Here is a 258,897-nt window from a genome sequence, read left to right as displayed (position 1 = left end):
AGTCACACCTGTTGTATTTTTCTGCAATTTCGGTAATTGCAGGACAACAGCAATCTCAATTTGATAGACTGCAACTTTCATTATAATAAAAAATCTGCCATTTTCTTTCTGAGCAGGCAAATTTATTTTCTTTCTAAGGTCTAAATTTTCTAAGGACTTGCAGAATGCTTTGGGAACACTGCATGGGGGATCTGTTTTGTCTTCGATTGAGTTGTTGTCTATTGCTTGTGCTAGAACTGTTATTGCTGAGGACAAGAAACTTTTTCTCGGGGAAATTAGTGCGTCTTCCCTCTCTTGCAGCTCTAAAATTACTAAAATTTATATAAAAAATCCTTATAATATTTAAGGGGATATAAATTGAATATGATCAAATTTATATTCACTAAATAGATTAGATCTTGAATTTAAATTATTTTAAAAAATATAAATATAAATTTAAGATTCAATTTATTTAAATAGATATGGATTAAATTTTTAAAAATCCAATGCATGCCTCCTCCTTATATTTATGATGTGTGAAAATTACAAGTATTATGTAATATACTCTCGTGAATATATCACGAGGAACCTAGATATGCATGTCTTGTCAAATTAATTATTTTCTATTACTAAAAAAATTATTTCAAAATAATTATTATTTTAATTTTTTAATATAATATTAATTATTTTTTATTTATATCTCTTATAATATTAATAATGACAATAATACATATAAATGAATTAATAAAGATATAAAATTATTTTTATAAAATTATTTTTTTTTTCATTTATTTATTTATTATTATTATTTTCTGTATGAAATAATTTAAAACGACTATTATTTTATAACCAAGAAAATAATTCTTTTCACACTTTTGATATTATTTTGGGTTCACATGTTTTCCCACTTTTCAAAGTTCTGCTCAATTGGATTGTACTCACCCCTCTCAAAACTATAGTGGGGGTCTGTTTACAGGACATGCTGTCATGGTTTATGATGGGCTATTTAGGCTTAATTTCTTTCAAGTGAAAAAAATGAAAACAAAACGAATTGGGTGTGGAAGTACGGGTCACATCATTTTACAGGACATGCGCTTTATTATTTTTTAGTGTTGTACACTAATATTATTTATATATTATTTTAGGATTTTCATAAAAAATTATTTTATACATATATATTTGGGATTTAAATAATATGAGTAATTTAAACTATAAGTAACAATAATAATTAAAGAAGAAAAAATAAACATACAATACAAAAATAATCTTTATGGTAAATTTCAAGACCCAAACAAGATATCACCATTAATCTTCAATCTTTGGATTGAAAAAGACTAACGGCAAGTGATACTCTCAACGCATTGATCAAATATTGGTGATAAGTCCTATCAAACAAAGGTTGTCTTTGGACACTTCATTTCTCACATGAAAAACTTATATGATCATTACTCCGGTTAAATAATAATTGTCTTTGAACATTTCATTATTCACATGAAAAATCACATTATTTATAATCACCACATGTTTATCATCACAAACATGTAACTATTATGCAAAATTGTGTCTTTCTTTAGGACGAGTACAATTCGATGAATAATTTCATGCAACATTCATGTCAATCAAATCAACTTACGCAACAAATGTTACTTTGACAACATGTTTCAATCAATTTAACCAAAAAATACAAGGCAATTTAATATAATAAATGAGAGGTCTTAAAATTAAGAACATGCAAATATTTTGTGAAACAGACTCATCACAAGATACCTAGCACAACATTAATTCTTAGAGAAATTAATTTATATTTGGTACTTTTAACGCAATTATCAAAGTTTGATAATAAATTATATCAAATAATAGTCTTTCTTTAGATCGACTATGAAAATAACTTATAATTATCACATATTTATCATCACAGACATAAAATATTATTTAGTCAAATTGTAACTTCTTTTGGACCGAACACAATTCACAAAAATAATTTTATATAAAAATCTATATAATTTTAATCAAATCAATTTTTACAATAGGGATTCCTTTGACAATATTTCGTGTGAAACAATTTAATTAAAAAATCACTAGATATGCAAATAAATGAGAAGAATCTGTTACTGCTAAATTAACTTCAATCATGATAACAAAAAAATATAAAACATTAATTACGACAAGTAAATATTATATCTTTAAATTATATTTAATGTTATCATTGATTTATGCTTAAAATGCCCCAAGTAAATATTGCATCTTTCTTTTGCTTAAAGCACCCTTGGTTTTCCTTTAGGACAGGTCCTGTCTTTATGCACCACGAGTAGGTCTTTACTAAGCACTAGCTTAAGTGATCTCAGTTTTAATGTCAAGTTAGACATTTTCATCATGTATTCTCTTGTATAACTAACTTTTCTCTCTTTTTTTTAACAAAAAAAAAATAACAATAAAAAAACAAAAATTGCATGCGCAAAATACTTCCTTATATATATTATGAACAATAGTCATGAAGAGAAAATAATCTAACAGTAACGACTAAAAATGTCTAATCGGTGACTTCATGATTTTTCCTCAACCTAAACCTCTTTATTCTTTGATAAGATCTTCATAACTCTTCAAATGAGAAGAAGAAGAGAAACTATATGTAACAACTGGTCAACACTGCTCATTTAAGTCCATTTGATTTAATTGTCTAACGGGTTCACTTAATTTAATCACATAAAATAAAACTCACTAATGATAAATAACTAATATAATTGTCTTATAATTTAACCCATATTAATTATTGGAATAGAAAATTCCAACATAATGTCATGTGTTCCTGCTAATATGACCATTCCCTTCCTTCAAGAACAAAAAAATGCTTAAACGAAAACATAAATCAATATTAAAACCTGGAAGAAAATTTGTATGACACTGTTTAGATAAATTTCTTCTTACACTTATAAGAGAAGCTAAAATTAACTTTTTAGAGAAGGTAAGTATTTTTATGCACAAATCTAGATAATAATAATAATAATAATAATAATAATAATAATAATAATAATAATAATAATAATAATAATAAACCAAAGGCACCGCAGTGCATGGCAAGCATAAAGTCCATCATATTCATAACAGTATAACAGATAGCTACGGAAAATAACATATATGAAGAACAATAATATTTATATATAGCTGAAGCATAAAAGAAATATAAGGTGGAATATTAGATGGATAATAGAGAAAGAAAAAAAAAAGAGAAAGGTCGTGAGTTTCATCCCTTTGCCATTGCAAAATATAATATAAAAAAACCCACAAACTAGAAACCTGTGAAATTCGCCAAAAGAAACCCAATTCACAAAATTATGTGTAAATATCATAAGCATGGAAGTATGTGTCAATCTTTTTAAAAGAAAAGAACCTAAATTTTGTTTAAAAGACCTTATCTCACTTATCTGAATGCTGTTTGTTACAAGAAAGAAACAGAATTTGACTGATTTGATTATAAAGAGCAGAAAAGGGAGAGTATGAAGGAAATTGGAAGGAAAGAAACAAATAGGAAGAACAAGAAAACAGGGCAAGACCGCCATTGCATGGAGACTCACCAAGTTACGATACCTCGAATGAATCGTTTTTACGTGAATTGAAGAGAGCTTTGTAACAGTAATACTATTATTGCTTGTGCTTAGAGGCGGGTAAATATACACTAGGCCCGCGGCCCAACTAGGTTACGATCGGTTATAGTAGTATTGTCGTTCTATTAAAGTCTCCTTTGATAACCAAGATTCAACACAATATGATCAGATAAAAGTAAGATAGAGTAACTTTTAATTCTATTTAAAGTTGGTGCAACACAGATAATAAATCACGTAAAGGCTGTAATATGATTATGTTTTTAATTGGTAAAATATTATGTTTAAATATCAATATAGTATCATATGATTGTTAGATAATCTTAAAAAATATTTGTTGAAAAAGATTAATATTTTAATAATGGATCTAAGTACTTTGAGAAATTAGTCATTGATTCTCAACCTCAACAAAAAAGACACCTCAAATTCAAGACAAAATGATGTTCAAATGAAAAAAAAAATAATATATATATATATATATATATATATATATATATATATTATTTTGTTTATATATAATTATTTAAATATTAAATTTTAATTTATTTTTTAGATTTAAATTATAAAAAGTATTTTTATTCAAAAGACTAAATTATGATTTATTTATGTACTTAGTTTCTGAAAATTATTCAAAAGTTATATAAGATTTTCAAAATTATGATTATTATTCAAATACCTTTCTTTAAAAATAATTGAATATTAATTATTTAATATTTAATTAATAATATAATTAATATATACATATATATATATATATATATATATATATATATATATATATATATATATATATATATCTTTCTTTGTTAAATAAGGAAATAGGTCTCAGATATCATTTGTTATTTTCATTTTTCCACCTATTTAAAGGACTCTTATGTAATTTAACCATTATCATACTACGCTAACATGCCTAATTTTTATTTATTTATTTTGGTCATCAATATTAGCGTGAATCAGTTAATGAGATTAATGTTAGTCAGATTTTCCAAGCACGTCATTTCCCTTTATACTTAATGTATATTGGAAAACCGAATAGGCAATAACCATAAGTTTTAAAAATTAAATGTTTTTTTTCAAACTGTTTTGGAATATCTATAAATTCATTTTTTAAAAAATCGGGTAACTTTATAATAGTGGTCTTAATTTTTTTTCATTTACATTCTAAATTAATCATTATAAATTACTAAAAACTATATTAATGATTCATTATAAATATTTATTTTAATTCTTATTTAACTTTGCTTTATTCTCTCAATTGTATGGGTCCTTAGCATATATTTTAATAAAAAAAAAATTATTCAAGTAATAGTATTAGTATATAATGAAATCTAAACTAATTTGCCATTGTTTTATTCATTTTTAAGATTAAGGACAAAATGTTTCGAAAAAAATATATTCAATAAAATTCTCTGCACAAATAATATTAAATGTGGCATAAAAATATTATTATTAAATGTTGTTATTGGCTTCACAATTTTCACAAACACCGTTTCACGAGATGAACACAGACCCCTAGATGTAATACAGTATCACCGTATTCATTTGTTTACCAAAAATTTTATCAGTTTTTTTTTTTAATTTATTAAAACACATTATTATGTTTAATTATAATAATTAAGGTGACTATAATAAGTATATATTTTGTGTACCAAAAAAACAATAAGTATATATTTTGATTAAACTCGTCAATTAAATAAATAAAATAACTTACTGCAAATATATATTATAATGACTGCAAATTAATTTGAAAGAGATTTGAAATCAGTTCTACTTCTACTAGAAACATTCCGTGATTAGCATGAAAAAGCTAGAGTCAATGGATCATCAATCATTAGTTGAACTGCATAAATGGTTAAATAGTGATAAATATAAGATAATAAACGGATGAATGTAACATATACCATATATTATATTTCTCTTATGAAGAACAAAATAAGAGCTGGCTTATTGGTAAGCTGTCTTCTGTTAGGAAAAGAAGTCCAGGGTTCGATTTCTGTCTGGTAAAAGTCTTGCGTTTTTGCAGCAGAATTGTGTGAGGGGGAAAAAGCAAAGCGAGAAAATGGTTGAATAATAAGAAGCTGACACGTGTCTATAAGTAAATAGAATAAACACGTGCCTTCTTTTACACCATCTCATAGAATTGAAAATGCCTCTGATTCAGATGGGAAAAAAATTTGAAAGCAGTACTAGGAAGAATCATAGCGAAAATTTCTACACAAACTAAGCATAAATAATCAACTTCCTGATTGTCATATTTAAAAAAATGTTTAGAGATAAGTATAATTTAAAATGAAACACATAATCTAACCCCCTATTTTGTGTTAAGCAGAGTGATGCTGGTAATACCTACCTAAAAATTTTCCGGTACAATAATTCCCAAGCTTTCTTTAAAGCATGTGGAATCATTAAAAAAGCTCGTGTAGTGATACTAGCTTATCAGATTGCAACTTAGCTTCCAAAGATTTCTGGGTCTCTGACAATCTTCGGTTCCACGCTGCCAGCCATGTTGAGTATGAATTGCTAAAAAAAATCAGAAACATCATCTAGCAACATTTCAGTAATAATCATCATAGTCATCATAGCCGAAATCACCATCCTCAGGGAAATATTTATCAGCCATATTTTCAGTATTTTGATACATCTCCCCCATATCACCTTCATCATCGAATTCATCCGCTAATCCCATCTCATCTTCATTTTTGTCCTCAACCTTGGACGGTATATTGTCATCATTATCTAGGGGCAGATCAAACCGTACTTTCTTCGGTTTCTTGAGATCATCGGTATTTTCCTACATATGAAAAAACATTTAAATGAAATAAAGTCCAACATCTTGATTTAAAGAATAATAATATAGGTCAGGCAGATAAAAAAAAAAATCATTCAGGCCTATTTGGATATATTTTTCCATAAACATTTATAGAAGAAAAAATGAAATAAATTTCTCTCATAAGCTAATTTTAACTAAGGCAAATCTTAACAGGTGCCCTAAGGGCATTGGTTAAAGTACTAAAACTAGAAAGATTTTTATTGGGAAACCTAAAATTACATTGTCCATGATATTTTTTGTGTTTTTCCATGATTTGCACAATAAATATTGCTCTTAGGACACTGGTTAGTAAGACTCAGGATAAACTTATTTCAACTTCTTATTTCCATCCCCTATAAGTCCTTAAAGAAAAATTTATCCAAACAAGAACTTAGGCCCTCTTTCAACTTAAGAAACACTTATTGAAAAAGAAAATAAGAAGATAAAATGAATTAAACTTCTCATATAAGTTAAAACTAGCTTATGTATCCGTTAAAATCAGGTTTGGGAGAAGCTAAATGGAACACCTTCCTATAAGCTAGCATATACATAACCTAATTTTTAACTTATAGGAAATTTATTCATTTTATTCTTTTATTTTCTTCTTGTATAAGTAGCTGATGAGAAGTTTACCCAAACAAGGTTTTAATATGAGATATTTTCTCGTGTTGGTGGAACTCAAAAAGTATCAATATTGCATGCATTAAAAAGAAACAGTTCTAGAGATAGTTACCATTTCATCAAACAATTCATTCAGGAGTTCAAAATTGACTTTAGATTTGAGACCCTGCAAATTCTACAAGCAAAAAAGTATTGTCAGTAAATATATAACAATTTCAGAAAATCTTATGTTAATAACTAAAATGAATCTCAAGGATTTGACCAACAAAGATGCATGCACATTAAAAAAAAAAACCTAAATCACAGAAAATCACAGATCATCTCTATCTAAAAAGATGTCAACGAAGAAGCCTTAAACCCGAATTCTCAAGGATTTGAAATTAGAGTTCCAAATGGACACTAGGGAGCAAGACTAAGATACCACGCTACCTCCGCTTTCCTCTTCTGTTATAAATTTATAACGGTTCACTTTTGACTTCCTTTTCTACTCGTCTCTTCTGGACAGTTACAAAACCCTCACCCAACAGTGTATTGGGCTGAGTCGTGCTGATCTAGCATACCATCAGCTCTAACGGGCCAAGTCACCCAAGCACCCACCCAGAAACAATCCAGTCAATCACAAATCAGCATCCCCGATACTCTCTGTAGTTTGAACTATCCAGAAATTAGGCCTATAGGCAATCCACAAGGCCACAATCCCCTATACCATATAGATCCATATTCAGCGTCACTTGCATTGTCCCTCCTAATAACATATGCCCAGACGCTCCTCATGAATAAAAAACTTCGTACCCCGTTGCCCAGAGGCTCTTCGCTATGCGAAGGTATGGGGGAGGGATATTGTACGCAGCCTTACCCTTGCATATGCAAAGAGACTGTTTCCGGATTCGAACCCATGACCAACAAGTCACCAAGACACAACTTTACCGCTGCACCAGAAATAACTCAAACCTTATACTCAACCAAAAACTTACCGAGTTGTCAAAGTATCTTTACAAATACACCCCCACCCCACCCCTTACCCCACAGTCGTGACCACCACAGAGAGACATCAGACATAAGCCACCAAGTACTCACACTAAACATCATTCTTCAATTCCAAAAGTTCCTCTTTTGTCTCCCTCAATTAAAACAGATATGTAGAACAAGCAGGAATGAAAAGGCTCAAGGTTAGTTGTTTGGTTTTCTAAATCTTTTCCGGTCTGAACAAGTTACCTCTTGGAATAATTTTGAACTACTATTATTCATGATAAACAATTGCAATATACCCAGCAGAAGGGCTAACTATCAACCAGGAAAATAGGAATTAAAAGAGAACAAAATCCTGAAATTTAATTAATATTTAATAATCAGATCCTACTAGAAAATATAAAAAAAAACAAGTATTCTCTTAATAATTACAAATGTATATATCATAACCTAGTAGAGGGCGAGCCCTGGTGCAGCGGTAAAGTTGTGCCTTGGTGACCTGTTGGTCATGGGTTCGAATCCGGAAACAGCCTCTTTGCATATGCAAGGGTAAGGCTGCGTACAATATCCCTCCCCCATACCTTCGCATAGCGAAGAGGGCAATGGGGTACGCTAGTTTTTATATCATAACCTAGTAATTTTGGGATTAACCTAATCTCTTGATCCTGGGGTTTTACAAAGGAATCCCATGAGATTTTTAGACTATACACACACACATGCATATAAAATGCCTGTGTTATTGGATTTCATATGAACACCATAAATTTAGCTCATAAAGATATTGGATTTCATGATCCATCCTAATCATATAAAATGAATGTGATACTTCTTTAGGTGAGGTTGCCAATCAAGATACGGGGGGCAGCAAGCAGCAGCTGTTTCTGTCACAAAAAAAACTGAGTACTCTAAAGGCTGAGAATTAATTTGAATCAACCACAACAAAGGCAGCCACAGGCAGGGGCAGCGGTCAGCCACAATAAACGTGACAGCTATTGTGGCTGCAATCAAGGCAGCTAGGGTTCTTTCAAAATAGAGGGAAATATAACTTTATTCCTCAATCCAAAAGACTGCACATAATGTCAATATATAGACTAAACTTCAGCAATGTCAAAATCTCCTAAAAAAAAGAAACTAGGAATTTAAAAAATACATGCAACCAAGCAATATATACAAAACATATTACAAAAATACAATGTATAGGGCTACAAGAAATATCTAAAGAAAATGCACGTCTCTTGTTGAATAAATACCCTTTTTTTATTAGACATTTGGCCAAAGGCCTCTGCAGCAGATTGAGCTGGCCTTGTATTTTTTGCCTCATAGGCTCGTTTCTGTCTCATTTCCTGCAATAGTGAATTTAACAAACCAAAAAGTTATAAGCTTGGAGTCTTGCAGTAGTTTATGCAGCATTAATGTCTAATGATACTATGTAAACAAAAAAACAATGCATAACTATTGGATCCACTCTGCGAAAGCACAGCCATTGAAATGTATATTGAGGAGTATAATCAACGTGAAAGTAAAACAATTAAAAAAACATTATGTCAATCACAAATATATTTTTCAGTGATAATGACCACTTTCTACTTGCACTGACCATGAAGTCCCAATTTTTTATTTCATAGCTACTAATTCCAAACTAACGCTCATCATGTTAGTAAAACATGAACGACATTCTAGTACTAGACTACTAGTCATAAATTGAGACACTTCGACAATTGAGTAACTTATTATATGTGATCTTCATCAATCTAACCATTGAATTGTGAGAAATAGTGTTCATGAATATTAAATTTCAAATAAATTGGTACCAAAATCTAGTAGTCAGTTTTATATATTATGGAAATCATATTTATGTTAATTAAATGATGTACTAATAAAGGATTAAAATCAAATTGACTCGATTTATGTAATGAGAGATAAAAATCTAACAGTGGATTTTATGAAATATTTATCTTAAGTTACTTGTGGTCTAATTTCACATGAAGAACCTCACAAGATTCAGAAAGTACCTTTCTGGATTTTGCCACGGCTTCAGCAGAAGATGCAGCAAGCTCTCTTGCTGCTAGTAAATCCTCCGAACAGTTTTCAAAATTTGCCTCAAAAGCTTTCTTATTAGCTGCTGCAGCTGCTTCCTTGGCTGCCTGCTCCTGGGAAAAAAAAAACCTTGAGTGAGATCCTGTGCAGATTAACCTCCCAAATAAGTCTAAAATTAAACAGAAAACCAGGAACAAACAAAAGTACAAGCACCCAGTTCTGAATTTGAACTTCGAATCATGATAGAAAGTGGGGAAAAAAAAAACTAACAAACAACTTTATCTAGCACTATTAAAACAAGAAAATAGTAGATAAAATTTTCTGTACCTCAAGATACTCCCGATTCGCTGTTTCCCATAGTAACTTCTTGATATGCTTCCCCTCCTCATCATGAATGTACAAATCAACTTCTTCATCATCAATATCAGATAAAGTTTCTGATTCATCTTCTCTATGAGAATCATCATATTTACCATCTTTAGTGGCCTCATGCTCAACATTAGCCCCTAAATGCATTTTTGAGCAATTTAGGAATGAATAACTGTAGACAGGAAATCTAACAAGCTAGCAAGAGTGAAAGAAATAAGAACAGCCACCAATACTTTCTGGCACATAGGCATGCAAATCTTCTTTGTGGCTCTTAAACTGATCATTTGATGCATTCGCCAACTAACCAAAAGAACCAGAAAAATAATTAATATATACACACACACATATATATATAAAGATTTGGAGGTTGTTAGTTTATGGCTATTTTAAAATTTATCAGCACCATGTTGTTCAGAAAGAGATGCAGTTTCTGGAAATTGGAATTAATTTCAGATGCCCATATACATGGCATCATTGGCTTAAGACAGGATGGGTTTCATATAGGATAAGTGCTATATTAAAGTTAAAGCTTCTACTTGCCCACATTTTTGTAAACACTGTTCTTCTGATTACTCTTGCTAATGAGGGGTTACATAATCATGGAATGGTAGCGATTACACAGTGTGTGAACATGTGCACACAATATGAGTATCTCTTATTACATTAAATGGCTCATTTCCAAGGCGTCTCTTACACTTTTGCTGGATTCATTCAGTTAAAAGTAGAATATTAAGTGGATCTGATCAGTATTATAAAAAGAAATTAAAGTATGGGCATGGTGTTCTGGCATGATATTTGACACCAGTATGTTTGTCTCTTGAGTTGTGAACATAGATTCTCTTCTCTTCTGAGATGAAAATTTAATGGAATTGAAGAGGGTTTTATAGCCCCTACTTAGTTCTCGAATTGTTTGTTTAATGTTTCCAATTATATCATCAATTTTATTTAGCAATTTAACTATGAAGTCAACAAAAAAAAAAAATTCTTCTGTGTATAAGACATGCCCTAGTGAATATTCTGAATCTTCTACTGAACAAAGTTAAAATGAAAACTGGAAAAATTAACATGGATACCGATGAAAGGAAATGCAAACTACCACACACAAGACCTAGTGAAGGAATACTTACAGCACATGCTTCATCGACACTCTCCTCAGGAAGTGTTTTTTTAAATCTTTCCCTCTCAGCACGCTGGAATGCAGGAGGATCCAAACCACCACCAAGTCCACCAGAGAGCTTATCAAACTGTGAGTGTATCAATCAGCGAACCAGTAAATGCCAAAAAGCCGTGTGGCTAAAAAAGCTAAGCAACTTGACAAGAAAGAAAGTACTCACATCCTTATAGCAAGCTTCACATAATCCAAGTGCAAAATGGGTCACCCCACTATCCTCCTTGTGCTCACACAGTAGGTCTTTTGAAATACAACCTTTTAATCCACCTCCTGGCATTATCATTGAATTTTTTTCATGCTCTTTTGCCATTGTATTCAACTCCTCAACCTGTAACCGTAAAGGTTGATGAAAATTCTCCACTTACTGTCAAATCTAAGATAGTGAAATTAAGTACAAGTCTAAAACACACTAAGTGAACTTAAAAGTTCAAAATTCAGTGTAGAGCTATGATAATCACATATCAAAAGACACCATGGCGTTAAAAGGAGGTAGAAACATACTGTCAAGCTAGAAGACTCGGTATCCTCAAATTCTACCAATCGTTTGGTCAATGTTGCTTCACATACATGGACAATTTTAAGCTGCATTGAAAATTAGAAAATCAAGGGACACCTAATATAAAAAAAAAATATTAAGGCTCAACTAACATAATTGGAATTAAGATCAATCATTGAGTGAAGAAACAAATACATCAACAAATGTGCAACTAGTCTAAGCATAAGATCATGTCATATGTTACTGCTAATATGACCATTCTCTCTCTCCAAGAACAGAAATGCTTAAATGGAAACAGAATGACAGAAAGCAATATTAAAGTACGAAGGAAAATTTGTGTCATTTACTATAATAACAGGCACATATATACAAAAGCATAAATCACCCTTGGTGCAAATAATAATAATAATAACAACTACAGGAAAGACGGCCATTGCCGTGCCTATCTATCCACATTTTTTGGAAAAAAGACATAAGAGAGAGGGAGGTTGAATACAAAATGAAAGAATGTAAGTTACATTTATAGCGGTATAAGGATAAAATAGGGTAAACAAATGTGTACCCTATTGTTATAGGGACTAAGACAAAAAATAGGAGAGAGGAAGGAAGTTGAATAGAAAATGATAGAATGTACAGTTATATCTATGGCAGTTAAAGGGTAAAATAGGTAAAATGATGCTTTTACTATATTTCAAAGTTTTTCAACAGAAATTGAAAATCAATTTTATTAAAATTTTGCACACTCATAATGCTTGTTAGGACCCACCCCCTTTTCAGACTGGGTTGGATCTCTAATCTAATCAAGCAAAAACATATAGAATGACAGAGAGAGAAAAAAGGGAAAGAATGAATCTTCTGTATTATCAATTAAGGGAAGAAGAAACCAAGGACCCGCAGGTAACCCAAAGGAGCAATTCTCCTTCACACTGGAACTCCAGTCGACAAATACAAAATCAGAATCTGCCCTCTATTCCTACCTCAAGGGCTTATTTATATGCTTCTCCTAATTACTGACCTATACAACTATTGATTTCCCCTTTTGCCCTTCCTCCTATAATAAACCTGCGGGTCTGTTTGGGCAACTCAGATACTGGTCTAACAGCTAGCCAATATTTGTCTTTTTATACTTCACAGGGTACTGTTCATCAAACATCTGCTCACAGACCAACAGAATGATGTTGCTGGAATAGTCTAAACAAAATTTTTAAATAAAAACTATGGATAAATTGAGTATTTTCCAGATTATCGATTCAGTAATGATTATCTTCAACAACTATGAGGCCCTATATAGGTTATAGAAAATACCCTACAAGCAATAATAAAATCAATAAAAAGATGGAAAACTTTAGCATAACTTACAATATCCGGCTTAGAGCACTTAATACCATGAGCAAGAGCAGATATGTATAATGCTGCACCGCATAATCCGCTAGGTTTCCTCCCTGTCTGTTTTACACATTAGCAATGCAAATCTTCATAATAAAAAGAGTTCATACTTCACATCCCAAATTAATGCTTTCTTTTTATCCAAACTAAAAAAAATAACTAAGAAAATGCCAGAACATGTTAAGAAACCTGCATCCAGTCACGTTTCATGCTTGCAACAATGGCCAGTGCAGTATCAGAGACAGCCTTACTCCCTCGCTTTAACAAATCTACATGACATGACATCAATCTAATTATTTCTCCTTGCTTAAAGAAAACAATGGATAGAAATTTTAAATAAAAAAATTCTTAAACCTAACCTGGATCGAATATCTTTTCATACTAAAAACATACAAGTTAGGTTGTCTTAATTATTTATTCTTTTATCAAAAGAAAAGGAAAAAAAAAACATAAAATATGAAGGGAAATTCTCTGAACTCAAATCACAGTAATTTAGATTCATTTTCAAATAAACATAAACCACTTTAAAATTCTCTTCTATATTCTCAATTTATTCATTGCAGTATCATAGGTACAGGGGAAATCTTTGAAGGTTAGGATATGGCAAAGGAACTAGAAGAAATGCAAGTGAAAACTCTAGAAGCATATAAGAGGAGTGTTTATTTGAGAACAAACTTTAAGCAGAATAAGCTTTAGCTGGAGGCATATTATTAATCTTCATGACTACTAATATAAATAAAGTTGCATCACTTATTATAATCATTGGGAATAGTCTCCACTGAGTCTATTAAGAGTCAATATATATTGATGATATGCAAAACCTATGTACTTGTTGAAAATCAGAATATAATATTCTGATTCCACTAATAATTGCGGTTTATAGGAACATAATCTTTGATTTAGAGGAAATAGAATATCCTCTATTTATGTATAATTAATGTAATTAACCTATATAAACACGCATCCGATGTGCACTCTGTGACACAGTTTTCACTCAATTTCCCTCTATTTTCTCCTATTTTAACATGGTATCTAGAGCCTAACAGAGGTATAATGAAAATCGTGCTGTCCCTGGTGGACCCTTCTACTCGTCGCACCTTTTCCGACGATCTTTTTCATTTTTATTCAGTTTCTCTGGCGACTTTTCCGACCTTCGCTGTCTCTTTTCCGGCATGTTTTCTGACCACTACATTATGCTCGCACTCATGTTTTGGCAAAGAACTTTATGGTCGCATCTTTTTCCAGCGTGCTTTCCTGCCACAGCCTTTTGCTCGTCACTCATTTTCAGGCAAAGAACTTTTCGGCCACCTATCCTACCACCATCCTTTTCCGGTGTTTTTTGGCCAGTGCCTTCCGCTTGCTGCTCATTTTCTAGCGAAGAACTTTTTGGCTGCCTATCCTATCGGAGTGTAACTCTCGCTCAACACTAAAGGCACATGACGCTGTTTCCAGACATCCCTGCCGTGCTTCTTCTCCGGGGAACCTGTTTTGGCTTTGTTTGGCTCAGTTTGCATTTGTTTGGCACTATTTGGTTCCTTTGGCTATTGTATCTACACATCCAGAAGCCAAACAGCCACTGTTTGGGAGACCTACAGTCCAGCGACCACACCATTGTGCTTTGTCTATTTCCAGTGACCTGTTTAGGCTTTTTCGGCGACCTTTCCGAAGACTGTCACGTCGTCCACGTGCACAACCAACTCAAAACACTGCAGCACACGACCCATGCAGGGCCCTAGGGTATGAAGTTCATGCACACGACACGTGACGCATCTCTGACCAACACCACACTGGTCTCCATCCGGTGCAACCACATGACTTGAACCGCCTTTAGTTTCTATCGGGTTTACCACATTTGTAACAAGCTTGGTTCATATCACACATATGCTCCAGTTTGAGGGGGAGTGTGAGATTACATGAGATTACGTCTATTATTCTTAATATTGTATTAATATTAGAATATCCTATTTCCTATTAATTGTAACTGATTGATCTTGTAATCAATAGTGATTCCCTTCTCCATATTATAAATAGCATGAGGTGTGGTCTACATTGACACAACATTACAGTAAAACGCTGTTATAGTTTTCCCTCAATTTTCCTTTGTTTCTCCTATTTTGGCAGTACTATATTCTACATGAACACAAAAAGTTTTCATTGTCTAAATTCTCTCTAAATGATTTTCTTAGAATTTGAGTTTGGGGCTAATTGAACCCTACAAAATCAGCTTTCTAGATAAGGGTTGCCGCCCACTTATATACTTTATTTTGAACATATCATTAGTCGGCATGGGATCTCCAATAGATTTGTTCTCTCTCTCTCTCTCCCTCTCTAAATTCAACACATAATAATCACAAAACAGTCTATAAAATAGCAATGAGATTAAAAGGCAATAGAAATCCATTTCTTTTGATGATCATGATACACTAACAAGTTCCAAGAAATTTATTGTATTCTCTCTTTTTCCCCTTCAGTTTGCCTGTTAGGATTGAACAATCCTTAACAGTGAGTTATTAATCATGGCATGCACATAGCACATTCCATTCGAGTCTACTGCAAATAACCTATATATCCTGCAATACAATGAGATTATCCTATACACCAAACATTTGAGTTACCCTCTTACACAAAATGTGCTGTGAAAAGAAAACACTCACTCTTGGTATATCTATGAATAAAAAGACTAGGATCAACAGGCTTTTGAACAATTGGGTGCTCTCCAAGCCTTAACACTTGACAAAGCTGCAAGAAAACTGCTCCTAGCACATAACTGCACAACAAATTCATAAACAGGAACAAAGCAACATTCAGAACCACAAAAAAACAGGGATACATTGAGATTAAATCAACTAAAGTATGGGGGGAATATAACCAATGTCAGACTCCAGTAACGAAAGAAAAGCATACTCACACATCTGTCCTTAAATAATTTGAAAAATCAATAAGAAGGTATGGTTTATTGTTGTGCCTGCAAGAAAAATATAATTTCAGCATAAAAAATAAAGTATTGAAAAGAATATAGATACAATACAACAAGTCGACCAGACTCATTAAGATAAATCAAAGGGGGAAAAGCACATTCCATTGAACTCATTGCTCTTCAACCACAGTCGTACAGCATTATTCACAGTCAATTACTACTAGATGGGGTAGATGACTACAAGGATAAAACAACAGCATAATGTTTTGTTATAAATCATGCCTAGACAAATTATTAACTTCAAAGTCATTCTTAATCGTCTCACCTATAGTTTTTCTCAGTCTCCCTCCACCCCTAATAACTGAGTGAACTTCAGATGGGTTCAAAACTGAAAATGACTTGATAACTATGTAAATTGTATTGATGAAAAAAGAAAATCTGATAGAGAAGACTCTCGGTGATCTCACTCTATCTCTACAACTGAAAACCCCTCATTATTCTCTCTCCCCTTACCTTATTCTTTATAACTAACTCAGTACATGTCCTTCTGTCCCTTTCTTGCTAGCTCAGCCCCCTATTTTGTTGCTTACGTCTCCTATAGTAAATTTGCCAAACCACGGGCCTATTTTCCACATTTTGTATCAGCTAACCCAAGTATTCCTCTCAAATCTCAATTCCTATCACCTTCCATCTTATCTACTACCATATTTATTGCGGCTTTTAACAAGCTACGAATCATGGACTCCAATACAAACACCAAACACTCCAACATGACTTATATATGTGTATATGTGTGTGTATGTGAGTGTGCGTGTGAGAGTGTGTGTATGTGTGTATATATATATATATATATATATGAATCATAAGTCCCAATAAACTTGGTAAAAACTCTTCCAAATTCCCCCTAAATCAATAAAGTCTCCCCAAACTTTGTCTATATGCCCTCCCATCCAAAGTAATGGTTTAGAAATTTGAGGCAGTTTCCCTAAATCAATTGGAAATGCGTGCATAAATCGAAATCAGAAACTCAAGCATTCATTGTAGATCAACTTTAGAACTAAGCTATGTCAGTGTGCCCTCCTGTTTCAACTTCTACACAGACTATATGTGCACACACCCTAATTTTATATCTAATCTAATGGATCAAGAAAAATAAAATATGTAAACACAATATAATATATTAAAAAAAAAATGGTTTGACGTTTATATTAAGAGTATTATTTGAACAGCTTTAAACAAGGGATCTTCAAAATCTTCACATCGCATGGTTACTCATGGGAACTATAAAATGATAATTGTTTGAAGTACCCTGCAACACCCATGCCAAAGAGAACTCATACCGGAATGCAATGTAGAGACAAGCAGCATGTACTTGTTCTGATTTACGTCCACGGGTGAAATTTCGCTCAAGCGCTATCTTCAACAGGCAAATTCAAGGATTAGTTAAATTAAATAAAAAACCATTTTCAAAACATGTGCAAATAAATAGAAAGCAAGTTTAAAATGAGTAAGTCAAAACTGGTCCTTACTTTATAAAAGGTCAAAGCTTGTTCAGCCATATGTTCATCATTAACTCCAAGGCCAAAACTTAAATATTTAATTTCATCATAAGCTGTGAATTCAAAGAAAATAGGCACATAAGAATATAAATAACTACATGTATGAAATTATTTACAGTAATCAAACTGTTCATTATATTTTGGATAAGTACTCAACAATTATCCAAATTTCTCTTCTATACATTCTTTCCCAATAATGGTAAGGTCATCCTCCTGCACACTATCAATTGATTGCATTGGCTGTTGTGAAGATTCAAAATATTAAATTTTCCCTATCTTGGGATAAATATGAAACATTAAATTTATTATTGGACCACGAATTTGAAATGAACCAGGAACGACCAGAAGAAAATAGCAGAACTTGACAGATTTAAGACTAACAATAACAAGTTCAATAATTCTCAAATATACAATGAGGAATTCTATGCTAAATGAGAAAATCAATTAATATTAAACAAAAAAAGTATTTTGGAAACCATCATTTCAATTACATCCCGAGTGTGAAATCAGTCATGAGACTTAAGAAAGACATACCTCTATCTAAAGTCCTTTGACGTGATTCAGAGTACTCACTTTGAACTGTTCTTACATAATTGCCTGATAATTTACTCTACGAGACACAAGGAAACCATATGAGAAACAAAAAAACATGTAAACAAAAACAAGAGTGTAGAATGAAAAGCAAAATAAATGCTCATGGAGAAAACAATTAAACGTGTCTTCCTCATAAGTCAGCAATATCCGAGAAACTTCAGTTCAACTGTTCAAGCACCAGACCTATTAATTCCTTCTATGATATTCTCCATTGACAGAAGAAGCAAATTATGTGCCACAACAATATCTTTGGCGCATTTTAGAAAAGTCCTATATATGACCTTGGGAGAATTTGGATCCTCTACCCTAAGAGAATGACATTGTCAAATTCTGCAAGAGAAAAGATAACACGCAGGTTTCAAATATAGGACCTCATGGTGGGATCCACATATTCTTCCTTTCTCTCTCAAACCATACCCACAATCAAACTTAAACCTCAAGTAATCCAAATCCCCATCAATCCTTAATAGAAGTAGCTCAAGCCTCTTTCTCTGGTGACATGATGTTGTTAATTTAAGAAAAAGAAAAAATAAAATTTCAATCTCCCAGAAAACCACCTTAGCTTGTCAAGCTTCCATTACCTGCCCTGCCGCATTCTTAACAAATGAAGGCTCCTCAGCAAAAAAGTAATCTTCCAACACCCTCCCACAGCTTCCACAACATCTGAGAAAGAAAAAAAGAAAAAAAAAAAACGTTAAATAACATCGGAGGTTTCCTCTAAACATTCCTAGAACCATGATTAAATATAATAAACAGTTCTAAATTCAATTTGTATAATATCTCACACACATATTATTAGAAATTAAAATGAAACAAGAAAAGAAAAAGTGTCATTCCTGAATTAATGTGGAAGCACTAAAGATACTCACAAGAAACCATCATCTAGTCGCTCGCCGGCAACATTTTTGGCACAGTGACTGCAGTACACCATTGTGGTGGATACAAATCTGCAGAGTCAGTGAGATGGAGGCATTGAAAACGATTGCAGAACACAAGTGAAATAAGATGGAGTTGAATTTTTTTAGGGAATTGGGATAAAAGTTGAATTCAGTCAGGTTTTATCATTTAGGGGAGAGGTAAATAAATCTGCCAAATAAATTAGAAATTAAAATAATAAAAATTGAATTACTGCACTCATAAATCAGTTGAACATCTTTCAACACGATGTAAATAATAAACCAACAGTTTTACATTTTTCAAGCATTCTGTGTTCCAAGTCCAATTTCTTATGTGTAACAGCTCCATTACAGTGGAGGGAATTGCGTCGTTCCACAGAGCACATAACGGAAACATAGTGTAAGTAGAACAACCAATTCCAAGGAGAGAGACTTGCCACCAAACTGAACCTCCTTCCCTTGAAATTTTTAGCGGTTAAAAAATCGGGGTGAACATTGAGTGAGTGAGTCAGTGAGTGAGGTTCTCACACTAACAGAGCAGTGGTACGACGCGGTTTCGTCGCGTTCCTTGAAATTGGGGGAAATTAAAGACAAATACAGCAGATGCAGCCACGATAGACACAATTGAGGTCGTGTTGCAGTCGCAAACACTTCAAAGACTTTGAAATTGCGGTCAAACAAAATCGCACTTTTGGACAGTTTTTTTTTTTAACCTTAGAAGTTACTAAGCAGATTTGGAATGTCATTGATCCAATAAATGAATAAACATACAAGGAGAAGAGGGAGAGAGAACAGACCTGACGGAGGCGGCGGCGGTGGTTCACGGTGGCGTGCCGGACTGTTCCGGCGTGCCGGTGGTCTCTGCGATTTCAACGCGAGCGAAACGAAAAAACGTGAAAGAAAGGCAACAAAAGAGGTGAGAAAGGACTAAAGAAAGAGGGACAGAGGGGATGAAAAGCTCGACACGATCGAGAAGGTGGGTTAGGCAGGGAAGGAAGGGCGCGGCGCGCTCCTGTTTTATAAAGTTAAAAAAAAAATTAATCGGGAAAGTTAAAACTAATTAAGCTTCTCTATCTAATAGTGTTTTTTTTTTATAACTACTCTATCTAATATCTTAATTACTGATAAAAAAAAAAGTAATCTAATATCTTGATTTCTTGCCGTGAATACACCTATAACAATGTGATTTTTTGGTATAAAATTTACTGTATTTTACTTTTTTTGGTTTAAAATACAATTAGATATTAAATGTGAAAAAAAAATTCATGGAAATTTAAACTTTGATTTACCACATTGTGGAATACTACCCCTTGATAAAGTGTTTACCCTTTTTTTATATTCTCTAAATTTTTTAAAATTTTGTTTTTAATCCATGAATTTTTTTTATTTATATTTTTAATCCTTTAACATTTTTATGTACTTTAAGTTCTTAAAAAACAGGGATGTAAAAAAAATTAATAACTAAAAACAAATAAATAAAAGTTTAGACACTGAGAAACAGAAATTTCAAAAAGTTGAAGGATTAAAAGATAGTAAACTAAGAAACATAATGTAATGTTTTTTTAATGATTAAGGAGTTTAATATAGAATTATAAATTTGAGGAGCATTGAAAGAAATTTAATGAAACAACAATGTGTCAAGGTAATTTACTTAATTTCTTGTTTATATACAAATTAAACACCTTATTTCTATAACATATATTTTTTTCATTTTTAACGGGAAAAAAAATTGTTTGCAGTGCGAAGCTAGAAAGATATTGTTGGGGTGGCGAAAAACATAAAATGTTGTTAAAGAATAATTTTTCTTCTATCTTTTACTATAAAATGTTATACTAATTAGTTTATAAATTTAAAATTCTAATCATCATTTAATATGTGGGATGGCATGTAGAATAATTTAATGTGCATGATTGGTTAAAATTATTATCAATATTCAGAATTTTGTAGACAACTGAACATAAGTTTTACATATTCAAGCAATATTACTAAATTTAGAACATCAAATCTGATTGAACTAATAATATCAAGTAAATAAACACACCTAGAAATCATATATATATATATATATATATATATATATATATATATATATATATATATATATATATATATATATGTGTGTGTGTGTGTGTGTGAGAGACACTTTTAATATTCATTCACTTTAAATAATTCAATTAACGTATATTTTATATTTTATTCTATTTCTAATAAAATTTTAAATCCATTAAATCTAATATAAAATCTTAAATCGATTATAGTACATAAGAATCTTATGGTATATTTTTTGTTAATCAAAGTAAAAATGTTAAAAATATTTGGTTATATATGGGTATATTTTAATATAGTAATTTATTCTATTATAAAACAAACACATATAAAAATATAAACAATTTTATTACTAAGAATGATCAAGGACAATTTTGATCCTATCTAGGATAATATTTTAAATAATAAAAATTTTCTAAAACATATACATAAAAATATATTTAAATATTTATTGACACGTCTATTCACATACATTTATTAAAATTTAAATTAAATAATTAATAAAATATTAGAAATTCAAATAATATAAAATAATACTCCTATAAATTATAAAATGTAAATTTAATATCTGAAAAAGCAAATGAAGAACTAAGCTAGTTGTCTATAGGTTAGATTATAATGCATGTTAAAAAAATTACCACCTTATAAATCAAGAGATCGATTCGTGTCATAAAATTACTCTTTAAAATCAAAAGTTATGTATTATAATAATATTTTTATTGATTTAAGTTTCTTTATATTATTATTATAATGTAAAATTTTGCATGAAAAAAAAAACACAACTTTCATTTTTCATCACAATTTTGATATTTTTTTTCTTACTTATAAATATTTTTTACAAAGAGGTGACCTCTTTACTACTAACACAACTTTATACTTATTTGTTTGAGTTGAATAAAATTATTATTATAATCAAGTGATTGAATACAAATGTTAATGAGTTAAACTTAAGATTGAATCATTTGAATAGTTTCAAACTCAGTTATTGACGAAAATAATTCTTGATCGAATTTAAAACAAAAAATATATAAAAACGAAAAATACCTTAAATAAAGTAGAGGAGTCACCACCATAATTTATATTTGAGATTCATAAATCAATTACAATAGTGTATATGGAAGGTGTTAACACACTATAACCTTATTCTAAAACAATTATCTCTAATTAAATGTGTAAATTTTAATAACTTTTAAAAAAATTATTTTACCCCTTAAAATGAAAAAGAATATATGTGAATATTTTTTACTTTTATTTTTAAAAAGGGAATTTTATTATTAAAAAAAAGCTTATTATTATGAAGAAAAAAAGGGTTTGTTATTGCATTTTTTTATATTTTCAACTTACATTTTTTTTTTATCTTTTTAGCTTGATAGAGGTGGTCTTCTGCTCTATGTATCTTTATGTGCAATGGGAGAATAAGACTTACTTAGAAAATATTTATATATTGATATTTTTATTATTTTTATCTTTTTAATTTATTTTAAAAATTCTAATGATAATCAAGTAGAAATGCATCTAAAGTGATTATATTTTAACATTTAATAACTTTTACAGTAACCAAGACAAAAGTACATCCAAAGTGGCTACTGTACAACCTTTATTATATTTTTTAGTTTTTAATTTTTAACTTAAAAGCTTTCACAATAACCAAATTAAAAGTGCATCGATATCCAAAGTGACTATAGCAAAACTTCTGTATAACTATCTTGTAGTAACTAAATTAAAAGTGCATCTAAAGTAGTCGCTACTAAAGTTTTTTTTTTTTTATTACTTACTTTGTATTTGCTGTGTTGCATAAATATTAAATTCATATATTATAATTTATAGAATTATTTTTTTTATAATATTTGAATTTTTAATATATTTTATTTAGTTTAAATTTTAATAAATGTATGTTGTAAATATGTCAATAAATATTTAAATATATTTTATATACACACTTTTAATGAATTTAAAACTTTTTAAATTATAATATAATATTCATTAAATATGTAAAATAAATTAATTTTGATTTAAATTGTTTTATTGAACAATCAATTAAAAAAAAGTGCATGTTTATCTTTCATAATAATAAAATATACATGTCTAATTTGATTTAATTTATAGGATTCTAGCTTATGTAAGTACACATGTATGTTTCATAATAAATTAATATGTAGAATATGTTACATTAAAAAATCATCTCTATTTTTTTTTGCAAGGCAAAAATAAATATTCTGTATTTCATTTCATTTTAATTCAATTAAGATTATCATTTTAAATTCGTGTAACAAAACCAAATATATGAAACAACTTATAATGAATGTTCTAATTAATTGCATTTAACACAAAGATATATAATAATGATTTATTACCATAAATTATTATTATTACATATATATATATATATATATATATTACCATAATTATAATCATGATTTTTAATAAAAATAAATAAAATCTAATTAATTACATTTATTGTGAAGAAAATAAATTTGAGACTGTCATGTGACATGACATCAATTTATATGAAAAAACCTTATATATATATATAATATACGGTAGATAGTATATTATAGAAAAGGGAATATCTTTAATTTAAAAGTATTTTGGAACTTTTTATTTAATGATTCAGAAAATCTTTTTCTTCTTTTTAGTATTTTTTTCTGCACACGTAGAGCTTATAATAACAAAAACATAATAAAATAAGAGACAAATAACAGAGAAAAAAAAAGGTGGTCGAATATCATAAGGGTCCAATGGACTATGTACAGATACGAAGCCGTTATAATTATCAAACCTAAACTTACGACACATCACAGAAGCACAAAATCACAGCTAAAGTGATGAACTAATAAAAGCCAAATAAACACGTTGATGAAACATTCAAACGAAGCAAAGGAACAAAACCTCATGCTATGATCTCGTGATTTGGTATGTGGTGGGTAGCAGCTACAAGCTTCAGCGGAAATAGTGACTGTGCGCACGGTGTTTGGGGGGTGGTTATGGCTGGCCGAGGTTGGTGGTGGTGCTGGTGTTTTGGTGTGGTAAGGGAAGAAGGGTTGCGGAAAGATATATATCATGGATACACTTATTGATAATGGAATACGTGGACATCCAATGAGAGACGGTCATAGTAACGTTTACAAATAATTTTCTGATATATGTCATGGTTTGGATGGTGTGAGATAATTTTGGTTTCATGGGAGGCCGGTTCAAATGTAGCTACCATTTTCTGCCTAAAAAAGAGAATGATGGTCAGAAAGTGTGGTTATGTGATGAAAACTTTTATGGGGATGAAGGTGTTGTTCAAGGTTGAAAGAGAGGAAAGAGTGAGTGCTGTGTTGTTTTCTCTTAGTGCATGCCAAGAGAGTCTTATATATGTGCTGTGAACGTGAATGGTGTATAAGAGTGATGAGTGAATATTGTTGATGCGGAAGGAATAATGGGCTGGCTTTTATGAAGGCTTGAAGGTAAAGGTTGCCATCAATGTCTCTTTTGTGCGCTAGTTGAGAGCTTGAGAGAGTGGTGCTATGTTTATGAGAATCTTGAGAGAATGTGGGTTCTGATCGAATAGATGAGGGTAAAGAGTAGTGAGGAAAGAAAGAACCTGCGTGACTTGTGTATTGAGGAGAGTGAGAACCAAAGTCTAATAATCCCCTTTGTGTCGAGATATCAAGATAAGAACTTCAAAACCGATTTCACCAAATGACCATTGAGACATTGGTTATCTCGAACCGACCCCTACAAGCAAGCCAGTGGTCGGATCCACAATAGGATGTGTTGACATAATTAAGGAAAATTAGAAAGTTTAGGTCACTTAATTAACCTCAATTAAGGGAGAATTACCTAGATGGTAATTCGAACACAAAGGCCCAAAGTTTAAGACCCATAAAGATTTGTATAATTAAGGGGAGATGTGTAGGTAAAAACTACTCTTCATTTTCTAGGCATCTTTACTACTTTAGTAGTATTTGTTCAAAGTCATGATGTTAAGCATCAAAGTGTCTTGTCTTTTGTAGATAAGATAGCATCAAAGTGTTCAAAGTGTATAGCCACTACTCAGCGGGAACATGTCGGTTCCTCATTAAGATGATGTTTGGTAAAATTAGGTAAAAATATAACTTGAAAGTTGAAAAATTAATTTATTAAATTATAAGTGTTTGATAAAATTAATTATTAAAGTAGTTAAAAAGTATAAAATGATAGAAAAATAATAAATATGTTAAGAATAAAAAAAATATATATAAAATATCCTGAGGCTATATTCTAAAAAAAAATATTACTAAAAGTAATGTTTTAAATATTAAAATTATTTTTAAAAACTTGTTTATGCAATTGTCAAAAGAATTGTTAATAAAAAATTAAAAACTAACTAAAATATAAAATATATTGTGAAATGCATGAATTTAAAGGAAGGAGAGGGTAAAGACTTTCGTGTGTGCTGTGTTATGTGAGTGGTTGTTGGCGAGGCTTGAGAGGAAGAAAACAAAAAGGAGGCAAGGACATAGGAGTGTGAGGAAAATCAATGTAACCGTTTGTGGTTTTGACATGTGCCTGAAAAGCTATGATACACTCGTGGAGAAACAACAGGAACAAAAAGAAAGGGAGCTAGGAAGCACACCCCAAACAGCACTGTTCCGTTTGAAGCTTTTGCATTTTATTTTTATTTTTTTGCATTTTCTTTAAACTATTTCAGATTTTTGTTTTGTTGTTATAGTCAGGAGACAAGGGGAAAGAGGGCTCAGAAGTATACTGAAAATAGTCCTTGCATTTCGAACGGATGCCTGCAATGTGATTTATTTTTTTCTTTTCCTTTTTTTTAATCTGAAATGTTCTTTATATATATATATATTACTTTCTTTTCATTTTTTAATAAAAATCTAATTGAGTTGTAAATTGGGAATGGAAAAGAAGCCAGGTTTGATTTTGAATTAAATGATTCTCTTTTTTTTTTCTTTCTTTACTTTTTTTTTTTTTGCATTTATTTGTGTTTGTCTAGATAAAATTGGACTACCATGTCTAAATCAATTCAAATAAACTATGACCGTATTTTTTAATCATGTTATTGATGTAAAATATTTATTTATTTTGTCAATGAATAATTGACACTAAAGAATCTAGTTGGTCACTTAATTTTACTGAGTATCTCTTTCTAACACATTTTTTATATGATATTTGAATCTAGTATCATACTTAAAAAGATTGAATCCAATTTCATTCAGATCACGACTTAATGCACTAATATTTTGAATCAGCTAACATGATATAGATCTCACGAGGCCCAAAATGTTACTAAGATTATTTACAAATTACACTTGTGATCAAAATTAGTCCATCTTCTTTGCCATTAATTTTTTAGCCAATAAAGTCAAGAGAAGTATCATCAAATTACTAAGAGGAACAAGGCACAAACGATGAAGCAAGGCCAATTAGTGGAGAAACTATTACTTGGTTAAGGACCACCATGTTAATTGTGATTCTAGCTAATCAGTGTGTGACACATGGCTTGTGGATAGATACTCGTGCAAGGGATTAACCATGTTGGCTTTGTTGTTATATAGAATTGTCAAAATGGGTCCAAACCCATAGACCAACCTGACCCACTACGGGTTCAAGCCAGACCGAACCAAAAAAATGAAAAAAATTACAATTGGCTGTAATACTTGACCTGACCTATTTACGATCAGACCCACCTGAGCTAAACCCATGGTAGGTCAGGTCAATCCACCTGACCCACCTAAAAAAGATAATCTATCAGTATTTTGTAATATTTTTTTAAGATTAAATTGTTTTTGTTCATTTAACTAGAAATAGAATAAAATTCATCTAAAATACACTTTTAGTATTTTATAATATTTTTCAACATTATTTTATTTAGTGATTTGTTCAAGACTATTTAAAATTTGTTGTTAGTATAGTTCTAGGCTTCTAGTTTGTGATAATATATTTGTTGTGGTATGAAAATAGTAGAAGATTTAATTTAATTAATATTTTTTTAAAAAAATTGATTTTTTTTGCTGAATTTCCTTTTTAATATATATATATATATATATATATATATATATATATATTATTTTAGACGAGTCAATGAGTCAACCCATTTAACCTACAACCCATGGTGAATTAGACCAGATCGAATCACTTTTGTTTGAAATTAACTTTAAGTAAGTTAAATTAGACTGATCCGTTTAAAAGGTGGGTCAATATGAACTGGATCAATACGATTTAAATTTTTATGAAAATAAAAAAAAATTGAATGCCGTATAAAAAATCATAGAGGCAAAGGAGTGTTCCCATGCAATAAGCTTTTTAGTGTTTGCATGGTAACATTTACATAAAGAGCACAAGGAAGAGAGAGATAGAAAGTAGCAGAGACTAAGTGAGAAGAAAAAAAAAAGGTCACTATCCACTATTCAGCAGCCAACAAGTGGCAAAGTGTTGGACAATTTTTATAAATATATAGATAATAGTAGAAACAGAATCCAAAACGGATGATCTGAAATTTTAATAACATGATAAAGAATTTAAACGTAAATCACGGTCTAATCATATCCTAAAAAATATTTTTCCAAAAATAACTGCAAACTCATGTCTTCCGCGCCAAAAACGATATTGCTGTACCAAAAACCCGTTCTACCATTGTTGTACCTCTGATACTCTCGTCACTGCTCTAGTGGTTTTGTGGATTTTCCATGCACTTTAGTTGAACAAGTCATGTACTCTGTGATTGTTAGTTATAATTTTTCCTAGTGGCCTGTTGGACAATTGATTGTAATGTTCATGGAAAGCCTTAGTTATGGATAATTGTCTTTACTGGTTTGGTTTATCTCCTCCCAAGTTTTTGTAATCTTCTAGTTTTTTTATTGATGTTTTGGTGTGCTGCAATTGATTGTTAGCTACTATGGTGACAATTTAGTTGGGATTGTAAGCACTATTGTGATGCATTTGCACACCTCTTTTGCATAAAAAAAAGTTATGGAAATTTATTTACTTTGAGAATCAATTAGTTTCAATTGTGTTCTTGAACTACTCACTTCATAAAGGTAAAGAAGATTCAATACTTTTTCTAATTTTGCAACCGGCACAACTTGATGCTAGCTACTCTAATTTAGATGGGTTATTAAAAATTTAGCAATAGCTATTATTTAAAAAAAATAGAATTGAAATTTGTACCTAGTAAAAAAATTTAGGAATGAAAACTCAAATCTAGCTACTTATAAAATTAATATACATATATCACTATTACAATTCAATACTTTCTTTTCTTAAATATCATTTTATTCCTTACAATTTTTCTTTTTACTTTTCCTTCTTATAAAATTATTATTTTTATTTTAATCCTTATAAATTAATTTTTTATATTTTTCGTCCTTATAATATTTTTTTACTATTCAAAATGTTATTTAAAGTATTTTAAGGACTAATTTTTTTTAACAAAAAACAAAAATAATAAATTATTATAAAGACTAAAAAAAATATTTAAATTTACTTTTTTTTATAAACTTATCTATAGGTGCTTATAAAATGAAAAATAATAAGAAAAAAAAACTTTTCTTATAAACTAAAATTAATTTATGCATAAGTTAAAATAAGTTTTTCCAAAAACTTATATGAAAGAGTTTCTACTAGTTAATTTATACACATAAATTAATTTTAACTTATAAAGAAACTTATTTTATTTTTCTTATTTTCTTTACCTAAAAATATTTATAAAGAAGTTAATCAATCATGTCTAAACAGCTTGGCTATGATTGTTACAAATACAGCATCAAAACAACTCTCATGCATGTTATAAACGTGATGCAAATTCTTTCAAAGTTGAAAGTGTCCAATTTTATCAATCTTCCATGTCATGATTATTTTCACTATTATTATGTATTCATGCTTCGGTGCTTCCGATAATGGCAAAATAAATTAGTTTAACCACATAAAATTCCAAGTTGAAAAGAAGTAAAAAAAAATGATAATTATTATATTATAACCAAAATTTCAGTAGAGTGACCACCAATTCAATGGAGAAATCAGAAGGTTATTACCTGCACTTTTGTTTGTGAAAAAATTTATCAGAGAGAAGTTTTGTTAGCAGATTTTTCAGCCTTCTTGAGGATGGACCAGGCCTAAGCACACCATAATTCTCAGTTCTCAAACCTGAACATGCTTTGTATTTTCCACCCTGAGAGCACCATCCCCCATAAGAAAATTTCCCATGATACCTTTTCAGAAGGTCTCTATCAATTTTATCAAGCACTGGATCATTTCTCTTGAATTTTCTGGCGAACGGGCGGCTAGTAAGAACCATTCTCCTATAATCCTTAAGTCCTAGAGACCTAGGGTGTTGTTTTGGAGGGTTGTCCCAAGTAATGTAGTGAAGATCATGGTTAACAGTGGTGTTCTTGTAATCTTCAGAGTTGCATATAACTGTTTGGAAATATCCTTCTGGGGATGACACAAAGTTGGTGTAGTAGAGGAGGAGGGTCCTTGGCAAATTTTCCCACCCCACTATGCAATATTCTGCAAAAGATCTTGATAGTATTGTCCAAGCCGAACCTGAGGATTTGGGAGGACATTCAGAATGGTACCATGTTAGCTGATGCAAAATGTTACCAAATAGAATGTGTCATGCATGTTTAGAGGTCTAATGATTAATACAATCCAATGATCTAAGAGCATAATTGAATTCTTCCCATTACATCATTCAAAATCACATTGAAATATCAACTAACATGATTTTAGGTAAAAGCTCACGCGTTTAGTCTCATGTTAAGGAAGTGATTTTAGATTCAAAATTAATTTTGAATTCAAACAACTTTACATAGTTTTGTATTAGATATAAAATTTTATACTCAACTATGCTCTTGACTTATTTTTAGAATAAAAACATCCTAACATAAATCAATACATTTCATAATTAATTTTAACGAGAATCAATTTTATACACATTCGCCCAAACACATACTAAAGCTTTGCAACGTTAAGTTCCCTAGCCGGGGTACAAAACCATGCAGTGTTAGATATTGGGCAGGGCAATAAACTAGGTTGGGGTAGTTTGATGACGAGCAAAAGTAGAAATCTAAACAATTGTATGTAAACATTCTTAAATATTGATAATTATACTTTTACTGTTTACACAAATTGGCAAGGAGCCAAGGAGCTCAATGCTACCTACTCGATCTATGGACTATGGCCAACCTTTTTTTGGTTCCCCACATCATATTTTGTTCACTACTGTTATGGACGGCACACAAGTTACATTTTGCACACCATTTTGTCTCTAATGGGGTAATACTTACAGTTACAGCTTACTAGCAAGATGTTAATTGGTTGATTCATTGGCCCAAAATAATATCACAAAAAATCACCTTTGGCCTATTAAAGCTTTTATACTTCTGCATTGCATGAAATTTTAACAGAAATAATGTGGAGTTAAATTAATATACACTAACTAAACATTTGCTTTTTGCTACATATCAAACCACTATATGTTAGGCGTGGAAAAACACATCATTTATCAAAATGAATTTGGTTCATCTAAAGTAAAAAAGTTAATTTCAGAGGAAAAATGCAGAAATCTAATCTTTGATTTAGAAATCAAAGAATGAGATTGTAATAAATACATACACAGGTATTTTAGTTATTAAAATCTACTCCTTTGGTTTTTCAATTAATGGTTATAACCCCTTACTTTCACCTCTAAAATGTGCCTCTCTTTCTCAAGGAGCCAAATATTATAAAAAAAAATATGAGCAATTTCACTTAAAAGGATTTGAATCCTTAAGTGCTGGAAAGTTAACCTTATTTATCAAACCGTTAGATATTATTTTCAGAAAAATTTCAAAATCTTCAGTAAGTCTAGAAAACTATACGTAGTTGTTAACAATATTGAACAAATTCCTCTTCTGGTTTACGATTTAACAAAAAGAAAAGGATGACAAGAAATAGATTAGCCAACTGTACGTCCCTGTGTGTCTGAAATTGAGACTGACACAACACAGTATCGAAAAGATAAACAAAGCACAACAAAAGTGAAGACATATTTATTGCATACTGATCCTCTACAAGCAAGACCAAAACAAAGGCATTGTACTTGTACATGTGCACCTACTAGAAGTGCACACTGCACAACACCACAACCAAATAGATGGGTCCTCCTCTGCTATGGCTTCTAGGAAGTGACATTTGTATTTTCCAAATTCAATGCAGAGCTATCCTCTGCCATTTACATGAAGCATTTTCTGTCCCTCACTATTTTCCAAAATTTCACTGATCTCTCTATGTAAAACGACAAAGTCTATACAGTATTATAGCCCTTTCATTTGTGTAGCTAAAATCTGATAATTTTATATTGTTAGGTTCAGTTATATTTTTCTTCCTGCGTAATATTTATTGCCACTCCAGTGTCTATTGCTACTCTTATTATTTTTTATTTTTTTTAATCAAAATGCCCTTCCTTTTTTGTTAATCAAACTGATATATTTGAATTTTTTGATAAAATCTAATTACATAAAACTGGTAACAGACTCATTAGAGTGGCAATACACACTCCTTTTTTTCTGATTCTATATTCAATTTCATCATTTAGAAACTGTCATCTCTTTTTTATTCATTTGATATTTGTTTATTCTTAGAAACTCTCATATGTTAAATGTAAACTTGGGTACTTGTTTCTTTTTTCCTTTTTTTGTCATGTTCACCAAGAGTCAGGGTTATGTGCTAAATAATTGTACTTGGCCAAGGGCTAAAGAAGAGGTTGTGGAGTTTCACTCAACTGACATAGGAAGATAAAGTTATTGAAGCCACATTATGCACACTAGGGAAAGAGGAGCAAATCAGTGTCTAAATTGTCCAATAAATAAAGAATGATTAGTGAATAATTATTTAATTTTGATTAATAGATCAATTTTAATTTTCATAATTAAAAAAGATTAATTATTATTACTACTTTAACATTACTAAAAATTATTAAGAATAAGAATTAAATGATTTAAAAGATGTGGAGAGTAAAAACAATTACACAAAATTATTAATTTATACCAATGTATAATGTGTGTGTATATATATATATATATATATATATATATATATATATATATATATATATATATATTTTGGTATAAATTAATGCCTAACTACAACCAACCATAGGTTCAGATGTGTGGCTTAGGCTACTTCATTAGCTTGATCTTTATCATATTAAAAAATACTTTTTCTTGAATGTTCTAATCCACTATTAGCTGATCAGTACACATGTTAAACACTTACACTAATATACACCAATGAGTAATTACAAGAAGGGAAATATAAAATTGAGATAAGATCTAATATAAAGTTGAAATTTGGGCACGGGCACTAACCGACAACGATAAATTATGACATTGATATATGCATCATTTATTATGGGACAACTCATGGTAACTGTGTTCAGATTTCAGAGTCTCACATGGTCCACATATATGCCATTTGATTACTAAGCAAAAAAGGTCAAATAAAAATCCATATATAGGCTTGTAATGAAGGCAACGGAGGATGCTGGATACACTTTTTTTTTTCTATGTATTGAAAAATACACGACTTTCACATTGATTAAAAATAATTTTAAGATAGAGTTTATAAGGTGAGAGGTCTAACTCAATTCTAAAAACTAATTCAAGAAGTGAGGGTTGTTCTTCACTTATAAAGTCTAATATGATTGTATTGTTAGTTGATGTGAGACTTGAATTATTTCCAACACATCCCCTCACACAAAGCACTTATTGGACTTGATGCGTGAACAACAAATGGTGAGTGTTTGTCACCACAAGCAAAAGCGTGATCAGAACTTGCTTTGATGCCATCTTAAAAGGTGAGTTTAGGCTTAACTCAACTCCAAAAACTAACTCATAAGATAAGGGCTTAAGATTATCTCTAGCCAATGTGAAACTTATGTATTTTTCAATAAGAAGGATGCTTGATGCCCTTGTACACACATAACAGCACAATCTAAAACCAAAAAAAAAAAAAAGAGAACAGAGAGAAAGAAAACCTGTGTACAGCTTAAAAGATGTTGGCAGGCTCCTTTGCTTAATGACCCACCAAATTTCTGATTTATTAAGGCTATAAAGCCCCGGATCTATGATTATTGGCTTCCCTCTCCTATTGCTAAAAATGGGTATTTATTAAAAAACTAAAGTCAGGATTTTGGGCAAATCGTGAGGCATGAAACAGAAAAATCTAATAAACCAATAATACCACTTACAATTTCCAACCCAATTGACTGCTATGCTGTATGAAATTGGTACTTCTTGGCAACCCAGAAAACGCTTGGATCAGATCTGTAAGTTTAAAGAGGTTCATAAACACTGATTTGAGTCAATTATTAACATATGCAATCAACACTAGTAAGATTAATTCACAGTTAAAAAAAAAACTGTAAGTGACAGAAAAAAGAAAAAAAAAATTTTGATGTTGTTCAATAATTAGAATAGGAGTTTCACACTGTATAGTAAAGATTTGTATTAAATATCAATATAGATTATTAGGCAAAACTCCAATTTTGATTTGATAACAGAACCAATGACAAAAAACGAGAAAAAACAAAGCAGCAATCCAATTGGGCAATCTAATCATTTAAGGCCACTCACCATACCATCTTGTGTAACCAAGGGATAATCAGAAGCACTAAGATTAATAAACCAATCCCATTGGCAGGTCCTGAGAAGCATTGCCATAGCATGGAGAGTGGTAGCAAGCATAGTTGGTCCTCTATATGTGACCAAATTAGGCTTCCCCACAACCCAAACATTCCCCACTTGGCCAAAAACAGGATCACTAGCCACAAATTCTGCCACTGCTCTATGCTCAGCCTGTGGAGCACCATAATCCACATGGATCAGATAGTAGTTCCCTGGATGGTACAGCACCTTCATCAGCCTCTTGAGCTTCACAACATCTCCCTTTGATGCAGAGATCAAGTATGCAAAAGTAACTGGATAGGCCTTGCTGCTCTTGGGGGGGACACTGAAGTAGTTTACAGGTGGCCTCAGGGTGGAGAATTGTACGGTCAATCTTGTGGGGATGAAGAGGAGAAAGAACAAGATTGAGGTCATCATGAAGGAGGCCATGAAGATTTTGAGCCCCATATGGGAGAAAAGTGCAAAGAGAACATAAAAATGCAAATTTGTGAGAGAAACTGAGAAGGGAAGGTGGGAGAAATTGTTAACTACTTAAGGGAAGGAAGGTTGATCAATGGTTAATGTTGTTGGGAGTGTGAAGATGATATTATAATGTGGGTGGAATTTGGAAACTAGGAATAGTGTGGTTCACATCACATTCACATCACATATTCGGGGGTTTCTGTCTTTGAACTCAAGTCCTCCATTTGTCAGTGAACTGTCGGTTGAGATAGAAAAAAAGTGGATTGCAGTGAAAGCACTTTATATATACCTTGCATCAATATTACATTATTATTACTGCTGAGCTAGTTGCTATGTCAAAAAAAGCGGTAGAGACTCGTATTCTGTGCTACTTCAAGTGTAAAGTGGTTATATTCCTAAATGAAACACTTCTTATTTTACCCCCACTTTGGCCTAGATGTAGTAATGTCCCTTGATCTTAATTCACTTCCTTCTTTTTGTAGGAATGTAGAATAGCAAAGTATTATCTCCCTAGTAGCCTATTTAGTTAAGAGGATGAAAATAAAAAGATGAAAATAAAAAAGAGATAATTAAATTAAAGTAGAGTGTAAAAATTGTGAGATTCATCTTATTTTTTTATGATTTAATTGTTTATTTAGTTTTTATAGTTTTTAAATTTATCTCTTTTAATTCTTATAATTAGTAAGTGAATTTGTTAGTTCGTGATATTTACATTTTAATTCCCAAGAAATTTTTGCCGTTAAATTTTTTTTAACTAACCAAGTTTAAAAAAATTTAACGATAAAGATCTTTTGAGAATTAAAATATAATCACCAGGGACTAAAAAATTAGTTATTAAATTTCATGGACTAAAAAATTCACTTATTAACTATATGAACTAAAAATGATAAGTTTAAAAACTATAAGGACTAAATGAATAATTAAACCTTTTTTTTATTTTTTATCTTCTCCCCTCTATCAAATATAAATTAAGTAAGGTCGACTACAACATTTAATATAATTAAAAACCTAAATTTTATAACTCTGCCTATGTTTTTTCATAACAAATTCCAAGCCCAAATTAAGAAGAAAGATTGTGTGAATTTCTCAATAACCAACATAAAAATCAAACATGAATTTTCTTAAGAATATAATTGTTGATAAATTTGTTCATGGTGCAAAATGAAAATGATTGATGAGGTGTGTCACACCAACTTTTAGCTTGTTTGGACTATGCTAGAGTTTTAATTTTGCAATTATAACTTACATGATTTGACGTAAATGTTCACTCATGTGATTTTAAGTTGAGAAATTGATTTAAAATCTTAAATTGATTTTGATTTAAAATAGTTTTAAATAACTTTAATAAATTGATTTTGATTTGAAATAACTTTAATACCGAGTTACAAGATTTATACAAAATTTACTATTAACTTGTTTTTAAAATAAAAATATCTGAATATAAAACATTTATTTTAAAATCAATTTTACAAAATTAATTTTGTACATAGTCACCCAAAATTTGTGTTTATCCATACTATTAGAGAGCATGATATTTATTAATACACTAAGTTTGTGTAAAAAATTCTATTATCTCTCTAACACCCCTCTATGTAAAAAACTATATAAGAACTGCTAGAAAAAGTGAAAAGTTTTCCAAAATGATACTATGCTTTTGAAGGGGTGAAAAGAACATAACACAAACCGAACATTTTTTATGGAATATTTTACAGTGTAATACTGTTAATCTAAAAGACAAAAACATCCTTTCTCATGAACTACACGTGTTAGTGGGAGACAAGTGTGCATAGCTAATAGCTCAAATTTATAATGTCATTATTGCCTAATCTACATTGCGAAACTTTATCTTGCGTTAACAAAACGAAAAAATTACATATATGTTCTCTTGTGCTTAACATATTGTTTAATATATTATCTAAATATATCATACGTACTTTTCTTTGTTTAATATATATCATAATTGTTATCGTGTTTTTAGAGCTTTACTAAAATACTGGGAACATTCCATGTGTACTCCCAACATTTTAGTATTCTTCTTTTTTGTTTACAGAACATTAGCATTTTTCTGGTTCTACATAACATGAAATACTGAATACACTATTGTTCCAGTCGAAATGGTAACAAGAGATTGGGCCCTTATAAACACACTGTCAAAATTTTGGTGTTATATTGGTAATTGTGGTTCCTGCACCTCATTTTGGAATGCAATTTACATTCCGGATTAATCACTATGGAAGTAAAAATTTGCATATTAGATTACATTTCAAAAAGGTTAATCTGAAATGAAATTTTACATTCTAAATTAGACTTTTCAAAAAGTTAAAAAGGTGCAAGAAACAATTATGGAAGTGCAGGAAACACTTGCCCATCATAATTTATTGAACATGTTAATATTAAGAATGATCATAAAGAGGTTTGAGATTACCTGTATTGTCCTATTTTTTCACTCTCTTGATGAAAACAAAGGTTGATTTACAATTCACATGGGTCATGTGCAGTATATTTTTGACATTAGCTAGTCAACAACCGAATATCTGTAAAACAAATTTATAAAAAAATTTCTCCCACCTTCATATAAGACAATCTTGCTGCAAACACAATTAAACATTGCTAAAGTCTCTCTAATGAGAATTTAAATCGTGATTCATTATATTGTAAGATATTAATTCATTATACTATACCCAACTTTTGTTGGTTAACATATGTTAAAGGCATACTACATTTGTTGATCAACCTTTGTTTTCGTTAATCCATTCAATGGCCCATACTGAATTTTATCATTGACCCCAATACTATGTCTATTTCCATCCAATACTATGCCTATTTGATTATGTTTCAAGATTTTTTTTCCATTTTTTTGGTCAATCAACAAGGGTGTTTTATATTTAGACAGGATTTGAGTTTTAGTTTTAATGTCTCTATATATCTCTTTCAAAAGGAAATGACAATTGGGTCGTTATATTCGAAGTTTCTTTATTGGAATAGAAGAAACGTAAGCTTTATTTAACGAGAATCAAATCTTTCTTGGTGACAAGCCACAGCAAATAAAAGAGGATAAAGGGAAAATATTTATAAAAAAATAATTAAAACTGGCTTTTATCTTAGATTGACTTCCTTGTACTATCAAATTTGATGGTGATTCGCTCTTTGCTCAATTGTTTTGTCAGCTTGCTCAATTGGTGATAGTTATTATGAAGAAAAGTGGAAATTAGTGAGAGACAATCATCGTTTCATTTATAAAATAGTTATTTATATTTCTTTTTGTGTTGCGATATATGTATAAATTCAGTGTCTCTTTATATACTGACAAGTATTATATAAAATAATAATAATGATAATAAAATAAAAAGAGATAACTAATATGAAAAATCGTTGAATTACATATGAATATGATACAATTTGTTTTAGCGATAATGTTAAACAAAAGGCGTGTATGATATAATTTTCAAATTATTTCAAAAGAAAGTCAAAATATTGTCACAAGTATCCCCTTCTCAATCACTTTGTTTACAATTTGCTTAATCCACTCCAATGATTTGTATAATAAACGTTCCTAGTTATTCACACGAAAGATCTTTAACTTTCTTCATCATATATCCTAGCTCCCAAATCCCAATTCATCTCTATTAACTCACCTTAAAACTATTAATTAAAAAAACTTTGAAATATTTGGTACGCTGTCATTTTAACTCGTGATAAGATGTTTATACCCAACCATCTTTCGCGCAAGAAAATTTAAAAATCTTATGTGTAACTTGTGGGCGTGTGTCCACATTTTTATTTTATTATCGTATTTGTACACTAAATTTAATATATATTTTTTTAAAATTATTTCATTATACATTAGCGTATATATAATGGTATAATAACAATTCAAAATTTGGTCAGCCATTGGTTTCAGCCTTTCAGGTTAAAAAAGAGCTGTATCACAATCTAAGCAACCATATATAAAGGGAAAATTTATTAAATCCTTACAAAAAATATAGCCTGGGGAAAGTCTACATTTATAAAAAATATTACTTTTACCATCTTCTTAAAAATAAGAAGAAAATATATACAATACAAATTAAACAAATAAAAACAATTTTTTAAAAAAAGAATCACTACAACATGATAAATATAAGATCTCGATAATGAATACAAACAAAAATAATAAATGCAGAAAAAAGGAACTATTGTTAATTAAATTTTTTAGTTTATTTTAATTTTAAAAATCATTTTTATTTAAAAAGTGAACATATTATTATTCCGAGAATGCAAAATAAATAAAAAAGTTGAATTTGATAACTTATAAATTGTGGATAACTGCACATTCTTAAAGATTTGAGGTAATCACACAATCACTTTCCGATCATATCACAATATTTTGTAATCGCTCACTCTCCGATTATACGCAACAACAAAGTTTTATTAAACAATTTTTATATGCAACAAAGTTTTTAAAAGTGAATATTATGATTTTTAAAATTCCATATTCGGAGAAGATAGAATCGAAAAAGATTGGACACTTTTTTAAAAATAATGATTCCTTTAAAAAGAGTTAAAAAGAATAAAAACTCGACATTGACAGTTTTAAGTTTTAAAATTTGGTATCTTTTAAAATTAAATCATAATTTATTTTTTCTTCTATTGATGTGAAATTTGATCCAATTTTTTATTTTGAAATTGATTTTTTTTCCTTTTTTAATTTTAAAAGTCAGTTTGTTTTACAATTTTTCTAATAAAAGTCAATTGTTTTTAAAAGTGAATATTATGATTTAAAAAATTCTGTATTGGGGGAGGATAAAATCGGAAAATATTAAACGCTTTTTTAAAATACTGATTTCTTTAAAAATAGCTACAAAATAATAAAAAATTGACATTGAGTTTGAAGTTTCAAAATTTGGCATCTTTTAAAATTAAATTGTAATTTCATTTTTTCTTTTTTAATTTTAAAAGTTAGTTTGGTTTTACAATTTTTTTTAATAAAAGTCATTTTTTATTTTTTTGCCAAAGTAAGCTTTCAACTATTGATGCATACATGGAAAACAAAATGATGGGTATGGAAAATTGGAAATAAAAAACCCAGGAAAAAAGGTAAAAAGGTTGCAAGCGTATGTGATTTTTTTTTAATAGAATATATAACCCTGAAAAAGAATAACCCAAAAAGAATAAGACACAGGACAAAGAAGAAAAAGAAGTAGCAAGATGAAGGAAATTGAAAAAGAAAAAAGAAGAAATTAGAAAAGAATACAATTGGGAGAAAGAAGGACAAAATAAAGAAAGCAATAAACTCCATACATTAAAGCATGAAGAGAGAAAATAATTCTTACCTGATATGGCAATATAGGAGTCTTACTGGAGTCAGTATGAGGGGATCAAATGAAGTCAGTGTGAGGAACAAAGAATGCATAGAAGAAAGAATGGAGAGAATAAAGAATGGTAGAGGAAAAAAGAGAGAATGTGAATGAATGCACGTATGTGAAGTGAGTGGTAGGAGTAAATATTTGAAAAATCATGTAACTTCCGGGGAGAGGGAGTGAGTAGAAGTGAAGGTAATGATTTTCCAAAAAAAAGTATAGAATAAATAATAGATATGCATTATATTTATTTATTTATTATAAGTGCATATTAGGGGTAGAAATGAAAAATAAAAATGGAGAACAAAAAGCAACAACAACATATCATTTTTATCCATCGGTATAAATACACAAGTAAAAACTATTTAAAAATAGTATTTGGCTTATAGAATGTAAAAGTTTTAAGTCAAGTATTTTCCATTTTCATGTTTTGGTTATATTTAGTTTTTTTTTTTTACAGATTGGTTATTTTAGTTCTTAACAACTTATTTAGACTTATTTTATGTTATGAGTGTTTGTAAGAGTATTTAAGAGAGCTTACAAAATCATCTTCTGACTAGTCTATAAGATATTTTTAGTTTATTTTCATAAGCTTTTCAAGGTAACTTATTGAAAATATTTTATATTTTCATTTTTTATTGAAATTAATATAAAAATCAACAAATTTATTATACATAATAAATTATGATAAGATGATATATAAAATTGATCTAGATTTTATTTTTTCAATCTTTATTAATTAACTCCTAAACAAAACTCTACTTTTAGTAAAAGAACAACGTCAACAACGTTTAAAAAACTATATCTACATATTGTCCAACATACAATTATGTAACTTTAAATGTTATGTTAGATTAAAAATCTAGTTATGTAAATCATGAGTGCATTATGGAAATATGTTTTGTTTGGATATAATTATATATTTTATTGTAATTAAATAATAATTACATTTTATCAGATATAATTTAAAAAACTATATAGTTAAGCATATGAATCTCACAATTAAAATTGAAGGTAAATTATAGTGTGGAAATTGAAAATACAATTAAGGCTTTTTTTTTATCCTCGCAGGTTTCCTACATATAAGATGGAAAATTGAAGAGAACATTGGGAAACCCGCTATTTTTCATAACTAGAATGGGAACTACCCGCAACCAAATCTTCAAACACTAAGCAGAAATTTTTTGATGACAAAAATCCCTTTTGAAAGAATTTGTTTAAGACATGGAATGGAAGGAATTTAGGTTAAAAATAGTGTCAACCACCTTGTCTTCATGTTTTCACATCACAGTTGAGTTGAGTCAGTTCGCAAAATCAGAACTTGTTGACAAAAATGTGCAATTGGAAAGATAGAACCGAACAAATTCTCAAAAATGGTTCTCCACTACCTTTTCACCACCAGGCTCTCTTTGTTTTTCAGAACCCAATTGCCCAACAAACCAATGCTGACAAGAACACAACAATTCCATTCAAAAGCAGCACTCCAAAACAATAGAGGATTTTGCTTCCATGACTGTGTCTCCCTCTTTCAGCACCTGAGGGACCTCAAAGACCTCAACTTTGGCAAAACTCTTCACTCTCTTTTCGTTAAAACTGCCCTCGACAAGGATGTCATTGTACAAAACAATATGATTAGATTTTATGGAGACATTGGACAAGTTCAGAATGCACATAAATTGTTTGATGAAATTCCTCAACCGAGTTTGGTTTCTTGGACCAGCTTAGTCTCTTGTTATGTCCACGTGGGGAAACATGAAATAGGTTTGAGTTTGTTTCGTGGCTTGTGTCAATCCGGGATGTGCCCCAACGAGTTTGGTTTTTTTGTGGCACTCAGGGCTTGCAGGGTCATGTGTGATCCTGTGATGGGGAAGGTCATTCATGGGTTGATACTCAAAAGTGGTTTTGATTTGCATAGTTTTTGCAGTGCTTCGATTCTTCACATGTATGCTGAATGTGGTGATATTGAGAATTCCAGGAAGGTTTTTGATGGGGTTTGTCTTGGTGAAAGGTGTGAGGCATTGTGGAATACTTTGCTGAATGCTTACGTGGAGGTGTCTGACGTGAAGGGTTCTCTGAAGCTGTTTCATGAGATGGGGCACTCTGCTGTGTCACGGAATCACTTTACATGATCATTGTTAAACTCTGTGCTGATGTGTTGGATGTTGAACTTGGCAGGTCTGTTCATGACCAGACTGGGATTGAAAATGATGCTGTTGTGGGTGGGGCTATTATTGACTGCTATGTTAAACTGCAATTATTAGAAGATGCTCGTAAAGTGTTTCAAATTCTTGGCGAGAAGGATAATGTGGCAATGTGTGCTTTACTTGCTGGGTTTAATCAGATTGGAAAATCTAAGGAAGGACTTGCATTATATGTTGATTTTCTTTGTGAAGGTAATAAACTGGATCCATTTACTTCTGCGAGTGTTGTCAGTTTGTGCTCAAATTTGGAGACTGAGCTTTCTGGTACTCAAATTCACTGTGGTGTCATCAAACTTGGCTTCAAGATGGATTCATATCTTGGCAGTGCCTTTATCAACATGTATGGAAATTTTGGGATGATATCTGATGCTTATAAATGTTTTCTTGACGTTTGCAATAAGAATGAAATATGTGGAAATGCCATGATGAACACTTTAATTTTCAATTCAAATGATTTGAAAGCTTTAGAGCTGTTTTGTGGGATGAGGGAAGTTGGTATTGCACAAAGCAGTTCTTCAATCAGTTATGCTCTGCGTGCTTGTGGGAACCTTTTTATGCTTAAAGAAGGAAGATCTTTTCATTCTTACGTGATTAAAAATCCTTTGGAAGATGACTGTAGATTGGGTGTAGAAAATGCTCTTCTTGAGATGTATGTTAGATGTAGAGCTATTGATGATGCAAAATTGATTTTCAAAAGAATGCTGATACGAAATGAGTTTTCCTGGACTACTATCATATCTGGATGTGGTGAATCAGGGCACTTTGTAGAAGCACTGGGGATCTTCTGCGATATGCTTCAATATTCAAAACCCAGTCAATTCACTTTAATTAGTGTTATTCAGGCTTGTGCAGAAATAAAGGCACTTGATGTAGGAAAACAAGCCCAAACTTATATCATCAAAGTAGGATTTGAATATCATCCGTTTGTTGGAAGTGCCCTGATTAACATGTATGCAGTATTTAAACATGAAACTCTGAATGCTTTACATGTCTTCTTGTCCATGAAAGAGAAAGATCTTGTCTCTTGGAGTGTCATGTTAACAGCATGGGTCCAAAATGGTTATCATAAAGAAGTACTTAAGCATTTTGCAGAATTCCAAACTGTTCCCATTTTTCAGGTTGATGAGTCTATCTTATCCAGCTGTATTTCAGCTGCTTCTGGCTTAGCAGCATTGGACATAGGCAAATGTTTCCATTCCTGGGTTATCAAAGTTGGCCTTGAGGTTGATCTTCATGTGGCTTCTTCCATTACAGACATGTATAGTAAATGTGGAAACATTAGAGATGCCTGCAAGTTTTTCAATACTATAAGTGACCGTAATTTAGTTACGTGGACAACTATGATATATTGATATGCTTATCATGGTCTTGGTAGAGAAGCTATTGACCTGTTTAACAAAGCTAAAGAAGCTGGATTAGAACCTGATGGTGTCACCTTCACAGGGGTTTTAGCTGCATGTAGCCATGCTGGACTGGTGGAAGAAGGTTGCGAATATTTTCGGTACATGAGAAGTGAATACAACAGTGAAGTAACTATAAACCATTATGCCTGCATGGTCGATATTCTCGGTCAAGCAGCAAAGTTGGAAGAAGCAGAGGCTTTGATAAAGGAAGCTCCATTCTAGTCAAAATCTCTTTTATGGAAGACTTTCCTTGGTGCTTGCTCTAAACACGAGAATGCTGAAATAGGAGACAGAATATCAAACATCCTTGCTGATATAGAACTGAATGAACCCTCAACCTATGTTCTACTGTCTAACATTTATGCATCACAATCAATGTGGAAAAATTGCATAGAGTTGAGATTTGAGAAACAAAATGGTAGAAGGGAGTGTTACTAAACAACCTGGTAGTAGTTGGATTCAGTTGGCGGGTTAAAATTACTGAGCTTTTATACTGAATTTTAGGACTAGTTTTTATAATTTTTATAATAGAACTTCCAAATACAAATCACATCTATTCAAAATCAATTTAATTCAAAATCTGTAAATGGTTAGTGACTCATACATTATTAATACACTAAGTTTATGTAAAAATTTCTATTAGCCCTCTAATACCCCACTTCGTAAAAAGCTATGTAAGAACTGCTAGAAAAAGTAAAATGCCTATTCTATTTGATTATCTTTCAAGTCTGTTTTGGTTTCTTTAGGTCAATCAACAAGGGTGCTGTATATTTAGGCAGATTTGAGTTGTTAGTTCTAATATCTGTCTCTTTCAAAAGGAAAAGACAATTGAGTGGTTATATACGAACTTTCTTTATTGGAAAACCAACTAGAGAAGAAACTTAAGCTTTATTCAACGGGAATCAAATAAAAGAGGATAAAGGGGAAATATTAAAACAACTAGCTTTTGTCTTCGATTGATTTCCCTGTACTCATTTAAATTGATGATGATTCGTTCTCATCTCAATTGGTGATAGTTATGCAGAAAAGGGAAAATCAGAGGGAAACAATCATCGTTTCATTTGTAAAATAGTATATTTGTTTTTGTATTACGATATATGTATATGTATATATATATATATATATATATATATATATATATATATATATATATATATATATATATATATAAATTTAGGGTCTCTTTGTATATTGAAAAGTAAGTATTATAGCAAAATCGTTGAATTACATATGGATTTGCATACAATATGTTTTTGCGAATTGCGATACTATATAATAAAAGGCGTGTATGATAGAATTTCCACATTACTTCAAAAGAAAGTCAAAATATTGTCAAAAGTTTTCCTCTTAGTCACTTTGTTTACAGTTTGCTTAATCCAATCCAATGATTGTACGATAAACTTTATTAGTTATTCACACGAAAGATCTTGATTCTTAAACTTCTTTATCATTGGCTTTAACTCCAAAATCAAGACCATATATCCTAGTTCCCAAATCCCAATCGTGTAATGATTTTTAGATATTATATTTTTAAAAATATCTTATCAACACTTATTTTTATCTTTTTTCTCTGTCTCACTGCGTGTTGAGTAACATTTGGTAATAAAAAAATTATTTTTTTTTCTTCATCACTAATTTGGTGCGTCTGTTGAGTTATGGTCCAATTGATCATTACACATCAGTATTGCAAGCACCCCCACCTTCAAATTATTAATTAAAAAAACTTTGAAACATTTGGTACGTTGTCATTTTAACGTGAAATGCTTATACCCAACCATCTTTGACTTAAGCAAATTCAAAAATCTTATATATAATATGCCAAGTAAAAATCATTAAAATATTCATATTGAAATATATAATGTAAAAGTTTAAAGTCGAGTATTTTCCATTTTTATGCTTTGGTAATGGTATGCCATTCACGTTTACAAATTTATATATCAGCTTAAAAGGGAAATTATAACAAGAGATAATATATACATGCCTAAGAGGCTAAAACTATCTGCATAATCAGGTTTCTTCCCCTATTTTTCCTTATTCATGGAACCCTTAAATCAAAAATCGACAGCAAAAAAGGATGGTCCATTCTTTATTGGAGAATAAATAAAATGAATTCCAATATATTTGCACGTTGAACAACAAAGCAACCTCTCAACTGAATTTGGCAAAACTTTAAAAACTATCAAATTCAAAGTCAAACAAACTAAATGCCGAGCTTTGAAATGTATATTTTTGGATAAGATCGCTTTAATATTTATAACTTTTTTTCTGAATGAGAAGTATGACTCTTGTTTGAACAATAAATATTCCTTGATATTTTTTGACCACTCATAGCACATTATTAAATTTAGTATATTTATCGATCGTTGCTCAAATATAGGCATTGGAGAAGAAGTGAATATTAGTTGGACCTGTAGAGTAGTAGTTGAACTGAACAAACAACACCGCCTTTAAAAAAGTCATTTTCTTTTCTTCATTCCTTTTTTCTTTTTTTTCTTATGAGTTACCATATTTTCCCGGGAAATATGGTAACGTGGACCATAACCACAAGAGAGAAGGGACCCTCTTGCGTTTCAGCACGTTACCATGTACCTGGAGTCCACGTCACCATGCCACGTCATCAACCACACACCAATGACCAACCGAAGCACAAAATCTGCACTACCCCACTACTCGATTCAGAAGTATTTGAACATGCTGCAATAGAAAGAAGAAGAAAAAAATGATTTGAGAGAAAAACGAGGACTGAGTCAGTTGCTTGTGTAGCAATTGTGGTGTGAAATTGTGAATATTGACTTCGATTAGAGCAACAAGATTTGAGTAAATAATATTGTATGGTTTCTCAGACAAGATTTGAAGAGTTTTCCATCTTGGTTGGTTCATTCCTGGGGGCCAAGAAAGTGAAAGAAAATCATAAGAAATTCTTTGTGAGGAGATTGAATTGTGAATGCATTTCAAATAGAATAGCATACTCAACATGGCCATGTTGAACAACTCTGATACCACCACACCACCTCAGATCATCCAAATCCCACCACAAGCTCCACAGCAAAGGCTTCCATTCACAGTGCCCATCAAGGTTTTCTCTCTCTTTCTCTTTCTCTTTCTCTCTTTGTTCCTTTGTTCTTTATGTTATCTTTAACTCTAACTTCTTTTTGCTTCATTCTTCTTCTTTTGGTGTTGCTTCCCCTACACATCCATTTCTTATAATACTCTTGAGTGTGTCTTATTGCTTGTTTTATCAATTGAGATAGAAATTGGAAACCTTTCTCTCTAACAGTTTAGAGGCACTGGATTTGTTACATATCTTTTGGTTGGAAAAAAAAAAAAAGAACTTAAGGGTCAACTTGGTTATTTCTTGTGCAGGCACAAGTTTCAAGCTTTCCTAACACAACAACTGTGGCGGGTCAAACAGCAAGAAGGGTCTTCAAGATTCTCTTCTACTTGCATTTGTTCCTAGTTGCAGCCTTGGTGACTCTTCTTACCATATATGGTCTTGTTTCTGATTCTCACACCCACCATTTCCACCCCAAGAAATGGTACCCTCAACTTCTTGCATCAGCAGCATGTGCTGGAATTGTTGGTTTCACATGGCAATGGATCACTGCACGCCATTCCACAAGGGTGGTTAAGTTGGTATTTTGGTTGAGTCCCCTTCTAATATGTGCAATGGGAATCATGTTTGTGTGCATTGGCACTGCAGTGAGTCTGGCAGTCGGTGTGATTGCTTTGGTTTGTGCATTAGTTCAATCCCTCTATTTTTGTTGGGTCAATCCTAGATTTGAATATGCCACCAGAATCTTGTCAGTTTCAATAGCTTTTCCTCCAAACAGAACCCAGGGGCTAACCCTTTATTCAATTCTCATTGGAACCCTTTATTGTTGTTTTCTGGTGGCTGGAATTGGAGGGGGAAGAGCTATTGAAAACAGAACCAAACTAGCAGCCTTTTTCATCTTCTTGATCCTGTTGAGCCTAGGATGGACTATGCAGTTTCTGAAGAATGCAATGTATGTCACTATTTCAAGGGTCAAGTATATGAATTTTGCAGGAGGAGTTGACATGGACACTAGAGTTGCATTTTGTGACACAATCAAGCACTTAACTGGAAGTGTTTCCATGGGCTCCATCCTCGTTCCTGTCATCGTGCTCTTCCGAGGTTTTGCGCGAACCACGAGCCTGGTTGGAGGAGACACAGATGAGTTCATGTTTTCCTGTGTTAGTTGCTATATGGGGGTTGCATCTTTTCTTGTGGTCCGTGGGAACCGGTGGGGTTTTGTGCATGTTGGAGTTTATAACAAAGGGTTTGTGCAGGCATCTACTGATACTTGGGAAATGTTCATTAGAGTTGGATTGGAGCAACTCATTGACTTGGATCTCACAGGGGCATTCTGTTTCCTTAGTGGTGTTGGAACAGGTGCAATATGTAGTCTAGTGAGTGGAATTTGGAGTATTGTAATGCACAAGAGCTATGCCACAGAAGTGTCCATTTATGCTTTCCTGATTGGCTATTTCATTGTAAGTACTAATAATAGGTTTCATTTGACAATTTAAGTGTATTATTTCTCATCTATATTCTAATTATCTCTTGGAGGAGTGCTAGCAATACTCCTATCATACTATAAACTGTAGTTTAAATTTATCAGACACTATAAAACCATAAGCATGACTTGTTAAATATAAGTGATTCACAAAATCTTATAGTTTCTAATAAATTTTAACAAGTGGCTAAGTGTTCATAGAAGTGTATAGAGAATGTATTGTTAGCATTTTTCTCTTCTTTTTTTGCATGACTTGTTTACCTATATGATAACGACCCTTACAATAGTGCTAATGTCTTTGCAGTGTCGGTTGGCTATTGCATGGGTACAAGCATGTGTTTCAGCTTACTATGTTGCCTACGCAGAAAATCCACAGAGCACTCAATTTGACTCCACTATTCCAGTACGCTTGGAGCAGCTTAATAGATCTCAAGCTTTGCAAATATTCAGAGGTAACAATTTGAGCTGAGTCTAAATAATGAAGGAACACTAAACCAAGTTCGCTTCAGTATCCCCCGAGATTAGGAAGGACAATTTTGCATTGTATATAATGATTTGGTTTTGATGTAGTCTTGAATTGTGATAAATCTTGATAATGTTGGTTCTTTATTTGTACATGAATATAGACAGCTAAATGCAATGAACAACAGCTCCATTCAGCTAGGACTGATAGGCATAGCTGATAGAGTACAACTGAAACAACAAAACCATATATATATATATAATGACCAAAGGATTAATAGCTTTTATAATTAGCTCCACACTATACTACCAATCAAAGGGACATTATAGTTCATTAATAAATCAACTGTATGTAACTTTCAATCATGTAAAAGTATTACAGGTAATCATCACTGTGAGGTGTGAGCAAAGAAAATACTAAGAGAAACTTAAGAATAAATATGACAACCATCTAAACTTAAGTTCATGCGTGAGGAATAGCAGAGATTTTGGTAAATATCTTGGGTTTCAGTCGTAACGACTCCTTGATTTATAAAAAAATAAAAAATGGGTACAAGCAATATCAACAAAGATATTACATATTGTTGGTACAGTAAAACTCCAAAAAGTTAGACTTGATCATTTTGGTCCCAGATGACCTCGTCCGCCACATTCTGCACACATTATATTTCCTGTTCCCCCGCAACCTGCATGGCCACAGTTGTCAAATAAAAATATATTCACCAATAAGGATCTCAGTCATATACAGTTGAAAATACAACTGCACAAGCAAATGGCATTTTCTATATTTATATAAAAAAATTATAAACAGGACTGTGCAATCTGCAGCTGAAGGATCAAAGCTGCACATGGTGCAGAAAGCCAACTGCAGCAGATCCTGCTTGCACCAATAAAGACACACAGCATCATACAGTTAGATGATGATTATGATTGTGCCTATGCATCCTTTTTTTAATCTAGCAATTAGTAGAATGTCATATCAAGTTTTCACCACATATCATCATACAAGTTATACCAATTCTCTACATGTCAAAAAGGTTTAACTTTTTTCAAAATTGTTTCATTCAAAGTCCTCACAAAAGCCCAAGCTCCAATTATTCATCTAAGTAAACCATAAAAAAAGAAGTTCAAGCTAAAATTGGTCATCCACAAAATCAAGAAGTTCCATGAGAGAATAGCTTCTACATATACGAGACATTGTGACAATCACAAAAAATGCTATTGGTAACAATAACAATACCAAATAACAAAAAGATGCAGCAAATACAGTTTAAACACAAGGAAGGCGTAGGAGATCTTGCAGCAGGCACATATCAAAAGGTTGTTTGAACTGGAAAAAGAATATACCTAAGCAACGAACTTTAACAATTATGCCCTGGCTTTCCATTATGGAGTCAACATATAGACCAGAACCAGCACAAGTGGCACAAAGCACAGCACCTTTGGCCTGGCAATCAGTGCATCGGGGATTGTTACCAATAGCTTTCTCTTCCAAAGATAACCCAACAGGTTTCTCAATTATTTCTTCTGGAATAGCCTTATCATAACAAAACAGGGATTCAAGATTACTTCTGCCTTTGTTCTTGTCTGTCTTTAAACTTGACACAGACTGAAAGATAAGGAAATAGTTAGCTGAGACACCCGTTCAACAAAGACCAAACATCTGCATAGGAAGTATGAAAAAAGCTCTCCAGTCATGTTGAATATCCATCCAAGGAACACAGCCCCTTGTAAATCCAGCTTGTCAGTAAAGTTACACACAATATATCGAGTGTATGTCTAAATTGTCAAAAATTGAGGGAAAAAAGTTCTACATGTCTCAATATACAAGGATGCACAGATCTCAATAAAACAAAAAAGAGCAAAATATTTTGCGAAAAGATCCTCCACTTCCCCTCTAACAACCTGAAAAACTTATGTGATATCTATATTTTCCTAGAAACATGTCAATAGAAACATTGAAAATAATACCAAAACAATTTGAATACTACAGTTGTCCTCAAGGGAAAACAGAATATTAGGAGTCCATTCATAAAACATGTGAGCAATGAAAATATGCATCAACCAGTAATCAGTAATAGAAGTCTAAGTTGACATACTTATTACATACAAAAACTTATTGGCCTTGTGGTATCTAAACTATTGAAGGCCACGCCTCAATATACAAAATTCATATATCATGCCATTTAATTTTCTCACCATCTATGACAAATACAAGGCAGTCAAGACTGAGATCCTACCTAAGAATGGAAGAGTGAGTGAAACAAATATGTGGGATTGTATATTGGATCGCAAGATCCTATTTACTACAATACATAAGAAGTAAAAAACTCAAGTACAATTCATAAAATAATAGACAAATTTTTTTATAACAGTTAACACTATTGGATATTACCACTACAATCGGAGACATACAATAGAGTCTAAAAATCATTAGACCATTGAACAAAACATTGCATGAGCAAATAGCAAGCAAGCAAGCGGCAAAGCACACAACTAGAAGCAGAACCACATCAAAACAGAAACAGAAGCAAGGAAGACGCTAAACCACTGCCCACCCTCTCTTTCTCAACTGTTACCCACAAGTCACAATTGGTAGCAGCCATGGATCAAAGTTCAAGGAGTGCAAACAGGTAGTAGGGAAGGGTTGAAGGAATGCAAAAAGAGTTTGTAGGCATCAGGGTCTTAAGATGTCATGTGGGATTGAGGTTTACTTTTCGGAATTGGGCGACTAGACTGCCATAATGGGATCTTCTACCCCAACAACCCCATGATCAATCACAGCAGTCCCAAACGCTCACACCAAATCATGTTTATCGGTGTGATTAGGATCATAGCTTCAAGCAAACATCATGGTCTTGTGGAAGTATGCAATCCTACGATCTTAGCATTCAATTTTGACTTAGACAAATGGACTTCATTTCAACAGAATCTTCTATTTTTCTAATTTTAACAATATTTAGAAATAAATCTTGCACACATATATTTGTAATTGTTGCATCCTCACAGTCCAATGTACTTTAGAGAATCTGTATGAAAGAAGAAAAAACAACTTTCAGCTCACTTTTTACCACTTACGAATCCTTCAAATCTGCAGACTATACTTGAAAGGCCAGTGTGGATAAACTTCTAAACAAACACTTATACAAGATGATGATATGGATAAGTGAGGCAAAATGAATCAAATTTCTCTCGAAAGTTAAAATTAACTTATACACCTCATTTTTTGTGCAGCTCCCTTATTTAACTTTTCTGTAAGTTGGAGTATATATGTTGATTTTAACTTATGGGAGAAGTTTAATTCATTTTAGCTTCTAAATGTTCATTGAGAAGTTTATCTAAATTGGCTAAGGTAGGCTCAACTTTTCCAGGGAAATTATAGCATGCAATGCCAGCAGATATTAGACAAGCTCAGCAGAATGAACCTTCCTAATCAAGATCTATGTGCTGTCAATGATTTTGAGGACAGCTTATATCTGAATTTCAAATACAGAAAACTCCAAGAAAGCGTCCTGATCATAGGTCACTGAAGCAACACTTGTTTCTGTTTTTTTCTTTTTGGTCAAAATGAAAGCAACATTATAAAATGATATCATACGCGAACCACTCCTAGCAAATGCATATCTTTTGGCATTATTTTCCTGAATTCAGCAGGTGATTGAATGATTTTTCAAATCTCAAGTACAACAGAAATGGAAAAGAATTGTGGTCAAGGTAGAAACATAACAAGGTCATTATATGACTAAGTAGCAGTTAATGAGTAAACATCTGGAAATACACAAACCAAAGTAAAACCTTTTTCAAGGACCAAAACCACCCTAGTACCCCTAGGTCAAATACTAAACTTCCAAAAACACTAAATAAATAAAAACTAGAAAGGAGAAAGAAATTTAAAAAAAAGAAAGCATAAAATGCACCAAGAAAGTCTTTTGCATAGTAATACACAAAATTAAAATTTGTTGCCTCAGGAAATGTAGCAAGGGATAACCATAAACTAATGCCAAATAATACAAGGGTCGTGTAATATGATTCGGGACAGTTATACACAGTCATTAAGATCTTCAAATTGGAATCATAAAGAAATAAAAAAAATAAAAACGCTGACAGTTGTTTTATCCTAAAGACATCCTTAATAATAAATAAATAAAAAAAACCATTTATGTCATATATCAAGATTTTTTTTTTTGGTAACCATGTTATGTTATTGATATGGAATGTCCATTGGCAAACATTGATTTTGCCAATGACTAATCTCCATCGAACCTGACTAGCAACGTTTAGTGAGATTTTTTCCTCTCAATCACATTTTTTTTCATTGCGCAGAGTTGAACCTAAGACCTTGTTCAAGGACTCGCACCAATGTTAAGAAATCAAGAAATTTAACATCACAGTATTTTTTTTCTAAACGTTTCTAAAAAAAAATCCATTAAAGGATTAAAAGAAAAAAGATGAACTGACCACACGCGAAGTGCAGCTAGAGGCAGAGCCATTTGGGGAAATGGCATGGATTTTGGTGAGAGTTCCTTTGAAATTGGAACTGAAATTGATGATGGCATTCTTCTTAGAACTGGCCGTGGCCGCGGGGCAAAGAACAAATTTTGACGTCGCTATTTGCACAGAAACTGAATCCATCGGTGCCCAATAATGAACATGCACACCTCAATTTGTTCACGCAACAGAACAGCACCACTACCTCGTACAAATCGCTTGTTCATTCACACCAACAACAACTGGGGTCTCGTTCTCGTAGTTCACGACGTGGGTCCACGGGTCCTGGATCACCCGAATTCTACATCCGAACTGGAATTCGGGTTCAGTATATGGACTTTCTTAGGCCCATTTATTCGATAAATAATGTTGGGCTTGGGAGCCCATTCACCAAGAAAAGTATGAAATGACATTGGTAACCTCAAGTTGATGGTTAATTTTCTTTTGAGTTAATAATGGTTTTAGTCTTAATTTTATTTTTTTAAGTCTCTAAATAATTATTTTTAACATTTTTAGTCTTAATACTTTTGTCTCTATTATCAAGTAAACCAAAATAACAAATGATAAAACAATCATTTTGACGGTCTAATGACATCAAGTAGTTCTAACAAAACAATTAATATAATTGTTTTAATTGGTTTTTAAATTTTGATTCAATTTAGTAAAGAATTAGTTTTAGTTGATTTTTAATTTATTTGGTGTATTATGGTCCCCACCCCCTCACCCCAATGTCAATGCTATTAAGCCAACGCTCGTTGAAATTCAGTTAAAACGCAGTTTGTGGAACTCACACGTAGCAATAGGATTATGACGTAGTATTCTGCAAAGGAAAAGAAAGCGTGTTCTTACTACAAAGCGAATTGGGAAAGCGTGTTGTTGACTTTTTGTACAATACTCAAATTATAGTCCCCAAACAGAGCTACTTTTTTAACTGATAAACGAATAACATAGTGTTTTCGTATTAAGTTCTAATTCTTTATTGGAAGAAAAAACAAGTGATATTCGAAGTTTATGGGTAGGATAATTATATCTTAATTATTTTCAAGAATGATATTAATTTGTTTGAACTCACCATCATTATCCTACTTATAATTTTCATCATCTTTTTCTCTTTTATTAGAAAATATAACACTTATATATGTGACTTGAGCTACTTTTATTTGAATTTTATTCTTTCAAACTAATTGTTCCTATTTTAGAAACTTCAAATGCCTTTTTCACGAGAAGATGATATTTCAATTTCAACAATTAGTAGTTCATACAAAGAGTGCCGACACGAAGAGTCATTACATTTACAAGATACTTTCTTGCTACGCTTTTCTCTTTCCTTTTTTGTGGGCTCTCTTAATTTAATTCTCATGACCACCTCTGACCCTTCATCCAATATGATTGCATTGTCGGCAACATTTTTTTAACAAATAGATAATGATAAAAAAAGTTTTGTACTGAGTTTAAATGGTTTTATATAATTCATTCAATCGTAAATCATGTGATAAATTTATTAATATATCATATGATAAATTTATTAATAATTAAAATTAGGTTAAACTATAATTTTGATTTGTTATAATTCAAACCTTAATTTTGATGGTGATAAATTATTAAATAAAATAAGAAATAAAAATATTTTTTATAAGAGATAAATTGATGATCTTTTATTAAAAAAATAAATTACTAAAATATTTGTTTTATTTAGTTAAATTTATAAATACTCTTTTGTATCTATCATTAGTAAAAAAAAATATAATTTTTCCTGTTATTAGAATTTATGCATTAAAAAAATATATTTAATATATAAATCATTTTAATTTTATTTTATATTTTTTTATTTTAAATATTTTACATATGTTTATTAATATTTTACCAATATATAATTTACATATAAATTATTTTCAAAAATTAATTTGTAAATTGATTTAATATACCTATTATTTTTACTCTAATTATATAAATCAATATAATTACATCAATGTAATTTATACAAATTAATTAAATCTATTTTAATATTTAAATTATCTAAATTAATAAAAAATTAATATTTGATTTTTTAGAAAGCTTACATGTTAATATTTTTGTTTTCACTATAAAACATTATATAGCAAATAATTTTTTAATACAAATTATACAAATCAATAAAATTACATAAATTAGTATGTAAATTATTTATATAAAATATTCTATATCATTTATAAAAATTATGTAAATTTTTTTATATATAAATAATAAAAAATCATTTTAATTGTAAAATTAATGTATTTTTATTTTTTTGACTATTTAAATATCATTTTAAATTTACTTAATTTTTTAAATTATATAAATTATTTTCTAAATAATATATATTAGTTTATCTAGTTTTTTTAAATTATATATAATAAGAAAAAATTAATATTTAGTAATTTGTTATTAAAATAAAATTTTATAATAAAAATAAATACATGTAACATTAAATATTAAATATATTTAAAATTAAATATTTTTTTTTAATTTATAAATTTTTATAATTAAAAAAATTAATAACTCTTGTTTACATGTAAAATTATATTTAATTGTATTTTTTAGTATGAGATACTATCGCCGAGGTTTTAAACGGCGGTTGTAGTTTCTTTGTATTTCAATACAATGTGAACAAATGCAATGAGTATGGTTACAATTGTAGAAATTTTTCACCTAAAAAATATATAGAAAATTAAAAAATATTTACATACATTTATAAGCTACTATTTAAGGTGAGAAATTGATTCTCCAAAATCGATTTCTCACCTTCCTTTTAATTTGTTTTTTATTTTTTTATTTTTGCATTGTAAAATCGATCATCTAGAATTAATTTTACAACTTTTTTTTCTTTCAAAACTACCTTATTATATCGATTCTTTCGTAAGGGTTTTTTTTTCAAACATAGTTTAGAAGGTTTTTTTCGTGTTTATTTATTTGAGTTTTTTGTTTTATTTTTTTAAAATTGTTTTTCTGTTTGTTATAGTTTTTTTAAACTATTTTTTTATTTGATTTAATTTTTTTAGTTCACTAGTTTATATATATTAAATTATAAAAATAGAATTTATGTAGAATAGCACTTAAGAAAAAATGTATATATTTAAATAGTTAATATAAATATAATTTATTTAAATATTTATGACAAATGCATATATTTAAGTGATCTAATTATTTTACCAAAACAAATCAAATAAATAAAACATATTCAATTTTGATAGTTTGCATTGGTGTAAGACTATGAGTACTTAAATATGAATAAATCTACAATAGTATTTTTTAAAAAAACCAATCATTAAATAAAACAAAATTTTTTTTATTATGTTTCATCCCTTTCAATATTTATTTTCGCAAATCCTTAATACATAAATGATAATCCATAAAATAAAACAACATTACACACGAAATAAAATAATATTACACATAAAAAACATTATACATAAAATTCATAAATCATACATAATCAGTACCATAAAAAATAAACATAAACGATAAAGTCATTGATGAAATACACTCAATGACATGTTGCACGCATGAAACACAAATTGTTTGACAAGAGATCAATTCTCCTTCAGAAATACTTGCGTCAAATATTAACAATATATGGGTATACAATGCAAATTTGTGAATACTAAAATTATTGGTAACCTAAAATGTAAAAACATTACCTTGACAACATTATGCAATGTAATATTCAAATAACATTTAGAGTGAAGACGAAAAGGATAAAACACAACCGCCCATAGAGTATATCATTTAGTTCAATAAAAAACAAACTCTATACAACATAGAAAGAAACTTATCTCTCGCGGAATAAGTGTTGTTGAACTGGAGGATGATTGATCAGAAGGGCAAACAAAGGATGGGAGGTATGAGTCATCAATTTCAAGAAGCTCTCATGGATTATTGTCCATGATGAATGCGACTATGTGATAAAAATAAATGATTTGAAGATGATGAAATAGGGTGAGTAGCAGACAAAGGTGTTAAGTTGCATCTAGCCCCCATTCTCTTTATATAATAGGCAATCTATTGTTTTCACGTGACTGATACCAACGACTGAGATCACACTAACAATATAAATGATTTAGATTGAGTCTTAATTAATTACGTTTGGTTTGCGTTATTAAAAAAAATTAGAGTTAGTCAAATCATCAGGTAGAAAGTATCGTTCAGTCACATCGTCTCGAAACAAGCAATGTGAGGTGAAAATCGTATGAGGAAAAGCAACATGGGGTCACATCCTTTTTCTAGCACGAAGGACAGGATTCCTGACGGGTGAATAGGAACCTCGTTTTCAACAGTGTGTTTTGGGTCATTGATTGTCGTCCATGCTATCTTAGCCACTCCTTTTCTTAACGCAGAGGACAAAGCTTTATAGGATTTCTGATTGGTAAACAATAACCTTATTTACGTCAATGCGTTATGGGCCATTGATTGTTGTTGATGTTATCTCAGTCGCTCCTTTTCTGGCACAGAGGACAAAACTCTATAGGATTCCTGATCGATGAACAATAACCTTGTTTACATCAATGTATTATGGGTTGTTGATTGTCGTCGGTGTTATCTCGACTACTCCTTTTTTGGCATAGAATTCAAAGTTCTGTAAGATTCTTGTCGTATGAAAAGTAACCTCATTTACATCAATGCATTATGGGTCATTGATTTTCGTTGATGCTATACTGACCACTCTTTTTCTAGCACACAAGACAATGGTCTACAATGTGGCGTCCCTAAATTAATGACTGGTCTAATAGTAATAATTCAAATAACAAAAACCATGGTAATTTTTTTTTCTCTTCGTTTTCTTTTTCATTTCTTTCTCTTTTCACCATTACTAGGTTTAGAAGGAAAATCCTCACTATAAAGTCCTGAATGGCCAGTTCACAACTCTACTCGGAGTCATTTCTTTCTTACCGCTCATAATTCTCTAAATTATTTTGCTGTTTCAAAAGGAAGAATATACCAGCCATTACTTTAGGTCGTCACGTGAAAATAAAAGGATAAAGTACAGTCGGTAAATTCTTTTACAAATAAAGTTGCTAATGCTTTCTTTTCAAATAACAAGATCGATCATAAATGCATTCATCATTTAAAGCTGTCCAAAATATGGGAGTTTTACAAAATATATAGTGTCATCCAGAGCAAAGGTGTCCATAGTGGTGGCTTCAGCCACATGTATACAATCATCAAATGCCTATACATCAGGTCTACCCATACAAAAACAAAAGAGTAAACCTAACAGTCAGTCCTAGATACACCCACCCTCAGAAAGTATACAAAACTAATCCAAAAAGCTGTCCACTAGGATGAAGAGCCTCCGCTGATCGCCATCTCCCTCGGGCCACTATCCTCCGTAGAGTCTGCCTCAGATGCCGACATGACTTCCTCGGGAGAATCCACCTCAAGAAGTGGATCCTCATCACCCTCTAGAAAGTCAAGGGCATCCACAGCAGGCTCAGGAGGTAGCTCCTCCAGGTCCTCCTCAGGGTCTTCCTCGGATGACGTTACCTCGATCACTTGAACGGGCTCCACAAGACGATATGGTGTAGGCGTGGGTAGTATCCACTCCACAGTGCGCTGAAGCGTCCGTGCAGGTTCCTCTGGATGCACCAAAGAAGTAGCCGTGAATCGAATGGTGCCCCGAAATTGGCACCTCGTGTTGCCTTCGAGGGTCTCCCAAGCTCCCTCTAGGCACTCCATCTCTACTCGATCACGAATTAGCTGCGCCGCCATCACGATCTACAAGAAAGAAGAGAAAGGGGTAGACTCTTTCACAAGAATCTAACTGCGCTGCACACAATGCATCTCATAACCACTACATGACGTTAAAAGGAGTATCTTAAGGCTTTTCATCTCTGGTAATCGATTACACAACCTTGGTAATCGATTACCAGAGGCTAAACTTGAATTACACAGCCTCAGGACATGAAATATGCAATAATACACTGTGTAATCGATTACACATGCCTGGTAATCGATTACGTGACCCATTCCTCTGTGTAATCGATTACACAGGCTGGTAATCGATTACCAGAGGCTCCCTAAGTTTCCTGACTTCGTTTTCAAGCCTGGTAATCGATTACACCCCTTGGTAATCGATTACCAGAGACCATCTTAGCCTCCTGTCTTCAATTTTAAGCCTTGTAATCGATTACTCACCCTTAGTAATCGATTACCAGAGGCCACAATCCACATATTACACAAAATTCACAGCTGGCCAGCCACCACAAGCCTCCTTGCTTTGTGGTCTTATTTTCCTTTTATCTGTTGACTGCCAGGAGCTCGCCTGCTTAGGTACATCACAGGTTCTCACTGACCGACTATGCCCGGGTTGGGTCGGGATTGGTCAAGCTTGGTTTTGGGCAATAACACCCCACCTGACGTCCCCAAGGTCTCCTGACCCCCGCGACATATCTCCAGGTACCACTCTGTGGTCAACAATAAAAGCAGGAAGTTTCACCCTTCAACACTTCCTCATCTCAAGCTTGTAGGATTATGGGGTACCCATCACATGTGGTACTAGGTGGCGGTCGGGCGATGGTGCACAACAAGTTTTCCACATCCACAATGCGCGCATAAACCCACCATCCCCTGTTGCCCACCTCCAACTGAGCTCACGTACTCCCACGTAGCCCATATCCTCGTTTCTCTCAATATCGGGTCCCCATCAATCCTCCCAAGCTTCCACAACATCCAAGCAAAACAACATTCAAACAGCACAAGCTATCACAGCCAAGCAAAACAGAGCAAAGGCAGAAAACTCTGCTCAACACATCAACCAAAATCACAGCTTTTCTCACTTAAAGACCCCAGTAACAATTCCTTCGATCCAATTCGTTAACCGTTGGATCGACTCCAAAATTTTACTGGAAGTCTCTAGTGCATAAGCCTACATTTTGACCATTGCGATCTACTGGCAAACATCCAGAACTCATTCTGCACTAGACTTTCCACAGCCAACCACACACAAGCATTTTCTCTGCACTTGTGCAAAATTCTGCTGCACAATTTCACAGCAAAAATTCTGCATAAGTGCAGATTTCGAGAATCACACTTCCTCTCATCCAATCTTGCCCAAATCAATTCCTACAAGTCCCAAATCATGTATCAATCATGCCTAAACCAAATTCAAGCTTTAAAGCACAGCAACACAGAATCTAGGTGTCCAACACCCCTCCATTCAATGGCTTTTCTAGGTTTGAAAGGTGAAATTTAGAATGAGGTAAATTTGAGGCGAACTCTCACCTCACACCAGTCCATAACGTCAATCTAAACTTGCCCGAACTGGATTTACACCTAAAATTCCACCAAATCAAGATTTGACTCTTCAACACCCAATTTTGCCCTAGAAATGGCTCTTGGTTCACTTTGGTCATTTGTTTTTCCCTCTAGCACAGCCTAACCTTTCTCACATGTTCTAAATGACATTCCAAGCTAGGATTAACTCATTTTAACCTCCATTTACCACAGAATTCAGACTTAGCCTTCCAACCCTCAAAGTCTCACTGTTTTTCCACTCATACACCACATTCTCACTTCCTAACCCTAGGTTAACTCTACCCTTCATCTCTAACAGTTTCCATAGGCAATTTCAGCATATAAACATTATCACAAAACCCTAAAACAGAATGGGTATGTCTAACTCATCCAAACATGGCAATTTCAACAAGCTTTCAACAAGTTCCTTCACAAATAATCATTACACAGCAGAAAACTAACAAAACCACCCATCATATCTCCCAAAACCCCATACCCACGAAATTTAAGAGAGAAAGAAGTCCACCCAAACCTGAAATTTCGAAGTCCCACTCGTAGCCACGCATTTCACGACTCCAAAAATGCTCTCCTTTCACGATTTGGGGCAGAAACGGGCACTAAAGGTTGAAGCTTTGTATGGAGCTTTAATGGAGAATGAGGGAGGAAGAAAGGCAACGTGAGGGAGAGAGAAAGCTGTCTGAAAAAAAAAGTGAGGGCTGAGTGAAGAGAGAGAAAAGCTTTTTGGTTTTAAAATAAAAGGTTTTCCTCTTTTTCTATTATTTTATTCAAGCTCTGCCACATGTCCCTATTTGATTGGAGCAAAAAGGGCCCACTTTCTCTTTTTGACTGTGACCCATACTCAGTCACAAAAGTGGGGAAAATCTGACCTCTGAAACGCTAAAATCCTGCCTCGGTTTGCGTGCCGTTTCTCTGGTTCCAGTTTCTCGCGTTTCTCTGCGTCCGTCGGGGCCAGTTTTCGAAAGTAAGCAATATATATATCAAAACGCTCAGAATAAAACCCCGAGCGTGGTTCAGAGGTTGGTTTCATTAAATTCTAAGTCGCACGCAAAACGATGATTTTTAACTAATTAATTAAGAATTAACCCATAACCTCCCAGTTATGGATTTCTCTTCCTTAATTAGTCTAACCCGCGTATCTTGCCCCTACTATTCCTACCCTTACCAAGAACATATATGCATATACACTGAATAATACTTATATATATATATATATATATATATATATATATATATATAAAATCATTCAAAATACATCGTTTCCAAAAATTCCGGGTAGAAATTTCCAGGATGTTACATACAACATTCTTGACGGGTAAAATCTTCAAATCTTAATAATTTTGTCTTGTTTTTTGCCACTTTATTTTTTTAAAATCATTTTCTATTTTTTTCTTACACTTTTTTTAAAAAATTAATTGTTTTGTTTTTCTTTTAAATTTTTTATTTTACTGACTGATATATTCTAATTTATAACAAAGTATAATTTATCTCCAATAGTATTTAAGAAAAATACATATATTTAAATGCTCACAATAAATATAATTTAGTTAAATATTTATAAAAAATATATATATTTAAGTGATATAATTCTTTTACCTAAACAAATTAAATAAATATAACATATTCAATTTTAATAGTATGCATTGATTCATGTAAAACTATTATTACTTACATAGTATTTTTTTTAAAAAATAATGAATCCTTAAACGAAAACAAGTTTATCTAGTTTGGAGAAGACAAATAAAAAGAAGAATTACATAAATAAAACTTACATAAACATCATAATACTCTGGGACTAACACAATTAAAGTAGCAAATGTTTTAAAAAAAAAGCAACGGCATAATTCCAATGATGAATTGCATTTTTATGCTAAAAAAGTGACAACAAGTACTTTGCGTAATGACTACACAGATTCATCATGCATAAGGGAAATTATATCTTCAGCTCTTCTTGGTTTCCTTGGTTTGTGCAACTGGTCGAGAATTTCATTTGGAGAATGCTCAAAAGTTGCATTCAACTCAATTGGACATTTGGTACTAAATTCAGAATAGATGAAAAATATTTTTCCAATATCATCATTGTGTTTGAATTCCATAGAGTCGTATCCAGCACAACCATTGCCTACATAGTTTGGTTGACGATAAAAAAGCATTTATTAAAATTTTGTAGCCTATGTTGGCATAAAAAAATTATTTTTCTTAAGCAGCAAGTGACATGTCCTCACTTATTGTGACGACTTTTAGATTAGTAGAGTATTCAAACACTATCCCTTCATCTGTTGGAATCATGTCACCATTGCAATAAACTAAAGTGGATACACTCTCTATGTTTTAAGCAAATGTATTGAGTTACATCTAACCCCCTACTATATATATATATATATATATATATATATATATATATATATATATATATATATATATATATATTAGGTGATCTACTATTTTCACGTGACACATATCAACAACACAGATGACACCGACAATATAAATTATTTAGATTGGGTCTTAATTAAATATGTTTGGTTTGTGTTATTCGAAAAAATCAGTGTTTAGTCAAATTGTCTTGTAAAAAGTATTGTGCAAACACATCGTCTTGAAACAAGCAACGTGGGGTCAAATTATCTCGAAGAAATGAATGTTCAATCAATGCGTATCAGAAAAATACAGTGATTAGTCAATTAATGCATTCAATTAATGCATTATGTATTGTTCATTCAATCAAGGGAAAACTGACAATGAACATAATAGAACATAATTAACAAGTTCAATTAACAAGGGTAAACAATTAATGTCGTTTGTGTCCACCAGTTTCACATTTGGGTGGTTGCTTGTTTCTTGTTGATTGTCAATGTACTCATCCATGTTTTCATGGTTCAACTTGTTCATCAGGAACAACAAGTTGTTCTTCCTGGACAAAGTCATTAGTGGAATAACTCTCAATAATACTTTGGTGAAATGATGCAAAGGAATGTATGAACATACTTTGCATGTACGCATAAGCAAACTCCAGTGTTCATAGATTTGTATCCATGAGATTGCTCATAAAGTCTTCTCTGGTTGCACTAAAGAACTGCAGATTGTACCCATTATCTTGTTTATGATGATGAAGTTGTGGTGTGAATTCATATGATTGAGTATGAGGTGGTAGTCCTTCACCATGCATATTGGCAACCACTATGGACTTTTTTATGAAAGATGTTATTCAATTTTCATGTTTGGAGCTGAACGAAATGTTGCAACAATGTTTGGATAAGTTGCAAATCGTATTAGAAAAATTTTAGAATTTGGTCAGTATCAATTCATCTAGTGACTCATATATTCAATCTTTCATAGAATTGGTTGGCCAATTAACATATATGTGCATCTTTCCTTCCAAATTGAAATCCACCGTTGATGTTCCTCTGCCCAATTTGTGTCATTATATCCTCTCATGCGAGTATGATAGACTTTGTCAAGATTATATGGTGGATCTAGAATGTGGTTACAAAGTCCAAATTGGAGCATGACTCTGTCAATTTGATGCCATAATACCACTGGAAAACAAATTAAAGCTACACAAACACTCCATATTTGAAAATCCTTATATGCATATTCTAGCAGAAATGACTCAAAATCTCTATAAGGCATCCAGTGGAACTAAAAAATTAAACTGCGTTAGTAATTTTAAAAATAACGAAATTAATGTTTGAATAAATAAATCAAAAAACAAAGGGTTTAACCTCCTCGTTACACATGGTGTCGAATCTTAACCTATAACCCATGACATCACCGCGTGCGATATCAAAAAACCGTAGGCCTCTACCACTCCATCTAGTGAAATGTGATTTTAGCGTCAAATACATTACTGAAAAATGGATTTTATTTGAGTGAAAATTTTTTGTTTACCTATTAGCAAGTGGATATGACAGCTAGTGCTCGACCCTTGGTTGAATGAATGATATGCGATACCATGCCCAAGACTGTAAAAGTAGTGTACATCCCTGTATTTTTTGGATGTGGGATAAATAACCCTACACATTTCTCTATACAAATGTGTTAAACATCCTAAACCCAAGCTGCACCAGCCAACCTGATCAAGATCTACAAACAAGGGTAGGTACATCGGGTGAACTGTGTTGCTTGACTTGTCTGGCATCAACACCCCACCAATTAGCCCTAAAATGTATGCCCTCCAATGGCCTGCTAGTTGTTGTGGTGTGGGTTCAGCTAGGAGAGTCAGCATGTGCTCTTTTAACCATTTTAGTTTAAGTGTTGATTCCACTAGTGTTCTCTAGAGGAACAACACCTATATATTTTGCACACATTTGTTCCCAATCATAATATGTTGGGCCAGTAACTGGTCTACCATCAACATGTAAACCTAGTTGAAGAGTAACATCTTCTAAGGTGATTGTGCATTCACCAACAAAAAGATGAAATGCATATGACTCAGGTCTCCACCTTTCAACCAAAATAGTCACTAAAACATCATCGATTTTAACTTTCCTGAGCTTTGCAACATCTGAAAACTCAACTTGAACCAACAAAGGTTTAACTATGGGAACTGGAGAGGGCATTACCTGAGCATACGATTGGATTACATCATTTATTACCTGAAGAAATCAAATAATAACAACATTATCATTTGTGAATCATAACATAATTAACATTCAATTAAACTGAATGTATTGCATACTTCTCCAGATATATGAAGATGTTGTTTCCAAAGAAGATGAACAATTGTAGATGTCATGGTTAAGGCTTTGGTGCTAACGTCAAGAAGAAGTTAAAAAAGAATATATGAGAATGAGAGAAAATGAATCATTGAGTTAGTGTATATGATGACAATACATGTATTGCATTTATAGAAAAAAAAAATCCAACAGTAACACAACTCATTTGGTGATATCTAGGATGTTTATTTTGTCGATGGGATCTTGGCCATTGAATGTGTGTTGCTCCAATTAGTGATATCTATGTCGTTCATTTTGTCGATGGGATCTTGACCGTTGAACGTGCATTTCTGCAATTGGTGATATCTAGGTCGTCAATTTTTTTGATGGGATCTAGGTCGTTCAAGGTGCGTCACTTCAATCGATGATATCTATGTTATTGATTTTGTCAATGGGATCTTGGTCATTCAACGTTCATTGCTCCAATCAGTAATATCTAGGCCATTGAATTTTTCGGTGGGATCTTGGTCATTCTTTTTTAAGAGTATTTGACAAGCCATTAAACATTATAAATATGGTCTATAGCAAGGTAGTCTGATCCATTACCTTAATCAAAAACCTTTCTGCAACTTTAAACCATGACTTCATCATCAGTCAATTTGATTGTGTATTATGATGGTGTCATCATAGCAACTAAACATGGTTCAATGTTTGTAAGCGGTTCACCAAAGATTGTTCAACTTGACAATAGAATGTCATTTGATGCATTGAAGCAAGCTATTGGAAACAACATTAGTATATCAAATGGCTAAGTGGTCAAGGATATACATTTTCAACTACATGTATCATTTGTTGGTGATTGTGACAAGTACATGGCATACATTTTGGACGATGATGAGGACATAATAACTATGTTTTTCATGTTTGCAGACATTTCCAAGCTCACGTTCTTGGAGTTATATATTACCACAACAGACCCACTTATACAAACATGTGCACATCTATCACCAATTTCTGCAACCTCTTTCAATTTTGATGGTTTGGATGAATATCTTGATTAAGCAATGAACCTTGAATTGAGTTTGAAGAAAAAACACCCAATTTTGTCCTATTTGAATAATGTGTTTAAGGGCTAAATTAAGACCCAAACGATGTCTTAATGGATTTATTGACATCAAGACTATGGGAATGAAACATTATTTAACAAAAATAGCCAATACAAATAAATATCTAAGTGCCTAAAGTTGCCTTCATGGATTGAAATCTTCAACTCTTAATAATTTTTTCTTGTTTTTGGCCACTTGGTTCATGCGTTTCAGGCCCGAATTTAGACCCGAAAGTTGCCTTAATTGCTTTATTGACATCAAAACTATAGGAATGAAACATTATTTTAACAAAAATAGTTGATACAAATAGCAATGTAAGTGCCAAAAGTTGCCCTCATGGATTGAAATATTCAAGTCTTAGTAATTTGTTCTTGTGTTTTGCCACTTTGCTCATGCATTTGGGGGCGCCTGAAAGTTGTTTTAATGGCTCTATTGACATGAAAAACTATGAAAATAAAATATTATTTTAACCAAAATAACTGATACAAATAACAATCTAAGTGTCAAAAGTTGCCCCCATGGATTGAAATTTTCAACTCTTGGTAATTTTTTTTGTTGTTTTTGACCACTTGGTTCATGCCATTTTTTTCTCTCATTCACAGGTCCAATTTATTTTAGAGCATCATCTATTGACGTTAGGGATTCCAATGCTTCATACCCTCATCTTTTCACGTCAGGAAATTCAATGCTCAAAACCTTAACCTTAACCCTAGGTCGTTAACCCCTAACCCTAACCCCGAACCATGCACTTAAGAGGAGACATAACCTCTTTTCTCTAATGTTACTTGTATTCTTATTTTTCTCTCACTCACAAGTCCAATTTATTTTATACCCTCATCTATTCACGTCAGGGAATCCAATTTATTTCGAACCTTCACCTATTCACGTCAAGGAGTCTAATTTATTTCATACCTTCATCTATTCCAGTTAGGGAATCAAATGCTTCAAACCATCATCTTTTCACATCAGGGAATCCAATGCATCAAACCCTCATCTATTCACATCAAGAATCCAATGCTCCTAATCCTAACCCTTACCTTAACCCTAGGTCATAATCACTTAGCCCTGACACCTATATATAGAACTCATATCCACCTTCATTTACACATTCAAACAACACTTCTTTGCTCTATTACTTTCATACACGTTTGCAAACAGAAACCCTCTACCACATTTGTTTCTCTATTCTTTGTCTATTACATAATATGTCTTCCTCATCTGTCAAATGATTAGTGCACTGCGATGGTCAAATAATCAAAATAGATGAAGAGGGTACTTTTCGAAGCCATCACCCATTGTTCTTTGAACCAAAGCAAGACTTCACACTTGAGGCCTTGAAAAGAAAAATCCACGAAAGGCTTTGTCTTCAACTGTTGGACCAAGTATGTAATATCTCATTCTAATATTCACAAGTAGTAAGACGAGGAATATTGAAATTTACAATCCAACTTGTTGACAACAAAGACGTGAAATGTATGATTTTAATTATTTGCCAAACTAAGATTCTTCAATGTTGTGAATTGTATGCAAACATTGAGCGCAATACAATTCCCACCCCAAACGCTAAGCTAGTACCTCATCAACCACAATATTATCTTCAGCCTCATTATTCACACACATCTGATGCAACCCAATACATTTTTACTTTAACCCAACTAAAACAAAATATATTTGAACCAAACACATCTTGTTTTACCCAACTTCTTTTTGCATCATTTTCCACCAATGTTTTTTGATTCACAAGCATTTGATGTTACTGAGGATCACCCTCACCCGTACTTTAGTACCCCTACAGTAGAACCTTCTTCATCAACCTAACCAAATGAGCTTGAGTTTACAGCAAAGCTAGGCTTACTTAACGAAGAACTCAATCCCTTTAGTGAGGACGAAGACAAAGCTCTTCACAATCAACCCCAAGAGAAAGATGACGAGGAAAAAGTCGAGCCTATTTCACCAATCACAATCGTACCAGCATGCTACATATCACCCTATATGAAAAACTTTGAAGAATCCAATTTTCAAGATTTTGAATACGATTATAGCTTGGATCGCGAAGAAGTTCAACATCCGGTGGGGATTTTCATTGAAGGGATGCACTTCTTGAGAAAACAAGATGTACAACATGCTTTGCAGTAGTTTCATGTGAGCAAAGAAGTTAACTATAAGATACAACTATTGAACCCAACAAAGCTAATTTTCATTTGCGATGACGATAGTTGTGCTTGGAGGTGCAGGGCATCATACATTTTTGCAAGTAAGTAGTAGGAAATAAGAAAGCTTCATGAACCCCATACATTTTCGAATCCTTAAATCTCACAAGATCATGCAAAGCTGTTGTATTTGCTAATCAGTAAAAATATCCATAACTTGATCGAAAATGATCCATCAACTTCGGTGCTAGCCATGATAACACACATCAAAAACACTAAAGGATACACCACCACGTACCACAAAGCATGGTTGGCAAAGCAAAAGGCTATTGAAAACATCTACAACAATTGGGAAAGATCGCACCACGATCTACCGAGATTGTTGCAAGCTATGTAGTATTTTTTGTGAAGGAAACACTGTCAATGTCACCACAAGGAGGTCAACCAGTAAAGGGTTTCGTCATATTCCATCATTTTTTTTGGAGTTTCAGTATGTTTATCGATGAGTTTTAATATTGCAAACTCGTAGTTCAATCGATGGAACATGGTGTTACTGTAAGTGCAAGGGGACCTTCCTTGTGGAAATTGTAATGGATGACAACAATAAAATCCTTCCAATAGTCTTTACTGTTGTCCAGAGTGAATAAGTGAGAGCATTGATGTTCTTCCTCCGAGATCTAAAAAGGTATGTCACCCCACAACATGGTCTGTGTTTGATTTCAGACAGACACGAGTTAATCAAAAGTTCCTACTCACAACGTGATAGTGGGTGGACAACACAAAATTTAGAGTATGTGTTTTGTATTCAACACATTGCACAAAATTACATTAAGAGGTACAAGAACAACCCCATCAAAAAATTGATTATCAATATGGGTGAGTGTCAAACTATTTTCTCTTCATATTAAATATCACTTCATTTTGTATCATTCATAATATTGATATTGTATGTTTATAACTACTCAGCATATGCAAGGACAAAACCTACGTTCAATCACTACTACAACATTTTGAGGGAGGAAGCAAATATTGACCGAGCAATTAATTGGTTTAGTGAGATTCCATGAGAAAAAATGGACTCTCGCATAGGATGACGACCGACAATGGAGACACATGATCATCAATCTTGTTGAGTCGATTAATTTGGTACTCAATAAATCAAGAAATATGTCAATAGGTGTATTACCGTTTTATATTATTTGTGTAATCCAGTGCACTTGCCGAGTTCAAACATAGTCCACTTAAAAAATTTCTCATAGCAAAATACTTAAAAAAAGTACATTATATTATAATATATTTGTGTGTGTGTTTTGCATCTTTAACATCGGAAATGTACGTATGATACTTTCATTTGATGATATACTTTGACTTTTAGTAATAGTATATTAAATTTCAGTATATGAATATCACGGTTAACAATTATCCCTATATATATTTGCAACCGGTCTACCTTATAGCGTCTTAAGTTTCATATTTTAGATATGATTTTTAGAAACTACTAATAGTTATTGCTTGGTTCCTACATTTTTTAACCAATTTCCAATTACGTTATCAATAAGTTAATACTTCGTAGTAATACCGTGGAAGTGAGAATAAAGCAACAACAATCACATATATAGTAGAACATGTATTTTATTTTCTGGTGAACAGACTACATCACGTATGGCTCTTTGCATCTTGTGATTTATGATGATGCAAAAAAACTAATTATAAGTAGATGAAAAAGATGAAAATGGAAAAATGACATAAAAGAAAAAAAAACATATGTTACCAAGGTTGGCCATGGCGCATGGAAGGAGCTGCACGATCTCGTTGATAGAAGACTAATCTGATAAGAAATACGGAAAGCGATCATGTACCCAAATGGTTTATAGCATTTTTTTTTCAGTATAAAAAGGAAATTATATAGATATAAGAAAACTTCGATTTGGTACCGTGGGATGCACGGGTCTATTTATTTAAATATTTTTTCAAAAAAATATAATTTTATTATATTTAAATACAAATTAATATTATGTGTAATTTTTTTTACTATTTTAGATTTTATGCAATTATCTTATAATTGTAGTTTTTTCCTTAATTTTGTTAACATTGAAGTATTAGTTATTACTATTCTTTATATTCATTATTAATGTTATTTTTATTTACTTTATATTCATCTGAACATTATAATATTAATATGTATAGATATGATTTTTACATTGTAAATACTGTAAACATTTTATTAACAATTTAAATATGTCTATGATATTTTAAATACAAATAGTAGTACTATTTTAATACTATTAAGAAACACTTATTTTTCTAATTTGGATATTTTGAAGTTTAAGATTATTTTAATCTTAATTAATTTGAATTTAATTTCTGAAATTTTATTTTTGATACATCATACAATAAAATTAATGTATTTTAATTAAATAATAATTTTTAAATTTTTCTCATTAATTTATAAAAATATTATATTTTAACTAATATATATTATTATTTTTTAAATTCTATTAGTATTTATGCTTATTATAATAACAATTTATCATTGTGTTATTTTCATTATATTTATTTTCATTTTAATAAAATATGCATACTATTTTAGATTTTATGTTATTATATTATTACTATGGTAACATTTTTTTCTTATTTCTCCTAAGATTATAGTATTAGTTTACTTTTTTATATATTTTATTAGTATTACTTATATTATCTTTATTGTTATTGCAATCTCATAATAAATACTAATTTTCATTATTAATAATAATTATAGTATTATTTTTTATTTATAACATAATTATTTATAATATATACTATTTTAATTTTTTTTTATAATTATTGAATAGTTATATATACGTCCATGCTATATGGTATTTGTATGTATAATAATATATAATAGGATTTATTACTTTTAGTGTTTAAATTTTTTAATTTTTTTCTGACTAATTTTAGTTCTTAAACTTTTTTACATCATGATTTTTATAATACTTGAAACCAAGAGTTTTTCGCTTAAATAGTAGTCCTACAAAACTCGCACATGATTTCCTATAAATAATATTTGGTTCTTAACCCTTTGATTTTCATAGGAAAAGAATAATAAATAATTCAAAATTTGATTAGAAGGTAAATAAAGTTTGATAAAAAAATTATTATTTTTGTTAACAATTGAACTCGAATAATATTTGAATGATTTAATCATTTGATTATTTGTTTATTAAAACAATTAATAAAAAATATATTGTAATTAACCAAGAATTGTTTTAATATATATTGTAATTAATTTTTTTAGTAAACATATATTGTTAGTAAAAATTTTATACTGTCAATTAATCAAAATTTATTTTTAAAAAATTATAATAATTAATAAATTTATCATAAATGAGTGTGTAATATAAAAAAATATTTGCATTATGGGTGTATATACTATTTATTCTAATTTAAACGAAAAATATTGTTTATACCAAAGGAAAAAGTATACCAAAAATGAATAATAGTATCTTTTCTTACGAATCTTCTTAGTATTTTATGAAGAAAGTGGTAAATAAAGAAAAAATATATTAGAAAATTTATAAATATTTAATGTCTCTATCTAAAAAGTAAGTGGATCATGACGATTTTATGGGAAGATTTATGATATATTCAATTCAAATTTAAAAACTTCTTCGTAGAGATAGGAACACACCCTTACTCGTTGGATCTCCCATTCTCTGTACACTCCCCTCAGTACGACAATCACCAGGAATGCAACTTCTGTTACCACGACACGTGTGTTCCCTTCCATTGCTTTTGCTTTTGCTTTTCATCATGATTCTGAAACCGAACCTTCGAATAACCAAAAACTAGACTCCAGACAACACAACAACACAAGACGTGTGTGGCAGCGACTCATGCTATTCGTTTTTTTTTCATCTCATCTCAATGCTATTTCTATTTCCCACTTTTTCCTACAAAAATCAATTGCTCAGCCTCTCATAAGTTCTCTCTTTCTCTTTCCTAATCTCTTGCACAAACCAGACACCAATTTCACATAAAGAAAGTGTATTTAAGCAAAAAAAAAAAATTGAGTTTGAGGTCAGTACTCAGTACCCTTTTTTTTGTTATACTTGTTTATTTATTTTATTTTTCTTGATACCATCAAATCTTGGATTTTTAGTACCCCAATTGGGTTTTATACTTTTCTTCACCACCAAGTTTCAATCTTTCCATGATCATGAAATTGGGTTTTGTTTTATAATAACAATAATCTCTCAACATGCCCTCCACCATGGTTTCTCTCTCCAAACGCATGGGGTTCACCTTGTTCTTGAACACCTCCTTCCTCGTGATTGTGTTTTGTGTTTCTCTTATTGTTCCCTTCCACTCTTCATCAGAACACGTTGTTCTGAGGAGCAACAGGGTTGGTTTGAGGGGTGAAGAACAAGATTGCAAGAGTTTCCACAGTTTGGAGGACTCCAAAGCCAAGTGCTTGTACTTGAAATCCAATGATCCATGTGTCTCTCAGGGCTATGTTGACTACCTTTACCTTTTCTATTGCAAATTTGGGGGTTTCCCTCTGTTGGGTCACTCTCTTTTGTTTCTTTGGCTTTTGGTTCTGTTCTATTTGTTGGCCAACACTGCCTCTGAGTACTTTTGTCCTTCTCTTGACAACTTGTCCAAATTGCTGAGGCTCTCTCCCACAATTGCTGGGGTGACCCTTCTCTCTCTTGGAAATGGTGCTTGTGATGTTTTTGCCACCCTTGTCTCTTTCAAGGGTAGTGGGACCCGTGACATTGGCTTCAACACTGTGCTTGGGGGTGCTTCCTTTGTGTCCTGTGTGGTGGTTGGAATAGTGAGCATTGCAATAAGGCATAGGGGGATCCGGGTTAAGAAGTGGGACTTGGTGAGAGATGTTTGTTTCCTCCTCTTGGTTCTTCTGTGCTTGTTAACCATTTTGATTGCTGGTGAGATTAATGTTCCTGGGGCAATTGGGTTTTGCTTGATGTATGCGGTGTATGTGGTTGTTGTTTATGTCTTGTCTACCCGAGGGAACAAGGGTGTGTGTGGAGATGCTGATGGTGAAATTGGTTGTGATTTATCTGTTCCTATGCTCAGTGGGATGGAGAAAGGACTTGTAAATGGAGCTCAGGAATGTAACATGAAAATTGAGAGGAAACGTTGTTGTTTACAATCTTCAATGTGTAGTATGTTACTCTTTGTCTTGGAGATGCCACTTTACTTGCCTAGGAGATTGACAATTCCTGGTGTTTGTGAAGAGAGATGGTCCAAAGTTTATGCAGTTTGTTCAGCTATGCTAGCACCACTTCTCTTGTCTTTCTTGTGGATACCTAATCATCTAAACGGCTTCAACAGCATTATTGTTTATGGAATTGGATTGTTGATTGGGATTATATTAGGGGTTATTGCATTTTTCACAACCAATGTGTCAAACCCTCCAAGGAAGTACTTGCTTCCTTGGCTTGCAGGAGGGTTTGTGATGAGTGTGACTTGGAGCTACATTTCAGCTCAGGAATTGGTGGGATTGTTGGTTTCACTTGGTTACATATGTGGAGTTAGTCCTTCAATACTCGGGCTAACAGTTCTTGCTTGGGGGAATTCACTTGGGGATTTGGTGACAAATTTGACAATGGCTTTGAATGGTGGATCAGAAGGTGCTCAAATAGCAATATCAGGTTGTTATGCTGGCCCTATTTTCAACATAGTAGTTGGATTGGGCTTATCTCTTGTGAGCTCTTCTTGGTCTGAGTACCCTTTATCTGTTGTGATCACTAGAGACCCATATCTGTGGGAAACATTGGCACTTTTGGGGGTTGGATTGGTTTGGGCACTTGTCGTGCTGATTAGAAGAGACATGAAGCTTGATGCACTATTGGGAGGAGGGCTTTTGGTTATTTACTTCATTTCTCTATTCCTGAGGCTGATTCAGACACTTGGTTCTCTCCAATTTCAGCATATGTTGTTAGGCTTATTCTTCAGCAGATGATAATGAATTGTGAATTTCTCATCATATTGGTATAGCTATTAGCCACTGACATCACTTTCTGTGCAGGAGCTATATTGTGCAACCATGATAGGTAGGCCTAAATTAGATAGCGTTAGAACTTCCACTGCTATTTGTACTTAGCTTTTCTTGGCTAATGCCATTTTTAATACATTAAGATCACAAAATTACATCCATACATGTATAGAGAGAAGAAGATCAAGTTACTGTCTAAAGTCTCAATAACTCTTGCTAAAGTTTTTTCCTCTTCTTTTTACAAATAGAATTTTATTAATTGAATTGTTGGATGACCATCATGCAATCCAAATTTTAGATAAAGTAAATTTGCATTTGTGATCTTATTGTCAATATTTTTTTAATAAGTATATCATGTGCAAAATTATATTTATTTAATAAAATATTAAATAAATTTTAAAATTTTATAGAAATTTGTAGATTTAATTCATAACTGAATTATTAAAATTGAAGTTATGTATTATCAAATTTTACTTGAGAAAAAAATTTATCTATAACAACTCATACACCATTTTCAACTAAATCAACTAAATGAACTAAATCCCATGTCTAAGGGAGCTAAATTCACGTTTCTTATTTTACTCCGTATTTTCTTTATCGAGAAATTATTAGTTAGTGAAATCCTTTATCCGAAAGAGCATGATAATGTCCCTAGGTTTAACCAATCACATTTAAACCGCGTGGATGGATGTATTTGTCATCTTCTAATCCACTCCACTCGTTGAAAGCTAAATTGAGGATGAATGCCGATATATCTCAAGACATCTCGAGGAAACGCCAAAATGGTAACCATCGATATTGATGTGAGGTATTATTCCACAGCGAACCAATAGTTATTGATGCTATAAGGCAACTGATTGTGACCATGTTTGTTCTCGTAGATTCGAAATTATGAAATTTTAAGTGGGTTTGGAGATTATTCTTGACATTTGACAAATTTTAGAGATTGGTCGGTCATAGATAAGCGTTTGCTAGTGCTTCAGTCACAATGTAATTGCTTACGTGATGGGATGGGCCAAGGTACTAATGGACAATTCAACATTGGTCTTATGGTCCAATGCCTACAATCCTTTACATAGTGTTTGGTTGGAGGAGGACGAAAGAGAGGGAAGGATTTTTTTTTCTAAGTTTTATTTTTTATTTAATTTTTAAAAGGGTAGTAAAAATGAGTTTGGGCCTTATAATTGGGTCCAACTTTAATCAATTTGGGTAATTGTATTTTGAGTACATATATGAAGCTTTAGGCGGCATAATTTTAGTTGTTTCTTCTTCCTTTTTCTTTTAGGATAGTCCATACAATCAGGTCTCTCCAATTTCAAGACATGTTATTCTATTAAGAAATTATAAGAACTTTGAATTTTTAAAACTATTCATATAGACATTAGCAACTCACATTGTTTTAAATAGAAATTATGTGCGTGTTTGGATCAACATTAATATAATTGATTTTGAATGAAATTAATTTTATAAAATTGATTTTAAAGTAATGTGATTTATATTTGAATGCTTTTAAAGTATGTTAGGAGTAAAACTTAATATTAAAATTGTGTTTTTATACATATATTTATGACAAATACTAATTACGTTGTCCATGATCTTTTTTATGTTCACCTATGTTTTACTGAATGAATATATTTTCCTTTTAGTTTCTTAATCAGGTAAACGATTAGCAAAATCCTCTAGCCTAATTTTGGGTCTGGCAACCAAAATTTGGTAAATCTCGGTCAAAACTTTATATCAACATCCTTAAAAAATAACTAAGTTTGGAATGAATGAATTATTTTATTTTATTTTTTACCCGAGCTGAAAGAGGAATAAATGAATAATCTAACAATAAGCATGTACAAAACCTTAAACAAAAAATCCTTAGAAATCATAAATGATATAATAAAAAAATTGTAAATGATCCTTTAAAAAAATTGAAATGACGGTATGGAAACAAGTTCATTCTATTAAGAAATGAATTTAATTTTCATATATTTTAAATCACTATAACATTGGTACAAATTATCCATCAGTTCTATTGATATCTAATTTTTTTGAAAAATCTGACTGATCATTAATAAATATTCATTTTCATATATAATTAATGTTATCATAACTTTAAAAACTGAAATGATCATCAACCCAATCAACTAACCCCCCAAAAAAAGGCTAATCAATAACAATTCAGAATATGCACTGACAATTCTGAAAACTACTTCATCATGCAACAAGACCAATGGTCCATACTCAAGAATAAAATAAAAAATAAAAATGACCTTTATAAAAAGAAAAAATATTTATTATATGAAATATAGATAAAAAAAAAAGAAAAATGATCGATTCAGATCAAATTGACATGTGATTCATTTTGGTCCAATCCAAAAATTGGTTCAACCCAATTGGTCTACCAATTCCTAATTAAATTGGTCAAACCAACTAGATTATTCCAATTTTTAAAACTACGAAGGTTATAAAAATAATATTAGTATGCCATTTAAAAAATCATATTTATAATAGGCTAATTCAATATTTTTAATACATGTAATGTTTGCACGTGACAACACAAGGTATCATCAAGGAGTGTATAAATTATAATACATAGATTATAACAGCCTTTGTAATTATAGAAAAAATAATTCTATGATGATATCCAATATTTTTTCTATTAGATACATATTTAAGAAATCAGTAGTAGTAGTAAATTGCGCAATTTTGAGTCTCTTAACAAATTATTTAGTTTCTTCTGAAAAAAACAAATTATTTAGGTACATTTGTATTATAGTTATTAATGACAATTTGTATTTAAAATAATTTAAATTCTTTTAATATAACCATAGCAAAAAAGAAATAAACTCATAGGATTGAAGTAATAGTCTAAGGTATTGATGCGTTCACATGTGAGAAACTATATTGAACAAAAGAATTTGTGTTTGATTAGACCTTGTTGTGTTCACATGTGAGAAACAATATTTAACAAAAGAATTTATGTTTGATTTCCTCCGTGTGCAAAATTCTTAGACCAGCGTCAACCACGCATTGCGAGTGATATTAGTCTCTGATCAAGTGGATTGAGAGACACTCTTGATCATTAACCTAGGAAAAAAATGAAAAAGAAATTATATTAAATCATATCCAAACTGTTTAACTTTTAATTTGTTTTTGAATCTATTTTATTGTTTCTCACACTGAATTTTAATTTACAAAAAAAAAATATTCACTAATGCATAAGGAGTCATATTTGTACATAATTTTGGTTTGTTTCCCATCAAAACCACATAATTTTGGTTGTCATATATTTTAGAATGTTGATACATACATTGCTACATAGTAAAATCCACCCAGCAACCACATGCTTACATGACATTTTTTAATCAATTAATTCCCTTTTAAAAATTAAAAAACATTATTTGTTGTTTTTTTAAAACATTAGAAAACATAAAATAGAGGGACAAAGTGGGAAATCCGTTGGGATTTGAATTTGACTTTCTCTCTCACGATATTGTTTTCTCCCAAGCCATCATCAACATTCTCTAAAACCAACATTGTCTATCTTGAAAACTATCGTCATCGTCATCAAAAGTTTTTGTGTCACCATCCCATGTCATCAATGGTGTAGCTGGTGAGTCCCTCTCTCGCATGCATGTTTGTATTAAAGTCCATCTCACTTGCACACACATATTGATACGTTTGTCTATATCATGGAGGTTGCAGTTCTCATACGTTTATGTCTATCGCTGGTTGAGATTTATCTCTCTTAGGTTAGATTTGTCTATCTTTTATATGTGCATTCCTTTTCTAATTTGATATAGGGTTTCTCATATGAATTTATGTTCTGATTTTATATGAGAACCTTAACCACTATGGTTTCTTCCTTTTGATTATCAAATAAACCTATTAATCAATTAGTCAAAAATGTTAACCTTTTTCACTAACAGTGTTAACCAGCTAACAATAATATTGTATTAAGAGAGAGTAAATCCAAAAGTTTAGCCATATGCTTGAGTGTTATTCCTAGTCAATGTCTTTACACTTGAGTTAGGATTTGAGAATTATTATTTTGTAGAATCTAAAAATAGTTTAGGTTCATTCCATGAATGTTAAAATTCAAGATTTTACTTCGTGTGTGTAATTTCTGTTTTGATATGACAAACAAGTGATTAAATATAATTGAATTTTTTTAAGTCATACATGTGAATGTGCTATGGAAATTTGATTAAAGATGATTCAAAATGATACTCAATGAATTGTTAATGCCTCATATTTGTGTTTTCAATTTTCAATGGTAAAGTTTGTAGATTCATGTGTCTTCTTCGTTATGTCATTTTGTTACACTAAATGAACTAAGAAAAGGTTTTATTTGACAAAATACAAAGAAAAAAAATCAACGTAATAGGTATATCAAGGAGGTTTAATCATGCAACCTAACGGTAAGATCCAAAAATATCATGTTTTACCTTCCAACATGTCTAAACACGATTGGTCCAGAAATGCCTTAGGCATGTAAGAGAATATGATATTATGAGACTACATCATACCCAAAATAATGATCCAAATTTGTTAAAACAAGAACATATAGAGCAAAATAATACCCAATTTAGACAATGAAACAATGACCTGAAACCTCAAAAAGTGTCAACTTTGTAACTGCATAGTTCTCAACATAGACTTTATTTTTGAGTGCGATCTTTTTCAACAACTTTATATTATTGAAATTTAACTCCATGTAAAAATCTAGAGTCAAATAGTTTTTGTAGCTCAATTGTGTGACTTGGTGTTGTGGCAACCGAAAGAATTTATAGCATTGCTTTTTAGGTTTTACACATGACTACTAATAGGCACAATATAACATTGATATGATAATCTGTAGAATAGGGATTGTGCCTCAGTTTCCATTTGTAGCTTATGTCTCAATAGTGGTGAATCCTCTTTTCATTCCTTTTTTTTATTGCATCATTGCTCAAAGTCTTTGGGCCTAAATGACTCATCCCCTCCATTCTTACATCGACTGCTCCAATATTCATTCGATTCTCAGCATCTGTTTTGACAGATGGAGTAGTCAGGTCGGTGACACTCTCCTTTCTGCCATTATTCATGTTTTATGGGGCATTTGGCACTTGCGCAGCCATGCTATATTTAGAAATAAGGCCATTTTTATCAACTTTGTAATCAATCTCATTCTAGCGGGTGTCTCTCTATCAGGAAATCTGTCCAAAGGGAGTATGTCTTCTGATATTTAGGACTTTCGCATCATAAAGCACTTCTCTACCATGGATCATCCTTTTAAGGCCCTTAATGCCAACCCCATTCTGTGGCACCTTAACATCCCATTCTTTCATAAAATAAATTTAAAATGATTTTATTTAAAAATAAATAGAGCTTTAAAAAAATGGTGAGATTTTTATGATTAAATAAATAAAGAGAAATAATTTTATTAATTAAAATAATAGTTTTAAGGTAAATAAAATAAATGTGTCCTTAAAAAAATGTTTTATTTATTCATTTGATAGGGGTAAAATAGAGTTTTCTTTTATAAAATGATAAAATAAAAAAATTAAGTAAATAATAGATCTTGAGTACCCTAGTTATAAATAGAAACATATTAGGTTAGTTTTCACATCAATGATACATCTATATGCTTTCTCTTCCTCTCAATTTCGTTTTTTCTTTCTTCCTCTTCCAAAATCTTCGACGATCTTGGAATCTTTAACCATTGGATCTTAGTGAAATTTGAACACCAGGTTTGGAACGCATTTTCTCACATCCCTAACATTGGAATTTGCGAAATAATATATGTGGTGAGAGAAATTCCCCTCGCACGGGGATAGGGGAATGGAGTTTCAATCTCTCCTCCTTCTCTCTAACGCTTGGAAATCTTAGCAGAACAACCAAAGGAAAAACTTGAGAAATCTTAGAGATACCGCTATCGTTATCGAACTATACACGTGAGCCCACTTACAGGTAAGGGATGAGTTATTCACAATTGGAGAGTAGTGAGAACATGTGTAAGAATCCTTAAAGGATCAATGGAATGAGTTTTGGGGTGTTTATGTAAATTTTGATTTTATCTTTACAATTATAACTGTGACTTATATATGTTTGACGAACCAATTATAACTGTGTTCTGCAAATTTTGATTCTATCTTGTGTTGAGTGTGAATCCTAAAATTGAGTTTTTTCTTCTTCTAATTAACGTGAATTATATCCTAAATAATATTTTCTTTAATTGCTTATTTTATACAAATTTTTGTCTTTGTTCTATATCTTTCGACGATGATGATCAACATGATATATATTGCAATAATAAAAGTAATAAATTAAAGAAAGTTGTAAAGTTAGTGCCTAGTAGTAATTTCTTTTGATATAATTGTGTGTGTGTGTGTGTGTGTGTGTGCATGCATATGTGTATGTGTGTGTAAAAACACTCGGTTTGAGTGCTCCTTTAAGCTTATGTTGATCCCATATGATTGAAATATTCTCACAAAATAGAGTGACCCTGACAGGTCACCTTATGATTTTACTTAGTGAGAGTAACGTACTCATTGTGTGATGTGTCTTGTTATATACTCCTAAGTGACCCAGTGTGATTTTTCACTGATATGGTACCACATTGCATATAGACTTGAGTCTTATATTAGTATAATTGTTGCATAACGCCTGCGAATTATTTATTATGAAATTGATGAGTGTTGTTATGTCTTGACTCGAGTGTGTGATTCATGTGTAATGTGATTGGTGATTGAAAAATAAATTTTAAATGATAAAGTGGTGAAGTAACGTAGATTGTATTAAGTTGAGCTATGTTATAAATATTTCTATAATTTATTTTGATTATGTCTTTGTTTATCTGTATTTTATTTAGAAATGTGATAATTCCCCCCTATATGTTGTTTCTGTTTGAATCCTGTGATGATCTCGAATCTTGTATTCGCGGGAGCAAATGATTAGGTGGAGGACTTTAAAGAATCTCATGCTAGATGATGCTGTGACATAATACTCTAATAAGATTTGACATTGGGACAAGAGTTTTTATTTTAATTGCGTGATGTTATTTTTACTTTATTTTATTCATTGTTTAACAAGATTTCTTTTGTAAACTTTGATGTCTTGTTCTGAGTAGGGTATGTTTTTAACAAGTTTTATTTGGCAATAATATAGCGAATGTGACTTTTTACCTACATGAATTTGTGTACGTGATTTTTATAAAATTGGTTTAATTAAATTTCATATTTTTATAGGTTTTTCTTATTTATATGTATCTCGAAATAGAGGGTGTCACACCTTCCCCTTGCATGTTGGACTAAGTGTAATTCTAACAGAGCCTCAAGAGGCAATCCGAGTATTTCAGCCTGTGCTAGAGTTTCCAGGAGTACCACAGGCTTTTTTCTTGGAGGTTTTGCTAAGCATATCGAAAGTCTCTTCCTCCCTGCATGTGGAGCTCTTGGTGGCCATGAAGGCTATTGAAGTTACCTCCAACAAGGATCGGTGGCTAGAATGTGATTCCTTGCTGGTGGTATTTGTTTTCAAGTGCACAGATTTAGTTCCCTAGAGTCTTAGAAATAGGTGGAGAAACTGCATATACCTAACTTCTATGATGCAATTTCATATCTTTCACATTTTTAGTTAAGGCAATACACGTGCAGACAAGCTAGCTGCCTTCGGTATAGATAATTTTGTTTTTTGTTGGTGTGATACTCCACCTCCCTTCATTTTGGATGATCTTAGGCGTAATAGATCTAACATTCCTTTCAATAGTTATTGTTGATTGTCTGTATTGTTTTTGTGGCACCTTCATGGGTTCGGTTTGGCCCCAGATGCTTTTGTATTTCCTTTTTATTTTCAATTAATTTATATCAGTGTTGTGTGCTTGTTTGGCGGGTAGGGGTTGGAGTGTCAACCTAGTTGGATTCTTTTCCCCTTCCCTGCCTTTGCACAATGCTATCTATTGAAAAAAAAAAAACCACAATACTATCTAGAATGAAATCACCTTCCTTCATACAAAATAGTAAAAGTTATCTCAAATTGAAATGAAACTTATAAATATGATCAGAAGTATTAGATATAAAAGTCATTCATCATAATTAATTTTTAATATGATAACAAAATCTATCCAGATATAATCAAGTGCACGAAATTAAGTTGGTGCATGGCAACAAATATTAAAAAAAAAAAACTGATATCCTACATAAGATTTTTTGTTTGGAGTTACATGTCATTACTTGGAGATGAACGAAAATGTTTTATTCAAATAATATTTTCTTTTTTTTTATTCTAATACTTTTCTATTACCTATTTATCTAAAAAAAATTATTTTTTTATACTCACAAATTTCAAACACCTAATTAAAACTCTTATTTTGTTTCTATGTGTCTTTCTATTAAATCATATCATCTATATTACTTATACTTTTTTTTTCTTTCCTCTCTTTCTCTCTCAAGGTATCAACTAACATTGGGTGTCAAAAAATATTTTTTCTTTATCCTCAAAGTTTAGGACTTATTACACCCAATAACATTCCTCCTTATTTTCACCATACACTAAACTCCCTTAATTTTCATCATCTATTAAGGTGTGACTCCCTAAGTCACAACCAATGTGAAAAATATTAATTATGTTAATTGGAGCTAACATGTGTTTAACGCATGCTTTTTAATTAATTTTTTTTTGGTCTAAAATACATATAACATTGTGAGTCAAAGGTGACCGCATCTCACCTTTATTTATAATAAAAAAAATTAGAATTAATATTAATTATATATCATTTAATTACTTATTATTAGGTAATTATATATCAATCATAATCATAAGTTTCTACATAATAATAAACAAGATAATATAAAGATAAATATAATTTAACAATATTCTTATCTTCTTCCTTGGAAACCATCAAGGAACCTGCGATGCATCTGGATAACCTACAAAACATAATTCACTTGCTTCATGATCAAAATTTTCTTCAAATGCTATTTGGAATCCAACAAGGTTGTCGACACAAAATCAATTGTCTTCAAGCAATTTATTGATTCAAGTTTTTTATTGCCCGTCTAACACATTGACAGCAAAGAAGCTACTTAACTTTTTCAAGTTTATCATAAGATTCACAAATATTAAATATGCTGCAACAACAATATTTCTCAGCAAATACAAATTTCCAGAAATTATAAAAGATAGAAAACTCCACAACTTCAACATCCAAACACATAGAAATTGCTCATCAGAATCTTCACCGGCCAAAAAATTGTGTCAATCTTGGTCATATAACGCATAGTAATTATCCAAAATTCAATAATAATAATAATAATAATAATAATTTAGTTCTTATAATTTTTATATTTATTCATTTTAATTTCTATATACTTTAGTACCTGAAGTTTAATAAATAATTTTTTTAATATCTAAAGTTTATATTTTAATTTTTAAAAAGTTTCTGTCATTAATTTTTTTTAACTTTTTTAGTTAAAAACTTTTTAACAAAAATTTTTTAAAATTAAAATAAACTTAAGGGATTAAAAAATTTACTTATTAAATATAAGAATTAAAAAAAATAAAAAATATAAAAACTAAATGATTAATTAAATCTAATAATAAAAGAATCAAACTTCCGCACCCATCTCATTAGCACACCCTCCCTTCTGCAACGCGTTTGGTCCTTCTATCTTGGTGATCGAGTGAGATCGGCGTCCACTCCCTAAGATCTAGATAACGTTGAGATGCAAAAATTGGCGAGTGAGAAGCCGGGTTTTATGGAGCGTGACTAGGAGGAGGAGGTGGAGAGAAGGTTTTCCGGCCAGAGCCCTTGCAAACGAAGTCTATTTCAATCCGCCTACAATCATTGGGATTTTGCAAACCCTAATTAAGATTTTGAATTTCAGAGAGTTTATATGAGGCCACTATGAGTGGGTTAAGTGACAAGGATTATTTGAATTTTTCACTAAAAAATGAACACCGTGAATTAACAGACTCAGACTCAGGATTGACCAATATAATAATTTACTCTTCATCTAATGAATGATTCAGCATTGTCGAAAAGAAAGAACCAACAGGTCAGAAATGAACCATCATGATTTGGACATATAGAAACACAGTGGACATATCGATAGGATCCACCCTCCCACTTGGTAGGTCTAGGAAGCCCTTCGTTGGATAATGATTAATTGCCTTGGTTCTGGCAACCTATCGCTTTTTGTCACTGCTGCCCCAAGTTGAACGTATTCACGTGCCCTAATATAATATAGGATTATTTATTTTATTTTTAATAAAGAGATAACATGTTTCATTCATAAACAAAGCCATCCTACTAATCTTACAAAAGGTTTGATCAATATGGTACTTCTTATGAATCTACTAACCAAAAGAATGCCGTTTGAACTTTATTTTTTTTTGTGTGAAAATGCTATTTGGACCTTACTCTTTGTGATTGATTCTTTTAGTTGAGTTGCACCTTATATAGAAAAAGAAATATTATTTTACTATTTTCTGCATAATGAAATGAAATATTTTTGTACTGTGCAAAAAAATTGTGAACCAAAATGTTTATGCTTGATTTTCTTGGGCTAAAGCATAGAAAAATGGCTTAAAAATATATGAATGTGTTCGTATTTGATTTAATTATATGTCGCTTTCAAATTTGCATGGTGCTGACCCTGCATTTCACCCCCTCCATGACCAATTTTGTTCACTAGCTAGAGAAATAGTTCTTCAGTCAACTTCACCATAATCAATTTCTTTAATAAAAATAATCATTTTTGTTAACTGATGCTAAAATTCTCTAATATGTATATGTTTCGTTTGATATGTTTGGAAATCAACCCCAATTCATGAGGTCAAGAAAATATAAGAGTAAATCAAGTTTTCTTTTTGGTGGGCATAGAGTGAATGAATCAAGTTAAACTCAGTTTCAACATAGAAGTGTGTCAAAGATGAAACGGCTACCAATAATTTTATACGTTTTTTTTATGATTTAATGTAAATTGTAGATAAACTCCTAATGAGTTGTACATTCCAATTTAAATAGTGTCTTGAGTTTGAATTTTCAATATGCAATAATGTTATATATTAAAAAAAAACTTTATTACTTAAATCGTGGTCTTAATCACTTCAAATAAGAAACATGACCTTGCCTTGCTAAGCCAAAGAGACAATTCATAACTCATAAGAGCTCATTCAAGTAGAAAGATAGGATAATGAGTGTGACAACATATTAGCATGAGGTAGATGTGGATCCACATCCTTTAGTGTGTGATTGGGGAGACGTTTTGAATGTGTGTTTTTTTAATTCCCACATTAAGACAGTAGCTTCTAAAAATTTATGTTTATGCAGTATTTTAGTTGGTTGAACATAGTACATAACTTGTAATACTTTTAGTTTTTATAATTTAATATTTTTTTATTTTTGTTCTTGTTAAAAAATATTTTTAGTATTTGTAAATTAAGTTTTTTTTATTTTTTGTTCTTTAATTATTTTTTATAATATATTTTACTGTTCAAAAAATATTATTTAAAATATTTTAAAAATAAAAAATAAAGCAAATATAATTTATGAGAACTGATTGACATGATTTTAATGTAGGACGTGGTTTGAAGACATGTATGTATTCAAACACACTATAAATATAACAACTTTCGAGATTCACAGCTACTGCAAATTTTGATTTTATAATTTTCTTAAAAGTGAAAATTAATATGCTTGACAAACTGAAAATGAAGAAAGAAAATATGAAAAGAAACGGATGCTGATAAAATATGTGACTAATTTATTTTAGAGAAATATGACTATGTTTTCATAATTTTCTTTAAAGAATTAAAAAAAAAGAAAAATATTTCTACAATGTTGTTCTCAGACAAGCACCAGGTAAGCATATTTTTATTTAAATTCTACATATTTTAGTAGACATACTTTTTGCTTTAAATTGAATTTATTTGCTCTTAGTAAAGGTCATGCGACAAGACACCATACCGACCCATATTCCGCGATCCCATCCTCATGTCGTATCCCTAACTGAATTACGAATTAGTAGCACTTAAAAATGTATGACAAAATTATCAACATGAGATGTATTGAATGGAGGAATATCCTCATCGATTATATATTATTGCTCTTGATGGTTTTGGCCAATACTATTAAATAGCATTATTCAATTTATCCTTTAGAAAGAAGAAAAAAAAACATGTGTGACAATTTGACAAGAAAATGAAAATAACAAAAAGTATTGTGACATATGCATCAGACGGCTGAAAATGATCCCCGGGTACCCACATGCCACCAACATTGGTAAGACAAATTTCCTACCATTATCAGGCTAAATTATTTAAGGTTTAAATTTAATTTTAGTTCACCTATTTTATTTGATCTTTAATTTTAATTTTTTATTTTAAAATTAAGATATTTGATGCTTTTATTTTTTAAAATTTTTTAATTTTAATTATTCTATTTCAAAGTATATTTAGTCCTCTTATTTTAGATAATTCATAATTTTGATTAAATTTTTAATTTTATCTACATTTTTTTATTTTGACTCAGCTGAATCCTAAATCTGACATATTCATTTAAGGCACCATCAAGAAATAATATAATTAATTATAAAGTAAGAAATAAAAAAAATCGTACGCAAAATTAAAAATTAAACCAAAATTATGGATTTTCTAAAATATGGGATCAAATTTGTAGATTTTTTAAAATATGAAGATTAAATGTTTATATTTTAAAATAGAAGAATCAAAATTATAAAATTTTAAAAATAAGAAGATCAAATATCTCAATTTTAAAATAGAGAAACCAAAATTATATTTAAGTCTTTATTCAAAGTATACTAATATTTTATTATAAAATTTAACTGTTAGTAGATAAGATTTTGATAGCTAAAAAAAGGAGTAGATAAGATTTTGTTTTCTCAATATGATATAGTTGATAAATAGATACAATATTTTTTAAACATGTGATCACTGCTAAAAAAAGCGATTAAGGATTTGATTTCTACATCATTATGTATAGAATAACATGTTAAAAAATATTAACTTAAATAAATCTCAATATTCATGGAATTATCCGTTAGTTATTAGCTGAAGAGGATACTTTATGTTCGATAGAAAACATTCTTTTCCAATATATTATCAGGGAAGTAGCTTGTTGTAAACTGTAAACAGTAACTCGTAATAAAGCAAAAATTAAATGTACATTTGTATATATTATTTGGGATAAATAAACTCTATTTTTCATTTTTCAACGAGAATTTATAAATGCGAAGACTAGCTACTACTATTCTAAGAAGAAGAAAAGAAAAACTACACGCAAAATGTACAAAGTAGACATGCTGATCGTGAAATGTATGATTTAACATAAGCCTGTTCCATGAGGACCACAATGGACCCCTTTAGAGACTTGCTTCTCTAGCTAAAATTTCACAATTCCAACAGCCATGGCTATCCTTATGACCAAAAAGCAAAGGTACACACTCAATAGGCCTGCCCCCAAGGATTTATCAAGCCTCATATTCTTCTTAGGCAAAATCACAAGTGCCCAAAGCACCCCTCCCATCAAGAACAAAAGGGTCTCATAGAGTGAAGTGTCCTTAGGAGTGACATAAGGGTCTGGATGCTCAGACCAAGCTGAGAGAACAAGGGGTAAGCCCAATCCCATCAAGGTGTTAAACATTGGGCCAGCATAGCAGCCAGAAATGGCCATTTGGACCCCATCAGGCCCACCATTCATGGCCATGGCACCATTGGCAATCAAGTCACCAAGCGAGTTGCCCCAAGCTAGGACAGTTAGTCCTAGAATTGAAGGGCTAACCCCAATGATGCTCCCAATTGAGACCAAGAGAGAAACAAGCTCCTCAGCAATTATGTAAGTCCATGTTACACTCATGGCAAAGCCACCAGCAAGCCAAGGGAACAAGGACTTTCTTGGTGGGGTGCACCTCTCAGTTGTCACGCATGCCATGTTGCCCAAAACTATCCCAATCAATGCAGCTACTATGTATGTAACAAGACCACTCCTTGAACCCACGTTTTCACTTTGTGTGTTGAAAAGAATTGCCAACAAAACCGGTGCCAATGTGACTGAAATTACTGCATATGGCTTTGACCATTTCTCCTCACTCACCACTGGGATTGTTAGCCTTCTTGGTAAGCCAAGAGGTAGTTCTAGCACTTGCAGGATTTTTCCCATGTAAATACAATCAAACAATGAATTGTTACCCAAAAAAATAGCACTATCTTGCTTTTGGTTTTGGTCCTTGTCATCAACCACCACCACTATCTCTGCCAAACTTTGTTTCTCTTCATCAACATAGCCTAACAAAGGTATGCTAGCCTCTAGTGATTCCTCATCAGAGAATGTTGAGTATTGGTATTGCCTTTCATTCATTCTGTCCCCTCCATAGATGAGATGTGTGGCTGAGACAGCACAGACATAGAGGAAGTAGATGGAAACATAGCATATTGAAGCCAACAAAGTGATTTTACCAATGTAAAGGATGATGAGAAGGATAAGAAGTGAGAAAAGGAAGAAAAGCACATCCCTAATGAAACTGGCCTTATCAACTTGAACCTGATTTGGGCCAACAAGAATGCTTATGATCCCCAAGACAGCACAGGACACAAAGAAAGACCCTCCAAGGATGCTGTTGAGTCCAACAGCACCATTGGTGGATGATCCAGTGAAGGACACAACACTGGCGAAGAAATCAGGAGCACCATTTCCCAATGAGAGAAGGGTCACCCCTGCAATGGTGGGGGAGAGCCTCAAGATGTTGGACAAGCCTTCCAAGGAGTTGCAGAAGTAGTTGGAAGCTGTGTCCCCCAAAAGATAGAACAACACCACAAGCCACAAGGCAAGTAGGGTTTGTCCCAAAATTTGGAATTTTCCAAAGCTGCAATAGAAGATTTGGAGATAGTTTATGTACCCTTTTGACCTGCAGTCAAGATAGTTCTTCACATATAAACACTTTGACTCGTAATCTGAGTACTTGTGGAGGTCAGTGCAGCCTTCAACACTAACATCTCTGAACAATCTTGCATGGTTGAAGATTTTGAGGGGGCCATTAGATTGAGAATTCGAGTTATTAGGAGGTTGGAGATAATAAACCTTTAGAAGGAGACAGAAGAGGAAAAAGAAAGATAGGTTTAGGACAAGAACAAGTACTGTGGATTGAAGCTTGGACTTTGAGATGAATAAGGCTGCCATATAGATAGAGAGAACGCTTTCTCAAGAATATGATATTAGGATATTAATTTGTTATTCTTGTGAGTGTATGAAGAAACTAGAATTGGTTTCCATATGGTATATGATGGACTTGTTCTGGGGACAGTACTAAAAAGGAGAAGGGTTTGAGGAAGAAGACATAAATAGGAAATTTAACACTCTCAAGAATCAAGAGTTTTCTTGAAGTACTGGATTTTTTGAGGATGTGGAAGGGATAGAACAAACAATTTTACAGAGAGCCCATAGCAAAGAAAACAAAAGGGAGTATATGTGCGTGATGCCATTGCTTTGTTGCCATGTCCCATGTGTGGGATTGGAGTTAGGTATGCTCATTTGTGTTTGTGTGGATGGCATGAGGACGTACATAGGATGAAGCCAAACTTCACTTACCAAAGTTTTGAAAATATAGTATAGATTTAAGTGGTAGTAACAATGTATTAAACCAAAGCATACCAAATAATATGCAACAATTATTGGTGGTAGTAGAAGTGGTCAAATTGGAGCTTCAAATAAAATTTGGTCATTTGGATAAATTTCTTTGTAAATACTTATGAGAGGAAAAAATAAAAAATAAAAAAGAAAGTTATCTCATAAATAAAAATTAGGTTATGAATAAGTTAAAACTTAGATACTCTTTCATATTTTATATTAAAAAATGAAACTCTCTTATCTTAGTTTTTTGTTTTTGAAGGATTATCTTAGTTATTTGAAAAGTTGATTTTTAACTTACGCATAAATTTAATTTTAACTTATAAAAGAAGTTTTTTTCTTCTTATTTTCTTTTTCTAGAGAAATTTATCTATAAGCAGAACATATTTATCATTTTGAGAAGATTTGATCTATAAACTATTATTCTTAATATGAGAATTAGTCTTAGAAAGATACCAAAAAGAAAACACACGCAATTATGCTACTGATCCAAATATTAAATCTCAAAATTTATAATGAAAGATCTTTCCTCTAACTGTTTTTTTGTGGCACCAATCCATCCTTCTACGAATAAATTAATACATTTTATCTTTAATTATATTCTCACTAAGAAAAGCTGATAAACCTTATAATTAATTTTGTATTAAGTTAGGTTTTAAAGCTGAAATTAATTATAAAAAAGTTGGTGGATACTTTATACTTAAAATACAGTAACAAAAAATCCGTATTATTAATTTTAATGAAAATACTCATGATACACTAAAAATATTACCTGCAATTAATAAATTATAAATTAATAAAAAAATATTTTATTAATGTATTTTTATATTTTAAACTATACCTTTTTATATTTATACAAGTGCAACCCCCCAAATATTATACCTAGTTAGTATGCATCCAAAGCAGCAGAATTATAAGATTTGATAATTTGATACTGAGGTAGTGAAGTGGGGCTTATTTGGGTTTGGACAGTGTCTCCGGTGATTGGTGAAGGAGAGAGTGAAGATGAATTCAAGCGTACATGGACTTGTCATCATTTCCTTTTAGTAATTTTCTTAGACGTGGACAACAATCAGGTGGAAATGTGGGATGCTACATGCTCTATATGGTTCTAATTCAATGTATGATGTAAGTTAATCCTTCAAAGCCAGTCTTATGGGGCAATTCCATTAATTAACTATATAATAAGTTTTAAGACGATGGTAATAATATGAAGAAAATTTTGGAACAAAATATTAAGTTATGTTCATGTCTGGATCTCCCAAGTTTCAAAGCTAGAGGTTCTAAAGCCGTCAACGAAAATTTTAAAGTGTGTGAACATGGCTGACAAAAAGAGAGTCATCCTTATTTATTTATAGAATATGACTTAGTGAAAAATATGAGATTCAATATTAAAGGTCCAATTGTCTTATTGTGGTCAGTCTCCTGTTGTCAATCATCCTACTTGATCCAACAATCTTAAGTGAATGTGTATGAGTTTTTTATTTATAGGACTGACTTAAATACCTAAGTGGATATGTATGAGTGAACCCTTCTTAAATGTGATTGTTGAAATTTACCTATTTTTTAATTTATTATTTTATAAAAAAATATTTTCTTTGATTGTTTTCATTAAAATTCAATTTTCCTTTTTGTAAGTAATATATGTTAAACTGTGTGTGCATGATATTTTAATCTAGGGAACTCGATCGAATCAAAAAACTTACTTAAAAGGAACCACTTGAATCAATTCACATGTGTTTTCTTACTCTTACACTTTAATTTACCTATACTCATAATTGTTTTACTTTTTAAGCAGTACGTGTTAAATAGTGTGCGAATAGAATATGTAGCTCGCTATGATTTACTTGATTTACAATTACATGATATATAAGTGTATACTCAATTAGTGGGACAACCAGTAAAAGTTGGTGAAATTAGACGCAAGACAAAATGCTATTTTATTTCTTTTTATTATTCTTATCATGTTCAAATTAAATTCAACATGATTTTTTGCTTAAATCCTATGCTTGTGCGCATGAAGGCCGACAAATATTTATTGCTTGAATGAGAAGCATTTAGTGTGGGAAAAGTACTGTCAATAAAAGTGAAATTTAATTTGTCAATCAAGGTCCAATTGGACCACACCTCTCTCATTGTGAATATGGCAAAGAAATGAAGCTTCCAGTGTCCGTTATAAAAACAGGTTAATTTTGTTTCGTTTTCGTTGTCTTCGTTAGAGGCATAAATTAATGTTAGAGTGTGTTTGGAGGGATGATTTTAAAATTTTGAGAAATTTTAAATTCTAGGAATTTTAAATACTTTAATTGAAATTCTTTTATTTTCAAAAATTTGTGTTTGGATAAAAAAAAATTAAAATTATGAGGGTGAAAAAATGAAAGAAAAAAAAAATATATGATTATTATGTTAGTTATACGTGTTCCTCTATGCTAAGACCCGATCGATGTTCCAGAAGAATGTAAAAAGAGAATTTCAATTTTTCACATTTTAAAAAAAAATTGAAATTCCAGAGATTTTTAATTGTTTAAAATTCTGTTTTAAAATTTCAAAATTTTAAATTCTTCACAAAAACACATTCAATGAATTCTAAATTACAGAAATTCAAATTCTTTCAAATATTACTTTCCTCAATTAAAATTCTCTATCCAAACATACTCTCAATTCCTTTGGAATTTGGATATTGAAATTCATGCAAGTGAAGGCATGCAATTAGAAGGTGAGGGATCGAGTTTGTAGTGCTGCCAAGTTACAATCAATTGAGGTCGACGATCACCATTTCCGACAAACTTAATTTATTCGATTCATTAGTTAGGCTAGCTTTTTTAAACATAGTGATTGCCTTCATACTCAAGACATTAGTTAAGAAATTACTAATAAAAAGTATTTCAATGAAAATTACATTAGGAACATGTTAGAAATCATAGTATATTAATAATATTTTTTTTCCTGAGAAGTTTAATATTTTTTTTAATTCCTTAGTACTCTTAAGATACTAAATAGTAGTCCTTAAGATACTAATTGCAAAAAAAGATGCTAATTAACAATATTTACCTTTTTCTATTAATTAAACAACTAACTCATTTTTCATTAAATGTTAAACAGCACACAATCGACGTGCGTACACACATATACATATGAATTTAGTAACCATTATCCCAAGTGTAATAATAAGAAATCAAAAATCAAAAATAAAATAATAATAATAATATATAATATCATATAGTTAACAATAATTATGTCTTTTAAACATGTGTCAAAAGTCTAATCATTGGATCTATATGACTATATGTATGAAACGGGTCTCTTAAATAAATTCTTTCTTCGAAGAAATTAACTCATTCTTCGCCTAAAGGATATCATGTAAAAAAAAAATCCAAAAATCATCAAAAGAATCGTTAACAATATAATATATACAGGATCCAGTGGCTCTCTCACCTTTCAAACTTCATCACAAAGTTACTTAGGTTATTCTTATCCTACTTTTAAATTAATTGATAAGTATCATTATCACTACTTGAATCTTTTTCCTATTTTCTCCCTCCAATTAAATACACATAATTAAGAAAAAAAAATGAGAGAAAAAGACAAAAAAAATGATATTATTTGATGTAGTAAAATTGAGTATAAGAAAAGGGGACAAAAAGAAGAAGGGTAAATCCCATTGTCGCCCTATACGCATGCACTCTAAGTTTTCCCATCATGGAGAACCTCTAATATATAATTTCAATTAAGGAAACTACCCAAGAACAACAAGAAGAGAACAACCATTGATATGTTACTTGCTCCCAAGTTTCCCCGTCTTGGAGTGCCTTATAATAAGTCAAGGGAAAAAAATTCATTAGTAAGTCAAGGAAATTTCCTAAGATTGTACAACAACGTCAGCATACATTATGGTTTTTTTTTAGGGTAGCATATATTATGTTACTTGACCCGTCATCGGATTTTATATACTTCATACTCTTGTTTTGAATCAACAAAGGTTTTCTGTGGCGTTACCGTTGCCTTTTCGTGTTACATATATAGCGACCTAAGTGTAAGGAGAGAATGTTGTCTTCTACGTAAACCACAAAATTGGACATACATTGGAATTGGATGATATTTTATTAGTTTATACACTCTTTTCATCACACAGCCACACAATTTCTATCCTCTTTACTTGTCTACCTGTGAATAATTATATTCAACTAAGGTTGCACGTGGGAGGAAGTGGATTATTGTACATTTATACACGCTTTTTTTTGTGCAATGGTTATAACTTCTACTCATTACTAGAACCTCTTTTCTTACAGTTTCATTACTTGAACACATAAAAAATTAACACTGTACGTAATAATTAATTAATATCTTGTATAATTACTCTTCCTACTTGCTTTTTTTTTCTTTTTTTCATATACACGCATATTAAAAATACATCATAAAACTAAAGAAAAACACTTTTTATTGCCTGATATTAATGTTCCCATTAATCATTTTATTTATTTATTTTAGATACAGTCAGAAAATAAACAACAAACTAAGATTCATCTGATGTCCAAAGCGATGCACTTGTTCTTGATTTAGTCTTTGACTGTCAGGATTTCTCCATTTATAGGATTTTAAAGAATAAATTAATTAAAGCATATATGAACACTAAAAATAATGAAGTAACATATTCCAATATGAATTATTTAAAACCTGAAATTACAGTATATGTTAATTGGTTGGTGAGTGCACAATTTATTAAACAACAAATAGGTAAAATACATCATAAAACTAAAGAAAAACACTTTTTATTGCCTGATATTAATGTTCCCATTAATCATTTTATTTATTTATTTTAGATACAGTCAGAAAATAAACAACAAACTAAGATTCATCTGATGTCCAAAGCGATGCACTTGTTCTTGATTTAGTCTTTGACTGTCAGGATTTCTCCATTTATAGCATTTTAAAGAATAAATTAATTAAAGCATATATGAACACTATACACACACACACACACACATATATATATATATATATATATATATATATATATATATATATATATATATATATATATATATATATATATATATATATATATATATATATATATATATATATATATATATATATCACTAGAGTTGGTCACTTGGTCCAGTAGTGTGGATTAACTTACAAAAGATCTTAAATTTGAATTTTATTGTCGTAAATGTACACAATATATTTCTTATAAATTAAATTAGCTTATTGTTTCTGTTTTAAACGAATATTAAATTCATATTTTATAATTTATAGGAGTAATTTAAATATTATTTTTAAATTTTTATTATATTAATTATTAAGTTTAAATTTTAATAAATGTGTTATAAATATTTCATTAAATATTTAAATATATTTCGAAAATGATATATTTAAAAGAGAAATTTTGAAAATCAAAATGAAAATTCAATAATCTTATACTTGCTAATTTTTAAAAATGAAATATAAAAGATAAAAAAATATTCAATTAAAAAGGAGAAGTTATATTGGTAATAAACTATTTTCAATTAAAAAGGAAAAGTTGTCATCATAGTAAAATAAAAATTAAAACTTAAATTTTCTTATATTAGTATTACTTTAACATGTAACTCTTTAGAAATAGATATCAAATAGTTATTCAATAAATTTTTGTGCAGAACACCTATATTAAAAGACAAAGTAACTTGTATATGCAATATAGCAGAAAAAGATGAACTTCTAACATAAAAATGTTCTTCTTCACCATTTGTAAAAAGCGAGACCAAATCATCATATTTATCTTGTATCACCTATCTATTTTATTTTTTTTATCACAAAAGAGCCCGAACTCATAACCTGATAAAAAAAATTAAAAAAATCAAAATATGACAAAACATTACATGCTATATTGTTTCAAAAAAATAAAAATAAAACTAAAAAGTAATTATCTCTTCGATAAGTACATACAATTTGATAAACAAATATTGCATAATTTAATCATACTTGAGTCTAATACAACTTCAAAAGGTCATCTTGATTTCTAATATAAAAAAATACATATCAATTGAACCAATAAGAGGAAGGAAAAAGAAACCAGAGAAAGAGAAGAAAGAAAAAGGAGATATCAGTTCCTCAATATCTTTGAAACATAAAATAATAATAATAATAGTAATAATAAGTAACAGAAACAAGAGGAATAAAAATAAAGAGAAAGAATAAAAAGAAAACAAAAACTCACTGCAACATGATCAAATCATCATCTAGTCTTGGCCATCAAAGTCACCTATAACCACAATCACTAATTCTGCTTCGTACACACCCATCACATAATATAAAGTCCAAATAAACATACCACCACCAACAAAAACAAAAGAAGATGTCAGTTTTAAAATTATTGTAAAAGACAGTGTGTAATTTTTATTTTTTTTTAAGTAGAAGATGACAAACAAAATGGAAGAGAATGAAATCGTTACTTGATGAATATATAAGAACACACTCTGCTACACCCTAAAACGGAAAAAAATAAAGATAATACGGTTATACAATAATACAAAAAGAGAGAGAAATATAAAATGAAACAGACAAACAAAGTGAGGAAAAAAATGTCATATAGAGTAGAAAGAGGCAGGGAAGCATGTAAAAGAATGGATAAAGAATGAATTTGAAATATTACATTTTTATTAAATATTACATTTCCAAATTCAAACTTTTTTATTTGATTTGATAATAAAACAGTGAGAATTGACAATGATTACGTTTTCAAATTCATATTAATTTCATAATAAAAAAATTGAAAAACTCAATCGGAATTGGTCTCATAAATAATTATTTCACTTTTATAAGGAAAATGAACGGAATTGAAAATTCAGTCTTTTTATTTGATTTGATGATAAGAGCAAGAATCAAAATTGAGAATGTCATAATAAAATGATGATGGAATCATCTTTTTTTAGTTTATATATTCAGTTTATATCTTTCAATTTATATCACTTATGCTTATTATATATATATATATATATATATATATATATATATATATATATATATATATATATATATATATATATCATCAATTATATCCAAATGATTCACTTTACTCTATAACTAATTCTATTTATATCTTTTGCATTTGTACCCAACAAAAATTATATTTCGTATAATTATACATAAACGTCATTTAATATTTTATGAATGGAGTTCTCATATGACATCTTAGTTTATCGGATCTCTCGTGACTATTAAATTAACATTTTATAATTTATTTGAGTAATTTTTTATATTGTTTTTAATTTTAATATATTATTAATTATTTAATTTAAATTTTAATAAATATTGTTAGCAGATATGTCAACAAACATTTAAATATATTTTTATATATACATGATTCAAAAAATTATTATCAGGTGGAAGTTGTCCAAGGTAGAATCTGATTCTGATTCACTTTAGTAAGATGTTACATGTTTTTCTTTACTTTGTTTTCAAAAAAAGTTATGTAGTTCATTTTTTCTTGGGAATCGTGTTATTAATGTAAAATATTTAAAAATTTTATTAAATGACTAATCTTTAAACTTAAAAAAAGTTACATATGTGTTGTCTGTGTAGCAAAACCTTATTTTATAGCAAATTTTTAAGTTAAATTAGTTAATTTAATATGTTATCATATATACAAAATATTATAAGCAGTAAAATCAATTTGTTAGCAATAGTGATCAATATTAATAGAATTATTTGGATATATCATAGTATAATGTAGTTTAATTTATATTTTATTTGGTTTAAGGATTGATAATATATCTAATAATTTGTAAAATTGATTCAAATCAATGTTTATTTAAATTTTTAAACAATACTATATTAATATGAATACTTAAATTAATGTTGTTAAAATTTTCAAATATATTTTCAGAAGAAAAAAATGTATGAAGTGAAAAAAATTACATTTGAAATAATAAACAATAATCGAGGGAGTAATTGAGGCTTGATTTGGGATAACAAAAATTAAGTGAAGTTGTTTAATTATAATAGAATTTATTTTTTATTTAATTTACCTTTTTAAGCTTTATAAGTCATCTAAAAATGTTTACACCGTAAAAAAAAAAAAGTATCAAGTAAACTTGAGTTATCATCTTTGGATAAAATTATATTCAAAATTATAAAAAGCAATATAATTTTACCTTACAAACCACCTTTTAATTTATTGGTTTGTATATATAAAGTTTATAATTTAATTTTGATTTTTGAGGATAAATGACTTTAAGTATAATTTGATCTAATAAGAAAGATAATTATAAATAAATTAATGAATTAATATCATATGATAAACACATTTATTTATTTTAACCATTTCAATTAATATATTAAATCAAGTTTTCACTTGAACTATTTTACAAATAATTTATTGTGTTATCAATAATTATTTAAATCAAATGAAAAATATTTATAATATTACTTAAATCAAATCAAATTACTGGTGAGACATGTAATATTAAAATATTGATGATTAAAAATAATTAAAACAATTTAATGATAAAATGATTAAAATAAAATTGGAAAATTCCATAAATTTATTGTTGGGATTATAACAATTATATATTAAATGCCTAAATGATAATTTGTTGTTTAGGTGCTTTATATATATTCGTATGAAGTGAGATTTTTAAATTTGAGTTATAATTTACATTTGTATTATATTTTAATTTATTTGAATATAAATGTATGTATTTATGTTACTTCAATATATAAAATCAATCTACATTTACTATTTTAATAAATCATAAATTTTGTTGATTACCTTAATTTGAATGTATTGTAACTTTTTTTATCAGTAATTAAAGAAAGTGTCAAAAAATTTACAATCATTCACTCATTTTGTTTAATCAACTAAATTAAACTCCCTTATTAATATGTTATAACTTTAAATCATATTATACATTAATATTATCAATTATCAACTCATTTGAATAAAAATATTTTTAATTACAAAATATAATATTCACTATTTTAGTATTTACGAAATATATAATAAATTATTATCATTATCATATTTCTATTGGGCCTATATGTTTACATTTCTATTGCACTATCATACTTTATTGTACTAATATTTATATATTAAAATAATATCTCTTATTATATATGTAAATTGATGTCCATATTAATTTTAATTTAATATGTTTGATGATGTATACATAATTTTATTCTTAAGTTTAAAAGGGCAAACAAAGGTACATTGGATTTGAACAAAGCAACACACTTGCACTCAAAACAAAATTAAACCCATCACAATTCAACATGTCACCAATGTAAACAAACCACACCCATTACACAAAACAGAAACTTAAGACATTCAAAGAAAGAAAAAGAGGAAAAAGGTGAAGAATGGCTAACTAGATTTGCATAACTCAAAACAAAAAAAGAAAAGAAATGTTTCAACTTTCAACAGAAAATAGAAAGGAAAAAAAAAAAAAAGAATGCCTCACTGGATTTACAAAGAAAGTCACAGAAGTGAAGGATCGATGATTTTGATGATCATTTTTTTGACTTGGCAAACAAAACTCTTTCACATTAAGTCTCCACGAAGCTTTTGCAATCTCTTCCTCTGATGACACCATAAGTGGTTCTCTCCGACGGGGTCCTGCGTCATGTTCAGTTTTCTCAAGGTTTTGGTTTCATTTTCGGTTTTGGTTTTGGTTTTTGTTTGATGCAATGCGAGTGATAATAACCACCTTCCTAGTTATATAGGGAGAGACAAATGGGGAATAGAATTGTGCTCTCTATGTGTGTATAGGTAGATTTGGATTTTTGTTTTATTTTTTAATCTAAGTTTTGAAGGATAAAATGGTCTACTAAAAGTAGAGACAAAAAACAATCATCCAATTAAATATCTCGTTTATCTATTGTTATAGATTATACATATAATAATTAATATAATGACAAAAATAAATATATTAAATATAATATATAGTAATGTATTAATTTATATAATATATATAATAATAATTTTGACACATATATTTAAGGTATATTATTAATTTAAACATTACAAATTAAATAATTATTATTCAAATATCCTTTGAAGAAAGTATTTGAATAATAATTATAATTTTAAAAAACTCAAAAAAATGTTTATAATTTTAAGAGAAGAAACCACATAAATAAAATATAATTTTGTAAAATTTAGTTCAAATCATATTTTTATAATTTATAAAAAATAAATTAAAAGTTAATATTTAGACAATTATATGTAATTTTAATGAAACATTATTTTTTATTTAAACAATTCATATCTTATTTTATAATTATGTTGCCCATCAATATTAAAACTTATATGCTTTTATCTAATGAAATCCATTTAAAGGATTGACCTTTCCCAATAAATATTTTTCTTATGCATGAATCAGTTATCAAACTCATAACTACGTACTTAAAAGGATAACATTATCTAGCAAGACATACCATTTTGGTATTTAATACAATCATATAAAGTTATGAAATACTAATTTCTTACTAAACGTGATAAATAATTTCTTTGATTCCCCAAAAAAATTATATAAAGATTTTCAAGAATACTCATAATCAACCAAAAAAATCATGATTGTAAGAATTCCGCAAAAATTATAACATTCAGACATAAAAAAAATTATCTTTTACCTGATAGTGATACCATTTAGGCCTTTACCAATATAATGCATAAGTAAACTGGTTTAAGGACTCAAAAGTGAAAAGAATTTTATCGGAGAATGTAACAATACATTTTACTATGGTTTTTAACAATTTTAAAAAATCTCTACTGATTAATTCCTTAACCATTATCAAAGGACACTGGTGAGTAAAATTTTTACCTTTAAGTTCTTTGTTAGTTCAAGAGCGCCCTTGCAAATCCTTTTATTATGAGTTGTAACCTTCAAGCTTCAACCCCACACCGAAAGAGGTGGCACCTTGATTTGTATAAAAGCCATAAGTTCTAAACCTTTACGTACTCTTCTTATCTTGATTTGTATAAGAGGTGGCACCTTTAGGCACAAAGTTTCCGACACAGCTTCATCAGTGGCCTAAACCAAGGTTGATTTTCTTTGTTTCTTTGTCCAAAAACTTATATTCTCGAATGGCTGAAGAATGTAGAAGCCTGCTTGACGGAACGGTGGCATAACACTTTCATTGGATTGAGCAATGTTAAGCAGAAAGTAAATGTATATTTCTAAAAGGTTTCAACATTATTTGTATGTGTCATATACACAACAAATGTAACTGAAAATTTGTTTTAGAATTCAATCCAATTACCTATGTAAGGATGGTATGTTTGTAGAGTTCTATAATGATTATCTTAAAAATCATATGTAGCATGATTTCTATTGGTTGATTGCGTAAAAAATGACACTGATAGTGTATGAAAATTATTCTTTTTAAACTGCTTCACAATGACGAAGGTAGGACCACATCATTTGGAAGAAAAAAAAGACAAAATAGTGACTTAAAATCTCTTTTAAGAACCCACTATATTCAATTGGATTTTAATAAGATGATCATCAAACTTATGAAAAACACAACTAGTATACTAGGAGTCATTTTTGAATTTTTGTTTCTAAAAAGCAGTCTTTTTTTCTCTCTCTTATTTCTCTTTATTTTCTCTTCAAGCAAACAACAAAAAAATGCATATTATTCATATATGTTCTTTCTTCTCACCAAATATACTATTTAGGATGATTTATCACTTCAGCTAAAATGGAGATCAATGTGACTCATCCCCCACTACCCCACTAATAACAAATGATTCAATCTACACATCCATATCCACATACAAAACAAATGCCTTTAATGAACGATCAGAAGACCAATGACCACATACATGATTTAGACTACCAGGATTGTGAAGCATTAATAACTGATAAGAAATATGAACCATTGCCTGGAGAATGGGAACAGATTGGATTCTAACTTACAGCATATACTTAAATAAGCTGTTTGTAGTAGTAGACTAGTAGTATAATTTGGCACGTGTTGAAATAAGCCACATTAAAGTGTTCATTTCACATCGGTTAGCTACTAGTTAATCCTAAACAAGTAAACTGTTCACTAAACCAATCCAGCAATATCACTATATAAGTTGTATAGCCTCATCAGAGTTAAAAGCTCCATATCTATGCCATGAAATCATCACCCTAACTGCACAGATCAGAATGAACCCCATGTTTATTCAACCTACCATTACCAATTAGTTCACGGAAATTAGCATGTATCATCATTTCTTGTCCTCCAGGAGTATTCTTAGAGAGTTCATAACGTTGCATCTGATTAGGTGCATCACCTTGCAAAACCAAATGTTAACTCATGAAAACAAGATAAAGAGAGAAAAACAAGAAGAATATTAGCAAAGTTATTCTTACCCCTCTCTAACACATTAGCCACTTTACCAAGTGCTTCAGTTATAGCTATTTCTTGTTCCTGGAGCAAATTATATATTCATATGATACAATTTGTCAGTATATCTAAAGAGTGAAAACAAAAATTTAAGGTAACTTGGTGCATCTCAAAAGGCAGAAATAACCGTAAGAGTCCTTTTTGCTCTCTCAATATCAACTGGGTCAGGTTTCCCTCTACTGAAAAGCATCTTCTTAACCTGCCAAAAATAATGAAGTAACATATTCCAATATGAATTATTTAAAACCTGAAATTACAGTATATGTTAATTGGTTGGTGAGTGCACAATTTATTAAACAACAAATAGGTAAAATATCCTACTCAGAAACTCATTGAGTAGGCAATAGGCATCAAATCATGAATCAAATATATGGAACAGTAAAAAAGAAACCATGCATGACATAATTTAGTCCATGAAGAATTGGTATTTAATATGATCTTTTCAATAATTTATAAATTTCCATTTACAAAATGAGCCTTCTTAAATGCCACAGCGGCACTCTTTATATTTCCATTGTTCTAGGTTGAAAACAGAATCACATGTCAAAATCAATAAAATAACTATCCTACCTTACAATATATTTTGTTTTTAAACCCATTCACATTCACTGATAATCTGTAAAAAGATAAATAAGAAAAAAAGAGCACTCTTTAAAATGCAACTGAAGAAAAGGAAAATCTTTTGCTAGGCATAAACCTTCTGATTCTGACAGCATAATGCTGTACAGTTGAGTAATTTTGTTTCTATAAATACCAGAGAACGCATTAATTATACAAATAAACGTATAATCCATGCTAAGGTTGCTAAAAAGGCTTTGAGATAGCCAAAATCAATAACTGAGATCCTAGAAATGCTAAAAGAGGAATTTACTGCATAACATCGGAAAATTGGTCCTGACAAAAAAAAAAAGAATCAGGTATACCCCAGAATAGATTGCAAAAATAAAAAGGGCAGAGATTCACCACAAATGAAAACAAGTAAACAAAAGAAGAAACAGGAAGAGGAATGTAAGAATTGTATCCTGCTTTGCACCATTTGTTTAATAATATCAATAAAAAACATTTGATGTTCATGGAAGCTTTAAGGATTTATTATGATAGACGGTGATCATCAACATTTAAACATGGCTTTATCCACTACAAAGTGTATCTTCTGGTTATTTCTTCATATCTACAAGTTCGATGAAAAGCCAATGAAAATGAAAAAAATAACAAAAATCCAATAAAAAATACACGCAAATAAAGATTTTGCTTACATCGTGGATAACCCTATCTGTTGCACGAAGCTGAATTAAATCAGATCTTTTCTTTAACTTGACAAGGTGAGATCTGTGTAAATCCTTCTGCAATGGATACTTTCCTTTCAGTCCTCTTCCTCCTCCAACAGGTGGTAACTGAACATTACAATTTAACATTTCCATAGATTGCTGCACATTTCCGTGGGCAAACTCAGCATTCAATGGATCATCATTAAATTTTGGCTGGCACAGACAAAACCACAGTTAATAAGCATGAGGCTCAACAGTTTTTGTCATGTAGTTCTGAGTGATCATAGATATCAAATAAAAGCATGTTGCGAACTGGGACTCACAGGTATGGCAATCAGTTGTTGAAACAAGCAATTTAGATTTTAGAGGATTAATTTTGTAAAAATAATATTTAAAACAGATTAAGAAGGAATTCATTAAAATAAGGGGGGAAAATTACAAAGAGAATGAAGGACTTGAAATATTTCTTAACCTAAGACCAAACAGAAGATACATAAGAAAAAAGAGGGAAAAATTAATGGGAAAATGTATTGTGGAATCCCTCAACATATTTTTACTAGGGAAACCGATCAAACCACATAAAAAGGCATATGTCTTACACCAATAAATGCATATGCCTTACACCACCAAATAAAAACCAGATGCCTAATCTTTATCCTAAGGTCAAGTGTTGGACCATAGAAACCTAAAAGAATATTGAGTTGCTCTCAATCCAAATACACTAAAATGTAGCTTAGAGTGAACATTGTCAAAAGTTTTGCCTCTTTACTTCTATCAAAGCCAGGAAAGTTAATCATCAATAATTAATCCAAAGACCTAGGACACACGTAAGATTCAATTTACAAAATTGCCAAAAAAGGAATACCATAAAGAAACAGAAGCAGAACTGTGTAATAACAGGTATGAAACTGATTCTGAACAAGCACCACACATTACACATAAATCAGGGGAACAAGATTCATGCAGCCTGTGTGTCTGTGAAAACACCCATAAGATCAAATACCTTAGAAAGGTAAAACATTGAATATTGTTAGAAAAATTTCTTTTCAAATAGAAAATCACCAAAAAGAATGCAAATATGTAGTTCAAGGCAAAAATGTTTATCGTCAAACTCCATATTCAATTCTCATAATTTTTGCCAGAAATGTTTGCATGCTGTTCAGACCCTTCAGGGCATTAACCTGGCCTTGTTTCAAAAGTTTCTAGAATCTAAATCAAGTAGACTCTAAATGCAGCAAGAAAGCAATACGAATTTAATATTTGTATTAGGCTTGATTTTCTCACAGGCATTGGAGAAGGAATGGGAGTGGAAATTAGAGAAGCTTGGCAGTGTGACATTTTCTTCTGAGTATAAAATGCAGCAGAGGAAGGAGTTTTCATTCTTATCACTGAATTTCCCATCGAAGCACAAACACAATCAGGAGCACTAGGTTTAATATAATCCTTAGCTTGAGATGCCAATTTCCTCTGCTCCCTGCGTAGTTATATGTCAAAAGTGGTAAAGACTCTGCATCATCATAACAATCAAACCAAATAATGTGCATAAGGATTTAGCTCTTCTAGAGTGAGCAAGTGTGTAAAGTAAGAAAGTAAAAGTGAATGTACTGTTGATTTGAATTGATGTACCTGGTGGCCCTAACTAACTTTAAAACAATGGTGAAACACCCTTAGTTTCTCACTTTATACATTTACTAACTTTAGAGGAGTCAAATCCATGCATCAGAATATGAACAAGAAAACAATCACCTTATCTGCTTAATTAACTGGTCTGAATTTATTTTCAGTAGGATTTCTCCATGTTCAATATCTGTAACATTTAGTTCCTTTCGCAGCTCAGTCATAAGCCCCTCTTTGCCCTGCAGCCACAAACAAATTTTCAGCAGCTACTTTGCATGAAGACAATTCACAAGAGCACACTCAATGAGGAGACAAACTTGGTCACGAAAAACAGATTTAGAATAAATATTAATTTACCCAAGTAAGAAGATCAGATTGAGCAATGAAAGCCTTCAAAATAGAACTATAAGCCTCAGTTTCCAGGTAGTGAATTTGATGCTCCAAGTCCATTACACCCCTTATCCCATGAGGTTCTGTAGCCAATGTAAGTAAAACACCAGTCACATAATGCATTAAACCTTTATTTTGCACGGAGAAAATCAATGGCATCAGCAGTAATCACACACATAACATGAGCAACCATGAAATGAGCCATACACATTGCATAAAATTAATGACATTTTTTTTTGTTTTTGGTTTTGCACAGGTCTCCTCCTTCGGAAGCAATCCTGTTCAAGGTATGGTTAGACACTAAATGTGGGCACCTCTCCCGGCAGGAATTCGAACATTGGTTCTCCACGTTATGGGAGACTAGCTCCTTCCGCTAGACCCAACCCCTGATGGTAAAATTAATGGCATTTAAGGCCAATTACATGCACATCTTAGATTGAATGAAGTATAAATGCTATTAGAATCCTTACCATAAGTATATAAAATAATACACCTTATTATGATATCAGATGTTGAAAGAGCCAAGTGGGGCACAACACAAAAAGACAGACAGTCCTAATATAAAGTGATCAATGGGTCCATTCTTCAATAAATAACACCACCAACAGCCAAAGATCCTTCAATAAACTATTCCTCCATGAAAAAAAAAAGTAAAAAAAATTAGAAACAAAATTCAAAGGGCTGACCAAAGGGTCAACTATAAAAAAAATTATAAACAAAATGCAAGTACTGTCGGCCACTGTAAACCTCAAACCCCATGATACACTTTACTTGTAAAAAACAAAACTATTTCTTTGTTTATTTATTCAGTGTCATAAAATAAATAAATAGGATACAACAGACAACACAAACAATGAGCCATTACCACAACACAACACAAATGCACAGTTCCAGAGCAAAAAATAAAAAGCTCTTTAGGGTTTTTGACCTTTGCATTGACTCAGTGGTCCCGCACCCATTTATTTATTTACTTCTAGGTTGCCAAAGAGAAGGAAAATGCAAGAAGAAATGATGGATGGAAGTTAACACTTAACAGTGAAAAAAGAGAAAAAACAAAGAACAGAGAAGAGAAGAGAGGGAAGGCTTACCCATTGTGCGATGCTTGGTGTCGTAGGTGTAGTCCATCATCACTCAGTTTTTTAACTGCCTCTGTTCAGTGCTGAGGTTGGTTTCTTAAACCATAAGTTTTTTCATTTTTTTTCCACAGTTTAAATTTCTGGCTTTCTTTACTCTCTTTTTTGTCTTTTTCTTTCTTCTTCAATGATTTCATTTTTAATATTTTTTTCAATTTAATTTAAATGTATTGATTAAATAAAAGATTTTCACATTATTCTCTGATTACTATGATATTTAATCACACATTATCATATGATAATTCCTTATCAATTAATGGTATAATATTTTTACGATCAAATTTAAATTCATATTTTTTTATTTAAATATACTTCTAGTCCTATGCAATAAATGAGTTTTGATTTTAGATAAATAACATTGTAAAAAGTTTTAAAAGTGTCACATGCTAACATTGCATCATAGATATTAGTAGTGGACCTCACCTTGAACGATAACTTGACATAAGCATTTAATACCACGGACTAAAAACATAAATGTTCAATTTTTTAAAAATGAAAAATAAAAATTACAAAAGATTAAAAAAATTCGCTCATTTTTATAAGACTAAAACATACTCAAATCAATATTTTTTTTAACAGGATGAAATGCAGCTCCTTTCTCCCACGGGTAATACCATTGATCAATTTCATGTACACATGTCATTAATTCTGATTACACACACGTCATAAACAAATCATTTTCATGTACAGGTGTCAATGATCTCACACAAAATATAATTTATATTTATATTTATATTATTATATCTATTAATAAAAGAACGATCAACAAGCATATTTGTTGCTTTCGCAAATTTTTGGCTATTACATAATACACATTTCACAAAATGTTTCTTTCTTTCCTTCGGGCAATCCATACACTCCCATTTTGTGCTTCCATCCATTTTTTTCAAAATCAAGAATTTACGCTTTCTTCTTCCCGAGCTACCTACCTACACTCCCATTTTGAAATTGTTGGTTTGATCATAAGAGCTATTGCATTATACATGAGCTTTGTTAATTTCTATATATTTACTTATCAATTTTTTCTTAATTTCTATTAATATGTTTTGTTGGTCTGTTCATTAACAAAATAAGGTGACAAAATCCAGGCAGTTGTAAGAAAAGATCAATTGGTGAATTGGGAATCAAGTTTCAATGAGGGAAAAACTTATGCCATGCACAACTTTAAGGTGGGTTTAAATGATGATCAGTATAAAGTCTATGATCGTCTATTCAAGCTACCATTCATGGGTGGTATTGTTATTATAAAACATGATATGCCTGAGATACCTCTTAATGCATTTAATTTCAAGGATTTTGGTGAAATTCTAACTAAAAATTACCATCGTGATTTGTTAGTGGATAAACTCTTTTCATCTCAATTAGTTTATATTTTTTTTAGTTAATTGTATATGTTAATTGTTATTTTAGATGCTGAAATATAACTTTGATGTGTAGATGTTATTGGTGCTTTAGAAAAAGTAACTTATCAAGGGCTAACAACCCAAAGAAAGTAGTTTTTCTATAAAAGATTGGAGGCATTAAAAGTGTGTGAGTGTATGAATACAAAGTACCGATGATGCCAAAGTAGAATCAAATAAGGTTATTTCAACAAACATTTAAAGGTTAAGCATTGCTTCAAGAATAATTCAAGGTCAAGCAAACAAGATCAAGAAAAAAATAAGGCTTCAAACAATCTCATTGGTTGATCAAGTTTTTGCCTCAAAACACATTGTTTCCAACATCCAAGGCTTTGGCAATCGATTACCAGGTAGTGTAATCGATTACCAGAAGACAATTTTGAAAATCAACTTTTAGAAGGATTTTTGAAATTTGAATTTAAAAGTTGTAATCGATTACCATTGATGTGTAATCGATTATCAGCAACGAAACTTCTGAAATTCACTTTGAAAAGTCACGATCCTTCAAAATATAATTGTGTAATCGATTACCAGAAACCTATAATCGATTACCAGTGAAGAATTTCAGAAAAAGCTTTTTAAAAAGACACATCTCTTCAAATCATTTTGAAAAAGCACGATGGATATATATATATATATATATATATATATATATATATATATGTATGTATGTATGTTTGACTTCAAAAAAGTAAGAGAGATATATTCTAAGAGAACATTGTCAAATGCTTTCTCAACAACTATTGGACAAACACTTGCAAATCTATTAAGATTTCATCTAGGAACTTCAAATTATATTATCATCTCTAAAAGAGAAAAATTCCTCTAAGTACTTCAATTTGTATCATTCACTCTAAAGGAGAGAAAATTTTATGTTCATCTTAGAAAGTCAGTTGTAATCAAAGAGACTAGTTGTTTCTAGGATTTTGAGAATTGTAATCAAGAGACGGGTTGTCTCTTGGAGAATCTTTGAACACAAGGGTGAGGGATCCCAAGGTGTGTTTAAAGTTTGTAAAGGATTTACAGAAATAGTGAAAAATCTCAAGTGGATTGCTTGAGGACTGGACGTAGGCACGAGAAGTAGCCGAACCAATATAAATCGAGTTTGTATTTCTTTCTTCCCTTATCCCATTTATGTTATTTCAATCAATTGTATCTTACATGTTTAAAGAATATTATTAAATTGATTGTTGCTTCTTTTTCTGCATTTTGAGTCTATCATTTATAACGGGGTTAAAAGTTTGTTAGTGGGAAATTTTGAAACTTAATTCACCCTCCATCTTAAGTTATTGAGACCACTTGTCCAACAAAGTGTTCTATTTTGTGATTTTATAGTGTCACAAGGTGTTGTAATGTTGCTTTGTTTGATCTTTTAATTTTAATATATTTGTTTTTTTTATATATGTAGTGATCACCTTCTAAAGTGTACTCCGTGGGGAGATTACGCTATGAAGTTCATGGATTATTATAATGAATGTTCTAATAGTGAGTCCATAATTCTTATATTGACACAAGGCAACATCAAAGAACGTTAAGGTTGAGGGACAAATTTAGCTAAATTTACTTTGTATCATATTTGTTTTTGCACAAATTTGCTTTTCAAGGGACCATATTTCAATTTCCAATGGCAGGTGCTTTTCCTATTTCAATTTCTAACTCCTTTTATAGTTCAAAGCTACTTTTGGACCAACAAACTCCTGAGATACAAAGCTTCAAAAAGAGGTTTTAATGCTTATCTTTTAATTTAGTTTTATTGATAAGTACATTTACATAATAGACAATGTTTCTAACTCTGTTGCATTGTAGTTTTGTGGATGCTCACTTTGAAGATGTATCAATAGATACTCAACATTGTACCCAACTTGTTGGAAGTTCTCAATTGCCTACAGCATCTCAATATTTTGATCAAGAAAAGTTTCTTTATAAAGCCAGTGTCAAAACTTTATCTGAAATTAATGATATAGAAAGAGTTGAGTCATATGAGCTTTTAAATTTTAAATAGTGTTTGCGTATTGTTTACTTCTTTAATAATTGGAAATTATTTGATTAGGAAATGTTTTGTGTGACTATTGGAACAACTACAAAAAAATTTGTTGGACCAAATGGATGGTACTATCTCGCCTGTGGCTGGTGCAATAAGAAGATCGATTGTGCAAATTATCCTTTTACATGCTCATGTGGATACAAGAATGAGAAACATGTTTCAAAATAAATGAGTGCAACAAGGTTTTATATTTTTCCATAATAGAAATTATGTGTTTAATTAATGATATCTATTATTTGCACCAAGTTGATAGGAGTTACTTTTTTCACCCCATCCATGTCGCCACACGGGGGCGACATGGATGGGGGTGAAAAAAGGAAAGAGAGGGATGGGGAAATTTAATAGGTATAAGTTGGAAGTTGAGGTTTACTATCCGAAGGCAAATTCTATTTTTGGTTTCTTTGATCGTGAATATGCTCGACTAATTGGGATGTTAGTTGATCATATGAGGAAAGTGATGGTTGAAGTATGCATAGTGTTTTATATAAGATAATTTCATATTCATTTTTTGTCAAAATTTTTAGATAGTATGTCTTTTTATTCCTCATGGTAAATTTTTTATTGTATTGGAACACTAACTTTGTTCCGAGCTTCGTCATTGTCGACTTCTCGCTGCTCCACCTTTCACCGCTCTGGTCTTGCCGTCGCAGATCCATCTTCATTTCCTGTGATTCCTCCAAGTAATGAGAAAAATGAAACTATGTGTGAGTTTGATGAATGGACTTTACTGATTCCAGAGATTGAGAAACTATGTGTAAGTTTGATTCCAATAACTAAAAATTGCATTTGATTTTCTTTCATTTTTTTAAGTTATTGACGAGATCAACCTTTGCATGTCATATGTCTTAAGCCTTTGAATGTTTTTTTATGCTTTCATACAATTAGTGTATATTTATATCATTAGTAGTTTGATTTTAATTAATCTTGGTTATCATTTACTAAATTCTACACAATTACTACTAAATGGATACAATTATATCATACATTTAAATTTGTAACTAGTCTATGTGTTCGCACAAGTGTCGTATTATATGCAACACTAACTTTGTTTTATTTTGGATTTGTTTATAATTTAAGTACATTATACTATACTAATATTTATAAATTTTTATTTATAACTCTTGGCAGTGTATTTTGTGGGAAATAGTGCTAGGAATACTTCTGTTATGAATTTTTTTGTGAACTTATCATTTTTTGGATAGACAATTTATTATATAGAATATATTGCGTATTCCAATTTTATTACATTTGATTTTCATTTATTTCTTTTCAATGATGCTTTATGTTTTGTTCCTAGAGTTTTTACAACTTTGAATACTGAGTGGTACTATGTATAATTACAATTGGTTTTCAACTCAGTTGTTTAGTTCATAAATATTTAGTAACACATGAAATATTGTATCTTGTGTTTTGCATTTTAGATGTTTTAGTTTTAACATTTCTTGATAATCTTATATTAGTTTTGGTTCTCATTTACTAAGTTCTACAAAGTTACAACTAAATATATACAATTATACTATACGTTTAATTTTGTAGCTTACTCGTACATCCACACGAGTAATGAACTAGTTTCTCTAATGTTAAAGGCAATAAACAAATATAATTTGTCTTTTTTAAAATAAAAAACAATTGTTTATATACAAAATCGTACTTATTCATTTAGATTTTTTTAAAATTAAGATAAACGAAATTATTATGTCTCTCTTTAACATTTTTATTAGTTAATTTATATATATATATATATATATATATATATAAATTTATGCTAAATTATAATTTTTGTTCTTTTATTTTTTTTAAATTCATGATCTTGGTTTTCCTGGTTTTTAATTATAAAATTTAGTCCCCCTAATTTTATCAGTTAGCAATTTTGGTTCATTTGTTAGATTATTAATTATGGTTAGTAGAGTTATTAATTATAAATTATTTTTTAATATATAATGGTTTTTAATTCATTTATAATTAACTTTGGTAAAAAAAAATAGTTTATAGTTAACCTATTAACTCTACTAATCACAATTATTAGTTAATAATCTAACAAATGAATCAAAATCGCCAATTTATAAAATTAAGGGACCAAATAATACAATTAAAAACCAAAGAGACCAAAATCATGAATTTGGAAAACTAGAAGAACCAAAACCAAAATTTAGGCATAAATTTATTATTTAACTTGTCATTTTCATCCTTGTGACATTTTATGTTTTAGATTGTTGAAATCCTTGAGTAGATAATATATTTAGGTTTATCAATTATTTTTGAGAAAAATGAATATGAGAATAAAAAAAAATCTTACATTTGATATAAAATTCCCATTTATTTGTATTTGTCAAGTAATTTTTTTATTAAATTAGTAGACCAATATGTTTCAAACAAATCTTTATCATGTAAATTGATTTAATTAAAACTACATAGATGTTAGTATGAGATTATTTGAAAATTGTATCCAACCACCTAAAGAAAGATACAATTGGCCAAATATAAAGTCTTTATCTTTTGTGTGAATAATAGTCAAGCTAGAGAAAATGCTATTGTTTGATAGAAGTAGTTGTCATTAAGAGTATCATTACAAATTAGTTTCTCAATCTAAAAACTAGGAATTAAAGGGGTGAGACATAATGTTCTAGTGATTGCTCTAAGGATTCTATGAGTGGGTTAGACTCCTTTGCCCTAATGTTGCTTTCACTCGTCTCTTGTGGCTTGTATCTCACTGAATATCTAATAAATCTTTCACGCCTAAAGATTGGATATACACCTTTTGATCATTATTAACTTTCTTTGACATCTTACTGGAAAAAAAATTCTTTGACTTCTCTTTTATCCTCATAATTGTTATACTAATTTACTATTACTACTAATTTTAGAATCACCTCACTAATAATATTTTTTTTGCCACAAATGCACCTAGTTAATATCAATATTCCTTACTTAGACTCTACCTTTCTTTACTTTGATACTTGGAGTTGTCTAGCAAAATTAAGTCCGAGGTTACTATTATTCTAGGATATTTTAAACATTCACTTTAACTTGCGTCTTTCTAATCTACTTACAAGACTCATACCTATCATTACATTATGTTGGAAACATCTTTTCATTTGTACTTGCCCCGACTAGTTTTCACATAAAACTACTCTAGATTAACCTCTCTCATACCCTTAAGGTGACACATGACATTCTTAATTAATATATGTTAACCTATTGACAAATATACCAATTTGCACAAGTAGTATTTAAAACGGTAAATCTAAGTATCGTGTCCACAGGAAATTTGTTTTACTTAGATGTCGTATATTCAGTATGTAAACATTTTTAGCTTTGGTAATAAAAATAAAGAACTCATTAATGGTTTGATTTTCTTTAATTAATTTTGCTACTAAAACAAATGACAAAATGAACACAAAGCTGTAGAACGGAATAAATATCAAAATAAAAGCGTCGGGAAGTATTCTACTGAACTTCCTCTTGTCGTACTATTAGGTTTTTCTCTATTTAACATTACTCTAGCGTTCTTGCACCACTGATTTACTCAGACCATGATTCCTCGCATGAAAAAACCTAACTCTCTTAGTTTTTGTTCTTGATTTCTCAACAAACTCATTCTAAGGGAGTTGCAGTATGCACACGATACAAAATATACTAGATTACTGCATTCTATTCCTAGATATACAGACTTCTAGCTGCTCTACCAAGTTCTAAGGATTCTAAGCATTTTCCAACACTCAAAACCTAAGCAAGCATACACATGGATGATCAAGCCACAAGTATGTAAAATAAACACAGATAGAAGCAGAGAACACCAAAAATAATATTAAATAGATAGTTAAAAGTTTACATTAAGAGTGCTTAGTAGAAAAAGTCCCCAACAATGTAGTTTCTAACCCTCCATTAGCAAGGAAGGTTTAATACAAAGAGGAAATAGTGTTTGAATGAAAGAAAATGGTGAAAGAATGAAGAAAATGTCTTATCTTCAGCCTTGGTGTCGTCTTCCTTCTATTTCATGTAATGTCCCTTCATTTCCCTCTATCTCAGTGTTTTAAAGGCTCTTGGACTTCTCAGCATACGAAGGCGCACTCAGCGAGCATGTCTCGCTGAGCGAATGTAAGTGGTTGTGCGCTAAGCGGGCTTGAACGCACTAAGTGCGAGAAGAGACAACATCCTTGCTGGGCGGGCTGGCTGCACGCTAAGCGCGCTGCTCTCTATCTTAATATTCTCTAGGATTTTGTATTCGCTTAGCGAGTTGGCTGCCTCGCTAAGCGAATGAGCCTCACTTAGCCAATCTGGTTCACTGAGCGAGTCCTTCAGCAACATTCCAACACCTTCACTTCTTTAGCCTAAAAACCAAGTTAAATTCAACATTAGTCAACAAAAAATGAAGTTTCTACTATATAAATTCATACAAGAATAAAATATTTACAAATCTCGCAAAATAAACCATAAATTAGAGGCACATTGCTACTTTTTCACTTATTTTTAATGCAATTAAAGCTCATGAATAGCAATTAACAATATACAAACATACTTTACATGTGACTCGTAGTATAAAACATGAATCTCATCAATTTGCATCACAATCACTAACACAATTCTCACGCATATAAAGCACGACCATAATCATTAATGGAGTCATAAGGAATCGCACTCACACAATTCACATAAGTGTCATACAATATACTTATGGCGTCCATATCATAGACCACATGTACCAAGCGCTCTTAAAACAATGTACAATGTAGTGTTTGGCCTTCTTCTTTCTCACATCCACGTGGTACCAGTGGAATACTTGTAAAAGAAACTGGATAACACATGCAGTCAACGAATTCACATGATCCGACACCACACTTTCAACTGAGACGAGACTGAAGAGGCATTCACATTAGTGCATGAAGTAATTGATGATGGAAATGTCAACACTAGCAGAGGACATGGTGTCACAAGAGGTGGGGGTGGTCGAGGAAGATGTGGATAAGAGACACTTATTGGACTGCATTTTGTGTTTATCATTAGTTACTACATTAATTGTTGGTTGATCAGTTGCATTAATTGACTTTGTGTTTATTTTGAGACTATATGAACTTATTGTCTTTATTATTAGTGAATGTTTGAACTTATTGTCTTTAAATATATCATGCAAATGTTAACAAGTTATGCATATTTGAGTTTTTAAAGGGAGGTTATGTCAAATTTTTGATAGAGATATGTAATAACAGAAAGCAACATAAGTGTCAAGATGGTTACATGAACAAAATAAGTGCCCAATAAGGTTCCATAATCTAACAAATATGCCCAAAAAGTGTGACTAACTGTAATAGAAGTGCCCAAAATGTTACATACATCAATCATCTCCAAGGTTTAAATAATCGCATGTAACACCTATTAAATGTGAGAATTGTTGTATCTGGCCAACATAAGGGATGACTTATTGTTTTGCTCATGAATGACAATGTGTGGACCACAACACATTAGACCTTGGTATAGGACAATGATCTATCAAATGTACCTATATAACATAATAAAAAACATAATCAAAATGTGAAAGCTAAAGTTTATTTTATAATATGTTGTGACTTATAAGGTTACAAATGGTTTACCTAAATAAAATGATTGTCATTAACATGACCTATGCGTATGATATGATGCACTCAACTATCTATGGGAGTTTAACTTTTGAGAGGGAAAAAGCTAATGTTTTGCTTCAATGACAACAAAACAAGAATCATATTATACCGAAATGCAATAAGATATCCTATATTGAGTACAATCATCCATTTGTCCACACCAACGGTTTAAATAAAAAATATAATCACAATGTGAAAACTAAAAAGGAAGAGGCTTTATCTCTACGTAATAAAACACTAACCATTGAGACATGATTAATAAGTAAAGATTGCTTTATCTGATAGAAGTGATCATATCCTCCAAAGATATTTGCATACTCATCATGCCATTGTCCCAACTCTTTATGCAAATTGTTACAAACTAGAGACCAAAAATCTTCAACCATACAAAGTAAAGCTTTAACTGCCATATAACCATAATGACCATCTGATCTTACGTCAACAATATCTAAAATGTACAGGTGAAGATTTACATGGAATTGATTTAACATGAAAATCTTTCTCTTGCGAACTAGTTATTGGGATTATGTATTGGGTGACCTCCATGTGGATGAATTGTCATGTATAGAATGTAATACATCCATATGCTTAAAGTAAGAAGGATGACGCTTCGTTGACCACTTAAATTTAGATGCATGACCCTTTTGTGAACCTTTAGTTTTGACCTTGTCAACAAGTGGACACATAAAAGTCATATAATGGAATGTAATTTAATGAAATTTACTTTTGATAATAATATTTCCAACTATGTCAACCTCTTTTAGACGTTGAATTATAGCATCAAATTCTTGTTGCACAAAGAATTCTTTGTTTTTATAAGTAAACCCCAAGTCATTGAAACTTAGCCTAGTCAAGTAAAAATAAAGTGCTTGAAGTGGTATGCTACTTAAATCATACCTAGCTAGTTCACAGGCGCAAGGCAAACCATGGATAGATCTTATAATGCACCCACAACGAGTCATGTCTACATCAACAAACTTCATTTTGTGAACCTTATCTGCAATATGATTCAATACATACCTAGCAACAAATCCACACAATCACTTGTACATTTTGTTAGACAAATGGCCTCAGTTATCTTAAGAAGGGGGGGTTGAATTAAGATAACAAGAACTATTCCCCAATTTAAAATTTCGCTCTCTCTTTTTAGATTAACAATGCAGCCTTAACATGAATTACTCAAAAGACAATTCAGAATAAACTTCTTTAAAGGCAAAAGATAAATAGCAATAAATAAAAGAAGTTTAAGGGAAGAGAGAAATTCAAACTTGATTTATACTGGTTCGATCACTTCCTGTGCCTACATCCAGTCCTCAAGCAACCCACTTGAGATTTTTCACTCTCTTTGTAAAATCCTTTTACAAAGTCTGAATCACACAGGGACAACCCTTCCCTTGTGTTCAGGAATCCTTTACAACAAGAGACCCTCAATCTCTTAACCCTTTTTCAAAAGTAAAAAGAAAAGAAGAAGAAATCTCTCTTGAAAGAGACAGATTGTACAATGAAGATCAATCACAATTCCTTATTTGAATATGCAAGTGTTTGACCAAGGAATTCTTTGAGAGGATAAGACATTTCAATTTAGAAAAACTCTCTTAATCTTTTGAGAGGATAAAACTTTTTGGGCAATCAAAAACTCTCTCATTATTTGTGTTTCCAAGTCACATATAAATAGACCTTTGATGGTCATTCATAAACCATTTGAATAGATGTGACTCTTAAAAGTTATTTTCTGAAAATCTCCTCTGGTAATCGATTACAATAATTGTGTAATCGATTACAGGCTTTAATATTTGAATTAAAACGTTTATTAACTGCTGGTAATCGATTACCAATATGGTGTAATCGATTACACAGTCTAAAATTTGAATTCAAATATTTAGTAGCTATTGTAAACCATTTTTTTGGCCACTGGTAATCGATTACATCCTTTGGTAATCGATTACCAGAGAGTAAATCTCTTGAAAAACTCTTTTTAACATGCATTACTTGGCCAAACCTTTTGCTATATCAATTAGGAATTTCCTTCCTAATGTACAAGTGATCATCTTAATGTTTGAGTCTTGTATTCTTGAATCATTGTCTTGAATTTAAACTTGAAAAACGCATTTGCATCAAATCATCATGATCATCATCAAAACATCAAAGTCATTTGCTTCTACACATTTGTACATTAAAAGTGTGACTGACATGAATACTATGCTAAAATGAAGACATAATTTCATTATGCTGCATAATCATGTTGTTCATTGCATCCTAACATTTGCACAAACTCCCATGCTAGTTTGGAGCAACCTCGTCAAGGCCCCATGGGCAAACTCAACCCTATAGATAAATTCATACACAAACGTCTAAAAAAATGAAGATTGTATAGAAATACTTCTTTAATAGATCATGGGTTATAAGTAAAAAACTTGTTGGTTGTTTGGTTCCCCAAGTGCATAACTTTATTTGTCCATGCCTTTAGAAATCTTTCCTTGTGAGGGATTAAACAAGTATCTTTCACATAGACAACAAACTCGTGCCATGGTTGACAAACGACATCAAACTTTATCAAATAGTTTTCATAGTCAAATTCTGTAGAATAATCTATAACAATACCTCCAAGTTCCATCACTTGATCCCATGCCTTTTTGGGAGTCACATATTATTTGCACCTTGATTTTACATTCTTTTCTATATGAACTTAGCACAACAAATTATTTGATTCTGGAATCAAATTCTTACTACATTCATCAAGGCTAGATCTCTATCTATGACAATCACTTTCGACAATCCATCAAGTTTGCACAAAAGGCTTTTGAAGCTTTCAAGTGCCCAAACAAAGTTATTTTCACATATCTTTATGAGCATCTTGGTGATGCTAACATAAAGTAGATTGGTGGCTATGCCACTCTTCTTCAGGTAATTATGTATCATTACAATTATTTCTTATATTATTAATAATGTCATACTGTATTGACTATATACTTTGGTTTGCTTTTGTTGGTGACACTGATGGATTTATCAACATTTTATTAGTATTGGTGCCAGGGATGATGTCTTGGCATATGAAGATACCTCTCCATGTGTTAGTCGATGGCCAAATAAGTCGTATTTGTCATTAATTCATTATAGGAAATTAATTGATGAGATGACCATCAATAGAGTTAGGTGGACTCCATATGAGGCACATTAGATTCATCATCTTTTTGAGAATATATCTTTATTTTCTAAATTCATTCGGTTGGGTTCAAATATGCAAATTCATTTGCCAGAGAGGGACTTGCGCCAATATGGGTTTCTTCTTCCCCGACACTCTTCATTGTTTACTGATCAACCTCCCGCCATATATTAAGTTGATGATAGGTGGACATATTCGCAATATCGCGTGATCTACCCCAGTGCATGTAGTGAATCCAACAAATTTTGATGTTAGGGTACTATGAGTGGTTGCATAGAGTCTCACATCCTTTTGTACAACCACATGTTTATACTCTTCTCCCTGATGCAAATACGCATCAGGCACATACTGTAGTTGTAAGTGTACAAGAATTTATGATATTAACTTATATCCTATTACATTTTTTTGACATTATTTTGTTTGTTGTTTGTTTGACAACAAATATGTCATAGAATTGGGATATTATTGCAGCATATGATTAGCCATAGGTTGGTTACTTATTGATGCATATGTTTTGACTGAAGAGGCATTAGCATTAGCACATGGAGTAACTGATGAGACAGATGTCAACTCCAACAGAGGTCCATGTGGCACAAGAAGTGGGAATGGCCGACGAGGACATGGATAGTTGTATTATACATGATGAAATGCATTTTGTGGATAATTGTTCACTTTATAACTACTTTAAGACCATCATTAATGATTATATTAACTATTGACCGATAATTTGTATTAATTGACTTTGTGAAAACTGTGAGGATCTAATTTCATTATGTTGGATAATAATGATGTTGTTCATTGTATCCCAACATTTCACATACGCAACAAACTTATGCCATGGTTAACATACAACATCAAATTTTGTCAGACGGTCTTCATAGTCAAACTCTGTAGGGCAATTCATAATAGTATGTCAAGTCTCCATCACTTGATCCCATGCTTCTTTGGGAGTTACATGTTGTTTGCACTTTGCTTTCACATTCTTATCAATATGAAATTGGCACAACAAATTATGTGACATAGGAAGCACAATTTTTATTGCCTTCATCAAGGCTAGATCTATGTTCGTGACAACAACTTTCGACAATGCATCAAATATGTGTAAAGGCCTTTGAACCTTTCAAGTGTCCACATAAAGTTACTTTGACGTTCAACTTCCAAGTAAGCAAAAGCAACAAAAAATGTCAGCCTACTACATGTAACACCAACAATCTCAAGCAAAGGTAGCCTATACTTGTTGGTTTTGTACATACTATCCATGAATAACACTATGATAAATGAATTCAACAATTTTACCGTATCAGGATGTGTCCAAAAAATATCATGCACAACTTCTTCATCATTCATAAATGATGTCAATGAATATACATATCACGCTTTAACAAATTTATAAAATGTTGCATTTCTGTTATGGGACCTCTTTGAGATCTTTGTCATGTAGTTTTGGTAGTATACAACTGATGGTTGTAACATTTTTTTCATTGTGCTCTTTCAATATCAGAAGACTATTTTTAGGCTTTATCATACTTTTTTTCATATCATCAAGCATTATCTTCTCATTAGTCTTTAGCTGACCAACATGTGGATGACCAACCAATGTCTCAACAACATGATGATTATGAGACCCACACAACACCTTAACTACCTATCCTTCACCATTCTTTAGTGGTCTTCCTTCCAAATTAAAAGGATAAACACATTTTCTACTTCCAATGGCTATCTTTGTACCTTTTTGTATTGTCTATATTTGCCTCCCTTCTCACAACCCAAGACAACATATGTCTTACTTCTAGGTTGCCTATTTGCTATATCTGACCTCAAAATGACAATCAAAACCTAACTCAAATGCTATCACCTGAGCCCATTTCAATAACTTATCTCGAGTATCAAAAACCTACATAAACAACATGTAACATATTTTAGTCAAAGTTCACCTTTTAAGCATTAAATACATAAACAATTAAATAAATCACATAATAAGAACAAGATAAAATTACATGCATAATTGTAATTTTTTTTACAATCTTCATTTTTAATTGTATCATCCACATTCTTATCCATATCCATGTCAACTTCATCAAACATCTTGTAGAAGTAATCGTTCTCCATACAAACTAAAATTGCCAAGGCACAAAAACAAGTTAAAAAACAAGTTTTTTAGAAAACATATTCATTATAGAAAATGCACTTCATAAGTTCAAATTAAGCTTTTGGAATGGATGTTCTGGAACCTAAAACGAGTTTTAGAGTATATAAAACATGCTTCTAGAACAGATGTTCCATAAAAGATATTAAAATTCTGGATCAAGCACTCAAGAGTAACATATGTATTTCCAAAACTAGCAGTCCACAAGCCTTTTTTAATTACTCCAGAACAAGTATTCTGGAAGACATTTTTGGCTTATGTAGTAGTCATTCTAAAACATAAATTGTCTTCTAGAATAGTCGTTCTAAAAACGTATTTAATGTGTTCCAAAACACCTATTTTGAAAGACAATTTGTGTTCTAGATTGGCCATTCCATAATCAAAAGTCTTCTAGAGTACCCATTATTTAGTGTTCTTTGGTCCATAATAAAAGGCTTAAAAGAAGGGGAGGCATACCTTCACGTGCAGTCATTGGAGTTGGGTAGCTGTGACTTCAACGAATATGGATGCTGCTCCCTCGTGGAAGAGAATAGCTCAGAATGAAGGAGAGGAACCTCGTGGGTGGAGTTTAGGGTAGAATGCGTGGGTGAAGGAGGGAGGTGTTAAAGGTTGGGGAAGTTCCTTAAGGATAATTTAGTAATTTCAAGGATGATTTGGGGGGGGGGGTGGGGGGGGGGTGTAGGATAAAGGTACGGGAGTGTAGGATTCAAACTCCTGGGAAGCAACAGCCCAAAGCCGAATGAGAAAAAGCCCAACGGCCCAAAACCTGAGCGCGCGTCTGAACAAAATAGCAGAAGCGGATAAAGGCAGCGCTTTCTCCTTCTCTCCCTTGTCCTCTGCGTCCCACTCTCTCTTCTCCCTCACACTCTCCACTCCCTGAAACTGGGAAGCAACAGCTTCAACTCGCTCCACAATTGAAAAACCCTAACAGCAAGAGAAGAAGAAGAAGATGCTAGCATGTCCTAGCAGCTCCCTCCATGGCCTCACGACGCTGCAACGCCATTCCCAACCATCTCACTTCCTCCTCTCCAAGCCTCTCTTTTTCCCTCGCTTAGCCGCTTCCCACAAATGCAACTTTCGTTCGCTCCTTTCCGGAAACAACCGTCGCCGTTCCGCCGTCAGAGCTTCCGCGGACTCGCCGGAGGTGCCGGAGTCTGTTGGTGTTGGCGACGGTGGTGGCCTGCAACCGTATTCCGTGAAGATTCCCGTCGGTGATAGACATGTAAGTTTGAATGCGTGAATTTCTTTTTTTTTTTTTTCTGTTTTTTGTTGGATTGGAGCATTTTGGTTTTGCGTTGTGTAAGTGTTGTTGGAGGTGCAATTTGAATGTGTTTGGCAGATTGGTATTTTATTATTTTTTCCTACTAGAAGGATGGTTTATTATTGTATGAAGTTGATTTTTGTATCATTTCTTTTAGTTGAAAAGGTTTCTCCTTGTCATGAATATTTCTCTCTCTCTCTCTCTCTATATCTATCTATCTATCTATATAGTTATGCTTACTCTTCTTTCTCTTTTATCTCTTTCTATCACTAAGTTTACGTGTCTACCAATCTTTTTTCTGGAATTAAGTTTTGTACGAGAACATATATGATGGGCGAAAATGTGGAGGGAATGGTAATCACCAACAGCAGAAGGATAGCAATTCCTCCATGTGTGTGAAGTTGATGTCTGTATATGAAATTGAAATCTTCTTTCACAAATCTATTGTCATGAAAGGTTCTTGCTTTCAACGAAGGTGAATGATTACGTGGCTATGCTTGCCCAACTTATTTTTTTTGGCTTTAAAGCCATTTTGAAATTAGAAATCAAACTAAGAACTTTAAAATAAAGTAGAAACAGTTCGACAGTTTTTATTTCTTTTAGCTTAAAAGAGATGACCTGAGTCGGAGCAGGGAGAGAGAAGCCAATTTTTTTTGAAAGCCTATTCACCCAACTTAAAATTTTTTTTCTTCCTTTTCTTTTATAAAAAAAAAGTTATTTGATTTGTTAAGAGCTTTTTAGAAAATGTGCTTGGCCTTTGCTTCTCCTTTCACTTTCAAAGAGAAGAGAAGCCCAACATAGCTGGGGCCAGAAACTACCTAGAAGTAGTTATGCTTCCCTTTTGTATCTCATTGGAAGATTATCAAGATGGGGAATATTTTTCCTTTTAAACTATGTATTGCCCTTGTATTGTACTTTAGGTCTAATTGAAAGTATCAAGGGCCAAGGTTATCAAATTGATATCTAAGTTGTGAATTGTCAAGCTAATTTTTGAATCATGAATCATAATTTGTATCGAATTGTAAGATTTAGTTACAATGAAAAATAACTTCAAATATATTATAGTCTATATATAATATATAATGATCAATTTAATAATTTAAACTAGAAATATATAACACAACTAAGGCATAAGTCTCATAAAATAAAAATATTAGTTATACTTGAGTTTGTGAAGCCTTTATTTTGGAAGAATGGGAAAGAAGCAATGAAACAGCCAAATAGAGTGCATGCATTGAATGATTAAGTGACAAATAAAGTAGTGAAATGATCAAATATGATGAGTTTAGAAGTGCTCCTTCAATTCATTTTCATTTAACAATTTTAGCTTACATGATTTCAATTTTTTTCATGAGGATTACTGAAAGAAAAGTTACAAAAGAAAAAAAATTGTGAATTGTTGAATTATGTGATTCATATTGGTGATGTGAAATTGCAGCAATTCATTTATGTATCATAAGATTCAAAGTCATTCGAGATTCTTCTTATGATATGAATCAATAACAAGTTGGATAGCATCGAATCACGGATAGTAAGATTCTAATAATTATGATATTCGAGGTTGACAGTGAAAAAGTTAAGGATTGCTAACTGTTTCTTGTTGTAACCATGGGAAGGAGAAGTAGTCTTGGGTTTGTTAGTATGTTGCCTAAATAAATAGTTGTTTTAAGTTAAATGGCTGTGAAAGTTTTCCCTTGGAACCTTGTTCCCTATGGCATACTTAAGAGTAAGGGAGAGCGAATGGACCACTGTGACAAGAGGGAGGGGTAGACAGAGAGAACGTGAGGCAGTGAGAAAGGATCCCAAAACAAGCTACACCGACACCAGACTCGGAAATTGGCGGGACAAAGTTGATATCACAACGTTTTACTTCACAAGATTTCCGGAGCACACAACAGAGCAGGAGCCATGGTCCCACTTCAAGAAATGGGGGGACGTCGGGGAGATATTTATCCCCAAACACAGAAACAAAGGTGGCAGACGTTACAGTTTTGTAAGGTTTAAAGGGGTATCTGACAAAGTAAGCTAGAGAGTCAGCTAGATAACATCATGGTAGGTGGACTGAAGATGCATGTCAATGTCCCAAGGTATGGGAGAAGAAGAATGATATCTGAGGAGCACACAGCCAAAACCAGGACTCAAATGGTTGGTCACAATACTCAAATGGCAGCTGCGCGATATACGGCAACGCACTACAGGAACTTGCCTATGTCATACGCGAAGGCGGTTTCCATTACCAAAATGGCCGACGGACACAGGAGGCACTTACAACCCCCACAATCCAGTTTCGATGAGTCCCAATCCTCACTCCACCTCGAAGTGGCAACGACGGAGCGTAAATGGTACACAGACGCTTGGGTGGGTCATTTAAAAAAATTGGGGGCTTTTGAAAGAATTGAGGAGGACTTACCATGGGAACTAGGGATCAACGTTGCGCCGAAATACATCGGCGACGACATGATCCTCCTCCTCGGGCTCTCGGACTCCAAAGCAGAGGAGATTATCACGGAGGAATTCCAAAATGGTACATCTCCATTCCACACATTAGAAAAGTGGAACCCGTCGATGAGGCCAGGACACAGGTTGATATGAGTTCAATGCTGGGGCGTACCTTTAGAAGTGTGGGACATTGAGAATATCCGAAAAATCGTGGCCACAGTCGAAGACCTCATCGAAGTAGACGACAATGTTGACGAGCAGAGAAGGCTAGACAGAGCCAGAATCCTTATCAGAACTCCAAGGAGACCTCTGGTCCACCACTCAGTCGCAGTTCATATCGGTGGGGAGGTACACAAAGTGTACATCGTCGAGGAAGGGTGTACTGATATCGGGATGAGGACCTCGCCAGGCCGCAGTGCTACGGACTCATCGGAAGAGATTGAGTCCGAGGATAGTGACATCAGAACAATGTTTGAAGCGCCAGAGACAACCCTTGATTTCCAGACCGGGAGAGCCAGCCTCGGCGGGAAGCGAAACGCTGTTGACGATAATCGCCAGACGTCGCCTTTACTCGACGGTCATCGAGCCATGGAAAACCCGCTGGATATTACACCATGTGCACAGACTCACCTACCCAGTACCGACAAGCGCGTGCGAACAAATGCCGAAAAAGGAAAGCAGCAGAACTCGAAGAAGAGAAATACAGAGCCCTGTATCGATGAGGATGGCACATGCAAAGCAACAAAGAAGAAAGATTGGGGGAGCAAAGAGAAGGTGTTAGCCACAGAGGAGTGCATAGGATACACAAGAAAGGAAATAGCTGTTTTGTCAAAAGAAGGACAGAGGGATTTTGACTAACAAATCGCCAACGGGCCAATTAAGCTTTCAAAGGGTGTTCCTCTGGAGATATGGGACGCATAGCATTTCCAGACTTTGTTGTCGACATTTGGAGAAGTCGTCGAACTCGACGAGGAGACGGCGGACCGTTCGAGATTGGATGTCGCGCGGATTTTGATTCGTACAAAGGAGAATCCTATCTTCTCCAAATCGATGGTGGCTAGGGTCAACGATATGGAACACCTTTTGTTCCTGAGGGAGGAGGTATCACGACCTAGTGGAAAACGGTGGTGTCGGCCAGAGTTGGAGGCTTTTTCGCCATCACTGTTCACGACAGTAATGGATGACTCCGATGAAGATTCCACTACACGCGCCCCAGACGGAGCTTCGTCGGAATTCATGGGGGACGGGTGGTGGCGACGATGGACCAACGCCATCAATCGTTGGCGCGCGGACTTCGAGGTCTCCTCTGATGGTGATGTGTCACCCCACCAACGGGACCTGTTTTCTGCTGGGACTCTGCCGGTCTGTGCCACGCGTCACGAGGACTACAACGGTCCTCTCAAAGGCCCTTTGCATGGAAGTGGAAGGAAGGACCATAGCATTTCCTTCCTAGGTCAGAAGTGGGTGCTGAATGAGGAAAAATGAGATGCTGGAGCTGATGGGTCCAACGAAGAAGATATAGTCAAAGGGGCTGACCTTAGGGTCCTTCATCATAGCCCAGAGGATAATACCCCTGCATTTTATCCTGCGGTCAATACAATTTCAAACCCTCCAACTAAAACGAAATGCGGTTTGAATAATAACACACAAAACAGTGAGCCAGAAGGGGTCATACACAATTTGGGCCTCAATATTAAAGGTCCAGAATCAAAGGAAGAAGAATCTGTCCATCAACTCAAGGTTTATTCTAGAAAAAAGATGGGTGCAAGAAATATATCTTTGGGCCTTACAAATAACTTTGATGAGACCAGCAGGATTGTTAACAAGTCACCACCTCTGGACTTTCAAGCTAGCGGCCCCTTCCTTAGGGAACATGACATGCCAGGGGGAACGCATGCAGCTGATGCTGTTCCATCTCAGTCTCACACCTGTCCTCGCAGCCCCAGTCCTTCTAACAGCTTCATCAATGCTCTCACAGAGGATGAGGAGGATTTTTTTTTTTTTGCACAGCAAAAATCAATATATAATTTTATATATAATGTAGTACTAGGTGTACTGCATTCAGGAAAAAGAGTACAAGGCAAAATTGCCTAACCCATCTGAAAAATACAAGATAACGTTATCTGAAACGAAAAATCAATCCCTAAGACAGCTCCTCCCTCAAACTAGTGGACCATTGGTTAAAATGAATATGGAAATCTTTGTCCATACATTTTAACCAGGCCCATGAATGGAATAAAGCTTCATCCATGACTTTTTCGGAGTTGAAATTCTGGTTATTAAAAACCATTGAATTTCTATGTTTCCAAATAGTCATGGATAGAGCTATCCAAAGCACTGCCCATCTATTGTCTATACATCTTTTGCTACTCCATCTTGAGAATTGGGTGAAGTGATCTTTAGGATCAATGGTGAAGGGACCCACTCTGTCAGCCCATCTCAAAATCTCCCACCAAAGGCATCTAGTTCTTGTGCAATCAAACATGACATGACCAATAGTTTCCTCCTCTAGGATGAGGAGGATTTCCATAATGAAGTAGCTAAAAACCTGGGTTTGACCTTTGATGAACATAATTGTGACAATGTAATAGCTTCACCAGCTAGGATGGGAAGGAAGAATCTTGCCTCATGAATATTTTATCCTTTAATTCTAGAGGCTTGGGTGGGGCTGTCAAAAGGTCAGCCATTAGAAAGCTGACTTTGTCTAACAATCTTGATGTTCTTTGCATCCAAGAAACAAAAATGGAGGTTATTGATAGATTCGGAGTTTGCTCCTGCAATCAATTCTGCTGGTGGTCTCTTGTGTATATGGAATAATGATTCCTTTTTAGTTGACAGAAAGGTAGTGGGGAGTGGGTTTATTTTGTTGGAAGGGAATTGGATTAAAGACAACAAAAGGGTTTCCATAATCAATGTTTATGCATCCTGTGACCTTCAAAGAAAGAGACAGCAATGGGATGAGATCCTTCAACTGAAGACAACTTCTCAAGCAGCCATGTGGTGTGTAGTAGGTGACTTCAATTCTGTAAGACACCAAGATGAGAGAGTGAGCTCAGCTCAGAATGTAAGTGTGGACCCTAGCATTTCTGAATTCAATGCTTGGATTTCAGATATGAATTTAGAGGAGGTTAGGTCTGTTGGGAGAAGATTCACTTGGTGTAGACCTAAAGGCAGCGCTATGAGTAGACTGGACAGGTTCCTTATATCAGATGATTGGCTGCTGCAGTGGTCGGATTCTACCCAGTTTGTGCTTGACAGAGATTTTTCTGACCACTGTCCTATCCTGTTGAAGTCAAAGAACATAGATTGGGGGTCAAAACCTTTTAAGGTTATGGACTGGTGGTTGAAGGACAAGGGCCTTCAGCAACTAGTACAGCAGCAGTGGGGCAATTATCATCCTCCAGGATGGGGAGGATACATTCTGAATCATAAAATAAAACACCTCAAACAGTGCATAAAGCAGTGGAGCTTATCAAATGGTGAAGCTAATGCTACAAAAGTCATCATGATCAAAAAGTAGTTGAATGATTTGGAGAATGGTCTAAATGGCAGACCCCTATCTCAAGTGGAAGTGAACCTTAAGAAATCTCTTCAAGTCCAACTGTGGGAGGCAGCTTATGCATATGAATCTATGTTGAGACAAAAGGCTAGAGTTAAATGGCTAAAAGAAGGGGATAGCAATTTTTCTTACTTTCACAGATTGATCAATCATAGAAGAAGAAAAAATGCTATTCCAGGTATTTTCATGGATGGGGTGTGGATTCATGAACCTTGTAGGGTTAAAAATGCAGCTGTCCTTTATTTCAAGGACAGATTTTCGGAGGAATGTTCTAATAGACCATCTCTGGATGGTGTTCACTTCTCATCTCTTGATCTAAGAGATAAAGAAAGCCTTGTGTCCAGATTTAATGAATTGGAGATCAAATCTGCAGTTTGGGACTGTGGGGGGGGACAAAAGCCCTGGCCCGGATGGCTTGAATTTCAATTTCATTAAACACTTTTGGGAGATTTTGAAACCAGACATCATGAGATTCATGGATGAATTTTATATTAATGGATCCTTTCCAAAAGGAACCAATGCTTCCTTTATAGCCCTCATCCCTAAGATTAATGACCCCCAATCTTTCAATGATTATAGACCCATCTCCCTTATAGGGTGTGTCTATAAAATTGTGGCAAAAGTTTTGGCCAAGAGGTTGGCTGCTGTTTTACCTCACCTTATAGACGAAAGGCAGACGGCTTTTATGAAGGGGAGACACATCCTTCATGGTGTTTTAATTGCCAATGAGGTCTTAGCTGAGGCCAAATCTAGAAGTAAGCCTTGCATGGTCTTCAAAGCGGATTTTGAAAAGGCATACGACTCGGTTTCTTGGGGATTTCTTGACTACATGCTTATGAGGATGGGATTTTGTGAAAGGTGGAGGAAATGGATAAATGGTTGTCTAAACATTGCAACCATATCCATTTTAATCAATGGGAGTCCATCTAAGGAATTTATCCCTAAAAGGGGCCTAAGGCAAGGTGATCCCCTTGCACCTTTTCTTTTCAATATTGTAGCGGAAGGGCTCGCAGGTTTAATGAGGTCAGCTGTATCCAAGAATTTGTTCAGAAGCTTCCTAGTGGGGTCTTTAAAAGAAGAAGTGAACATCCTCCAATATGCTGATGATACCTTGTTTTTTGGAGATGCTACTCAGCATAATGTTAGAACCTTAAAATGCGTTCTGAGATGTTTTGAAGAGGCTTCTGGTCTCAAGATAAACTATTCAAAAAGTCACTTTGGCTGTGTGGGTAAACCTGAAAGCTGGAGCAGGGAAGCTGCCCAATTTCTCAACTGCAGCACTATGGATTTTCCATTTATTTACCTGGGAATTCCAATCGGGGTGTCCTCTAAAAGCTGGATCGTGTGGCAGCCTATTGTAAGGAAGTTTGAAGCTAAACTTGCAAAATGGAAGCAAAGATCTCTATCAATGGGGGGCAGAATCACCCTTATTAATTCAGTCCTCTCAGCCTTACCTATCTACCTTCTATTCTTCTTTAGGATCCCCAAAAAAGTGGTGCTCAAAATTATCTCCATCCAGAGAAATTTCCTTTGGGGAGCTCACCAAGAGGCTAGAAAGATTCCTTGGGTAAAGTGGGATATAGTTTGTCTTCCTAAGAACCAAGGGGGTCTAGGGATTAAAGATTTATCTTTATTTAATGAGGCCTTACTTGGCAAATGGGGGTGGCAGCTGGCAAATGATCATAACCAACCTTGGTCTAGAATTTTAATTTCGAAGTATGGTGGGTGGAAGGAGCTGATTTCTGGTGGAAGGAGAAACTTCACTTCCCAATGGTGGCAGGGTTTGAAGATCATCTTTCAGCAGCAACACAATAACTGCTTTAGAGATAATTTAAAATGGAGGGTGGGTACGGGGTCCAACATCAGTTTCTGGAAGGATACATGGCTGGAGGACAATTGTAATCTCCAAGGAAAATATCCCCACTTATATGTTATAAGTAAACAGCAGAATTCTTCAATTAGTTCCATGGGAGACTTTGTGGATGGCAAATGGGAATGAAAGTTATCTTGGAGAAGGGATTTTTTTGATCATGAAATTCAAATGGCAGCTGATTTTCTAGCGGAGATTGATTCTGCTCACATTCACCAATCCAGCAGGGATATCCTTTGGTGGAAGCCAGACCCTAGTGGATTATTTTCAACAAGATCTGCATACAAAGTGCTGCAGGAGGCTCATCATAGTGATAGTCAAGATAATGTTCTTAACTCTATGTGGAAATTGAAAATTCCCCCAAAAGTGAGTGCTTTTTCTTGGAGACTCCTCAAGAATAGACTCCCTTCTAAGGAAAATCTCAGAAAGAGACAGGTCACAATGCCTACTTATAGCTGTCCCCTATGTGATCATGAAGAAGAATCCATCGACCATCTTATGTTCAACTGTGTAATGACAAGGAGCCTTTGGTGGGAGCCATTGAGATGGGTTAATAGAGTGGGTCCTTTTTTCTTAGACCCAAAGAATCACTTTGTACAATTCACTCAATGGAATAGCAAAGCGGGTACAAACAAAAGATGGGAATTTCTGTGGATAGCCCTGTCATTCTCCATCTGGCATCATAGAAATGCCAGGATATTCAAGAACCAACCTTTCACTCCTGAAAAGGTCATGGATGATGCCTTGTTCCACACTTGGTCATGGCTAAAATGTGTAGAGAAGGACTCCCAACTGCACTTTAATTTCTGGTCAACCAACTTAAAGGATGTTTTCTCCTAGAGGGGATGGGTGTGTATTTTCTGTGGGCTGCTTTCGGTTTCTCCTAGTGGGGTTCACATTGTATCTATCTTGTCTTTATCTTTGTATCTTTAGTACACCTAGTACTGAATTTCATTTATAATATAATATTGAATTTTGCCGTGCAAAAAAAAAAAAAAGCTTTCAAAAATGACATGCATATCCAAAGCCAGGGATATCGGACCAAATCCAGAGTTGGGCCTTACTACCCACACCACCTCGTTCATGTCACATAACCCTTTCGACAGCCCAACTCATCTTGAAATCCCCCGCGTGCTTCCTTTGACTCCAACTGTGACTTGTGACAAACCCTTTATTGAAGTTGGGCCAAGGACTGATGTGGGCCCCTCTAAAAACAACTCAGCCATTAATCCAGAACTTGACAAGCCTAGTACATCATACCAAACAGCCGAGAACGGAAATGGGTTACATGTATTTGATACGGGTGCACACAGAAAACAGCCCAACAAAGTGACAAGCAACAAACTTTCGGCGATATCATCCCTTTTAACTATCTGGAACCCATATCGGGCATGGCTACAACAACAGCAGCTTCTGAACAGAACACGATCACTAGCCCAAAACTGAACAAGGCTAGCTCATCATATCAAACAACTCAGATTGAAAGTGAGTGCAAGGTATATGTCAGATCGAGGGGGTGCAGACAAAAGAAAGCCCACCTAAATGGATAACAAGACAATGTGGGAGATATCAATCCAGATACACATACACATCTGGAATCCACATCGGGCATGGCTACACCAACAGCAACTACCCATGGATCCAACAGAGGCCAGTACGAAGAGGTTGCATCACAATGGGAACTAGCAAAAATTATGGAGGTGACTAGCGATTTAGATCAAAGTATAATCATCAAAAAACTCATTGATATGGAGGACAGGGACAACAAGGAGGCTGAGGATTTGGGAGACAGCAACACCTCATCATGAATATTGTATCCTACAACGTTAAAGGGCTAGGGGAGAGGTCAAATGGGCTACAATTAGAAGGTTGATCAGGAAACACAAAGCGGATATGTTATGCATTCAAGAAACAAAAAAGGAGCAAATTGACAATGTTTTGTGCCAGATAGTGTGGGGTGATACAGAGTTTGGATGGGACTTCCAGCCCGCAATAAATACAGCTGGCGGATTACTCTGCATTTTGAATGAACAAACTTTCAAAGTGGACCAAAGGGTAAGGGGGAGAGGTTTTATTCTGCTGCAAGGAACCTGGATCCAGGAAAACCAAAAAGCATATATAACAAACATATATTCCCCTTGTGATAGTCATAATAAGCGGGAATTATGGGACTCTCTTAAGCAGCTGAGACAGCAGGACCCTCAAGGATTGTGGTGCTTCCTGGGTGATTTCAACAGCATTAGGCACCATTCTGAGAGAGTAGGTGTGTCCCAAAGGGGTGTGGAAGCCAGCAGCATCACTGATTTTAATGAATGGATAGCAGAACTAGACTTTGTAGAAACACCTAATGTAGGGAGGAGTTTCACGTGGTTCAAACCAAACGGGGCTGCTAAAAGCAGACTAGACAGGATCCTCGTATCCCATCAATGGCTACACAAATGGCCAGACAGCACCAGCTTCACCTTGGACAGGAATTTCTCAGGTCATTGCCCAATTTTGCTAAGGGCTAAAATCACTGATTGGGGGCCAAAACCATTTAGGGTGTTTGATTGTTGGTTGAAAAAAAAATCTTTTGAACAGATTGTTAAACAGTGCTGGTCAAACATGCAACCAACAGGCTAGGGAGGCTTTGCACTCAAGGTAAAAATTAAAAAACTGAAGGAGGCAATGAAGGTGTGGAACAGGGAGCAGTTTGGAGATTCATTGAAGAGAGTACAAAGAATCGAAGCAGATTTAAACAGATTGGAAGATGCAAGCAGCAATAGGCAGTTGTCCGCTCATGAAATGATGACCCGTAAAAAGCTACAGGAGGAGCTATGGTCGGCGGCACACTCTCACGAATCCTTGATGAGACAAAAGGCAAGGATAAGGTGGATTAAGGAGGGGGATTGTAACACACGCTACTTCCACTTGTTGATGAACGCTAGACACACAAAGAATGCAATCAGAGGATTACTCATAGATGGATCATGGGTAGATGACCCCATAAAAGTGAAACAGGAGATCTGTAGTTTCTTTAATAACAGATTCATTGAACCTGATCAGTGCAGACCAGTCCTCAATGGAATCAGATTTAGGGCTATTGGACAGCAGCAAAATGACATGTTGGTGGGAGCTTTTTTTGAGGAAGAAATCAGGGCGGCAGTATGGGACTACGAAAGCGAAAAAAGTCCAGGATCGGATGGCTTAAATTTTAAATTTGTAAAACAGTTTTGGGAGATTCTAAAGCCTGACATCATCCGTTTTCTCACTGAATTCCATGCAAACGGGGTCTTCCCGAGGGGAAGCAATGCATCCTTTATTACCCTGATCCCAAAGCGAAAAAATCCACAAAATCTCAATGAATATAGACCTATTTCTCTAATAGGCTGTATTTATAAGATTGTGTCTAAGCTTCTAGCAAATAGACTGAAGAAGGTGTTGCCAGAAATAATTGACGACAGATAGTCAGCTTTCATAAGTGGAAGACAAGTGCTGCATAACGTATTGATTGCTAATGAGGCAGTGGAGGAAGCGAGGAGATGCCATAAGTCATGCTTGGTATTCAAAGTGGATTACGAAAGAGCCTACGATTCTGTATCGTGGATGTTCCTATCATATATGATGAAAAGATTAGGATTTTGTCCCAAATGGATTAGCTGGATAGAGGGCTGTCTTAAATCAGCCTCGATTTTTGTGCTGGTTAATGGCAGTCCCACACATGAATTCATCCCTCATAGAGGTCTGCAGCAAGGTGTCCCACTAGCGCCTCTACTCTTCAATATTGTTGTGGAAAGTTTAACTGGCTTAATGAGAGAAGCATTGGATAAGGGCCTCTTCAGCAGCTTCTGTGTGGGAAAGGACAAAACATCGATTAATATCCTGCAATATGCAGATGATACCATTTTCTTTGGAGAAGCTACAATGCAGAATGTGAAGACAATTAAGTCGATATGAGAAGCTTTGACCTTGTATCCGGCTTGAAGATAAACTTCGCAAAGAGCAGCTTTGGGGTAATTGGGAAGTCTAACCAATGGCGGAAGGAGGCGGCTGAATACCTTAATTGCAAAATTTTGTCTTTGCCATTTAAGTATCTGGGCATCCCCATTGGGGATAATCCAAGGCGTAGTGTTTTGGGATCCTATAATCAGAAAATGTGAGGGAAAGTTAGCCACATGGAAACACAGACACATATCCTTTGGGGGGAGAGTGACTCTCATTAATTCTGTCCTAACAGCAATTCCCATCTATTTTTTTTCTCTTTTTTTAGGGTCCCGTCAAAAGTAATAACAAAACTGGAAGCCATTCAGCGAAAATTCCTATGGGGAGGAGGTCCGGACCAAAGGAAGATAGATTGGGTCAATTGGAAGACAGTGTGTTTACCAAAAGAGAAAGGTGGCCACGGAATCAAAGATCTCAAGACTTTTAATTCAGCTTTGCTAGGGAAATGGCGTTGGGAGCTATTCCACAAGCAGGAGGATCAATGGGTCAAGCTACTCAACTCAAAGTATGGTGGGTGGAGGACACTTGAGGAAGGAACAAGGGGCAGATACGATTCTACTTGGTGGAAGGACCTGCTCTCATCACAACAACAGCAGCCCAACAGTGTAATTAAAATGGAAACAATTTGGAAGGTGGGCGGGGGAGATAAATTTAGATTTTGGGAGGACTGCTAGCTGGAATCTGAAGTATTGCTAATGGAGAAATACCCAAGGCTGTACCACATCTCGTGCCAGCAAAATCAAACCATGATGCAGCTGAGGAGTAACTCGATCCGCGGATGGGAATGAAACTTTAATTGGAGGAGACCCCTTTTTGACAGTGAAGTGGCAATGTCGGATTCATTTATTGGGGAGATATCGTAGCAGCAACTCCACCCTCAAAAGGAGGACATTTGGATATGGAAACACGACTCAAGCGGACATTACTCAACAAAAACAGGGTATGACATAATAAGGAGAGAAGAAGAGGGGGCAGATCAGAATTCAGATTTTGTGGAGCTATGGAAACTTAAAATTCCAGCTAAGTCAGCGGTGTTTGCCTGGAGGCTAATTAGGGATAGACTACCAACAAAGTCAAACCTAAGAAGGAGACAAGTGATGTTAACAGATACGCTGTGCCCTTTCTGCAGAATTGAAGAGGAGAAGGCTACTCACCTATTCTTCAACTGCACCAACATCCTCCCTCTATGGTGGGAGTCATTGTCCTCGGTTAACCTAACTACAACTCTACCTCAAAACCCAAGGGATCACTTCTTGCAACATGGAATCGGGAAAGATCATGGAAAGAAGGCTATAAGATGGAAATGCTGGTGGATTGCTCTCACAAGAACAGTATGGCAGCATAGAAATAGAATAGTTTTTCAAAATGGAAGTTTTGATGGAAGCAAATTGATGGATGATGCTGTCCTCTTAATTTGGACGTGGGTCAAATCCATGGAGAAGGATTTTGTAGTACATTTTAACCAATGGTCCACTAATTTAAAGGAAGGGTTTAGTAACTAGAAGGGGCTACCAGATGATGAATCTATGTAATTCTGTTAGGTGTATCTTCTCTGGTTCTGTAATTAAAGGAACCAGATGGATCCCTACAGCCTATATGTAATTATAGTACCTCTGGTACTTCCTCATATTAATAGCATTTCTGCTTTTGCTGAGCAAAAAAAAAATACTTAAGAGTAAGGACTAGGGGAGGCAGGTAATCCTGCATTGCAGACAGCTGGAGTATCCTTTCATCTATTTAGGCATACCTATTGGAGCTAATCCTTCAAGTCAGCTGGTGTGGGAGCCTCTCATCAATAAATTCAAGTCTAAATTAGCCAAATGGGCTCAAAGAGATATATCCATGGCTGGGAAGATCACTCTTATAAATTCTGTCCTTAATGCCCTTCCAACTTATCTTCTCTCCTTTTTTAAAATTCCTCAGAAGGTAGCCACAAAGTTGATCTCCCTCCAAAGGAATTTTCTGTGGGGTGGAGATAATGACCACAAAAAAATTCCTTGGGTAAAATGGGATGATATCTGTTTGCCTAAGAATGATGGAGGCTTGGGGATAAAGGATATCTCTAAATTCAACATAGCTCTGATGGGTAGATGGATATGGGGCTTTGCGTCTGATCAGCAACAGCCCTGGGTCAGAATTTTAACTTCAAAATATGGTGGGTGGTCTGAATTCCAGAATGGCTCTGACAAAAGGGGCTTTTCCCATTGGTGGAAAGATATTAGAAAGCTGTATCACCAAGAAGACTGCAGTATTTTTAAAGACAATTTGTCTTGGAAGGTTGGATGTGGGGAAAGTATCAAATTCTGGACTGATACTTGGCTAGGGGATCAATACAATCTGCAGCAGAAGTATCATCAGTTATTCCTCATAAGCAGACAGCAAAAGGATCATATTTCCCATATGGGCCATTTCAATCATAATACCTGGACTTGGGACCTGAGGTGGAGGAGGAATCTCTTTGATCATGAAAGTATCTTGGCTGCTCAGTTTATGGAGGATATCAGCTCTGTTCCTATTCAAAGACAGGTGAAAGATAACATGTTGTGGCTGGCTGAATCTAATGGTCAGTATTCTACTAGGTCTGCTTATAGCTTATGCATGAACACCACTTCAGCAAACCCTGATGGCAACATTTTTAAGGCAATATGGCAGCTGAAAATTCCCCCCCGGGTGGCAATCTTCTGTTGGAGACTTTTTAGAAATAGGCTTCCTACCAAGGTTACCCTCCTAAGAAGAAGGGTCAGTATTCAGGAAGACACCTGTTCTTTATGTGGCTGTGTGCAAGAGGATGTGGGGCATTTGTTCTTCAACTGTAAAATGACAAATGTTCTGTGGTGGGAATCTATGAGATGGGTTCGGGTAGTTGGTCCCCTTTCCATTAACCCAATTCACCATTTTTACCAATTCTGTGAGGGGTTTGGATCAAATGTGAATTACAGTTCAAGATGTATTGTGGAAGTGACAAGAGTCCGGGACCAGATGGTTTGACCTTCAAATTCATAAAACAATTCTGGGAAATTATCAAGCCTGATGTCATGCGCTTCTTGGATGAATTCTATGTAAATGGAATTTTCCCAAAGGGTTCTAATGCATCTTTTTTAGCCCTGATACCCAAGATACCGGATCCTCAAATGTTGACTGATTACAGACCTATCGCACTGATAGGGTGTATATACAAGATAGTAGCAAAGACATTGGCGAATAGATTGAAGAAGGTGGTGCCTTTTATTATACATGAAAGGCAATCAGCATTCATAGAAGGTAGACATATGTTACATAGTGTGATGATTGCAAATGAGGTGGTTGACGAGGCCAAAAGATGTCAAAAACCATGCTTAATGTTTAAAGTGGATTATGAGAAAGCGTATGACTCAGTTAGCTGGGGATTCCTAATTTACATGTTAAAAAGAATGGGATTTTGCGATAAATGGTTACAGTGGGTGGAGGGTTGTATAAGATCAGCATCTGTTTCTGTTCTAGTGAATGGTAGCCCATCAGCACAGTTTATACCCCAGAAAGGGCTCAGACAGGGCGATCCATTATCACCTCTCCTCTTCAATATCGTGGCAGAGGCACTTAGCGGCATCATGTCACACGCAATTGCGAAGGGATTGTATAGGGGGTTCTTATGTGGCAAAAACAAAGTGGAAATTAGCCTACTACAGTATGCGGATGACACAATCTTCTTTGGAGAGGCAACAATGGAAAATGTTAGAGCTATCAAAGCAATGATGAGGGCTTTCGAACTTGTATCGGGCCTCAAAATCAACTTTGCCAAAAGTGGGTTGGGTGCTGTAGGGGTATCGGAGGAGTGGAGGATCGGTGCAGCTGGATACCTTAATTGTAGCTTGTTGTCGTTCCCGTTCACGTACCTTGGTGTTCCTATTGGAGCAAATCCGAGAGCATATCAGATGTGGGACCCTATAATAGCTAAGTGTGAGAGAAAGTTAGCGAAATGGAAGCAAAGACACTTGTCTTTTGGGGGGAGAGTGACTCTCATAAAGTCAGTGCTAACGTCCATTCCGATTTATTTTTTCTCTTTTTTCAGGGTACCCAGAAAGGTGAAGGACAAGCTAGTAAGGATACAGAGAAGATTTCTTTGGGGAGGTGATCAACAGCAAACCAAAATAGCCTGGGTCAAGTGGGATACTGTATGCTTGCCCAAGGAAGCTGGGGGACTTGGAGTCAAAGATATTAATTCCTTTAACTTGTCACTAATGGGCAAGTGGAAGTGGAGTTTATTTCACAGCAAAGGGGAGTTGTGGACTAGAGTTTTGGAGTCAAAATATGAAGGTTGGAGGGGTTTGAATGAGGTAACTAGAGGAAAGGGTGAATCTGTATGGTGGAGGGATCTCAAGACTATGTTCAATCATTCGCAATATGGAGACAAAATGAACACTATGACAGCATGGAGGGTTGGATGTGGGGATAAGTTTAAATTCTGGGAAGATAGATGGTTAGATGGAGAGGACACGCTGGTTTCAAAGTATCCGAGGCTGTATTGTATTTCTACTCAGCAAAATCAATATATACAGCAAATGGGGACATTCAAGGAAGCTGGATGGGAATGGGATTTTAGGTGGAGAAGACCATTGTTTGATAACGAAATAGACATGGCAGTCTCATTTTTAGCGGATGTAGCAAGAAGTACAATTCAGGCACACAAAGGGGATCAGTGGGAATGGAAGGCAGATCCGAGTGGACAATATACCGCCAAATCTGCCTATTCTGTGCTGTGGGAGGAATTATTGGAACAGCAACAAGATGGAGCATTTGAAGAGCTGTGGAAACTTAAGCTGCCGCCGAAATTTGCCGTATTTGCATGGAGGTTAATCCGAGACAGATTACCAACTCGAGTCAACTTGCAGAGAAGACACATTCAGCTTGAAGATTCAACTTGCCCATTCTGCAGCAGGGAGGAGGAAAGCACAGGCCACTTATTTTTTCAGTGTGGAAAGATAATTCCAGTATGGTGGGAGTCTTTGTCTTGGGTGGATATGTCGGGGGCCTTCTCAAACAACCCAAGGCAGCACTTTATCCAACACATATACGGAGTGACAGCGGGAATGAGATCTATAAGATGGAGTTGGTGGTGGGTGGCATTGACGTGGACCATTTGGCAGCAGAGAAACAACATTATATTCTCAAATGGGACAATCAATGCAAATAGAATCTTAGATGATGCAATTTTCCTGATGTGGACGTGGCTCACAAATTTGGAGAAAGATTTCAACATGCATTTTAATTTCTGGTACTCTAACATTAAAGTAGGATTCCTCAAATGAGGAGGACAGAAATTCAGAGCAGATTTTTGTAATGATTTCACATTGATCAGATTATGGTTCCATAGACGTAACAAATGTCAAGGGATCAGATCTGACTTGTATTATGTACTTTAAGTACCACTGGTACTCATTAATATAATAGTATTTTTGCAGAAAAAAAAAAAAAAACAGTTCAAGATGTGGGTGGTGGATAGCCTTAACCATTTCTATATGGCAGCACAGGAATCAATTGATTTTCCAAGGAAAACCTTTTGATCCCTATAAAGTCATGGACCATGCTATTTTCTTAGCTTGGTCATGGTTAAAGGCTTATGATAAAGATTTCAGCATTAATTTCCATCACTGGTCTTCTAATATATCTACTTTTGTTGCTTAGATGGGTTTGGGTCTGAATTTTTCTGTTGAGTTTGTGTGTTGTTTTGGAGGGTAGCACTCTGGTGCCTTGTAATTCTTCTCTTTGGTACCTCTGGTACTGGTTTACCTATTAATGATATATATATATATTTGCAGCCTTCCAAAAAAAAAAAAAGAGTTGAGTAATGTAGAAAGGCTTGGATGGGCTGGGATATTCTGTTCTGCTGTAGAATCTCCATTGTTATCATCTTGTTTTCTTTTGCATTTTAGTTTTGACCACTGCTTGTAAGGATCTTGGTCCCTTTATTTTCAAGTTTGGGCCAATGAAAGAATTTTTTCTGAACCCAATCTCATTACATTTAATTTGTGTGGATCGTTTGGTTATTAACATGTGATCACCTCTAATTTTTGGTTACCAACCAGGTAACTGTTGCAATACAGCACACTTGGGTCTATGGAAGTGACTATGCCTTTTTGAGGCTCTAACTTTCTGAAGCTGGGCAATATTTCCTCATTATATTTTTGGTTGATATTTGGATGGGTTGTTCCCCCCTCATTGAAGTTTTTTATCAGCTTTATTATTTTTTCTTCGAACTTCCTTTTCTTCAGAAACTTATGAAAGAATGTTTTGACTTAGAATCCATTTTGTGATTTTACAACAATTTTTGTTCTTAAAGTCTGTCTCACTAAATAAATGTGTAAATGGAACAGTTTCATTCTTATCTTTCTATCGCTGTAGTAAAGTTGCTTTTATTTCTTCGCAAGATTTTATGCCCTTGGTAAGAGAGTTTTTTGTTCCAAATGACAAATCTTAATAATATTTTATGTTGCATTAAGGTTGTATGTGGGGTGGGGTTGTTGCATTCCAATTGCTAAAATATCTTTATTAAGTGACAAAGGTGCATCCAGTACTAGTTTGATTTACATATTAGGTTTTGTGGCATTCTACAGATTTTGGTAGAGACTGCTCATATAGGAAGACAAGCAAGTGGCTCTGTTACAGTTACAGATGGAGAGACTGTAAGTTCCCATATTTCTTCTATTGATTAGTTTATCCATGATTGTGAACATTCTCACAGGGATCAAAATTATTTTAAAAGAAAAGAAAATTGATTGCTAACTATGAATTATACCTAGAGGTGTCAATAAGCTGAGTAGTTCATGGACTATTTTAGCTCAACTCATTAAGTTCTCAATCAAGCTCATTTGTCTTAATAAACAAACAAGCTCAAGGTTGACTTTAAGTTCAATTACATAAATGAGTTATGCTCAAACTTGGTATTAAAAGCCCATGAATGACTCAAGTGTATATTTGTAATGGTAGAAAAATGGTAATTTTATATAAAAAGGAAATGTACTTGGTAAATTGTGCTTATATTAAAAATTATCATTACTTAATTTATGTTCAAACATTATTTTATTCTGTCTCTTACATTTATCTCATTTACTGACATGAAAATTTTTATTAATTACTAAATTGATAAACTTCAAAAACACTTCAAGAATATATTTGATAAATAAGAAAAAATAATCAAACTATAAATGAGCTAAATAACAAGCTTAAGCTTCATACTTTTCCAACAAGTCAAGTCAAGTCAAGCTTGAAACTTGGATTGTTTAAATAATTGAGTCAAGCTTGAGGATCACATTTTTTTTGCAGGCCAAGTTTGAACTTTGAACTTTAAGTGTTCAGCTTGACTTGTTTACTCTCCTAATCATACCCTTTCAAAATATTTCTTCTTTTACAAAAAAGAAGGCACTTGTAGAAAATTTGTTGTTTTGTGGGTTCAAAATATTGTGAGTTTTTCCATTTTACATGATAAAATAATGTGCATTCTGCAAATATATTATTAGCTGGCTCAAGTAAATAATTGCTGTTTTTATGACCATAAAAAGAAAATTTGTTGATGTTATTGAAAAATTAGTTGGTCAGTGTTTAAGTTAAGGCCCATACTAACTTAGTTGGCCAATTATCTCTAAATTCAATTTAGCTCTGATGGGAAGATGGATATGGGCTTTTGCATCTGATCAACAGCAGCTCTGGGCCAGAATTTTAACTTCAAAATATGGTGGTTGGTCAGAATTCCAAAATGGTAGTGACAAAAGGGGCTTTTCCCATTGGTGGAGAGACATTAGAAATCTGTATCACCAGCTGGACTGCAGTATCTTTAAAGACAACTTGGCTTGGAAGGTTGGGAGTGGGGAGAATATTAAATTCTGGACTGATAATTGGCTAGGGGAACAACACACTTTGCAGCAGAAGTATAATCAGCTTTTCCTCATAAGTAGACAGCAAAAGGACTACATCTCTCAAATGGGACATTTTAATCATAATAGCTGGAGGTGGGACATGAGGTGGATGAGAAATCTCTTTGATCATGAAAGCCATTTGGCTGTGCAGTTTATGGAGGAAATCAGTTCTGTTCCTATTAAAAGACAGGTGAAAGATAATATGCTGTGGTTGGCTGAATCTAATGGTCAATATACTACTAGGTCAGCTTATAGCTTATGCATGAACACCTCTTCAGTAAATTCTGATGGCAAGATTTTTAAGACTATATGGCAGCTGAAAGTTCCCCCTCGGGCTGTGATCTTCTGTTGGAGACTACTTAAAAATAGACTACCTACCAAGGTCAACCTATTAAGAAGAAATGCTATTACTCAGGAAGACACCTGTTCCTTATGTGGCTGTGTGCAGGAGGATGTGGGTCATTTGTTTTTCAACTGTAAGCTGACAAATGGCCTATGGTGGGAATCTATGCGTTGGGTTCGGGTAGTAGGTCCCCTTTCCATTAACCCGGTTCACCATTTCTATCAGTTCTGTGATGGGTTTGGGGCAAATGTGAATCAAAGTACAAGATGTGGGTGGTGGATTGCCTTAACTAGCTCTATATGGCAGCATAGGAATCATTTGATTTTCCAAGGAAAACCTTTTGATCCCTGTAAAGTCATGGAACATGCTATTTTTTTAGCTTGGTCATGGTTAAAGGCTAAGGATAAAAATTTTAGTACTAGCTTCCACTACTGGTCCTCTAATATTTCCAATTTCGTTGCCTAGTTGGGTTTGGAACTGGTTGTTTTTTGATTTTGTTGATGGTCTTCTTGGAGGGTAGCACCTTGGTGCTTTGTATTTATAATCTCTGGTACCATTGGTACTGGTTTTCTTATTAATAATATATATATTTTCAGCCTTCCAAAAAAAAAAAAACTATCGGAAGAACTAATTTGGTCTAAAAGAGACACTTTAAGGGACCAAAGTGAAACTTTTTAAACTTAAGGGACCAAACTGAAACCAAAAATGTAGAAGAGGGACCAAAGTTCTATTTTAGCCTACTTTTAACATGTAAAAAATTATTAATTTATGCATGAAGAATTCAGCTTTTGTTCATTTGTAAATTCAAGCTGTTGCTTTTCTTATTGCAGATTGTGTACACAACTGTTTGCTTGGATGATGTTCCTTGTGAACCATCTGACTTTTTCCCTCTTTCTGTTATTTATCAAGAGCGTTTTTCAGCAGCTGGTCGCACTAGGTATGACATACACACATTTCTATTTCCAGATTCCATTTTACTTATTGCAAGATTTTTTTTTTGTTTGGAGTTTAATACTTCAATTTACTATTGCTTCAGTGGAGGTTTTTTTAAGCGAGAAGGAAAGATAAAAGATCATGAGGTACTATTTTTCTATTATTAACTTTGGCTTTACAATAATGCCAATTGACAATTAATCTTGATCCCGGACACCCATCTTAAATTTTGACAGTTTGTGACTTATATTGGCAATTTGCTTTCCCAATTGCTCGAGATTCACTTTTACTTGTGTCACAGTTAATTATAATCTACACTTGCTTTCTAGTTTTCAATCAACAAAATAGTGAAATGTGGAAAGACTAGAAATAAAAGAATATGTAACTATAATGAGTAAATTGTTTTGGCTGTTTGGGATAAGATTGGGCATTTGGATTCCCTATGTTGTAAAACACATGGTCTTTTTGAAGGGTTTCCCCTTGGCCCTTACTGATATGTTGAAGTGTTGGGTTGATTTACATTCACTACATTGATGTCCATTGTTCCTTGATGCATACTTTTAATTTTCTCTTTTTTAAGGATTTTGTATACACCTTTTCCTTTGTATTGTTCTTATGTTTGGGTTGTTTGCAAAATGTTGGACTTATCTGCATGTTATAGAAATTTAAGAGCAGAAAAAAAAATTGGTGCTTTGAGATAAGAACCTTGGGAGAACCACACCACAGGCTAATCTGGGATCAAGCTCCATACCTTGTAATTGGATCCTAATATCCTACCATGCCCTTCTTGGCAAGTGGAGGTGGAATCTATTTCAGCAAGAGGGACAATTATGGGCAAGGGTCCTGGAGTCGAAATACGGTGGATGGAGGGGACTGGATGAGGCACATAGGGGTATCAAAGAGTCAATATGGTGGAGGGACCTAAAGACGGCTTTTCAAACATCACAACAGGGCGAGGATCTCAAAAAAGGGATCCATTGGAGGGTGGGGAGTGGAGACGGGATTAAATTCTGGGAGGATGAGTGGTTAGATGAAGGGGTATCATTGGTAGCAAAGTACCCAAGATTGTACCTAATTTCGTGCCAACAGAATCAATTAATCCAGCAAATGGGTGGATATCAGGAGGAGGAGTGGGAATGGAATTTATTATGGAGGAGGTCAATGTTTGATAATGAGATACCAATGGCCACTAATTTCCTATCAGACATTGAGAGGAAGACTATTCACATGAATACAAGGGACGAGTGGGTGTGGGAGGCAGACCAAAGCGGACAATATACAGCACAAACCGCTTACAATCTAATGAGGGAGGTAGAAGTTGGGGGGATACAGGATAGGGCTTTTGAGGAGTTGTGAAAGCTAAAGGTGCCAATCAAATTTGCAGTATTTGCTTGGAGGCTTCTCAGAGATAGGTTGCCTACTAAAGCAAATTTACACAGGAGACAAATAGAGGTCACAAATAGGAGTTGTCCGTTCTGCAGCAACATGGAAGAGGAAGCAGGGCATTTATTCTTCCATTGCAGCAAAATTATCCCAATCTGGTGGGAAACATCATGGGTCAACATCAGTGGACCTTTCCCCAAAGATCCAAGGCAGCATTTTCTCCAACATGGTTTGCTATTGGTTGAGGGGGTAAGGACCACTAGGTGGAAGTGTTGGTGGCTGGCTGTAACCTGGACTATTTGGCAGCAGAGGAATAAGATGATTTTCTCCAATGACTCCTTTGATAGCAACAAACTGATTGATGAAGCAGCATTCCTATTGTGGACATGGCTATCTAATTTAGAGAAAGACTTCTCAACACATTTTAATCAGTGGTCTAGTAACCTTAGAGATGGGTTTTTGTACTAGGAAACAATACCTACATAGACTAGTAATACTGTTCTATCTTGGTGCAGCATGTGTTCTGGTTCCTTTATAGACTCTATTAAGTCTGATTCGGAACCAATTCACGGCCAGCCAATCACTTGTATTTAAGTACCTCTGGTACTCATTTATCTATATATAAATATTTATCTTTGCTGATAAAAAAAAAAAAATCCTATCATGCTCTGCAGCCCTGGTGCCCATGTGTGCTGGTTGTGCACTAACCCTCTGACTAGTCTTGGGGGAACTCTGCAAAGTTGGTGTTGTCACTCACGTTGCTTGTTTGTAGGTGAGAGACATAATGGAAAGCTCTGATACCAATTAATAAGAAAAATTTGAACAAATATTTCTTGGTGGTTACTTTTCAAGAGTTTGACTGCTGATTTAGAGTTCAAATGTAAGAAGCCAAACTGCTGATGGAAGACAAATCTTGTAATTTATGTGAGAGGCCTCTTAGAGTCCAATTAAACCTCTGTGAAGCATGCATTTCACGTGTCGAAGTTGGAATACATGGTTTAATTTCTTTTTGGCTTGACCTGAAAAGCCAATTGAAGAAGTTATGTACTAGGATTTGGTGGTTGGGAAGTTTCTAAGCATATTTGATCAATTCAATTTTACTTAGTATTAGCTTCTTCATATTATTCGTAATTTGGATGAACTTGCTTCTACAGTATACTTTAGGAGAAAAGAAGACATCTTATTTATATAAATGTTGCTATCTGTAAAAAATTTTGTTTTTAATTCTTGTCCTTAATCTTTTATTTTCATATGTTGCTCGCAGGTTCTTATTTGTAGATTGATTGATAGGCCTCTACGTCCTACAATGCCAAAGGGTTTCTATCATGAAACTCAAATATTATCTTGGGTATAGTCCATTAGTCCTTATAATTTCACTTTTTAAAATTTTGTTGTTAGTGTCTACTTCTATTGGTCCGTCTCCTAGGTTTTTTTACTAACTTTGCTTTATGCATTGATGATTCAAATTTATTGAATTGAGATAGGACTGCTGTTAAAAATGTCCAACAATTACATGACAAAATATTTGCCTATTATTTTGTACTATTAGTACCTCTGGTACTTTTCCCTATATATATATATAAATATTACTTTTGCTGATAAAAAAAAAAAATTACATGACAAAATATTTGAAATATAAAACATCCATTGAACTGAAATAAATTCCAAGAAAAATATTGGATTGAGAAGTTTATTTTTTAATTCAAATTGACTTAACTTTTTTATATATTTAAATAAATTCTCAATAATTTTATAATTATCATAAACAAGTTTGTCAAAATTGTGATCCTACCTAGGATTGGAATATAGGGGAAAGTACGCAAACCATGGGATTATAACATAAATTGTAAAATCCTACCTCTGTGATCTGAATGAACCCTGGTTCAATGGTAAATTGCGCCCATGGGTTTATACCGGGAAACAACCTCTTTGCCATATCTTTGCACAGTGAGGAGCCCACACACACACATCATAGTTGGTAGCCATTGTTTTTTGAAAATGCATTAGTAGTTCACGCACACCTCATTAGTCACAAACTCACAAATGAGCTAAAGTTACATGTTACAACAACAACAACAACGCCTTATCCCACTAGGTGGGGTCGGCTACATGGATCAACTTCCGTCATAATGTTCTATCAAGTACCATACTTCTATCCAAATCATTAAGTTCGAGATCCTTCTTGATAACCTCTCTTATAGTCTTTTTGGGTCTTCCTCTGCCTCGAATTGTTTGCCTTCTCTCCATCTGGTCTACTCTCCTCACTACAGAGTCTACCGGTCTTCTCTCTACATGCCCAAACCACCTAAGTCTATTTTCCACCATCTTCTCTACAATAGGCGCTACTCCAACCCTCTCTCTAATAGCTCCGTTTCTAATTTTATCTTGTCGAGTCTTACCACACATCCACCGCAACATCCTCATCTCCGCTACACCTACTTTAGTCTCATGTTGGCTCTTGACCGCCCAACATTCTGTTCCGTACAAAATCGCCGGTCTTACCGCAGTCCGATAAAATTTTCCCTTTAGCTTGATCGGTACCTTTGCATCACATAACACCCCCGATGCTTTTCTCCATTTCATCCATCCTGCTTGAATGCGATGATTCACATCCCCTTCAATTTCTCCATCATCTTGTATTACAGATCCAAGATATTTAAACCGTGTGACTTGAGGGATAATATGGTCTCCTATTTTCACCTCTGAGTTAGATACCCTCCTACTTTTGTTGAACTTACATTCCATATACTCCGATTTGCTTCTGCTTAGGCGAAAGCCATGTGTTTCTAGAGCTCGTCTCCAAGTTTCCAACCTCTCATTCAACTCCTCTCTCGACTCTCCAAGGAGGACTATGTCATCTGCAAAAAGCATGCATCTCGGCGCTATCTCTTGGATTTGTTCCGTGAGGACATCCAGAATTAAGGTAAAAAGGTAGGGGCTAAGGGTTGACCCTTGATGCAAACCAATTGTGATGGGAAAATCGTCTGACTCTCCACCCTGTGTCCTAACACTAGTCGATACCCTATCATACATATCTTGGATAGCTCGAATATATGCAACCCTAACCCCTTTCTTCTCTAGAGCTTTCCACAAAATCTCTCTAGGCACTCTATCATACGCTTTCTCCAAGTCAATAAAAATCAAGTGCAAGTCTTGTTGGTCCATGCGATATTGCTCCATCACCCGCCGTAATAAATAAATCGCTTCCATGGTCGACCTTCCCGGCATGAAACCAAATTGATTCTCAGTAACTTGAGTCTCCTTTCTTAATCTCCGTTCGATCACTCTTTTCCATAATTTCATGGTATGACTCATGAGCTTGATTCCCCTATAATTTGCACAATTTTGTATATCCCCCTTGTTCTTATAGATTGGCACTAACGTGCTTCTCCTCCATTCCTCCGGCATGCGTTTTGACCTCATAATTTCATTAAAGAGTTTGGTGAGCCACTCAAGACCTCTATTTCCAAGAGTTTTCCACACTTCAATAGGTATGTTGTCTGGCCCCACCGCCTTACCGTTACTCATTCTTTTCAACGCTTCCTTTACTTCCTGTTTCTGAATCCGACGATAATACTTATAGTTCCGGTCCTCTTCTCTTGTGTCTAGACTGCTAGAGTCGTATCCATATCCATCATTAAATAAGTTGTGGAAATACACCTTCCACCTTTCCTTGATATCTTTTTCATGCACTAAGACTTTGCCTTCTTCATCCTTAACACACTTTACGTGGTCCAAATCTCTAGTCTTCCTCTCTCTACCCTTAGCAAGCCTATATATAGATCTTTCTCCGTCCCTGGTTCGTAGAGCTTGGTATAGTCTGTCAAAAGCTTGGGCTCTTGCCTCACTCACCGCCTTTTTGGTTTCATTTCTAGCTATCTTATACTTATCCCAAGTTTCAGAATTTCTACACCTAGACCACTCCTTGAAACACTCCTTTTTTACTCTAACTTTGCTCTGAATACTTTCATTCCACCACCACGATTCTTTATCCCTAGGTCCAAAACCTCTAGATTCACCCAACGTCTCTTTAGCCACTTTAATAATCTCTTGGGACGTCTTGTTCCACATATCATTTGCACTTCCTTGTGATTGTCCACACCATCCCTCCCATATCTTTTGTTGGAAGATTCCTTGTTTCTCACCCTTCAAGTGCCACCATTTGATCCTTGGTGCTACCATAGGACTTCTTCTCTTTGCCCTCTAATTCTTACATCCATAACCAAAACTCTATGTTGGGTAGTCAAGCTTTCTCCCGGGATAACTTTACAGTTCAAGCAATACTTCCTATCAGACTTCCTGATAAGGAAGAAATCTATCTGAGAACATGTCCCTCCACTTTTGTAAGTGATAAGATGTTCCTCTCTTTTCTTAAACCATGTATTGGCTATAGAAAGATTCAAAGCCTCCGAAAACTCCAAGATGGATTTACCCTCCCCATTCATCTCCCCTAGGCCAAAACCCCCATGCACCCCCTCAAAACCTCTATCCACGCTACCTACATGTCCATTGAGATCCCCTCCTAGGAAAACTTTCTCTCCTTGGGGTATATCCTGAAGTACCCCTTCTAGATCCTCCCAAAATTTTACCTTAAAGTGTTCTGCTAACCCAACCTGAGGTGCGTACCCACTAATAACATTAAAGGTGTCCTGTCCCACTACCAATTTTAAGGCTATGATACGATCTCCTACTCTTCTTACATCTACGACATCCTTTTCCACTCCTTGTCCACAATAATCCCTACCCCATTTCTTGATCTGATTTTTCCCGTATACCACAGCTTAAATCCCGAGTTGTCTAATTCTTTCGCTTTTTCACCTGTCCACTTAGTTTCTTGTAGGCACATAAAATTGATCTTCCTCCTCACCATAACATCCACTATTTCCATAGATTTTCCAGTAAGTGTGCCTATATTCCATGTACCAAAGCGAATCCTCTTGTCATGAACTAGCTTCTTTACCCACACCCGTTCACAAAAATGTGGGAACCCTTGCTTACTTTTCACTACATCCGGGCGGCGATGCAGCGGCCCTTGCTCTTTTGACACTGTACTCGAGCCATACAGCGCGTTGCTTCCGGGCAACGACCTAGCATTCACATTATTACGTAATTGATCCATGTCATAGAGATTCGACAAAGTTTTACGTTGGCTGTCGAAAGCCTAACACAACCCTCTCCTTTTATCCGGGCTTGGGACCGGCTAAGAATAGCAAAGCTAACCTAGGCAGGATTAGCTAAAGTTACATGTTAACAATCAAAATATAAATGACAAATTTTTGCAATGCATTATGTGAGTATTGTACTTGGTTAAGTGAGATAAGCATGTGGGAGTTAGTCACCCAGTTGTCAAGTGACAGCTGGCAGCTAACTGTTAGAAGCTTGCACTGCAAGTCTCTTAGATCTTGTAGAAAAGCTAGATTGTAACGGAATCTAATTGGGAATGAAAACATAATTTCAGATGCAAGAAGCTAAAACACCAAATGAGAACAGTCCAACTCTAGATATCTAGCAAATCATTCACATGATCATCATAGCTATTATTTTCCATACAATCTTTATCTTCATCAATATCCATGGCAGTTTCTCTAGATTCCATCAAGTTCATTATCAAATTAAGTTTCTTCAAGTTATCTAGAGGGGCACCAACAACAACACTAACATCCTTTCCTACTTGAACCAAGTTTCATTTGGAGTATCCAAATCCAAACCAAAGTTATATGAAATTCCATCATTATTCCTAATCTAATCATCATAGGAAGAAAGGTCATCAATTTTATACTCAATTTCTTTTGTAGCTTACTTCTTGGACAATTCAAAGTTTGCCATCATAAAAACATCATTCATGTCTTTTGTTATAAATTGTTTCTTCTTTAGATGTAGACCTAATCACCTAAAAAAATACAAAAGCAATTAACACATGACAAATGGTGGGTAACAATAAAAATGACATGCAATGCATATTTCGTATCTTTTTTCTGAAATTTACCTTCTCATATGCACTCTATTTACACTCACAGTTGCATCCAGAGGAATGAATTACATGTCAAGCTTAATACATGTAAATCAAATTTATGGAGCCTTGGATGTTCATCCCGTAAGAATTGCACTGTTTTGGGTTTTTGGTATTAACTCCGACCAGGCTACTACACTACCAAAAACTTTGATTGACTCTTGATATCTTTTATAGTTGTGTGGTAAAATTTTCTCTTAAGCTTGAGCAGTACCTTTTTTTCATGGATAACACTTAAGACACTCATCCCTTTGTGGAAAAAATTGATCTTTTAATAATTATTTTCTTGTTTGCCTTCAAAGTAGATTTCAGGAAATACCATATGTTGAAAATGTCATAGCTGTAACCATCCTAGGCAATAATAGAGATAAGCAGGACCATCACCATTTGCCTTGTTCTATGTCAGTTAACAACTTAACAATGTTTATTTCATTACTCTGCTGTACTGAAATGATTTATACATCATGCTTTTGTTCATTGATTTTTTTGGTGTATTAAAATGACTGTACCTTGTGGAAATTTCACATTCTGTTGTCTACTGTAATTGATGCTTTTAGGTTTTGAGCTATGATGGATTGCACTCCCCGGATTCTTTGGCTATCACTGCAGCTGGTATAGCAGTGTAAGTTGCTCATTCTATTTTGCTGCCAACCGTAGGACATTTAGATCCCATGTAGAATGCTACTTTGCTATTTTTTTTCTATTTAAATGTATTAAAAAACCCTCTCTTACTCTAAACTTTGTTTGCCAAAACATAAAACTGATGATAATTCAATAAAAAGAGGAAAGAAATACAAGCAGAAAGGAGGATGAGATGATGAGATATCCTATAGAAGGTGTAAAAATAAGGCGCATATGCATTATGACACAAACACACAGACACTTAAGTTAGGTCTGAGGTATTTCTCACATGCATTATGCTATCTACACTTGCCATAAGCACTCTGTGCATAACTATTAATCTTAATCATTTAACTTCCAGTGCACTTTCAGAAGTGCCAATGTCAAAAGCAGTTGCTGGAGTTCGTGTTGGTCTTGTTGGTGATAAGTATATAGTAAATCCTACAACTGAGGAGATGGAACACTCTGAGTTAGACCTCTTGCTGGCTGGCACAGATAATGCAATATTGATGATAGAGGTAAAACATTATCCTTTCTTGTGAACATTAGCATGTTAGAAATATGCCAATAGTCGGTCTTAGAATGTGGGCTTGACCTAACTCAATCCCAAAAGCTTGCTCATAGGGGGAGGGTTGCCCCTCACTCATATACTCTATCTTGGCCTTATTTCTAGCCAATTTGGGACTTATGTTTTTCCCAATACTCCCCCTCATGCCCAACACTTTTGGGCTTGGTATGTGGATTACATGGTGGGTGGTCCTTTGAATGGATCTAGGATAGGCTCTAATACCATATTAGAATGTGGGTTTTGAGCTAGCTTTTGGGGTTGAGTTAGGCCCAAACCCACATTCTAGAGTCTGATAGAACATGTTCCATAATTATTTGTAACTTGATTTCAAAATAAAATCATACATGCATAGCTATCCTGATTTTTGATATATAGAAAATAGAAGATTTTGTGAAGGTAGTAAATATTAGCTTTTCCTACATACAATACAATTATTTTGTTCTGTATATTCTTTGCTGTAGTATTTTTTCTTGGTTACTTTGATATCACCCTCAAAGGAAGAGCCTAGAATCAGACAAGATAATAAATAGGCTTGGCATCATGCCAAAATACATTAATGAGAATGCCAATTATCCTCATTCCTGCAGTTGCAACCAGCTTGTCAGTTTTTGATATTAATTATTTACTTAGCCTGGAAATGGGTTGAAAGCAATTCAGAGTTTTAAAATTTGTCTCCTTTCAAAATTCTCATTCAGTTTCAACTTGACATAAAAATAGGTTATCACAAATTAAGACCAACTGTTAATTGCAAAATTAAGAGGCTTCCATCAATAGAATTTAAGAGAGAATTTAGGAAAATTGAAAAGAGTGAAGTTGTATATTATTCAACCCAACTTACAACAGTTACAACTGACTTATTTATATTAACAGACTAACTCTAACTAACTGTTAACTACCTGCAGTTAGTTGAGCAGACAGCAGGCACAAGCCAGTTAATCTAAGGTTACAGCTGGCACAAGCCTGGTAAAATGAAAAAGAGAATTAAACTACTAATCCAAGTAAGACTACTCTAATATCCATGAAGGCCAGCTGAGTGACCTTTTGGAGCTTGGCTAGTTACTCTACTGAACGTCTCCACAATAGCAATTAATATTCAGAATGAATATGCCTTGGTATAGTGCCTTGGAAGTACTAAAAGGCACCGAGATTTAACTGAAGATTTACATGTGGAATAGAACATTAGTTTTGAAGCAAATTTATTTGTGAAAAAAATTGTAAGATGAAGTTCTATGTCATAATTTTTTTTTTGATCAGCAAAAATAAGTAAGTATATTGATTAAGTACCATAGGTACTGAGAATTACATTATAAGATATCAGATATTTGGTTCCAAAGCAGACTTAATGAAGTCTTGATAGGAACCAATTTCTGGATACATAGATGAGACTAATGTCTAATTTGAGTCTATTGTTATACCCTGAACTACACAGTAAATCCGTTTCTAAGGTTACTAGATCACTGATTGTAATGAGTGGCAAAATCCTTCTCCAAATTTCTGAGCCATGTCCATAGCAAGAAAACTGCGTCATCCATCATTTTGCTGGCATTAAAGATGTCATTGGAAAAGATAACCTTGTTTCTTTGCTGCCAAATGGTCCATGTCAGGGCTAGCCACCACCACTTCCACCTAGTAACCCTTATTCCATCAGTCACTCCAAGAATGTGTTGGAGGAAATGTTGTTTTGGGTTCAACGGGGAAACCCCTACAATATTCACCCAAGACCACGATTCCCACCAAACAGGGATGATTTTGCTGCAATGAAAAAACAGATGGCCTACATCCATTCCTATGTCATAAATCAATAATTGAAATTTGAAATCCCTAATTAACATGTTTGCAATCCTTATCCAAATCAATTACTTGCAACCTCAACTATTGCGGAATTTTATTGAACTGACACTGGCACCGGCACCTGTCAGCAGAGAACACCAAAATTTTCCTACTCTAATTTTCAGTATTTTGAAAGCAAAGAACTGTCACCACTTTCAGCTGTGTTAGAGTCAAATTTCAGGAATCTGCATTGGTTGTTATAGAAAAATGCTGATGAAATCATATCTTTCTAGACTCTAAAATCTGTCAATCATGATTCTTGAAAGTCTTATGGTTTTACTTTCATATTGGCTCAACTGGCTTAAATTTTTATTGCAGGGCTATAGCAATTTTCTTCCAGAAGAGAAATTACTTAAAGCTGTAGAAGTTGGTCAGGTTGTTGCCTTACAGTACTATTTAGATAAGCTTACCTATCATTAGTACATTTAATGGATTTTCTTTTGCTCCCCTAAAATCATATGCATGTGTTATTTAATATATTATTTGCACTGCATCATGCAAGACACATTTATTTATGTCTGTTTAACATACAGAGCATTGAAAGCAAGGAGTCATCACAGAAGATTTCGATCTCTAGAAATATCCTCGTCCTCAACTCCTTGCAAATGTAACAATGTTAAAATGTTTCAAAACAACCTTTTTGCTGTGTACATCTATCTTCAGTTCATTTTTCCTTGGCTATTATTGCATTGAGCATTTAAAATTTTCACTAGAAAGTCTTATATGGTAAAAGAGTAAGCCACTTGCCTCCCTAACAGGTTTTGTTTTAGTTATAGTGGGATTCACATGCTTTACTTTATAGACATCTCCATTTTTGTGTCATCTGTTTTCTTTGATGGTTCATGAACAGCTCTGTGCTTAGTTGCCAATGCATCATCTTTTGCCTGTTGTTTACTGTCAGGATGCAGTGCGAGCAATCTGTAATGAGGTAGAAGCTTTGGTTAAGAAATGTGGGAAGCCAAAGATGTTGGATGCCATCAAGTTGCCTCCTCCCGAACTTTATGAACATGTTGAAGTAGGCTCGTTGCTACCCTTTATCATTTTCTTCTATTTGTTTGGTCCAGTTTTTTTGAATTCTTTCTGATTTGTGAATGTCTCGGGAGATGTTATTCTCCCCTAAACAATTCCTACATTACTGGACAGTTCCTCAACAGTTCATATGGTACAACAGTTTGTTGTTTGTTTGGACAATAGTACCCGGCTGAGAAAATCCATGTAAACAGATCAAAATATGACCAAATAGCAACTGTAACACAGTATTCCATGTGGCGGGAACAGCAACCAAGCAGAGGAAAAATTGTGGAACTATAGCGAGATAATCATATAGAGGCAAACAACAAGAATGCTGAGTCAAACAGCAATATCTCAGCCAAATTAGGGGGTTCCAACTGAGTCTGTTGAAATTATAGGGCTTAGAGTTTAGGTATGGTAGGAGGATTAGAAAGAAAGGAGGCTCTCAATATTATTAGAAGAATATCGATTTGTTGCTTATATAATACAAAGCACTAACACCTACCTTATCTATACTAATAATAATTATGTCCACTGCTAATGTAGCAAGGTTGTCAAAGGCATAAGGCGCCCTTAAGAGGCTGATGGCTTTTAACACCATTAGGTGAGAGGGAGGGAACCAAAAGGTACACCCCTCATTGAAGATAAGCGCTAATAATAATCAAATATTTTGCTAACCCATATATGCATCTCTATTTTCTACTCTTACAACTCTGCATTCTGTTGCCATTGTCCTGTGAAAGTCAAATAATACATACATATATATATATATATATATATATATATATGTATGTATGTATGTATATATATTTTTTTCTTTTTAAATTTATTGGGTTAGTGCCACTCCTAACTGGGCCTAAAGATGACTGTCCTTGAATTAGGGTTATCAATAGCGGGCGGTAGTATTGTGCATCAAGTTGTGGCAGGTGGCTGCTACAGGTGCTTAATTGCATTGCATTTATGGGCTGGGGTCACTGCTCAATCACATTCATGGCCACTGTAGTGGAAAAATGTGGCAGTTGTGGCCACTATGATGAACAGGGGCCAAAAACCCTAACTTGCCCTTGATTTGAGTTTTCAAACCATTTTGTTGGGATAGCCTCAAGATCTAGCTATGGGATTTTTCTGTTTTTGTGGTCAGCTGCTCCGCGCTGCTATTCTGGATTGATTACTATGGCTCAAATTAAGTTGGGTCCTCAAATCAGGCTGGTTAAGCCCACTAGAGTTTCTCTATTGGACCTCATTCAGGAGATAATTCCTACAACTGCACTATACTAAAAACTTGTTGGCGAAACTTGAGCTGGGATTCTGGGAGGAGTTTGGAAGGATGCAGTGTCTATTATACATCTCTGGACTCTGGCCAGATTTATCACTTTCATGCTGTCATTGAGACCACCGATCATGCAATTGTGCTCTGCATTTCTTTTCAGTCTTCACCCCCCTGCTCTGCCCTGTGTGTTTGGGAGAAATAACCCAAAAACCATTCTAAAACTCTAACATGTTGTGATACTGTTATTTGTTGTGAAGTGTTCTTGTGTTTTTTTGAAACATTTATGAAATCATATTTGGTCATCTGTTGCTATTGATAGTTGAGGAGTGCTAGGAACACACTCTCTAACACACTCCTTCAAACACACTCTCGGTTAAAATTGATTGAAAACTACAAAATCAGGAGAATCATTAAATATGATGTGGTATCCACATAATTGTCATTTTCAATAAATTTCAACCAATAAAAAAGAGTGTGCCTCCCAAAAGAAAAAGGCGGTTTGGGTATTAAAGATATAAATATGTTCAACCTTGCACTTCTTGGTAAATGGAGATGGAACATGTTTCACAATGAAGGCCAGCTGTGCGTAAGAATATTGGAGTCTAAATATGGAGGATGGAGGGGATTGGATGCAGCAACTAATGATAAAAAACAGTCTTTGTGGTGGAGGGATCTAAAATCGGTTTTCCACACATCACAGCAAGGGGAGGAATTAAAAAGGGGTATAAAGTGGAGAATTGGATGTGGGGATAGGATAAAATTTTCGGAGGATGAGTGGATTGAAGGAGAGGCAGCATTGGGAGCAAAATACCCAAGACTGTCACTAATTTCATGCCAACAAAATCAGTTAATCCAGCACATGGGAGACTATAAGGAAGCGGGATGGGAGTGGAAGCTATCTTGGAGAAGGCCGCTGTTCGATAATGAGGTACTCATGGCTGCCAATTTTCTAAATGATATTGAAAGACAGCCTATTCAGATGCATAGAAGAGATGGGTGGTTGTGGAGGGGAGATCCAAGTGGCCATTATACGGCGCAATCAGCATACAAGTTGTTGAGAGAAGCGACAGTCGAAGGGATCCACGATACTGCATATCATGAATTGTGGAAACTGAAGGTGCCACTTAAGTATGCAATATTTGTTTGGAGGCTAATTAGGGATAGGTTACCTACCAAAATTAATTTACACAGAAGACAAGTAGCAGTCTCGGACACTAGCTGTCCTTTATGCAGGAATGAGGTGGAAGATGCAGGCCATTTGTTCTTCCACTGCAGAAAAGTTACCCCCTTATGGTGGGAATCATCGTCATGGGTGAGCCAATCTTATGCTTCCCCGAAAGACCCAAAGATGCATTTCCTACAACATGTTCTAACAATGGCCGATGGTTTGAGGGCCAAAAGATGGAAGTGGTGGTGGATAGCTGTCACATGGACCATTTGGAAGCAGAGAAATAAGATGATATTCTCCAATGAGGATTTTGACAGCAACAAAGTTATGGATGACGCAGTTTTCTTGCTTTGGACATGGATGAGGAATTTAGAGAAGGTTTTTCCTATGCATTTTAACCAATGGTCTAGTAACATTTCTGCAGGGTTCATGTAACAGTTTGTATCTAATCTAGTTTGCTCCAGCTGGGGTAGCCAACTGTGGTTCCACTCCTGACTCCATTTTAGTCAGTTTTGGAACCAATTCTGTGTTGGACATCCCAATATCTGTATTTTAGTACCTCTGGTACTCCATTAATATATATTATCTATTTTGCTGAGCAAAATAAAATAAAATAAAAAAGAGTGTGCCAAATACTGTGAGAGAAATGTGCTTTTACTTCATTAAATATTTTCTCAAACAAGATGATTGAAGACTTCATTAGTTAGTTTTGTTGAATATGGTGTAGAAACTGAAGCGAGTGGGAATGTGCAGGCAATTGCCAGTGATGAGTTAGTAAAAGTTCTTCAAATTAGAAACAAAATTCCCAGAAGGAAAGCCCTTTCATCATTAGAAGAAAAGGTTCTGAAGATACTCACAGAAAACGGGTTTGTCTCAAATGATTCAACACTGAGGAGTAATTCTGAGACCATTGCGGAGATTCTTGAGGTTGAGGATGAAGATGAGGAAGTAATTGTTGATGGTGAAGTTGACGAAGGTGATGTTCATATAAAGCCAACTCCACGTAAACCAGCCCTTTTAGTAAGTAAAACGCTTATTTCTAATTTTTTTTTCTTTTCTTTTTTTAAATGGATTATTATAAAGTGATGCATCTATGGTTATCTTAGGCTCAGTGCTCTCTGTTCATGTTTATTTTTTATCGGTGTTTCTAGGCCGGTCATGCTAACAACTGGGTTGCTCAAATGAGTTTATTTTTCTTGTCCTCTTTTTTGTTTCTGTAGTTTCTCTGTAGCAGTGTAGCCTTAGGAGGTTTAATCCCATTCTTCTCCTTTCTTTTTCTTAATGAGTTCTTTTGTAAAAAGAGGTGATGCATAGAGGTGATAGACTTGATAGTTGATAGAATTATATGATGCTCTTGTTGCAATTTTCTCAGAGAAGCATGACAAACTCAAATTAGGCTTGTGCTACCAATATATTGATTTTCTCTCTTTGGTGTTCTGCTTGTGACTCTTTTAGGGGAACAACCATTGTCAGTGCAGAGATATTGGCCAGCTTTGTTGCATTCTTTGCCTCTTGGGTTTTGTTTTCTTTAAATTTCTCTGTTTAGGATGATAACTTACTGTCTCTCATAATATTTTCTCTGTTCTCTCTCTAATAATGGCTTTATTTATACCCACCCCTGACCACCCAAGAACTGGGGCAAAAAAGAATACTTCTCATGCTTTAATTCCCTTGTTTTGTGTATATAGTATCCTACTATGGGTCAAATTTTTTCTTGCAATAGACATTATGTTCTTTATATATATATATATATATATATATATATATATATATATATATTTATATATATATATATTTGTGTATTTGAATTGTTTAATTTTATATTTTGTTCCTTGATTCATGTAGAGATGATGCCCTGCCCTCTTGTATCCCTGTTCTGAGTTCATTTAGTTTTACTTTTTAACATACATCTATTTTTTTTCCACTTCGTACAGTTTTCTGAGGTGGATGTGAAGTTGGTATTTAAGGAAGTTACATCGAAATATTGGAGGAAGCGAATGGTAGAGGTATGAATACTTGTGATAAAATAATTAAGATTGCCATCCAACATAATTATATAAGTCTGATTCTTTTGCGGTCTTGGGGAGACTTCTGTCAAAAAGTATGTGAATTTCTGTTATCTTCAAAATAGAAAAGCTCTTTCACTAGAATTGAAAGTTTTAGTTATGAGCCATATAATAATCTGACAACTATCAAAATTTAAACTTGTAAGATTATTCCTTTCCATGCTATCAAAATGCATTAATTATTTCAATGGGCAATGAGGTAGGAAATGCCTAACTATTTATCATGAATTTGCTATAGCAAACACAAGTCCATTTGATATTAAATTATTTTTGGACTTGCATGTTAAACAGCTGAAACAATTGGTGACTTGGTATTAGACTGAAATGATCCTTGCTGCCTCTGTTTGTTTAGCCCAGACATGATGGCATGTTTGATGTAGAACTATTCCAAGTTATGCATCTAACTTATTAAGCTTTTAGTTTGAGTTGGTTCTAACAAAAAAAAAGGCATTATCAAGTGAATTTACCTTTGTACTTTCAACTCATAGACTTGCACTTGAGGATGTTGATGAGCATTGGTTCATTTATCCCTTTGATGAAAATTGATGAATTTCAATTGCTTCATTTATGGAACTTTACGACAATGCTTACTGCATAGGTGGATAACCTGTCTTTTTCTTTCATATATAATATATGTGATCATTTTCTATTCTTTTTGTTTAAATGGAACTTTCTCTGATTTTAATTGTGGGCCAACATTTTTTATGCTGAAAAATGATGCAAAAAAGGGTGCTTGTCAATGAAGTTATTCCTCTTTCCATCTCTCTTTTAATTCTTCATTCAAACAATCAAGGTTTGCAGAAATGTTATTTGCTTGATAGCATAGGTGCTTGACTGATAGGATTCCTCAATTATAACACTGATTTTATTTCGTAAATATTGAGCCAGGGCTTGTCCAGAGCATAAAGCTCCTACAGAATGTTTTACAAGAGACTTTCTACTTGATACTTAAGAAAATCACTTACATGAAAATCTGCCCCCCTATTTCCTAACTTCTATATTGCATAGCGCACCTTAAAAACTTCCATATTCCCTAACAATAACTGCCTCATGGAAGTTGTTGCACTCTATGTTATGAAAATTACTGTCATAGTAATTGCCGCACTCCTAACTATAACCACCTCGTAGCAGTTATTGCACTCTACATTCTGAAAATTAATGTCATAATAACTGCCATACTCGTAACACTAACTGTCTCATGGCAGTTGTTGTACTCTATGCCCAGCGTGGAGTAAACTCTCCAAGTGGGAGGTCTGTTTGTATTATGCATTCTCTGCTTGTAATTCATTTTTTGTTATGTCTGGGCCTCGGTATGTTTTCACCTGTATCATATTGCACATTTGAAATTTAAATATAGATACAGACCAGAGTCTGAGACTCTGAGCAACAGAGATGTTCAAATAACTTGTTTTGTTGTTATTGGGAAAAACCCAAGTCCCATATCGGCTAAAAATAAAAGTCAAGTTAGAGTATATAAGTGAGGAGCAACCCTCACTCCTTGAACTAGCTTTTGGGATTGAGTTAGACCCAAATTCACATTCTAAGAATCTAAGGGGGTGTTTGGTTTGTATTTTCATTTTCTGTTTTTATTTTCTATTTTCATTTTCTGAAAACTGTTTTTATTTTCAAAAGATTAGAATTCTGAAAACATGTTTGGTTTGACTTCTTGTTTTCTGTTTTCAGGAAATAAAAACATTGAAAATTTATAATATATTGACTTGTCTTTTTTGTATTTTTAAATTTGTTTAAAATTATATTTTTTGTCATCGCATTTTCATTTTACCCAAAATGAAGTTCCTGTTTTCGAGTGAAAACACTGAAAATGAGATTTTATTGTTTTCATTTTTTGGTTGTTTCCTGTTTTCATTTTCACTGAAAATGTTTTCAAAAATTCAACCAAACACATTTTCATCACCATTTTCTGTTTTCAATGAAAATGAAAACAGAAAACAGTCAAACCAAACACCCCCTAAGATGATATTAGAGCATATCCAGGATTAATCCATAGGGCCATCCACCATTGTTATCCATGCACCAAGCTCAAGAAATGTTGGGCGTGAGGGGATGTATTGGAAAAAATCCAAGTCACATATCGGCTAAAAATAAAGCCAAGTTAGAGTATACAAGTGAAGGGCAACCCTCACCCCTTGAGTTAGCTTTTGAGGTTGAGTTAGACCCAAATTCACATTAATCTAAGAGTTGTTTAATCATTTGACTCATTTCTAGTTTAGTCAATAGAGGATAATGCAGCAGCATTGCTTATTTCATTGTCAACATATTTATTTGGATGCTAAAATTGCAGATAACCCTACCTGTAGTGGCTATAAGGGGATGTGATAATAAAACCGTTTTATTTATACGGATGCGAAGAAAACAGAACAATGTTGCTATGATTTCTAGATATAATAGTCTGGAACATCCCATTTTTTGTAGACTAATTTCAAAGGAGTTGTTATTTGTAAATAAATAGAGTTTTATGATAAGATTTTTATAATTGAATAAATAAAGAGAAATAAGTGTATTAAAATATTGATTTGAGAGAAAATAAAAGGGTATTTTATTTATTTGTTTGATAGAGAATAAAATAGAATTTGTTTTTATAAAATAATAAATAAATAAATAGATTAAACCTAGCTATAAATAGCGTTAGGTCAGTTTTCACACTGACGGGTGCGTCTTTTTTCCCTCATTTTCGTTTTTCCCCTTCTCTTCCTCAAAACCCTTTCTTTTTTCCGCAACCCAGCAAACCTGTCTCAGAAAAACGATGATCTCAGACTCATTCACCGTTAGATCGTCGTGAAATTTGAGCACCACGTTTGCAACCCAATTTCGAGCATTCTCACCGTTGGGAATTGCAAAAACATGTCAGAGCTAAGAGAAATACCTTTCGTATTATAGCTTTCTCTTTTCCCACAGAAACCCAAAACAGTCTAGTAAAACTACGATCCCGGTTTCACTGTTGGATTTTCATGAAATTTGGATATGTTGTTCGAAATTCAATTGCGCACACTTTCACCGTTGGGATTTGCGAGATAATATTCGTGGAGGGAGAAAAAGGAATCGCATGAAGATAGTACAAATGGAGGCTTCAATCCCTTCTCATTCTCTCTAACGTTTGAAAACCCTATCAGAGCAATCAGAGGAATCTCAGGAACTTGTTAAAGATGTCTCTATCGCTGTTGAAAGACACGTGAGCCCGCTTAGAGGTAAGGGATGAGTTATTCGCGATTGGGGCTTAGTGAGAACATGTGTAGGGAGAGGATTAAATTGGGGTTTTATTTTGGGATGTTTATTAAATTGCAATTTTTCCTTTATTATTATAAATAAAATATTGTTGTTCTGATGAGAATTGCTTGACAAATTGTGCTCTTGGTATTTGTATATTTTGACCTATGATTTTGATATAATTGTGTAATATTATTTGAGGGGTCTTAGTCTCCAGGTTGTGATAATCTTTTGTATAAATTGTTATATTGAAGATTTGAAATGATGATTCAAATTTTGAGTATGTGGTGAATTGAACATGTAATGAATGATGAAATACATGTATATTGAGATGTATATTGTGTTGTGAGCTATGAATTGTGTAATCACACAACTATAAGACCTTTTAAGGGCGACGAGTTTTGCGTGACGAGTATTGTGATGGGATCCATTGTGGGAACCCGACGAGTTTAATCATAAGCGCGATGAGTTAAAATGATTTTGAAAATAATTGGGTAGTTGTGTGTATTGCATAGTTCATAGGTAAAATGAATATGATTCATGAGGTGTGATAACATGCTATTTTGAGATTATACCATTGTAATTGAGATCGAGTGTATGTGATAAGCTAAGTATGCACGTGATTGAGATGTTGTGTGCATTGAGATATTGTATGCATTGAGTTATAAACTATGGATTGTACAATCACACGACTATAAGTCCCTTTAAGGGCGACGAGTTAATGTTAAGACCCTTCAAAGGCGACGAGTTAAAACTATTTTGAGAACAATTGAGGAGTCGTGTGTTTTGTATAGTTCATAGATAGAGTCTGTGTGCTAAAATGTTTTCTGGGTTGGACCTGAATCAGGAGGGAGAGGCCTTGACGGACTCTTCGAAGTGTAGGTCTTGGGGGTCACCCGGTTTGAGTGCTTCTTTAAGCCTATGTTGATCCCATATGGTTGGAGCATTCTCGCAAAACACTGTGACCCTGACTGGTCTCCCTATGATCTTACCTAGTGAGAGTGACCTGATTTACTAGTATGTGGTTTGTCTTGTCATGTACTCCTAGGCGCCCGACGTGATTTTTCACTAATATGGTACCACATTGCATATAGGATTGAGTCTTAGTGTATATATTGCATAACGCTTGTGTATTGATCGATATTGATTGACTTGATGATATTGTGTTTTGATCCTTGAGTACGTGAATGTTGTGAAAATAAATAAAATGTGTGGTGCTGCGAGGTAATGTTATGCGACAAAGTGGTGAAATAACGTGAGTGATGCTTAAGTAAGTTGTATTTTGTTTATATGATATTTATATCTACATGTTTCTTGTTTCTCTCCATTAGTTAGGAATGCGATAACTCATTCCCTGCATGTTGTCTGTGTTTGAATCCTGTGATGATCTTGAACTTTGTGTTCGGGGGAGTAGATGAATAGGTAGATGACTATGAAGAACCTCATGCTAGAGGATACGGGAACACAACACTCTGATAGGATGTGACATTAAGATATAAGTTTTATATTAATTGTATGAAGCTTAGACGGCCTTGTTTGAGCCGATATGACTTTATTATTTATTTGGACAAGTTTGAATATGATTTAGAAGGAAGGAATGCGAGCCTTTTATCCCTTTGAAAGACTTGTATTTAAAAATACTTTTAATCAATATTTGAATTTTTATTCCTTTATTAGTATATATGTGAGGGGTAGAGGGTGTCACATAGTCCCTTAAGACTTGTTTACTGTGGAGCTTATTCATCGAGTTTGCAACTAGTTCCTAGGATTTCTTGATCACAAAGTATTTTAAGCAATTAAGTTGCCCATTCCTATAACATAAAGTTCTACTTATGAATAATAGAGTTGAGAGAATTTGAGAGAAGAGAAGAAATTGAGATTGAGAAATCTGATATTATTCAACCCCACTGTAATCAGATTACAAGATTGTTTATATATTTGGATTAACTACCAACTAATGTAACCTAAGTTAGTTGACAACTATTACATAGCTGGCAAGCACTAACTATACTACCAACTGATAACAGACTAACTACTAACTACAGTAGTTAGTCTATCAGTTAACTATCAGAAGTAAAAAGACACACTGTGAGTAATGTATACTCTCTTATAATGAAACATGTTGTACAACGATTCACGTACTTCCTTTTAGTATCTTAATAATCTTTTGGGTTGACTTTGTCCTTGTCAAAAGAATGCAACTTTTTTTTTGGGTATAATTTTTGTAACTTTAAGTAAATGTAACAATGATGCTGCAATCCTTAGAAGCTTGTCTGCATGATGAATTACCAAACTGAATGGATCCATGCTTATTGATTTCTTTTCTGTGTATGTGACAGGGGGGGAAAAGAAGCGATGGGCGTACACCTGACGGAATACGTCCAATCTACTCGAGATGTGGTCTATTACCTAGAGCACATGGAAGTACTCTTTTCACAAGAGGCGAGACACAGGTCTGTGCCAACTTTATTTGTTTTCCAGTTTATGCTTTTGATGATATCTGTTGGTGTCTATATATGCTTGTGCAAGTCACACTATCTCTTCTCTGTCTTTGTTAGTTTTTTAGAGGGGATATAGAATGCTCAAATACAAAGGAAGAACAAAACTAATAATGCTGACTCTTTGAACCTTTAACACACTTCACATTTAAAGTCTCCAATTGTAACCAACTTGGATATAATCTAGAAATTAGTGATTGTAAATCAGTGTGTTGATTACTCAGGTTATTACAAGCCTTAGAAGGATGAAATTCTATAGTTTCTCAGGCTTGGTGATGATGGAATAGTATATTATCTGTTGACCCTTGTGTAAATTTTTGCATAAAGCACTAGACTGGTAATACTTTATACTTCTTTTTAGGGTACAAGCAATAACTTATATTTCTGAGGTATTCCATGTTTAAACAGCTACTTTTGATTGCTGTCCCAAAAAAAAACCCACCTAAGAAATGTTTGTTTCTCCAAATTGCTGTTCAAGAGTGTTAGACGCTTCAATTGTGATGTTGTTTTACGAAGCCTCTACTAGTAGAAACATGTGTTTTCATTCTGACTTCATGCAAAATTATAACAGTATGTTTCTCCATTAGCAATTTGGTGTACTATGAGCATCTCATGATTACTAAAAATCAATAATTTTCTACTTTTGTTACTTTATTCTGAGTTTGACTTTCAGTACTTCTTTAGTGATATTTATATCTGCATCTTGAGTAATAAATTGACTTTATCTGGTTGGCAGGCACTAGCAGTTGTTACACTTGGAGATAAACAAATGGCACAAAGAATTGACAGTCTTGATGGTGTTGATGAATTCAAGAGGTTCTATCTGCAGGTCTCTTTAGAAATTGACTACTTTAATGTTCTCTTATATTTATGTGGATGTTACCTATTCTCAGAAATCTGGGCGATGTTTGAAAAACCGAACTGGACTGGTTGGCTTGACTTAGAACCCATTGTTTGTCTAGTTTAGTTCATTATTAGAGTTGCAGATGCCAAAAGCCAAGATAAACCCACTGAACTGCCATTTAGCAGGTCCAACCAGTTCTCAGTTGATGACTTGGCACTGACTGCATCAAATGCTCCATGTCACCATCAAAATAAATGCCTAAGCCAGGAGGAATTGAATCTTGTTTCCTTTAGTTAAGTGGACATGATGGCAACTGCTAATCCATTTGGTTCTTCTGGGGTTATTTAGAGCAGTGCTTTTTTTTTTTTTTCTCTTTTATACTCAGTTTTGCAAAGTTATGCCTATATTATTGAAATTATATGGTTTTAGATATTGGGGAAGGAGAAGGGATAAAAGAAAATGAAACACTGAATTGATGTTAAGTATTAACCAAGATTTATTACAATGTATTGATGTATTTGATTTATTCATAAAACATACGGTACTAACCCTTTTTTTTTTTTTTGGAAGGCAAAACTGGCTTTGGAAATACGGTACTAACCCTTATTTATATTAATTATTCTTAGAATTTGGGTTTAAGGCTTAACTTAATCCCACAAAACTGGCTTGTGTAAGATGTGGATTGCCCAAGCCTTATAAGCTCTACTTGGGCCATATCTCTAGTTGATTTGCGATCTCAACCGTCTAATAATTGCATCTCAGTGGCTGCATTCTATGACACTTAACACAACCTTTCTGGTCAGCCCCTTTGTATAATGGTGAAAGATGGTCAGGAAGGGGTGGGAGGCTGTCAGAGGGATGATATGGCTTTGGAAACTAATAATTGCAGCTGAAATATGGTTACCGGAAAAAAAATTTCACTCATGGCAGTGGGTCCACCAGGCATACACCAAGTAGGATAATCTCTAGTCTAGCTTTAGATACCATGTTGAGATGAAGAGGAAACCAGAGACATGATGAAATCCAAATGTCAAAATTACAAAATAGTGGCTTCATCATATGGGCATAATGTTTTAATTGAGCAGACAAATAAAATCTGCAAGGAAAACATTCAAGAGCTGCTGTTGTAGTATGTAGTTACTGTTATCCTACTTGTTCTATCCTCTACTTATGCAAAAAGCCTTGTCGAATACTACTAGACCACTGATTGTAGTGAATTGTGAAGTCCTTCTCCAAGTTTCTGAGCCTAGTCCAAAGTAGGAATAATGCATCCTCAAACAATTTGTTAGCATTGAATACTGCATTGGAAAACAATATTCTGTTTCGGAGCTGCCAAGTGGACCACGTTACAGCCAACCACCAATATCTCCATGTCTTTACCTTCAAACCTTCTATCTGAATAGAGATGTGTTGAGTGAAGTGATGTTTTGGACTTAAGGGGAAGGCACCTTTAATATTCAACCATGACATAGTTTCCCACCAGATAGGTTGGATTTTGGTGCAATGGATGAATAGGTGGGATGCCTCCTCCTCGTTACTTCCGCAGAAAGGACATGACATATCCGCAACCTGCATTTGTCTCTGCTGTAAATTTTTCTTTGTTGGCAGCCTGTCCCTAAATAGCCTCCATGCAAAGACCGCAATTTTGCTAGGAATCTTTGTTCTCCATAGCTCCTCAAAACATTCCTCCGGCTGTCCTATTGCTGTCTCCTCCCGTAACAGATTATATGTGCTATGCGTGGAGTATATACCTGACGGATCTCCTGACCACTCCCAAACATCCAATCCTTGCTGCTGTATGGACTACCCTCCAACCTCCCTTAGAAAACTAACGGCCTCATCAATTTCATTATCGAACAGTGGCCACCTCCATATAAAGTTCCACTCCCATCCGGTGTCCTTGTGAGTTCCCACCTGTCGGATAGTCTGATTCTGCTGTGATGAGATCAAATACAATCTAGGATATTTTGCTGCTAACGTCTCCTCCTGACAAATCCACCTATCCTCCCAAAATTTAATTTTATCTCCACCTCCAACCTTCCATCTCAACCTATTGTGAAGGATCAAGCCCTGGTCTGAGTGATGAAGAGCTATTTTTAGGTCCCTCCACCATATCGACTCGTAGTGTACCTTGCCTGGTTCTTCAATACTCCTCTAGCCGCCATATTTGGATTCCAGTACTCTGGCCCATAATTCCCCTTGTTGTAGGAGCTGCCACTTCCATTTACCAAGTAATGCAAGGTTAAACATGTTGATGTCCTTCAGACCCAAGCCCCCCTTTTCTTTTGAAAGACACACTACCTCCCATTTGATCCAAGCAATCTTGTTTTGTTCTGGTCCGCCTCCCCACAGAAACCTACATTGTAATTTCACTAACTTATCCACCACTGATTTGGGTACCCTGAAAAAAGAAAGGAAATAGATAGGAATTGATGTTAGCACTGCCTGTATTAGTGACTCCCCCCCCCCCCCAGGATATGTGTTTTTGTTTCCACTTTGTCAGTTTTCTCTCACATTTGTGAATAATGGGATCCCACATATGACTTCGCCTCGGGTTTGCCCCTAACGGTATGCCAAGATAAACAAACGGAAGAGCCAGCATACTACAATTCAAACATTTTGCTGCATCTTGGATCCATTGATTTGTTGCCCTAAATGCTCCGAAACAACTCTTTGCAAAGTTTATTTTTAACCCTGACACCAATTCAAAAGCTCTTAGGATAGCCTTTATGGCCCTGACATTCTCCATACAAGCCTCTCCAAAAAAGATTGTGTCGTCCGCGTACTGTAAAATGCTTATGTTCACATTATTAGACCCAACTGAGAAGCCTTTGTATATACTTTCTTCCACAGCTCTCCTCATCAGCCCATTCAAAGCTTCAGCTACAACGTTAAATAGGAAGGGTGCTAGTGGATCCCCTTGCCTAAGTTCCCTTTGAGGAAGAAATTCAGTGGTATGGCTGTCGTTCACCAAGATTGAAACAGAGGCCGATTTCATACATCCCTCGATCCATTTAACCCATTTAGAGCTAAATCCTGTCCTCCTCAACATGTACAACAGAAAGTCCCATGAGATCGAGTCATATGCCTTCTCGTAGTCTACTTTGAATATAAGGCATGACTTGTTATTTCTTTTGGCTTCATTAATTACCTTATTAGCAATCAGTGCACTTTGTAGTAGATGTCTACCCTCAATGAAAGCAAATTGGGTTTCATCTATGATAGATGACATGACGTTCTTCATTCTTTTGGCTAGCAACTTCGCCACTATCTTATACATACAGTCTATTAGTGAAATAAGTCTGTACTCCGTCAAGAACTGTGGGTCAGGCACCTTGGGAATTAGTGTTATGAAGGAAGCGTTGCAGCCTCTTGGGAACTAGTGTTAGACTACTTACGTTATTAATTTATTATTATCATCATTACAAAACATTTTGTTTTAAATAGTAATTTTGCTGAATAAATAATTCTAAAAGAAGTATGAAAATTTTAAAATAAACATTTTATTTTTTAAATTTAATATAATTTAATTAATTCCAATAAGGCTATCATTTTGAAGGAGTTGTTTTCCATAATTATGGAAATCAATACACCCTCTAGAGAGAGAATGAGTAGAGAGAGAAACAGTGGGTGAGAGAGAGTTAGGACTAGAGGAAAGAAGGCCATAGAGAGAGACAGAGTGAGGCTAAGAGAGGATCCCCGGCGGACCTATGCAGGGAACAGAGATGCACAACAACAGAGCTACACTAGAAAGAATTGGAGGGACCAGAAAGACATATCATTTTTCTACTTCACGGGATTCCCTGTAGAAGTAACTGAAAAGGATTTGTGGTACCACTTCACAAAGCTGGGCGATGTGAGAGAGATATTCATTTCCAAGCAGTAGAACAAGAATGGAAGGAAGTATGGGTTTGCTAGATTTAAAGGGGTGAAGGATGTGCACAGCTTAGAAAGGAAACTCGACAACGTCGTCCTTGGCGGACTAAAACTATACGTGAACATTCCAAAATTTGGGAGGGAGATAGGGAGAAAGACAACACCTGAAGACAGACAAATGGGATATGATGAGCGAGATGAAAATGTAGGAACTCAACGAAGATACCCAAACCAGAGAATGAATTAAGGCTCGTATGTGGAGGTGGTGGCTAGGAATAATGGGAACCCAGGTCAAAGGAAGACACTCCATAACAACACCCACAGTCGTGAAGGATCCCTATCATCGGTATATCTTGATATACCATTGATTGGGAAGCAGTGGTTCAATGAGGCTTGGGTGGGGAGACTGAAGAATCTGGCAATGTTTGACAGGGTTGAAGACGACCTACTATGGGACATCGGAGCAGATGTAACACCGAAGTATATGGGGGATGATTTAATTCTATTACTTGGTCTCACGAATGCGAAAGCAGAACAAATGATCCAGGAAGAAATAGAAGGAGGAGAGTCTCTGTTTTACTCGTTGGAGAAGTGGAACCCAAGGATACGTACTGGGTACAGGCTGACTTGGGTCTAGTGCTGGGGTATTCCACTACTGGCCTGGGACACGAACCAAATCAAGAAGATTGTGGCTGCTGTCGGAGATATGGTGGAGGTGGACGATGATGTTGAAGAAATTCGGAGGGTGGACAGGGCACGGGTGCTCATCAAGATACCATGGAGGCCTACAATCCAACACACCGTAAACGTCCACATACAAGGGGAGGTATACGGAGTGCATGTGGTGGAGGAATGCGGGTGCAGCTTCGACGCATACCACGGTCGACGTAGGAGGGATATGGGGTCGTTGGAGGAGATTGAATCTGACGATAGCGACGTCGGAACTTGGGTGCCGGAGGAGACACGCGGATTGGAGAAAGAAGGCGACCTGCAACTTATGGAGAAGCGCAAAACCGTGAACCGCCGACAGTGACCACCTCCAACCTTGATGCCGGGACCAATTCTAACAGTCTCACGATGGTATCCACTGGTCCGAACAGGAAACCAAACCCATTGGGTAAAGTCAGTACCGCCTGGGTACAGGTAGCTAAGCAGAAGAGGGGTATGTCAGAGCACGAAGTAGGTACACAGGAAGAGCAGATGGCGCGCCAATCCATGGCTGCTGACCGAGATGACCAAACATGCAAAGAGGGGGGCGAGCAGATTGTGGGAAACAACGATGACGCAGAGAGGGATAGCTTTTTTCACGAAAACGGAAAAAATGAATGTACATGGAGCTATTACGTGTCGCGGACCCAACTTATGCAAAGGAACGGGTCATGTCACAACCACGTGACTGAGGGGATTTTTATAAATGGAATGAGCCTTTCTTTTAGCACCCCCCCAAGAAACAACAATTTTTTTTTTCTTTTAGCCTACAAACAAGTAAAGGCGAAAACACTACAGCATGGCAAATTTATTCACGTCGAAGAGGGTACCAAAAGCAAAGGGATCTGGGCTGTGCAGATGGGGTAACCTCAGAAACAGCTTAAAAAATACATCAATTAAGCCCGCAGCAGCAACATAAGTTGCACAATGACAAATGTGGGAATGGTCAGGGTGATATTAAAGCACATGTGGAAACTACATCAGCACAAGATGAAGCAGATGATGCAAACCCAGCCAATATTCAGCTACAAGAGGCAATGGAGTTATGGAAAGTTGCAAAGAAACTGGGGGTAACAGGTGGCCCAGCCCAGGGGAAAATTATAGACAACATAAGGGCAATGGAGGAAAGAGATAAGAAAGAGGCAGAGAGATTGGGAAATAGGAGCAGTACCCCATGAACATCATTTCATACAATGTCAGGGGACTAGGGAGGGGGGTTAAATGGCCAACAATCTGAAGAATGGTCAAGAAATAGCATGTAGATATGATTTGTATCCAGGAGACAAAGAAGGAAATAATTGAAAAATCCATGTGTCAAGCACTATGGGGGGATCTTGAGGTAAATTGGGAAGCGCAATCTGCATCTAATACAGCAGGAGGGGTCTTATGTATCTGGAGTGAAAAGACATTCAAATTAGAAAGGAGAGTCATTGGTAGTGGTTTTATACTGTTGGTAGGGCAGTGGATAAAGGAGGCACAACAAGTCCATATCATCAGCATCTACTCACCATGTGATATTCAAAGTAAGAGAACCCTATGGAATAATGTTAAGTAGTTGAAAAACTTAAACCCTGGGGGATTATGGTGCATATTGGCTGATTTCAATAATATTAGATCTCAGTCAGAAAGAATTGGTACTTGTCAAAGGGGGATGGGGGAAAGTAACATAAGGGAGTTCAACGAATGGATTGATGAGATGGAGGTAGATGAAGTGCCATGGGTGGGGAGAAAATTCACTTGGTTTAGACCGGATGGAACTGCTAGGAGCAAGCTGGACAGATTCTTGGTGTCTCCTGAATGGATTGCTAAATGGCCGAGAAGTACCCAGTTCGTCTTGGATAGGAATTTTTCCGACCATTGCCCAATTTTGCTCAGATACAAGTATGTAGACTGGGGTCCTAAATCTTTTAAGATCCTAGATTGCTGGTTTTTGGACAGTTCCTTCAGATTAGTTGTTTAGGAGTGTTGGACCTCTAACTAGCAATGGGGGTGGGGCGGTTACGTGCTTAAAGAGAAGATTAAAAGTCTTAAACAATGGCTGAAAGTGTGGAATAAGGAACAATTTGGGCATACTCTTAAGAAGGTCAAGAAGATTGAGGCTAACTTAAACAAATTGGAAGAGGAAACTATTGACAGACACTTATCCCCCCAAGAAGTACTAAGAAGGAAGCAATTATAGGAAGCACTATGGTAGCAGCTCAATCACATGAATCTATACTAAGGTAGAAGGAGAGATCAAGGTGGATTAAAGAGGGCGATTGCAATTCACGGTACTTCCATTTGTTGGTGAATGCGAATCGCAGACATAACTCGCTGCAGGGAATCATGGTTGATGGATCTTGGATTGAGGAATCGGGAGAAGTAAAAGAGGTAGTACGACAGTTCTTCATGCAAAGATTTCAAGAATCTGACCAAGACAGACCCCGCTTGGATGGAATCCACTTTCAAACCATTGGTCATCCACAGAATGAGATGTTGGTGGGGCGCTTCCAGGAGGATGAAGTCAAACAGGCTGTATGGGATTGTGGAAGCGAGAAAAGTCCTGGCCCAGATGGACTAAACTTCAAGTTTATCAAGGAATTTTGGCATTTAATCAAACCTGATGTCCTCCGGTTTCTGGATGAATTCTATGTAAATGGAATTTTTCCAAGGGGCTGTAATGCATCTTTTTTAGCCTTAATTCCTAAGGTGTCCGATCCACAAATGCTGAATGACTATAGACCTATTTCACTAATAGGTAGTATGTACAAAATTGTGTCCAAGCTGCTGGCTCAAAGACTGAAGAAGGTGATGCCAATCATTATAGATGAAAGACAATCCGCATTCATAGGGGGCAGACATTTGCTGCACAGTGTGATCATAGCAAATGAAGTGGTGGAGGAAGCTCAGAGGAGTCAAAAACCATGCCTGGTTTTCAAAGTAGACTATGAGAAGGCATACGATTCAGTATCACGGGAGTTCTTGATATACATGTTGAGAAGGATGGGTTTCTGCTCCAAATGGATTCAATGGATTGAGGGTTGTTTAAGATCTGCGTCCATATCACTATTGGTAAATGGAAGTCCCTCGGTTGAGTTCATCCCACAAAGAGGGTTTAGACAAGGAGATCCATTAGCACCCCTTCTGTATAATATTGTGGCTGAAGCTTTGAATGGTTAGATGAGAGTAGCCATTGAGAAAAATCTGTTCAGAGGATTCTAGGTGGGCGCCAATAACGTGGAAATCAACATTCTACAATATGCGGATGACACAATATTTTTTGGTGAGGCGACAATGGAGAATGTCAATGCAATCAAAGTCATTCTGAGGAGCTTTGAACTCGTTGCAGGCCTCAAAATAAATTTTGCAAAAAGTTGTATTGGTGCAATTCGAATGTCAGACCAATGGAACCAATAGATTGCAAACCATTTGAATTGTAGCTTGCTGTCCATTCCTTTCATTTATTTGGGTATACCAATAGGGGCAAAAGCAAGGCGGTGTCAGTTGTGGGATCCTATTATCAGTAAGTGTGAGAGAAAATTATCAAAGTGGAAGCAAAGACACATTTCTTTTGGGGGGAGAGTCACACTGATACAGTCGGTCTTAACATCTATTCCCATTTACTTCTTTTCATTTTTCAGGGTCCCTAACAAAGTGGTGGACAAGCTGGTATGATTACAACGTAGATTCCTATGGGGTGGTGGATCTGATCAGAACAAGATTGCCTGGATCAAGTGAGAGACGATGTGCCTCCCAAAAGAAGAAAGGGGATTGGGCATCAAGGATATCAGGAATTTCAATCTTGCGTTGCTGGGCAAATGGAAATGAAGTCTATTCCACCACAATGGAGATTTATGGGCAAGGGTATTGGAGTCAAAATATGGTGGTTGGCAGAGCTTGAGTGAAGCATCTTCAGTTTCCAACGATTCCATATGGTGGCGGGACTTAAAACAGGCCCTTCATCAACCAAAACATGGAAACACTTTCCAAAATGGAATATCGTGGAGGGTTGGATGTGATGATAGGATCAAGTTTTGGGAGGATAATTGGATTAATGATGACATATCTCTACTACCAAAGTATCCAAGGCTATATCTCATTTCACGTCAACAAAATCAGGTCATCCAACAGTTGGGAGCCCACATGGATACAGGGTGGGAATGGGACTTTATGTGGAGGAGACCACTATTTGATAGTGAGATTACCATCGCTGATAGCTTCCTAAATGATGTTGAAGGCAAGATAATCCATCCATACAAAAGAGATGATTGGGTTTGGAAAGCAGACCCAAGTGGCATATACTCGACACAAAGTGCGTATAATATGTTGAGGGGGGAAACCATAAAGGGCAGTTGTGACGGAGTTTTTGAGGAGCTATGAAAAATAAAGGTCCCAAAGAAAATTTCAGTATTTGCTTGGAGATTAATTAGAGATAGACTGCCAACAAAGACAAATCTGAGAAGGCGACAGGTCGAGATTAATGATATGATGTTCCCATTCTGTAGGACCATGGAGGAGGCTGCAGGCCACTTATTCTTCCACTGCAATAAAATCATTCCTATTTGGTGGGAATCTCTGTCTTGGGTGAATATCCTAGTGGCTTTCCCAGAAAATCCTAGGCTGCATTTCCTTCAACATGTACTTGGTCTGGCTGATGGAATAGGAGCTACTAGATGGAAGTGTTGGTGGTTGGCTTTGACTTGGACCATTTGGCAGCAGAGGACCACCATACTTTTTTCAAGTGGCACCTTTAATGCCAACAAATTGTTGGATGATGCAGTATTTCTGTTGTGGACATGGCTCAGTAATTTGGAGCCAGCTTTTGTAACCCATTATAATCAATGGTCCTCTAATCTTAGAGAAGGCTTTATCTAGGATATTAGTATGATTATAGATTTATAAACTAACATTTGTAGTCAGCTTTTGGTTCCTATTGAGACTGTTTTAAGTCTGATCTTGGAACCATTTGCTTGGACGATCTCACCTATGTAATCTTTGTACCTCTGGTACTTGAATATTTATAATATTTATCTTTGCTGATGAAAAAAAATAATTTTTTTTAATATATTTGTTCATTTTTCTTTTTTATTTAAACTAACCACCTAATCATGATTTTTTTCAAACAGTTTGAAAAGTAAACCGCATTATGTATCTATAATCTTTTAGTAAAATTTTATATTGGTGATTTGTTTAACTTAACATTGTACATCTGTCACTTATTCTCTTTTTTGTATATATTTCTGTGCTTGCATGGTTACTGAGAAAAATTTTGGGATCTATATGTTTTTTATATTTTTTTCCTTAAAATTTCTAAATGAAAATTGTTGACTAACTAAAATAAAACTTGCAGTATTCATTTCCTCCTTCATGTGTTGGGGAAGTTGGCCGGATTGGTGCCCCAAGTAGAAGAGAAATTGGTCATGGGATGCTTGCTGAGAGATCCCTTGAACCAATTTTGCCTTCTGAAGATGATTTCCCTTACACTATACGTGTTGAGAGTACTATCACAGAAAGCAATGGCTCTTCAAGGTGAGTTTTTTTTAATTCCATTTTCAATTTCCAATTTTTTTTATTTGTTTGTCAATTGTCATCATTATTCTCAGAAAAAGATGAAGATTGAATGAAAATTTGTGTTCAGATACGCACATGCTCTGGTTCTGGTATTATAGTTTAATTTACAATCAGAGTAATTAAAGAATTAATTGTGCTAATCACAAACTAATCTCTGGCCTAATAAAGTAATAATTATTTATTGATCTAATCTAATCAGCATAAATACAGTTGATTGTATATTTACAGATTTTCTAAAGCTTAAGTCTAATACTTCTCTGCAAGATTGAGCATACATATTATTTGGAAATAGGAGCATTTAATGATTATTACTTTTCCCAGTAGCTTAGTTATTGTGTTTAGCTATGTATCTTAGGAAATAGGAAGTAGTTCTCTTTCGGAAGTAGTTCTATTGAAATAGTAGTAGTTATTTATTATCTTTGTAATCATTATTATTATAATAAATAGATCACTCTGCAGAGTGGTAAACTCAAGCAAATTGAGAAAATAAAATCTGTTTCTCTCTTCTCACACACATCAAATTTATTACAAGCAAGGTCAACCTGAGGACAGCTAACTGTAAGGAACTTAGTTAATATTTTGGGAAATCTGGCTCGAGATAACAAAGCCTATAGTAAGCAAATCATTAAATGGTAATAATGAAAAGGAGGGTTGTAAGCAAAATGTAGGACAGCTTGGACTTGTTAAACACCCATTATATTAAAATTACTTAAATGTTATTGTTTAAGTAATTTTGTTTGGACTTGTGAGATTGAATTATTTTAGTTTATTTACTTATGAGATTGAAGTATTTTAAATTTAAATTTAGTTTCAAAACTGAATAATTTAGATTGGGATAATTGTGTAAAATATTTGAATAATTTTAATTTTGACCTTTGAACTATGTTTTTGAAGAAATTGTTAAAATAATTAAAAAATGGGTTAAATTGTATTTTAAACTGTTTTTTTTACAGTAAATATTCATGGATATCCACAAATATTGAAAAAATCCACCAGTATCCGCTTAATGGGTACCTGTGCGGCTGTGCCCGTACGGGGTGGATAATTATCTGGCAGGTAGCAGGTAGCTACTACCTGTCCCGTTGCCATCCTTACTTACCCTTGATGTCCAGCCTCTGCATGCATCTAGCTGCTTCATTATGTTTCTTAACATTCCATGAAATTAAGCTCCAGCAAACACAAATTACCCTCTGAGATTGAACTCTTATATGATGGGGATCCTGGCCAATAAACATTTAACTGATATGAGTAACCAAGCCAATAGAAAAGGTATCACCTTAATATAGGTCACATATTTGCGTAGATTTTAATCTCAGAGTAAAAACATTGGAAGCTGGGACAGTGTTTTGAATAATTTCTTGATAGGAAGAACCAAATAGAATGAAAATCATTGTCAATAGAAGTAACAAAATATTGAAATGCCAAAGTGACAGTGACACTACTAGGACCCTAAATATCTAAATGAACTGAAACAAAAGGAGAGTTTTGCGGGTGGGCACGGTTCTGGGGCTGCCTGTTTTAATATTGAAATGCCTAAGTGAAAAGTGACACTACTAGGACCCTAAATATCTAAATGAACTGAAACAAAAGGAGAGTTTTGCGGGTAGGCACGGTTCTGGGGCTGCCTCTGTTTTAAGCTTAGATACCATAAGGAAGCAGATGACAGGTTTACTGAAACCGTGTATCAGCTACACATCATTGATTTTATTATATAGGTCTATAATCATAAATACAATTGCTTATAGGAGATTTTGTTCCTATAAATCAGATTTTGTTTCCATTATACAATAAATTTCAGAATATTTAGATTGATTCGCAACATATAATTAATCATGGTTTTGTGATGGGTAAGAAGCAGAAGACATTCCGAAGCTATGCAATTTTTGCTATTGTTTAGCATTTATTGATAAAACGCAGATCTAAAGCTCATGGGCTCATGGCTATTTTCCAGTCAATGTAATAGTTTTACTATTTCAGGAAGATGCCATATTCTCCCACCTCTGATTCACTGTTTTATATTTTTGCACACTATACTGTTCTTTTTTCTTAAGAGGGCGAGCCCTGGTGCAGCGGTAAAGTTGTGCCTTGGTGACTTGTTGGTCATGGGTTCGAATCCGGAAACAGCCTCTTTGCATATGCAAGGGTAAGGCTGCGTACAATATCCCTCCCCCATACCTTCGCATAGCGAAGAGCCTCTGGGCAATGGGGTACGAAGTTTTAGAGGGCGAGCCCTGGTGCAGCGGTAAAGTTGTGCCTTGGTGACTTGTTGGTCATGGGTTCGAATCCGGAAACAGCCTCTTTGCATATGCAAGGGTAAGGCTGCGTACAACATCCCTCCCCCATACCTTCGCATAGCGAAGAGCCTCTGGGCAATGGGGTACGTAGTTTTTTTATACTGTTCTTTTTTCTTACATAGCTTTGAAGTTTCCACATTTTATTTATATATATATTTTTATTTTAGCATGGCTTCTGTTTGTGGAGGTTGCTTAGCATTGCAAGATGCTGGGGTTCCTATTAAGGGTTCTATTGCTGGAATTGCAATGGGTATGGTACTGGACACCAAGGAATTTGGTGGAGATGGAACTCCGCTTATTCTGTCTGACATAACTGGATCTGAAGATGCATCTGGAGATATGGATTTCAAGGTTATAATTTACATGATTGAACTTGTGATACTTATTTCCTCACATGATTATTTGGATGATAAGTAATTTGGGGAATTCAGTTTGGTTTGTTGTATATTTTCGTTTTTAGTTAATTTATATTTGATCAACATTGTTTGATATCATAATGCTAAAAAGATGTTTTGACGATGATAAAATGCAGGTTGCTGGAAATGAAGATGGCATAACTGCATTTCAAATGGACATTAAGGTGAAATATTATGAATGTTTAAATGCAATATTTTGATATGCTTATTTCTTCTTTTCTAATTTTTTTGGATTTTGAAAAATGGCTTATTTTCTTTAAAAGGAGTACATTTATTATGTAGAGCAAATTACATTGGTCTCCCCTGAGTTTAGGACTTATTACACTTAGTAACCCCTCCTTATTTTCATCCTGCACTTGCACCCCCCAATTTGTCATTTGTTACACTGTGGTCCCCTACTGCCCGAGCACCATCAAAAACATTAACAGGAACTAAGCATGTGACTTGTTCATGCTTTTTAAATTAAGCATGTGACTTGTTCTTTCTTGCTCAGATTAACAAATTTTTTTGCAGAGAGAAGGAACCAAGAACTGTTGCACGTGTTTTAAACATGATTTGAACTTTCAAAATGAAAATCATTGTCAAATATGCAGAATGAGGAAGTTTGAGTGTGAGGAGAAATAAAGGCATGAATTAAATATTAAATTTAAATGGAAAATTGCATCAAAAACTTCATTAACCATGCTTAAAATTCCAGATCTATTACTTTTACAATGCAAAAACTTGAAATTTCTCCTCCTGATGATGAAAAATTTAAAAATTAAGAAACAAGGAAATGAGGAATCAACACAGAAACAAACATGCACAACAAATCAACAATCTCACAGAATTCTACATCAAAACACAATTCAGTTCCCTAAACAAAAATTTCCAATCTGGGCATTGATTTGCATTGACAAATGGAGTGAGTTGTGGATAGTTTGAGGTTGTCGCTAATAGAGTTGAGAGAAGAGAAGAAATTGAGATTGTGAAATCTAATGTTATTCAACCCAAGTATAATCAGATTACAGTTCAGATCATATAGTTGATCTAACAACTAACTAACCTAACTGTCAACTAACCTAAGTTAGTTGATACAGCTGTCACTAGCTGTCACACACTAATATCCTCTCTGCTAATAACAAACTAACTACTAGCCACAGTAGTTAGACTATCAGTTTACTGTGATAAAGCAAAAATACATTTTGAGCAATGTAATACTCTTATATGTTAAATTTCAGCTTAAAACCAATTGGCTCTAAGTGAAGGTGCCCAACAGATATATAAGCTACACCCCAAGAACTGAGGCAGGTGACATCCCCCCTCAACAGATGCTTGCCAATACTGGCGAGCCTACTAGAATAGGCAAGAACTAAGATGTGCTATAGGCTCTGATACCATGTTAGATTTCAGCTTAAAACCAATTGGCTCTAAGTGAAGTTGTCCAATAGATATATAAGTTGCACCCCAAGAACTGAGGCAAACGATGTGAGACTTTCTAACATTATAGATGCACTTTTGGGAGTCACCGATGGGAATCATGGGGTGGTAATCGGATTATGACGGTGGCGGTGGAGTGGGTGTGGGCAGTAAAGAGCCAAGTGGTGACAATGGGACAGAAGATGACGCCTATGGGAAAGAAAAGAAATGGGTAAGGAGGCGAAAGAAAAGAGAAAGGTGAAGGTGATGACTGAGAGTGGCAGCGCTGGTGGTGTGGTATTAAAATATGTGATTGTATAACTGTGAAAATAGTTTTGTAGTATGTTTGTAAGGGCTGCTAGCTTTTGCTAACAGCACCCCTCTAGTGTTAGAAAATCAATTTCTGTCATTGCTAGTTCAGAGGTCTATATATATCTTTATTGTAACTAACTCCAACTAACTTTTCAGATTGCAATAATATTAGCTTCCTTTCTCTCTAATTTTCTCTCTTTCTCTCTCACACTTTCTCGAATATGGTATCTAGAGCCAATTTTTCGTAGTTATTGTACCTTCACAAGTTCTAGATCCGTGCATCCATGGCTTTCGCTCCTTCGAATTTCATCTCTCAATTGTTCCCAAACTCCATCACCGAGAAGCTCGATGATTCAAACTATCTCCACTGACGGCAGCATGTAGAATTGATTATCAAGTCACACAAATTGCAGCGTTTCGTCGTCAATCCTGTCGTTCCGCCTCACTATCTCACGGAGGATGATCACATTTCTGATCGTGTGAATCCTGAGTATGAAGCTTGGGAAGTTCAGGACCAAACACTTCTTGTTTGCCTCCAATCCACTTTCTCGAAGCCAGTTCTGTCGCGCGTCCTTGACTCTAATCACTCCTATCAGGTTTGGGAGAAGATTCACGAGTATTTCAATCTCTATACGAAATCTCATGCTTGACAACTGCGAACTGTGATGCGTGTGGTTTCACTTGACGGTAAATCCATCGATGAATATTTATGAAATATCAAAGGTTATGTTGATGAATTTGCTGGTGTTGGAGTTCTTGTTCATCATGAGGAGTATGTTGATGTGCTTCTTGAAGGACTCCCATCCGATTATGCACCGGCAATCTCTGTAACTGAGAGCAAGAAGCATAATTCGTCTATCGTCGAGATTGAGGCCTTGTTCTACGGTCATGAAACTCGTCTTGCTCGCTACGATAAAGAAGCTTAGGTGTTAAGTTCTCCATCCTTGAACTACACTCAAGGCTATTCGCATCAAAATTCCTACAAATCCAGTGATCCTGGTGGTTCTCGAGGATTGTATGGCCTTGGTAGTGGTCGTGGTGGTTTTCCTAATTAAGGTGTCGGACGCAGTGGCGGTGTCTCTGGTAGAGGTCGTGGTGGTGGCCGTTTTGTCAATTTTCAGTGTCAAATTTGTCTCAAGTACGGACACATTGCAAATGTTTGCCACTTTCTATGCTCTCCTAACATCCTATGGCATCTCTCACATACTTATCTGTGCCCACATTCATCATCAAAATGGTGTGGTTGAAAGAAAACACAGACATATAGTTAAGTTAGGCCTTACATTATTACATCACGCCTTTTTACTCTTATAGTTTTGGGATTATGCCTTTACTACTGCTATCTATCTAATTAATAGACTTCCCATTGCTTCTCTCAATTTTGCCATTCCCTTTGTTACTCTTTTCAACAAGGATCTTGATTTTCAATTCCTTAAAACCTTTGGCCGTGCTTGTTTTCCCTTGCTGAGACCTTATCATACTCACAAACTCAATTTTCGATCTGAGAGTGTCTACTTTTGGTATATTCCTCCTCTTACAAAGGTTATAAATGTCTGTCTTCATCTGACAGAGTCAGGAAATCGAAATGTTTTCCTAGATGAGCCTTTTAATGGAAGCAAGCTGCTGGAAGACGCAATATTTCTAGTCTGGTCATGGCTTAGAGGGTTTGAGAAAGATTTTGCTGACTCATATAACTACTGGTCTAGTAATCTACCAGTAGCTTTTTGTATATAGGATAGAAATGATGGGTATTACATGGTAGTAATATATCAGGTCTGCAATCTGGATCATCACACTAGTGGATCCAGCAGCATACCCAGCACTAATATTGTATTTATAGTACCTCTGGTACTTTCATACATTTATAATATATTATATTTTGGCTGATAAAAAAAAATATTTCCAAAGATATTCTGTTTAATGAGTTGAGGTTCCCTTATTCTGGCCTGTTTCCCTCCTCTTCTACTTCCATCAAGAGTCTTGACTCCTATTTCAATCTTAATCCTAACCTGTCTCCACCTTCTGTAGTTCCTATGCCTCAATCTTCTCAGCTATCTCCTTATCATTCTCCTTCTGCCCCTCTTTCCCCCTGGTTTTTCCCCTGTTCCTATCCATTCACCTACAGCCTCTCTTCCTGTGTGTCATCCATCCACTTCTTTTGAGTCTATATCTATTCATCCGCATACTTCAGAGTCCACAACCCTTGGTGCACCCTCTTCTGAGTCTGTTTCTGCACCTAATTCTACACTAGTTAATACTCATCCTATGCAAACAAGGTCCAAGTCTGGAATTCACAATCATAGACTACATCCTTCTTTATTTCTTACCCATTCTGAACCCAAAATTGTGAAGCAGGTCCTGGAAAATGCAGATTGGCTTGCTGCCATGCAAAAGAATATGATGCTTTGCTGAAAAATAACACTTGGGACTTAGTTCCCTTACCTTCTAACAGTCAGGATTGAGTTTTCAGAGTAAAGGAAAATGTTGATGGTTCCATCAACAAGTTCAAAGCAAGGTTGGTAGCCAAGGGATTTCATCAAATTCATGGCTTTGACTTTCATGAGACCTTTTCTCCTGTGATCAAGCCTGTCACCATTCGTATTGTTCTCACTCTTGCACTGTCCCATGGGTGGGAATTATTTTAGCTTGATGTGAATAATGCTTTTCTAAATGGGCTTCTTGAAGAATTTGTGTTTATAACACAACCTCCTGGATTTGAAGTTGCAGATAAGTCCCTAGTTTGCAAGCTCAATAAAACTCTCTATGGCTTAAAATAGGCTCCAAGGCAATGGCTTGATAGGCTCAAATCTACTCTTCTTCAGTTTGGATTTGTGGGGAGCAAATGTGACTCTTCCCTTTTTATCTATAGGCAACAGGTGCATATTGTCTATCTTTTAGTCTATGTGGATAATATCATCATCACGGGCAATTCTACTTCTCTTATTTAGCAGCTCACAACCAAACTACACACTGCTTTCTCTCTCAAGCAACTTGGTCATTTGGATTATTTTTTGGGCTTAGAGATCAAGTATCTACCTAATAACTCTATACTAATGACTCAGAGTACATATATTTGTGATTTACTCCACAAAACTCACATGGCTGAATCTCATTCCATTTCTTCCCCATGGTCTCTAATTGCAAACTATCTTGACATGGTGCTGATATTTTTCATGATCCAACTCTATACAGATCAATGGTTGGTGCTTATAATATGCTACTCTTACTAGATCTAAAATCAGCTTTGCTATCAATAAAGTTTGTCAATTTATGGCTGCACCTCTATACTCTCATTGGGTAGTAGTGAAAAGAATCTTAATGTATCTCAAGGGTACTTTGTTTCATGGACTACTTCTTCAGCCTGCTCTTATTACAAAACCCTTGGTTCTTCGCGCGTTCTGTGATGCTGATTGGGCATCTAATGTGGATGACAGGTGTCCACCTTAGGGGCTGCCATCTTTCTTGGCCCAAACTTAATATCTTGGTGGTTTTGCAAACAAAAGGTCAGATTGGTGGCGGTTTGGTTGGGTTTGGGTTGAGGGTGGTTTGTTATGGTTCAGGGTGGCAGCTCAGATTGGGTAGCGTGCCGCTGGTGTGGTGGTGGTTTAGGGTGACAGTGTTGGTGTTTGGTTGGTGATTATGGACTGGTTGCCAAGGGTTTGGAAGAGAGAAATTTGCGATGCAATGAGAAAGGGGGTAGGTCACGAGGGTTTGGAAATTGCAAGAGAGAAGTGTTTTTTTCCCCTACCTGCAGCCATCTTCTTTATCAGCACCCCGCTTTTTTTAACAGATCAGCACCCCTTTTAAGAAGGGTTATTTGGACTTTTCACTAACACCGTTACTTGACAGAGATGGTCAGGGGGTACAAAAGAAATGTATTTTGAATGAGGGGATGAGAGTGTAATAAGTTCTAAACTCGGGAGGGGGGGGATGTAATATCCTCTATTATGTATTAACTAGCTTCTACTTGTTATTTTTATTCATTTCTTCGTCTAAGTAAGTTATTTTATTTGATATCTATATTTTATATCTATTTATCTTAGAATGTGGGTTTTTGGGCTTAACTCAACACCAAAAGCTAGCTTGCTTGGTGCATGGATGTCATGGTGGGTGGTCCATTTAATGGATCTAGGATAAACTCTAATATCATGTTAGAATGTGGGTTTTTGTTAGGTCTAACTTAACCCCAAAGGCTAGCTCATAGGATGAGGGTTGCCTTTCATATATTCTATTGTGGCCTTATCTCTAGCCGATATGGGCCTTAAGTTTTTCTCAATTATGTGTGTGTGTGTGTGTGTATATGTATGTGTGTGTGTGTGTATATATATATCTATATAAGAAAAAGGGTTATACACTGACAGTATAAAAAGTTTTAATCAATTATCCAATACCGTATATGATAAATTTGTTGAATTTTAAAATAATTCAAACAGTGATTTGTGATTGGAAGACAATATAAAACTATATTAAATTGTCAATGCATAGGCATTAAAATCTCTCTCTCTCTCTCTCTCTCTCTCTATATATATATATATATATATATATTATATTTTATAGGGTTTGCTAATGGCTATTAATATATCGTGTTGCAGGTGGGTGGAATTACTTTGCCCATCATGAGAAAGGCACTTCTACAAGCAAGAGATGGCAGGAAGCATATACTTGGTAAAGTTAAAACACTAACTTCATGGTGGTATGACTTATAAAGTATGTTGCAGTTAATGAATTTGTACATTTCATAACTTGAGTCTTTCCTTGAAATATACAGTCAAGACTGGATAGTGTTAAACAATTTTTTGTACTAGATCTGACAGTATTGTGTCAGAAGTAGATCTTGTGTTAGTTTCTTGAAAGTAGTGGTAAAATAAAAAAGAATACCGTGTTTCCATCATTACAGAGAAACACATTACACAGCATTAGGAGAAAAACTTTTTTGTTGAATGTTAATCCTGCAACATTTCATTTATATTAATCCTATGTAATTATTCAACTCAGAGGGTGCCTTAGACATCCAAATGCATTTAGCATGTAGAAACTGATACATGTATGGAGGATGAGTCCGATCTGGAACTAGGAATTGCTCATTTATAGGAATATACACTAGAGGATTAATGGAGTTTAATGTCCAAATCTTTGCTTCTTTTTGTTTGACAAGTCCATTTCTTGGACTTTCCTTTTTTTCTTTTTTTTTGTAACGTTAAGTCTTAGAAACTTTCAATATTTTTCCATTTATTGTCTTTTTTTGTTTTATCAGCAAATGTTAATTTTGTTAGTTTGTTAGTTTTTTGTCAGCGGGAGGGATTGAGAACCCGCGATCTTTCCCTTTTTCCCTTCTTTCTTAACCACCTAACCAATCTTATATTTACAGTTGTAAAATAGATACCATTCTTCATCTTCCTGTTCACAACATTTCTAATTTTCAGTCTGCATATACTTCACTCTTGGTGAAATAAACATAATCTGCATGTGCTTTGGAGATCAATAGTTAGTTCTGTAAAATTCGAAAATCATTTTTTATTTTTGTAGTTTTAAATTAATTTTCTTTTATTGTTGTTGACATCTTAATATCTTTGTCTTTCGTTCTCCCTTCTATTACCTAATCAAGGAGCAATGATGAATTCCTCACCTCCTCCAGCAAAAAGACTTTCGAAGTATGCTCCTCTGATTCATGTTATGAAGGTCTGTTTGCTGCTTTCCTTTTGAGAAATGCTAGAAACACACTATCTTATTTTATTGAATGACAATTTTGTGGGTCCCACATCATATTTAATGATTTTCTCTTTTGATTTTGTAGTTTTCAATATATTTTAATCAATTAGAGAGTGTGTTTGAAGGAGTGTGTCAGAGAATGTGTTTCTAGTACTCCTCTTTTCTTTTTCCCCTTCATTGGTTATCACTCAATCATCCATCAGTTATCATTGTACACGTATTTTTTATAGGTACGACCAGATAGAATAAATCTTATAATTGGTTCTGGTGGGAAAAAAGTGAAGAGCATTATTGAGGAATCTGGAGTAGACACTATTGATACAGAAGATGATGGCACTGTACGAGAACAATCAGCTTATCTACATGCTTTTATATGAATATTACAGTTACTCTTCTATTGATATATAATGAATAACTCTTCTGCGGCTTATGCAGGTGAAAATATTTGCAAAAGACTTGCCTAGTTTAGAGAAGTCTAAAGCTATTATTAATAGTTTGACGATGGTTCCAACTATTGGTGATATATATAGGTATTTATCACGTCTTTTTCTGATTATATAGGTTTGTTGCTTGCATTGATTCAATGAAAAGGATACAAGTTAAAAAATTCTCAGATAAAAAATGTGAAAAATTAAGTGATCCAAAAGAGTGAAATATCTGCAAGAGACTCATGGGATTCAACCGCTGCACATAACATACAAAATGCTATTGCTTGGAAAGTAATCCTCAGCTTTTTTACTGGTCGGTGGGGTGTAGGTTGTTAACCCTTTTTACTTCAATTTCCTTCTCTTTCAAATGAAAGAGCTGTATGCTTTGGCTCAGAATTGTTCATTTGGCTTTTCTGGTGTTTACCCAATTGCCTTTGAGAATGATATATTTCTATTATTTATAAAATAGTAGAGTTGAAATAGAGATTTAAGACATAAATTATAGACAAAGATTTGATAGAAAAAGTCTCCCTGCACTGCCATATATATAGAATTATTGTACAAGCGTTTTTCCATTATTAGGGAAAGAATATTACAAGATCTACACAATAGTCAGCCTAATTACAATTAAATCAATCAAATATCAAATCTCAGTCTATATCGCACAAAATCTCAATACAATCTTATCGTAATCTCAATAGTAGAAAGGAGGGTGCTAATCTCTCTAAATTTAATGACATGAATATATATTTTCTTCTTGTTTTTCTTCTTTTTCTGCCTTAACAAATTTCCTCTTTATAAAAGAAGTTTAAATTATATTTTAAGTCCCTCAAAATATTATGATTCTCCCATTTGGTCCCCCATTACTCCTCATTTTTTCCTTTTTTTTTGTTCCCATATAGTCCCTTTGTTAGGCTTCTATTTGTTTTGTCTGTTAAGTGCCTACGTGACTTAAAAAAATAAGGGACCAAACGGAAAAAGAGTGATGTTTAGAGAGACTAGAAAATAAGCAAAAATAATACTTAATGGACAAAACTAATGAAAGACTAACAAAGGGACTATATGGGAAATGAAAAAAAAAATTATGAGGACTAAATTACAACTTTTTTTTTTGAAAAATGATGGACAAAATAAAAAGTCTATTAACATAATTTAGCCAAAAAAATATTCCTCTTGTTTTTCTTTAATGATTTTCTAATGTGTTTGCAAAAGAGAACTATTGATAAATGAGGGGTTATATATATAATTGTGCTGCCTTCTATACTTCAGGAGCTGTGAAATCAAATCAATAGCCTCATATGGAGTTTTTGTAGAGATAGCACCTGGACGAGAGGTATGTACTTCCACCTAGTTGCCAAAGGCATAGATAATTAGAAATAGATACCATCAGATTACTTCTTAAACATAGTTGAATTTTGGGATTTCTAATGAAGTTGTATCTTACCATGTTCTGTTACTTAAATCATATAAATGATTTAGAGCTAATACATCATGTTTATAATTATCAGATGATTATAAATGTGTTTTCCTTTTAAGGTTTGCATTTCACATGAGAATGTTTTGAAAAAAAAATTGGGTTTACTATCTTTTTAGTCCCTGAACATTTTTTTTGTCATTACTTTTAGTCATTTCTATGGAGTAAAAGCAAGAACAGAAAAAAGTTACATCACAATCAGTCAATAATTGACCGATTCTTCAATCAGTCATTATTTGACTGATTCTCCAATTAATAATTAATTGACTGAATCTTTTGCTCGATTTGATATCCAACATTTTTCATTTTATGTAGGGACTGTGTCATATCAGTGAACTGAGTTCAGGTTGGCTACCCAAGGCAGAAGATGTAAGCATTTTCTTTTGATTCTATATTCCGAAGAAAATTAACAGCGTATGCAAATAATGCTGGGATAATATTTGACTTGCATTCCTCCAGGTTTTCAAAGTGGGAGATCGCATTGATGTAAAGCTTATAGAGGTATGTTATTTTAATCATTGTTATCTTTGAATCATGTTCAACTTTACCATTGGCTCTATATGAATGTTATTTACCTTATATGAATAATCTGAACTTGTCTTTTTTAAAAATAGTTGACCCCAGTGCCAGAACTTGGGTTCTAATCGAAAAATATTTATCCAGCAATACATGTCTAGCTTTCATCTTACCCATTAGAAATGAACTGGCCTAATTCATCCCAGAAACTCAGGGAGAGCATTGTCTGAGCCTAATTCAGCTATTACACGTGAGAGACATTCTCTCTAACTGAAATTTCTTATATTTTTATTTTTTTTTAGATTCTTCTTTATAATTTGAACTTTTTTTCTCTGAAATTGGTAAAATTGCATTCTCGGTCAAGTCAGCCACCTTATTTTCGTTAGTTCCTGACTCATGTTATGAAGTATGAACTATGTAAACTTTTATTATATCCGAAGAATATGATTCTTGTTTTTGTTGTTTCAAAATATTCAATTTTACCATATTGTGTGGTGGGCATTCAATCTTATGATTTTAAGCATGCACTGCAGATAAATGAAAAGGGACAGCTGCGCCTTAGTCACCGAGCACTGCTTCCTGATACAGAAGCTTCACCGAAGGATGGTTTAGTGGAAGAAAAGACTGAACAGTCTAAGGATAAGTCTAGCACTCCCAATGTCACAGCCTCTTCTAAAAGGAGTTCAGAGGATGATTCTGTGCTTCCTTCTAAAAAGTTTGTCAGGAGATTGGTCAGCTCTTCCCTGGATAAGCCTTTCACTAACAAAGACAAGACAAAGAAGAGTAGCAACAAAGCAGTTGGTAGTGTGTCTGGCAAAGATGAAAGCAGTTTGGTTAGTGGAGAGGCGTAAAACTGATAATATATTTTGCAAATAAAGCAGACAAATGATGCTTGCTAGAAAAAATTTGGTTTCATATGCACCAGAAGGATGAGGTTGCAAGCTCTTACAAACTAACAGATGGATGGTATGAGCAACCTATATCTATTCTCTGCTGATTTATTGTATTGATGTTCCTATCTACAAATACCCAAATTCTCAACTTTTCCAAAAGGAACTTCTATTTTGGTAACATTATAAATGGTAAATAAGAGAAAATTGTCAAAACTCAAACTGCAGCCCTATTCAACGAGTGACTCTTAGAATGTGGGTTTATACATAACTCAATCTCAAAAGCTTATGTATTCTTAGAAAATTGTCATAGGATGAGGGTTGTCTCCCTACTTATATATTTTATTTTGGCGTTATCTCTAGCCGATGTGGGATTTTGATTTTTCCTAATACATCTACCCCCAATAATTTTACACTTGGTGCGTGGATAATATGGTGATTGACCCTTTTAATGCATTTAGGATAGACTCTGATACCATCTTAGATTGTGGATTTGGGTCTAACTCAACTTCAAAAGCTAGTTCATAGGGTGAGGATTGTCCCCCACTTATAGACTCTATTTTGGCCTTATCTTATTCAGTAGCCATAGAATATAGGCTATTTAGAGGGTAAGTCTTGTTGGCTGGCGCAACGATAAGGTTGCAGCCTTATGACTGGGCGGTCATGAGTTCAAATCCTAGAAACAGTCTCTATGCTTATGGGGATAAGGCTGTGTATATCTATTCTTTCCATGCCTCACTCCTTTCTTAGAACTGATGTTATTTACAATGATGATTTCTAAACCTGGATGGCTGTTGAACTTTATGTTTATCTAAGAAGTAAGAACTAATGACTAACTAGTATGATTATAAGTTTTGTTTTCTATAAGCATGATTCAGGTTTTCGTGGCATGTTTTCTATTACTGAGTTATTTTACTTTCCCATTGATGATACTGATCTTATTTGCAGTGAAATTTTTTGGAACGTGCTGGTGCCTAAACTGGAATATAGGAACCCATGTGACTCTAGCTTCTTCCTAAGGCAGATAACCTCGCTTAAGCTGGAAAGGTGAAAAAAGAGACACTTTGTATAGTCCGTACATCTCACCGTAATGCTTCGAATGTTTGTGATGATGATACATCATGTAATTTTGTGTGCTTCTTCTCCCGATGATACCTCTATATCTTCAATCTGTTATATATTTCATAGTTTTTTCGTCAATTATTTTCTGAGATGCTTCCCTTTTGTGGAGCTCCTATTTTGGAGGTATCAAATGTAAATCTTAGTACAACAGTACATGGGAGGGGTGAATCTTGTATAACATTGTAATTTGTTGTTTTTTTTAATTTTATTTTAACTATTAAAATTATGATATTTTCGATACTCCAAATTGCAAGTTTTTCTGTATAACCTCATTGGTCATTTTGAACTTGAATGATCACTTCACATTATTCTGATAGAAATGTAGTTCTTTCTTTTCATCATTAATAGGCTTTCAGATTATATTCCATACTTGTTTATTTGAGAGGACATTATATTCCATACTTAGGCATGCTTAGTCTACCTTAATTTTAGAAAGAAAAAAAAATGTTTTTTTCTTCTTCTGTACTTTCAATTCTTCAAAGATGTATTCTAAATACAATAAATTTGAATAAGCATTAGACTTACCAAAATTTTGATTATAAATTATTTTTAATACAGACTATTAAACTATATAGGGATGTCCCATCTTTTTTTAATAAAAAAATACTTCACATAAAATATTTACTTTGTGGATGAAATTAGTAATTTACTAGTAGTGTAGAATGTTAGTAAATATTTATTTTATAATTTAAAATTTATAAAAATATGTTACTCATCAATTCTATTTTTATAAAATAATCTATTTGTTTTAAAATATGTTATGTAAAATTAGATTTCTTATATTTTTTAAGATTTAAAGGGTCAATGCAATTTGTTACGTTTGTTTTGATATCTATAAGTTGGTACGTTTGTTTAGACATGAAAGTTGGTTTCTACCTGTTAGATTCTTGTCACAAGTAGACAAATTTCTTTCTCTCTAAATTTTTTTCTCTTCTTTTACTTATAAAAACTTATTTTTGAGAGTAAAAGCATTGGTATTCAGAAGGTTCAGATATTCTTTTGCTGTATACGATTGTCATATTTTGGGAGAAGAGCGCAATCAGATTTTTTTACCAATGCAAGGACATTTTCTCCTTAAGGATAGCATTTTTGCGCTTCAACCCATGTTAACAAAATTTCTCTCTTGAATTATTTTCCTTTATGCTTATTCTATAATATAGTGTATTGTTGATTCATGTTCTGTTATTTTGCTAACAAAGTTATTTTGCTACTGTTGTTTAGTTTAAGACTTTGTATTTTCTTCTCATTTATTTCTTTTATTTTATTTTAATTTTATAACGGTCGTAGAGAAAATTTTCACTTTCTTCTTGCATAGTCTTTTTGTGCAGTAGCATTTTATTTTATCAAAATGTCTGTTATGGATATGATTAAGTCCTTTCCAATAAGCTTGAAAAATTTACGAGTGAAAACCTTTTTTGTTGGCAACAACAAATAAAATTCTGGCTTACTGAATTGGATTTATACTTTGTGATTTCTAAAAGAGAAATAAAAACTTTAACTTCCTCTACTGATATAGTGCAAACTGATGCTACCAAATCTTCTACCACTAAGCATGATGTTTTTGATAAAGATATTTTATGTCATGGACGCATTTTAAGTGCTTTGGTTGATAACATATATAAAATTTTTTGTCATACTAAAACTTCTGTTGAGTTATGGGAAGCACTTGAATTGAAATATGGATTTGTTGAAAAAGGTTTAAGTCAATAGTCTTGTGAAAAAATGATTGAGTTTCAAATGATTGATGGAAAATCTATTTCAGATCAAATCCATGAATTTGAAAACATTGTTTATGACATGAAATTGAAAGGAATTGTTTTGTCTGACATTATGCTTGTGACTTTAATGATTTCAAAATTGCCTCCTTCGTGGACTGATTTTGCTCGAAGCTTGAATCATAAACATGAAGGTTTCACCTTTGATGATTTGCTTGTATGTCTTAGAATTGAGGATAAACATCATTCATCTCAAAAATACTTGGAAAAATCTGATTCTCACTCTAAGGCCTATCTTGTTGAGAGCTCTAGTAAACCTTTCTCTAAGTCCTTCAAAAGGTATGGGTTTAACAAAAATAAATTTGGTAGAAAGCCTTCTTTTTCTAAAAATAAGAACAATGCTTTTAATAACAATAAACCTAAAGATAAAAATTTGGGGAATGAAATTTTTTGCTTTGTTTGTGGGTGAGCTAATCATTTGGCCAAGAATTGTTTTCAACGCCATCGCCAACCTACGTCTTTCCCTAAACCTCAGGCTAATGTTGTCTCCACCAGTGCTGCCTTTGATTCCCCATTTGACAGGTACCATGTCACTAGCCTTGAGTTAAATTGTGTTTTTAACTCAAATGATTGGTTTATAAACTTCGGGGCTAATGTTCATGTGTGTGCTAATAAAAAATTATTTTCTTTATATCAGGAATCAATCACACGTATTGTGATCATGGGGGAGTATGGCACATGTGTTAGGAGAAGGTCAAGTGAAGCTAGAGCTATCTTCAAAGAATTTTCTTGTTTTAGATGGAATCTATTATATTTCTGATATTAGGAAAAAATTATTAAGGACTTCTTTGTTAGTCCAACAAGGGTACAAGGTTGTTTTTGAGTCCAATAGAGTTGTTATTACAAGACATGGTGTTTTTATTGGCAAATGCTACATTTGTGATGGTTTGTTTGAGTTAAGTCTTGTGTCTCTTTCTATTAATAAAATATCCAGCATTTCTTCTTTTGTTCAAATGTTGAATGTTCTAATATGTGGCATGCTAGGTTTGGACATGTGAATTTGAATTCTATCAAAAGAATGATGTCTCTTAATCTTATTCATAAGGCTTCCATTGATTTAAAACAAAAATGTGAAACATGTATTCAAGCAAAGCATCCTAGAAAGAGTTTTACTACGTGTATTGAAAGTAATGATGTGTTAACACGTGGTGGTAAGAGATATTTTACTACTTTCATTGATGATTTCTCCAAATATTGTTATGTGTATTTAGTTAGTCAAAAAATGAGTTGTTTGATAAGTTCAAAATATATAAAACACAAGCAGAAAAACAATTTTGAATTCTTTCTCTCTAAATTTTTCTCTTCCTTTTTTTATAAAAACTTATTTTCGAGAGCAACAACATTGGTGTTCAAAAGGTTCGGGGATCCTTTCGTTGCACATAATCAAAACCAACGGGTTGGTGTATCTTGGGAGAGAAGCACAATCTACTAGTGCAGTGGAAGCATTTTCTCTCTATGGATAGTGTTTGTGCGCTTCAACATAGGCTAACAAAATTTCTCCCTTGAACTATTTTCCTTTATGCTTATTGTATGATATAGTGCATTATTGATTCATGTTTTGAAATTATTTTGCTACTGTTGTTTAGTTTAAGACTTTGCATTTTCTTCTTAAAAATAGTATGTTTTGTATGATATAGTGCATTACTGTTGTTTATTTTGCTAACAAAACTGGGTTCTGAAAAATAATTTTTGAAATACTATTTTGTATTTCAGAAAGTACTTTTTGTAATGTTAAAAGAACATCCAAAAGAATTCAAGTAGAATACTAGAACCATTAAAAACCCTATATAAAGGAAAAATTGTATAGTAGTGAAGCAATTGAAGGGGAGAAAACATATAATTGATATCAGTTCTTCAATTAGAATGACTCTAAGAGGTGCTTCACTCCAACAACTTGGACAAATTTATGATTTATTCACACATTGGTACATATATAAAATGATAGGCATTAATTATGTTATGCAAGTGGACAAAAGTAAAACAAAGAATAAAAGTAGTTGGGAGTGTAAACATACTATATTGGAATTTGGAGAATGAAAAAATGCTATGGCTAAAGCAACAGACTTAACAATAGAGGAATAAATGAAGACTAAAGCAAGGGATCCAAGGGGAAGAAGGGAGTGAAATAGAGAAGGGAGTGAAATGAAAAAGAGAGGAGATGATTTGTTTCAATGAAAAAGGGAGTATACCAGGGAGATAAAAATGTCTAAAAAGCAAAGGTTATTTAAGTAAGTTGATTTTAAAAAAGGAAAGGAAATGCACTTTACAAAGAAGTGTAGAGAATGTGACCATGAAGATTTAAGGTTCTTGCTATGCGTACCATGCAAATTGCTGGTACACCTAGCATAATTTGCACAATTCCCATTTTGCCTTTTTGTAAAATTGATACAGACTGAGCAATTCATAAGTCTCATACGAATTGGCCAATCAGTATGAGGTTTACGGATCCGTAAGTTTCATACCAATTGACCAATCTGTATGAGACTTACAGATTGGACAATCGAACTTGTGAATTTCATGTTATTAGCACAATGTTCTAACCAACTAAGTTAGTAGGACAATTATGTTATAAAATAGTTAATATCGCTATATGTAACACTAAAATTTCTAATATATATTTAATGCGCATGTAAATTTAATTAATAGATTTTGTAATAATTAATTTTGATATAATAATTAATATGTTTACATATATAAATTTTTATATGTACATTAAATATACATTAGAAATTTTAGTGTTACATATATCGACATTAATTATTTTATAACATAATTGGTCTATTAGTCTAGTTGGTTATAGCATCAAACCTGAAAATCATAGGTTCAATTATAAAACATATTTTTGTTTTTTTTTTAAAAAATAGTTTGGGCCACTTATGGATTGTCCAATCCGTATCAGTTTTACAAAAGGGTAAAACGGGAATTACGTTGGTTTTCTGGGTATACCAGCAATTGTGCTGGGTTCGTGTAGCAAGAGCCTAGATTTAAAAATACTTAGGCCCAGTGGATCTATGACGAACCCAACGAAAAACAACCAATTTTTTTAAAAAAATACGTGAGAATAAAAAAACGTAGCAGTATATAACCTCAAAAAGAAAATCAATGCATACTTTAGGGCTGCAGGTTCGTGCTTTCCCGCCGCCGCTATACTGCCACCGTCTCCGCCAGGTTTTTCTCTCACTCCGAAACTGTTCTTTCCAACTCTCTCTCTCTCTCTCTCTCTCTCTCTCTCTCTCTAAAGGTTTCGTAACCCTAAACTTGACACGTACCTCACTCACCGTGTGTGTGCAGCGATGGCAGAAGATGATTCAAAGCCTCTGAACTACATCTCCGAAGTCATACTCAAGAAGAGGAAAAGCACCGAAGCATGGGCGTTAAGGAAAAAAGAACAGTTCCAGCAAAAGAAATTCCAATCCATCAGAAAGCCCGAGGATTTCATCCACGAGTATCGCAACAAGGTAACTAACTCACTCACTTCTCATCACATCGTAACTCGTTTGCGATTAATCGCTAAACCTAAAAAGCGTTTGATGTACCAACGGGATTGGGTCTAGCGGAAAGGGTTAGTCTCCCACAACAGGAAAGGTTCGAATCCCGCTGGAAGAGGTGCCCACATCTAGTGTCCGACCGTGCCTCGAAAAGAATTGCCTCCTTTGGAGGAAACCTGTGAGAAACAATAAAAAAAAAGCGTTTGATGTTTATATAATGTTTGCGATAAAATGCAAAATCCTAACGCGTTTCATTTGTGTATATAAAGGAAGTGGACCTTATAAGAATGAAGCGGAGGGTGAAGAGGAAAGTGCCTGAAGCTAACTCCAACACTATGATAATCATTCGGATACAGGGGTGAGTGAAGTAAGTTTTTTCTTTTTGTGTTTCTCTTGGTGATCTGATTTTTTGGGATTGTGAATTTGATAAGTGATGATGCGGCTCTTTATTAGGAAAAAAGACATGCATCCTAGGACTAGGAAGGTGTTGTACAGCTTGGGGTTGAGGAGAAGGTTCAGTGCTGTGTTTGTGAAGCCAAGTGAGGGAATAATGGCCAAGCTGCAGAGGGTGGAACCATATGTCACCTATGGGTACGTTATTAATTTATGTTCTTCATTTTTTGCTTTATGTGTTTGGTGTTAGTGAGCGACTAAGTGGGTTTGTAGAACTTTCCAGGTTGGAATGAAGGTGGGTAGGGAGTTTGAGGTATATGTATATTGATTGGGAATGGGAATGTAGGCATAATAAGTTTTAGGGTCCGTCCATTTGGAAGAGCTGAGTTATAACTTAACTGCATTTTTCTTATATAAACACTTGTGCAAGTGTTTGAGAGAGCTTTTAAAAATAGCTTATGATTTGTCCATAGGCACTTTCCGACTTATTTCAATGGGTTTTCCAGGATAACTTATGAAAGCAACTTACATGAAGATTGTTTAACCCAATTTCCTCTTTTATTATAGAAACAACTTTACATAAGTGCTTATATGATAAGCACTTAGGCTCTGTTAGGATAGAATTTTTAATCAGCACTTACATGAGAAAAAAAAGGTAAAATGCATTGTCTATAAGATAAAATTAGCTTATGCACCTTGGCTTCTGCAAAAGTTAAATGAAAAAGACTTCTATGTTAAGTGCATAAGTTGATTTTAGCTTATGTGAGAAGCTAATTCGATTTACCTTATTTTCTCTTCGATACATATTTAGGGAGAAATTTATTCAAATAGAGCCTTATTCAATAAGCCTTTAATGAAGTTGTTTACCCAAATGGACCCTTGTTAATTGAAGTTAAAGGAACCTATACTAGATGCCTTCAAGTTATTTAGGAAAGGAAAATGCTAAGCACGTTGATTATGTATACCAATCCAACGAATAACACTGTTGCTTTGCTGCCTGCACACATCAACTGTATTTCACCCAGTGTGGACAATGCTTTCAATGCATTGGGTGGAATAGCACTGCCTTTATATATTGCGTTCCTTACAAAAGAAAAAGAGATCATATGTCACTAGCTAAGTATTGTTCTTAATTTTGTGAATATATGTTTCTTTCGTAGATATCCTAATCTTAAAAGCATAAAGGAGCTAATTTACAAAAAAGGACATGCAAGGATGGAACAGCGAAAAGTTCCCTTGACGGATAATAACATTATTGAGCAGGTAATAATATGGTGTTGTTGAATTTCTTGTTTTCCTTTGACTTTTCCCCTTAATTGCATTTGTGATGGTTCCACTTTTTGCTATGTAGGAATTAGGAAAGTTCGGTATTGTATGCATAGAAGACATGGTTCATCAGATTTATAATGCTGGTCCACACTTTAAGGAAGTTGCCAGATTTATGTGGCCCTTTGAGCTGAACAAGCCAGCTGAAGGATTGAAAGGATCAAAAACCATATTCAAGGAAGGTGGAGACACAGGGAACCGTGAGGATCTCATCAATGAACTAATCAATAAAATGAATTAGTGGCCTTTTGTAGTATCAAAATTTTGATGTTTACTATGTCCATTGGATGATCCTAGGTGCAATATCTCATTTTTGAAGTAATCAATTTATTACCTAGAGAAACATTGCCACAGGTTCTTGTTATAGTTGAGTTTTAAGTGTGTATTTATCTTTACAGTCTTCATTTACTTATTGAATTCCATTAGGCATTGGAATGGGGTGGGGTGGAGAAGAAAGGGACGGGCATGGTGTGCTGTGGGGCTTGAATCTGAATTCTCAATATATTTTTAATGTCATGAACGATGATTCAAGTCCGAATGTGATTTTCATTAAGGTGGACAGAAATGGAATATCTGAATATATGAAGAACATTATTGTTGAAGGATCTTAGCCTTGTTTGTTTGTGAGGTTCAATTACGGATTTGAAACTTTAATTTATCTCAGAATCTTAAATATGTTGTATATTTATTGACTTAATCTGTGCTCATCACTCACATTCGCAAGCTCTGTTAAATAATGACAAACTCAGTTACAATCGAAAATTTGTTCTATTTTAGCTGTTTGATTCACGACTTTTTCTGCCTAAGAGTCAATCATACTAGGTGTAATCATATCCGAAAGTGATGAATACAATTTGTTTGTGATGCTTAAATAGATAGTGTATGGTAACCAAATCCGGTCAGTCTACCATGTGCATACGGCTTAACTACGAGGAATGTGACATGTTGCTTGTTGATTTTGGACTATAACAGAAAAGGCTGATTTGAGTAGGTGAAGTTGACTATATGGATCAAATGATGTCATTAAATAAAGTTATAAGTTTAAGTTTTAGAAATGTTATTAAGTTTAAGATCATCCTTGATTTCCTCCAACGTTCTCTTCGGTCTCCCTTAGTTAATTTTTTTCATATTTTTTTCAATGGATATTATACCAATCTTTGTAAAATTTCATTTCATATTCTATCTTTTCTTGTATGATTACATCCATCTTAACATTCTCATTACTCATATTTTTCTCTCATGTCCCTTGAAAGCCCAACATTCACTGTAATATAGTATAATTGGACATATAGTGGTACATAAAACTTGCTTTTGAGTTTTGGTAGGTCCTTTGTGATCACAAAAATTTAATACTTTTCTCCATTTAAGTCATCCGACTTGTATCCTATGTGTGACATTCTCATTAATTTTACCATCATCTTGTATGATTGATTCTAGATCTTTAAAATTAGAAACTTGTGATATGACATCTCTCAATTTTACTTTTGAGCTGAAATCCTCTCTAACTTGCTAAAATTGGAGTGCATATACTCTATCCTACTCTTAAGAGAAAACCCTTTGTTTCCAAAGTCTGCCTCTCCAGAGTTCAAGCTTATTGGTATTGGTATCTGCTTCCCTTGATTCCTCATTGAAGACTGCCATAAAAAAAATGCAATTATGGATAATCTTTTGTATGTCCTTGATAAGCAAATCCACGACTATGTTAAACAAATAAAGACTTAAAGCTGAGCCTTGATGTAATCCTATGCCAATAGGAAAGTTCTTAGTTTCACCTCTTGGAGTTCTCACACTAGTAGTTATCCTTTCATGTCTTGTATAGCTCATATATAAACCAAGCACATGCCTTTTTTCTCCAAAGTCTTCCACAAAATCCATATCTAAGTCTCTCTCTTTACTTTTGTACTTTTCTATCAACATCTGTGTAAGATAAATGGCTTCTGTTGTAGACCTCCCTGACATAAAACCCAATTGATTCTCTGCCATCCTCGATTTTTGACTATAATATGTAATATTTCTTCCCTAATCCCTGTTACGAAGGCTATCTTCTATTGATTTTTTTTTTCAATCTATAATCAATGAAAACTAGTAATTGGGACTTTGGAGGTCATAAAATTAAACTGGTGTTACCATAGTAGAACTTGATATAACTACAAGATATTATGACTGGGCTTGAATCCGTGTATTCTCAATGTATTTTAAATGTCATGAACGATGATTCAAGTCTGAATGAAATTTTCATTACAAGGTGGAGCGAAATGTGATAGTGATATTATCTGAATATATGAAGAACATTGTTGTTTGAAGGATCTTAGCCTTGTCTGTGATGATCAATTACGGGTTTGAAACTTTAATTTATCAAGGACTTTTAAATATGTCGCATATTCATTGACTTAATCTGTTCTCAACACTCAATTTGCAAGCTATAGGTTTAATGAAAAACTCAGTTACAATATAACCGTTTGATTCACGACGGTTGCTGCTTAAGAGTCAATCCTAATGATGTATACATAAACATGGTAAACAAATCCAGTTAACTACTAGGAATGTATCCTGTTGTAATGTTGTTACTTGTTGATTTATTCCCTGAATCCCTGTTATGAATGCTATGATCTATTAATATTCTTTCTTTCAATCTAATGAAAACTTGGTAATAGGGACTTTGGGGGTCATAAAATTAAGCTGGTGCTACCATAGTAGAACTCGATATAATCACAAGATATTATTAACGAGTTTGCATCCTCTTCAGTACTCGACAATTCAAGGAGGAGAGAGATACATGCAAAAGAATGAAGTGAGCTAATTTTTTTTTATCATTTCATTCAGTTGTACGTATCTCTCTCATACTGAAACTGTCTAATTTGTATGGGTCATTTCTTTCCTGATTGCTGCATTAGCAGCTGGTGTTTCATCCTTTTGCTATTTTGCTATGCAGAGCTGGCTAGTGTTTTTTAAATTTTGCATAATTGTTTTCAATTGGTGGTTCCTTAGGAACTGAATTCGGTAGGTTGATACAAACTGTATTAAGATCAATACAAGTAACAACATTACAACAGGATACATTCCTAGTAGTTAACTGGATTTGTTTACCATGTTTATGTATACATCATTTTGAAATCATTTTTAAGGGTAGTGGATTTCAACTGTCATCATTCTGCGATGGAAATGGACAGCTAAGTAGGTTTTCTTAATAGGTAGGTTATACTCTCTGTGCGTTCAAAGTAGACATTCTGACATTAGATTGCTTATGTCATGAACCTTAGAATAGGTTCCTCTAATGTTCCCATTTCTCCAAAATGAAAGGATTGAATAATTAAGAAAATTTAAATTACAAATTTCAAACTATATTTACATTTTCTTGAACATGCCCCAAGTCACTCACTCACACTGTCACACAAGATATATCATACAAATTGTACACAATGGGGAATAAATGAGATATAATTCAAGGCATACCACAATGACATTCTTCTCTAGAAGAAAACAAATTAAATACATGACCCTAAGCTGGAGAAGCACTTCCTGTACAGGGAATACATGTTCAACTGGGGGAGCTGCAACATTTTCTTTGGCTTGGGATGCAAGCAATCTCCCCACAGGCACACACAGAATCAGCCAAATTTTGTTTGCAGAGATTAAGCAAGACAGCTTCTGTAATTCTGGTAAATTTCATCCACTTGCTTTGCTGGCACATAAATTGCATCCTTTAGAGAGCTATGGGTTCGGCCATAGAACACATAAACTAGTAGTCCTGTTGCCAGCCATATAGAAACACGGAACCATGTGCCATCTCTGAAACAAAGATATGCAAGAATTGCAGGAAAATGTAGTTATAGGATTGTACTAAAATTTTAGAATTGCAAGAAGGATAAATGGATAATTTCACTATAAGAAACTAAACAGGAGCTTTTCCAATTAAAATCACATAAAGCTATCATTATGTAATTAGTGTTCCTGCCATTATTTCCTATTTACTCAGATGAAGATGAAATTAAGTTCATCACCATTATGGCAGATATATTCTGATATTCATTTAAAAGCAAATTATAAAAAGGACAGGTCGTCCCTCTGAGTTACTTTTAGTCTTGAAATCCCCCATTCCTTACATACAGCTTGACAGGAAAAAAAAACATTTAAAAAGTGAGCTTGATTAACCAAAAAAAGTATCAACAAATTAAGTATCAATGCTTACCCAAGATTAACTAGTAAGTAGGAATTGATGAGAATGCAAGCTATGGGAAGCAGTGGCACAAATGGGCAAATGAAACCTGGAAAAAGATTAATAATAGAGTTATTTCTGTTAAACTGAAAAGGCTTAATGCATGGCCATCCTACTTTCTACAGTTTGTTATAATGGTATGCAACACTTGTTCAATTTACTTAATGTGTGAGACTAGAAGATATGCATGGCATCTACATTAGTTGAAAGGAGTGAGTTACCACAAACACTGCTCACATAAATTATCAAACTGGCCATCAGAACAAACTGTAGAAATGAACTGATAAGATGATTCAAACACATGGACTTAATGGTAAGACATACCTCCAGAGTGCCCAAAGTCATGTCTTGCATCATCTTGATCTATACAGGTCAGTAAAACAAAACCACACAGAAGAGTAGCACCGCCAATTCCACATAATGCGAAGCGAACAGAACTGGCAATAGGATAAAAAAATGCTCAAAAAACTAGGAGCATCAAGCAATCCTTAAATGACATGAAAAACACTAATGAAGTGCAAAAATTTATTAAGAGATTCTCTTGTATTAATATCATCAAACCACTCCACTCCACTTCTCAGAGGATAAGGGCAAGTCCCTAAATGGCCTACTTCCCTTGCATTCCAAACCAGCCACCAAACTATTTAGGGATCTTGAATCCTTGATTATGTATTCAGAAATTGTCATTGCATGTGCAGCTTGAGAAAAACTACATAATCTGCAACTAGACTAACCTAAGAAGAGTAAAATCTGAAGCTGCATATATAAGGACAAACTCCCCTAAGCATATGAATGCTATGATCCACCCAACAACTCTTCGCTTATCACCTTCATTTAGATCTGCAACCAAAATAAATAAATAAAGAAAAAAAGAAACAAATGCCGTATGACTGAAGGACTATAACAATCTGGACATAATCTAAATCAATCCTCAACCATGTACCATAAACACAAGCGAACTAGTGTTAGTTTCTTGGGCAACATAGATTACATATAATGAGCACTAAAATTATATTATCTATTATATATATTGGCAAAGGAGAAGGAAAGTGATAACTCACGGTTTCCTACAGCAAGATGTTTAGGAAAATCAATTGAAACATCCTCCTTAATAATTAAAGGTTTTCTGTACTCAGAAGAAACAACATTTGCATCTGCATATTCCACATTTGTCTCTGCATTGCTCAATCTGTACCGCTTTAACACTGAAGCAATTGAATCCTGGAGAGATGGAGGCAATGGGACTTCGTCTGGAGGGATATATCTTAGGATCAACACAGAAATTGCCACCATGGTGAATGCTAAAAGCGTACCCACACTAACCTGAAGGAGAAAGTTTTATACATATGATATTAGTACTACTATAAACATTTACATACCATACAGGCCAATAGAACCACCTAAGAAATACTTAATAATTTCAAAAGAGTTGAAATCACAAACTAGAAAAAAAAAAAGTTCTAGCCAGATTGAAATTCTCTTGACAAATTCAACATCCTTGAGATAAACAGCTACAACTTGTTAAAAATATTCATCGTGGACTTTTAATTGAAGAATCATGGCTTCTTGGTATCATGACCCTTTACCCATATAGTGCCACCCAATGCTATTACATGTACAGGAATGCTAAAGACACAATTTTTATAACATTCTTTATTATTAGTTCATTCTTTTAAAAGTGAATTCGGTTAGCTCATCAGCAGGTCACTATTCAAAGTGTGTTGACTATTAGAGAAGAGTAAAAAAATTTATATACTTATACTGTCATCTAATAACAAAATTATCATGTATAAGAAGTCTGTTAACTTTTTACAGTAACTATCTTAAAAATCATACTTTTTCTGATTTCTGGTCAGTTAATGGTGTAATATTTTTTATACTAACAGTGCATAGAGATTAAACTCTATACTATAATGCATGATGTCAATTAATACCGAAATCAGTATACATTAAGGCTAAAAATCCTAGCAAACAAGTCCCAGGCTTACCATTCCTGCTAGTTGAGAGACTTCCATAGAAAAAGCCAAGAATGAAGCCACAACGCCAGTAGCTATTGTGCCCTTAACGGGAACCTGAGTCTGCTTATTTATATCACAAAAAAAAGGTGGCAGAAGCCCATCCCTTGCCATAGACATCAGAATTCGTGGCTGAAAATCATTTAACAAAACACATTTATAATTTTTCCTAGCAAATTAAATACTTCAAAAGAAAAAAGGGACAAAATTGTGATAAACGGAACAAATTATCATAATAGCATAAACCAGCAAAAGAAATGCAGCATATATTTGAATATGTGATTCAATGAAATTCACTGGACTACACCAAGGTCTTCTAGTCCATTACACAATTCTCTAAGAATCAAGCTAACTAGCTAATAAAAATAAGGGTCTTGCTAACCAGGGTACTGATTGAAGGATCAATAAATAGAAAATTTTATTGAAAATCATTGTGGGCGTGCATTGGAAATCATAGTGAGGTACATCGATAACATTTTCTATAACATCTCTCCATTTTTTTCTTTCTTTCTTAACTAGTACCCTGAAGGCACTAGTTAGCATTCTCCTAGAAATAATCAGGCCACACAAATCCCAAATTAGGACCTACCTCTGCTTACTCAATAAAAATATCATTTTACCTCTTCATCAAAAAGTCATTTCAATTCAATTTACAGCTAACACAGAGCTCACTAAAAAAAATTTATCAATTACACTTGTTATGTATCATTACCATGAGAATCTAGAGTTTGCTATATTTTTAACACAAAACTTACACTTTTCCAAATCAATGAAGATTTATATCTACCCATAAAAATGATAATTTAATAAGGGCCTCAACAATTTTATAATTTTAACTATAACATATATTCAAAATATGAAGGTGAACATCATTCACCTAATATGGAGAAATCGCATTCAAATACATTAAACTGACAATGGAAAGAATAAGATAATGAAAATTTTCAGAGATAACCAAGCACACCTGGGTTTACATTAATTTACCTGGGGAAGTATCCCTCCCAACAATGCTGAGCAGAGAGCTGTGAAAGCACCAGCATTTATAATGTAACTGCAATCACAAACAAGAAACTTGTCTTTGGCAACATCTACATAGATTGAGCCACAAAAACTTAATGAGCAAAATTCTAAACTTACGCTGCCCATTCCATCCCTTGATTAGCAAATGCAGATGATATTGGGGTATCTGGATCAATTGCATAATAAGGTACTAAACCAACTAAAACAATGGACACCATCATATATATCCCACAACAAATAAACAATGCACCACCAATACCAAGGGGTAAATCTCGTTGAGGATTTTTAACCTGTTGATCAAGCGAAACATTAACAGGAAGTTTGAAGAATTGACATCCTCAATTATATACACCTTTGCATGTTTGGCATAGATTATTTTAGAATTTAATTTCTATGCACTTGTCTTGTAAACCAATCAGAACTCATGGCACTTTGTTGTTATTATAATAAATGTCAACAAACTTACCACATATATAAGACAATTTCTGATTAGATTATAGTGTAAAATTTCGTTGCATTTCAATGCATGGACTATTTTTTCTTCTTTTTATTATTCAAAAGATTTAGCTGAGCCAAAAAAAATATTATTTCTCTAAAACAAACTGAAACAATCACATGCATGACACTATCATGGTATACCTCTTCAGCAGTACTGGCAACTGCATCAAAACCAATATATGCAAAGAATACTGTAGCAGAACCAGCCAGCATCCCATTAATCCCAAAGGGGAAAAATCTGTGAAAGCAAAAGAGACAAGCCTTTGGTAACTAGAGAAGAAACATGTAACATGGGGGAAGTGCAAAAACAGAGATTTTAAAGTACCAATTAGGAAATTTTTCAAGTGAAAAAGTACCCTATTGGAAGTTCATATCCAACCCATCCAGACTTGAATCCCAAGTAACCACCAGCTGCTATAACAAAAAGCAATGCACATACATTCACTGCTGTCACTATGCCTTGTACCACTGTACTCTGCATGTATTAATCAGTCTTAGTTTATGGACATTTTAATTAAGAAAATAATGAACAATGATTGGGTGAATATGAGCATCGTGCAAGGCTCAGAACCCACATGCAGATCAGGTTGCATACAATAAGTTGCACGAACCAAAAGAAACATGAAGACTATTTTTAAAAAACTTCAAGAACTACAAGTGAAAATAAATAAAGTTGTACAGTATAAAATAATTTTATACTGTCCATTCACAAACTATCATATAGGATAAACTTGTTGATTTATACAAAATTATCTTATAAATCATATCAACAATGATTTATGATTCGATAACAATACAAAACTGCTTTACATTATCAATGCATCACCATTAAACTCAAACTATAAAACCTTTTTGAAGTCATATAATTTGAACATTTAACCATAAATTATAATAATAGATACTTACCTCCTTGATCCCCACGCATAAGAGTCCAGTAACAAGTAATACCAGGATTGCTGCACATGGGTCCACAACAATATCTATTCCACGAATATGCTGTCGGGCCAAAAATATGGGTAAATTGTCCGCACCACCAAAAAGTGCAGCCTAATCAGACAAGTATTTTTATATTTGATGTCAGTGCTTGATGATTTTTTCTCACAGTTCAAACAAATGGTGTAGTTAATTTTCTTTTATTGTTTAAAAACATTCAATAGAAATTCTGAACTTCGAAAAAGTAAATTGGAAACAGAAGATTATTCACAACATACACCAATAAATTTATGAGTTTAATGATTATACCCTATTAGTACAAATTTTTTTACACTATCAACCAATGAGAAATCAAGATTGGTATGACTTTTAAAATGATTATTAAAAAAATTAACAAACTTATCATATATGATTGATAGTTTATAATTAAATGATAATGCAAGTATAAAACTACTGTATAGTATCAGTGCATAATTCATTTTTTCTAAATTTATTTAATTCGCTGCGATACTGAAGAAATAAAAAAGATTTTACCAAATGGCATGCCTTCCTGATTTACCTTACCAATGAAAAATAGATAAATGAAAGGTGAACGATGTAATCAACATATTCTGACACAAAAAATAATTCAATATGACTAATGAGAATTAGAATAACACCGTACCAAATTGGGGGTCACGCCACGAGCAACTGCAGCACTACCAATTGTATATTCCAATAACAAAGACCAGCCAATCAACCAAGCAACACTGGAAATAAAAGCAATCATTTCTGTTAATCAATTCCCAATCAATAATGAGATCAATTTCTTTCATATAAGATAATGGAAATTTAGTTCACATAGACCTCATGATGTAAATTAAATTCACATAGACCTCAAGCTGTTTTATAGAAATACTCTAACCCCCAACTCCCTCCTAATAAAAAAAAATACTAGTAATAATCAGATAACTTTATTATCTATATCACTATCCCGAACCTCCAAATAAGGTACCCTTTCATTCATTAGTTAACTTTACAACACAACTATATTACTGAATAAGCACATTAGAAGTGAGAAGAAAAACAAGAATGAAGAAGAATATTAAAACACAAGGAAAGAGAAATGAAGTACCCTTCCCCAAGACAAATGTATGTATAGTGGTATGCACTTCCAGCAGAAGGGCAGCGACTAGCCAACTCTGCATAGCAAAATGCAGAGAGACCAGCTGCTAATCCAGCAATCAGAAAAGAAATGGCCAAAGCCGGTCCTGCATGCTCCCGTGCAACCGCTCCCACCAGCACATACACTCCAGCACCAATTGTTGAACCAACACCTGAAAAATGATCATAACATTTAAGTCAATATTTTTTGGTTCATAGGAATTGAATTCAGACATCAAAGAGTCTGCAACAATTAATGCATATAATTGAACTAGACTCCTTAGGTTAACAACATATCAGTCAATTTGCAAAACAATTAGGGTGTGTTTGAATTCATGTTCGGTTCAGTTGAATGCCGATGACCGTGGAGACATGGATTCACATTGAAAGTGCATTGAAAAGTGGAAAATGAATAAAACAAACTCACTCTTAGTTAATAACCGATCATGTGCATGCTCACAGAGTCACAACTCATAATCATAGTGAACACATAAAATATAAATAAAAAAGTGGAGGCAAATGTTGTTCTGTGAATGAGAAAAAGGCGGGACAAATATCAAATCCGACAACATCGTCCAATCAAGAGGTCATCCATGAACATTAACCAAAAGTTTTCCACATAACACCGAATTCCAAGGAAATTTAAAACAATTAATTCCCAGGAAACCCAGATGAAAGCACGATTAAAAATGAAAACTTTTTAAAATTAAATTAAAAAAAAAAAAGAGAGAATGAAACTGCATTAATCACCAACTGCAATGAGATGAAGCACAGTTAACTCCCTGGCAAGCAGAGGCTGAGAGTTCCTACGTGGAGAATCAACCTGCTTCCTCCTAGTTAAAAACTTCAAGAAATCCCATGAACCCTTTTGTGACGGTGAATCAACCGAAACACCCATCAAAACCAATTTTTTTTACCTTAATGGGAAAATCAAATCAATGATGATTGTCCCAAGATCAAAGTACAAAACAAAGATTGTGTTGTGGCCAATTAAACTAGTCTTGCATTCAAATCAAAAGGGTAACAATGTCAAGTGGCCAATCAATATGCTTGCATTCCAATCACAGAATCAGATAGAGCATCGAATTCTCCTTCCTTTGGTGATGGGGTTGTTCCCGTTATAGACAAAACAGGCAAAATAATTGATGCCTTCTAAAAGAAGAAAGAATTTCAATTCCAGATTGTGTGTTTGCTTGTGTGTCATTATTATATTTTAAATCTTGAGAAATTATTGTGAAGATATGATGAGGATGATGGTTGGTGACCAATGTCAAGATCAAGAACAAGAATTGGCAAAGACGATTGATTGATGGCGGTAAATGTGTGCTAAATGCTATAAATGCTGACGCCTGTTACCCCCATTACACACAGTCCGGTTTGTAAATAGGGACGATTATATATAGCAATGTGCTATTTATGTCTCGTTACGTGGTCACGTTGCTTGATGCTTTTGTCTAATAAAGTAGTAGCATTATTTCATTTTCAACATTATAAATTTTGTTGTGAAAGAAAAGATGAGAGTTTTTAAAAATTAATTAATATAAAAGTTAATTTAACTTAGAGAAATTTATTTTAATTTTTTTCAACTTGCTTCTAGAAAAGTTTATCGAAACAAATGTAACGGAAAATTTTAGATATATGGTAATAATGTTATGTATATTTTCTTTTTATTTTTATAAATGATACGATTTGAGTTAATACAATTTTATATTGATCTAAGTAGTCTATTTTATGTTTTTTTTTCATAAGCATATTTTATGCTACTCCGTCTTTATATTTAATTCATTTTTAAAAAAAATACTTGTATTTTATAACATTCTTTTCAAATTATTTGGTATTATTTTTTTTAATAACATACCTTTAATTATTTTACAATTAAAGTTACTCCCTCTCGATTAAAATATAAGCACAAAATATCTCTCTTTAAGAAAATTAGTTAACATGATGGTCTCGATAAAAAATTAAATTATTTCCTAAAGTATCCTTGCATTTAATTGCATAAGATAAAAAAGAGAAAGTTATTTAAAATAAAACTCTAATTAAATGAAGAGCATGTTATAGATAATATCATTAAATAAGAGAATTACTTAAAATTTATTTATATTTTGTATATTACACATATTTTTTTTGTTTAATTATATTTTAGTCCAAATGTAGTGTAAATTAATAAGATAAATACATTTTCTCTTATGATGATTAGACAATATGATTAACATGCATTAATTAATTAATTAGGTTAAAAGAAATTAAGTAAAAAGATCAACATGTTGAGCTTCAATAATTAATTAATTAGGTTACCCATTTATTTATTTTTGTTTCTCTTCAATGGAGGATCCTGGTAGGCTAGTTGTTGACTATAGATTATGGACTTATGTGGGATTGGCATCCATCATTTTCTTTCATAATTGCATGAGTTATTATTGGCTCCATGATAATTGTTCTTGGCCCTTATCAAGGGATTGAGATTTTTTTAATTTGAAAAACATCCTCCCTATGGAATCATGATTCTGTTACGAACCAGTTTTTACCCACACCATATCAAAAGCCTCATACATGAGATGCTACGGTGGATGGCGTTGGATGTGCTGAACATAACCAAATTGCCTCAGCACCCTATCTGGAAGATAAGACCACATGTCCGTATTGCACCTGATGAAGCCAGAGAAAAAGGCCTACTGGGGGAAAGGTCTGACACCCTGTGGCTTTCATAAAGACACTAGACGACAACATTTGTAACATCTTATTTTTCGTAAATAAATTAAGAAGTTTTTTTAGTATAAATAAATAAAGTTTTAGAGAACGGTGAGGTTTTTATAATTAAATAAATAAAAAATAGTTGTAATAAAATAATGCTTTGAAAAATATATATATTTGATTTATTCATTTGATAGGAAATAGAATAGAGTTCCTTTATATAAAATAATAAAAATAAATAAATGGAGTAAATGATAAGCTATGAGCACCCTAGGTATAAATCTTATATGTTAGGTCAATTTTCTAACCGACGATGCCTCATTTTCCCTTCATTTGCGTTTTTCTCTCCTCTCCTCCCAAAATCCTCTTTTTTTTCGCAAACCACCAAACTTATCTTAAACAAATGACGATCTCAGACTAATTCACCGTTGGATCATCATGAAATTTAAGCACCTGGTTTGAAACTCAACTCTGAGCATTTTCACCGTTGGGAATTTCTAAATCATATTGTAGCTAAGAGAAATACACTTCGCATCGTAGCCTTTTTTCCCGCTGAAACCCAAAACTGTCTCGGTAAAACTATGATCCCGGATTCATTAACCGTTGGATTGTCATAAAATTTTAATATATGGTTCTTGATTCAATTTCGCACACCTTCACCGTTGGGATTTTCTAAATATTATTCATGGAAAGAGAAAACAGAATCGCACGAAGATAGTATAAAATGGAGGTTTCAATCCCTTCTTCTCTCTGACGTTTGGGAATACTATCAGAGCAATTAGAGAAAAAAATTAAGGAATCTCAGGAACTTGCTAGAGATGCCGCTATTGCTGTCGAAAGACACGTGAGCCCGCTTAGAAGTAAGGGATGAGTTTATCACAATTAGGGTTAGAATGAACATGTGTAGTAATCCTTAGAAAATTAAATTGTGTTTATTTTGGGAAGTTTATTAAATTATAATTTTTTCTTTATTATTATAAATACATTATTGATGTCCTGATGCAAATTGATTGATAAAATAGAGTGATCTTGTGGTTTTTTATTTTTTTTATATTTATGATTTTGATTAATTGATTTTGGTTTATGTGAAATTATTTGAGGGGTTTTACTCCCCATGTTGTGATAAACTTTTTGTATAAATTGTTATATTGAGATTATGAAATGGTGATTCAAATTTGAGTATGTGATAATTTGAACCTGTCATTAATGGTGAAATAGATGTGTATTGAGATGTGTGTATTGAGCTATGAGCTATGAACTGTGCAATTACACAATTGTAAGACCCTTTAAGGGCGACGGGTATTGTGATGGGATCCATTGTGGAAACCTGACGAGTTAAAATGATTTTGAAAATCATTGAGTAGTTGTGTGTATTGCATAGTTCATATGTAAAGTGTATATGATTCATGAGGTGTGATAACGTGTTAATTGAGATTATACCATTGTGATTGAGATCGAGTGTATGTGATGAATTATGCATGTATGTGATTGAGATGTTGTGTGCATTGAGTTGTGAACTATGAATTGTACAATCACACGATTATAAGTTCCTTTAAGGGCGAAGAGTTAATGCTAAGTCCCTTTAAGAGCGACGAGTTAATGTTAAGTCTCTTTAAGGGCGACGAGTTAATGCTAAGTCCCTTTAAGGGCAACGAGTTAATGCTAAGACCCTTTAAGGGTGACGAGTTAATGTTAAGTTCCTTTAAAGGCGATGAGTTAATGCTAAGACCCTTTAAGGACGATGAGATAAACTATTTGAGAACAATTGAGGAGTCATGTGTTTTGTACATTTCATAGATAGAGTCTGTGTGCTAAAATATTTTCTGGGTTAGACCTGAATCAGGAGGGAGAGACCATGACGGACTCTTCGGAGTGTAGGCCTTGGGGGTCACCCGATTTGAGTGCTCCTTTAAGCCTATGTTGATCTCATATGGTTGGAGCATTCTCGCAAAACACCGTGACCCTGACTGGTCTCCCTATGATCTTACCTAGTGAGAGTGACCTGACTTGCTAGTGTGTGGTTTGTCTTGTCATGTACTCCTAGGTGCCTGACGTGGTTTTTTACTGACATAGTACCACATTGCATATAGGATTGAGTCTTAGTGTATATGTTGCATAACTCTTGTGTATTGATCGATATTGATTAATTTGATAACATTGTGTTTTGATCCTTGAGTACGTGAATGTTGTGAAAATGAATGAAATGTATTGTGTGATGATGTGATGTTGGATGACAAAGTGGTGAAATGATATGAGCTATGTTTAAGTAAGTTTTATTTTATTTTTATGATATTTATACCTACATGTTGTATCGTTACTCTTCATTAGTTATGAATGTGATAACTCACTTCCAATGTGCTATTTGTGTTTGGATCCTGTGACGATCTCGAACCTTGTGTTCGTGGGAACAGATGAATAGGTGGATGACTATGAAGAACCTCATGTTAGAGGACATGAGAACACAATGCTCTGATAGGATGTGACATTAAGATATAAGTTATATATTAATTGTATGAAGTTTTGGACGACCTTGTTTTGAGCCAAAGTGAATTTATTATTTATTTAGACAAGTTTTATTATGATGTTAGAAAGGTGAATGTGAGCCTTTTACCCTTTTGAAAGGCTTGTATTTAAAAAAATGTTTTAAATACTTTTAATTAATATTTGAATTTTTATTCTCTTTATTATTAATGCATATATGTATGGGGTAGATGGTGTCACAACATTCATCTGGAGATCATCTAGCTTCCCCTCGATCAGATGAGCCTGCCTTGTGCCTTGTGTTGGCTTCCATTTACTTGCTACCGAGTCATCTAGAGGATTGATCCTTGGCTCGAAATAACCACTGTAAAAAACATTGTCAAACAAATTAAGTATAGTAATAAAGAAAATAGAAATACAAATAATCATAATTAAATAATTACTAACTTACCATGACTAATGTCATGTAACCTCCAGCCTACTTGCTGGTGTATTGGCTCACTTAGGAGAGATGGTCATATGGGTACGCTAGTGCAATGACTCCCCAGGGTGGCAGTCATCTAGGTTGCTGAGGTAGATGAGGTAGGTGACGTGGACGTGAGTCAAGGACTTGCTAACAAATATCGTGATGTCGACCAAGTTCAAAAGATAAGTTGTGGCAGCCCACATGTATAATCTTGACTGGACGTACCAGTGATATAGGCTGCCAGTCACGTCAACCTAACGTTGGCACTTGCGGTGGTCATCACTATAGCCTCTTCCTCTATCGAAATGCCAAGGCAAGTTATAAGCAAAATCTTCACGGTCTCTTTAGTGAAGGTGGAGGGGACATGATCAATGGGTCTGCTTGTCACAGGCTATGCAAGAGACATGACATCATCCAGAGTGATGGTCACCTCTCCAACAAGAAGGAAGAGAGGACATGATCAATGGGCTTGCCTGTCATAAACAAGCTGTGTAAGAGAAATGACATGTCATTCAAAGTGATAGTCACCTCTCCAACAGATAGGTGGAAGGACTAGGTCTATGGTGCCACCTCTCCACAAGGGCATTCATAAAGCCATTATTTGCAATAGGATACCGCGTCGTAGCTAGGGCTGATAACCCTCACAGTCGGCTTAGTGGGGAGTGGTGTGACTTGGTCACTGTGTCTGACTAGCTTCATCCCTAGCCACGACTGTTGGATCCATACATGATCAACGCAATGGTCCCTGTAAGATCATATCAAAGACAAATCAATCGGACCTCCTCCAAATGAAAGTCTAATGTCTTGTCAGATGCATGTGCCTCAGGCTTAGGCTTTGACTCTGTGGACAAATGTCAATGTTCATGTGCTGACGCAGTCAATCTTTGATGCTCAGGCCCTCATGAGAGAGATTGCATTCAATCATGTATGAAATATGTTTGGTCCGAGCCATAAAAAATTAAAGGAAAAACAATTAAATTGTTAATAAAAAATAACAAAAAATTAATTACTAGAAATAATAACAATAAAAAAACTTTAATAACCAAAATAGAATCGTGATTCCATTTTGTACTTTGACAAAATACATAACGAAATCTCGATTTCGTTGTGTGATCTAACAAAACCCTCAATACAATCTCGACTCTGTGTTTGTGTTTTGTCAGTAGGGATGGGGATAGACCAGACCAGGCTAGGCTTTAAAAGGCCTGAGCCTAGCCTACGATGAAATTTTGAGGCCTGAGCCTGACCTATAGCTTATCAAAGGCTTTTATTTTGGCTCAGCCTGACCTTTTTAAAAGTCTAGCCTGATAGCCTTTTTAAAAATCTTCTTCACATTAAATCTTTAATATTCCTTGATGAAAAAGGAGGAGAAGCGCTAGTAGGCTTTCACCACGAAGAAAGAATATATGCATGAAAAAGAGAAGGTAAAGAGAAGATGAAATAAAAAATGTTAAAGGAATAAGTAGATGCAAGAAAAAATGGTAAGATTTTAAAGTTTTACCTCTATCAAAGCTTGAAGTAAAAAGGATATGATTTTTGTTTGCTCTGGAATAGGAACGTTAAAAGGAAAAGGAAACTTAATAGGAAAAGAAAACGTTAACAGGAAAGCCTAATGAGGAATATATAAAGGGGCACATGACTCACACCTAAATTACAATTAAAGTCTTACTTGATAATATGAATGAAAGTTATGGAGACGTATAATCAAAGTCTGCTAGTTTAAAAAATATATATTAATTGTACCCAAAATATAATATAAATATATATTGGTATCCAAAAAATAATATATATATATATATATATATATATATATATATATATATATATATATATATATATATATATATATATATATAAGCCTAAGCATGTTTTATTTAATTTAATAGGTTTTTAAAAAAGTCTGAGCCTAACATTTTAATTAAATAGGCTAGTCCAGACCAGACTTTATGTAGGTCAGGTTGTAGGCCCTTATAGACCGGCCTGACCTATCCTCACCCTATTTGCCAGTACACAACAAAAATCACAATTCCTTTCTGAGTGTCACATAGAAAGGAGAAAAGGGTGTCACGTAGGGATTAGGGAAAAGAAGGAGGGGTTAGCAATTCAAAATGGGGTAGGATGAACATTTCCCCTCTAAGTAGGGGCCCGAAATAATTTTAGGAGTGACTAATGGTAACATCTTAATACAGCTAATATTGACCCGCTTAAACTTTAAAATATGAATAAGAATCATTTATCACTTATTTTTTTTATAAAATATATTAATTGTTTAGTATTCCGTATAATATTGGATAATTATTGATATAAACAAATGGAAAAATGTAGATTAAAAATAATTTAATTAACAAAAATTCATTTTATTAATAATCAAATAAATTCTGTGAATTATTTTTTTAAAACAAAATCTCAAATATTAGTTTATTTGTCATACTATAATTTTAGGAAACATCTATCGTCAAATTTGTCATTCCTCATTATTTATTTTCACTCATTTTCAATCACTCTTATTTTTTGTCTTCCTAAGCTACACTTAATTAAAATGACGTCACGTTTATAATATATTGTCACTCTTATACCTTAAGGCTATATTTTTTAGAAACCATATTCGAACCTTAAAAAATTTACAAGGCTAAAATCATATTTTGTCATATAATATAAAATTTAAGATATCAACATTAATAATATTATTATATTAATAATATAATAGGAATGTGGCTACTATAAAATTTTATCATTATGTGAAGTGCCTCTATTTTTTTGTTTTTTTTAAACAGAAGAGTGGGAGACTGTGATGGATGCTTAACCTCCAAATATGCGGGACCAAAACCCGTTGCCTTACCACTTGGCCACGCCCCATTTTCGATTTTATACTGATAAACACTATTATTGATATTGGGGCAAGGTTAATGCAATCTTTCTGATGAACAATTGTATGAGCAATGCTTGAAAACTTTTATAAACCTGTGCGCATGTTGTTTAGTATTTCGTGAGTATGTTTACTATACATGGTTAATGCCTCATAGGGAGAAGTTTGTAAAAGGATGGACTCATCCGGTTATGGCCACTTGTTTAAATAAACAAATAAATAATCATAGTAATCATCCGTCTGATAGCGGAAAGAAAGCATTGGTTTAGAATAGGATATTTACAAATTGGTGTAAGCCATGTAATGTAATATGTCACAATTATGTAACAAATGGATATAGACCTGAAGTGTGGTAACTTTGGTAGCTGCCGTGCAAATACTAGGCAAGATGACTTGCTTGAGATCGATGGATTTCATCAGCATATGCTGAGGGAACATAGATTGCATGCAACAGTGAGCTGTGAGTGCGGCCATAGAACAAGTATACAAGTACTCCTATCAACATCCATACCGAAACTCGCAGCCATGTAGCAACTCTGAAACACAATATACGAGTGATTAGAAGTTGGTACTCATGTCATGCGTGACACAAAAAAGGAGGCATGGTTGTCAAGAGATTTCTCACCCAAGATCGATTAGTAAGTAGGTGTTTATAAGAATACATGCAGCAGGTAAGAATGGAACAAATGGGCAGGCAAAACCTGAAAATACACGGTATCAAAACCATTGGAAAAGATTTTAACCAAATCTTGTATGACATTAAGAGAAGAAATGCAATCAACTAGTATTCAAAATACACTGGATAGCAAGTTTGTAATGATGAAAACTCAATAAAATAATTTAATCATTATTTTGTTGATACTTGCAGATTAGGTAATTATTAGCTGTCAGAGAGGAAACTTCTAAATAAGAACTAGCTACATCATTTGTGGTTCATTCTAAAATGAGTTTAATCAATCCATCAAAGTGTGATGGGCTTAGATATTTAGGCTTTACTTGGATAAACTTTTCCATAAGCACACAGAGAAGAAAATAAGAAGGTAAAATGAATTGAATTTCTCCTACAAGTTAAAATCAACTTCTGCACTTAACTTTTATAGAAGTTCTCTCATCTTACTTCTCCAAAAAGCTAAAGTGCACAAGTTAATTTTAACTTATGAGGGAAGCTCAATTCATTTGTCTTCTTATTTTCTTCTCTTATGAGTGTTTATGGAGAAGTTTATTCAAACAAGACCATAGACTTATCTACTGCACATACCTCCTGAGTGTCCAAAGCTGTGCCTAGTATCATCTTGCTTTACGCAGGCCAGTACAATTGTACTGCACAAAAGAAGAATACCACCCATTCCGCACAACGTTAAGCGCAAAATCCTGAATAGCATCACCAAAAGAGAACTGAAGTAAGGATAAAGCACAACTGATGAATTTGAAGACAATCAAATTGCTAACTCGAACCATTTTTTTTTTCCAAAATGTATACAGTGTGATTTTATACTTATTGAATAGAAATCAACCTAAAATAGCAATTGCAGAGCCATATTCAGTTGAAAAGCATTCCTGAAAACAACACCATTGACCATCCACAACTTCAAAAATAGTGAGGGTTGTCAAAGTAGACAGACCTGGGACACCAGTCAGCTGAAGCCGCACTGGTAACTATGAGAATGCCTATACATAGAAGGGCTATGGTCCATGAAGCAAGTTTCCGCCTAGCTTTCTCATTCTGTTCATCTGTTCAAACAACTCCAAACCCAAGTTTCTTAATTAAATTAGTACATCATAGAAAATGGAGGCAGAGGTTGATACAAAGAAACCAAATATATACCAAAACTTTTTCACAGAAAATTCATTACATAGGTTGAAACTAGGCATGTTCTATGTAAATAAAATTTTAAAATTTACAAGTTTAAGAGAGAGAAGATAGTTAAAAAAAAACTTCAACAAAATGTTAGCATTAGTAGGCTGTTCTTCATTGGCCTTTCAAGATACTCTTTTGAGCCAATGAGAAAATCCCCAAAGGGACCAAACCATCAAGTTGGGTGGTCCACAATTACAGACCATCATTGTCTCAAATGATTCAGGAGCATTGGTAGATTATTTCTGTCAATGTTCTATTCAGCCTAACTAATTTAGACAGGCAATCATAAACCAATAAAAGGTGTCTTTTATCTACATACAAAAGAAATGCAGATACATCCACCCTATAAATTTTCTTTAAAATTCATTCCAAAAGAAGGACAGAAGATTCAAACAATAATTACCTTTGGTCACTTCTTTTATGATTAAAGGATGCCCAAGCAGAGCCTCTAGGTGACTATTCTCACAATAACTAGCAGGATCTACTGGACTTACGGACCCATCTTCCCCAATATCACCACTAGATTGCCTCAATAATGGATCAACAGATGTTAGAAGTGAAGATGGAATGGGTACCTCATCAGGTGGAACATATCTGATTATCAAAACTGAAACTGCAACAGTGGTAAATGCAAGCAGTGTTCCCACACTAACCTGTATTCTCAAAGCAATGAATATAACAACAAATTTATGTTTATAATATTATAAGAAAGATGCATATGCCTAGTTACTGTCTTTATTTTACAACTTAACTCACCATCCCTGCTAATTGAGAAACGTCCATAAAGAATGCAAGAGTAGCTGCAAAGACACCAGTGACAATAGTGCTTTTCAAAGGAATCTGTGTGCCTTTATGGATGTCTGAGAAGAAATGAGGCAATAAACCATCCCTAGCCATTGCCATAAAGACGCGTGGCTGCAAAACATATATCCAATGGAAAGATACATTTATCATGTGCAAGAGACAACTTATAATAACTATGATATATCTAGCATATCTAATTCACAGACACATGTATATACAGATTTATACATGATATTCAGGAGTCAACTAAAAGATACCTCTATTAGTTGCTATACATGCTGACACTATAGGATTGCAAAATTAGACATATTCTAGTAAAAGCAGAAAAAACTATACATAAAAATAAAGAAATGGTGACTTTTAGAGTTTCAAAATAAATTGATGCCATGTCATTCCTAAACTTTTGGAGCACACACTAAGCATATGGAAGTCACACAATTTGTAACAAAGACTAAATCTGAGAAACAACACAAAAGATACTGACATACATTTCAACTACCAGCAAGGTAGACGAGAAATGCATTTGAATTGAGTCATGCTTTTGCAAGTCAAAAAATGATCTATATTTCCTTGAGTAGAAATTTGTGTCAAAAATTTGTTTTGAGAAAATGAGAAAAATAGTATGATATGAAGTAAAAAAATAAAAAAACCCTTGAATTACTCTACTGAGGATTAATTTGTTTCCCAATAAGCAGGGATAGTGTCAGAATTTTTTTTTGAAAAAAATGAAAAAGAGTAAATGGATCAACAGCATTTTATATATATAGCAAAGTGATGATTTTAAAAGTTATTTCCAATATTTTTAATATGTGAAGAAGGCAACAGGTAAATCAAATTGCTAAACAAGAGGATAAAATTACTCTACAAGGATTAAAAGAGGCATAGGAAGCTTTCCATTATTGTACTAACAAAATGAGAATAAGATAAATGAGTAAAAAAAATTAGGGTTTAAATGAAGTTGAAAAGTCATGAAAATTCAAAACCAAAATCTAACAACCATAACTAAGTAAAATGATCAACACTGATGCTAAATAAATAAATTAAATCTTATACACTTGTCTATGTACCTGAGGAAGCACAGAACCCAGCAAACTGGCAAAAAGAGCAGTAACAGCTCCAGTTGTTATTATATACCTGTCAGAGGTAAAATGGAGCTTGAAGCATAATATTCAAGAGACATCCATATATTTGTAGCCTAAACAATTAAATAGTGGGCCACAGCAAACCTTACACTGCCCATTGCATCCCATAGCTAGAAAATGCTGAGGAGATTGGGGTATCAGGGTTCAACTCATAATATGGTACTAAGCCAACAATAACTGCTGCTACAAGCATATACAGAACGCAACATATAGTTAACGCGGTTGATATGCCAATTGGCAAGTCTCGTTGAGGATTTTTTACCTGCATGATGACAAAACAAAAACCTTTGCAAAAGAATCATCAAGCAAATAATGTTATTCACTATAAAAAACAAATTCAAGGCCATGATGCCTTTGAGATACTCAAGCTACTAGACAGAGAAATATTGATATATCCATAACACATGAAAAGAAATAGATATAGATCTTCTAGAAATAATTTTATTCTCATTTTGTTAGTGTTCCATAGAAAGATCAACAAGTAGCCATTCACAAGTGTGTGTGTGTGTATAAACTTTTAGAAGCAAAGGAACAAAAAAAAAAAAAAAAAAAGCAACGCCAGTGACCATTGTGTTATTAGAATGTGACAGCTTCAAAGGAATACTCCAGTCTAACACTGACTAGAGTAATGAAATTGTTTCACAGTAACAGTCAGGTTTTTATTCAAAATACTAAATGCATTCTTCAGCAAATAGCAATTCATGTGTTCTTATTTGATGTGCTTTGCATTTAGTTTCTGCTGACACAAATAAGTCATGATTTAAAAGGTCAGTTCCCCCAATGAATATTTACCTCCTCAGCTGTACTGCTCACTGAATCAAAACCAATGTATGAAAAGAAAACTATCGCAGACCCAGCAAACATCCCATTCACTCCATAAGGAAAATACCTGAGATAAAAAGAGAAATTTCAGCAAATATCACAAAAGGTATGTTATAGATCATGAACTGAACAATGCAGACACAAACACACCCATTACCCGCTGGAGAGTTCATATCCAACCCATCCAGACTTGAAGCCTAGATATCCACCAACTAAAATGATGAAAAGCATGACACAGACGTTTACTGTTGTCACAATGGATTGTGCCATTGAACTCTGAAACATTAATGTTAGGAAAAATAGATAAGTAAAAAAGAAAAGAAAAGTGGTGTTTGTGTAAGTATTTTATTTGAGAAGTCATACCTCCTTGATTCCAAGGCACAGGAGTAGGGTAACAAGAAGAATTAATGCAGCTGCACATGGATCAACCACAATTTCAAGACCTGGTAAGGTATGTCGAGCCAAAAATGAAGGTAGGTTGTCCTCTCCACCGAAAAACAAGGCCTGCAATAAGCAAGAACAGAATTAATAGAAAACCATTTTTTTTGTTAAGCAATAGAAAACCAAATTGTTAAGTATGTTGTGCTTATTGGATAAACTATATATGTCACCAATTAGAAAAAATTGAGCCTCCCTAAAGGAAAACATGGTTTTGGCACATGAAGCAACGAAAGCAGATTTCTTTTATTTATTTAAACAATGACAAAGGAGCATAGTTAGGTGTGACTCAAAACAACTCAAAAATAAACAGAGTTAACAATAAAAGGAACAGCAAAAGAAATCTCCTAAATACAACTTTGCATCAACGCATACATACATAAAGTCATTTCTAAAACCTTACAAAACAGCTTAACCTTTTATGTAAGTAATTCTCTAACATTGCATCAAACTTGAAATCATCCCGCCAGTACAAGTTCTCACTGTTAAATTAAATTCCAGCACAAATAATCAGTGGGCCTATGCTTTGTCCACTGTTTCTGCCCAGCATTTTTGAGGAGGAATGATATAAACTGAGTACTCGGAAGTCCCTTAATAATATAAAATCTTAATATTTGACAGAACTCATCACTTTACACAAGGTCAGCTGAATCCATTTCATTATTCACTGGAGTCAGCATAAAAAATAAAAATAAAAACAAGTAACCCAAACATTTAGTGTTGTTGATTCTCAGAATCACCTTTTCTACCTTGTTACTAAGATCATGTGTTAAAACTCCAAGCAGATCACACATTAAGTTTGCAAATCTAGTAGACCAAGTGAAAATACATTCAGGATACCCATGTCAACCAATACCCAGAACTTGTAATTACTCCTTTTGTACATTCCCAATTATAAAGGTGCAATGAAAATGAAAAAGAATGCAAAGATTCAAGTTTAATAAAAAAGGCAAAAACAATATAACGCACCAGATTTGGGGTTATGCCACGAGCAACAGCCGAAGCACCAATTGTATATTCTAGAATCAGAGACCAACCGACCAACCAAGCAATCCTGAGATCAATAGCAATGTTTAAATCACTAATTCACTGACAATGATCAGAAACAAATAAACAAAACATAACCATTCGCAGTATCAGTTGGCTGCAGAATAAGCATTACATAGTTGTTTTGTACTTCTGTTAATGTTGATAACTTGACAAAATATTTCTTCAACACTCATGAGTGGTTGAATTCAATTAACCATTATAAATTAAGTTTTGTTCCAAAATAGCCAAAATTGTATCTTACCCTTCTCCAATGCATATGTATGTATAATGATAAGCACTCCCCGCAGACGGACACCGACATGCAAGCTCAGCATAGCAAAAAGCTGACAGTCCAGCAGCTATTCCAGCAATGAGAAGTGATATCACAAGTGCTGGTCCTGCTTGCTCTCTAGCAACTGTTCCAATGAGAATATACACTCCAGCTCCTATGGTAGCTCCAACCCCTGATTTTCAAGAACAGTCAATTACCTTTAGGAATGTAAATGTTCGGGAAAAAGAAGCTAAAGCCAACAAACATACACTACTACAACAACAAAGCCTTATCCCACTAGGTAAGGTCAGACACATGGATCATACATGCCATTCTGCATAAGTTAAAAGTTGGCAATTGCACATGTCATGATAACTAGGCCACAATGTTTCTTGATAATAAACAAAAATCAAGTAAAGCATCAATTTTATCCTTAATTACCCTACCCTCTGTCTAGAATGTTCCTTAAAAAACAAACAAGCAAACAAACTACTCAAGTAGTCCCAAAAGAATTGCAAATCATGTTAAGAAATCCTCCAAATATTAAAAAACCTTTCAAATTTGTCCCTAATAAAATACACCAATTTCAGGACTTTAGGGGTTACTTAAATACTTCTATTACTTATGGACTATTAAGAAGAGGGAGTGATACTTCAAGGACGAAATTGATGGTTTATTCACCAAAATCATCATGAAGGGCAAAACTAAATTTTTGATACGGGCTAGCTGCATTAACTTTATAAAAAATATAAAGAATAAAAAAGATAAAAGCAAAATCATTGGTTCATAAGTAGTAAGTCATAACAGTCTAACAGACAGAAGCACACACTACAACATCATATATACCGAACATCCACTTAATTCATTCAATCACAATTACTAGTTTAATTTTTTTCCTTCTTTTTTGGAAGCCGTGGTATAGAAATAGAACAGTAGTTACCAATTCCAACGAGATCAACAGCTGACAACTTCCTAGCCAATTGACCATGTCTCCTGACATGAACAGAATCAACTTGCTTCCTCCTAATCAAGCTTCCAAAACCCCGCAACCATCTTCCTCCTCCCCCAGAACCAACACCACAATTTTCGTCCTCCACAATCATTATCCAAAATGAAATACAAAGTATTGATTATACTTTTGGGCCAAATTTATTTTGCAGAAAGGAGCGAACTTTGATGAACCCCACAAATTTTGGTGCCCGGAAAAAACCACCCTTTAGGTTCTGCAGAGATAAAGAGACAAGACTGGATCGAACTGAATCAGCAACAACACTTGCGTGTTGCAATGGTGCGAACTAAGAAATATTGTAAATATATAAATGATTGTGTACCTGGCTGCCTGCTAATATATTATAAAATAAACACTGCACCAATAGATTTTTTGTCCCCTTTGAATTTTATTATTAACAACATTCTGTTTCGGATAACTACGCAAATTGATGATAAATAGTTAAAAAATTATTGACAATAATATATGAATAAATAATATATAGAACAATCGAGAATTTTTTACTGGGTTATTTCATAAAATTAATTACTAAAGTGGGTGTGTTTTACAAAATTATTTAACTGTCTTATGTGATATTTGTTACATAAAATGCTGGAGGTACCACTTGGATCTTGTGTTTTTTAAAAAAAAATTGTAAAAATAGATATTTAGTGTTGGACAAACCGATTCTAAAAAGAAAAACTGACACTAAATATATTTATTTTTTAAAAGAAAATTTTATGGTTGATTTATTTATATTTGCATTTTAAACTTATTCATTGTTATTAATAACTATAAAATTATCGTTTTTTATCATATTTCTTAATTTTAGGATTTTATAAAATTTTATCATCATTTTCCATATAAAATCATAAAAATAACAAACAATAATGTGACATTTTTTTTCATCAGGGAACACATATATATATATATATATATATAAACTCAAAATGAAAATAACAAATAAATCAAAAATTATTTACAATTTGTTTCATTTAGGAAGATATTTTTGTACTTTCTCTAATAAATATAAAAGATATCACTAATTTTTTAAATTTAAAAAATTAGTGAGATCAATAACAAAAAATAAGAACAATCAAATCAAACACAGATGTTTTGAGTCAAAATGATGACATGAAATTTAATCATTAAACAAGTATTTATTAATTCTCTTTTTTAGAGTCGACTTGACCAAAAATACTTATTTTTCATACAAGGATGAAGCATATCAAGGTAAAGTCTCATGTTGGCTACTCATAAAATGACATTTCTTCTACCACAAAATATCATAAAAAAGAAAATGAGTCAATCCAACGATGTCTCTGGCTAGGACAAACAAAAAATACAATACATCACTCAAAGTGACATCTCATAAATCCTAATTGACAAAAATATCCTTATAGATAAATAGTTTTATAAAAGATCCATATTAATAAATACTTTTACCAAATTACTCATTTTGGTAAAAAAAAAAAAAAGTCAAACAACCAATGAGTAGCTAACATAGAATTATTTGTATTAAATAATAATTTTTGAGTTTAAATTTTGAATATATAATTTAATCTTTAAAAAGACAAAAAATAAATATTATATGAAAAGATTGAGTACATGTTTTGTGTAAAATGAATTTATACTAATTTTTCAAAACACACGCACCCCTTAATCCCAAGCACATTCATAATTTAGCTTATAAACTTTTAACTAGTTTATAAGCTAATTTGCCAAACACATTATACAATTAGTCTTCACCAGAGACATATGGTGGAAAAAAAATCCCGAGCAATCATTTATTTTTGTAAACCAAGAGTAATTTTAGAAAAAATTAAATAGTTACAAACCAACTCTTGGACATTTACTTTTACCCTTAACTAAACTAACAAGTACATGTTTTGGATAACCATTATAAACAAATGTTGAAACCAATAAGAGATTTGCAAGAACATCCCTACCCTCCCTTTTGCGTTCTGTTTGTGTTAAGTCATTGAATTTGATCTCGAAATTTGTGCCCAACTTAAACTGGAAACCAAACATGTTCTAAATATAATGTTGGAAACTTAACGGATAATACGGGAATTTTGATATTTATAAATTCAATCTATAATTGTTCACTACTTCATTAATATATATTAAAATTATCATTATATATATATATATATATATATATATATATATATATTTAACATACAATTATAATAACTATTGGGTTGATAATAATAACTAAACTCATACAATTATAGTTTAACTATTGGGTAGATAAAGCCACATTATATTGATGGTTTAATGGCTATATACAAGTCTAATTTGATCCATAGGTTTCACAATTCACAAGGATGAAAATTCCCACGGTGTAAAGCTACAGCAATCATAAATGAGTTGTCCTGTGTTCAGCAAACGGGGTGTGCAACCTCCAACCCTAAAAGAGAAAAGATCTAGAGATACAACCAAAGGTAACCAAGAACTTTTGTTTTGTCACTTCATCTCATTTTGTTAACTTGCTAGCATTCATTGATGTTAAAAGATACATCACTAACGTTACAAGATGAATCTACTATTCGCAACCAGTCAACCACTATCCCCCGTTAAAAGAAAAGAAAAACAACACTGCATGCAATGGAGGAATCCCTGCAGGTTGGTCCTGTACAAATGACACGTTAACTTCTCCCAACGGAATCCCTGCATAGAATGATTTATGGTTCTCGTCATTTTTGAATTGAATAGAACTTTGAAGAAACAAGACAAGATCAGATTATAGCCCGAAAATAAATTTCTTCATGTAATACAAACACCAAGTAAAGCAAGGCCAGTTTCTTCATGAAAATGTTCCCAACAAACTTTCATACAATGATCAATGTTATTACTTATTGCTGCCACTACATCCTTGTAATCATATTATCAAAGAAAAACAGTATTTATAAGACATATTACAATGGCGGTAGTATCTCAGCCTTCTTTCTTTACATTGTTAATCTTATCCCTGCAGTAGTAACTTTTAATCTACCATTTAAGCCTAACAGACAAATGATGGTACCTTACCTTGTCAGGCTTCTTGCCCTGGACTCCTATCATTGTTGTTAACACCATCCGAAAGGTGAACCCATAAGCTTTGACTTCTTTCAACACCATTTTCCCAGGTTTGTTGTCTTACACTCCTATCATTGGTGTCACCACCATCAGAAAATTGAGCCCACACACTTCGACACTTTCCTTCTCCACTAAATTCCTCCTCGCATCCAGCCACAGTCTTTAGCAGTTCTGATTGCAGCAAGGGACAATTTTCCTTAAGATACTCAAAACCATCAGATTGCATCACAGCTGCAGGCCAGAATAAAGAAACAATGAGACTCAACACCTATACATCTGAGGTCTCGGCTTGATCATTTAATGATGTTTAGGTTATATTGAAAATGGAAGTCCTAGAAGACAAATTTAGGGAGAGCATATTTGATTGAAAAATGTAGGGAGCACAAATGGACATGCAATTATGCATACAATTACAAATTTGGGAGGTACATATTACTAGTAACTACAGACTACAGAGCAAATACAACTGGAGTGGCTGAATCAACCTTCTTTCTTGGATCCATTTTATGAATGATACATCTTTATTAGATTGAGAAGACTGTTGAGTGGCCATCAATTAAATTCAGAATAAAAAGTATGAGGTGAAGTACAATAAAGAAATCTAGAGATAGGCTTTTCAACAGAATTCCCGAGGTAGAGCATTGAAAATTAGGAAATGCAAGACATAGATGATACTCATGATAGAAACTAAATTTTGGTGCCTCCGCAATCTTTTCTCATTATTAAATGGGTCAAAATATGTCTGTACATTCAGCTCAAAAAAATATGGGAATTATATAATCACTCAATGTAAGGAACTTACTTTTCCAGAAAAGGACACTTCCTCAATTATCACAGGAACAAAAAAAAAAAATCTTCAATCACAGTCGTCTATCAAATATCAGTAAAACAAATAAGATGTAGGATAGGTGGAAAAGATGAGGGTGTGTCTCTTGTTACTTGTTCCTTTTTTACACTAAGTAAAAGCATTTACATTTTTGGAAGATGGATAATCTTTATTTTCTTGTAGACAATGGATAAAATCATTAATTATTTGTTATGAAGGAGACTTAATCAAGATTCAAGATAGAGGGTGCTGCTTCACATGTTAATAATACTGGGAATTAAAACCTAATACAACCAAGTTTTCCAGTGGTGAAAATTTGCAGCAACCTGAGAAAGAATGAGTTTGTTTATGTGTAGCGTGTATGATCCAGTGGTTTTGTCAAATAACAAATAATGTGGACACCAAAATGATGAGGATGTATAACTAAAAAGTGCCTGACTATGGATTCAAGTGTAGATTTGGGTGGGAGAGTTGAGCAGGAAAACTCACCGACAAGGTTTTCAGCAGAAAATTGTAGACAGACAGACTTCAATTCTGTTGCACGATAACGATCAGCAAGAGCCAGAATATAGGCAACAGAATCTATAGAGATGTCTTTGCAAAGTACAGACTCACACATCAGCTTAAGTCTTGGCAAACCATACTTTTCTGCAGCAGCTAACAACTTTGCTGCAAATGATTCAGAAACCGAAGGCAAGAATGATGAACGTGACATAAAGAGCTCTTCATCATCTATTAGAGTGTCTCTATAAATAAAATGAAGCAAAGCCTGCTCAACAATTAGACACAAAACATTAGACAACCAAGCAAATAATATACCACACTGAAACTGAATTAATTAGCATGTATGTTGAAAATAACTTCAAAAGGATAGAGAGAAAAGGGCATTTTTAATTAATGTACTACCTTGAAAACCTTTGGTTCCATGTCAGTAACAACTATGTCATGATCATCCTCCTCCATCCCATTGAAAAACTCAGTTTCAAATGCAGTTGACCGAGCTGCCAAAACAAGCTTATGTGCATGAAACCTTTCTCCACCGACAGAGAAAGTAACATCTGATCCCTCCTCATTCTCTAACAGCATCCCGAAATGTGCCCCAATATCAGACTCGGGAACCTGTATTGTGTTTAACTTGGAACAATCAATGGACGACACCACAACACCAACAGTGCAGTTTATCTTCAAGCAGTCGTCTTTGAGGAAAGTTGACGCCTCAAGTTGAGCCCGTTTGAAAAATCTCTTATACCCCCTAACACACAACCAGTGCATTATTGATCACTCCATAACACACATCACAAAAGCCGATAAAACAGCTAATAAGACATCCTAAGCATATCACAAAAATCAGAGGGCTCTCATTGGCGTGTTAGAATATGCAAATCATCAACTAATAGCATTAAACTCATTATTTTAGGGTAAAATACGTTTTTGGCATGTGAAAGTATCTCGAATTTTGGCTTTACTCCTTATAACATTTTTAGTCCCTATATTTTATCAGAAACACAGCCATATCACTTTTTCTAAACAGGGAGTTAAATTATACAAGGACTAAAACCAAATTTTGAGATATTTTCAAGGACAAAAAGCATATTGAACCGTTTATTTTTTTAAAAGGAGAAACTATCAAGAAAGAACATATATCAAGATTCGTCTGACTGTTTCAAACGCTTAATGTTGATGATAACTTGTCGTATTCTCCCAAGTGTGCTGGCTTTGGTGGTATTGTCCGGGATAGTATGGGTCAGTGGGTTTATAACTTTGCAGGCTACATTTGGACATTATGATATTACATTTGCAACAAGGCTCATGGGAATTTACAAAAGGCCTCAAAACTAGTTAGGGAATTGGTGTATCAAAAGGTTTTCCAACTCTGCTTATGGCATATCATCATCGATAAACCATCCAAGCCAATAGCACCACCACTATGCAGGCATCATTAGAACTATCCAAGACATTCTGAGATTGCAATTGAGTTGTGCAACTTAACCACACTCTTTTGCTTTCTTTCCTTATGCACCAAAAACACATCTACCATGTCATTCAGAGCCATGCAGGAACTACCAAAAGAGATATCAGAGTTAAAATTAAAGAGTAGAAAGATCATATTACTCTCGATTTCACCGTCCCTTGAAAACATAACCATTCAATCTAACCCTAACCCTAAACTACAAAGAAAGCGTTGACGCACAAACTAACCACATGCTGCCGCGATACTTGAGAGTGTAGGGCCCGCTCTCGAGCGAGCGATCGAAGTGGCTGTGAACCTTGTGCTTACCATTCCCGCTCTGGTCGAGCAGCGTGAGCTCGAACAGAGCGCGGACGTCGGTGCCCTCGGAGGCGAGGGCGATGAAGACGGAGACGTAGGCGGAGTTGTCCTCGGGGTTCTTGCCGTCCGGGTAGAAGTATATCGCCCACTGGTACCCTCCCACCGTGAACGTCTCGCTGGCGATGTGTTTCCCCACTCCGATCCCCTTCGCCAGGGAGTATCCCTTTATCACGAACTTGTGCGACCCGTTCACCGTCTCCGTCACCGACCGCGAACTCGTCCGCGACGCCAGCACGCCGCCGCCGTTGCTCCTGCTCGCGGTGTGCATCTCACGCGCGATGGTGGTGGTGGTGGTGGTGGTGGTGGTGGTCAATCAACCCGATCCGCGTGAACAGACCATGTACGGACGGGGTTTCTCGCGAAACGGAGGTTTCTTTTTCTCCCGGGAAAGTGAAGGGAAATGGATCTGCGCGAGATAGATAGATGATTTGTTGTTGGTTTGGTTCTAATCTAATCTAGTTTTGGCTTTCCTTCAACTTTTTTTTGTTTTTTACTTGAAATGTAAATAGTATAGAGAAAGAGGAGGAATGAAATGAAACGAAACTAATGATTTGAAGATATTTTCTTTTCTTTTCTTTTATTAGTTTGATCTGATCTTGATTCTTCAATGTTCCACGGGCACGGGATAGATCGATGATGAACGGAACCAATTTCAACTTAATTCGAAACTTGATCTCACAATTCTTTTGTTTAACTAATCAAATAAATTGAACTTAAATAAGTCAAATAAACGAGTTGACCTACTTGAGTTAAATATAACTTAATTTCATTGATATGTGAACCAGTTTAATTTATATCTATCTATTTATTTATATATTAAATGCTTTATATTACTAAATTGATATAATTATTTTTTAATTAATTTAATATTATTTTATATAAGAAATAAATAAAAACATGTAAAATAATTATAAATTTAACATATATATTAATTAATATATTCACATTATTAAATTGATATAATTAATTTTTTTAATTAATTTCAAATTAATTTTATTTTTGGATAAAATAAATAAAAATATGTAAAAATAACTTTAATTTTAAATCATATAAAATTTGAGATGTTCACAATTCAATTTAAAAATAAAGATTCATATTAAATTTGAGTCAAATTTAAAACTAAATCAAACTCTACTCATTTACAACTTTAGCATTTGGACATGAGATAATCGGTTTTCGTCCCAAAAAGTATCATCGACTTCTAGGTCTTATGATGTCCTCCCACAAGATTGACAAATAAAATATACATGAACTTAAATAATTTTTTAGTTCCATAAAATAGATTTTTTTAGTTCTTGTATATTTAAAATCTTTATTTGTTCAAGAACAACATTAGATTAGTTAATGGAAAGGGATTGAATTGTGTACGTATACTTTTTAAATATTTTTTAAAAAAAGTGTAGAGAATGAAGACATATGTTGTGCTTTAGTTTCAATGATATGTTATGTAATTTGTAAAAGCTCAAGTTAGAATGAATTCTAGCCTAGCTAGGATATATGATTATTACTTTATATGTTCGAATATGTGTGATGCATCATAGGTTAGAAATGCATTTCAGTTTTTCCATATTGATATTTTAGTAAAGATCCATGGCTATATATTGTTAAGGATTGAATCAAGACGAAAACTGTTTTGAAAATTCTTAAGTTTTCAATCTAAGAACAATATATTAATTGATTATCTTAAGGCTCTAATTTTCATAATTGTCTAAGGGTAGATAATATTTAATTATCAACTTAAGATAATCAATTATTTAGTTTTAAAGCATAATCAAGTTCTCACAATAAATCGATTATTTGAGAAAATAATCAATTATAATGTTCTTCATGATACTCAGGTGTTGATAACAACAAATTAATTGATTGTCTCTGATGTATAATTAATTATTTTTGTTCAAGGTCTATAAAAATAAATTTTTTGAAGATTCTCATATGTGATACTCATTTTTTCTATTACACGTGGAATTTTCACCAAGAGAACTTAGAGATCTTGTGTGTCATCGCCCTTAATTTATTTTTTTCTTATCTTGAAGAATCAATTGATCTTGGTCATGAAAGAGAAGCTAAAATTGTATAGGAAGTGCATCATTTTCGTATCTTTCACTTATCATTCTTTCCTATTTCTTTGCATATAAGTTTGTTCTTGAGTGGGTTACTATATGTTAGCATTTTTCTTGATAGATTTTTGAAAAGTTGTGCATGTGTAATTTCATGTGCACTTGAGTTTGTATGTAAATCATTGATATTGTTTAGTTGATATTCTAAACTTAGGTTGTTTTGGATAGATATTATTTTTTATCCGTGAGAATTAAAGACAATTTACAATAATTCAGATATTCTGGTCAACCAATTGAAGCTTGGATCCCATTTACATATGCTTCCTATTTAATGGGCAGTTACATTCTTGTTTGAGTGGGATTTATAACATTTATTTCTTTTTCTCTTGATTGGTTATTATTATTTTCTTAATTTTCTCTTGCAATGAGAAATAATAATTGTCGCAGGGGATCCAAGAGAAAATTAAGAAAATGTGGAGTATTTCTCGTTACAAAATCAAATTTTGCTTATTGATGAAACCAGAAATTTGCTTTCGTCCATATCTCTTAAACTGTACCTGTGATATTCTTAATTGTATTTTCCATTTCAAATAAAAAAGCTCAATAGGATATTATAATCTTTAGTGTAGTTCTTTCTATATAACTTTGAATAATAACACTTTTCTTATTCATGTGATTGTAAGTTTTTATGACTATCAAATGCTTATACAATAAAAATATTTTCTATAATATTTTAATATAAATCAAGCATTCTCTTATAAGTTTTTATCCTTTTTGATATAAAAAAAGGACTAAGTAAGGTTTTATCTCATCAAATTTATTTATTAAGCGTGATAAAAATAGTTAGCGCAATTTATATCTCACAATGAAATAACTGTGGAGATTCATCACTTGGATAAAGTTCTGCCTCAAGCTTGTGGCAGTGTCTTTATTCCTGTTCAGCATGGACCTTATTTGTTGTTCGACAACGAACAACGAAGGCAGAGCGGCACCAAATCCACGACTCCAAAATCTGAATGCACCAGCACTGTAATCATTAATTATTTTTTGTTGTTGCGTACGTTATTGTATGAGGTTGTTTCATAAATTCATAAAAGATGCTTTTTTTAAGAGGATAAAAATCAGAGGTAGTTCCTTATATATATTTTATATGGTTCTTCTCACTGGAAATTGGTCAGTTCATTAGTGGAGAGGCACCAATGCACCATCACGAGCATTTCCATTTGATGTGTTGAAACCATTCTTTACTGATTAACTGGATCATATCAAATGCAAGTTTATCTTTCACTGTAGATAGCACTAGATCGAAGGGCAAATAGGATACTATAAAGACTAAAACTCAGTCTTTCCCCCTCTTCCTAATCCTATTCCAAATGAACCAAATGTTTTTTATTTCTTTAAAAAATTTATTCTAAGTTTCTGAAACATTTTTTACATTTTTACTCATGCAGCATGAAAGGTTCAATTTTGAAACCTGAGATAAATAGGTGGCTTAATAGCTTTGAGAAGGATAAGTCTACAAAAGTGATGGAACAAGGGTAGGTCAAATTCATAACAGCACATTCGGTTGTTTTCTTTTCTTTTTTTTTTACTGGCACATTCGGCTGTTATTTCTGAACATTTCATGACAAAATATTGCGTGGTGGTTGTGCATCCATCCATGAATCTATCTACCGAGTTATTTGATGCAATTCAAGATAGAGTTGTTAGAGACTTAATTAGAGCTTTGTTTTCAATCAATTGTTTCTTCACTATTTAGACCACAACACCCTTTTTTTATTCTAATGTTTCTTAGTATTTTTTTTCTTTATTGTATGTATATGATTTTTATATAGTGTTGTATTTTATACATGCCATAATAGTATTTTGATTCCCAATTGTTTATCTTTAGTATACAGTGTGTACTTGATCAGTTGCAGTGCATGCGATGGTTCTCCTTAATGCATTTTCAAATGAAATGGAAGATATATAGGATAAAGCCAAAGCTTTTCATCTTCAATGATAGTTGACTTGTAAATTTTACATGGCTCAAAGAAAGAAAACAAATTTCCCAAAAGGTTATCAATATAAAAACTTGAAATAGATAAATGAATGGAGACTATATTTTGATTGAGTTGTCATTTTTAGATACTTGGTAAGCAAAATCGTATGCACACAATCTTTATTTATTTATTTTTTTTATTACATCATATCACTTATCATATTTACCCATTCACTTTCCTCTCTCTATGTATATTCGCATGAGATGTTTCATGAATAATTTTTATTATGATTTCAATGATATCTTTTAAATATTGTTATAAATAAATTAAAGTTAGTGTAATAAAAATGTGGACACACAAGCATAAGTATTTGTATTTTTGCTAATATTTATAAAAAAGGGTACTTTCTTTCACATTCTAGAGTGTTTTTCCGTTTTTCTTTTCTCATTGAGTTCTTGGGGTTATCTTACAAAAATACTTGTCAATTTTGTTGCCCAAATTTTACATGTCTCAAGTTTATCTTGTTCTTGACATATATACTCATGAGTTTGTTATTGATCGTTGTTAGTAATCATTTTGAAATTTGTGAGTTCATAATTGACAATCAATCATGACTTTGAACAGTGGGAACAACAAAAGATTTTTTCACCAACAATTCAAGCTTATAACGCAAAGTTATACAATCAAGTATTCTTTGTCACTAGATCTCTTAAGACTTTCACAAAAAAATGAAGGTTTGCTCGTTAATTCAATTGAATGTGGATATGAAACTTAAGCGTAGACAAAAAGTTTTGTTTTCAAAGAACATTAAAATGAAAAGCTTAGAAGATCAAGTTTACAAAATTGTTTAATTTCGTGTCATATCTGATTTTTTCTTTGAAGACTTCTATATATAAGCTGGTAAGAAAATATTTTCCATTGAAAGATGGCTTATTCTTGAGCTTCAGTAAATGGCAGGTAGACATGGCAATGGGGTGGGGATGAGTATTGTTTCTCCAATCCCCACCCCCGACTCCCCAATATGTTCTCATACCTGTACTCGATATCCTATAGGTTAAAATTTATTATCCCATCCTCATACCGGTCGAGTATCGGGTATCCCCGACCCCGTCTCGTACCCGATTCAAATTAGAAAAATATTTTTTTTGTAAAGAAAATATTAAAAATTTGATTTTAGAAAAAATAAATTGATTGTTTAACATTTATTTTTAACTACTTGTCAATAAATTTATTATAGCGCATGTGTCTACAAAAATCGTTAAGAAAAGAATATTAAATTATGTAAAAATTCTAAAATAAAATTAACAAGTAATAAAAATTCTAGGCCTTTTGATTAAATTATGCAAAAATTCTAAAAATTTTAAGTGGTGGGGCAAGTCCGGGTTCGGGGTCGGGATGAGTATAGTAATCTCATATTTATACTCGTACCCGACTTTTGGTTATCAGGAAAAACACGAACCCGAACCCGATACATGTTCTTGTGCACCTACATGCTTAACTCATAGGTGTTTCTATTCACACCAAATTTTTTGTTCTTCCCACCTACATCTTTTTCAAAAACAGGCAAAAAGACACTCTTGACCTCCCTTCATTTTCCTACAACTCACGAAAAAACTTTTTCTATTTTTAGAGTCAACATAATTGTAATTTCATTTTATATTCATACCGACATATTTCTTACCTCATTCATTAAGCTTGGTCATACTAACAGTATTTGTTGAATACAAAGGCCTTTGAGCATATTGTTACAATAAATTTCTTTGTCTACATGCCTAGATTTTGACACAACATGAGAATTTGATATCCCCCAATTTTTATGCTTACAACATTATTAGTTCTTTAACCTACATTGTTTGAACTTAAAGTTGAACATGGTAAAATAAGAAATTAAAAGGTTTCATTGAAATTGTTCGTTTGAAAAACTAATCATAGGTTCTTCTCTCCTTCAAAACAATAAGACCGTTATGCTTATTACTAAACTTGTTTAAGAGATGAAATAAAACCTTAATCATGGGCATGCATGTCTTATCATATAGGGTTGGAGCTAATATAATAAAAGATATAATATATGAGCACACACAAACATACCCATAACACGATCCAAGCTAAGCATAAACCCATACCAAACATAGATGTTTGTATACTTGTTAGGACAATAGCTAGTTTAGTGGGAATAGATCCTCTGCAATGGGGAAAAACATGATAAACATGATCCTCTGCAGTGTTAAAATCTCACCATTGATTTTTTAAAACTTTTATTTCATAATAAAAAAATATTATATTAATAAAATTTAATGAAAGGTAAAGATTCTTTGCAGTGGAAATGTCACTACAGCGCATCCATTCCTTTATTTTAGGACATTTGCTTCTGCACCAACTCGGGTTACCTTGATAGATTACTTCCACACGAAGGTCAAACTTTGAATGCAAGAGAACTAATTTTGTAAACTACAAGACACTTTGCAGCAATTGAATTTCATATCATTATGAACAATTTATCTACACGCACACTTTTTAGAACATGGACAAAAAAACTAAAACTAATATTAGGGCAAACATTGACTAAATGTAAATAAATTTATAACTTCATAAATCAACTGCCAGATACTTTAAATTCAAACTGGAGTTCTAGAAAGGCGGTGTGAAGTATTTATTTATCAAGGACATGAGGACATCAGTGGTAGTAACCCTCTCTGCTTGTACCCAATAACCCAAAACAGAACAATCGATATTGCATGCAAAAACTCAACGCATCAACTTCATATTCTCATCCCCTAGGTATTCATTTTTGCCAAAAGAAACGGCAGAAGCAAAGAATTGAAATATGGGAAGGAACTGAATAGGCACAGAAAAGGAACCTAACAAAAGACTAACATTGGAATTCTACAACTGTGTCCCTCACTGCTGCCATGAATCAACTAATAAAATGACCATGAACGATACATGTTAGCTGTAAAATGCTTCAGCGCAGCAGCAATAACCCCCAAAGATACAAAGAGCAGTTACTTTTTCTTTTGTAGTTCAGAAACTCTTTGGCCCATAATTTTAACAACAGCTTCATCTCTTGACTGAAGAAGTTTTAAAGCAGGATGAACTTTGAGATCTCCCATGACCAACTTCTGGCCCACATCCAACTCACTTAGATCAACGTCAATGTATGGGGGAATAATGTCAGCAGGGCATAAGTACTTGACAGTCCTTTTGATGGTATTCAAAGAAGCACCTGCCAAATTTCTAATGTGTTGAATAATACTCAAGAAAGTAAAACATTATACACATAAAACAATGAGCAAAACAGAATGTTTTGTCATAAATTTATTTCCATAATGTTAAAGGCATTAATATCCATACATCCAGGTAGCACAGATGTAATCCGTTAGAGAAGTAGGTGTCATGCAGAACAGAGAGAAATGTTCAATAATTAGTTATCAGCCATTCACTTTGCATGATTAAACATAAGCATATAGCCTGCAGCAAAATAACTCCCATGCATATTAGCTTTAACATAATCTTAAATTCCAATTATTTTACAGAACTAATCTTCTATCCTCGTAATAGTAACTATCCTACATCAGGCACCTAAATAAGACAATACTCTAATTTGTTTTATAAATCTACTAGTTACACAAGCATCTTGTGAGTTGCCAAATAATATTCTCAACCGTAGTCTTTTAAATGCAGATCAGCCTTCTAAAATTTAGAATAAATGCTTATAATTGCCCACGGAATTTAAATAGTTCTTAATCTGAGTATACATACCAGAAGAACAGAAGACCAGTTTTGCTTTACAAACAACAGATAATTAATAGATATTTAGTAAGAAAACAAATCAGTCAAATTATTAAAAAGGAAATATTGGACATGTCTACTAGTGCTACTCAAAATAAACTTGACCCTAGTTGAAACTATTAGAAAGAAAAAAATTGCATATTTTAAAATACCAAATGGCAATATCTTTACTGTAAACAATTTGCCATCAGATTAACAGTAGCACATACTACAAAGAACTAAATGACTTAAAGATCATCCATTTTACCTTACATAAACATTATACAGGATAAACTTCAGAAACTGGCATATTAATAGGAGATCATTCTTAAACAGCGTTACATCAATAATAGTAAGGTCATTCAAAACCTAGCAACCTAGTAGTCATGCGTTTCAGTCACAGACACAGCCACTACACTCGGACCTTACAATGGTGAGAGCCTCAAGCACTTGACCATCCCTCTTTCCATAGAGCCTTTTCACTCAGTTAATAAAAAACTCAGTCTTAGACCTATTTATCTACCAATTATCATCAAAAAGATTATCCATATTCCATACCACTAAGCCACAATTTGGTGTGCATAGTCACCCAAATGAAACACAAATCCGAACTCTTCTCACACAAAAAAACAAAATCCATTGCATTCACAACTTCACATGAAACCTACAAGCATTAAATTCAACCTATCCAGACCTGAAGACTTCCATCAAGTTGATAGACTATGCCAATGATAATTGAGTTTATAAATATCTAATGAAACTTTAAGCTCAAGCTTCTCTCCTTGCCTCCAAAATTTATAGAAAAAATATGTGCAATTCAAACAAAATATTTACAATTACATACACATTTTCACACCATAAAAAGTAGAGAGAAATGAGGAAGAGGTGGCGTCATGCGGCGAGTGAATATCATAAATTTAGGCCATGTTCGGATACACTTCTCCGTAAACACTTGATAAGAGAAGAAAACAAGGTCAAATGTACTGAGTTTCTCCCATAAGTTAAAATCAACTTATTCACCTCAGCTGTTGAAGAAAGTTTCTATACTAAGAAAATATGAAGGTAAAATGCATCAAGCTTTTTTCATAAGCTAAAAGCAACTTATGCACCTCAACTTTTGGAGAAATTAAATGAGCCAACTTTTATAAAAATTAAGTGCATGAGTCGATTTTAACTTGTAGAAGAAACTCAATTCATTTTATCTTCTTAATTTCTTCTCCTAGAAGTGCAATTATGGAGTAATTTATCCAAACAAATCCTAACTATAGAAGAATCACAATTCATTTTTTCTCCAAACATGCCTTAACATTACATAGAAAATTATGAGACTCCAATAGTGCTAACCTTTCTTGAGTCCAGGCGATACATCTTCTCCTCTGAACACAAGAGGAACGTCAACCTTCAACAGAGCGTTCGACGGAGCCCTAATAAAAGTCACATTCAACGGCGCATCCGTCCCAGCTTTCAAATGAATCTGCGAAATGAGGGAGAGGATCTTCAAAAGTTCAACACTAACCATCATCATCAATTTCAACACGTGCATTGCATCACAACAATCATCAAATTCACAGGCACAGGATCAGTTATCAAACCAAAACGATACATATAATATAAGAATATAACTAATGAGAAAGAGCGAACCGCGCGGGGCAAGACGCGTACGGTCTCGACGAAGTCATCCTCGGAGTCGAAGTGGGCGCGGACTTGGAGGTGGAAGAGGCGGGAGAGGAAGAAGGAGCGGCCGAGGTGGTTGACGAGTTTTCTGATCTGGTCAGTGCGGACGGAGATGAGGCGCTTGTTGCCGCCGTGCTGGCCGTCTTCTTGCTCGAACACGATGCTCGGAAGCCGCCCGGCGCGGCGTTCCTTGGTGGAGATGTTCTTGCCGGAGTCGGCGCGGGGGATGGCGAGGATCGTCTCGTCGTGCTTGGGATCGGGGCGGGGGAAGCCGTCCAGGTAGGTGAGGGGCTCCGGCCCCGGAGGCCGGAGGACGGCGGCGGCGGAGTGGGAGAAGTGGCGGCGATAAGGGGAGAGTCTGGTGAGGATGTGGTGGCGGGGAAGATACATGATGGTTTGGGATTGGAGAAAGAAAGGGTTGAAGAGAGGTTTTGGGTTGGGAAAGTGGCTGCGGAGCCTCACTTGCTCGCTCACTCACTTCACTAGCACCTAAACTAAACCAAATGGAGTTCTTCACGTGACATGCGTGTGATCTCCGGAATAATAATTTTTTATTACGACTTACTAGTAATAATTTCAATACTTCTTATTATATGTGTATATTTTTTAAATTGATTAGTGCAAAACTTTGTAAATTTAATACTTCTTATTATATGTGTATATTTTTTAAATTGATTAGTGCAAAACTTTGTAAATTTAATTGTGGATGTTGTTATTATAATAATGGTTAAGTTGGTTGGTATAAAATTAATTGTATTTGTTGATATTATGCATTGGGAATTAAAAAAAAAGAAGCATTTTAGAGTATTGTATATAAGATGTCCAATAAAAAAGAAATCTAGCACACTATGCTAGACACTTTCTTTAATATATATTTTAGTAAATAATGTGATTTTGCATTATGGTATTTTGGTTACGGACAACTTAATTTTTAAATTTTAAAAATGTATATACCTTAAAATTTTAAGGTTTGCAAAATAACACTCCTATTATGTTAAAAGAAATGATAGATTTGGTTACATGATTATTTTGTTTTCAAAATTAACCTTAAAAACATGTTAACTAGCACCCCTAAAATTTGAAACAAAGAAAGCTTCAAGGTATAACATGTTAACATTTCTATCCAAAGACACTTTGATAAAAGCAATTGAAATCCAACTGATAAAGATTTTACAGTGCAAGAAGAATTACACACTACTACAAACTAAAAATAACACGAGCAACAAAAACATGGCAAAAAATTAACTAACCAATAACAATAAATTTCGTAAGATTGCCCAGGCTTTGCAGTTTGGAAAATCCAGGCAAACTAATAAAACTATCTACAGAGTTGGCTACAGCAAGCAAACCTAAATTCCTACCTAAAAGGCTAAAACACTATTGCCATTGCTCCCTAACTCACTATTTCCGCTTGTTAGTACATTCTAATTTATACTCAAGTCACTGCCAATTAAAAAGCCGAAATCCTCTTCCACTTCCTCGATCTGTGGAATCCGATTCACTTCCCATTGTCTCATCCGAACTCTCGCTTGGAAGGACTTGTATCCGGTCTGCATGCTCAACGATCCAATCAGTGAATTCTGGAGAAGCTGCCCATTCTGCTAGAGCCTGCTTAGTGGATTCTCTTGTGAACTCATCCCACTCTTGCTTTGTGAACTTCTTTCTGTTCCGGGTCTTGTGGAAAGTTGAATAATAATTCTGCCCTGCTTGAGTCCCTGAAGATTGTGACGAAATCCCGGAAGATGGTGATACAACACCTGCAACAGATAAATGAATCAGATAAAAAAAATTGCAATAAAAACATTTCTCCAGAAGCTTCATATGTTTAAATAAGTGTAAAATATCTGGAAAAAAAAAACATTTTATAACACTTCACCCAAGTTCATTATTAAAAAAAAATTGCACCAACAAAAGGCTGTTTGGACATTGGACTGAGGGCCTATTGGAAAACACAATTCATTCTGAAAATGAAAAGATCCAGCACTGAAACTGATTTTGTAGTGTTTGTTTAATTCATGCCAAAAATGAAATAACTGAAAGTGAAAAAAAGAAATCAGCATATGATGACTCACAATAGGTCATCATGTATGCAGAAGCAACTAAGTACAAAGAATTTCCGAAAATTTCATAAGCAGAAAACAAAATTCAGAAGATTTAAGGATCTTGTTCAATTTGCAGAAAGAATATGAAATCTTTCTTGGACAAATGTAGTAATCATATATATCAAAAGATTGGAACATGAAACAATACCTCTGACAGGAGAGTCAGACCATGCTGATCTTCTAGGGCTATTCCACAATTTTCCTTTAGGGCTACTCCAATGTTTCCCTTTAGGGGTTGACTTGCTAAGGAATTCCGCACGACCGCGTCTTCCTCTCATCCATTGCAGCGAATAGTCGTCATTTGAAGTTTCATACCTACATTAAATCATAATGGCATAGTTAGATGTGAAAAGCTTGAAGGTTCATGCATTTTCTCTGACAAACAATGAGATGAAAAAAGAAACCAAGACCTCGCACAAACTACCCATTCCCCACCACTAGGTTCGGCCTAGTGGGTTTCTCTTGGTTCTTGTACAATGTAAAATGGACAAAATTGTTTACAATGTTCAACCATCTAATCAGTAACCATTTCCTACAATATGATTCTGTGCATTTAAATTCTACGAAAGTAAAATATAACAATGCATGGAAACGTCCAAAATGCCTTATTAACAAATTGTCAGCATCATGACAGTAATCCAATCTATTGTTCCTCAGACAAAACTAAACAATATAGCCAGACTTAAAAGTGAAAGGTGAAAAAAACATTCAGGTTACCTGGAAGAATAAATTGAATGAAAACATGCAAATATGACAAACATGTCCGGTAGAAATGATTCTACATGAAAAAATAAAATAAAGCGCAAAGTGAAGTCATACTTACCATCCACAAAGCCATTTTATGGCAGAAATAAGTTTGCAAGCAGCTCCACAAGAGATCAAAGCTCCAATTGCTAGAAGAGGATCAAGAGTGCTCTGACAGAAAAATGAAAATCAGAATAAATAGTGAAGTGAACAGTATCCTTTAAAATAGAAGTATGTAACAGACCAAAATGGTTAGACATCGCTACAGAAGGGTTTTAATAAACATAAAGTGCTAATTTTAAATACAGATAAACATATCCATCTCAGCACCAACTCAACTATTCATGGATCCAACAAACTTAACTGTGAAAATCAAGTTGAAAAAGAAAAGCAATGACATTATTACCAAACCATGCCACTTCATATAAAATTACCAAGCTATACCAATTTCACAAAATTTAACAACCTATACTATTTTATTTTTTAAATTTATCTGTGCAGACATTTTAAAAAGTCATAACTATTTTTTTATTATTTATATTTTATATTTAACATCATTTTCATTCATTTAGGTTTTCAAAATAATCATTTCACTACTATGCTATATTTCATTCATTATCAAATCAAAAGGAACAGACCCCTTTTACCAGTGTATATCATATTTTCAATCATCTTTTAGCTATTTTTTATATTTTATCTGTTTACGCTTAAAATATTCTGCAGCTTTCATTGTTTTTTACCCGAATGGCTATATCAAATTTTTCCAATTCTAAAATCCAAATATTGATTTTTTTTTATTGATTTATCAAGTTTAATTTATGACGTAAATTTAAAATATACCAAACTGACACATTGACACCCTTAAAAGTTAAAATATATTTTCAACAGTTATAAACAAAAATTAGAATACTTGATAGTTGTTACAAACCTGCAAAATGAAAGTGGATCCAATAATGCGCATAGCCCATTTCACAAACTGAGCAACCCCAGCATCCACACTACCATCTTCTTTTGAAATAACAAACCTCCTAACGATCAAGTAGCCTAAAGCAGCTCCAGCCAAGATGATGCCCAGTATTACAAAAACAGCAACCTGAAAAGCATCAAGCAAAATTATTTTGAGAGAATTGAAGATGTCTGATACACAAGCCAAATCCCATAGGAAGGGAAACAGTTGATGATAATATATGTCCAAGAGACAAGTAAAGATGGCCAGAGTTCCAGCAATCAAGAATTATGCAGCATTAAACAGAGGACCACAAAGAGGGTAAGAGAGTGTGTAAAGTGATAGATAGAGGGTAAGTGGGTAACCATGGATCAAGGACTAACCATTGGTAAGTGATGGATGAAGCAAGCATCAAGGTAACAAGTATATATAGAAAGGGTGAGATTGTTCCAGAAAATTAAATTGTTATACTGGAAAAGAGGAAATCATTCCCACCTCTATAGCAACTAATTTCTGTTGACCAAAATTTTTTGCTAACCTAAAGAGAAATAAATATCGTGTACCAAAGGTTATTCTAAATGAACAAAAAAGCTAGCACAACATGTTCTGAAGATCGGAAACAAGGGGAAGAAATTAAAAGAATGACTCATTGACTGCAAAAACAAAATGTATAGAATGAGTTCCAAAATGTTAGCTAATCATACATAATAGGTCTGAAGAAAAATCTAACAAAAAGGATTAGAAATCCAGACGTGTAAATAAATAGATGTTAGCCATTCAGCATGCATTGTATATGCACTGAGTTATCTAAAGTAGAAATGGACTGCTATACTTACTGGATTGTGCATCTCTTCACTCATCCCAAGACTCTGAAAAATTGAATTTAAGATCAAAGAAAATTGGTGCAAAAGGAATGACCCAGCTCCAACCTGAAACAACACAAGTAATAATATTAAGCACAATAATCTATGCATGAAATATGAAAATATGAAGCAAGCAATGGCCAAAAATTAAATCAAACTCACCACTGAACCATATATGGTAAGGTAGAAGATATTTTTTCTTCCAGTTGGCATTAATTTCATGCCCTACATCATAATTAGAAGAAATTAGTTAGAAAACATGGCAATTGTCAAACAATAAAGGGGAACTTGGAAGCAGTGAAACAAAATGAAACCCATATATGATATGGGAGTAATTTATATACCTGAAAAAGAAGGATTATAATGACAAGAAAGATCCCTATAGCCATTGAAGTGCTATAATAAAACGGAACCCATCTGCTAACAGTTGGAGCCAACAACAACAGTATCAATCCTACTGCAAGACAAACAAGGCGCCATTGCTGAAAATCTGCAACATTTTTATAACATACAAAAATTAGCACCAAAAGTACATAAAAAATCATAGAGAAAACAAAAGAACAACCCCCTCCCCCCCAAAATAAATAAATAAATAAGCTGGAAGAAACTAACCTTCTTCAATAGCAACTGTAACAGAACCCGATATTTCTCCATTGATCCTCACATCAACATATCTCGTTTCATAAGGTGACATAACAGCATTCCAGACCCCCTTCTGCACCCCCCTCCACTCATCTTTCTCACACTGACACCATCCAACTGTTTCATTCCTGCAGATACATTGTATATAAGAAATGGCAATTTCAAATTCACAAGAAGTTGAAACAATGATAGGAAGACAATGAGCATGTACCGGAGCAAAGTACATGCAATGACAGCAAATAAGGTTTAATCGCACTTTTGCTCCCCCACTTGCTCAATTTCGTGATTTTTAGCTCCAAACTATTTTTTCACAAATTTGATCCTCCAACAATTTTTAATTATGCAATTTTAGTTCATCTAATACCAATTAACTTATCATAATATTTAACAGAAACACTGGCATGATACTCTAATCTAATGTACTGTCGTGTCAGTATTTCCATTAAACATTGTATAATGAATGTAGCAAAATTAAACCATTAAACCAGTGGGATCAAACTAAAGCACGAAATCCGCAAAATTGATAAACTATGTTCTGCTGTTCCAAGTTGCGCGTGCTTACCTGTGGAAGCAAACCTGAATTTTGCTATGCAACTTCTCGGGGATCGAAACGGAGGGAGCCAAAGTAACATGGTACGAATTAGCGTAGCTCCCAAGTTTCACTCTCGAGATGCCCGAAACCCGAACACGCTCGCATCGTAAAGCGTCCTTAACACCTAGAGAACCCGAAATACCGGGAAGAACGGAAGGGGAGAACTCCAAAACCGGCCTTTCAATATCAACACCTGCAGTAGTAGTAATAATAACATCAAGTAAGAACAAAGTAGTAATTAAACTAAGCATGGTGAACACGCATTTTGAAAATCCGAGGTTTTGTAGTGGAATTTGAAAAGGGGAGAAGGAACCCTAGGAATCATTAATATGTGATGAGAAAATGCCCTATACTATAAGTAGGGCGTGGTTCTTACCTTTGAGTGAGAGAGGGGCATTTTGGGGATTGGAGAGTGAAGAAGAGAAGAAGAAGAGAAGGAGAAAGAGGGAAGAGGAGAAGGATCTCATGGGTATGGGATGGGAGCCTCTGAACTACGACGCTCCGCTCCGCGCTCTTTGCCTTCAATTCGATTTTTGCTTTCGCTGGTGCGAGTGACAGGGCATATTTTGATTTGGGTTTGAATGGGTTTAAAGTAATTTACACTATATATTTGTTTATTTTTCTTTTTCGCAGCGTTGCGTTGTTTCAAGGCGACAATGTTTTCCTCTTACGCCGCGGCGCGGGGAAATTGGTTTTGGAAATGCGTAGAGGGTAAGTAACGTTACGGTACCGCTACAAATACAGCCCGTGCCCTTTTCACTCCTTTTTTCAAAATTATTGTCAATAATTATTACGTAATTACTAATATTTTCTTTGCTGAACTTAAGTAATTAGTAATAAAATAAAATAAAGATTTAATTATCCTTTTAATATTTATAGACCCAATATTAGTTCCTATAATTTAAAATTGAAAAATGTTAACAATATTTTAGTTAACACTCTTTTTTCGATAATCTCCTTGTGATTGACTAAAATTTGATAAAAAAAAAAATCATCCCTTTTTGTGGATTGTACCTATCATTTAATGATTTTCTTCTCTAATTTAAATATTAAATCTATCAAAATTAATAATTTTAAAATATTTCGGTCAATTAGGATAAAAGTGTGAAAGAGAGTATTATGGTATTCCTTTTTAAAATGTCTCATTTGGTCCTTATTATATAGTTAAAAAAAATATTTGTTTGATTCTTTTCTTCTAAAGTCGTCAACGTCGTTTATAATTAATATGAATTAAATGAGTCATGCCATTTTCATTCAAACAATAAAAATAAAAAATTATAATTGCAAAAATCAAAATTAGAGGAGAGATCAAATGATTGACACTACTATAACTTACATCAACTATTAACAATTCAATAACTTTATATAACATGTGAATTTGGTTGATCTTTATTTAATTATAATTATATATTACATTGATTATTTGTGTCAAAATTTATGAAAATTGAATGTTAATAATAAGGTAATTAAATGATTCATATTTGATTATATTTTTAAAAAATATATAATATTATGACAATTTTGATATATATAAATGAGGTATCAAATATTTTTTTATTAATATATAATTTGATAAATGTGATCTTTATGAAAGGAACTTTCAATCCATTATTGAATTTTGAGATAAAATTATCAATTGAAAGTTATTGAATGATGTATTAGTTGGTATAAGTTACATTAGTGTCACTCGATCCCTCTACATTTCTTTGTTTTATTTTAAAAATTTTAACTTAAATTAAAGTACCCCTTCATGACACAATTACTATTAAGTTGTAGTTAAATAAAAGGAATCGATAATTGCAAACAAGAGATTTTGTGTAAGTGTGCATGTAAGGGTGACAATGACCCTCATAAGATGAAATTCTAAGGATTTAGTCTAAGGGAACGTACCATAGAGCCTTATAACTTGGAGTAGCCAATTAGACAAAAGGTGATAAATGGTTGCAAAGAGGAAGGCTAAGGTTTGGTATGTCACAAGTTAAGATTTGTGACATTGGCTAAGGCTTAAGGAATAGGGGGTGGGAGGCATCGAGTGTGTGACATTCCAATGGGTAGGTCAAGCTCTTATGTTTTTGGATTGATATTGTCATTTTCGTTTTTGTAGCTTCAATGACTTTCCTGATCAGCAAAATAATTGTTCTACTCACCACCATCGATTTTCCATACCTGACAATAGCTTGCTCAGTTGACCCTTCACGTGGCATGTTGAAATCTTGTCCCTCATTTTTCATCTATCTGCTCTCAAGATCTTTGTTCCTTTGTACTATTGAATACTCAATCCAAGAGGTCGAGCTTCAGTACCAAAACCAAATTTAAATAACATTTTTAAAATGAGTTTACAAAGGATTGTCCAAAGTGTTAAAATAGTTTTCACAAAACCAAGTGAGCAATGAATTTGTGCAACCAAAGGGTGTTAGCAAGAGAAAACAAGTTAAAACGCAAGAGCATAAGTATAAACACATGTTTTATACTAGTTCACTCAAATTGTGAGTTGTCCCGTTCTCCTTCAACCTTAGAAATGTCCCACTAATAAAAAAAATAATTGCAAAAAGAGTATTTTATTTTGTCACTCATGGCTTACAACAAGTATTCTCTAGGTCACTTTTGACACACCTTAATATCATCCTAAGACTGACAAATACCTAAATATTCTTTGATCACTAAGTCACTAATGATCTTCCAAATAATAATTTGAATCAAATACAATTTAAATAACTCTTAAAGAGCATATATACAATGAAAATTAATTAAAGAAAAACTATGATAAGCAAATAATAGCACACTAAACTCTCAATATGTGATCATCCAATATGAGAGTTATATCATAGTATAATGGAAGCTAGGGGTGTTCGTGGCTCGGTTTGGTTTAATTTTTCATTGAAAAGTTGTGGAAGAAAAGCTTTCCAAGTTTATTTTGATGATGTCAAGACTCAAGTCAAGAATCAAGAGTCAAAACAAGTTTTAAGAATCAAAGAGACGTTCAATCAAGAATCAAGAGTCAAGTGAAGAGTCAAGATTCAAGTGAAGATTCAAGACATGCAAGAATTTCAAGAAAAAGCATCAAGATAAGTATAAAAAGATTTTTTTCAAAATAAAAGATTGAATAGCACAATTTTGTTCAAGAGAATTTTTCAAAGAAAATCTTTTACCAAGAGTTTTACTCTCTGGTAATCGATTACCAGTAGTCAACATTCTTTTCAAACTGATTTATAGAGCAGTAATCGATTACTATGATCATGTAATCGATTACCAATGTTTTTGAACGTTGAGATTTCAAATTTCAAGAGTCACAACTTGTGATAAAACATTTTCAAACTTGTGTAATCGATTACACAATATATGTAATTGATTATCAGTGTTTCTAAACGTTTTGATTTTCAAATTTAAACATGAAAAGTCACATTTGTTGATGTGTAATCGGTTACACTATGATGGTTATCGATTACCAATGACTTATTTTGAAAAATAAATTACCAAAAGTCACAATTTTTAAAGTGACTAGTTTCTGAAGATTTTTTAAGAGTCACAACTTTTAAAGTGACTAGTTTTCAAAAAAAGTCACAACTTTTAAAGTGACTAGTTTTCAAAAGAGTCACAACTTTTAAAGTGACTAGTTTTAAAGAAATTGCCAAGAGTCACAAACTTTTAACTTAAGTCATCAAATGACTATAAATATGTGACCATGACATGAATTTCGAGAAAAGATTCCTTTTATTATTAAACAGATTTCTTTCATTCATTCAAAGCATTCTTCTAAGAGTTTTTGTTCAATACTTTCTTTATTCAAGAAAAGTTCATTGGCCAAAAACTTGTGTTATTCTTCTTCTTTATTCCTTCTCCCTCTTGCCAAAAGAACTCAAAGAACTAACCGTCTGAGAATTCTTTTGATTATTTCCTTCTCCTTCTTGCCAAAAGAATTCAAAGAACTAACTGTCTGAGAATTCTTTTGATTTCCAAACAAATAATTCAAAGAACTAACCGTCTGAGAATTCTTTACCCAAACACTGAATTCAAAGAACTAATCGTTTGATAATTTTGTGCAAGAAGCGAGTAGCTTCTTGGTTGTAATAGTGAACACAAGGAAGGGTACATCCTTTGTGGCTCTTTTCTTGTAAAGGATTTTACAAGGTTATTGGAAATCTCAAGAACCGTGGGTTGCTTGGGGACTGGACGTAGGCACGGGTTGTGGCCGAACCAGTATAAACCTTGTGTTTGCTTTCTTCTTCCCTACACTCTTTACATTTCCGCTAAGTACTTTTTATTTCCGCTTTACTTTTGTCTAAGTTATTGTTTCTGTTCTTTACCTTCTCATAACTTAGTAGTAAAGCCTAAATGAATCTAGTAACATTAAGAAGGATTAATTTTTAATTAGTCAAGACACGTTCATAAATAATTCACCCCCCTTCTTAATTATTCTGAGGCCACTTGATCCAACAAAAGTCACCCAAACCAAATTTTAAAAAACACATGCGGTTCGATTTTCATTTAAAATAAAATTAGAACCAAACCAAACCAATATTTTGCGGATTGATTTGGTTCGATTTTTGCGATTTTTACTAAAATATTATTTTATTAAAATTTATATAATTTTTCATATTTTAAATAAAATTACATTAAAAATTGTTGATAACAATCTACGAAACTTATTAATATGCTAAACCTTCTATAATAAAAATCTACAAAATTTCAACTATTTTAAACCAAACATATCTTAAAAATGTCATATGAAAAAGAAAATAGTATGCATTGTATAAGGTTTATATACACAACATTACAAAACATTGTGAAACTCAAGTGGTACACACATAAAATGCATAACACTAAAGTAATATAAGTGTTAGTACAAATATTGCAGTTTGGATCATTTTCAAAAATATAAACCGTAAACTGAATCGAACCAGTCAATTTGAGAAAAAAATCATCCAAAGAAATCCAAAAAGAATTGGTTTGGTTTGATTTTTGGATTTTTTTAGTGGTTTTTTATTTTTATTTTGGATCAGTTTGGATTTGAATACCCCTAATGGAAGCACTTCAAGATATCAAATTGCAAGAATTGTTTTCTATTATGCTTGCTTATTCCTTTATATGCCTTAAGAATGTGACCATTGTAGGGATCAAAGTCTTGCAAAGATATTCATTCTCTCATAGAGCTTGTCCTATTTGCAACATGATAACTTGGGATGGAGAGAGAGAAAAAAACAACAGTATTTTTTTCGTTTTCTGAACAATATCCATATTGTTTCCACTACTTGTACGAAAATGATTTTGTAGATAATATGTTTTTTATCCTACCTTAGCACATACTTGAAATTCAAATGATTTAAAAAAGAAGAGGGAACAAAAGGTACATAAACTTTTAAGCACAAATCATCCTCGTTTAATGTACAATGTGTTCTTTAATGATTGGACAAAAAGAAATATAAACATAAAACATTGTGTAAGTTTCTTAGCTCCAATTGGACATTCAAAGAGACTTGGCATGTTGGATGCTAGATTTCATAAAACTCTTGGACGCTTGTTCAATTAAAGTGTGTTGGATGCTAAAAAACAAGTAACAAAGTTTGAAAATTTGCGTTGCACACATAAATGATATGATTAAAGACATGGTTAAAGTTAAAGTGTGTTTGCATGGAGCAATTTAGCAGAGAAACTCATTTTTTCAAGGAATTTAAAAGGATTCATGATAAAATAGCTTGTTTGGATAGAGTATTTGAAAAGAGATTTAATTTTTGGTATTTGTATAAATCATTTTGATTGACTAAAACAATGGAATTTCAAATTCTCTAAAAAAATATAAAATTTGAAATTCTTTTTTTGGAGATGCTTACTCTAACTCACGTTCTTGCTCACGACTCTTTCTCGCTCAACACTCACAACTACGGGTAACCAAAGTTTTTATGGCCGACATCGACAAAAGTTGTTTTTCACTGACGTTGACTAAGGTTTTTTCGGTCAAATTTTTTTTTATGATGTCAACCAAAACTATTTTTTGCCGATATCAGCTAAGATTTTTTTAGATGATGTTGGTTAGGGTTATTTTCTCACTGATGTCAGTCATGGAAAATTTTTGCTAATGTCGGCCAATGATTTTTTTTTTATCGTTGTCATCCAAGTTTTTTTAGTTGATGTTGATCAATGATTTTTTTGGCTGACGTTGACTAGATTTTTTCTACTGACATCAGTCATGACTAACTTTTGAGTAAACACCTGTTAGGATTTTTCAGCCGACGTCAGCTAGATTTTTCTAGCTCACATCAGTCAAAGCTATGTTGGATCGAGTGGCCTCAGAATAATTAAGAAGGGGGGGTTGAATTAATTATTCCTAAACCTTTACTAATTAAAAATTTACTTTTCTAAGGCTTTTACTATGTTGTTAAGTGAATAAAGAGTAGAAGAGAAACTTAACCAAAAGTAAAAGCGGAAATTAAAATGAACAGCTGAAAGTAAAAGAGTAGGGAAGAAGGAGACAAACACACAAGAGTTTTTATACTGGTTCGACAACAACCCGTGCCTACATCCAGTCCCCAAGCGACCTGCGGTCCTTGAGATTTCTTTCAACCTTGTAAAAATCCTTTTACAAGCAAAGATCCACAAGGGATGTACCCTCCCTTGTTCTCTTTGAACCTAGTGGATGTACCATTCACTAGAACTGATCCACGAGAGATGTACTCTCTCTTGTTCTCAGTCAACAACCCAAGTAGATCTACCCTCTACTTGTACCACAAAGGATGTACCCTCCAATGTGTTAAGACAAAGATCTCAGGCGGATAAACCTTTGATACTTTGTGAATGGGGATACAAAAGAATTCTCAGGCGGTTAGTCCTTTGAATACTTTTGTATAAGGGAAAGGGAAGAATCAAAAGAATTATCAGACTGTGTCGTTTTGAATTCTTTGACAAGGGAGAAGGGAGACACAAAAGAATTCAGGCGGTTAGTCATTTGTTCTTTTGGAAAAGGGAGCAGAGAGACACAAAAAGAATTTAGGCGGTTAGTCCTTGGCGAATTCTTTTTGGCAAAGGGAGAAGAGAATGAAAAGATGAATAGCACAAGTTTTCAAGGTTTAGAAAACCAGAAACCTTCAGAAAGCTTTTGGTACAAAGAAGAAGAAGAAGTTCAAAGAGATTCAAGGCTTGTAAAGGATTGAATGAATAAGTGTTCCAGATGCTTGAAATGCAAAACAAAGCCTTGCTTTTATAGACTCTTCATGTCTGGTCAAGACAATCATTTAGAAGAGTTATAACTTTTAGAAAAACTTAAAACCAATTTGAAAAAGTCAAAAACCTTTTGAAGAGTTACATCTTTTGATTTATTCAGAAACAGTCATTGGTAATCGATTACCAAATCAGTGTAATCGATTACACAAAGCTTTTATGTGAAATGATGTGACTCTTCACATTTGAATTTGAATTTCAATGTTCAAAGGCACTGGTAATCGATTACCAAAACATTGTAATCGATTACAACTTTTTGAAATTAATTGGAACGTTGTAAATTCAATTTGAAAACTTTTTCAAAAACAATTTTGCTACTGGTAATCGATTACAACAATCTGGTAATCGATTACCAGAGAGTAAAAACTCTTTGGTAAACATGTTTTGAAAAAAATCATGTGCTACTCAATTTTTGAGAAAAATTTTTTATACTTATCTTGATTAAGTCTTCTCTTGATTCTTGAATCTTGAGTCTTGAATCTTGATCTTGATTTTTGAGATCTTGAACCTTGAATCTTGATTCTTGACTCTTAACTTTCTTCTTGAGTCTTGAATTCTTCTTGATTCTTATCTTGAACTCTCGAATTGTTTTTGATTCACTTGAGTTGTTCTTTGATTGATCTTTGAGCTTTTTGTCATCACCTTTGTCATCATCTTTTGTTATCATCGTTGTTATCATCAAAACACCTTTGAATCACCTTTGATTCGCCATGAAGCTTTGCTTTTACAAGCTATTTTTTAGCCAATATCGACTAGGGTTATTTTTTAGCCAATGTTAACTAGGGTGTTCTGGCTGATGTCAACTAGATTTTCTTAGCCGACGTCTGTTATTTTGCTGACATCGACTAGGTTTTCTGGTTGATATCAATCAGAGCTATTTCTTAACCACATTAGTTAGGTTTTTTGGTTGATGTTGGCTAGAGTTTTTTTGCTAACACCAGCTAGGCATTTTTGACCGACATCGGGCATGACTATTTTTAGTCGACATCGACTAGGTTCTTACAGTCGACATCCACTTAAGTTTTTTCGGTCGACATCGGCCAAAGCTATTTTTTAGCCAACATCAGTCAAGGTTATTTTATAGTCGATGTTGGGTAGGTTTTTTGTTCGACATTGGTCAGACTATTTTTTAGCCAACTTCAACCAGGGATTTTTTAGTCAATGTTGACCAATGATGTTTTTCGGCCAACATCGGGTAGGTTCTATTAGTCGACATCGACCAAACTATTTTTTAGCCGAGATTGGGTAGATTTTTTTGTCAACGCTTGTTAGGATTTTTTAGGCCGACGTTAGCTAAAAATAGTTTCGGTCAACGTCGTTCGAAAAAATCCTAGCCGGTGTCAGTCAAACAAACTCTAGCCGACGTTGGTAAAAAAAACCCAGCCAACATCAGCTGAAAAATAGACTCAACCAACGTTAGCCAAAAAATAGCCCCGACTGACGTCAGTTGACAAATATTCCTGACATAATTTGACAAAAAATCCTTATTTGATGTCGACCGAAAAATAGCCTTGGTTGATGTTAGTTTAAAAACATCACTGGTTGTAGTCGGACAAAACAATCCTAGTTAAAATTATCAGTATTTATAAATTATTAAAAATTGAAAAATATTTTTTAATTAATATTTCAAAATTAAATTGTGTTTATTTTCTATAAAGTTTAATATTAAAATTTCATCTATTTAAAATATAAAATTAAAATTTTGCATATGGAGGAAATTGAATTGTCCTATCCAAACAAAAAGAATTTAAAATGGAAGAAATTTGAATTGATTTATCCAAACAAAACATTTGAAAAATAAAGGAAATTAAAATCAAAGTAATTCAAATTTTATGCATTTCAAATTCCCTGAAAATCTGAAATTCCTTATCCAAACACAAGGTTAGGAAATTCAATGCCAAAATAGCTTTAGACAATAATGTTTTTATGATACTCAATAAAATCTAATAGTCTATCAAAATTTAATATACATTTGATATTATCAAAACCATCAAATTTTTGAGGGATTAAGTATGGTTCATATCTTTGGTTCTAACATCTTCTAAAACAAATTTTATCCATTGTTCTCAACTTTTATAAACAAAAGCTCAACCTCATAAAAACCATCAAACTCATAACAACACATAAACAACATATAATTGTTTCACCATATTCATTAATTACTCTTTATTCAAACCCTTAAAAAATTTAATTTTTCTTGTATTTTAATTAAATTACTTATCATATATAGTGAAAAACATAGTGTTACAACATGTTAGCTATTACACTATCATCCAGTGCTACATAAACAAAATCAATCAAAAATTTAATAAAAGACTAATGGATGAATCAGAATTACACAATTACAATATTTGAAGAACCAACTTTGTGCAATTAAAATATCAATTAAAATATAAGAAACTAAAATTACACCATCATAGAGGATTAAAAGTGTAATTAATAATAATAACCAAATAATATACACTTATATTATAAAATTGAGTTAGTATTTTTAAACGTGAGAGCATCTCTTATTGTATATAATGTATACATTGAAAATTTTCAAAATTTTATTTTTATTTAATATAATATTTAATTATTTTTTAAATTTCCCTTTTTACCTCAAATTAAATTATTTTTCAATTTTTAAAAATGTATTCTTTACTTCTTTTTTGTTTCAAAAAATGTTTTATCTTTCTTTATTCTTTATCATCTAAATCCATATTATTGATTTTTACAAATTTACTAAATTGAATATTGGTATTTTTTTTTGCTGAATATAGGTATTTAATTTATAAGTTCAATTTTTAAAAAAATTTAACTTAAAATTAAACTACCCCTTACTTGACATAGTTACTACTAGTAGAGTTTGTAGTTAAGTAAAAGGAGTTGTTAACTGCAATGCAAGCAAGAGTACGTTATTGAATGGGTATGATTCAAGGCAAAAAAAGATATATTTAATCAATTTTTTCCTTTTTGTACAAGATATTTAATTGAATATTTTAAAAAATAATTTTTATCCAAAGGCCGCAGCAACCCGCAACCCGCAACCACATCCAAAAAAAAAAAAAAAAAAACCTTCAACGACATTACAGCGTTCCATCCGAAACCTTCAAACGACGGTCAAAAACACCATCCATCCATGCCATTCTGAAACGCTTTTTGTTTCGCTTGAACGACCGTCGTTTCGTTCCGAAATGGGGACTCTAACGAGTTGCAGCTTCATGCCTCTGAACTCGGAGTTCCGCTCCAACCCGGTTCGCCGCGCCTTCAGGGAGAGGATTCAGTGCCATAAGCTCACGCGCTTGAGGGGCGCCTCCTCCTGCTTCTTCTCACGCGCGCGAGTACCCAAATGGGGCAAGTCGAAGCTCTCCAATTTTGATAGCCTTAGGTGTTTTGCTACTAATAATGACAACAACAGTGACGACGGCGACAAGGACAGTAACAACGTTGGTGCCGCCGGAGAGGAAAGTGGTGGCGACGATTCGAAATCCAACGTTACGACGACGATGCCCGAAGAAGAGAGAGGATTCACTTCGCAGAAATCGACGCCTCCTTCCACTTCTCAGAGGGTGAGTCATTATTTGCAAAAAGAAACAAAAAAGATTTGATTTTTGAATTCATTGCTAGGATTAGTTGAAGATAGCTATTAGTTTATTTATGTTTACGTAACTTCAGTAAACCATTATTTGCAAAGAATATGATTTTTGAATTTATTGCTAGGATTAGTTGAAGATAGCCGTTAGTTTATTATGTTTACGTAGCTTCAATTTAATTTAATTTATTTACTGTAGAATTATGTAACCCCTAAAGTTTGTTTTAAAAATGATTTTTTTAATGAATATGTGGATAAAACCCAGTGACAAATGTGGATTAAGTAGCCACTTTAGTTCACAATTCAAAAATAAGACTTCACTTTAGTCCTTTCTCGAGGGGAGTTTTTGAAAGGACAAAACTTAGATGTAGTTCTTCAATTAGAATTGGAATTTCATCTCAGTAGTTCGCACAATGTAAGTTTGCATTAAAGGTCAACAAAGATTATCAAGGGAAAACTTCAACTATGATTAGAGAATAAAACCAAAAGCAGTAATTTTAAATACATGGACTGATTTGAAGTTGATGGGAGAGTTTGAGTGCTGCAATTTCTATTTAGTAACATATATTCTGTTGCATTTTATGCATGTGAATTATCGGTTGTGATTATTTTTTTTTGCATGTGAATTATCGGTTGTGATTATTGATTGTCATGTTTGCATCATTTTACTTCTTCAGTCGTCTTTGTCATCGCTTGGACCAGCATACAACACTTTTCAAGTTGATTCTTTCAAACTTATTGAGCTCCTTGGGCCTGAGAAGGTTGATCCTGCTGATGTAAAGCTGATTAAGGATAAGCTTTTTGGGTATTCGACCTTCTGGGTGACGAAAGAGGAGCCTTTTGGAGACTTGGGAGAAGGCATTCTTTTCATTGGGAATTTAAGGGGGAAGAGAGAGGATGTTTTTGCCAAACTCCAGAATCAGCTAGTTGAAGTCACGGGTGATAAGTACAACCTTTTTATGGTGGAGGAACCCAATGCGGACAGTCCTGATCCACGCGGTGGGCCACGTGTGAGCTTTGGTTTGCTGCGGAAGGAGGTTTCTGAGCCGGGGCCGATGACGCTTTGGCAATATGTCATTGCATTGCTGTTATTTCTCCTAACTATTGGTTCCTCAGTGGAGCTAGGAATTGCATCTCAGGTAGGCTAGTGATTGACAGCCTTTGCACATCAGATGGTGATTGATAAATGTTTGTGAGCAACACTGTTTCTATAGTCTCTCTCTCTCTAAATGTCAATAATTGTATTGTTGTCTCGCTGTCTTCTGTCATTATTCGATATTTTGTTGATGCCATGCTTTTTGGTTAATCAGATCAACAGACTTCCTCCAGAAGTTGTGAAATATTTCACAGATCCGGATGCTGTTGAAGCTCCAGATATGGAGCTGCTATTTCCATTTGTTGACTCGGCTTTACCTTTAGCATATGGTGTCTTGGGGGTTCTTCTGTTTCATGTAAGCATTTCATTTTTTTTGGCATTTTTTTAACATAATTGTAATAAAATTGAACTTTCTTTCTTTCTTTATCTTCTGCATTACAACAAATTGTAGTGAGTTTTATTCGGTGAATTGTCTGGGATTCTGGTCTTTTGCTTTTATTAGACTTAGTTTCTTCATTATAGAAGTGAGGGATCTGAATGATCAAAATAAACTTACTACTTTTTAAACTATTGGCTTCATCAAGTAAACTTTATGTTGGTGGCTTATAAGCAGAGGTGCTGTGGTGAAGATGACACCTATGATAATGGATTATAAGCAAATTAATACCCTATAATTTTTAGTTTCTATTCTCTCCTTTTCTCTTCCTTTACCTAAACTCTAATTTCCACAATACTGTTATGCAATCAGTCATAAGAATCTATCTATCAATCTAGTATTGCTGCCAACTATGATGATTGACTTACTTTTGGCAATGTATGACAGCAGCCAGAAGTTTCAGTTAGTTTGCAGATTCATATAATCCACTTTTATACATATATTTGCTGTCAAGTGTTGTACAAGTAGGAATACCTGCAATGTGTGCTGTGTTGAAGGTTACTTATTTATTTTCTATGTGACTATGCTCAATGGCCCAATGCATTATTTGTTTAATTTTCTCTCTATGTATTTGTACTAAATTCCATAAATTGCCCTTATTGTTTCTTTGTATATGTTCTACCTGATGGATATGACTATATGCAGGAGGTTGGACACTTTCTATCAGCATTTCCTAAACAAGTAAAATTAAGCATACCTTTCTTCATTCCAAACATTACACTTGGCAGCTTTGGTGCTATTACACAGGTGAGATTATCTAATTTTTCTTACCAGTCACTTATGTATTGAATTTGTGACTACTGGTTGAAGCTATTATAATAACATGCTTATAGTATTTGGGATTATATTTGCTCGATCTTTTGCAGAGATTTACAAGTATCTCATTTATTCAGATCATGTAAATATAATGCATCCATTTACCATTCACATAGTCATCAATAGTATCTTTTAACTGTGTATCTATTCTATTCTATTGCTACTAAATATGACAAATGCTATGACATTGTAGTTTAAATCCATCCTTCCTGATAGAAGTACACAAGTAGACATATCACTTGCGGGTCCCTTTGCTGGTGCTGTATTATCATTTTCGATGTTTGCTGTTGGCCTTCTTCTCTCATCAAATCCAGATATAACAGGAGATTTGGTGCAAGTACCTAGCTTGTTGTTTCAAGGTTCCTTGCTTCTTGGATTGATCAGTAGAGCAACCCTTGGTTATGCGTATGTTCCCTTCTTTCCTCAATTTTTTAATGGATTAAGAATATAATCTGCTAATCATAGGTCCAGTGCTTGTGATTTTCTGTCATTTAGTTAATATACACTATTTGGATGAATAAAATGGATCATTACATTTAGGGCATTTTCCAAACCAAGCTGTTTCTAAGTGTTTGACATGACTTGATTGTAGTCCATGGTTTTAGGTAGTGTTTGGCCTGGTATTTTAGAGCTTAAAAGCTATTTAAGGTTAAGTTTTAATAAGAGCTTTAAATTTAAATATAAAATGGATTGTTAATTTTATAGAAGTTACTTTTAAGTTGAAATTTGTTGGCTAGTGCATCCGTATTAAATAAATGCTCTGTTTGGATATATTTCTAATAGACACTTATAGGAGAAGAAAATAAGAAGGTAAAATGAATTAAACTTATTCCATAATTAGCTCATGCATAAGTTGATTTACAGAACCTTTCTTAGCTTCTCCAAAAGTTGATTTTAAGTTTTAACCTGTATGAAAGTTAATTTTAACTTGTGGAAGAAGCTTAATTCATTTTACTTTTTTGTTTCCTTCTTCTATAAATGTTTCTTGAGAAATTTTATCCAAATAGGCCCAAAGAAGGAAAAGGAGAAGTAGAAGCCAAAAGCTCCAAAACTAGTTTTTTTTAATAAAAACTCTTTTTTTCAAACTTTTCTTTATTAA

General features: G+C 33.5%; 15 protein-coding genes and 2 pseudogenes across 19 annotated transcripts in view; 7 read left to right on the top strand and 10 right to left on the bottom strand.

The window, feature by feature from the left end:
* Positions 1 to 5,765: 5,765 nt before the first annotated feature.
* LOC114400503 lies at positions 5,766 to 20,431 on the bottom strand (annotated as a pseudogene).
* Positions 20,432 to 29,376: 8,945 nt separating this feature from the next.
* Positions 29,377 to 34,795, bottom strand: LOC114398455 (beta-glucuronosyltransferase GlcAT14A-like). Its single transcript, XM_028360654.1, has 4 exons — positions 34,053 to 34,795; positions 33,663 to 33,738; positions 33,450 to 33,565; positions 29,377 to 29,977 (listed from the first exon to the last, which is right to left on the bottom strand). Exons 1-4 carry the CDS (start codon positions 34,543 to 34,545, stop codon positions 29,463 to 29,465), a joined length of 1,200 nt encoding a protein of 399 aa, XP_028216455.1. The 5' UTR covers positions 34,546 to 34,795; the 3' UTR covers positions 29,377 to 29,462.
* Positions 34,796 to 41,272: 6,477 nt separating this feature from the next.
* Positions 41,273 to 42,028, top strand: LOC114398804 (putative pentatricopeptide repeat-containing protein At3g13770, mitochondrial). The gene has a single exon (XM_028360945.1). It carries the CDS (start codon positions 41,273 to 41,275, stop codon positions 42,026 to 42,028), a length of 756 nt encoding a protein of 251 aa, XP_028216746.1.
* Positions 42,025 to 43,725, top strand: LOC114398803 (pentatricopeptide repeat-containing protein At2g40720-like). Its single transcript, XM_028360944.1, has 2 exons — positions 42,025 to 43,394; positions 43,476 to 43,725. Exons 1-2 carry the CDS (start codon positions 42,025 to 42,027, stop codon positions 43,723 to 43,725), a joined length of 1,620 nt encoding a protein of 539 aa, XP_028216745.1.
* Positions 43,726 to 45,940: 2,215 nt separating this feature from the next.
* Positions 45,941 to 48,702, top strand: LOC114400520 (protein PNS1-like). Its single transcript, XM_028363005.1, has 3 exons — positions 45,941 to 46,579; positions 46,867 to 48,015; positions 48,343 to 48,702. The coding sequence occupies exons 1-3, from the start codon at positions 46,478 to 46,480 to the stop codon at positions 48,505 to 48,507; spliced, it is 1,416 nt and encodes a 471-aa protein (XP_028218806.1). The 5' UTR covers positions 45,941 to 46,477; the 3' UTR covers positions 48,508 to 48,702.
* Positions 48,703 to 48,829: 127 nt separating this feature from the next.
* LOC114400521 lies at positions 48,830 to 53,269 on the bottom strand. Its single transcript, XM_028363006.1, has 3 exons — positions 52,959 to 53,269; positions 49,848 to 50,109; positions 48,830 to 49,186 (listed from the first exon to the last, which is right to left on the bottom strand). The coding sequence occupies exons 1-3, from the start codon at positions 53,130 to 53,132 to the stop codon at positions 49,119 to 49,121; spliced, it is 504 nt and encodes a 167-aa protein (XP_028218807.1). The 5' UTR covers positions 53,133 to 53,269; the 3' UTR covers positions 48,830 to 49,118.
* Positions 53,270 to 71,805: 18,536 nt separating this feature from the next.
* Positions 71,806 to 74,435, top strand: LOC114398027 (cation/calcium exchanger 2-like). The gene has a single exon (XM_028360138.1). It carries the CDS (start codon positions 72,403 to 72,405, stop codon positions 74,128 to 74,130), a length of 1,728 nt encoding a protein of 575 aa, XP_028215939.1. The 5' UTR covers positions 71,806 to 72,402; the 3' UTR covers positions 74,131 to 74,435.
* A 12,863-nt stretch (positions 74,436 to 87,298) lies between these two features.
* LOC114399270 (cation/calcium exchanger 1-like) lies at positions 87,299 to 89,697 on the bottom strand. Its single transcript, XM_028361424.1, has one exon. The coding sequence runs from the start codon at positions 89,327 to 89,329 to the stop codon at positions 87,536 to 87,538; it is 1,794 nt and encodes a 597-aa protein (XP_028217225.1). The 5' UTR covers positions 89,330 to 89,697; the 3' UTR covers positions 87,299 to 87,535.
* An 11,921-nt stretch (positions 89,698 to 101,618) lies between these two features.
* On the bottom strand, positions 101,619 to 106,603 carry LOC114399728 (protein EMSY-LIKE 4-like). Of its 3 annotated transcripts, none has more exons than XM_028361945.1 (8): positions 106,518 to 106,602; positions 105,397 to 105,512; positions 105,169 to 105,278; positions 104,707 to 104,896; positions 103,411 to 103,635; positions 102,282 to 102,353; positions 102,121 to 102,178; positions 101,619 to 102,041 (listed from the first exon to the last, which is right to left on the bottom strand). In XM_028361945.1, exons 1-8 carry the CDS (start codon positions 106,555 to 106,557, stop codon positions 101,896 to 101,898), a joined length of 957 nt encoding a protein of 318 aa, XP_028217746.1. In that variant the 5' UTR covers positions 106,558 to 106,602; the 3' UTR covers positions 101,619 to 101,895. The 3 variants fall into 3 exon arrangements, with proteins under 3 accessions (XP_028217746.1, XP_028217747.1, XP_028217748.1); XM_028361946.1 differs by lacking the exon at positions 106,518 to 106,602 and adding an exon at positions 105,637 to 106,093; XM_028361947.1 differs by having other exon boundaries at positions 101,885 to 102,024; positions 106,518 to 106,603.
* Positions 106,604 to 121,732: 15,129 nt separating this feature from the next.
* LOC114400027 lies at positions 121,733 to 190,733 on the top strand (annotated as a pseudogene).
* Positions 190,734 to 195,252: 4,519 nt separating this feature from the next.
* Positions 195,253 to 197,984, top strand: LOC114400741 (60S ribosomal protein L7-1-like). The gene is made up of 6 exons (XM_028363358.1): positions 195,253 to 195,335; positions 195,459 to 195,625; positions 195,925 to 196,013; positions 196,109 to 196,246; positions 197,209 to 197,311; positions 197,400 to 197,984. Exons 2-6 carry the CDS (start codon positions 195,461 to 195,463, stop codon positions 197,613 to 197,615), a joined length of 711 nt encoding a protein of 236 aa, XP_028219159.1. The 5' UTR covers positions 195,253 to 195,335; positions 195,459 to 195,460; the 3' UTR covers positions 197,616 to 197,984.
* A 2,681-nt stretch (positions 197,985 to 200,665) lies between these two features.
* LOC114399854 (cationic amino acid transporter 2, vacuolar-like) lies at positions 200,666 to 208,373 on the bottom strand. The gene is made up of 14 exons (XM_028362072.1): positions 207,950 to 208,373; positions 207,171 to 207,372; positions 206,721 to 206,805; positions 206,030 to 206,170; positions 205,480 to 205,598; positions 205,265 to 205,361; positions 204,743 to 204,915; positions 204,590 to 204,656; positions 203,579 to 203,737; positions 202,652 to 202,913; positions 202,325 to 202,430; positions 201,915 to 202,027; positions 201,564 to 201,639; positions 200,666 to 201,163 (listed from the first exon to the last, which is right to left on the bottom strand). Exons 1-14 carry the CDS (start codon positions 208,095 to 208,097, stop codon positions 201,007 to 201,009), a joined length of 1,905 nt encoding a protein of 634 aa, XP_028217873.1. The 5' UTR covers positions 208,098 to 208,373; the 3' UTR covers positions 200,666 to 201,006.
* A 7,410-nt stretch (positions 208,374 to 215,783) lies between these two features.
* On the bottom strand, positions 215,784 to 223,386 carry LOC114400196 (cationic amino acid transporter 4, vacuolar-like). The gene is made up of 14 exons (XM_028362527.1): positions 223,011 to 223,386; positions 222,062 to 222,263; positions 221,740 to 221,824; positions 220,696 to 220,836; positions 220,490 to 220,608; positions 220,303 to 220,399; positions 219,600 to 219,772; positions 219,436 to 219,502; positions 218,321 to 218,479; positions 217,968 to 218,217; positions 217,329 to 217,437; positions 216,965 to 217,077; positions 216,332 to 216,407; positions 215,784 to 216,242 (listed from the first exon to the last, which is right to left on the bottom strand). Exons 1-14 carry the CDS (start codon positions 223,171 to 223,173, stop codon positions 216,086 to 216,088), a joined length of 1,911 nt encoding a protein of 636 aa, XP_028218328.1. The 5' UTR covers positions 223,174 to 223,386; the 3' UTR covers positions 215,784 to 216,085.
* A 1,876-nt stretch (positions 223,387 to 225,262) lies between these two features.
* On the bottom strand, positions 225,263 to 229,944 carry LOC114400804 (BTB/POZ and MATH domain-containing protein 4-like). 2 transcript variants are annotated; one of them, XM_028363441.1, is made up of 5 exons: positions 229,165 to 229,944; positions 227,872 to 228,217; positions 227,455 to 227,734; positions 226,087 to 226,370; positions 225,263 to 225,731 (listed from the first exon to the last, which is right to left on the bottom strand). In XM_028363441.1, exons 1-4 carry the CDS (start codon positions 229,560 to 229,562, stop codon positions 226,096 to 226,098), a joined length of 1,299 nt encoding a protein of 432 aa, XP_028219242.1. In that variant the 5' UTR covers positions 229,563 to 229,944; the 3' UTR covers positions 225,263 to 225,731; positions 226,087 to 226,095. The 2 variants fall into 2 exon arrangements, with proteins under 2 accessions (XP_028219242.1, XP_028219241.1); XM_028363440.1 differs by having other exon boundaries at positions 226,092 to 226,370; positions 229,165 to 229,942.
* Positions 229,945 to 235,891: 5,947 nt separating this feature from the next.
* LOC114400805 (50S ribosomal protein L25-like) lies at positions 235,892 to 239,264 on the bottom strand. Of its 2 annotated transcripts, none has more exons than XM_028363443.1 (3): positions 238,764 to 239,264; positions 238,446 to 238,575; positions 235,892 to 236,556 (listed from the first exon to the last, which is right to left on the bottom strand). In XM_028363443.1, exons 1-3 carry the CDS (start codon positions 239,163 to 239,165, stop codon positions 236,336 to 236,338), a joined length of 753 nt encoding a protein of 250 aa, XP_028219244.1. In that variant the 5' UTR covers positions 239,166 to 239,264; the 3' UTR covers positions 235,892 to 236,335. The 2 variants fall into 2 exon arrangements, with proteins under 2 accessions (XP_028219244.1, XP_028219243.1); XM_028363442.1 differs by having other exon boundaries at positions 238,743 to 239,263.
* A 649-nt stretch (positions 239,265 to 239,913) lies between these two features.
* Positions 239,914 to 245,255, bottom strand: LOC114398326. The gene is made up of 10 exons (XM_028360511.1): positions 245,041 to 245,255; positions 244,635 to 244,857; positions 244,043 to 244,200; positions 243,775 to 243,920; positions 243,593 to 243,655; positions 243,404 to 243,496; positions 242,550 to 242,714; positions 241,701 to 241,792; positions 241,026 to 241,192; positions 239,914 to 240,532 (listed from the first exon to the last, which is right to left on the bottom strand). Exons 1-10 carry the CDS (start codon positions 245,129 to 245,131, stop codon positions 240,216 to 240,218), a joined length of 1,515 nt encoding a protein of 504 aa, XP_028216312.1. The 5' UTR covers positions 245,132 to 245,255; the 3' UTR covers positions 239,914 to 240,215.
* A 9,652-nt stretch (positions 245,256 to 254,907) lies between these two features.
* Positions 254,908 to 258,897, top strand: part of LOC114399968 (probable zinc metalloprotease EGY1, chloroplastic) — a 7,086-nt gene continuing 3,096 nt past the window's right edge. The window contains exons 1-5 of the mRNA XM_028362196.1: positions 254,908 to 255,427; positions 256,128 to 256,589; positions 256,761 to 256,901; positions 257,628 to 257,729; positions 257,992 to 258,203. Of these exons, the coding sequence (XP_028217997.1) occupies positions 255,053 to 255,427; positions 256,128 to 256,589; positions 256,761 to 256,901; positions 257,628 to 257,729; positions 257,992 to 258,203 (1,292 nt within the window). The 5' untranslated portion in view covers positions 254,908 to 255,052. The remainder of the gene's footprint in view (positions 255,428 to 256,127; positions 256,590 to 256,760; positions 256,902 to 257,627; positions 257,730 to 257,991; positions 258,204 to 258,897) is intronic.

This window comes from Glycine soja, chromosome 19 (genome assembly GCF_004193775.1).
Source record: "Glycine soja cultivar W05 chromosome 19, ASM419377v2, whole genome shotgun sequence".
NCBI lineage: Eukaryota > Viridiplantae > Streptophyta > Magnoliopsida > Fabales > Fabaceae > Glycine > Glycine soja.
This window is presented reverse-complemented; position numbering and strand designations above follow the sequence as displayed.

Coding starts and splice junctions, on each gene's coding strand:
- LOC114398455 (XM_028360654.1), bottom strand. CDS start 34,545: ATGGGGCTCAAAATCTTCATGGCCTCCTTCATGATGACCTCAATCTTG. Junction 33,739..34,052: donor TCCCTTGGTTACACAAGATG/GTATGGTGAGTG, acceptor TTAAACTTACAG/ATCTGATCCAAGCGTTTTCT. Junction 29,978..33,449: donor ATCTTTTAAGCTGTACACAG/GTTTTCTTTCTC, acceptor CCAAATCCTCAG/GTTCGGCTTGGACAATACTA.
- LOC114398804 (XM_028360945.1), top strand. CDS start 41,273: ATGGTTCTCCACTACCTTTTCACCACCAGGCTCTCTTTGTTTTTCAGA.
- LOC114398803 (XM_028360944.1), top strand. CDS start 42,025: ATGATCATTGTTAAACTCTGTGCTGATGTGTTGGATGTTGAACTTGGC. Junction 43,395..43,475: donor AACATTAGAGATGCCTGCAA/GTTTTTCAATAC, acceptor TGGTCTTGGTAG/AGAAGCTATTGACCTGTTTA.
- LOC114400520 (XM_028363005.1), top strand. CDS start 46,478: ATGGCCATGTTGAACAACTCTGATACCACCACACCACCTCAGATCATC. Junction 46,580..46,866: donor CATTCACAGTGCCCATCAAG/GTTTTCTCTCTC, acceptor TTTCTTGTGCAG/GCACAAGTTTCAAGCTTTCC. Junction 48,016..48,342: donor TCCTGATTGGCTATTTCATT/GTAAGTACTAAT, acceptor ATGTCTTTGCAG/TGTCGGTTGGCTATTGCATG.
- LOC114400521 (XM_028363006.1), bottom strand. CDS start 53,132: ATGGATTCAGTTTCTGTGCAAATAGCGACGTCAAAATTTGTTCTTTGC. Junction 50,110..52,958: donor CTAGCTGCACTTCGCGTGTG/GTCAGTTCATCT, acceptor CTTATCTTTCAG/TCTGTGTCAAGTTTAAAGAC. Junction 49,187..49,847: donor TGTTAAAGTTCGTTGCTTAG/GTATATTCTTTT, acceptor GTGGCCATGCAG/GTTGCGGGGGAACAGGAAAT.
- LOC114398027 (XM_028360138.1), top strand. CDS start 72,403: ATGCCCTCCACCATGGTTTCTCTCTCCAAACGCATGGGGTTCACCTTG.
- LOC114399270 (XM_028361424.1), bottom strand. CDS start 89,329: ATGGCAGCCTTATTCATCTCAAAGTCCAAGCTTCAATCCACAGTACTT.
- LOC114399728 (XM_028361945.1), bottom strand. CDS start 106,557: ATGATGGACTACACCTACGACACCAAGCATCGCACAATGG. Junction 105,513..106,517: donor CACCAAGCATCGCACAATGG/GTAAGCCTTCCC, acceptor CATTGGCTACAG/AACCTCATGGGATAAGGGGT. Junction 104,897..105,168: donor CAGTTAATTAAGCAGATAAG/GTGATTGTTTTC, acceptor ATAACTACGCAG/GGAGCAGAGGAAATTGGCAT.
- LOC114400741 (XM_028363358.1), top strand. CDS start 195,461: ATGGCAGAAGATGATTCAAAGCCTCTGAACTACATCTCCGAAGTCATA. Junction 195,626..195,924: donor TCCACGAGTATCGCAACAAG/GTAACTAACTCA, acceptor GTGTATATAAAG/GAAGTGGACCTTATAAGAAT. Junction 197,312..197,399: donor ATAATAACATTATTGAGCAG/GTAATAATATGG, acceptor TTTGCTATGTAG/GAATTAGGAAAGTTCGGTAT.
- LOC114399854 (XM_028362072.1), bottom strand. CDS start 208,097: ATGGGTGTTTCGGTTGATTCACCGTCACAAAAGGGTTCATGGGATTTC. Junction 207,373..207,949: donor GCTTCATCTCATTGCAGTTG/GTGATTAATGCA, acceptor ATCATTTTTCAG/GTGTTGGTTCAACAATTGGT. Junction 204,657..204,742: donor CAAGGGATGGAATGGGCAGC/GTAAGTTTAGAA, acceptor TTGTGATTGCAG/TTACATTATAAATGCTGGTG.
- LOC114400196 (XM_028362527.1), bottom strand. CDS start 223,173: ATGATTGTGGAGGACGAAAATTGTGGTGTTGGTTCTGGGGGAGGAGGA. Junction 221,825..222,061: donor TACATATGCATTGGAGAAGG/GTAAGATACAAT, acceptor TATTGATCTCAG/GATTGCTTGGTTGGTCGGTT. Junction 218,480..219,435: donor TGGGTTCTGTGCTTCCTCAG/GTACATAGACAA, acceptor TATGTTTTGCAG/CCACGCGTCTTTATGGCAAT.
- LOC114400804 (XM_028363441.1), bottom strand. CDS start 229,562: ATGCACACCGCGAGCAGGAGCAACGGCGGCGGCGTGCTGGCGTCGCGG. Junction 228,218..229,164: donor AAGTATCGCGGCAGCATGTG/GTTAGTTTGTGC, acceptor GTTGTGTGTTAG/GGGGTATAAGAGATTTTTCA. Junction 227,735..227,871: donor TGGAACCAAAGGTTTTCAAG/GTAGTACATTAA, acceptor ATTGTTGAGCAG/GCTTTGCTTCATTTTATTTA.
- LOC114400805 (XM_028363442.1), bottom strand. CDS start 239,165: ATGTATCTTCCCCGCCACCACATCCTCACCAGACTCTCCCCTTATCGC. Junction 238,576..238,742: donor TACGCGTCTTGCCCCGCGCG/GTTCGCTCTTTC, acceptor CTCATTTCGCAG/ATTCATTTGAAAGCTGGGAC. Junction 236,557..238,445: donor ATCGCCTGGACTCAAGAAAG/GTTAGCACTATT, acceptor GAAATTTGGCAG/GTGCTTCTTTGAATACCATC.
- LOC114398326 (XM_028360511.1), bottom strand. CDS start 245,131: ATGAGATCCTTCTCCTCTTCCCTCTTTCTCCTTCTCTTCTTCTTCTCT. Junction 244,858..245,040: donor TGCCCCTCTCTCACTCAAAG/GTAAGAACCACG, acceptor CTACTACTGCAG/GTGTTGATATTGAAAGGCCG. Junction 244,201..244,634: donor ATTCAGGTTTGCTTCCACAG/GTAAGCACGCGC, acceptor ATGTATCTGCAG/GAATGAAACAGTTGGATGGT.